We start from the raw sequence: 288,358 nt of genomic DNA, 5'->3' as shown, positions 1-288,358 counted from the left end.
CAGCGTGAATACAAACATAAAACACAATAACATCTAATACATCAACGGAACTGATATTTCCCTACTGTCAATTGACTTGAAGTGGTTAACATTCTGAAATAAATATAAAGAAGAAAAACACAAACGTATCATAATTGAAATCCATGAACCCAATATACCTAACGGACATGCCCCCTCAGTATGCTATGCAGTCAAAATGGATGTTGAAATTCGTACAGAGGAAAACTGCTTGTAATAGATCCGGTGAAATAACCCTTTTCTAATTCATTCAGCAAAAGGATATTTTCCTACTGTCAACTACCTTAAAATGGTTAACATTCTAGATTAAATGTAAAAAAGAAAAACATAACGTATCATAACTCAGATCCATGAACCCGATATACTTAACTGGCATGCCCCCTTAACATAATGTGCGGTAATGATGAATGTTAAAATACGTACAGAAAAAAGCTGCTTATAATTAGAGATTAGCGCACTCGGATTTTGTGAATCCGAGCCCACCGAACCTTTCCGATCCGGATCCGAGACAGATCCGGGTATTGGCGCCAAATGAAAACTTGAAACCGAGGCTCTGAGTCATAATCCTGCTGTCGGATCTTGCGATACTCGGATCCTATAAATTCCCCGCTAGTCGCCGCCATCTTCACTCAGGCATTGAACAGGGTAGAGGGAGGGTGTGTTAGGTGGTCCTCTGTCCTGGTAGATCTCGTGCTGTGCTGTTTAGTTCTGTGCTGTGCTGTGCTGTGTTCTGCAGTATCAGTCCAGTGGTGCTGTGTGCTGTGCTCTGTCAATTTTGAGTTCAGTGGTGCTGCTGGGTCCTGTGCTGTGTCCTGTTCAGTCCAGTGGTGCTGTGTCCTGTGCTCTGTGCTTCTAAGGGCATAGTTATTTCCCCATTATTCCCAAGTGTTTTAAAAAATAAAAAAAAAGTTATAAAAAAAAAATACAAAAAAATAATTACAAAAAAAATTAATTGCAACAAAATTTGCAAAACCAATCCAGCAGTATAAGCCCATTGGTACTGCAATATTACCAAGTTCACACATTCAACAGTAAAAGTCCAGTGGTGCTGTGTGCTGTGCTCTGTCAATTTTGAGTTCAGTGGTGATGCTGGGTCCTGTGCTGTGTCCTGTTAATGTTTTTATTGAAAAAGTATTGCAACAAATACATACAAACTGAAACAAGTTGTAGCACTTATGTAAAAATTCAAAACATAGGATACTACATTTAGGGGTAGAATGCCCCACACACGAGAGTCCCAATTTAAAATGTCCATAGCAAGAACAACATAAAATATTAAGTGCCCACAACCAAATATACAATCAAAATACAATCAACTATACAATCATAGCATAACTAGTACTATATACACTGCAAGCAAAGAGAAATTGATCCAATTAGACATATAGACATATGCAACCGCACATAAAAAAGATGTTAACTCAAAATCTACGGGGGTGCAGGACAGAAAAGCCATAGATGAAGAGACCCCAGACTTTGACCCCCTTACGGAGGTCTCAGACCCCGCCACAGTCTGACCCAGCTTGTATTGTCCATCCGGGACCTCTCCATATCCCTGAGTCTCCACACCCCGTGAAGAATGTCACCCGCCACCACATCACAAGGGAGGACTTTCCATCTAATTGAGACCTGACACCGTGCATTCCACGTGAAGTACCGGACTACTAAGCCGACTAGAAAAAGGGTGGTCAAATCAATATCCCAGCACCTACCCTTGAGCGCTCCATAAACCCACTCAGGGTAACTAAGCCCCGAAAGGCAGGGAATGCCCAAGGCACCAGAAACCCTCTTGTAAACTTCTACATTGAAGGGACATCTGAGCAAAAAATGGTCCATCGTCTCCACCTCACCTAGACACTCCTCCCGTGGGCAACCACGATCATCGGCATTTCTGTGCTTCAAATTTCCCCTCACGTAGAGTCTCCCATGAAAAGAGAGCCAGGCAATGTCCAAATATTTCGGGGGGACCCTCCGGGAATTAACCAGAGCCAGCCCCTCCGAACACACACTACCTGGGCAGTCCTTCAGTGACAGCTGTTCCGAGAAGTGGGAGCACAAAATTCTCCTCTCCAACTCCTTCCTAAAGAAGCCTTTGACTTCCCCCACCTCCAAGCCCCAACACCTTGTCACCTTCAAGCAAAGAGTCACGTAGGCCGGGAGATATCCATGCCGGACCCGGAAACTTTTTACCGCACCTCCCTCCATCCAGACGCTGAGGAAGGGATGCACCCAGACTCTAAACCCCTCTACCCATCGAGGAGGGGTCTCTAAAAAGAGACTCCCCAGATGTAACTTGAGGAAGGTGGTTAGAAAGAAGAGCACTGGGTTTACCATCCCCAGGCCTCCCTCCCTCCTCGATTTATAGGTCACAGTTCGCTTAATGAGGTTCAACCGGTTCCACCATAAGAGCTGGAAAAACACGGCATAGACCTTGGTCCATAAAGAATCTGGCAAGAGGCACACGTAACTAACGTACATAAAAACTGGAATCAGGAAGGTCTTGATCAAGTCTACCCTTTCCCTCAGAGATAGCTTCCACCTCTTCCAGCTCTCTACTTTCTGGGTAGCTACAACCAGTCTAGCCTCCCAATTTTGACTGGCATAATCACCAGGGCCGAATTTAATGCCTAACATCTTGATCTCCTGGCTGGCCCGGGGGAGGGTGTCCGGAAGGTCAAACTGCTGGCCTTCCTCCCCCATCCAGAAAACCTCACTCTTCTCCTGGTTTACCTCTGAGCCACTGGCCTCGGAGTACCCACGGATTAGAGTTGCCACCTCCAATGCCTCCGCGGGACTCGACAAGACAACAGTGACATCATCGGCGTAGGCCACGACCCTCAGCGGACGACCCGGGCCCAGTCGCACCCCCTCTGCAGTGCTGCCACCTAACCTCCGAATGAAGGGGTCGATGGCGAACACATATAGAAGAGGGCTCAGGGGGCAACCCTGCCTTACACCAGAGTCAACCGCGAAGGCCGGACCCACCCAACCATTCACAAGAGGGAAGCTCTCGGCCTGCCTGTAGATTGTCTGAAGCCAATTAACCACCCGCACTGGGAGCCCATACCACAGAAGGAGAGCCCACAGGTACTCATGATTTACCCGATCAAAAGCCTTCGACTGATCCAACGCTAGTAAGTATTTCCCCCACTTCTCAGAACGGCAGCGTTCAATGGCCTCCCGGACCCCAAGGACAGCACTAAACGTGCTGCGGCCCTTCACGGTGCAGTGCTGGGAGGGAGAAAGAATCTGGCCAGAAATCGTCATCAGCCTGTTAAAAATTACCTTTGCCAGAATCTTCCTGTCAGTATTGAGAAGGGCTATGGGGCGCCAGTTCTCAATTCGTGACGGGTCCTTCCCTTTAGATAATAAAATAAGAGCAGACAGCCTCATGGAGGGAGGAAGGATTCCTCTGCCCAGGCTCTCATTGAATACCTCCACAAGACGAGGGGTCAAAAGGTCTTTAAAGGTCTTATAAAACTCGGAGGTCAAGCCGTCCGGTCCTGGTGACTTCTTCATAGATAATTGATCTATGGCCACTTTGACCTCATCTGCTGTTATCTCATCACCCAAGGCATCAAACAAACTGTCAGGACTCACAAGTCCGGGTGTCTCCCTCAGAAACCGGTCCATCTTTTCTCTGATGAGTGGCTTCTCAGACAAAAGAGAGGAGTAGAAAGACCGTACAACACTGAGAATGCCCTCCTTATCTTTCCTGAGAACACCCCCGGCATCACACAGGCCCCTCACCTCCTTAGCATTGACCGACTTCCTACAACTCTGGTAAGGATCAGGTGAGTGGTATTTCCCATAATCCCTCTTCAGAGCCAAGGAAGCAAACCGGTCGTACTGTAACTCCTTCATCCGAGCCTTCACCCGGGAGATCTCCCCACCATCTCCCTGCCCAGAGATCAAGAACCCCAATTTCCTTCTCAAGGCCTGGTAGGAATTTTCATTCAGCAAGTTCTTTCTGGCTACGAGGTTGCGGAAAAAGCTCCTAGTCCTCTTCTTACACACCTCCCACCACTCAGACCTACTCCATCCCGCCTCCAAAAGTGACTCCTGTGCTTCAAAGAAGTCACTGAACGACTGTCTGATCACCTCCTCCTCAAGGAGCCTAGGGTTCAGGCGCCAAAGGCCCCTACCTTTCTGAGAAGTTTCTGAGGCGTTCAAGGATACACACAGGCAAATGTGATCGGAGAACTCCACAGGCCTCAGCACTGGTGCCAAAGTCGTTGAGCCCTCCTTAACAAAAATCCTGTCTATTCTAGATCTACAACTACCTCTAATAAAGGTGAAACCCGTGAGGTCTGGGAAATGGCGAACGTGCACATCCACCAGACCTGCCTGCCTAACCATGTTAACTAAAAAATTAGAATCGTAGCCCAAAGTAGTCTTTGCGCCCCCCCCGTCTTTGGGCCTGATGATGGTGTTGAAATCACCTGCAAAAACCAACTGCCGGGCTGTAAAAAGGTGCGGTTTTATCTCCCCGAAAAGGCATTTCCTGTCCCACTTGCTTTGAGGACCATAGATATTAATTAGTCTCAGGTTATGCCCCCTCAGGTTGACATCTAAAATCATACATCTACCTACCTGTAACTCTATAACTCGCTGGAGAGTTATCATGTCGGTAAAAAGGACCGCCAACCCACTGTACGGCTCAGCCGCAAGAGACCAGAATGAGGGGCCACGTCTCCACTCCCGCTTCGCCTTATGGAGGTCCGCGAGCTGCCCCACCCTAGTCTCCTGCAAAAATAAAATGTCAACCTCAAGCGTGTTGAAAAAATTGAAGGCCATATAGCGAGCACGTTCAGACAAGATGGATGCCACGTTAATAGTGGCAAACTTTATGGGCTGGGAAACTGCCATTCTGAGTTATAGCAAGTAGGACCCAGATCACTTTCTCTTTACTTTTTACTGGAGTCCTCATCAGAGGAGCCCCACCTTTTTACACTAACCCCAGCCGGCACCATATCGGTGTCAAGAAGGTTTACCTCCTCATCTTCGGAGGTCACCTTATCCGGCCCATGGGAAACAATACCAGAAGAAATGGCAGAGATAGGAGGACTACCAACTTCCACTTCACCGTCCGTGCCTGCCTTAGGCAGACCCACTAATTCCTTAACCTTTGGCGGATCAGGCGGACCAGGGGGTGGGGGACCAGGGTCTGGAATATCTGGGGGAACCAGGAGGGAAGGGGCCTGAATAGACGATACCAGGACAGGAGGTGAGGCTTTGGAGGAAACTGAAGGAACCAATGGAGGGAAAGAGTCCTCCGGGGGGTGAGAGATCTCTAAAGGGGTGGCGGATATTCCCGGGGAGGTAGAGGTTACTGTGGCCAACTCCTCCACAAGGAGAGACTTGCGCAAACTTAAAGGTGCCTTCAAGAAATTTTCCCCAATCAGAATCCTAGCTGTCATTTTACCTGCTGCCTTCTTTTTTTACTTCTCCTTTGGTTTCTTATACTTGAGTTCTACCCTTAATGGGGATGGGCTTTTGACCTTCCTCCTCCTCCTCGTGACTTTAGGCCTAAATTGCAAGCTAGCGTTCTCACCCCTCACTATTTCTCCTTCTGACTCCTCATCACTTGAGAAGGATAGGAAACGGTTAGATAGGATAAGCTTTTTCCCGCCAGACTTTACAGCCCGACTCCTTCTCCCCTTCTTCCCTTGCACTGTAAAGGGGATTTCTTCCTCCATAACTGTTGGTTTTGCAACTGGCACAGTGGACTGGGCCAACACCGGCTGGGAGGGGAAAGGGGGAGTGGGAGCAGATACCGAAGAAGGTCCTGGTAGAGGAGGGGTGGGAGATCCAGAAGAAGGTCCTGGGGCCTGGACAGGGCTCACCACAGATGGCACGCTTACCCCTATTTCCATTAACTCTGCAGCCTGAACCAGGTCTATATCAGATATTTCACACGCATTGTGGGAGGCGTGAGGGCAGCGACTAAAAGGATGGCCAACCTCACCACATAAATTACATTTAATCTTTACACATGACCTGGCCTCATGTCCCTGATCCCCGCAATGGCCACACTTTTGAACGGGACAATTCATGCTGAGGTGGCGGAAGTCACCACAGCGGTGGCACATCCTCGGCTGGCCCGGGTAAAAGCATTGAATGCGGTCGCGACCAATAAAGGCCGCAGATGGTACGTGCAGCACACCAGCCTCCGTGCATCGCAGATGGACCATGGCAGACCACCCGCCACCCCAGACATGACGGCTCGGATCGGGAACATTCTCCAAGGGGGACACTAAGTCCGCATATCTTTTTAACCAAAAACACAAGTCAGATTTAGGTAGAGATTCGTTCCTAACTAATATGGTCACACGCACCCTTTCTTGGCGCGTGACCGGGATTGCTCGGAAACTGGACCATGGCTCTGTATCTTTCTGCCTTCCCCACTTAGCCCAAAAATCTTGCAACCCATAGTAAGAACAAAAGCTGACATCAAAATCAGGGGAACTCACAGGATGTATGCATGCAAAAAGATCCTCAGCTTTATAATCAAAACTTGCAAAAAAACTATCCAAAAAGGCAGGTCTAGTAGGGGTCTCACCACTTACACATTTCAATTGAACGACATTCCTCCGCTTAGGGGGCTGCCCTCTGACAGACATTTGAGGGACAGTAGGTGCTGCAACACCAGGCACCACCCCCGATACTGCCTTTGCATAGGAAATGGGACCAGGTACCCCAACTGGTGCAGGAACGGGAGCTTCACACATAAGATTAGGGGTCACTACTGCAGAGGGTACATCAGTGGTCACCAAACAGGGAGCTGTTGCAACAGCAGATTTAACCCCCCGCAAACTCCCACTACTATTTACACCAGAAACTTGCTTTTTTACCCTAATCTCCTGTGGCAGCATATTTGGCATGTTTTTTGCAGCTGCCTCAATCACCTCAAGAGCTGCCTTTGCTCTAGGAGCCACACATAATGGACCATAAACAGTATCTACCACATAACCCTGCACATTATTCATATCACATCTATTCAGACATTGCTGGGCTGTACCTGTGTATTCACTGGCATGGAGGTAGCAGACACTGGCAGATTTCCCCCGATCACCGGCACCACAGCTCCGCCCCCTCCACTCGCAGAGTTAACCTCCGCTGCTGGTAAGGATAAGATGGCTTCATTGCTATTGGCACAGACAGGCGACGGGGGATCCGACACAGTTGCACTCACCGATGCCTTGCACGCGCTCCTGTCAGACACTGGAATAGGCTTCAATACAACATGAGAGCCAGCAGCACCGCTGCGACTTGAATGGACCACACACACAGGGTGAGGCCGATACATCACAGCTGCAGCCGCATCAGTAATAACAGGCACGGAGCCTGCACTCACAAGAATCAGGCCACAGACAGGGGATCCTGAGCCATCCACAGCAACTGCAGCAGGCACCATCTCCCTATCTACAATTGCCACGGCTTTTTGCAGCTCCGTCACTGGCAAGTCATCCTCCATTACTCTTATATTATTATATAAAATGTTCTCCATTGGACCTTGAACATCAGAAACAGGAGCATTAATAGGCAAGGGTTCAGATGTCAAGCACTCCTCTTTCTCAGACAATAATTCTTCTGATGGCGAGTGTAACTTTTCAATTAACCCTTGCAGTACTTGTTCTTTGTTAAGAAGGATTTCTTCCAATTCTTTAATTTCTGCTGTGAAGGTTACCCTGTCAGTGCTATAAGCATTGTTCCTTTTCCTTTTTTTGCAACAATTCGTTTTTTAACCCTTGCAATCCCAGATTCTAGGTCTAGTATTTGCTCCCTAACTGCAGACTCATCTTCCTCACTGGGAGCTGATTCAGAGAGGCACATATTCACACACCCCTTCTGTGCCGCATCAGTGTTGCCGGCAGGCACCGTCTCCATAGCCACTTCACATAATACAGGTTCAACATTAGCTTGCACATCCATACTACCAGCACTACCAGTTATATTTACAGTCACTGAACTTACTTCTGTGTTACTGGAGGCAGCCTTGCTTGGTACAGGGCCTAAATTAGGAACCTGTGCCTTTTCCACTGCAGTAGTATTTTCAGATGCAGTGTCTGGACTGGATCCCTCTTGAGCCTCCACATTAGCAGTAGCTGTACTTCTTTCCATATTTCCAGAGGCAGGCTTGCTTGGCACAGAGCCTGCATTAGGAACTTGTGCCTTTTTCACTGTAGTAGTATTTTTAGATGCAGGGTCTGTGCTAGATTCCTGAGTCTTCACCACCTTAGTGGTAGCTGGATTCACCACCAAGTTGTTAGTAGCAACAGGCTTACCTGGTACAGAGCCTGATATAGGCCCCTGGGCCTTTGCAGTAGAAGCAGCGGAATCCACAGTCTGGATAATCTTCTGGGTGTGTGCTCTCAACACACTGCCCTGGCTGGGCCTCTGCAGCTGGGCCTCGTTTCCATCCTGAGGTATAATCAAGGTTTTCCCTGGAGCTTGCACATTAAAAGTAGGGCAAGTGTTAGGCCCAAAAGCCTGGGAACTCGCCTTGTCTTTTTCAGCTTGATTATGCTCCTTAGGAGCATGGCCTAAGCTAGGCCTGAAAGCCTGGGGACTTTCCTGCACTCCTCCCCCAGGATCCTCCATCCTATCTGGGCTTGCTCCCAGAGTCCACACTGGTTCTCAGAGAGCAAAGACACACCTCCTTCTCTCTCTGTCCTGTTCAGTCCAGTGGTGCTGTGTCCTGTGCTCTGTGCTTCTAAGGGCATAGTTATTTCCCCATTATTCCCAAGTGTTTTAAAAAATAAAAAAAAGTTATAATAAAAAAATACAAAAAAATAATTACAAAAAAAATTAATTACAACAAAATTTGCAAAACCAATCCTGCAGTATAAGCCCATTGGTACTGCAATATTATATTACCAAGTTCACTGATTCAGCAGTATAAGTCCAGTGGTACTGCTATTACAAAGTTCACTGATTCAGCAGTATAAGTCCAGTGGTACTGATATTACAAAGTTCACTGATTCAGCAGTATAAGTCCAGTGGTACTGCTATTAGAAAGTTCACTGATTCAGCAGTATAAGTCCAGTGGTACTGCTATTACAGAGTTCACTGATTCAGCAGTGTCTAAGTCCAGTGGTACTGCTATTACAAAGTTCACTGATTCAGTAGTATAAGTCCAGTGGTACTGCTATTACAAAGTTCACTGATTCAGCAGTATAAGTCCAGTGGTACTGATATTACAAAGTTCACTGATTCAGCAGTATAAGTCCAGTGGTACTGCTATTACAAAGTTCACTGATTCAGCAGTATAAGTCCAGTGGTACTGCTATTACAAAGTTCACTGATTCAGCAGTGTCAAAGTCCAGTGGTACTGCTATTACAAAGTTCACTGATTCAGCAGTATAAGTCCAGTGGTACTGCTATTACAAAGTTCACTGATTCAGCAGTATAAGTCCAGTGGTACTGCTATTACAAAGTTCACTGATTCAGCAGTATAAGTCCAGTGGTACTGCTATTACAAAGTTCACTGATTCAGCAGTGTCTAAGTCCAGTGGTACTGCTATTACAAAGTTCACTGATTCAGCAGTGTATAAGTCCAGTGGTACTGCTATTACAAAGTTCACTGATTCAGCAGTATAAGTCCAGTGGTACTGCTATTACAAAGTTCACTGATTCAGCAGTGTATAAGTCCAGTGGTACTGCTATTACAAAGTTCACTGATTCAGCAGTATAAGTCCAGTGCTACTCTCCTGTGCCGCATATAATTTTTAAAGGCTTTGCCGAGTGTGTGTGGCTTAGGGGTACGCTCTCTTGTACTACATGTAATGGAAAACTCCTAATGCTGAAGCTGCTGCCACTAGTCATGACAACATAGACGATGAAATGCCATCAACGTCGTCTGGCAAGCCCGATGCCCAATCTCCTAGTACAGGGCATGTAAAATCCAAAAAGCCCAAGTTCTCAAAAAATAGCAAAAAGAGAAACTTAAAATCATCTGAGGAGAAACGTAAAGTTGGCAATATGCCATTTACGACACGTAGTGGCAAGGAATGGCTTAGGCCCTGGCCCGTGTTCACGACTAGTGGTCCAGCTTCACCCAAGGATCTAAGCCCTCCTCCCCCCCCCCCTACAAAAAATTTAAGAGAGTTATGCTGTCAGCAACAACAACAAAACAGCAAAGAACTTTGCCTTCTAAACAGATGACATCACAAATCCCCAAGGCGAGTCCAAGGGTGTTGTTGGTTGTGAACCCTGACCTTCCCATCACTGTACGGGAAGAGGTGACTCCATCCAGCATTTGCAGCACACCCTCTGCATATGCTGGAAGGATCACCCACAGTCCAGTTACAGATTTGGCTAATGAAGGTGTGAATGTTGTACACCGGGAGGAGGATATTGATGTAGCTGGCGCTGAGGAGGATGTTGATGATTATGATGCAGACAGATACCAAATTGCCTTTCTCAATTTCTATTTATATTCTAGATTATATAACGGCTGAATAGTTTTCTGTTTTACTCCTAGTGGAGAGGGGATCTGATGCAGACAGATACCAAACTGCCTTTGTCCATTTCTTTGTATATTTGAATTTCTAGTTCTACAGTCTATGCAGGCTGCTTTATTTATATTCAACTACAAGTGTAGGGCGGGGGGTGGGGGGCATAGATAGCCACCAAAGTAACGTGGTCCATTTAATTTCACTTTCTAGCTCCACAGTCTGTGCAGCCTGCTGTTTTTATCTTCAAAGTATTTATATTTACAAGCCTTGCAATCTAAATTAACTAGAGGTAGTGACGTGGTAGAACTCCAAAAGGCAGTTTGGAAGCCCCTGTACAAACTGGCTCTATTTTTTAACTGAGTTGTCCCCCCTCTAGTGTGTACTCGGAAAGAATTTTTAGTGCAGCGGGGAACCTGGTCAGTGAGCGGCGAAGGAAGTTGCTTCCTCACAACGTTGAAAAAATGATGTTTATAAAAATGAATAATCAATTCCTCAATGAAGTACAGCACTGCCCTCCAGACAGTACAGAGGGACCTGTGGTTGTGGAGTCCAGCGGGGACGAATTGATAATGTGTGAGGAGGAGGAAGTACACACTGTAGGGGGAGAGGAATCAGAGGTTGAGGATGAGGACGACATCTTTCCTCAATAGAGCCTGTTTAGTTTGTACAGGGAGAGATGAATTGTTTTATTGGTGTGGGGGCCCAAACAAACCAATCATTTCAGCCACAGTTGTTTGGTAGGCCCTGTCGCTGAAATGATTGGTTTGTTAAAGTGTGCATGTCCTATTTCAACAACATAAGGGTGGGTGGGAGGGCCCAAGGACAATTCCATCTTGCAACTATTTTTTGGGCATTATGTGACCATTCAACAGTCGTTTGCCATGTTCAAAAAGTAAAAGAAAATGCCAACAAATTCAATAAATTAAATCAAAAGTTAAATGCCCTGTCATTATTTAAAACAAGAGGTTTTGACATGCTAGAATTAGTGTAGTGTTAAGATGTTATAAACACTACACTTGGAACTTGGAGGAGGTATTGTGGCCCCGGTATCAAATTTGGTACCGGGGCCACCCCACTACGCAGTCCAGATACTTGTTTGGTGGAATTCTGACCAGTTGAGGGTGTATTTATTTTATTGTGGCCACGGTATCAAATTGGGTACCGGGGCCACCCCAATACACAGTCCAGATACTTGTTTGGTAGAATTCTGACCAGTTGAGGGTTTTATTATTATTATATTGTGGGGACCACTCTATACCACACTACCACTCTATACCACTCTATTTAATACTTTAATTCTATTTAATACTTTAATTCTATTACTAATTCCCATAAAGAGGAACTGCCGCTTCTATTTAATACTTTAATTCTATTAGTAGTTACCATAAAGAGGAACAAATTAAACAAATTTTACCAAAAGTATAATATGACTTACAAACACTACACTTGAAAGATGGTGCCTTTAAATGAAAAAGTCAGTCTTCATTGCACGACTATGTGCAACAGGGACAGTTTTTTGGTTTACAAAGTCAACCAATAACACTTCGACCCTGTCTGTCTTTAACATACTTGATGGGATCTCAATGATGAATGGTCTGTACCATGGTTGGAGGAGGTATTGTGGCCCCGGTTCCAAATTGGGTACCGTGGCCACTCCACTATGCAGTCCAGATAGAGGTGTATCAGATATTAAACAACGTTAACTGTTGCTGCAAAATTTTTAAATAATATTGTGGGGAACACTACACTACGCAGTCCATAAACTTTTTGGGTGTAATACAGACCCGTGTAGGTTTTTTTTAATAATATTGTGGCCCCGGTAAAAAATTTTGTACCGGGGCCACCCCACTACGCAGTCCAGAACCTTTTTTTGGGGAATTCAGACCCGTGGAGGGTTTTTTAATTATATTGTGGTGACCACTCCTCTACACAGTCCAGATACATTTATTGGTGCGAATTATACAAGTTCAGGGTTTTTAATTTATATTGTGGTGACCCACTCCTCTACGCAGTCCAGGTACATTATTCGGTGCGATTCATACCAGTTGATGGTTTTCTTATTATATATATTGTGGTGACCCACTCCTCTACGCAGTCCAGGTACATTATTGGTGCGAATCATACAAGTTCAGGGTTTTTAATTTATATTGTGGTGACCCACTCCTCTATGCAGTCCAGGTACATTATTCGGTGCGATTGATACCAGTTGATGGTTTTCTTATTACATATATTGTGGTGACCCACTCCTCTACGCAGTCCAGGTACATTATTGGTGCGAATCATACAAGTTCATGGTTTTTAATTTATATTGTGGTGACCCACTCCTCTACGCAGTTCAGGTACATTATTGGTGCGAATCATACAAGTTCAGGGTTTTTAATTTATATTGTGGTCACCCACTCCTCTACGCAGTCCAGGTACATTTTTTGGTGCGATTAAGACCAGTTGATGGTTTTCTTATTATATTGTGGGGACCACTCCACTACGCAGTCCAGAAAGATACCTCGTTGCAAGGTTTTGGACTAATAACTATATTGTGAGGTGTTCAGAATACACGGTAAATTAGTGGAAATGCTTGTTATTGAATGTTATTGAGGTTAATAATAGCGTAGGAGTGAAAATAAGCCCAAAAACTTGATTTTTGAACTTTTTATGCTTTTTTCAAAAAAAATCCGAATCCAAAACCTTTACGGCAGGTGTTTTGCGAAACAAATCCGAACCCAAAACATCGCGGAAATCCGAATCTAAAACACAAAACACGAGACACTAAAAGTCGCCGGTGCACATCTCTACTTATAATAGATCCTTAAAGATTTTAACATGTTTTATGTTTGTATTCACGCTGTTTCGGGTTAACAAACTTTAACCTGTGGAGTATAAAAGGATTAACAATGTTAACACCTGCACCACCTTGAAAAAGACTATCTAGAGTTGAAACGCGTTGGTGTATAGCAGGCACACCTGTGGAGTTTTACTCTATTATAAGCAGCTTTTTTCTGTACGTATTTTAACATTCATCATTACCGCACAGTATGTTAAGGGGGCATGCCAGTTAAGTATATCGGGTTCATTGATCTGAGTTATGATACGTTATGTTTTTCTTTTTTACATTTAATCTAGAATGTTAACCATTTTAAGGTAGTTGACAGTAGGAAAATATCCTTTTGCTGAATAAATTAGAAAAGGGTTATTTCACTGGATCTATTACAAGCAGCTTTCCTCTGTACGAATTTCAACATCCATTATTACTGCATAGCATACTGAGGGGGCATGTCCGTTAGGTATATTGGGTTCATGGATTTCAATTATGATACGTTTGTGTTTTTCTTCTTTATATTTATTTCAGAATGTTAACCACTTCAAGTCAATTGACAGTAGGGAAATATCAGTTCCATTGATGTATTAGATGTTATTATGTTTTATGTTTGTATTCACGCTGTTTCGGGTTAACGAACTTTAACCTGTGGAGTATAAAAGGATTAACAATGTTAACACCTGCACCACCTTGAAAAAGACTATCTAGAGTTGAAACGCGTTGGTGTATAGCAGGCACACCTGTGGAGTTTTACTCTAGGAACAACCCATCGGGACGGCAGCAATCCGGGTGTGTTGGCCTCTTGTTTGGATGCCTATTACCATTTTCGATCTGGCATGAGTTTACTCTTACAGTGTGTGGATTTAAAGCTGTTTTTATTAGTATGATGTTAAATATTAAATGTGAGATTACATCCTTTTACTCACGAGTTGTTCCATTCATTCATACGGAAATAAACTATGTTTGTCCTCTCTTTCTGTTTTACATATGATCATCACCCTGGATGTATATGAGAGTTCTCTATTCAACTGCTTCACAATAGAAGATCTTTTGAAAATATTTCTCATAGACCCCATATACAAAGGCGATAGGAGGGAGAGTCACATTGTGATGTGTGTATAAGAAACGGAGGAACTGTCTGATTCAACACTGCTTTGTGTAGGAATTTGACTTTGGAAAGGACTGTCGTTTTATGGATTAGATAAGTCCGATGTTCAGATTCTATATATTGGTATACATTTATATGTTTATGAAAGGGAAGCGCTAAATTGTTCCTCTACTTTTTGATATTATCTAGGGGCACATTTATCATTAATCGGCAAAAGTGAGAAATAGTTATCAATCCTTATCGCAAGGATAAGGATTGAACTATTTCTCACATTTATTAAAAAGGGAACACAGAAACAGCAGTTCCGAAAAACTGCTGTTTCTGTGATAGAAAAAAATCACACTTACCCCCCTCTTCGGACGCGCTGTCTCGGGATCTCCTCTTCGTTCCTCTTCTTCCTTCAATTGCGCATGTGCACTGCACATGCGCACAAAGACCCCACTCTGTCTCTGCAACTATCGTTGCAGAGAGAGCGCGCCGAGTGACAGGGAGGGATCATGTGATCCCTCCACACATGCGCTGTCCAGCTCTGCTCTTCGGAGCAGAGCTGACAGCAGTGGATTTCTTCAATTCGGATGATGTACTCAGCTGGTGTACATTATCAAGACAAGTTCCCGAATTTTTTTTTTTTCGGGACTTGTTAGATTGCGGCCAGAGCAGTCACCATTCTGTTGAATGGTGACTGCTCTCAAAAACGATCAGGAGTGCAAAGCAGCAGATATCCATGATATCTGCTGCGATGCACCTTTAATAAATTTGCGGAGGGCACATTGGGACTTTAATTCCACGGTAAGTGCACAATAGTGCACTACCGTGATTTGTTAAATATGCCCCCTAGTCTGCTATTTTGACATATCTTTGGGTATTATATGTTAGGAGGAACAATAGATGTATCTTTTATTTAGAGCGCCTGTTAATAACTGTTACTTTTTATCTCTATGTTATTGAAGAGAGTTCATGGCAAACTTTTGGGAAAATCAGAAACTTATGCAAAAAAAATATCAACAAGTAGTCCAGCATCAGCTAGCTTTCTTCTCTCAGCTAGATCCCAGCATCTGCAATCTACACCGACAACACCTCCCTCATCAATATCCTCACTAAAGATCGGAGTTAGTCCTGCATCCAAGTTGCTAAGGCTAGATGACTCCTCCCCTATCCAGGATTTCTCTAAAGAATTCTTGAGCGTTCGGCCCGTTGCTGCTGGTGGATCTTCATCCCAGAAGCAGACCAAGAAGAAGACTACTAGTAGTTTACAAAACAATCCTTTGCAAGAGGACGCAAGTATGACAGCGGTCACCCAGTCGCAAAGCAGATCAAAGACGCCATGGTGACAATGCTAGTATTAGATCTGCCCCCAATATTCACAATTGATGCAGCTGGTTTTAGACAGTTACTTGAGGTCTTGTGTACTGTTACCAAATTCCACCTCGACACTATTTTACTAGAAAAGCAATTCTTCACCTTTACCAAAAGGTTAGAAAAAAAATAATTATTGGGTTACAAAATGCCATTCTACCCACTGCACACTTAACCACAGATATGTGGACAAGCGGAACTGGGCAAACTAATGATTATATGACAGTGCAGCCCACTGGGTTGGTGAATCTCCTTCAGCAATAGGAACAGCATCAGCATTTGCCAAACAACGCCATATTTTTTAAAGGCAGGCTACTCTGTGTATCACCTGCTTCACTAAGAGGCATACCAGTGACAACCTGTTAGAAAACTAAAGGAAGTAATTGCAACATGGTGAATTCCATCACATTTACTGTTTTGCTCACACAATCAATTTGGTGGCACAAGGCTTTTTAAAAATGAGAGGAACGTGCAGGTCATAATGTCTCTGGCCCGAAATATTTCGGGACATTTTCGGCATTCAGCAACAGCATGTAGGAGATTGCAGCAGCTACAAGAACAATTTAATTTGCCCTGCCACAAATTGAAGAAAGAGGTGGTGACAAAGTGTAATACCAAATTTTATGTCCTTCTGAGGATGGAGGAACAGCGGAAAGTCATCCACGCTTACTCCACAAGCCATGACATTGGGAAAGGAGGGGGAATGTATTTTACTCCAGAGCAGTGGAGAATACTTTCCGTGTTGTGCAAGTTGCTGAAACCATTCAAAGTAGTGAAGTGAGTTCAGACACTGCTATCTTGAGCCAAGTGATTCTCTTAATTAGACTTTTGGTAAAGCAGCTTGAGAAATTGAAGAAGGAGATGAAACAAAGCAATTACGCTAAGTATGTTGGAATTGTAGATCAAGTACTTTAGTCGCTTCGCCATGATTCAAAAGTTATCAAGATCTTGAAATCGGATCACTACATTTTGGCAACTGTGCTTGATCCTCGGTTTAAGAGCTATGTCTTCTCTTTGTTTCCAACTGACCCAGAACTCAAGAGATGCAATGAGATCCTAGTAAGCAAGTTGACAGCTCAAGTGGTACATGACACAACAACGTCTCCTTCTTCAGTTTCTCAGGCAACTGCTGCTAAGAAAAAATATAGCTTTTTCAAGAAACCAGGGATGATGCAGATGAGTCAGCAGAATATTTTGACATCTTGTCTGGTCTAACAGAACTGCCCAATAATCGAGACACCTCTACCGTAACGTAACTCCACCTGATTCTACAATTAACATCCAAAGAATGGGGGAGGATTATTTTAATGACTGCGTAGAAATAGACACGTCAGACAGTCCATTTACATACTGGGAGGAAAAATAGGCAATTTGAAGACACATGTACAAACTCGCTTTGCAATACCTAAGGTGCCCATCCTCCAGTGTGTACTCAGAAAGAGTTTTCAGCACAGCCGGGAACCTTGTCAACGATCGGCATAGGAGGTTACTTCCTAAAAAGATTATGTTTATGAAAATGAACTACAAATTCCATAAGGAAGGTCTTTACCTACAATTTCATCAAAGTACAGAGACTTCTATAATGGTGGATTCCAGCGGTGATGAATTAATGTTGTGTGAAGATGATGAACACACAGATGAGGGTGATGATAAGGATGATGACAACAATCTCTTGCCACTGTAGAATTCATTGACATCACTGTTAGCTTACCTGCCTTAAGCCCAATGGTAGCTTGTTTTGTGGGGCTCCAAACAAACCAAATACTTGAGCCACAAAAGCAGCAGTCCTTGTCGCTGAAGTGCTTGGTTTGTTAAACTGTACATGTCCATTTTAACATATTTCCAAGGGCAATTCCATTTTGCACTGTTTGATATTTTGGCCTTGGTCTATCAGCTTGTGTAACAGTTGACAATTCAGGTGTCAACAGTATTATTATTATTATCGTTTATTTGTAAGGCGCCACAAGGTTTCCGCAGCGCCGTACATGGTACAAACAGTAGACTATACAGGGTAAGACAGTACAGAACAATAAACACAAAGTATCAGTACTTAAGAAACTCCAGGCAGGCAGATACAGTAGAGACGGAGCGGAAGAACAGGTATGGAGACAGGAGGGAAGAGGGGCCCTGCTCATACGAGCTTACATCCTAAGGGAGGGTAAACAGAATCAGGTACATAAGGGAGCCAGTGAAGCAACGGAGAGAGAGAAAGGGGGCAGGGGAGAACCAGAAGAGGTGAGAGGTTAAGTGGATGGTTGGTAGGCCTTAAGGAACAGGTGAGTTTTAAAGCCCGCTTGAAGGAGCACAGATTGGGTGAGAGACGAATGGAGCAAGGGAGGTCGTTCCAGTGAAGGGGGGCAGCACGGGAGAAGTCTTGGATTCTAGAGTGGGAAGATGTGATCAGAGTGGAGGAGAGGCGGCGATCATTGGCTGAGCGCAGGGAGCGGGCGGTAGTGTGAATGGAGAGGAGGTTAGAGATGTAAGGGGCAGTAGACTGAGAGAGAGCCTTGTAAGTGGTGGTGAGGAGTGTGAAAAGGATTCTGTAGGGGAAGGGGAGCCAGTGTAAGGAAAGACAGAGAGGGGAGGCAGAGGAGGGACGCAGGGAGCGGGCGGTAGTGTGAATGGAGAGGAGGTTAGAGATGTAAGGGGCAGTAGACTGAGAGAGAGCCTTGTAAGTGGTGGTGAGGAGTGTGAAAAGGATTCTGTAGGGGAAGGGGAGCCAGTGTAAGGAAAGACAGAGAGGGGAGGCAGAGGAGGAGCGGCGTGAGAGGAAGATGAGTCTCACAGCCGCATTGAGTATAGAGCGGAGGGGGGCAAGGCGGGAGCAGGGGAGGCCAGTAAGGAGGAGGTTGCAGTAGTCGAGACGGGAGATGATGAGAGCATGGATGATTGTTTTGGTGGCATCTTGAGAGAGGAAGGGACGGATGCGGGCAATGTTACGGAGTTGGAAGCGACAGGCTTGGGCAAGGGATTGAATGTGGGGGGCAAAAGAGAGAGAGGAGTCGAGAGTGACACCTAGGCAGCGGAGTTGGGTGACAGAGGAGATAGTGGAGTTGTTAACAACGATAGAGAGATCATGGTGGGAAGGGAGCCTGGGTGGGGGAAAGACAATGAGTTCGGTTTTGGAGATGTTAATTTTAAGAAAGCGAGAGGACATCCAGGATGAGATGGCTGAGAGGCAGTCAGTTACACGAGAGAGGAGGGAGGAGGAAAGATCAGGGGAAGAGATGTAGAGTTGAATATCATCAGCATATAGGTGATACTTAAGACCGAAAGAGGAGATGAGAGCCCCAAGGGAGGAAGTATAGAGCGAAAAGAGTAAAGGGCCAAGAACAGAGCCCTGAGGGACTCCAACAGGGAGAGGGGAGGGGGTGGAGGAAGAACCAGACGTGGATACGGAGAAGGAGCGATTAGCAAGGTATGAGGTGAACCAGGCATGGACAGAGCCAGAGAGGCCGAGTGAGAGAAGAGTTTGCAGTAGGAGGGGGTGGTCCACGGTGTCGAAGGCCGCGGAGAGGTCAAGGAGGATGAGTATGGAGTAGTGACCCTTGGATTTGGCTGAAAGGAGATCATCGGTAACTTTAGCCAGGGCTGTTTCAGTGGAGTGGAGGGGACGGTAGCCGTATTGGAGAGGGTCAAGGAGGGAGTTGTCAGAGAGGTGTATGGTGAGGCGGCTGCAGACAATCCGCTCAAGTAATTTGGAGGCATATGGGAGAAGAGAGATAGGGCGGTAGTTAGCAAGAGAGGTGGGGTAGAGATTGGGTTTCTTAAGGATAGGGGAGATAAGAGCGTGTTTGAATGAGAATGGGACAACGCCAGAGGAGAGTGATAGGTTGAAGAGGTGTGCGAGGTAGGAGCAGGCAGTAGGAGAGAGAGAGTGAAGGAGGTGGGAGGGGATGGGATCAAGAGGACAGGTAGAGGGTGGAGAGGAAAGAATAAGGGAGCAGACTTCTTCACCTGATGTGGGGATGAAGGAGGACCACAGCTGGTTGATGACGGGAGGTGAAGCGGTGGGAGTGGGGGGAGAGGGGTGGGAGGAGGAGATGTTGCGTCTGATGGCTTCAATTTTGGAGGAGAAAAAGGAGGCGAAGTCAGACGCCGAGAGGGAAGGCGGGACAGTGTGAGGGGGGGGGGGGGGGAGAGGAGGGAGTTGAATGTGGCAAAGAGGCGGCGGGGGTTGGAGGACTGAGAAGAGATGAGCGACTTGAAGAAGGATTGTTTAGCGAGGGACAGGGCAGAGCAGAAAGAGGAGAGGATGAATTTGAAGTGAAGGAAGTCAGCCAGGGAACGAGATTTCCTCCAGAGGCGTTCAGCTGTGTGAGAGCACTTTTGGAGGGAGCGGGTGAGTTTGGAGTGCCAGGGTTGGGGAGTAAGGTGACGACGGCGGATAGAAGAGGCCGGGGCGATGGTGTCCAGGGCAGTAGTGAGGGATTGGTTGTAGAGAGAGGATGCCTGATCAGGGCAGGCCAGAGAGGGAAGGGGTGATAGGAGAGTTTCAAGAGAGGCGGAGATGGAGATGGGGTCAATGGCTCAAGGTTGCGTCTGGTGAGGGTGGCTTTAGGCGAGGTGGGAGAGGGGGAGGAGGACAGAGAGAAGGAGAGGAGATGGTGGTCGGAGAGTGGGAAGGGAGAGTTGGAGAAGTCAGAGAGATCACAGAGGTGAGAGAAGACAAGGTCGAGGGAGTGACCAAGACAGTGGGTAGGGGGAGGAGGTCCACTGAGTGAGGCCAAGAAAGGAGGAAAGAGTGAGAAGTTTGATGGTGGCAGGGTCAGAACAGTTGTCACCAGGGATGTTAAAGTCACCCAGTATAATGGAGGTCAGGTCAGAGGAAAGATAGTGGGGGAGCCAGGCGGCGAAGTTGTCGAGAAAAAGAGAGGTAGGGCCAGGGGGACGGTAGATGACGGAGACATGGATGTGGATGGGGGAGAAGAGCCGAATGGAGTAGACTTCAAAGGAGGAGAAGGAGAGGGAAGGTAGAGTAGGTATGACCCGAAAAGTGCAGTTAGGGGATAGGAGGAGGCCCACTCCCCCACCTGGACGCTCGTCTGGTCTGGTGGAGTGGGTGAAAGAGAGGCCCCCATAGGAGAGAGCGGCAGGGGAGGCAGTATCAGAAGAAGTAAGCCAGGTTTCAGTTATGGCAAGAAGATTAAGAGAGTTAGAGATGAAGAGGTCGTGAATGGAGGACAGTTTGTCACGGACAGACCTGGAGTTCCAGAGGGCACACGAAAAAGGGAGGGATGAAGAAGAGGAGATATGGATGAGATTGTCAGGGTTGATGGAGCGAGGGGGGGGGGGGGGTGAGAGATAGGATAGAGAGATATGGGCCCTTGGCGGGGGCTGGGGGAGAGGATGGGTATAGGAAAGGAGTGAGGCGGCATGATGAGAGACAGGGGAATAAGAGAACAGCCAAAGGAAGCGGGGAGGTGAGGGGGAGAAGTACAGAGAGGAGGGCAGCAGAAGGGAGTCCGAAGTGAACAGATCAAATTAGAAGCGGAGACAAAGCAGTGAAACCAATGAAAGCAAGTTAGACAATGTAAAAGGAGAAGAGCAGTGGCAGAGCAATAACAATGTGAAGTGGAGGAGAACAGTATAATTAGGTCATCAATTCACATGGTGGAGAATATGATTTGGAAGACTTTTCAAATGTGGACAGTATTATTATAGAGATAGGAATATGTCTAGGGATAGGGACAGGGTTAGGGACAGGGTTAGAATTAGGGATAATACTGTCTACATTTGAATTGTCAACCTAATAAATACTGTTTACATTTCAGTTGTTCTCCTAATAAAGCTGTCTATTTCATTATATTCATATAAATAACGAAAAGGAGAGAAAATGTGTATACACTGGACATTGGACACTCAATGGGTTGTTTTTCTTTTCTTATAATAAAATATGCATTACGCTTTATTGATATGCATTAAAAATGGACAATTACTATGTCTTTTCTCCAAGTATTTCTAAACTAGCAACATATTAAAAATAATTTGGAAACACTATTAGATAATTATACAAAATTTCTGTTAAAATGGCAGCTTTGCGACCTCGCTGCTCACTTTAATACATGCATTCATTATTTGTTCTTCATTGATCATCGTTCCACCTTGAATTATAGTGTTTAAATTGTAACACATTAGTTATAAATGTTTTATGTATGCTTACAATAAAGTTGTTTATCAGCTGTGTGTGTTTTTGTTGTTATTATTGCCCTAATTAGATAACTAATAGATTTTACCATAAGAACTCATATACGATTTTATAATTCTTGCAGCCACACAATTGTTTTTCCCTTCAGAGCTTTAACAATATTATTCACTTGTTTATATAATTCTAAATATTTATATTATAAAGGAATAATAAATGGTGCTTTCAATCATAGATTGTCCATATGCTGCAATTTACCCATATTATATTGGGCATTAGGGTTGCTCATCACTTAATAAGTTATAGCTCATATACAAAGTTTCTTTTTAATTAAAAGTTGCTGCTGAGCTATATAGTCAGCTACTTGGCTGCCCTGTTCATAATTGATTACAGCATATTATATTGTGGTTTTGTAGTCTAGCCATATAAAGATGTCTTAATGGCAAATTAATTTCAAGTATTATTCTTGATGAGTAACTTCCTATTCAATTGTGTCTGATTTTATCTGATTATAGTTCATATGCTTCCAAATCTGGTAATGTAATTATCATAAACCATAACCTTAAATTGTTGCTGTGTCTAATAGATATTCCACTGAGCTCTATCCCAGGAATAAGAGAATGTAGCTGAACCGTGGCTGGCTAATCTGTTTTAGAAAAACCATAAACTTCTGTGAGTTGATGCCCAAATAAGCCCAGACCTAAAGGACACACACACACGCTGCCTAACACATTCATGTCTAATAGATATTCCACTGAACTCTATCTCAGGAATAAGAGACTGCAGCTGAACCATAAAATAGCCGCCTCAACAGAGGGTCAGATATATTAAGATTTTGTGTATATATATTTATCCAAACTAGTTAGTAAGCAAGCGTGGCATCTCGCTAGGTGAGAGAAGAACGATGGAACGAATTAGCAAGCTTTTTAAAGCCTTAAGGGGCATATTTAACAAATCACGGTAGTGCACTATTGTGCACTTACTGTGGAATTAAAGTCCCGATGTGCCCTCCGCAAATTTATTAAAGGTGCATCGCAGCAGATATCATGGATATCTGCTGCTTTGCACTCCTGATCGTTTTTGAGAGCAGTCACCATTCAACAGAATGGTGACTGCTCTGGCCGCAATCTAACAAGTCCCAATTTTTATTTTTTTTTCGGGAACTTGTCTTGATAATGTACGCCAGCTGGCGTACATCATCCGAATTGAAAACATCCACTGCTGTCAGCTCTGCTACGAAGAGCAGAGCTGGACAGCGCATGTGTGGAGGGATCACATGATCCCTCCCTGTCACTCAGCGCGCTCACTCTGCAACGATAGTTGCAGAGACAGAGTGGGGACTTTGTGCACTGCACATGCGCAATTGAAGGAAGAAGAGGAACGAAGAGGAGATCCCGAGACAGCGCATCCGAAGAGGGGGGTAAGTGTGATTTTTTCTATCACAGAAACAGCAGTTTTTCGGAACTGCTGTTTCTGTGTTCCCTTTTTAATAAATGTGAGAAATAGTTCAATCCTTATCCTTGCGATAAGGATTGATAACTATTTCTCACTTTTGACGATTAATAATAAATGTGCCCCTAAGTTCGCCCACTTCATTCAATATATACCCCTCCTTGAAGACGTTTACTAGAAACGGTCTCTTTATTGGTTCATACAACAAAGTGGCTGATAATTCCTGTACTGCTAAGTATAGTGTTGATTTAAAGGGCTGCGTTTTCAGCCTATTCAGTGACATGTCCCACCTTAAAGCCTTGTTCATTGGTTTAAGTTCCTATATTTACATTTTTTAGACAGCAAATATCGTTGCTGTCATATTATAATAATATAATCTAAGATCATACTACGTTACAACTGTTAACAGAGTTTAAGTTTTATAAAATAACCACAAGTTCTGCACTTATATATACCCGATCAAAGATATAGCAATTTTGGTAATTATTCAAAATGCAGTACATATCCTAATGAGAGAGACTTTCATAACAATGATGAATATATATACATATATAATTAATCTAACTGTTTTTTTTAAAATATATTATGAAATCCTGCAAAATAATTATTAAACATACATTGTGGTTGTAAGTGAATGTGTAATTATATATTATGAGTGCATAGTTTATTGAAGGTGAGTGATATAAAGTTGAAAGGAAACAGGTTGCGCTCTACTCTTTTTAAGAGCAAGAGCAGCTTCACTATAGGGGGATATCCCTTCCCTATTTAGAATAATGAAATTATATAGTGATAGCGCTCAATTGCCCTAATGGGATTGGGTATTTATAGAAAGTAATAGTACTAATATTCTATGCCACCAGGGTAATTGTACTAATGTTCTATGATAGAGCAAGGGATGGAAAACAAGGATAAAGAAATAACATACATTAATATTGCAACAAAATGCACATAAAGCATTAATGAGAAGATCTGATGTTTGCTCTGTTGTTATAGGGTGTAAACAGGGGATGAAAAACTAAGATATTAAAATACATCCATTTAATTGCACATAACACAAAGTGGTTATTAAAATTACAAAAAAATGTAAGCTCAGTAAAAGAGGTGACAATAAAGTCATTATCCAGATAAAATCAAAAGTCACATCATAAAATAAAAATTCAAATGTCCAATATCACAACATAAATAAATCCAATTGATGCTGGAATGATATTAGCCCGGGAACACCTCAATGAAATAAGAAAAGAAAATGCCTGTATGGTAGATCTGATTGTAACAGTCTTTGACCAATCTTGTTAACCTGATTGCCCGCAAAGGAGTAGGAGAGTCCAGTAGTGTCCCTTTGAATGTGTCCTGGTTGATACAAGCATGGGGCATGGGCATCCATGTGTAAACATTAGCGCTTGAAATGCTTGTATCGGTAATCCACAATCAGTGGTGAAGTGGTAGACGGCGAGTGGTAGACGGCGTGCGTTCCACAGTGGAACACACAGCACTTTCGGTATGACGACACAAAGAGGGTGTGACCCACCTCGTTTCATTCGCTTAGCGAATTTCCTCAGGGGAGCATCATCGTTGTTGTAGAAACCTGCTTTTATAGTTGTAATCGTTAATTGAACAGGATTGATAATTATGATAAATCTGGTCTTGATATTAAAAAACTTTGGTAGATATGGAGCATAAATAATAAATTGATTATCGACTGGAGATGAATGATAAAATGCATATAACAAAAAGAGGGGGGGGGGCATAAGGATGGAACTACATTATATCCATTGAGATGTAGTGCAATAAAACGATCAATGATGAAAATAAATCAAACTCAGATCAAACAGGCAGAATATAACTCTTGATTATCAATACATATATCTATGACAGGTATATTCTTGGGATATTATACACAGATAAATCACAATGCAGCTAGCCCCAATCTGGCCCTTACTCATAATTACACAATATGTAAGAATTAATATTCCGATAGCATCCAGATGAGAGAGGGGGTCATATGATCTGATTGATGATTTACCATATATATCAGAAATAAAGAGAGGGTTTGTGTAACATAATCAGAACATTGAAAGGAGACTAGTCAACAGGTCCAATCCTCACCAGTACACCCCAATCGGGATAATATTTCTCAAACATGTTTTTCTACTAAACCAGATATTCCCAAGTGGTCTCCCATCTTGGTACTAATCTGGCAACACTCTGATTGGCTTCCAAGTTCGGCATGACCAGAGTGTTATGGTAGTAGTAAACATGGAGATATCACCTAAGGGCCGTTGGTGTACGCCGGGCTGAACTTTAACCCAGGGAGCTTGATCTGAGCTTTCCACTGGATGGATTTGGACAAAAACGTCAAAAGACTTTTAACATTGGATCCCAGAAGACACACCAGGGTGTTAAGGTCCCAGTCAGACAGACCTCCCGTTGGTGTACGCTGGCCAAAACTTTGCTCCGGGAGCCAGTTCTGGGCCTTCTACTGGATGAATTTGGTTTGGTTGTCTGTCCAATTCTGCATTCGGACACCTCTGCACTGATTGGGATGAAACCAACACAGGTGGTCCTGTTGGATCCTGGGCAGGTTTTAAGGGGGTAAGGGTCCTGGACGGACCTCCCGTTGGTGTACGCTGGGCTGAACTTTAACCCAGGGAGCTTGTTCTGAGCTTTCCACTGGATGGATTTGGACGAAAACTTTACAGACTGGTAACATTGGATCCCAGAAGACCTACTAGGTGTTACGAGCCGCCGCGGCTCGCCTCCTAGTTCAAGGTGACGGCAGGGACGTCATTTCCACTTCCTGGTCGGCCAAGGCCAAGGCAACGGTCCGACGCTGATACTCTAGCGCTGCGTCCCGGCGGTACTAGTGGCCGAGCGCATGCGACAATTTAACACAGCCTGTGGGCTGATTAATGTAATTATCATGGGGGCTGTGTGAGACTCAGAGCTAGGCTCTGATTGGTGGCTTGTGGTATTTAGGGCAGTGAGGTCTGCAGCCTCACTGCCGGTTATAGCGTTCTGTCCTCAGTTCTGCTGCCTGCTTGTGCTATCCATTTTGGTTCCTGCTAACTTGGATTTGACTACCCGTGTTTTGACCCCTGCTTGTTATTGGACCTGTGACCCTTCTCTTCTGACCTTGACCTTTTGCCTGGAATTCGTATTTTGCTTCTGTGCCTGTGAGTTTGACCCTTCGCTTGCCCTTGGATATTGCATCTGTGCCTGTGACCTTTTGACCTAGGATTCTTCTTATACTACAGTCCACCAATCACTCCACTTCTGGGAACTCCTTTAAGTCAGTATACGTTACTCGACCCTCGGTCGGCCCGCAGCCCAGTCTGTCCCCACCACTAGGGGCTCCAGCGAACACCTGGCCTTCAGAGTAGTTCCCGAATTTCACTGTACTGACTTGGGAGTTCCTAACATTAGGGGGTTGAGGTCCCGGTCAGACCTCCCATTGGTGTACGTTGACTAGAACTTTGACCTTGGGAGTCTATTCTGGGCCTTTAACTGGATGGATTTGGATAACATTTAATATAAAAACAAAAATGACACTGAGCTGCCGTCTAATTGGTGTGTTGGAAGAGATTCTAAGCTGCTAATTATTTTTAAAATGTTGACAGTTACATCCAATTGTTAACTATATATATTTATATATATATACATACATACCATCATACATGCATATATATATATATATATATATATATATATGTACTGTGCAAAAGTTTTAGACAGGTGTGGAAATAATGTTGCAAGGTAAGAATGCTTTCAAAAATACAGCCGTTAATAGTTCATTTTTATCAATTAACAAAATACAAAGTGAATGAACAGAGGAGAAATCTAAATCAAATCAATATTTGGTGTGACCACCCATCAAAGCAGCATCAATGCATCAATTCTTCTAGGTACACTTGCACACAGTTTATGAAGGAATTCGGCAGGGAGGCTGTTCCAAAAATCTTGGAGAACTAACCACAGATCTTCTATGTATGTAGGCTTGCTCAAATCCTTCTGTCTCATCATGTAATCCCAGACCGACTCGATGATGTTGAGATCAGGGCTCTGTGGGAGCCATATAATTACTTCCAGCATTCCTTATTCTTCTTTAGGCTGAAGATGGTTCTTAATGACATTGGCTGTATGTTCAGGGTCCTTGTGCTGCTGCAGAATAAAGTTGGAGCCAATCAGACGCCTCCCTGATGATGTTGCATAATGTTATCCTCAAGCATATCATAAAGATAGGGGTATACATGTATTAAGAGTAAGCTTTGGTTAAAAACCAACCTTTTATGTAGAAAATAAATTGTATGTATCCCTTTCAGGATGATGATGTATACAAATTAGAGATGGTCACTGACCCCCGTGTTTTGGTTTTGTGTTCGGTTTTGGATCTGGATTACCATCGTGTTTTGGTTTTGGTTTTGCAAAACAGCCATTGCGTGTTTTGGTTTTGGTTTTGCAAAACAGCCATTGCGTGTTTTGGTTTTGGTTATGTTTGGTTTTGTTTTGCTAGAAAATCAATGTTTTTAGGCCTAAAAGAACCAAATTTAGGGCTCCACCTGTTTCTAGGATAAGTAATGTAATTGTAAAGCTAATAAATTATCAATAAAACAGTTAAATTCCTGGTAGGTAGGCCTTCATTAATTCTACACACAAACCAGATTGTCTCCCTCTCCATCTATACATATTGGCAATGCAGCCATTGTCTTTGGGTTTATATTACACCCTACACTTATAGTTAAATATATAAAGAAATGGACAAAAGCAGTTTGGTTTCTGTCTCTATAGGCCTCCTACAGTTGTAGAAAATACAAAAAAATTCAGCCGTTATAGACTGTACAATATTATTTGAAATGGACAAAGGCAGTTTGGGGTCAGTCTGTGTATGACACCCTACCCATGATGGCAAATTGCCAAAACAGCAACCTTTCAAGATGGTACGTGATATGGAAATGCCCCAAGTCCCTTTCCTCTTTGGGGGTAGATTGAACCCTAGACTTAAATAGAAAGTTTTAAAAAGATGTTATCGTCATCATCTGGATCTTCATCCTCACCCTCATCAGTGTGTATGTCATCATCACAGACTATATATTCATCGCCGCTTGAATCTGCCATTAGAGAACAGTCAGTGCTTGGATGTCTTTGATGGTGAAGGCCTTCCTCGTGGAACTTGTAGTTCATTTTTATAAACATAATTTTCTCCACATTTTTTGGAAGTAACCTTCTACGGCGATCACTGACTAAGTTCCCGGCTGTACTGAATACTCGTTCAGAGTACACACTGGAGGGTGGGCAGCTTAAGTATTGCAAAGCAAGTTTGTACATGGGTTTCCAAATTGCCTGCTTTTCCTCCTAGTAAGGAAAGGGACTGTCTGACATTTCCATATCAATTACCTCTTGAAAATAATCCTCCACCATCCTTTGCATGTTTATACTCGTATTGGATGGAGTTATGGGCAAGGTGACACATTTTTTAGAAAAATCCTTCAAACCAGCCCAGATGTTAAATTGTTCTGGTCTGCCCCCTGCATCTTCCCTGCTTCTTTTTGGGAAATTTTATTTTTTACGAGCAGCAGCAGCTTAAGAAAGTGAAGTAGGACACGTAGTCAAGCCGAGGCCCAGTTCAGCGGCCAACTTGCTGAGCAATAGCTCCTTGCAAAAGTTCACATCTCACCCATTTACAAGTAAAGACTCAAGGTAGGTCTTAAACCTTGGATCAAGCAAATGTCGAAGTCAGCAAATTGGATAAAGTCATTTCAATTAAAATCGAGCAAACTTGGTTGTCTTTGTCTGAAAAGATGCGTACGGTATGCTACGACGTACAAGGCACGCTACGGCGTGAAAGGGCGTACGCATCCACTACACGTGGCAGCAACAGTAATTGGTCTTTTACCAAACATTCGCACTAACACGCATACTAATAAAATAGTACACATTAATGGTAGTTGCAACACATAGTCAGTTATGTCGAAATATAGTAGTATTTATATGTTATATTAGAGTTACATGCATATTAGTGAAATACACGGAACAGGTTGAAGGAATCATATCATGAGTGGTATCATAATAAACCTTTTTACATATCCTACTGTTTGATTCCCTCGCAGGGTGCATACACAAGTTATGAATGATAGGGAATTATGAACTACTTAAGACTAAGGAATCTTGGCGGGAAGAGCCGAGCATACCCCCTGGAGAGGTGACCCCCTCTTTTGGATTCCTTAGGATGAACTAGCCAATCATTGACAACCCCTTGGACCTTCCTGAGACCTGGACCAATAGATGCAAGCTATACCATCTTCTTTGTGTTACTGTATTTTTGTGTGTATATAAGCAGCAGCTTCACATCTAGTGTTCAGACATCTTGTCCCCAGACTTCAGGATTGAATGCTGCACACTGGATCCAGAGCGCCTGCGATAAGTAACGGCTGTATTTATTATCACTTCGCTTGAGCATATTATTCTACTATTTGCGAATAAATCTTTGTGCGTTGGAAACACAAATCGAGGTTCGACAATCGTTATTGGTTAGCGACAATACGCACATAACAATTTGGGGGCTCCTGAGCTTTGGAGGTTTCGATGCCGATGATACGCAAGACCAATGGATTTCGGTTCCGCAACAAAGGGTGGAGACGCATCATATACGGGTAAGAACGCAATGTGTTCAAAACCTGAATTTTACTCTGTGTTGTGAAACCGAATGTCCGTTTTGCATTATCTAGGGCACGCTAACTAGAACCTAGGGACAAAAGAGAAAACTGTTTCTTTTTACTGTCATTGTGCATTTTAACTGTATTGCATTGCTTAGCGTATGTGTATTTCCTGTTGTGCGTACGCGCACTTCTGGTAGATTTGCCACGTGGTTAAACAATCGTCTTGATAGTTATTATATGTGCATAATATAATTACTTGTGAAAGCCTCTGAGATATTATTACTGTTGTTGGGAACTTTTGATTTTCTGCGCAGAAAAGGTGTATAGTGTGTGATTTTGTAACGTAGATACACTGTTTATTATTCATTGTGCTCAGTTGCTGTCTGACGAGGCGGATTGCCCAACTGAAGGACGGTATACAGGGCAGGTATACTGAATGCTAAAACAGGGTTTTCGCAAAGCGCTACCAATAGATCGCAAGGTTTGCTAATAATTAGTATTGGTAGGCAGTGCGATCTAACCGCACCGTTAGTGCGAATTGGTGAAGCAGCTAGGAGGAATTATATTGGAAAGGCTGGTTGATTATATCGACTTTGTTCTCCCAGTTATAATAAACTCAACAGATTTTGTGGTTTAGCCAGGGTATCGAGGAGCTGATAGCCCTTGGGTCCCACAGTGATATTGTCTGTGTTAGGGGTCCTTGTTTAATACAAGAGGAAGTGAGTGGACGCGGCTTGAGCAAATACATCCACGGCCAGTAAGAGATCTCTAGCGGTAGAGTGTTTGTAGCAAATTGTTGAAAGCGTTCTGCATAGATTGGTGTTGTTCAACATGGGTGCTAAGCATACGCTAGAGATGGTCAGTTTACTGCCTAAGGAAGGTCCTATTGGTTCAGCGAGGTTTCTCATGTGTAAGAAATATGGTGCATACGCAACTGTGTATTGTGACACGTGGGTCAAGATGACCAAAGATTGTGATAGGCCTTTCCCAACAATAGGAAGTTTTAATGCAGAGGTACTAAATACTGTAAAAGATAAAGTATGGTTGATTAACTCAACGAAAGTGAGAAATAAACATAATGATTGTTTAAAATTGTGGCAAATGGAAGGTAACACGTGGCAGAGCAGCGAATGCAAAGCGGAAGTGGGCGTGGCTAAAAGCGCGCGTACAACGGACCTGGCCGTTGAGAAGCGTGGCGAACTCAGCGCAGGCGCGCCCCCGCCACCTTATGTGGCGGGAGCGGTAAGTACAGCCGGTATTAAAACTGAAAAAAGAAAAATTGCTAAATTGTATCCTGTTTTAAGCCAGTTTAAAACAAGTGTATCAGAAGATGAAGATGAACCCACTGTGATTTCGTCCATTGCCCATGCTGTTAGTGTACTAGAGGCTCAGCGCAAGTATGAGAAAATGGCTGAGATAGGTGAGAGTAGCGTGATCACTAGGAGTGAAAGCGTTCTAAATCTTGAACCAGCAAATCCTGTAGTGTCCCCTGAAGTCAGTGAACCAGAGGGTGCGTAACCAGTCCGCACAATATCAGTTCCCAATGGGAAACTGGATAAGGATGGTGTAGTTCCTTTAAGAAATGTTACAATGCATTGTCCCTGGACTAGATCAGAATTAAGTTCCATTATGACTGAATTCCCAGATCCTAGAAAGGAGTTAGCTAAATGTCAGAAATTTGTTAAAGACTTATGAAATGCCCACGAACCAACCAATAAGGATTGGCGTGTAGTGTTGAGGGCGTGTCTTCCTCCCAATACTAACATACAAAAATTTATTGAAGATTGTTTGTTGGAGGAAGATGACACCTTGACTGATGAGATTAACCAAAAGAATATAGAACAAATTGTCAAACACTTAGCCATCTATTTTCCAGTAGTAGTAAATTGGAGTAAGATTTTCACCATTAAACAAAAGGATAGTGAAACAGCAGCAGATTACTTCATTAGAGCTATAGCAGCGATAACACGGTTTACTGGGATATCCAACATAGGGGAGGACCCACATCATAGGGAAGTAGCTGTAGGAGTATTAATGGATGGCCTTAGAGAAAATTTAAAATCCAGAGTACAAACCACATTACCTAATTGGAGAGGCATCACAGTAGATTCTCTTAGGGAGTCTGCTGTGGAGCATGACATAAACCTTTTTAGACAAAAGGAGGAGAAAGGTGATAGGTTAATGACGGTGAGTATACAGGCTCTAGAGGGGATGCATACACGACCACCAGCATACAACCCACATAATAAGAAACATAGAGTGATCAGATGTTTCAATTGTAATGAAGAAGGACACATGAGGAGGGATTGTAAAAAAGACAGATACAGCCCTAGAGGTGGGAAACAGATATCCTCCAAGGAAAAATTCACATAGAATCGAAGACTCACATCTACCCGCACATATTATAACCACAAATATTGCGCGGGAAAATGATAGTCAGCGCTAGGGGTCAGGTCATACCTGTAGTCTACAACTAGTGAGGTTAACTGAGAGTCAGAGTGAAGAACCAACAATGATAGTTGACATAGCTGGTAGGAAAGAAACTTTTCTTGTAGATACAGGGGCAGCCCGGTCTGTGATAACCTCTCCTTTCAATCTACAGGTGACCAGTAAAACAATTCCAGCCATCGGGGTAACGGGAAAAGTCTTGAATTATCCACTAACTAAACCAGCTGAGGTTACTATCGGGCCCCTGCATACCAAGCATTCGTTTTTCTTGGCTGCGGCGGCTCCTACTAACTTGCTAGGGAGAGACTTGTTATGTAAAATGGGATGTGTCATATACTGTACTTCTGATGGTGTATTCTTAGATATACCGGAGAAGGTCGCACATGAGGTGCAGGATATATTGGACACCCCTCAAAGGTTAATGTTACACTCTCCTGTTATAGAACAAAGTCCATCTCAAGTAAAGGGGATGTTGCTGGAAATACCAGGTTCACTATGGACCAGAGATGGACAGGACACTGGACTGATGGCAAACGTAGCCCCTGTCATGGTCAATCTAAAAAGTGGTAGGATAGCTCCGAAAATCCCACAGTATCCATTAAAACCGGAGGTGGAACTAGGGGTATATCCTGTTATTGAGAGGCTGTTACAACAAGGGATTTTAATTCGTACGGCCAGTACAGCAAATAGTCCCATTTTCCCTGTGAAGAAGAATGGGGGGAGGGGCTATAGATTAGTCCAGGACTTAAGGGAATTAATAAAGTTGTTGAGAGCCAATTCCCCGTAGTGCCGAATCCAGCTGTCATCCTAATGCAGATTCCACCGTCTGCCATTCATTTTACTGTCATTGATCTATGTTCTGCTTTCTTCTCAGTCCCTCTTCACGCTGACTGCCAATACCTTTTTGCATTCTCCTACAGGGGAGTGCAATACACATGGACCAGAGTACCCCAGGGGTTCATTGACAGCCCCAGTATTTTCTCCCAAGCCTTACATGACTGTTTGCAATCCTTTCAACCCCACAATGGGTCTGTTCTAATTCAATATGTGGACGATTTGTTGTTGTGCTCTGATTCTTTTATGTCATGTTTACATGATACTAAATTGTTGTTGCTTCATCTTTCACAAACAGGGCACAAGGTGGCAAAGGATAAATTACAGCCATGTCAGACTAAGGTCAAATACTTAGGACACTGCCTCACTAAGGGGCTAAGACACCTGACAACCGACAGAATTGAGGCCATACAACACATGACTCTGCAGCAGAGCCAGAAGCAGATTCGTACTTTCCTGGGGATGTGTGGATACTGTAGATCCTGGATCCCAGGTTTTTCTGGCATCACCATTGCAGGAGCTAGTCTCTTCCTCAAAACCAGAACGTGTGGTACACACAGAAGAGTCAGAGCAAGCGTTCTTTAATCTTAAAGACAGTCTGACTAGAGCACCTGCATTGGGAATACCTGATTATGAAAAACCTTTTGAGCTATTCTGTACAGAAGCTGATGGTTGTGCAGCAGGTGTCCTCGCACAGAAACATGGTGACGCTAGCAGACCGGTAGCATACTACAGTGCACAATTAGACAATGTGGCAAGATCACTCCCAACATGTCTCAGAAGTGTAGCAGCAACGGCTCTTCTGGTAAGTAAGAGCGAGGACGTAGTATTAGGACATAATTCAACTATCTATACACCCCATGCTGTATCAGCTCTGTTAAATTCAGCTCAAACCAGACATGTTTCTTCAGCTAGATTCACAAAGTGGGAACTAGCCCTGATGGCACCCTCAAACATCACCATCAAACGATGTAGCACCTTAAATCCAGCTACATACCTTCCATATGTGTCTTTAGAGACACAAAGGGTGGGAGGTGAGGAGACCCTGGTTGATGATGAGTTAGGCAAGAATACTGACACGCATGACTGTATGGAACACCTGAGTCACACCTTTACTGCAAGGCCCGACATACGTGACACCCCCTTAGAAAATGTAGATTTTACGTTTTATACAGACGGAAGTTGCCATAGACAGACAGAGAAGGGAGAGCTATGTACTGGTTACGCTGTTGTAGACGATCAGGATGTGGTAGAAGCTGAACCCCTTGGCCCACCTCACTCAGCCCAGGTGGCGGAACTAGTAGCACTAAGGAGAGCGTGTGAATTAGCAGAGGGTAAATCAGCCAATATATATACTGACTCTAGGTACGCCTTCGGGGTAGTGCACGATTTTGGGGCCCTTTGGCATCTTAGAAACTTTACAACAGCAGCAGGTACGCCAGTGGCACACTCACAACACATAAAAGGACTTCTGACAGCGATACAGTTACCCAGAACAGTAGCCGTCATAAAGTGCAAAGTCCATACCTTTGAAGAAGACCCAGTGTCATTGGGCAACAACAGGGCAGACGAAGCTGCTAAATGGGCAGCAGGGCAACCTATGACTGTATCGACCGAGACTATGATGTTTTTTCAGACATTAGACATGCAGAAATTAATTGAAATGCAAGATTTGTGTTCCCTGCAGGAAAAGGCGGTCTGGAAGGCAAAGGGATGTGGTCAAGAGTCCTCAGGACTCTGGAGGGATGGACAAGGTAAGCCTGTAGCTCCCCGAACATACTATCCAAGCCTGGCTGAAGCAGCACACGGCCTGACTCACCTGGGTAAAGAAGGTATATGCAAACTGATGAGAGCATACTGGTGTGCTCCCAGATTTTCCTCTCAGGCTGGTAAGAAAGCAATGCCATGTCTTACTTGTTTGAGGAAAAATGTCGGGAAAACTATTCCAACTGAGCCATCCCACATCCCTCCTACAGACGGACCTTTCCAGGTAATACAAATTGACTATATCCAATTACCACCGTGTAGGAATCTAAAGTATGTGTTAGTGTGTATTGATGTGTTTTCCGGTTGGGTAGAAGCATATCCGGCGCCACTAATACTGCTGTGTTCACTGCAAAGAAAATTGTACAAGACTTTGTGTGTAGGTTCGGTATCCCTAAAATCATTGAAAGTGATTGGGGTACCCATTTTACTGGTGATATCTTCCAAAACATGTGTAAACTCATGGGAATCGGTAGCAGACTTCACACCCCTTACCGACCACAAGCCAGTGGTAAGGTGGAGAGAGTAAACGGTACTATAAAGAACAAGCTGGGTAAGGTAATGGCTGAAACTGGGTTGGCATGGCCTGAGGCTTTGCCATTGGTCCTCCATAGCATTCGGACCACTCCTAGACCTCCTCTTAATCTGTCCCCCTTTGAGATACTGTTCGGACGACAACCTCATTTGATCGTGAGTCCACAAGACGACTTGAAGTGTAATAATGAAGTGACTGTACAATATCTTATAAGAATGAGTAGATAGCTAAAACAACAACAACAAAAACTAAAAATGCTGTCACCTGGTATGCCAGAAATGAACTGTCATGATGTTGAACCTGGAGACTATGTTATGATCCGCAATTTCTTACGTTCAGGTTGTTTAACAGACCGTTGGGAAGGCCCATACCAAGTGCTGCTGACCAGTACTACATCACTGAAGGTTACAGAGAGAGACACTTGGGTCCATTCCACCCACTGCAGGAGAGTCCATAATCCGGAGAAAGTGCAAGATAAAGCTAAGACCAACGACATAGGTCTGTCACTCGTGAGTCTGTTCCAGGAGACCTAAAGCCTGCAGTCGAGACACCTGAACCAGAGACGTTGCCCCAGAACTATCTTTCCAGCGATGGAGTGGCGGTTTTTCTTTTTCTTTTGTTCCAGGATTTTCCTTGTTTTTATTTTTTTTAGGACATTCTATTTTTGTGAAGGAGGATGGAGGACGGAGGAGAGTTCTGGGAGTGATACGGATGAAATGGAGGCAGAAGAAAAGTTATTAGGATACTCAGAGCAGCCCATTATCAAACTTGGTCCGGGGGTTATGAAAAGGTCTGCTAGCTCAGGAACTCGGAGGCAGTGTGAGGGGCTATTGTCTGATGAGTATTGTATCTGCAAGTTCTGCGACTCCCTAGTTGAAGAGAGATGCATCCAACGATGCCAGTCCCCCAGTACTCTGAATATAGGCGGGCATCCTTTGGAGGATTATCACTCCCTGGTGGGTAAGGTACTAAACCAAACCGAGTGTTGGGTGTGCTCTCACGTGCCGCAAGGGCAGCATAATATAGGACTAGTGCCATTCCCTCTAAACATATCGGAAGTACTCGAATTGAGGGGTGGGAGGCCCATAGACGGGAGGTACAATAACACTAGGTCCCCTAGTCTGACGCTTTGACAATACTCCATAGGCAGATCTTTGCTGTGCCTAAATATATCTCATGCAAAGCGCCTGGAGAATTGGGAGGCTGACCTATCAGATCAGACAATGGCTCGCCACACTCATTTTAGAGGGAGACTCACAAGGTCACTACTAGGCAGGAATTTTAATGGAAGTCACAAATTAGGCCGTATAACCAAACATAAGAAGGTATCTATTGGAAAAGTCTCTACAGATAAATGTAAAAATGTCATTAATGCCGACACGTGTCTAGAGCAAATGGAGACACTAGGCATGGGTAGTTTTATCAAAACTCTGTGTGATATAATTCATGGGCATACTGTTTCTTTATGTTCTCCCTGATGATGTGTATTTTATTTGTGGAAGGAAAGCTTATTCCTGGGTGACTCCGAGTTCCAAGGGCTTGTGTTTCTTAGCTAAACTGGTTCCTGAAATTATGACTATTACTCATGAAGAAATGGTTGGTATTCACAAGACTACATCACCACCATACATACACACACAGTATGAACACCGTGGCAAGAGAAATATGATTCCTGGTGAGGAACCCATAGCTACAAAATTGATTAGTGAAACTGCTGGTTTCCAAGTTATGGTTGCTCTAGATCTCACCAGGACCGCTCGGGGAACATTAAACTTTAAATATATCCAAGACCTAGCTAAATTAATAGATAATATCACCTAGATGTATGATGACACTTTCAGGTATACTGGAAGGGAGCTACAAGCGTACAAGAAGGAGTTGGTGCAACATAGACTGGTACTAAATTATCTCACCTCTATTACTGGTGGGTACTGTGTGACACTGGCCACCCAGTTCGGTGTCAAATGTTGCACGTACATTACTAATAATACAGATGACCCTAAAGAGGTTATAGACCGGAAGATGGATGAAATTTTGCAACTGAAATTGGAATTTCGAAAAAGCCATAATTCTTCGTTATATGAGGTCGGGGAAGAGGTGGCGGGTTGGTTCTCGTGGTTGAACCCTGTGAAATGGTTCTCCGGTCTGGGGGAGTGGGTACAGGAAATGGTTGCTAGTGTAGGTAAGCTTCTTCTCCTTATACTGGGTGTCATCTTAGCAATTGGTTTAGTTGTCAAATGTTTTCCTACTGTGTTGAAGTGTGGAAAATGGTCTCATAGGAGTAACACTGAGAAAGAGACTGAAAGGGTGGTACCAGATACCGAGATCATGGTCTGTGAAGAAGTATTGTATAATTCTGAACTTGAAACGGTGATTGGGTGATAGTTTATTACACTATCAAAGGGTGGAGCTGTCGAAGTCAGCAAATTGGATAAAGTCATTTCAATTAAAATTGAGCAAACTTGGTTGTATTTGTCTGAAAAGATGCGTACGGTACGCTGCGACGTACAAGGCACGCTACGGCGTGAAAGGGCGTACGCATCCACTACACGTGGCAGCAACAGTAATTGGTCTTTTACCAAACATTCGCACTAACACGCATACTAATAAAATAGTACACATTAATGGTAGTTGCAACACATAGTCAGTTATGTCGAAATATAGTAGTATTTATATGTTATATTAGAGTTACATGCATATTAGTGAAATACACGGAACAGGTTGAAGGAATCATATCATGAGTGGTATCATAATAAACCTTTTTACATATCCTACTGTTTGGTTCACCCTGCGAGGGAATCGCAGGGTGCATACACAAGTTATGAATGATAGGGAATTATGAACTACTTAAGACTAAGGAATCTTGGCGGGAAGAGCCGAGCATACCCCCTGGAGAGGTGACCCCCTCCTTTGGATTCCTTAGGATGAACTAGCCAATCATTGACAACCCCTTGGACCTTCCTGAGACCTGGACCAATAGATGCAAGCTATACCATCTTCTTTGTGTTACTGTATTTTTGTGTGTATATAAGCAGCAGCTTCACATCTAGTGTTCAGACATCTTGTCCCCAGACTTCAGGATTGAATGCTGCACACTGGATCCAGAGCGCCTGCGATAAGTAACGGCTGTATTTATTATCACTTCGCTTGAGCATATTATTCTACTATTTGCGAATAAATCTTTGTGCGTGGAAACACAAATCGAGGTTCGACAATCGTTATTGGTTAGCGACAATACGCACATAACACACAGTGGCCAAAACGTATGATCCGAGTTCAAGATCTTAATAACTCAAGGATCATTGTGAAGCGAATGAAGTACTTTATCGACAAGGCCAACATACTTTGCTGAATTGCTTGCTTTCAGCTCCTCCTTCAGTTTCTCAAGCTGCTTTTCCAATAGTCTAATAAAAGGAATGACTGTGCTCAAACTAGCAGAGTCTACACTCACCTCACACATCACAACTTAAAATGGTTTCAGCACCTTGCACAGCACTGAAAGGATTCCCCACTGTGCAAGAGTGAAATACAACTCCCCTCCTTTCCCAATGTCATGGCTTGTGCAATATGCTTGGATGGCTTTGCGCTGTTCCTCCATCCTCTGAAGCATGTACAGGGTGGAATTCCTCCTAGTTACCACCTCTTGCTTAAGTTGGTGGCAGGGCAAGTTAAACTGCTCTTGAAGCTGCTGTAATCTCCTACATGCTGTGGCTGAATGCCTGAAATGGCCTGAAATTTTACAGGCCACCGAAAGCATGTCCTGCACCTCACGGTTATTTCGTAGGAAGCTCTGCACCACCAAGTTGATGGTGTGAGCAAAACAGGGAATGTGCTGGAAATCACCCAGCTGTAATGCTCGCACTATATTGTTGGCGTTATCAGAAATGACATATCCTGGGGAGAGTCCAAGTGGTATAAGCCATGTATCAATCACATCTCTTAGTTTGCGTAACAAATTGTCAGCTGTATGCCTGTTAGTGAAGCCGGTGATACAAAGAGTGGCCTGCCTGTGACAAATGTTACATAGTGATGTACATGCTGCTGCTGTTCCTGCTGGTGAAGGTGAATGACCAACCCAGTGGGCTGTCACAGTCATATAGTCTTTGGTTTGGCCACTTCCACTTGTCCACATATCTGTGGTTAAGTGGACAGTGGGCAGAATGGCATTTTTCAGCGCAATCTCTACATTTTTACACACTTTTTGGTATAGTTGTGGAAATGCTTTACGGGAAAAATGGTGTCGCGATGGAATTCTGTAACGCGGACTCAAAACCTCAATTATCTGTGAAAAACCAGCTGTGTTTATTGTGGAGATTGGACGCAGATCTAACACTAATATTGCATCCATGGCGTCTGTGATTCGCTTGGCGACTGGGTGACTACTGTTATATTTGCTTCCCCTAGCAAATGATTGTTTCACAGTTAATTGCTGAAATGTAGGACTGCTCATTTTCTTGACCTGCCTCTGGGCTGACGATTCACCCCCAGCAGCAACAACAGCAGCAGCAGTAGTGGGACTAACGCTTTCTTCAGAGGAATCAATTAGATTAATAAGTGGGATACAGGGCTAACTCCGAGCGCTACTGAGGAGATTGATGAGGATGGTGTGGTGGGTGTATTTTGTAGCCGTCGGGATGTCGGTGACCGGAGGGTCTTAGGTGATGATGGAGTGCTGGTTTTTTTTTTTGGAAGAAGTTTCAGCTTTTCCCAACACTTTGCCATGAATTCTAGTTAAATCCCGTAACATAGACGAGGTTCCAAGATGGTTAAGGTCCCTCCCTTGATTGACTGTGGCTTGACATACACTACAAATGGCTAGACAATTGTTGTCTGGATTTGGGTAGAAATAATTCCACACATAAGAAGTGGATTTTTTTGTTTTATGGCCAGGCATGACAATGGCCTTTTTCTTGTCACGTGCAAGAACTGCTGCCACTGGTGCAGGACTTACACAAACAACCTCATCCTCATCAACATCCTCATTAGTGCCCTCGTTGCCTACACAAATCTCCCTCTCATCCTCCTCTAATTCCAAAGTGGTATCCTCAATTGGTGTATCACCGGCTACACTCAGGCTGTTCAGGCACACATCAGCAGAACTGCTGAAAGGGCCCTTCTTTATGGGCACACTAACAGAATGCTCACGATTAGACATACCACTGTTGGATGGACTCTCCACAGGGATTGGTGTCATTTCTGATTCAGAGCAAACATTATCCTCTAATGGCTTACTGTTATCTTGCAGCTCGGCTTTGACGCGTAACAGTAGTTGTGCACCACTTGTAGGCTCGGTAACATTTTTGGATCTGCCACTAATAGAGAAAGGCGAAGGCCTCTTTCTCTCTGTGCCACTGAGTGTGTAGAATGGCATGTTGGCAATTTTTTTTTATCGGCAGTTAACTTTTCCTCAGTTAGACTTTGTTTTCGCTTCAACACCGTAAATTTTTTTTTGGGGTGTGTTTTTTGGGATGATTTCAAAAGACGGTGTAGTTTGACATTGCCTTTCCCAGATGACATACTGGGAACATTACCATCAGAACTGGTGACAGAACCTGGTTGCTCATTTTGCTCATATGTGGACTGCTTTGAATCCATTCTGAGCCCAAAGCACTTGTAGTGCTACAAATTATTTTTGACACTGCTGCAATATAGTTCTTTTTTCACAGCCAGTTAAATTTCTGCAAAACAATGGGGGACACCCCAATAGCAAATGGAAGTGTTTAATATATAAATATATTTCTTATTAATGTGCTGCAATATAGTTCTTTTTTCACAGCCAGATAAATTTCTACAAAATAATGGGGCACACCCCAAAAGCTAATGGAAGTGCTAAATATATAAATATATTTCTTATTAATGTGCTGCAATATAGTTCTTTTTTCACAGCCAGATAAATTTCTGCAAAACAATGGGGGACACCCCAGTAGCAAATGGAAGTGCTAAATATATAAATATATTTCTTATTAATGTGCTGCAATATAGTTCTTTTTTCACAGCCAGAAATATTTATGCCAAATAATGGGGGACACCCAAAAAGCACTTTGAGTGCCAAATATTGAAAAAAAAAAAGACTCCTCTATCCTCCTCTCTTCTCTATCGATTGTTAGCACAATTGGAATCAGAATTGTATTGTTTGTCCTAGCTCTAATCAGCCTGTGACTACACCCTGCTCTCTCTCTCTGTCAAATGGCGATGGATTGCTGTGGAGGCGTGTATTTATAATTTTCAAGTCTCGCGAGAACCGAGCCCCGATATCCAACGACGTCACGATGACGTTCGGCCTCGATTTGGTATCCAAGCAGGCGGGAGAGTACCGAGCCTACTCGGCTTGGCTCGGTACTCGGATAGGCAAAGTTCGGGTGGGTTTGGTTCTCGGGGAACCGGACCCGCCCATCTCTAATACAAATGTAGTTTTGTACCTAAAATTGATTTAGCTATAGCGAAAGACCACGATTCCATTAGATAGTGGTGGGCGCATGAATGACACTATAGACAGTAAGATGCAGAGCTGTTTCAAAAAGTTACATATTTCCTCAGACATTTCACTCAAGTATGAAACTCCACTGGAAACCAATGTTTTTTCTTCCAGAAGCATGACTTCAGCAGTAGTAGCAAAAAGGGTTCTTTGGCTAACCTCCCTTTCAAAGGTACTTGTCTCTTTGGGGAGAAACTGGATGCTACGATACAGAGGTCTTATGTGAGTAGATCTAACCACCTACCTCAGGATAGAGGAAGACATTTTTTTCATATTTTTCTAGGCAACAGTTTAAGGAAGCTTGTACTTACAGACCGGGAAAACAGTATTCCAGGCAATTTGAAAATGGTTCTAGACAGTATTTTTAGCCCTTTAGAAAAAAAAGAAATAAAATAAGAAATAAGGGCGGCACAAGCTTCAAAGAGCTCAATGAGCTACAAGGCCATCAACAAAGCTGCACCAACATACAACTCCTCAGTTGTCACAAATAATCTCCCAACTCGACAACTCCATTCTGCACAGATCTGCAGCTCTCCTCCACGCTTATTACATACTCCCATTCCCGTTTACAGGACTTCTTTTGAGCTGCACCCACTCTATGGAATTCCTTCCCTCACACAATAACACTTTCTTCTGGTCTATAAACTTTCAAGCGTTTTCTGAAAACTCACCTCTTCAGACAAGCTTTTAATATTCCTCAACCACCTTCTTAGCCTCACTAGATTACCTATTACCACCCGTTACACAATTCACACAAGACAACAACCCACTGACAAACATTGCTGTCTGAATGGATCATATAGTATTCTAATCCCTTTTGTTTTTTTTGTTTTTTGGGGGGTTTACCTTTGCAATCTGGCTGGACCGAAATGCATTGTGTAAACTTAATCTCATGTATCCAACTCCCATTGTCCCATAGTTTGTAAGCTTGCGAGCAGGGCCTTCTCACCTCTTTGTCAGTTTTATCCAGTTTATTTATTACTGTGCTTGTCCCCAATTGTAAAGCGATATGGAATTTGCTGGTGCTATATAAATAAATGTTGTTGATGATGATGATGATGAGTGTCTTCTTTCAAGCCCAACCTCGGTTTATCCCTGTTGGGGGCAGAATTGCATACTTGCAGAGGTCTGGAAACTTACCACCGAGAATCAGTGGGTACAAGATGTTGTTGGGGGCTACAGTATAGAGTTTCTCATTTCGGCATGTCCCGAATCCGTCTTCCTTCCCGGAACAACAAGCTCTAGAAGACAACCTTCAAGATCTGTTGAAATCAAAAGTTATTGTCCCTGTCCCTGCAAATCAGGAAGGCACACAAATTATATTCAAAACTTTTCTTACTTCAAAAGTCTTCAGGAGGCTTCAGAACCATTCTCGACTTAGGCTCAATTGTTTCGTGCAAACAAGACACTTCCAAATAGAGTCAGTCAACTCCATTCTCAATGTGGTAGGGCAAAGAGATTTTTTAAGCTCGATAGATGTGCAGGATGTGTATCTTCACATCCCCATTGCAATACAGCACCATCGATTTCTGAGATTCTTCTCCAGGGTTGTAACTTCCAGTTCACCTGCCTTCCTTTTGGACATTCCTCGTCACCTAGAACCTTCACCGATGTTTTAGTGGTTCCTATGGCTGCTCTAAGAAAACGTGGCAGTCCCTCAACTGGTGGCAACATCCAAGGTTACTGGGTCAAGGTATAACCCTTACAGAGCCAGAGTGGAATGTGCTTAAAACAGATTCCAGTGCTACAGATTGGAGAGCCCATCTGCATACAAAAATAATTCAAGGCACCTGGCTAAAGGAGGAAAGCATCTCCAAAGGAATGATCTAGAAATGAGAGCAGTTGGCATGCAATTCAACACTTTCAATTCGGCCTACAGTACAAACATCTGAAGATATTTTCCAACAACAGAACAGTACTTGCTTTCATGAACAAGCAAAGAGGCAAAGGAGGCACCAGAAGCAGGTCAATGTTGTCCGAAGTAAGAGCTTGGGCATAAAAAATTGTGCACGTAAGGAAAATACTGGCTGCGTTTTCATGTAGCACTCAAATACTGTTTATGTTATGTTTTTAGAATTATTATTATTATTACTATTACTACTCTAAAATTTAAAGTTGGTCTAGGACATGCCCTACGCCAACTGTAAATCTGTCCCCACATTTTAAATTTACCCCCACCCCCCTCCAATGCAACATGGTTTTGGTAAGCTACACCTTTTAATTGCTTTTCTCCCCTTAATTACTCAGGCCCAAAATATTCTATTGTGTCAAATAAAACACACTAGCATTTTGTTTTAATGAAAAATTTAAAAAGTGCCACCTTTTTGAAGCACATTTATCTGCAATTACAGCTTACCTTTGGTTTTAATTACAACTGTCAGCCTATTTAAGTTTGTACTAGTTTTACACATCTGGACAATATCATTTCCATCCATTCTTCATTACACTATTGTGCAACCTTTCACAGGCATATATATATATATATATATATATATATATATATAATATATATTTTAAATTATTTTGAAGTAAGGGTATACTCCAATTATGTGTCCTCTGATTACACTAGGTTTGTTTAGGCATATCTTATACAATAATACAATAATTGATTACATATACTGTATATTCACACCTTAAGCTGTTTTTTTTAACTTGTAATTAAGAATAAGTGTTTGAGGTTTTTTTTGTTGTTGTTCTTATTTGATTTGTGGTAGTCTGTTGCAAAAAATTCCCAGACGACTATTTTCATACCATGATGTGAGAATAAAATGTGAAAAATTCCAAAGGGGGTGAATAATTTTTGTAGCCACTATATTGTTATATGGTGTTATAAGCTAAATATTGGGATGTTCAGATTACTTTGATGAGTCTGATAAGGCCACAGATTTTTCTGACTGTAGTAATATAATTGTATTATTAGTTGTGTGCTGAGCTTGTTGCAAATTCTGAACCATATATTGTTTTCTCTTTTTTCTTATATATTAAACAATGACCATGTTTACAAATGTTTTAACATGCTGTAATAAATCTATTACTAGTTTTTCAGTTTGGCTCTAGAATAAAGCACAAGCTACCCAAATAGGCACCATTATGTGCAGCTTTTACCTTGTATTTCATTAGCAATGTAATCCCCAAACCAAGAGAAAATACATTCATTTTCATCCCATGCTGTTTCTGGTTTATTCTATGTTAAATGCTGTAAAAAACGTGGAACACGTGAAGTTGAGGAACAGGAAATAGAAAGTTCCATAACTTGATGCTTTCATATTTTGTTTTTTATTTCAAGCAACAACAATACCTTCATCCTGTGATGGAGAAAACAAATTACCTTGAAGTTTAAATGACAGTGTGCTTCATGTCCCTACTGAGGTATTATGGGTGGTGGGGAGGAGAGGCTTCTAGGCTATTACGACTGAGCATGTGGAGGACATCCTCAGTATTCAGGTTTGATTTGGGATCATTGCTATAAACGCAGTGTTTATCACATTACTTGGTTCTGCCTATTATCACCATTCTTCTCTGTGGCCAAATGTAACTTTTTAGTATTGGAGGAATCACCAGAATACACATACACATAAAAATAAATGTTCCAAGACTGCATAAAACAAGTTCAACCATATTGTATTTCTGGATGCTAGAAAACTAGCTGTTTTTGGCATTGCACTATCCAAGTCTTGTTTGTTACAGTACCTTATCCCTAGGTCTTCTTTATGGACTTCTTGGCTTCAGGTTCTGCTGCCATTACTATTTTTGTGCTCATATTTACAAATGCTATATTGATAGCTCTGTAAAAATATAATGACATAGGGAGAAAGAAATGGTACAGAGCCATATGTATTTGACATTTTGATGCACAAAACTGAATTTTTTTGCCATGTTATTGAACACATCTAATATGCATGAGTGTATAGTCTGCAAATAAAAGTTTTTTTAACTTGTGTGCTTAAGAATATAAGCTGTATCAAAATTGATAGTAATCTAGAAATTAAAACCTAGATGCAAGCAACAATATGGAAATTATTGCTAATTACAATTACAAATATGTATCAAAATTATATACGTGTTACATTTAAAGCTCTAACCTCCCCCCCCTCCCCCACTGCCACCTTTCTCATTGTTTTTTAAGGAAATGACATCCATAACTAGTGGGTTAACCTTCTCTGCCCAGGATGTAGCCATTGTCTTAGTGGAATGTGCTTCAATAAACTTTGGTAGGTCCATCCCATATATATATATATATATTTATTGAACTTCATGAATTTATCCATCTATCTAGCAATAGATGCTTTGTTACTGACCAGACCTTTCCTCTTGACATCCTCAAACTAAATTTGATTCCTAAATTCTCTAATTGTAGCTAAATAAATTTGTATACCCCAGACAAAATCATACCAATGGAATGCTTGCTCCTTTGAACACAATGAGGGGAATACAATCTCCTGATTTATTCATAACTGTAAGTTCACCTTGAACAAAAAGTAGAATGTCCTAAGATATTTTAAAAAACGGTTCTTCTCACAAAGCTGGGCTGATATTCTCCACGCTAATCTAAGAATAGCATTTTCAGTGTAAGAAACTTTAAAGAGATTTTTTGTAAATGTTCCAAAGGAGGTTCTGTAAGACCAAATCTAAGTTATACGGTGAAAGAGGCTAATGGAAGATTAGAATCATCGTTGCCATTGTATCTCATTACATCTATTATTCATAGCTTCTTGTGAAGTAATTCCCTAGGGCCAAGCTTTGCACCTTCAATGTAATGACTGCTAACTCCTTATCTAGACCACCCTGAAGGAAGCCCAAGACTTTATAATACTCTTTATAGACTGTTTATAGACTCTTTATAGACTGTTATAGACTCTTTATAGACTGGTTCTTAGCCCTTAATAGGGGGAAATGGCTTTTGCTGAAAAGTACTAACTTTTGAGGACCCTCTGCTCAGTAGCCATGCCATCAGTTTCCATAATTCTGAATTAATTGAAGTAGAAGGTGTGAACATATCGAAAGGTACCATGGTTGCCCAACTGATAGCACTTGTGTAAACCATCTTCCTTAATACTTGAGGGATAATGGGTATGTGGAAAAGCACATGACCTAGACTAAACTGCCACTTTGTTGAGGGTGTTTTCCACCTCTGCCCTGTTGTATGTGAACATAGCAAAAATAATTATTTACCTTGGCATTTGTTGATATCGCTAGAAGACCATTCCCCTGGGTGCAATATATGACAACTGAGGAAATATGCCTTGAAGTTGCTGGTCCCAGCTATATGAACTACTGTAACTTTGCACACCTCTTGCATCACGGCCTTCTACCTCTTCGACGGGTGATATACATCACATTAGATTGCTTGTTGGAGTGTATTCTGCCACAAAACTCTGTAATCTCCTTGTGAAACTGTGAAAGGCTTTGAACAATGCCTCCATATTTCTGATAAAAGCATCTTTTCTTCTACTACTGACCTTTAATTGCAAGATGACCACAAATGGAACTCCGACCTCAGTTGTAGATCATGGTTGGATCGTCCTTTCCAAGGAAACTAACAAAGGATCTCCCTCTTTCCAGTGAGCTGTCTTCTGACCACCACTGTAGATTGTATCTTTCCTCCTTTGCTAGTAGCATCACTGATCCTGAATATTCACAGTTCTGTTTAAATTTGCTAGAAAACATGTAAAAATGTTTCATATGAGGTTCTGCTCAAGGTATTACACTTATGGCTACCACCATTAATGCCAACATTCTTAAGCAAATGTCTGCAGTAACCCAAAGACTTCAACCTCATCTACAAGATTTCTTGGTTTAACCTTTGTCAAGACCGTGTCAACATACACTCTTGGTAACTTGAGATGTGACCTTTTTCCTTTATTGATAATCCATCTATGTTCCTTAACTTGTAGAACTGAAGATGTGACTTGAACAGAGCTCTCTCCTAAATTTGTTGCTATTAAAACATCGTCCAGAGAAACTCTTTCCTGTCTTAATTTTGCTATAACTATCAACAAAACATTTCAGCACATTGTGAAGGTTCAAACTGCATCATAGCACAGAGTTGCTCCATAAACCTTAAATCTCCTCAACTTATTAGCTTTATTTCCAAACTCCAGTCTTGAGTTTGTATATATCAAACTGTAATTATATGTATCTATTTGTCATTGTGAACTTAGGCCTTGCAATTTCACTCCTCATGTCCGGAAGGAGCTGTGGTTATTGCTTCTTAGGTCACTACAGTGGCACTGGAGTTGTACAGTGGGGCACCTGCTGCCTAGCCTTCACCACAGGTCCAAATATTTCCATCCCTGCAGGCTGCAGTTTTTTTGGTCATTACTGAAGTAACAGGCAGCGGGTCTAAAACAACGGTCCATGGCTTGAGTAAGGGCCCGCAGCTCCAATATTGTTAAACTGCTAACCCTCATGTTTGCAAGTGAATGAGACCTTTCAACATTCTTCTCACTTATTGACTCTCTGGCAAGGTAGGTAGGTATGTAAGGTGCTGATCTTTTCTATATCATATCTAAAACGGTGGATTTGCTTTTACTTGTCCCTAATGGAGTACTTGTCATTCACAATAGTGGGCCAATTAGGGGTGCTACAACACAATATATGCTGGGAGAATATGCCTCTACAGACACTATATAAAGCTGGACAGGCAAAGATTGTTCCTTGTCAGTTTGTGATTCATGCTGTATCATTATACGCTATGGATTGCTTTTTAAAAATGTCCCATTCAGAGGAAGAGATGGAGGGGCAAAGCCAAACCTTCACCAAGCATAGGCAGCCCAACTTTGCTTACAGAGAGGTTTAGACTTTAGTGGAGCTTGTGGTGAGAGGCTGAACTATAAAAACTGCCAGCTATCCGCCCCAGTTAAACACCACATTTGGGAGGACAGTGTAGGTCTGTGACTTAGGTCAAGAAATAGTAAGTGAACGCACATGTTTTTCTATTATATTGTGCTCAGAATTCATTACTAAAATAGCCACCTTTTTTCAATATTGTAAAAACACAAAATTGTACATGGGAATAGCAAGCTCAAAACCTTTTCAAAATATCACAATTTAAATGTTTGCAATATTACATTGCAACCTGTTTTAAGTTGAAAAAATTGTTTATGACTTTGTAGCGGTCTCTTTAGGCCCCCCAAAAATGCCATTTATATCTATATGTATAAACAAATAAAACTTGCAAGAGCTAACAACACCCAAACGGAGTAATGAATATTACCAACCTAGTTGCAATATAATTGGCTTGTGCTATGTATTGACTTAAAATGGTTTTAACGTGGGAAGGTGTGACCAGAGTGTCAAAGCATATAACTTAGTCATGCATACAAAATCTCAAATGCTTATGATCTATTCTGAAGATAATTATTAACTAGTGAAATAACTAATAACTGTAAATTATTTCAACATAAAAATACACAGTGATCTCAGACAGTTGGAAAACTAACTGCCCCTTCTTTAAAATAAAGGGGTAGATATATTTTTCCACAAAATAACTAGCAATTTCTATACGACAAATTGTAAATGTGTATGTTTCATTGTGGCTGCTCCTCTATTATGGTGTGTGTGTAGTTGTGATGGCTATGAGGGGAATTTAATATTCTTTAATCTTACTTGCATAAGTAACATAGTAACATAGTTTATGAGGTTGAAAAAAGACACCAGTCCATCAAGTTCAACCTATTTTGGATCTTCTGCGATCCTGCACTTATATTTGAAATTGATCCAAAGTAAGCAACCGCCAATCTGGTCCAATTGTGAAAATACCCCCAAGACCCAATTTTGCAGTCCTATTTTTACCCTTTATCCACTACTATCCTTCATTTTAATTAACGATCGTATCCCTGGATACACTTTTCCGCTAAAAATTTGTCTAACCCTTTCTTAAACATATCTATTGAATCTGCCATCACAACCTTCCCTGGCAATGAATTCCATATTTTGACTGCCCTTACTGTAAAGAGCCCCTTCCTTTGCTGGTTGCAAAATTTCCTCTCCTCTAACCTTAGGGGGTGACCGCGTTTCCTGTGCTTGGTCCTTGGGGTAAAAAGATCCCATGAAAGTTCTCTGTATTGACCCCTAATGTATTTGTACATAGTAATCATATCTCCTCTTAGACGCCTCTTTTCTAAAGTAAACATGCCTAAACTGGCCAACCTTTCCTCATAACTTAATGACTCCATACCCTTTATCAATTTTGTTGCCCTTCTCTGAACCCTTTCTAGTTCTAAATTATCTTTTTTATAGAGTGGTGCCCAGAACTGTACTGCATATTCAAGATGAGGTCTTACCAACGATTTATACAGTGGCAAAATTACACTGTCTTCCCTTGCATCTATGCCCCTTTTTATGCATGCCATTACTTTGTTTGCCCTTGCAGCTGCTGCTTGACATTGAGCACTATTGCTAAGTCTACTGTCTACAAGCACTCCCAAATCCTTTTCCATTATAGATTCTCCTAAATTAATTCCTTTTAATTTATAGATTGCGTTCTTGTTTTTGATCCCTGAATGCATAACCTTACATTTATCTGTGTTGAACCTCATATTCCATTTGGTCGCCCAATCCTCCAGTTTATTTAAGTCCCTCTGTAGAGAAGCTACATCTTGCTCTGATTTTATTACCTTACAGAGTTTAGTGTCATCTGCAAAAATAGAAACTTTACTTTCTAAACCATCACCAAGGTCATTAATATATTAAAAAGGAGTGGCCCCAGCACGGAACCTTGAGGTACTCCACTTAAGACTTTTGACCAATTAGAAAATGTTCCATTTATCCCAACTCTCTGTTCCCTATTCTCTAACCAGTTTTTGATCCAAGTACAAATGTTGATTCCTTCACCCAGTTCACTTATTTTGTAAATCAACCTTTTGTGTGGCACTGTATCAAAGGCCTTTGCAAAATCTAAGTAGACCACATCTACTGTGCTGCCCTGGTTCCCACTAACTTCCTCGTAAAAACGAATTTGATTAGTTTGACATGACCAATCCCTCACAAATCCATGTTGATTCCCACTAATAATTTTATTGCGTACCAAGTAATCCTGAATACTATCCCTTAAAATACCTTCCAATAGTTTCCCCACTATTGATGTCAGGTTTACAGGTCTATAATTCCCTGGTTGTGATCTCGTCCCCTTTTTAAACAACGGTACCACATCTGCTATTCGCCAATCCCTTGGTACTGAGCCTGATGAGATTGAATCTCTGAAAATTAAGAATAGCGGTCTAGCTATTTCCGAATTTAACTCCATAAGGACCCTTGGGTGTATGCCATCTGGACCTGGAGCTTTATTTATCTTAATATTCTTCAGTCGCCTTTGGACTTCTTCCTCTGACAACCAAGTATTAATTAATGGCATGGTTTCATTTCCATTTTTTTGTATTACTCCTACCATTTGTTCCTCTCTAGTAAATACTGAAGAAAAGAAAGTGTTTAATACCTCTGCTTTTTCCTTAGTATAATTTATCAATTCACCCATCTCACTTCTTAGGGGTCCTATATTATCTTTTTTAATCCTTTTGCCATTTATATACTTAAAAAACTTTTTGGGGTTTGTCTTACTTTCTTTTGCAACGTGCCTTTCATTTTCTAATTTAGCCAATCTAATTTCCTTTTTGCATGTTTTATTACATTCCTTGTACCTACGGAAGGACTCCTCTGACCCTTCAGACTTAAACAATTTAAATGCACGCTTCTGTTAGGAACTCCCAAGTCAGTACAGTGAAACTCGGGAACTACTCTGAAGGCCAGGTGTTCGCTGGAGCCCCTAGTGGTGGGGACAGACTGGGCTGCGGGCCGACCGAGGGTCGAGTAACATATACTGACTTAAAGGAGTTCCCAGAAGTGGAGTGATTGGTGGAATGTAGTATAAGAAGAATCCTAGGTCAAAAGGTCACAGGCACAGATGCAATATCCAAGGGCAAGCGAAGGGTCAAACTCACAGGCAGAGAAGCAAAATACGAATTCCAGGCAAAAGGTCAAGGTCAGAAGAGAAGGGTCACAGGTCCAATAACAAGCAGGGGTCAAAACACGGGTAGTCAAATCCAAGGTAGCAGGAACCAAAACAGATAGCACAAGCAGGCAGCAGGACTGAGGACAGAACGCTATAACTGGCAATGAGGCAGCAGCCCTCATTGCCTTAAATGCAGCCAAGAGCCAATCACAAGCAGATCCACAGTTGTAGGCTAATTGCCAGATACCAACAGGCCAATCAGGGCTTAGCCCTGAACTCCACACTTGCAGGCTAAGTTCTGCTGATTCAGCCACAGGCTGAATCTAATGATTGGACCCTAATGCGCAAGAGCGCCTGGCTGCCGCGATGCTGCCCGGCCGTTGCCTTGGCAATGGTCGGGAGCTGGAAGGAAGTGACGTCCCGGTCGTCATGGCGATGGCCGGGACGCTGGAACAGACAGGATGCGAGCCGCATTAACCTCTCCTTCATTAACCTCTCAGCATGGAGACGCCTCTGTGGTATCCAACATCTCTCTTCTGGGCCGTAACCCTTCCAGTGGACTAGGAATTGAACTTGGCCTTGAACCATCCTAGAGTCGTGGATCCTTTCGATGATGTATTCCTGGTCTCCGTTCACAATCAAAGGCCGGGGCCTGTTAGAGGAAGGCTGACTGAATTTGCTGGGAGCCGCAGCTTTCTTTAGAAGAGAACAATGGAATGTTGAGGGTATTTGTAAGGAAGGTGGTAGTCTCAGCCTGAACGCCACTGGATTTATCTTTTTCTCGATTGGAAATTTGGAAATGGTCCAATGTATCGGGGCCCCAGCTTCCTGCAAGGTTGTCGCAACCTGATGTTGCGTGTGGACAACCAAACCCGATCCCCCACTTTCAACGAATATGGCGCACGATGGCGGTCAGCGAAGACCTTGGATTTTTGGGAGGCTAGACCTAATGCAGAGTGCACCTTTTTCCAGACACCCCTCAACCTGGCAGTAAAAGCAGGTGTTCCGGAATCCCCACAGGAAACAGCAGTAGAGAACGAGTTGGATTTCGGATGGAACCCGAAGTTGCAGAAGAACGGGGATGTGTGTATAGTGGAATGGCAAGAATTATTATACGCGAATTCCGCCCAGGGTAAGAGAGAGGACCAGTTATCGTGGAATTTAGACACATACATGCGTAAGAACTGTTCCAAGGCCTGATTGGTTCTTTCTGTCTGACCATTCGACTGAGGGTGATATGCCGAGGACAGACTGATAGTGATCCCAATGGATTTACAAAAAGATCTCCAAAAGTGTGCAATAAACTGGGATCCTTGGTCCGATACAATGTCTTCGGGAAGCCCATGGAGACGAAAGATATGTGTGAGAAACAAGGTGGCCAAGGTCCTGGCATCAGGTAATTTGGGTAAGGATATAAAATGTGCCATCTTACTGAATCGGTCCACCACTACCCAAATGGTGTTATGACCTGTAGATACTGGCAGGTCAACAATAAAATCCATCGAAAGATGAGTCCAAGGCCTACTTGGATTAGGTAAGGGTAACAGTAGACCAGAAGGACGATTTCTAGCAGATTTATTTCTGGCACATTCAGGGCAGGCACGGACATAAGTCTCCACATCATCCGATAAGGTAGGCCACCAAAGCCAGCGAGAAAGAATTTCGATAGTCCTACGAATTCCTAGATGACCAGCAGAGCGGTTATTGTGACCTTCTATGAGGACCGATTTCCTAAGGTGCACCGGAACAAATAATTTGTTGGCAGGTGTCTGCACCGGAGCGATTTTCTGGAAGTGACGGATAGTGGCTCCTAAATCCTGGGTGAGTCCGAGATGAATCGTTGTTGAAGGAACAATAGGCAACGGGTCAGGTGACTGAGGATGATGGGCCAAAAAACTTCGGGACAACGAATCGGCTTTAGAATTTTTGGAACCTGGACGAAATGTGATGATGAACCTTAATCTGGTGAAGAATAGGGCCCAGCGAGCCTGCCTGGGATTCAGAGTTTTTGTGGTCTGAATATATTGGAGGTTTTTATGGTCTGTGAAGATGGTATTGGTATGTGCAGCTCCCTCCAACCAATGTCGCCATTCCTCCAATGCCAACTTAATGGCCAATAATTCACGGTTTCCAATGTCATAATTACATTCCGCAGGCAGAAATTTTGCACATGGATGTAACTTTTTACTCTGTGAGTCTTTCTGAGAGAAAATGGCACCAGCACCGACATCTGAAGCGTCCACCTCCACAATAAACGGAACTCCTGGGTCAGGGTGTCTAAGGACTGGAGTGGAAATGAAGGCAGCTTTGAGAGCTGAGAAACTTGCCAGTGCTTCTGCGGACCACTCCGCTGGGTTAGCTCCTTTTCGAGTGAGGGCAGTGATAGGAGCCACTAACGAGGAGAATGAGCCAATAAACCTTCGGTAATAATTGGCAAAGCCAAGCAATCTTTGGATCGCCTTCAAGTTAGTAGGTAGGACCCAATCTTGAATTGCCTGCACCTTGGCGGGATCCATAGCGAATCTTGATGAGGAGATGATACAACCCAGGAATGCCACTGTGGACACCTCAAATTCGCATTTCACCCGTTTTGCGTACAGATGATGTTCTCGTAATCTCAATAAAACCTGGCGGACGTGCTGACGATGCTGAGATAAGGATTCGGAATAAACTAAGATGTCATCCAAATAAACAACAACTGTTTTTCCCAAGAACTCACGTAATACATCGTTAATCAGGTCCTGAAAGACTGCTGGAGCGTTACACAACCCGAATGGCATTACGAGATATTCGTAATGTCCACTCATCCCCTTTATTGATTCGGATAAGATTGTAGGCCCCTCGGAGGTCAATCTTAGAGAATACAATAGCTGTTTTTAATTGATCGAACAGAACAGAGATCAAGGGTAAAGGATACATGTTCTTAATCGTGATGCTATTTAGTCCACGGAAGTCGATGCAAGGCCTCAGGTTGCCATCTTTTTTAGAAACGAAAAAACAACCTGCGCCTACCGGAGACTTAGAAGGGCGGATGAACCCTTTCTCCAGGTTTTCTTTTACGTATAATTCCATGGCCTGTGTTTCAGGAAGGGATAGTGAATATAAACGCCCTTTGGGCAACTTAGAACCGGGTACCAATTCAATTGCGCAGTCGTATTCCCGGTGTGGTGATAGTGAATCAGCTTTCTTCTTGCAAAAGACATCACTGAAGTCCTGGTAGGGTACCGGCAACAATTCTGGACTAGGCTGTATAACTCCAAGAGGCAGGGTCAAGCAGGACGTAGAACACCCGGGACTCCAACGGACAATCTCCCCTGTTTTCCAATCAATAAAGGGGTTATGTCTGCGAAGCCAGGGATACCCCAATATCAAAGGAGCAGAGGGACAAGTGATAAGATAGAAGGAGAGCTCCTCCGTATGGAGGACTCCTACAGACAACCGAACCATTGGAGTCCTAGCGAGAATCCTTCCCCCAGGCAAGGGGTACAATCCAAACCACATTATTATTATTATTATTATTAATTTTTATTTATAAGACGCCACTAGGTGTCCGTAGTGCCGTACAGGGACAGACAAAGTTACAATGCAAGGTGAGACAGCACAGTACAGTAAACAATAAGCACAGTAACTCGGTGAGCTCGAAGCACAGCTAGAGGGGCGGGGGAGGGGAGAGGGGAAGGTCCTGCATACGGCTGAGCCCGAGAGGGAGGGCCCGGATGACAGGGAAACCCCCAGAGGGGAGAGGAAGGAGCGAGAGGGGAGAAGAGGGTCCTCGAGGAGGAGGGCTAGGTAGCTGGAGAGCCGAGTTAAGAGTGGTGAGGACAGGAGGAGAGATGACCCTGCTCAAAGGAGCGTACAATCTAAGGGGTGGGGTAGACAGACAGAGAGACACAGGGGAGAGAGGGAGAGATAAGGATAAGGGAAGGGGAAGAGGTAGAAGAAAAGGTAGGAAATTAAGTGTGAGACTGGAAGGCTTTAAGAAAAAGGTGGGTTTTTAGAGCCCGTTTGAAACTGGACAGATTAGGGGAAGTTCTAATAGAGGGAGGGAGCTTGTTCCAGTGGAGGGGGGCAGCGCGGGCGAAGTCTTGGATACGCGCATGGGAGGAGGTGATCAGGAGGGAAGAGAGGCAAAGGTCATTGGCAGATCGGAGAGGGCGGGATGGAGCATGAATAGAGAGGAGGGTGGAGATGTAGGGTGCAGTGGAGTTGGCGAGGGCCTTGTATGTAAGAGTGAGGAGCTTGAAGAGGATTCTGTAGGAGAAGGGGAGCCAATGAAGGAATAGGTAGAGGGGGGAGACAGATGAGGAGCGGCGAGAAAGGAAGATAAGCCTAGCGGCCGGGTTGAGGACAGATCGAAGGGGAGCGAGATGAGAGTGGGGGAGGCCAGTAAGGAGGAGGTTACAGTAGTCCAAGCAGGAGATGATCAGAGAGTGGATAAGGCATTTGGTGGCATCTTGGGAGAGGAAGGGCCGGATGCGAGCGATGTTACGCAGCTGGAAGCGGCAGGATTTAGCGAGAGAGAGGATGTGGGGGCCAAAGGAGAGAGAGGAATCGAGGATGACACCGAGGCAGCGAAGTTGGGGGACAGGGGAGATAGAGGTGTTGTCGACAGTGATAGAGAGATCAGAAGGGAGCGAGGTGTGAGAGGGAGGAAAGACTATGAGTTCAGTTTTGGCAAGGTTAAGTTTGAGGAATCGAGAGGACATCCAGGAGGAGATGGCAGAGAGGCAGGCGGACACCCTAGAGAGGAGGGAGGGAGAGAGATCAGGAGAGGAGAGGTATAGTTGAGTGTCGTCAGCGTAGAGGTGGTAGTTGAGGCCGTAGGAGCTGATGAGTTCACCCAGGGAAGAGGTGTAGAGAGAGAAGAGTAAGGGTCCCAGGACAGAGCCCTGGGGGACTCCGACTGCAAAGGTGGACGGGGGGAGAGAGATCCAGACGTGGTGACAGAGAAGGATCGGTCAGCAAGGTAAGAGGTGAACCAGGCCAAGACTGGGCCGGAGAGGCCAAAGGACTGGAGGGTGTGGAGGAGGAGGGGGTGGTCGACGGTGTCAAAGGCTGCAGAGAGATCAAGGAGAATGAGAAGGGAGAAGTGGCCCCTGGCTTTAGCAGAGAGGAGATCGTTGGTGACTTTTGCTAGGGTCGTTTCAGTGGAGTGCAGGGGGCGGAAGCCAGACTGGAGAGGATCAAGGAGGGAGTGTTTGGAAAGGTAGGAGGAGAGACGGCTGCAGACGAGCCTCTCGAGAACTTTGGAGGCAAAGGGGAGAAGTGATATGGGGCGATAGTTAGAGGGAGAAGTCGGGTCAAAATTAGGTTTCTTGAGGATGGGGGGTATGAGAGCATGTTTAAAGGAGGAGGGGAAGATGCCGGTGGAGAGGGAAAGATTAAAGAGGTGAGCGAGGTAAGAGCAGGTGGTGGGGGAAAGGGAGCGAAGAAGGTGGGAGGGGTTGGGATCCAGGGGACAGGTAGATGGGGGGAGGATGAAATGAGAGAGGGGACTTCCTCGCCCGTAGTGGGGAGGAAGGAGTGGAAGGGAAGGTGGCTAGGGGGGGTGTACGGAAAAGTGGGGGGGGGTAAGAGAGAGTGGAGGATGAGATATTAAGTCGGATGGCTTCAATTTTAGAGGAGAAAAAGGAGGCGAAGTCGGAGGCAGTCAGGGTGGAGGGGGTGGGAGGAGGGGGTGGGGCCAGAAGGGTGCTGAAGGTGGCGAAGAGGCGGCAGGGGTTAGAGGATTGGGAAGAGTTGAGGGATTTAAAGAAAGATTGTTTAGCGAGTGAGAGGGCAGAGCTGTAGGATGAGAGGATGAATTTAAAGTGGAGGAAGTCAGCCAGGGAGCGGGATTTTCTCCAGTGGCGTTCAGCGGTACGGGAGCATTTTTGGAGGAAGCGGGTAAATTTGGAGTGCCAGGTGTCACTCACCGGACTGTGAGTGCTACTTCTAAGGTAGCTAGGAACCGTGTCCGTCCATTATAATGAGGTACTGCGCATGTGCAGTCCCTTCTAACCTTTAGTTCTGTTCCTTTAACTTAATTGGCTGATCAGGCAACACTATCTATATTAAGCACCTATGGTCAATACCACGTTGCCTGATCTTGGAGTCTCATTCCTCATGAGTCTCTGAAGGTGTTCCAGTGCCTCCTCGTGTGTTCAGCTTATGCTGATTCCTGTTTGCCGTTTGTGGTTTCCAGACCACTTCTACTCCTCGTGTTCCTAGTGACTTCAGCAGCTGATTCCTATCTGCTGCCTCCATATATCTACAGTTACAGATTACTGCTAACTCTCCTGTGTTTCATCGTGACTCCAGCAGCTGATTCCTATCCGCTGCCTCCATATATCTACAGTTACAGATTACTGCAAACTCTCCTGTGTTTCATCGTGACTCCAGCAGCTGATTCCTATCTGCTGCCTCCGTATATCTACAGTTACAGATTACTGCAAACTCTCCTTTGTTTCATCGTGACTCCAGCAGCTGATTCCTATCCGCTGCCTCCGTGTGTCTAACAAGTTACAGATCTCTCCGACTCTCCTGTGTTACATCGCTACTGTTCCAGCTGATTCCTGTTAGCTACTTCAGCGTGTCTACAGAGTCCTGCTCGTCTCAGCGCTCCAGTCTGCATTCCACGTGCCGTCAGCTGACCCGCTGCCTACTGCTTCTACAGTGTGTCCATTCGTGTCAACTTGCCTGTTAAGCATCGAGTCTACGCTCCTCGGCTTCCAGCTCTGCTACATCGCTTCAGCTCTCCCGTGGTCTCCTGCTGTTCAATTCGATATACTACTGCTTCCTGAGTATTTTGTCGTCCTTGGTGGCCTAGCTACAGTGCGCTGCACCTACCTGCCGCTTCCATTCTGCAAGGACTTCTCATCTCGTCAGTTCCCTGCCGCTCAGGTATCCCTGCAGCTATCTCCAACAGCCTGCTCATCGGAACCACGGTATGCATACTTCTCATTGACTGTGCTGGTGTATTGCATATCCATCTGGACTGAGTTGTTCTCCTCCGGAGTTTCCATTCTCTGAGACTATTGCTACTATTGACTGTGTTTCCTTTTGCTGGACTATTCTAGTGACTTTGTTTATCTGTGCAGTGCTGTTCATTCATTATTATTATTGTGTGCAGTTCAACGTGGGATCAAGTTCAGTGTACCCGTGTAGACTCTGCATTGCATTTATCTCCTTGTGTCCTTCCTCACATATATATTCAGTGGTACAACTTGCTAGAGGCAGACCACTGATTCCTGTTCCCTGTGTCACCAGTTGCATATATCCTCTCACATAGCAGTGGTACAACTTGCTACACGCAGACCACTGACTTCCCTGTTACCTTCACCTGGATTCCATTCCTTCACTACAGACAGCGGTACAACTTGCTATACGCAGACCGCTGACTTCCACCTCCTTATTACTCCTGGACATTCTTCTCACTATAGCAGTGGTACAACTTGCCGTGCGCAGACCACTGACTACCCTCACGTGTCCTTGTCCATCCAGATCCTCGTGTTCAGTTACCTATTGTTTACCAGTGCTGCTAGTCATAGACTTTCTGAGCATTCTCTAACCATCTGCTGTTTCCAGTTCCATTATCACCCTGCCACCAGAGTATCATATACCAACTCTACTGCTCTGATAAGACCATCAGCGGGTGATACTGGGTAAAGACTCCTAGTGCCCATGACAGTAAGATCAGGCCATGACAGACCCAGATTCGGAACCCACAGCTAAATAGATGCTGCAGCATCTGGTCACCCGTGTGGAACAACAGGATGTTCGTCAACAACTATTACTACAATGTTACCAGACGTTAGTCTCCCAAAGAACGTCTGGGCAGAATATTACAGCTTCTGTTGATGCTCCTGTGCTTTCCTCCGTTTCCCCAGTGCCATCCCAAGTGTCTACGGCTTCCACGCTTCACCTGCCAACTCCGTCAAAGTATGATGGAGATCCCAAAACATGTAGAGGTTTCCTCAACCAATGCTCAGTACATTTTCAGCTCCAACCTCAAAACTTTTCTACTCATCGTTCCAGAGTGGCCTATCTCATCTCATTATTCTCCGGACAAGCTCTCGCATGGGCTTCCCCTCTGTGGGAAAGAAATGATCCGTTGTTACAGGATAGTGCCAAATTTATTTCCATGTTATGTAATGTATTCGATGAACCAAGTCGTGTTATTTCCGCTGCCTCCAGCATTCTTCGTTTACGACAGGGTTCTCGTACAGTAGGACAGTACGTCATTCAATTTAGGATCTTAGCCTCTGAGCTTCAGTGGAACACTGAAGCGTTAATTGCCGCCTTCTGGCAGGGGCTCTCGGACAAAATTAAAGATGCACTGACTACTCAAGAACTCCCTACGTCTTTAGAAGACTTGATTTCTCTTTGTCATCGTGTGGATCTCAGATTTCGTGAGAGGGACTCCGAGAGAACTACTTCAGCTAAAACATCTCTTCGTCCCACTTCTCAAATTCGTCCTGATTCACCTCCGGTAATACCGATGGAGATTGGACGTTCCAAACTAACCTCTGCAGAGAGGAATCGAAGAATTAAGAATAGACTTTGTATCTATTGTGCTAATGCCACACATATGCTCCAGTCATGCCCCAAAAAAATTGGGAAATGCCAGGCCCTAACTAGTTCTGGAGAGGTGAAGTTAGGGTCCCTGGAGTCCTCTCCATCTTCTACGAAATCAAAAATCTGTGCATTTGACGTTATCATTTCATTTGCTACTAAGTCTTTTGAGTCCCAAGCTCTGATTGATTCAGGAGGTACCAGTGATTACCCTGAAGACTCCTGTTACGGTGACTGCTATCGATGGATCACGTATTATCAACGGTCTCATCACCCAAAGTACGTCTTCAGTGACCCTTCAGATTGGTGTTCTACACCGAGAAGAAATTTCGTTTTTAATCCTTCCTGTTACTACAAGTCCGATTGTTTTAGGCCTTCCATGGCTTCAATGTCATTCTCCCCAGATTGACTGGCGCACTCCTCAAGTTACGTCTTGGGGATCTGAATGTCACCAACATTGTCTTTCTCGTGTTGTTCCTCGTAAAATACAGCAAACCTCCATTTCACCTTCCTCACCGAGACTTCCTCCTCAGTATGCTTCATTTGCCGACGTCTTTGATAAAGCTCAGTCTGAACGCCTTCCCCCTCATCGTTCATGGGATTGTCCGATTGACCTGTTACCTGGCAAGACTCCACCTAGGGGTCGTGTGTATCCACTTTCATTACCTGAGACTCAGGCTACTGCTGAATACATCCAAGAGAATCTCCAGCGAGGATTTATTCGACCTTCTACTTCTCCCGCTGGAGCTGGGTTCTTCTTCGTGAAGAAGAAAGATGGATCATTACGCCCCTGCATAGATTTTCGTGGACTTAATGCTATTACTATCAAAAATCGGTATCCCATTCCTCTGATTACTGAGTTGTTTGATCGGATCAAGGGAGCCTGGATTTTTACTAAGTTGGATCTTCGTGGTGCCTACAACTTGATTAGAATCAGGTCCGGTGACGAATGGAAAACAGCTTTTAACACCAGAGATGGGCATTATGAATACTTAGTAATGCCCTTCGGGTTATGTAATGCCCCTCCTGTTTTCCAGGGCTTCATTAACGAGATCTTTCGGGACTTGTTATATGTATGTGTCGTAGTATATCTGGACGACATACTCATCTTTTCCCAAGACCTGCCTTCACATCACCAACAAGTGGCCGAAGTTCTTTCCAGACTCCGGAAAAATTCATTATTCTGTAAATTAGAAAAATGTTCATTTGAGTTGCCCCAGATTCCATTTTTGGGTTATATTGTTTCCGGAGTTGGTCTACAAATGGATCCAGAAAAGGTGAATGCTGTGTTACTTTGGCCTCAGCCAACTACTCTTCGTGCCATTCAGCGTTTTTTAGGCTTTGCCAACTACTATAGACGCTTCATTCAAAACTTCTCTTCAATTGCATCTCCCATTGTGGCTCTAACTCGCAAAGGGGCCAATACTAAGCAATGGTCATCTGAGGCTCTCCAAGCCTTTCAATTTCTTAAAGAGTCCTTCTCCTCTGCTCCCATCCTACGACAGCCTGATGTGACGCTTCCCTTCTTCCTAGAAGTAGACGCCTCTAATGTTGGTTTAGGAGCCATTCTGTCCCAGAAATCGGAGCAACAAAAATTCCATCCTTGTGCCTTTTACTCTCGGGGTCTTCTGCCTGCGGAGAAGAATTACACCATCGGGGACAAGGAGTTGCTGGCTATTAAAGTAGCATTGGAGGAGTGGAGATATTTGTTAGAGGGAGCTCGTCATCCGGTGACAATTTTTACGGATCATAAAAATTTGTCATACCTACAGTCTGCTCACTGTTTAAATCCTCGTCAGGCAAGATGGTCTCTTTTCTTTTCCCGTTTTGATCTAATCATAACCTTCAAACCAGCTGCAAAGAATAAAAAAGCAGACGCTCTATCTCGAGCCTTTGTGGCGTCCTCAGACGTTGAAGAGAGTCCTAACCACTTTATATTAGACCCCAAATGTGTTTTTCTGGCTGCTTCTTCCACTAAAGTGCTACCATTTGGGAAGACCCTCGTGCCTCCTGCTCTTAGGAAAAAAATCCTTTCATGGTTTCACTCTTCTCGTTTCTCTGGACACGCTGGTGAACGCAAGACCTTTGAAATCCTCTCTCGAAGTTATTGGTGGCCTTCTATGAGGAGAGATGTCAAAGAGTTTATCGCGGCATGCGATTTATGCTCCCAGTTCAAGACCCCCCGCAGAACTCCAGCGGGGTTGCTTCAGCCACTACCCATTCCATCTAAGCCTTGGACCCATATTAGTATGGACTTTGTTACTGAGCTTCCTCCTAGTAAGAATTGCAACACCATTTGGGTAGTGGTGGATAGATTTTCGAAGATGGCGCATTTCGTTCCCTTGTCTGGTTTACCTTCTTCTTCTACCCTGGCTGAACATTTCATTAGAGAAATTTTCCGTATCCATGGATGTCCGTCCGAGATCGTGTCTAATAGAGGAGTACAATTCATTTCCAGATTCTGGCGGACCCTTTGCAAGACCTTGGGCATACGATTAGCACTCTCATCTTCCTACCATCCTCAATCGAACGGACAAACTGAAAGAGTCAACCAAGATCTTGAGACTTTCTTAAGGATGTTCTCGTCAGCCAATCAAGACAACTGGGTAGAATTACTTCCTTGGGCTGAATTCGCTCATAACAACATGTACCATGAGTCATCATCTAAAACTCCATTCTTTGTGGTTTACGGTCACCATCCGTCTTTCCCGGAATTTCCTGCCCTCCCGCCCACCCATGTTCCTGCTGTTGAGACTTTGTGTCAAACCTTCAAAAATATTTGGGCTCAGGTAAAAACCTGTTTAAAGAAGACATCTGCCAGATATAAGTCTTTTGCGGACAAAAAGAGACGGGCTATTCCACCATTGAAAGTCGGAGACCGGGTGTGGCTATCTACTAAGAATATTCGTTTGAAGGTTCCATCCATGAAATTTGCTCCCCGTTTTATTGGTCCCTATAGGATCATTCAAGTTATAAATCCAGTTTGCTTCAAACTTTTACTTCCCAAGAGTCTTCGTATTTCCAACGCCTTCCATGTTTCCTTGCTCAAACCTCTCATCATCAACCGTTTCTCGTTCCCTCCTTCAGCACCTCGGCCACTTCAAGTTCATCAGGAGGAAGACTTTGAGATTACTCAGGTTTTGGATGCTAAAATTTCGCGAGGAGTTCTTCGTTTCCTCGTGCATTGGAAAGCCTTTGGTCCTGAGGAGCGTTCATGGATCAAAGCTGAAGATCTCAACGCTCCAGCCCTCTTGAAAAAGTTCTATACCAAATTTCCGGACAAACCCGGTTCCAGGTGTTCTGTGCCCACCTTTAAAAGGGGGGATACTGTCACTCACCGGACTGTGAGTGCTACTTCTAAGGTAGCTAGGAACCGTGTCCGTCCATTATAATGAGGTACTGCACATGTGCAGTCCCTTCTAACCTTCAGTTCTGTTCCTTTAACTTAATTGGCTGATCAGGCAACACTCCCTATATTAAGCACCTGTGGTCAATACCACGTTGCCTGATCTTGGAGTCTCATTCCTCATGAGTCTCTGAAGGTGTTCCAGTGCCTCCTCGTGTGTTCAGCTTATGCTGATTCCTGTTTGCCGTTTGTGGTTTCCAGACCACTTCTACTCCTCGTGTTCCTAGTGACTTCAGCAGCTGATTCCTATCCACTGCCTCCGTATATCTACAGTTACAGATTACTGCTAACTCTCCTGTGTTTCATCGTGACTCCAGCAGCTGATTCCTATCCGCTGCCTCCATATATCTACAGTTACAGATTATTGCAAACTCTCCTGTGTTTCATCGTGACTCCAGCAGCTGATTCCTATCCGCTGCCTCCGTATATCTACAGTTACAGATTACTGCAAACTCTCCTGTGTTTCATCGTGACTCCAGCAGCTGATTCCTATCCGCTGCCTCCGTGTGTCTACAGTTACAGATCTCTCCAACTCTCCTGTGTTACATCGCTACTGTTCCAGCTGATTCCTGTTAGCTACTTCAGCGTGTCTACAGAGTCCTGCTCGTCTCAGCGCTCCAGTCTGCATTCCACCTGCCGTCAGCTGACCCGCTGCCTACTGCTTCTACAGTGTGTCCATTCGTGTCAACTTGCCTGTTAAGCATCGAGTCTACGCTCCTCGGCTTCCAGCTCTGCTACATCGCTTCAGCTCTCCCGTGGTCTCCTGCTGTTCAATTCGATATACTACTGCTTCCTGAGTATTTTGTCGTCCTTGCTGGCCTACCTACAGTGCGCTGCACCTACCTGCCGCTTCCATTCTGCAAGAACTTCTCATCTCGTCAGTTCCCTGCCGCTCAGGTATCCCTGCAGCTATCTCTAACAGCCTGCTCATCTGAACCACGGTATGCATACTTCTCATTGACTGTGCTGGTGTATTGCATATCCATCTGCACTGAGTTGTTCTCCTCCGGCGTTTCCATTCTCTGAGACTATTGCTATTATTGACTGTGTTTCCTTTTGCTGGACTATTCTAGTGACTTTGTTTATCTGTGCAGTGCTGTTCATTCATTATTATTATTGTGTGCAGTTCAACGTGGGATCAAGTTCAGTGTACCCGTGTAGACTCTGCATTGCATTTATCTCCTTGTGTCCTTCCTCACATATATATTCAGTGGTACAACTTGCTAGAGGCAGACCACTGATTCCTGTTCCCTGTGTCACCAGTTGCATATATCCTCTCACATAGCAGTGGTACAACTTGCTACACGCAGACCACTGACTTCCCTGTTACCTTCACCTGGATTCCATTCCTTCACTACAGACAGCGGTACAACTTGCTATACGCAGACCGCTGACTTCCACCTCCTTATTACTCCTGGACATTCTTCTCACTATAGCAGTGGTACAACTTGCCGTGCGCAGACCACTGACTACCCTCACGTGTCCTTGTCCATCCAGATCCTCGTGTTCAGTTACCTATTGTTTACCAGTGCTGCTAGTCATAGACTTTCTGAGTATTCTCTAACCATCTGCTGTTTCCAGTTCCATTATCACCCTGCCACCAGAGTATCATATACCAACTCTACTGCTCTGATAAGACCATCAGCGGGTGATACTGGGTAAAGACTCCTAGTGCCCATGACAGTAAGATCAGGCCATGACAGACCCAGATTCGGAACCCACAGCTAAATAGATGCTGCAGCATCTGGTCACCCGTGTGGAACAACAGGATGTTCGTCAACAACTATTACTACAATGTTACCAGACGTTAGTCTCCCAAAGAACGTCTGGGCAGAATATTACAGCTTCTGTTGATGCTCCTGTGCTTTCCTCCGTTTCCCCAGTGCCATCCCAGGTGTCTACGGCTTCCACGCTTCACCTGCCAACTCCGTCAAAGTATGATGGAGATCCCAAAACATGTAGAGGTTTCCTCAACCAATGCTCAGTACATTTTCAGCTCCAACCTCAAAACTTTTCTACTCATCGTTCCAGAGTGGCCTATCTCATCTCATTATTCTCCGGACAAGCTCTCGCATGGGCTTCCCCTCTGTGGGAAAGAAATGATCCGTTGTTACAGGATAGTGCCAAATTTATTTCCATGTTATGTAATGTATTCGATGAACCAAGTCGTGTTATTTCCGCTGCCTCCAGCATTCTTCGTTTAAGACAGGGTTCTCGTACAGTAGGACAGTACGTCATTCAATTTAGGATCTTAGCCTCTGAGCTTCAGTGGAACACTGAAGCGTTAATTGCCGCCTTCTGGCAGGGGCTCTCGGACAAAATTAAAGATGCACTGACTACTCAAGAACTCCCTACGTCTTTAGAAGACTTGATTTCTCTTTGTCATCGTGTGGATCTCAGATTTCGTGAGAGGGACTCCGAGAGAACTACTTCAGCTAAAACATCTCTTCGTCCCACTTCTCAAATTCGTCCTGATTCACCTCCGGTAATACCGATGGAGATTGGACGTTCCAAACTAACCTCTGCAGAGAGGAATCGAAGAATTAAGAATAGACTTTGTATCTATTGTGCTGATGCCACACATATGCTCCAGTCATGCCCCAAAAAAATCAGGAAATGCCAGGCCCTAACTAGTTCTGGAGAGGTGAAGTTAGGGTCCCTGGAGTCCTCTCCATCTTCTACGAAATCAAAAATCTGTGCATTTGACGTTATCATTTCATTTGCTACTAAGTCTTTTGAGTCCCAAGCTCTGATTGATTCAGGAGGTACCAGTGATTACCCTGAAGACTCCTGTTACGGTGACTGCTATCGATGGATCACGTATTATCAACGGTCTCATCACCCAAAGTACGTCTTCAGTGACCCTTCAGATTGGTGTTCTACACCGAGAAGAAATTTCGTTTTTAATCCTTCCTGTTACTACAAGTCCGATTGTTTTAGGCCTTCCATGGCTTCAATGTCATTCTCCCCAGATTGACTGGCGCACTCCTCAAGTTACGTCTTGGGGATCTGAATGTCACCAACATTGTCTTTCTCGTGTTGTTCCTCGTAAAATACAGCAAACCTCCATTTCACATTCCTCACCGGGACTTCCTCCTCAGTATGCTTCATTTGCCGACGTCTTTGATAAAGCTCAGTCTGAACGTCTTCCCCCTCATCGTTCATGGGATTGTCCGATTGACCTGTTACCTGGCAAGACTCCACCTAGGGGTCGTGTGTATCCACTTTCATTACCTGAGACTCAGGCTACTGCTGAATACATCCAAGAGAATCTCCAGCGAGGATTTATTCGACCTTCTACTTCTCCCGCTGGAGCTGGGTTCTTCTTCGTGAAGAAGAAAGATGGATCATTACGCCCCTGCATAGATTTTCGTGGACTTAATGCTATTACTATCAAAAATCGGTATCCCATTCCTCTGATTACTGAGTTGTTTGATTGGTTCAAGGGAGCCTGGATTTTTACTAAGTTGGATCTTCGTGGTGCCTACAACTTGATTAGAATCAGGTCCGGTGACGAATGGAAAACAGCTTTTAACACCAGAGATGGGCATTATGAATACTTAGTAATGCCCTTCGGGTTATGTAATGCCACTGCTGTTTTCCAGGGCTTCATTAACGAGATCTTTCGGGACTTGTTATATGTATGTGTCATAGTATATCTGGACGACATACTCATCTTTTCCCAAGACCTGCCTTCACATCACCAACAAGTGGCCGAAGTTCTTTCCAGACTCCGGAAAAATTCATTATTCTGTAAATTAGAAAAATGTTCATTTGAGTTGCCCCAGATTCCATTTTTGGGTTATATTGTTTCCGGAGTTGGTCTACAAATGGATCCAGAAAAGGTGAATGCTGTGTTACTTTGGCCTCAGCCAACTACTCTTCGTGCCATTCAGCGTTTTTTAGGCTTTGCCAACTACTATAGACGCTTCATTCAAAACTTCTCTTCAATTGCATCTCCCATTGTGGCTCTAACTCGCAAAGGGGCCAATACTAAGCAATGGTCATCTGAGGCTCTCCAAGCCTTTCAATTTCTTAAAGAGTCCTTCTCCTCTGCTCCCATCCTACGACAGCCTGATGTGACGCTTCCCTTCTTCCTAGAAGTAGACGCCTCTAATGTTGGTTTAGGAGCCATTCTGTCCCAGAAATCGGAGCAACAAAAATTCCATCCTTGTGCCTTTTACTCTCGGGGTCTTCTGCCTGCGGAGAAGAATTACACCATCGGGGACAAGGAGTTGCTGGCTATTAAAGTAGCATTGGAGGAGTGGAGATATTTGTTAGAGGGAGCTCGTCATCCGGTGACAATTTTTACGGATCATAAAAATTTGTCATACCTACAGTCTGCTCAATGTTTAAATCCTCGTCAGGCAAGATGGTCTCTTTTCTTTTCCCGTTTTGATCTAATCATAACCTTCAAACCAGCTGCAAAGAATAAAAAAGCAGACGCTCTATCTCGAGCCTTTGTGGCGTCCTCAGACGTTGAAGAGAGTCCTAACCACTTTATATTAGACCCCAAATGTGTTTTTCTGGCTGCTTCTTCCACTAAAGTGCTACCATTTGGGAAGACCCTCGTGCCTCCTGCTCTTAGGAAAAAAATCCTTTCATGGTTTCACTCTTCTCGTTTCTCTGGACACGCTGGTGAACGCAAGACCTTTGAAATCCTCTCTCGAAGTTATTGGTGGCCTTCTATGAGGAGAGATGTCAAAGAGTTTATCGCGGCATGCGATTTATGCTCCCAGTTCAAGACACCCCGCAGAACTCCAGCGGGGTTGCTTCAGCCACTACCCATTCCATCTAAGCCTTGGACCCATATTAGTATGGACTTTGTTACTGAGCTTCCTCCTAGTAAGAATTGCAACACCATTTGGGTAGTGGTGGATAGATTTTCGAAGATGGCGCATTTCGTTCCCTTGTCTGGTTTACCTTCTTCTTCTACCCTGGCTGAACATTTCATTAGAGAAATTTTCCGTATCCATGGATGTCCGTCCGAGATCGTGTCTGATAGAGGAGTACAATTCATTTCCAGATTCTGGCGGACCCTTTGCAAGACCTTGGGCATACGATTAGCACTCTCATCTTCCTACCATCCTCAATCGAACGGACAAACTGAAAGAGTCAACCAAGATCTTGAGACTTTCTTAAGGATGTTCTCGTCAGCCAATCAAGACAACTGGGTAGAATTACTTCCTTGGGCTGAATTCGCTCATAACAACATGTACCATGAGTCATCATCTAAAACTCCATTCTTTGTGGTTTACGGTCACCATCCGTCTTTCCCGGAATTTCCTGCCCTCCCGCCCACCCATGTTCCTGCTGTTGAGACTTTGTGTCAAACCTTCAAAAATATTTGGGCTCAGGTAAAAACCTGTTTAAAGAAGACATCTGCCAGATATAAGTCTTTTGCGGACAAAAAGAGACGGGCTATTCCACCATTGAAAGTCGGAGACCGGGTGTGGCTATCTACTAAGAATATTCGTTTGAAGGTTCCATCCATGAAATTTGCTCCCCGTTTTATTGGTCCCTATAGGATCATTCAAGTTATAAATCCAGTTTGCTTCAAACTTTTACTTCCCAAGAGTCTTCGTATTTCCAACGCCTTCCATGTTTCCTTGCTCAAACCTCTCATCATCAACCGTTTCTCGTTCCCTCCTTCAGCACCTCGGCCACTTCAAGTTCATCAGGAGGAAGACTTTGAGATTACTCAGGTTTTGGATGCTAAAATTTCGCGAGGAGTTCTTCGTTTCCTCGTGCATTGGAAAGCCTTTGGTCCTGAGGAGCGTTCATGGATCAAAGCTGAAGATCTCAACGCTCCAGCCCTCTTGAAAAAGTTCTATACCAAATTTCCGGACAAACCCGGTTCCAGGTGTTCTGTGCCCACCTTTAAAAGGGGGGATACTGTCACTCACCGGACTGTGAGTGCTACTTGTAAGGTAGCTAGGAACCGTGTCCGTCCATTATAATGAGGTACTGCACATGTGCAGTCCCTTCTAACCTTCAGTTCTGTTCCTTTAACTTAATTGGCTGATCAGGCAACACTCCCTATATTAAGCACCTGTGGTCAATACCACGTTGCCTGGTCTTGGAGTCTCATTCCTCATGAGTCTCTGAAGGTGTTCCAGTGCCTCCTCGTGTGTTCAGCTTATGCTGATTCCTGTTTGCCGTTTGTGGTTTCCAGACCACTTCTACTCCTCGTGTTCCTAGTGACTTCAGCAGCTGATTCCTATCCACTGCCTCCGTATATCTACAGTTACAGATTACTGCTAACTCTCCTGTGTTTCATCGTGACTCCAGCAGCTGATTCCTATCCGCTGCCTCCATATATCTACAGTTACAGATTATTGCAAACTCTCCTGTGTTTCATCGTGACTCCAGCAGCTGATATCTATCCGCTGCCTCCGTATATCTACAGTTACAGATTACTGCAAACTCTCCTGTGTTTCATCGTGACTCCAGCAGCTGATTCCTATCCGCTGCCTCCGTGTGTCTACAGTTACAGATCTCTCCAACTCTCCTGTGTTACATCGCTACTGTTCCAGCTGATTCCTGTTAGCTACTTCAGCGTGTCTACAGAGTCCTGCTCGTCTCAGCGCTCCAGTCTGCATTCCACCTGCCGTCAGCTGACCCGCTGCCTACTGCTTCTACAGTGTGTCCATTCGTGTCAACTTGCCTGTTAAGCATCGAGTCTACGCTCCTCGGCTTCCAGCTCTGCTACATCGCTTCAGCTCTCCCGTGGTCTCCTGCTGTTCAATTCGATATACTACTGCTTCCTGAGTATTTTGTCGTCCTTGCTGGCCTACCTACAGTGCGCTGCACCTACCTGCCGCTTCCATTCTGCCAGGACTTCTCATCTCGTCAGTTCCCTGCCGCTCAGGTATCCCTGCAGCTATCTCTAACAGCCTGCTCATCTGAACCACGGTATGCATACTTCTCATTGACTGTGCTGGTGTATTGCATATCCATCTGGACTGAGTTGTTCTCCTCCGGCGTTTCCATTCTCTGAGACTATTGCTATTATTGACTGTGTTTCCTTCTGCTGGACTATTCTAGTGACTTTGTTTATCTGTGCAGTGCTGTTCATTCATTATTATTATTGTGTGCAGTTCAACGTGGGATCAAGTTCAGTGTACCCGTGTAGACTCTGCATTGCATTTATCTCCTCGTGTCCTTCCTCACATATATATTCAGTGGTACAACTTGCTAGAGGCAGACCACTGATTCCTGTTCCCTGTGTCACCAGTTGCATATATCCTCTCACATAGCAGTGGTACAACTTGCTACATGCAGACCACTGACTTCCCTGTTACCTTCACCTGGATTCCATTCCTTCACTACAGACAGTGGTACAACTTGCTATACGCAGACCGCTGACTTCCACCTCCTTATTACTCCTGGACATTCTTCTCACTATAGCAGTGGTACAACTTGCCGTGCACAGACCACTGACTACCCTCACGTGTCCTTGTCCATCAATATCCTCGTGTTCAGTTACCTATTGTTTACCAGTGCTGCTAGTCATAGACTTTCTGAGCATTCTCTAACCATCTGCTGTTTCCAGTTCCATTATCACCCTGCCACCAGAGTGTCATATACCAACTCTACTGCTCTGATAAGACCATCAGCGGGTGATACTGGGTAAAGACTCCTAGTGCCCGTGACACCAGGGTTGGGGTTTGGAACAGCGAGGGTGGACGGAGTTGGCAGGGGCGATAGCATCCAGAGCAGAGGTGAGGGTAAGATTGTAGAGGGAGACCGCCTAATTGGGGCAGGCCAGGGAGGAAAGGGGAGAAAGGAGGGTATCAAGAGAGGAGGACAGAGAGGCCGGGTTGAGAGCGTCGAGGTTGCGAATGGACAGAGTAGGTTTGGGCAGGGGGAGGGGAGCAGGGGAAGAGAGAGAGAAGGAGAGGAGATGGTGATAGGATAGAGGAAAGGGAGATATGGAGAAGTCAGATAGACTACAGAGGTAGGAGAAGACAAGATCAAGGGGGTGGCCAAGGCAGTGGGTAGAGGAGGAGGTCCATTGGGTGAGACCAAGGGAGGAAGAAAGGGTGAGCAGTTTGCTGGAAGCAGGGTCGGTGGGATTGTCCATGGGGAAGTTAAAGTCGCCAAGGATGATGGAGGGGAGGTCGGAGGAGAGGTGGTGAGGAAGCCAGGCAGCAAAGTTGTCAAGGAAGAGGGAGGTGGGGCCAGGGGGCGGTAGATGTCAGTAACACGGAGATGGATGGGGTAGAAGAGGCGGATGGAGTGGGCTTCGAAGGAGGAGGAGAAGGAGAGGGAGGGTTCAGGGGGAATGACACGAAAAGTACATGTGGAGGAAAGGAGGAAGCCCACTCCCCCACCTGGGCAGGCACCAGGTCTGGCGGAGTGGGTGAAGGAGAGGCCACCATAGGAGAGGGCAGCGGGGGAGGCGGTGTCAGAATCGGAGAGACATGTTTCAGTAATGGCAAGAAGATTAAGGGAGTTGGATAAAAAGAGGTCGTGGACAGCAGTCAGTTTGTTTCGGACTGATCTAGCGTTCCAGAGGGCACAAGAGAAGGGGGGAGAGGAGAGGGGGGAGATTGGGATGAGGTTAGCAAGAAGGGCAGTTCGCGGGGGATGGCGGGGAGGAGCAGGAGAGGTAGGGCGGGGGGAGAGTATGGATATGGAACGAGAGCGGGGAGGCATAGTAGGGAGAGAGATAGCAAAATAGAAGGTGGACGGAGGAGGAGGGGAGATCAAGAGCGAAAGATATGAGGGTATGAGGTAGGTGATCACCATCACATGTGGTGATGCTTGATCCTAACCTGATATGTGGAATATCGAGTGTCTGAGCCAAATGTATATCCAGAAAATTACCAGCCGCACCACTGTCGAGAAAAGCTTTCAGGTCCATGGATCTCTCACGGAAAGTTAGACGTCCAGGGACTAATAAAGAATTGTCTGAAGAGGTAATCTGAAGACCCAAGCGCACCTCTTCACCTGCACTTAGGCTTTGGAGTTTCCCGACTTGCTGGGACATGAACAAACTAAGTGGCCTGGTTGACCACAATACATACACAAACCTAGTGAGCGTCTTCTGGAGCGTTCCTCCGGAGGCAAACGATAAGCGCCCAACTCCATGGGTTCAGAGGAATCGGGCAAAGTGTTATCAAGTTTAGCGAAAACGTCCATAGGAGCAGAGGACTCCCGTTCAGCCTTCCTCTCTCTGATCCGACGATCAATTTTTATAACGAGTTGCACCAAATTCTCCAACGTGTCGGATATCGGATACTGGACCAAAGAATCCTTTATCTGCTCAGTGAGTCCTAAGCGAAATTGACTTTGCAATGCTGGATCGTTCCAGGCGCTTTCAGTGGACCATCGTCGAAATTCCGCACAATACTCTTCCGCTGAGCGCCGTCCTTGCCTCAGCGTACGGAGATGAGACTCAGCTGAGGCTACCCTATCCGGGTCATCATACAATAGCCCCAGAGCTTGGAAAAAAGCATCCACTGACTGTAAGGCTGGACTTGTGGAAGGCAAGGAGAAGGCCCAAGACTGAGGGTCGCCCTGGAGTAATGAGATGATGATCCCTACCCTCTGTTGTTCGGAACCAGAGGAACGTGGTTTCAGACGAAAGTACAACTTGCAGCTCTCTTTGAAATTACGGAAGGCTGGCCTGCTTCCAGAGAATCGGTCAGGCAAATTCATCTTAGGCTCCGGTGTGTCACCAGCGGGAACTTGCTTGAGCTGCCGGTCTCTGGAAGCCCCTTCTTGGACTGCCAGGTGCTGGGATAAACTCTGCACCACTTGGGAAACCGCCTGTATCTGGTTGGCCAGAATCTGGGCTGGGGACAGATTCGACTCCTCTCCGTCCATGGTCGTATGATACCAATCTTCCTTGGCCGGTTATAATGTTAGGAACTCCCAAGTCAGTACAGTGAAACTCGGGAACTACTCTGAAGGCCAGGTGTTCGCTGGAGCCCCTAGTGGTGGGGACAGACTGGGCTGCGGGCTGACCGAGGGTCGAGTAACGTATACTGACTTAAAGGAGTTCCTAGAAGTGGAGTGATTGGTGGACTGTAGTATAAGAAGAATCCTAGGTTAAAAGGTCACAGGCACAGATGCAATATCCAAGGGCAAGCGAAGGGTCAAACTCACAGGCAGAGAAGCAAAATACGAATTCCAGGCAAAAGGTCAAGGTCAGAAGAGAAGGGTCACAAGTCCAATAACAAGCAGGGGTCAAAACACGGGTAGTCAAATCCAAGGTAGCAGGAACCAAAACAGATAGCACAAGCAGGCAGCAGGACTGAGGACAGAACGCTATAACCGGCAATGAGGCAGCAGCCCTCATTGCCTTAAATGCAGCCAAGAGCCAATCACAAGCAGAGCCACAGTTGTAGGCTAATTGCCAGATACCAACAGGCCAATCAGGGCTTAGCCCTGAACTCCACACTTGCAGGCTAAGTTCTGCTGATTCAGCCACAGGCTGAATCTAATGATTGGACCCTAATGCGCAAGAGCGCCTGGCTGCCGCGACGCTGCCTGGCCGTTGCCTTGGCAATGGTCGGGAGCTGGAAGGAAGTGACGTCCCAGTCATCATGGCGACGGCCGGGACGCTGGAACAGACAGGATGCGAGCCGCGGCGGCTATGAGTACCGCCGCGGCTCGTGACAGCTTCTTCCTTTGCATTTCTTCCCTTACCGTTTTATTTAGCCACATTGGTTTAGACTTAATTCTTTTACATTTATTTCCCATAAGAATGAACTTATACGTGTATGTTTCCAACAACATTTTAAAGACAGCCCACTTTTCTTCCGTATTTTTTCCTTCAAAGGCTTTGTCCCAGTCTATGCTCTTTATAGACTACTTTAGCATATTAAAATTTGCCTTTCTAAAGTTTAAAGTCCTAGTTGATCCCTTATACCGTTGCTTCTGGAAACTATTCTCAAATGAGACCATATTATGATCACTGTTTCCCAAGTGCTCCCTTATTTGAATATTTGATAATTTGTCTACATTGTTTGTTATTACTAGGTCCAGTATAGTCCGGTTCCTAGTTGGTTCCTCTAATAATTGGGACATGTAATGGTCTTTTAGCGTTGTCAGAAACCTATTTCCCCTAGCTGTACCGCAGGTCTCAGTACTCCAATCAATGTCCGGATAATTAAAATCCCCCATAATTAAAATTTGACCTAGTTGTGTAGCCTTTTCAATTTGCTGTAGAAGTTGGGCTTCCTCAATCGTACTAATATCTGGCGGTTTATAGCATATCCCTATCAGCAACTTCTCTGAACTTTTTCCTCCGCTGGATATTTCCACCCACAATGCCTCTATATTATCACCAATATTCTCGAATATAACTTCCTAAATACTTGGTTTTAATTCTGGCTTAATATAAAGACATACTCCTCCTCCCCTGTGTATTTCTTTGAATGTAACTGCATACATGCCAACACTCCTGGAATGTCCGGGAGACTCCCGAATTTTGGGTAGGTCTCCTGGAATCCCGGGAGAGCTGGCAATTCTCCCGCATCTGCCCACTTCACAAATTTAGAGCCGGCATGTACTGACGGAGGGTGCAGGGCCTTGCGATTTGCGTCATTTTGGCCCCGCCACCAGTGTAATGCTTGTTTGGGGTCTTTTTACCACTGTAAAAAGACCCAAAACAGGCATTACATCACAAAATGACGCAATTCGTGAAAGCCCCGGCCCCTCCACCCATACACCCCTCGTGCCCTCCAGGATCTCCCGGACCCGGCCAACATAAGGTTGGCAAGTATGTGTAACTGTGGTAAACAGTATTCTGGTAAGACTTTGAAGAAACTCAAGGAAAGAATTGCAGAACATTTAAGAAGCATTAGAAATGGTTTTTAAAAACACAGTATATTGTCACACTTTAAAGAAGAACATTACTGTGATGAACAGGCACTGAAATGTTTTTGTGGCATTAGCCACAACCTAATCAGTAATGAAAGGGCGTATGATACGTTATTTTATGTTCATACGTTTTTCTGTAAAATATTTCTTCAATGGTCATAAATAATATTAGGATTTTTTAGATGGGTATATTTTTTTAACGGTTATGTCCCAATACTGGCATACATTATCACAAATTTTGAAAAATCTAGGTCTATATAGAGAGAGGCATGAGGAGAGGGAAGAATATTAAAATATGGATGTTTGTCACAGGAGTACATTCATTTGAATTCGGGAGTCTGATATTGATACGAACAGATAAAATCAATTCAGATAGTTTATTGTATTAAAATCAAATATGTACTTAGCTGCCATTATTGAGAAAAACTTCATCTGATAAGCCCTGTTGTGTTAACAACTCAGCATAGGATAGCATAGACAGTCAGGATTTGGATACTTTCCCTTCAAAGTTCTAGGAAAGGCAAAAGCTTATAGATGATAGCTGCTTCGAATATTTATATAACATTCTCTCACTACCTGTGCAGTCATGAGCAACAGTTTTCGAGAATGACACTAGTATTGATTTTCACAAAATTTGCTGCTTCAGTGTTTTTAGACCTTTTTGTCAGATGTTGCTATTGTATACTGAAGTAAGATTACAAGCATTTCATAAGTGTCAAAGGCTTTTATTGACATTTACATTAAGTTTATGCAAAGAGTCAATATTTGCAGTGTCGACCCTTTATATTGAAGACCTGGCATGCTGTAAATCAACTTCTGGGCCACATACTTACTAGCTGCCCATTGTCGACTAATCAATGCTTGGAGTTTGTCAGAATTTGTGGGTTTTTGCTTGTCCATCCGCCTCTTGAGGATTGACCACAAGTTCTCAATGGGATTAAGGTTTGGGGAGTCTCCTGGCCATGGACCCAAAATTTTTATGTTTTGATGCCCGAGCCACTTAGTTATCACTTTTGCCTTATGGCAAGGTGCTCCATCATGCTGGAAAAGAAAAGACACCACACTGTTCTTGGATGGTTGGGAGAAGTTGCTCTTGGGGAAAGTTTTAGTACCATTCTTTGTTCTTGACTGTGCTTTTAGGCAAAATTGTGAGTGAGCCCACTCCCTTGGCTGAGAAGCAACTCCACACATGAATGGTCTCATGATGCTTTACTGTAGGCATAACACAGGACTGATGGTAGCGTTCACCTTTCCTTCTCCAGCCTAGCGTTTTTTCAGATGACCCAAGCAGTCTGAAAGGGAATTCATCAGAGAAAATGACTTTACCTCAGTCCTCAGCAGTCCAATCCCTGTACCTTTTACAGAATATAAGTCTGTCCCAATATTTTTCCTGGAGAGAAGTGGCTTGTTTGTTGGTCTTCTTGACACCCCACCATTCTCAAAACGTCTTCGCCTCACTGTGCGTGCAGATGCATTCACACCTGCCTGCTGCCATTGCTGAGCAAGCTTGCACTGGTGGTGCCCCGATCCCGTAGCGGAATCAACTTTAGGAGACGGTCCTAGCGCTTGCTGGACGTTCTTGGGTACCATGAAGCCTTCTTTAAAACGATTGAACCTCTATCCTTGAAGTTCTTGATGATCCGATAAATGGTTGATTGTGTCAGGTGCCGTCTCCGCGCTCTCCACAGAATACTCTGGCCATGAGCCGACCGGACAAACCTTCGGCCCGCGACTTACTAATTCACCTGGGTCAAAGAGGGGAACGATCAGAATCCAACCAGGCCCAATTATTACAATGCATTCAGGGAGTCATCTCCTGTCTGGACTCCTTGCAAGCATCACCATCTACCACTTCCTTGGCCGCCACTTCCTCTGCTGCATCTGATCCTACCATCCCCGCTAGGGGTACTACCGTCAGAGGCCTCCGTCTTCCTCCTCCCGAGAAATATGATGGCGATTCGTTGAAATGCCGTGGCTTCCTCAACCAGTGTTCGATTCAATTCGAGTTGGCTCCGGAGAATTTCTCGTCAGAAAGAGCAAAAGTGGCCTATTTAATTTCACTTCTCTCAGGGCAAGCATTGGCCTGGGCTTCCCCTCTCTGGGAACGAGAGGACCCCATACTACAAAATTCTGTGGTCTTCATTGAAAGATTCCGCAAGGTATTTGATGAACCCGGAAGAATCTCTTCAGCCGCCTCTGGTCTCCTAGGATTACGCCAAGGCTCTCTTACAGCAGGACAATATGCGGTACAATTTCGAACCCTTGCAGCCGAACTCCGATGGAACGACGAAGCTCTCATCGCTACCTTCTGGCAAGGCCTTAATGAGCGCATCAAGGATGATTTAGCTTCTCGTGATCTTCCTTCCAATCTGGATGACCTCATATCCCTGTGTGTTAAGGTGAACATCCGCCATAGGGAACGAGCTCTCGAACGGGACTGCACTCGCCGGCCGTTTCCTCATTTGGCACCTAACTTTATTCCTCCTACTCCGCTTGCAGAGGAGCCTATGTAGCTCGGCCGATCTCGTCTGTCCCCAGAGGAATTTGAGAGACGTATGAAAAACCGCCTCTGCTTGTATTGCGGTGAACCAGGACATCTTCTCTCCGTTTGTCCCAAGAGGCCGGGAAACGCCACCTCCTAGGTGATAGTAGGGAGGTCAACCTAGGACCCCAGTCCCTTTCTCCCTACCTTCGGAAGGAGTCTGAGTTCTTGATGCCAGTCACCTTGGTTTCCCCTAATGGCCCATTTACTACCTGGGCCTTTGTGGACTGGGGGTCCGCAGGGATCTTCATCTCTTCCAAACTAGTGACCGAACTCTGTCTGGATACTATACCCTTGTCTCAACATTTGATGCTCACTGCGGTGGATGGAAATAGAGTCTCCAATGGCTCAATCTCTCTTTCTACTTCTCCTCTCCGGATGGAGATAGGAGCACTTCACTCCGAGACTATAAGTTTCCTTGTGCTACCCCAATCCATTAACCCTATCATCTTGGGTCTACCCTGGCTGAAGCTCCATTCTCCACAATTCGACTGGCAGCGAGCTCAAGTTATCCGCTGGGGTTCATCCTGCAATAAAAGATGTCTGAGATCCGTTTTCCCATCTAAACCCAAGCTGGCCTGTCTCTGTACTTCTTCCTTGATGGGCCTTCCTAAAGTCTACTCTGAGTTCACTGATATGTTCTCTAAAACTGCTTCCGAGATCCTTCCTCCCTATCGGCCTTGGGATTAACCCATCGACCTCAATCCGGGAAAGAATATTTCTAGAGGCAGGGTATACCCACTGTCTGTCACGGGCACCAGGAGTCTTTGCCCAGGATATCACCAGATGATGATCTTACCAGAGTAGTGTGGGTTACATAGTGGTCCTCTGGTAGCAGGGTGACTAGCGGAACATATTACTCAGCAGATGGTGAGAGGATGCAAATAGAAAAGTCAATGACTAGCAGCAATCTGGTTAATGATTAGGTAGATATGAACACGAGGATCTTGATGGACGTGAAGAAGTGCAGGAAGGTAACAGGGAAGTCAGTGGTCTGCGTACAGCAAGTTGTACCACTGCTTATGGTGAAGAGACTTGTCCAGGTGCAGGTAGGTAGCGGGGAAGTCAGTGGTCTGCGTATAGCAAGTTGTACCACTGCTTATGGTGAGAGGACTTGTCCAGGTGCAGGTAGGTAGCGGGGAAGTCAGTGGTCTGCGTATAGCAAGTTGTACCACTGGTTATGGTGAGAAGACTTGTCCAGGTGCAGGTAGGTAGCGGGGAAGTCAGAGGTCTGCGTATAGCAAGTTGTACCACTGCTTAATAGGTGAGGAGGTGTACAAGTGTTAATGAGTGGAAATATAGAATGTAGACACTGAGAGCACAAGGAACTTGATCCCAAACAATATGCACAAGTCTATGTTGGTGTGGCAGGCGCTGCTTGACAGAGACGAATTCACTACTGGAATCCAGGCTAATAGTAGAAGGTCAATTAGCATATGTATCTCACGACTGAACAAAGAGGTAAACTTCCCAGCATATATGCAGAGTAATAACACAGTCTCAGGGAGATAGAGGATTCCGTGGGTAAGTGGAGAACAGTCCAAGCGGATATGCAGTAAACGAATACAGTCAATAGAAAGTAAGCATACCGCAGTTCAGTTGAGCAGGCTGTCCACGAGAGGATACAGGAACAGCTGAGCGGCTGCACGCAAGCACGAGTAAAGAAACCACAGGTGAGTGGTAGCGGTAATCAGGGTCCGGGTAAGCACACAGGCAGAGAACTTGACAAGGGTAGAACAACGATGAGCAATGCAGGAATCACTGGAGATAGCGAACACGAGTAGAACACTGGAGGTAATAGCGGACTGGAAGCTGCAGATGATTAGAGCAGGAATCAGCAGGGAACTGAAGACATAGTAGAACACAGGAGACTTGAAGCGGTCTGGAAACCGGCAATGAGTTGAGCAGGAATCAGCAGGAAGCTGAAGACACGGAGAAGTACACAGGAACACCTTCAGAGACTCACAGGGAATGAGACTCCAAGATCAGGCAACGAGGTAATGAACACAGGTTCTTTAAATAGGGAGCATTGCCTGATCAACCAATTAACTAAAAGCAAAGGTCAGAAAAATTCTTAGGAACTGCGCATGCGCAGACCATCAGGATGGCGGGCGGCCACGGTTCAGGATAGGTGCTGGCAGGAATACTGGAGAGCCACGCACCAGTGAAGAGGCACTCACGGTCCGGTGAGTGACACTGTCCTTGCCTGAGACACAGGCTATGTCGGAGTATGTGGCTGAGAACCTCATGAAGGGATTCATTAGGAAAGCATCTTCTCCAGCAGGTGCAGGCTTCTTTTTTGTAAAGAAGAAGGACGGCTCTCTCAGACCGTGCATTGATTACAGGAGACTAAATGCCATCACGATTAAAAATCGCTACCCCCTTCCTTTAATCTCTGAGCTCTTTGACCGTATTCGAGGGGCACGGATCTTTACTAAGTTGGACCTCAGGGGAGCCTATAACCTAATCAGAATTCGCAAAGGAGACGAGTGGAAAACCGCATTTAATACCAGAGACGGCCACTATGAATACCTGGTGATGCCGTTTGGGCTCAGTAGCGCCCCAGCTGTCTTTCAGGACTCTATGAACTAAATATTTAGGGATTTACTCTACCAATGAGTGGTTGTTTATTTGGATGATATCCTAATCTTTTCACAAGACCGGTCTACTCATCTCATGCATGTCAAAGAGGTATTTTCCCGTTTACGTGCTAATCTCCTGTTCTGCAAGCTCGAGAAATGTCTCTTCAATTGCTCTCAAGTACCCTTCCTAGGATATATTGTATCAGGCTCCGGTCTTCGGATGGATCCAAGCAAATTGGAGGCTATTCATAACTGGCCTCAACCTTCTGGGCTCAAGGCTACCCAGCGCTTTATTGGCTTCACAAATTATTATCGCCAATTCATTAAGGGGTTTTCTAAGTTAATTTCCCCTATAACTCTTCTCACTCTGAGAGGCGGCCAATCCAAGTCTTGGCGCCCAGATGCTCTACGAGCATTTCTAGCAATCAAGGAGGCCTTCTTGTCTGCACCCATCTTATCTCAACCCGATCAAAATAAGACTTTTTTCTTAGAGGTGGACGCATCCTCCGTTGGGATTGGAGCAGTACTATCCCAAAAGAATTCTGAAGGCTTTCCTGTTCCTTGTGGTTTTTTCTCCAAAAGATTTTCGGCCAGTGAAGCCAACTATGGGATTGGGGATAATGAACTTCTCGCCATCAAGACCCCCCTGGAGGAATTGCGTTATGTATTGGAGGGGGCACGTTTTCCCATCACAGTGTATACTGATCATAAAAATTTCCCCTACTTACAGTATGCACAATGTCTGAACCCTCGACAGGCACGTTGGTCGCTATTTTTTAACAGATTCCAGCTGACTAACTTTCCGGCCCGGTACCAAGAATTTGCGTGCTGACGCATTATCCCAATCTTTTGATTTCTCTGATGTCTCGTCATCCATGGTTGTCAAACCTATCCTCAACCCCTCTACAATTCTAGCCTTGACCAACTCCTCTTTCAAGACCCCTACTCCTGGTCGTTCCTTTGTGCACGAACATCTGCGCATTAAACTCTTGAGATGGGCCCACAACGCCAAATTCGCTGGTCATGCTGGAGTTAAGAAGACAGTTGCTCTCCTATCCCGCTTATACTGGTGGCCCTCGTTATCCTCAGACGTCCAGAAATACATCCGCTCTTGCGAGGTATGCGCTCAACACAAGACGCCTAGGAGATCCCCTGCTGGCCTTCTCCACCCACTGCCCATTCCAGATCTACCATGGCTCAGTATTAGCATGGACTTCATTACGGATCTTCCTGCCAGCCATGGCTTTAACACCATCTGGGTAGTGGTGGACCGCTTTTCTAAACTAGCCCACTTCGTTCCCCTCAAGGGACTTCCCTCCGCTTCCCAGTTGGCCCACCTGTTCATTCGAGAGATCTTCCGCCTTCATGGCTGCCCGAGGGACATCATTTCTGATAGAGGAGTCCAATTTGTCTCCCGATTCTGGAGGTCCTTTTGCAAACAGCTGGGTATTAGTCTAAAATTCTCTTCTGGGTACCACCCGCAAACGAATGGGCAAACGGAACGGACCAATCAAGACCTGGAAGCATTTCTAAGGTGTTACTGTTCGAACCAATAATCTTCCTGGAGTGAACTTTTACCTTGGGCAGAGTTTACTCATAATAACCACCAACACGAGTCTACAGGTAACTCTCCCTTTTTTACCATCTACGGGAGAAATCCTATTCTCCCCACCTTCTCCGATCTATCTGATTCCTCTGTACCTGCCGCACAAGACTTGGTCCACAATTTCTCCCAAATCTGGTCCCAAGTTCGTTCCAGGTTACTACTGTCTTCAAATCGGTACAAACACTTTTCTGATCATCACAGAAGAAACCTTCCAAGACTTTGAGTAGGAGATAAAGTGTGGTTAGCTACCCGTAACCTTAGACTCAAGGTTCCCACTATGAAACTGGCTCCACGCTATATAGGGCTTTTTCCCATCTCCTCTGTGATTAATCCAGTCACTTACAGACTTCATCTACCAGCTTCCCTTCGGATTCATAATACATTCCATATTTCTTTGCTGAAACCACTCATTCTCAACGAATTTTCCAGTAAATCCTCTCCACCTACTCCTGTCAAGACCATTCGTGGTGAAGAATTTCTGGTAGAACGCATTCTGGAATCTCGTATCTCTAGAGGAAAACGTCAATTTCTCATCCATTGGAAGGGCTACGGCCCAGAGGAGAGATCTTGGGTCTATGAAGAGGATATTCATGCTCCATGCCTGTTGGCAAGATTTCTGCGGGATTCCTGCACCACCCGTAAGAAAGAAGGGGAGAACACTGTCAGGTGTCATCTCCGCGCTCTCCACAGGCGCCGGAGACGGACACCTTCTCTCTACAATCCACATCCTGTTGCCTAGCAGCAGAACTCTATCCCTACTCACCTGTCTGCAGCCAGTATGTCTAAACCGCCTAAATCTCCCTAACCAAATCAGGAGGCACATTAGGGTACTTAAAGCAGCCTCTGGCACATGTCTAGTGCCAGAGTATTGGTTCTAACCAGCTCCAGCATTTAGTTTATATTCCTGTTCCTGACCTCCTGTGTATTTGACTCCTTGGCTTGTTTGACCTCTCTTCCGGATATCCCTTGTACTTCGCTGCCTGCACTGGTATTGACCTTTGGACCGTTCCTGACTACTCTTGCCTACTCTCCATGGTACCTCGCTTCCTTGGTTTCGACTCGGCCTGTCTGACTACCCTCTAATCGCTGCACTGGTGACTTCCTGGGAGAACCACGACCTGCACATCGCACGCAGCAAAGCCCAAACCTCCTTGCGGGGGTCCCTGGTGAACACCGATTGTGTGTTAGACTCTACACCTCTCAGGTTAGTAGCGCTAATACCAGTCAGTGATATTCCTTGTGTAAAAGTCTGACAGATTGAGGTGCAATCTTATTAGCAATATCCTTGCCTGTGAAGCCCTTTTTGTGCAAAGCAATGATGACTGCACGTGCTTCCTTGCAGATAACTATCATTAGCAGAGGAAGAACAATGATTTCAAGCACCACCCTCATTTTAAAGCTTCCTGTCTGTTATTTTAACTCAATTAGCATGACAGAGTGATCTCCAGCCTTGTCCTCATCAACACTCTCACCTGTGTTAACGAAAGAATCACTGACCTAATGTCAGCTGTTCCTTTTGTGACAGGGCTGAAATGCAGTGGAAATGTTGTTTTTGGGATAAAGTTCATTGTCATGGCAAAGAGGGACTTTGAAATTAATTACAATTCATCTGATGACATTCTGGAGTATATGCAAATTGCCATCATAAAAACTAAGCTGCAAACTTTGAAAAATAATATTTGTTTCATTCTCAAAACTTTTAGCCAATTCTTAAATGTAAACATGTCTCTACTGAGTGATAGCTCATGAAAGAGCACAGGCACAAGACACATCCTGTTAACCCTGTCCTCACAATGTTTAAACTCAGATCTTATATAGAAAAGTGCTGATTGTCTATATCAGTGTTCACTTCACTATATATTAGAAATCCTCCTCCTCATCATCATCAACATTTTCTTATATAGCACCTGCAAATTCTGTAGCGCTTTACAATTAGTTACAAAGACAGTAATAAAACAATACTGGCTAATACAGACAGCGAGGTAAGAATGCTCTGCTCGCATGCTTTCAATCTATGGATCAATGGTAGTTTGATACTTGAGGTTAAATGCTATATATTGCATATTGGTTGAGCCAGATTGCAAAGCTATAAAGTTCTTAGTGGGCTATATGATCCAGTCACATAGCAATATTGCTCAAAGGGTTGTTGTCTAGCGTTAAGAGTGCAAATGGTGGTAACAGGGTAAGCTAGAGTGGTTAAGAGGGTGGTTGAGGAGCTTTATAAGTTTGGCTCAAGAGGTGGGTTTTCAGATAGCTCTTGAAGACTAGACGAAAGTCTTATTGTGCAAGGAAAGGAATTCCACAAAGTGGATGCGGCCCGAAAAAAGTCCTGTAACCGTGAATGGGAGCAAGTATTTAGTGTAAATGAGAGATCGGAAGTGTCGAGTTGGGAGATATTTTGAGGAGATGTATGTTGATGCAATTTTGATTATGGCGTTTTATTTTATAAATAGTATTTTTTATTGGATTCTGTGAAAAACAGGCAACCAATGTAGAGATTGACAGAGTGGATCAGCAGTGAATGAACAATTTGCAAGGAAAATCAATCTAGCCACTGAGTGCAAAATAGATTGTAGGAGTGAGAGTTTGAATCGGGGAAGATCAGTAAGGGAATGGAAATAGTCAATGCGGGAGATGATGAGTGCATAAATAAAAATAATTGCATATTCGTGTGAGAGATATGTGCGTATTCTGGAAATGTTTTTTAGATCTATGTAACATGATTTAGATATAGTCGATGCGGGGAACAAAGGATAGTTCTGAGTCATGGATTACACCTAGGCAGCGAGCTTGCGGGTGGCATTTATTGTCATGTTGTCAACAGAAATAGAAATATCAGGTAACTTCTATTGGCAGGTGTAAATATTATTAACTTGGTTTTCAAAAGTTTAAGTTTGAGTTGGCGAGAGGTCATCCAAGATGAAATGTCAGAAATAGTCAGTAGTGAAGGACAACAGAGATGGAGAGAGATCAAGAGAGGATAGATAAATTTGTGTATCATCCACATAGAGATGATATTGCAATCCAAAGGATCTTATTAGAATATTCACAATAGGAGTAATCACTAGCTTCTTGAATAATGACAAAAATACCAGTACATATAGAGATATTACAGATTTTAGGGGTGAGATGAGCACAGGAGACCGGGATCTACCAATTTGTGAGGGAATAGGATCAATAGGACAGTAGGTATAGTAGGAAGATGGGATCAAATGAAGAGAGGGTGTTAGAGGGTGCTGGGAGAAAATTAGATGATTGTCGAGGAAGATGATACCATTTCAAGTTGGATTTTAAGAATCTTGTTCTTGAAGCAGGAAGCAAGATCTTGGGCATTGATAGTATTTGGACAGTTTGGGGTGGGAAGGTTAAGAAGAGATTTAAATGTGTTTAAAAGGAGTTTGTGGTTAGAAGCCTAAGCTTCTAACCATATAACCAAACCAAAATGCCCACCATATAACCTAACCATATACATACCAACCATGTAACCTAACCAAATAAGACAGCCTTACTGTAGCAGCAGGGGGGGGATCCAGGAGGAGAGGGAAAGTCAGAGAATGGCAGCGGGGATCCAGCAGGCGGGGACAGGCAGAGAGTGGCAGCGGGGATCCAGCAGGCGGGGACAGGCAGAAAGTGGCAGCCGGGATCCAGCAGGCGGGGACAGGCAGAGAGTGGCAGCGGGGATTCAGCAGGCGGGGGACAGGCAGAGAGTGGCAGCGGGGATCCAGGAGGAGGGGGACAGGCCGAGTGGCAGCGAGGATCCAGGAGAAAGGGGACAGGCAGAGTGGCAGCGAGGATCCAGCAGGCGGGGGACAGGCAGAGTGGCAGCGGGAATCCAGGAGGAGGGGGACAGAGGCACAATGGTAGTGGGGGGGAGGGGCGATTGCAGGGAGAGTGTGCTGTCCATCTGCTCTGATCCCGATCAGAGCAGCCGGCCATTACACGCTCCCTGCCTTTTTTGACAGCTACAGTAGTATTTTTTTTTAAAAAAAATTTCGGGGGCCAAAATTAAGGTGCGTCTTATACATGGGAGCGCCTTATACATCGGGAAATACGGTATATAGAGTTGAGATTTCTGTGTGAAAGGAGTGCTAAGGAAATGAGAAACTGAGCATAGAGAAAGCAAGATAAAGACAGTGGTCATCCTAATTAACCCACTCTGAGAGGGAGGAAATTAGAGAGACTAGTTTGGAACCAGAATTTGAATGTAGATTATCAGTGGGGATATTGAAATCACTCATGATGATGGTGTGGACTTTGGAAGATAAGAAGTGAGGGAGCCATCCAGAGAAATGTTCAAGAAATTGTTGGTGTGATCAAAGGGAGCAATAGATCACATCAACATGCATAGAGAATGTATTTTAAAATCCGAATAGCATGTACTTCAAATGATGTAAATGTGAGTGACTGGATATTTGGTACAACTGACACTTGGGAGCAGGGCCGGACTGGCCATCTGGCACTTCTGGCAAATGCCAGAAGGGCCAATGGCTGGATGGGCCAGCCCGACTCCTCCCGTCTTCTTGGTGGCTGGTTCCTCCCCAGGCATCAGACACCTCTGCTGCGCGCTCCTCAGCTCTCTCCCCTGTTATGCTGTGCAGTTACACTGGTGAGTTTCCTGTTTTTTTTTTGTTTTGTTTTTTACTGAATGGGAGGGGGGGGGTTGGTGCCCGCGATTTTCGCCGGGGGGGAGGGTCGCGGGGGGTGCCGTGATTTTCGGGGGGGTTCAGTGGGTGTCATCATTCTCGCACGGGGGGGGGGGGGGTCAAGAGTGTGAAAGAGCCATGGGGTGCTGGGAAAGGGGGTGAGAGAGCCAGGGGGTGCTGGGAGAGGGGGTGAGAGCCAGGGGGTGCTGGGAGAAGGGGTGAGAGCCAGGGGATGCTGGGAAAGGGGATGAGAGAGCCATGGGTTGCTGGGAGAGGGGGTGAGAGCCAGGGGGTGCTGGGAGAAGGGGTGAGAGAGCCAGGGGGTGCTGGGAAAGGGGGTGAGAGCCAGAGGGTGCTGGGAGAGGGGGTGAGAGCCAGGGGGTGCTGGGAAAGGGGGTGAGAGTGCCAAAGGGGGTGCTTGGAAAGGGGGTGAGAGCCAGCGGGTGCTGGGAAAGGGGGTGAGAGAGCCAAAGGGAGTGCTGGGAAAGGGGGTGAGAGCCAGGGGGTGCTGGGAGAGGGGGTGAGAGAGCCAAAGGGGGTGCTGGGAAAGTGGGTGAGAGAGCCAAAGGGGAAGAGGGCACTGGGAAAGGGGGTGAGAGAGCCAAAGGGGAAGGGGTGCTGGGTGAGGGGGTGAGAGAGCCAAAGGGGAAGGGGGTGCTGGGAGAGGGGGTGAGAGAGCCAAAGGGGTCGCTGGGAGAGGGGGTGAGAGAGCCAAAAGAAAAGGGGGCGCTGGGAGAGGGGGTAAGAGTGCCAAAGGGGAAGGGGGTGCTGGGAGAGGGGTGAGAGAGCCAAAGGGGAAGGGGGCGCTGGGAGAGGGGGTGAGAGAGCCAGGGTGGCAGGGGGTGCAGGAAGAGGAGTGAGAGAGCCGGGGGCTAGAGGGTGCAGGCAGACGTGTGAGAGAGCCGGGGGAGTCTGCAGCCGTCTCACCTCCTACCTTTCTGAACACTCCCTCCTTGATCCTCTCCAGTCTGGTTTCCGCCCCCTTCACTCCACTGAAACTGCCCTGGCTAAAGTCACCAATGACCTCCTCTCTGCTAAAGCCAGGGGCTACTTCTCCCTTCTCATTCTTCTTGATCTCTCTGCAGCCTTCGACACCGTTGACCACCCCCTCCTCCTCCACACCCTCTAGTCTCTCTGCCTCTCTGGCCCTGTCCTGTCCTAGTTCACCTCTTACCTCGCTAACCGATCCTTCTCTGTCACCACCACTGAGTCTCTCTCCCCCCCCGTCCACCTTCCAGTCGGGGTCCCCCAGGGCTCTGTTCTGGGCCCCTTACTCTTCTCTCTATACACCTCCTCCCTGGGTGAACTCATCAGCTCCTTCGGCTTCAACTACCACCTTTACGCTGACGACACTCAACTATACCTCTCCTCTCCTGATCTCTCTCCCTCCCTCCTCTCTAGGGTGTCCGCCTGCCTCTCTGCCATCTCCTCCTGGATGTCCTCTCGATTCCTCAAACTCAACCTCGCCAAAACCGAGCTGATAGTTTTTCCTCCCCCCCATACCTCATCCCCTGTCGACCTCTCCATCACTGTCGACAACTCCTCTATCTCCTCTGTCCCCCAACTTCGCTGCCTTGGTGTCACCCTCGACTCCTGTCTCTCCTTTGGCCCCCATATCCTCTCTCTTGCTAAATCCTGCCGCTTCCAGCTGCGTAACATCGCTCGCACCGGCTCTTCCTCTCCCAAGATGCCACTAAATGCCTTATTCACTCTCTGATCATCTCCCGCTTGGACAACTGCAACCTCCTCCTTACTGGCCTCCCCCTCTCTCACCTCGCTCCCCTTCGATCTGTACTTAATGCAGCCGCTAGGCTTATCTTCCTTTTTGGCTGCTCCTCTTCTGTCTCCCCCCTTTACTAATCCCTCCACTGGCTCCCCTTCCCCTACAGAACTCTGTTCAAGCTCCTCACTCTTACATACAAGGCCCTCGCCAATGCCACTGCACCCTACATCTCCACACTCCTATCTATTCATGCTCCATCCCGTCCTCTCCGATCTGCCAATGACCGTCGCCTATCTTCCCCCCTCATCACCTCCTCCCACGCGTGTATCCAAGACTTTGCCCGCGCTGCCCCCCTCCACTGGAACAAGCTCCCTCCCTCCATCAGGACTTCCCCTAACCTGTCCAGTTTCAAACGGGCTTTAAAAACCCACCTTTTTAAAGCCTTCCAGTCTCCCACTTAACTACCTACCTTATCCTCTGCCTCTCCCCCTTCTTTCCCCTTCCCTGCCTCCGTCCCTCTACTCTCCCTCTCTCCCCTGTGTTTCTCTGTCTGTCCACCCCTCCCCTTAGATTGTACGCTCCTCTGAGCAGGGCCATCTCTCCTCCTGTTTCCACCACTTCTAACTCTGCTCTCCAGCTACTTTGCCCTCCTCCTCGAGGGCCCTCCTCCCCCCTCTGGGGGTCTCCCTGTCTTCCGCGCCCTCCTTTTGGGCCCCATCATTTGCGGACACTTCCCCCGCCCTCACTAGCTGTGCATTGAGCTTACTGAGTTACTGTGCTTTATGTTTACTGTACTGTGCTGTCTCACCTTGTATTGTAATTAGTTTTTGTCCCTGTACGGCGCCACGGACACCTTGTGGCGCCCTATAAATAGAAATTAATAATAATAATAATAATAATAATAATAATAATAATAATAATAGGTGGTACAGGAAGATGTGTGAGAGCCAGCGGAGAAGGTGGTGCAGGGGGTTAAGTGAGAGGGACAAAGGAGAAGATGGTGCAGGGGCATAGGTAAAAGAAAGTGTAAAGGGAGAGACATCTTAAGAATTCGAATGTCAGGGATGCAGCTATCATAAAACACAAGCTAATGAAGAATGGAAATGCACAGAGGGGACAAGTGTTAAAAAAAATAAAAAATCAAGCCATCATACTCCATTCACTTATATTTTCTATACCCCCACTCCTAAATTTCTGCTTCGACCACTGCCCTCTGTTCCTGCTCCCGACTGCCTGTGTGAGCTGACATTTGCTGATCCCTCCTCGCCCAGCGCCCAGTAGGAGAACAGAAAACAGGATTCCATAATCAGGTAAGTTCATATATTTTCTCGTGTGCAATGTGTTTTTAACCATCCTTTCTTGAACTGGGGACACTACAGCGTATCCAATAATGTTTAACACTATGTATTGCTCATTATTGCGCTGTAATGTTTTTTGCATATTTAGCTGTGCAGAGATTTTTAATTAAGAGGAAAAAACATTGCTTGTCATAAATTTTATCTGTAATTGTGTCAATATATCTATTTTTGTTTGCATTGTAAATGATGTATTAAGCTGCTCTTGGGACTCACACTCAGTATCTAATATGCTGTACCAATTTTTATTTGTGAATGAGTTTTTTTCTGGGCTTTACTAATGATTTGTGGGCACTACTGTATGGTATATGTTTTGGGGGCACTACTATGCCATAATATGATTTGTGGGCACTTCTGCATGACAAAATATGAATTGAGGGTAATACTATGTGGCATAATATGACCTTGGGGCACTACGATGTGGCATAATATGAACTGGGCACACTATGGTGTGGAATCATATGAACTTCTGCCAAAGGCAAGTCTTTCATTGTTGAATATGATGGGAGCCCAAAGAAGTTGCTGTATCAGGGCCCAAAATTCCTCTTGTCAGCCCTGCCTGTGAGTCAAGGGGGTAGACGTCTCCAGGTAAATAATCTAAATGTTTCCTATCTAATCAAACTGATGGATCACATCCAATTATTTCTCACCCACCTCCTCTATCCCCCTTAATTTATATACTGTGTTATTTAAAATGAATAGAAAAGACGCATATCCAATTACTGTAGTAAAACAAAAATATTTTTCTCTGACATTTTGCTGTAGATGGAAATACCTTTAATGCGGCCATGTGGGTTCAACTGATCATTCAATAGTTATGTTTTTTTTAGATATATGTTAGTTTTATTTCATGTGGAATGATTCATGAAAATTCTGCCATTACTATTTAATTGAGGGAAAAGGGTACCTGTTACCTATATGTGTGTAAGTACTCTGTTCATTGTTGCTATTTTGTGGGAGATTTGAAAAAAGCAAAACATTGTTTCCTACAGTGGCATCTGTATAATTGGTGGTATTGCTGTAGTATGGGGTGGCGTGGTGGTGGCAATGTTGTAGTGTGTTTGGGGGTTAGTATTGCTAATAAGTATGATAGGGTATTGCTGTAATGTGGGGGGTGATGAGGGATGCTGTAATGTGGGGGTGATTGATGTAGTATGAGTGTGTGTGGGGGGTTATTTATTGCTGTAATTTGGGTACTAATAATGAATTGTCATGCTATTTATTGATGTAATTGGAGTGCTAACAATGTAATGTTGGGGGTCATTAGGAGAAATAAATACCCCCCCCAAACACACACACTCATACTACATCATGTTGTACTGCACCAGCAACGTGCACTGCGCCAGCATCAGTGTGCAACAATATAGTGCATAGAGCCCACAACACGTGGGCCTGTGTGCTTTAAATGCCAGGGCTGATTTTTAGTCCCAGTCCGGCCCTGCTTGGGAGTCAATTTCATATTGAGAGGTATTCCAGTATTCCTGTTCTACTAGCAAGCAGAAAACTGCCTCTGTGTTGTTACAAATTCACGTGTCAGACTTAGCTTGGTTTTTGAATGCTACATAGTTGAAAAAGAGGCGATAATTTGGTTTCTTGGACTGGGTCAGTGGAGAACATTTATCATAACTCTGATTAAAGTAAATTGCGATAGATTAGTTTAAAGGGATAACCAAAGGTTTCCTGAGTAAGAGTGTCAGTATCATACACCGGTCCCATAGACAGGTACCAGCGCTGTTACCTTCCTCTCGTAAGTGGTGATCGAGGCTGCTACTTCGTTATTAGGACATCACCTGTAGTCTCTCATGCGCATGTGCTACCTGTTACCTTTGCTATGATCTCTACCTGTTCCCATTGGTTCTAGCATTTTGGAGCGCTATTTAAACTCCCATGGTTTCCTGTCCTTTGCCTGTTCTTCAACTTATCCCCTCTCAGTAGCATTTGGCTTCCTGAGGTCTACTCACCTGTTGTCTGCTGTACGTCTAATTCAGCTATACTATTGCTGTTACCGCTTGTTTCACCTGGATTCATCGCTGCTCCTTTTACATCCTCATCTCTCTGTCTCCAGACAGCTAATACCTCCATTACCTCGTTATTAGGATTGCTGCTGAACTACTCAAGCATGGATCAGCTAAGTTTCTCTCCTCCGCTACTTCCGCACATTGAACTGTTTGATGAACTGCTTGTTACAGCTGTGCTCGAAATTGCCATCTGTGGATCAACGTTCAACGCTTCTGCTCATGCTACATTTGAACTGCCGCTATGCCAGTAACTCTTCTGCTAATCTGAATCACCATTCACGGATCAGCTAAGTTCTATTTGTTGCTATCTGTATTATTGAACTGCCGCTGTACCAATACTCATCTGCCGCTTTGAATCATCATTCCGGATCAGCTAAGTTCTATACTATTATTATCATTGTTTGAACTGTCGCTGTGTCAGTGATTCTACTGCTTGCTCTGAGTTATATCTATGGATCAGCCTAGTTTTAACTTTCCAATAACTTTGTCTGAACTGCCGCTGTATCAGTGATTCATTTATTGCTTTGAGTTACCAACTCCGGTCCAGCTGAGTACTATCTCCGTTACCATCTCTGTTGAACTGTTGCTCTACTATATTCCCTGCAGTTACCATGAGTTACCAAATGTGGAGTAGCGTGTTGTGATTCATTATTTCTATCTGTCCAGTTATCATGTTCCCGTGCTTGCAGTTGCCCTGAGTTACCGCTTTCATTCAGCTACATCAGTGTCTATTGCAATATTCCTGTTGCATCATCATAAGCTGTTATCATTGAGCCAAGTCTATTAGTTCCTGTATCCAGATTCCCTCCGATCATCTGTATACCGCTTTCATTCAGCTACATCAGTGTCTATTGCAATATTCCTGTCACATCATCATACAGCTGTTATCATTGAGCCAAGTCTATTAGTTCCTGTATCCAGATTCTCTCTGATCATCTGTATCAATGTATTGTGTCCTAACCTCCACTATTTTGGGAGACCGCGACCTGCGGGACAGTAGCGGCAAAGTCCATATCTCCTTGCGGGGGGTCACTGTCAAAGACCTCCTACCCGTTAGACTCCGCACTCCTGAGTGGGTTCCATCTTGGGAGGGACAAGGGATCCTCTAATATTACTCTGAGCCGTGACAGTCATCTCTTCACAAAAAACCTTGGTGGTGGCATGATAGGTAAGGTAAGGTAAGATTCCGCACCTTGCTCTGAGTTGCGCCAACAATAGCAGGTACGCAATATAGTTGTGACACTGGGCATGTGAAAACCCAGCTTTTATCACCTCCTCCTCCCATTCTTTGGGAGATTAATTAGCCCTCAGGATATTTAAGGCTCCTGTTTCACAAGTAAGGTGCCTGTTCTTTGAGTCAGATCTCTCTAGTAACCAGACATGGCTCCGTTTGCTCTCCTGCTCCAGACTTGCAATAGACTATCGCTCCTTGGCTTCAGCAGCTCTGCAGCTAACCACAGTGGTCTCCATACCTGCCACAGACTATCGCTCCTTGTCTCCAGCAGCTTTGCAGTCCATCGGGCCTTCCTTTCCCTCTATTGGATCATCACATTTTCCCAGCCTCTGGATTCTCTCTACTGGTCTCCCTTGGCATTCACTCAGAGGACCACGACCTACAGGGCAGAGGCTAATACCATCTGCCTTGTTAGACTCCACACCACTAGGCTGAGTAGCACATAGTAAGACAGGCTGCAAGGACCATAGTGACTGTGACAGTAATAACAGGCCAAAATATGGATCACCCGGAAGAACCATCCACAAAAGATTTACTGCAACACCTACTGGGCAGAGTTGAGAAGCAGGACGCCACCCAACGTCAACTTTTACAATACCTTCAAGCCTTGGTGTCTCGTTTGGATACTCTCCAGGCTGCTCTTCCTGATCTCTCTGCTCCGCTGGTAGCTGACTTTCATTCTTCTGTAGGGGCTTCAACCGCCTCTTCTACCCATCATCTACCTTCAATCTCTAAGTTTGATGGGGAGCCCAAAAATTGTCTGGGTTTTTTAAAGCAATGTTCAATACAGTTCGAACTTCAGCCACAAATTTTCTTTACTGACAGGGCGGAGGTGGCCTACGTAATCTCGCTGTTATCAGGTCAAGCCCTAGCCTGGGCCTCCCCTCTCTGGGAATGGAATTAACACCTATAAAGTGATTGGGCTGCCTTTATTACCACCTTCCGCTAAAGTTTTGATGAGTCTGGATGAGTCACCTCAGCATCCAGTATTTTAAGGCTTTGCCAGGGATCTCAGTCCGATGCCCAATATATCATCCAGTTCCGCACATTATCATCTGAGCTCTAGTGAAACAATGATGGACTAGTAGCGACATTTTGGCAGGGTCTCTCTGACTGAATAAAGGATGTCTTGACCTCCCAGAAGTTACCATCTACCCTGGATGTCTTAATGTCGCTTTGTAATAGGGTGGATTTCCGCTTCTGAGAGAGATCATCTGAGAAGGAGCAACCAGTCTACCTACTATCAAGCTGGCACCTCACTTTCAAGATCCCTCAGAGGGCCCACCTCACTCCGGAGGAATGAGAAAGGAGATTAAAGAATAATCTTTGCATCTACTGTCAGGGCCGGTGCTTGGGTTCTCGGCGCCCTAGGCAAAATTTCGAAATACCGCATCCCCCACCCCCACCCCAAGACACGCCAAATACCCACTTCCCAGACCCTCACACACTTCACTTTTGGTAAAAACAAAAAACAAAAAAATAAGATAAGCCTTACCTCCTACAGCGGTCTGGCTGCCGTGATGTTTCATAGAGAACGTTGTCCAGACTCCACTGCTGTCCAGGGGCAATCACAGGATTTCTAGAGGGAAAGTATCCAAGTATTAGATATGGGAACAAAAACTTGTGAGAATGACCCATCACACTGCTCTCCCTGCAGCACACTGCCCCCCCCCCCACTGCTTGACCATGTCCCCCCTGCAGCATACTGCCCCCCCCGCTGCTTGACCATGTCCTCTCTTCCCCCCCTGCAGCACAATGTCCTCTGCCCCCCCCCTGCAGCACCATGTCCTCTGTCCCCCTCCTGCAGCACAATGTCCTCTGCCCCCCCCCCTGCAGCACCAAGTCCTCTGTCCCCCCCTGCAGCACCATGTCCTCTGTCCCCCCCTGCAGCACCATGTCCTCTGCCCCCCCCTGCAGCACCATGTCCTCTGCCCCCCCTGCAGCACCATGTCCTCTGCCCCCCCCCTGCAGCACCATGTCCTCTGTCCCCCCCCTGCAGCACCATGTCCTCTGCCCCCCACCCCATGCAGCACCATGTCCTCTGTCCCACCACCCCCTGCAGCACTATGTCCTCCGTTCTCTCCCCCCTGCATCACCATGCCCAGGATCTGCACAGTAGACAGGCCCGGCCCTCCCATTAGGCAGCTGCCTAGGGTGCCGGGCTCTGGAGGGCGCCTCTGAAATCGTGCACATCTATAAAGCTGTCCGGCGGCCATGGAAGTTAAACTCACCGGCCGCCGCACAGCTTTATAGATGTGCACGATTTGATTCATGGCGGGGGTGGGGTGATCGCATCTTTCCTCAGTGACTGTCGGGAGTGACATCATCATCACGCCCCGACAGTCACTGAGGCGCCCGCCAGAGAGGAGCAGAGCATGGAGAAAACTCCATGGTAAGTAGAGACAGAGACAGACAGAGAGAGAGAGAGAAGAGAGAGATGGATGTGTTGCGGAAGAGCTAAAAGATGCTTTCCCCACTTCTCAGCCCGACACCGCTCAATGTCCTCCCGGACCCCCAGAACAGCACTGAAGGTACTTTCAACCTTTAACAGTGCAATGCTGTGAGGGGGAAAGCATGTGACCGGAAATCTGCATCAGTCTATTAAAAAGTACCTTTGCCAAAATCTTTCTGTTGGTATTGAGAAGGACTATGGAGCGCCAGTTCTGAATATGCGACTGATCCTTCCCTTTGGACAACAGAATAAGGTTTATTTATTGCCTCCCTCATGGAGGGAGGTAATAAACCTCTCCCCAGTCTCTCATTAAAGACCTCCATGAGGCGTGGAGTCAGAATGTCCACAAAGATCTTAAAGATTTTGGAGGTTAATCCATCCGGGCCTGGAGATTTCTTTTTAGACAACTCGTCTATGGCCATTCTGACTTCATTCACATTATCTCGCTGCCCAGAGGCTCAAGCGAACTGCTTAGATCCTCAAGACCAGGTGTTTCCCTCAGGAACTGGTCCATACTCTCTGTCTAGTGATTTCTCAGACAAGAGATAAGAGTAGAAAGACTGCACAACACTAAGGATGTCCTCCTTATTCATCTGAGAACAATTTCAGCATCGTACAGGCCCCTCACCTCTTTTATATCTACTGACTTCCTACAGTTTAAGTAAGGATCGGGTGAGTGGTACTTCCCGTAATCCCTCTCCAGAACCAAGGAAGCATACCAGTCATATTGTATCTCCCTCATCCGTGCCTTCATTTGGGAGATTTCCCCATCATCTCCCTTTTCAGAGATCAGGAATCCAAGTTTCCTTCTTAATGCTGAATAGGTATTTTCTCTTAGCAAGTTATTTCTAGCTACCAGGTCTCGAAAGAAACCCTGGGTCCTCTTTTAAAATATCTCCCACCACTCTGACCTACTCCACCCTGCCTCCAAAAGCGTCACTTGGGATTCAACAAAGTCTCTAAAGGACTGTCTTATCTCCTCTTCCTCTAGGAGCTTAGAGTTCAGGCGCCAAAGGCCCCTACCTTTCTGAGGAGTTTCTGAGGCATTCAAGGATACACTGAGGTAAATGTGGTCAGAGAACTCTACTGGCTTTAGCTCAGAAGATAAAGTTTTCGAGCTCTCCTTAACAAAAAACCTATCTATTCTCCTCCAGCTACCTCTATAATAAGTGAAACCCGTGAGGTCTGGAAAATGGCGAACATGCACATCCACCAGACCCGACTGTCTTACCATACTAACTAGAAAAATGGACTCATAGCCCAGAGAAACCCTTGAACCTTACCTGTCTTTGGTCTTAATAAGGGCAGCACGGTGGCGTAGTGGTTAGCACTTCTGCCTCACAGCGCTGGGGTCATGAGTTCAATTCCCGACCATGGCCTTATCTGTGTGGAGTTTGTATGTTCTCCCTGTGTGTGCGTGGGTTTCCTCCGGGTGCTCCGGTTTCCTCCCACACTCCAAAAACATACTAGTAGGTTAATTGGTTGCTATGAAAATTGACCCTAGTCTCTCTCTCGCCTGTCTGTCTCCCTCTCTGTCTGTCTGTATGAGTCTGTCTTTGAGTGTGTGTCTATATTAGGGAATTTAGACTGTAAGCTCCAATGGGGCAAGGACAGATGTGAATGAGTTCTCTGTACAGCGCTGCGGAATCAGTGGCGCTATATAAATAAATGGTGATGATGATGATGATGATGGTGTTAAAATCACCACCAAAGACTATCTGCCGGGCCAAAAAAAGATATGGCTTTATCTCCCTGAAAAGACACTTCCTTTCCCATTTAGTTTGAGGACCATAGATGTTGATCAATCTCAGGTCGTGTCCTCTCAGGTTGACATCCAAAATTATACATCTACCTACTTGGAGCTCTATAACTCGTTGGACAGTTATCATGTCGGTAAAAAGGACCGCCACCCCACCGTACGGCTCGGCCGCAAGAGACCAGTATGAAGACCCACGCCTCCACTCCCTCTTGGCTTTATGTAGGTCGGCTAACCGACCTATCTGGTCTACTGCAAAAATAAAAAATCAGCCTCAACCGTGCTGGAAAAATTAAAGGCCATGTAACGAGCACGTTCGGACACAATTGATGCCATGTTAATGGTGGCAAATCTTATGGGCTGGGAAGCCATCCTTCAGAGTTGTACAAGTAGGACCCTGATCACTTCTTCTTTACTTGTTTCACACAATCTTCATCAGAAGAACCCCACCTTTTAAAACTTACCCCCACTGGCAAGGTGTCCCCTTCCCAGAGAACTATCTCTTCCCCTACTGGACCTAACAAAAGAAGACTCGCCATTCACCATCTTATCTACACTATCAACATGACTCAAAATGTCATCCACCAAGGTTTCTTATTCCACCCTTTGTGGGTCAGGGGGTCTCCCTGGGACTGAGAAACCTAATTCGATCAGGACAGGGGGGGTGAGAAGATGAGAGTCTGACTATCCACTTTCAGGTCAGACCCCCAACCCTTCAGATCAGAGGGACCCGGAGGAAGAGGAACTGGAGCCAACTCCTCCACAGTAAAAGACTTAGAGATAGAAATGACTGGCTGCTTTAGAAACTCTTCCTTAGATGTCTTAATGATATTTTACCCTGTACACCAGACTTATCCTTAGGTTTTCTATATTCAGGGGCCCCAATCATCTTGCGTTTTCTATTCACTTTTAGTCTGAAACTCAGTTCACCTTTCCGTGACCTGACCACCTCCCCTTCCATTTCCTCATCACTCAAAAAAACCAGAAACCTATTTGATAAAATTAGACCATCACTGCCTTTTTACTTAGCCTGATTTCTTCTCCCCCTTCTACCTTGCACAACAAAAGGTTGCTCTTTAGTCACCTTAGAGTGAGCAGGAGCTGAAGTACTTGGCTGTTCTTGAACTAATGAATTGGCAGGATTGGCGGGAACAATCTTTAAGGCAGAACACTCCTCTACCAACATTACTTCCCCTGCCTCCATGTACTCTACTACTCTAACCAACTCTGCATAAGGGATATACCCACTGTTTTTATGTGATGCATGAGGGCATCTACTAAAAGGATGCCCCATTTCCCCACACAGATTACAGCGTGTTCTTACACAACCTCTAGCCTCATGCCCCACTTCACCACAGTGACCACACTTTTGGGAGGGGCAGTTGGCACTGAGGTGGGGAGAATCCCCACAATGGTGGCACATCCTTAGCTGACCTGGATAAAAGCATTGTTACTGTCACGCCCTATGAACGCAGCCGATGGTATATGCACCAGGCCAGCCTCCATGCACTGTAGATCAACCATGGCTGACCATCCACCACCCCAGACACCATAACTAGGATCAGGTACCTTGACTAAAGGAGACACCAAGGTTGCATATCTCTTTAATCAAAATATAAGGTCAGATGAGGGTAAAGATTAATTCCTCACCAAAATCGTAATTTTCACACGTTTTTGTTTTGTAATAGGAATAGCTCTAAAATTTGACCACGGATCTGTTCTCCTGCATCCTGCCCAATGGGTTCAAAAAGCCTGCAAACCGCCATAAGAATAAAAACTGACATCATACTCTGGTGACCCGACTTGGTGGATGCAGGCAAACAGATCCGCAGCCACAAACCCAAAAGCAGAAAGAAACATTTTTTAAAAATCTGCTCTATTTGGGGGATCATTCCCTACAAATTTTAATTTAACTACATTACATCTCTTGGGAAGCTGTCCCCCAGGAGGCATTACTGATGCACCTTGCTTTGCCCCCCCAGACACAACCCTGCATAAGACACTGTACCAGGCATAGGAATAGAGGTTGGATAGGGATTACTTACTGGACAGGTAATGGTTACAGTAGGACCATCATTCACAATAGCCTGATTAGAAGCAGAAAGTACATTTGTTAAATTAACCCTTTGGGCTCCCAAGCCACTCTCTTTAGAAGCTGAAGCCTGATTTGTATCAACATTCTGTTCTCTAGAACAACCTGCTTCAGGCATCATATTTGGCATTTCTTCTATTGCATTTTCAATTAACTTCAAAGCCCCTTTTGTTCTATCTAACATTTTCAATGGACCAAAAATGGTCTCAATTACTTTTTTCTGAACATCACTAGTTTCAACATTACAAACTGCAGACACAGAAATATTATCAGTAGATTTTACATTAGGCAACATATTCTGTACCACGGAAGCTTTGGACACGCCCCTTTACTCCTGGAAACAATACCACTGGTTTCAACATTATTAGTATCGGATACAGTAAGCTTATCAATAGATTTTTAATTTGACAAAATATTCTGTACCTTCTGAGTTTTGGCCACGCCCCCGTTACTCATGTAGACAACACCACTAGTTTCAACATTGCTGGCAACAGACACAGTATGCTTATCAATATGCTTAACATTAGATGATACACTCTGTACCTCCGGTGCCTCAGCCACACCCCCTTCGCTCCTGGAGGCAACCTCCGCTCTAAGCTGTAAATTTGGGGACTCACCATCTGCAGGCAAATGCTGGACCATCGGATCTGCCAGGCCTACACAAGGAGGACTCATAACGGCATTATCTGCCATAGCCGTGTCCAGGATACCGGGACTGGGACTTCCAATTTCCCCCAGAAGTGACATGGGGGTAGTGAACGCCGGCTCGGCCACAGTAACTGCGGTCACACCTAAGCTCTCCCCCACACCACCTGCAGTCCCCACCAGTTCCTTCACTGGCGGTTCTCTCTCCAAGACCCTGATATTATCATACAGTGACACAGAGTTTGTAACAGTCTCTGAGGCTGGCAAATTGACAGACAAGGGTACCGAGGAGTCCTCTCTTTCAGACATAGATTCCAAGGATGCCACAGTTTGCATACTTGAAAATAAAGCTTGTAGCCAATGTTCTTTCCTTTTGAGAGTTGTATCTATGTCTTCAATCCCTAGGGAGATAGCAGCTCGGTCTCTAATATAAACATTATTCCTCTGTCTCTTTTTCTGCAGGATTTGCCTTTTTAGCTATAATATATCAGATTCCAGTTTTTGAATTTGTTCGTTTACAGTTGACTCATCAACACCGCTGGGCTCTGATTCTGGAAGACAGACATCTGAAGCACTTAGTTTAATATTATCCACGACTGCCACAGCACCACACTCTGCATTGGAAAAGGATTCCCTGCCAGCACTGAATTGCTTTTTGTCAGGTAATGCTTGCACAGGTTTACTCCTTAGGCAAGCTTTAGAAACAGCTGAAGTAGCATTAACCACCGCCTGACTAGAAACAAGTGGAGCATTAAACCTTTTACCCTCCTGGGCACCAGAGTTAATCCCCTTCAATGTTAATACTTGACCACCATCAGAAACTTGTTTACACACTTGAGGTAACATACCAGTCATGCTTTTGGCAGTATTTTCTATCAATTGTAAGGCTTTCTTAGTTCCACTATGCATACTTATAGGTCCAAAAATTGTGACAATTACTGCACTCTGAACATCACTCACATTATCAGCATTAGAATGAACATCTTTTACATTGTCTGAGAAAACATTTGCTACAGTTGGCTTACTTGTCATGTCACCTTCGCTCACAGAGATAATGTCCATTACAGGCTGAGGAACAGAAGCACTAGCCGTGACATCACCTGACTGCTGAATAACAGTACTTACTGAACATATTAGGGCAGATTGTTTCTCTGCAGCTATTGCTACAGCCGCACTCAGGACAACAGGACTTCCGGTTTCCATCTGAAGCAGCACGGGAGTTGAGGACGCCAAGTCGGTCACAGTACTCACAACCAAACCTGTATCATCCACTGCCCCCTCTGACTCCATCACTGGTGATTCACCCTCCAAAAGTCTGATATTGTTATACAGCGGATTTGTTGCTGTACTGCCCATCTCTGGAACTGGCAAGTTCGCAGGTAAAGAGACTGAATCGTCCTCTTTTATTAATGAGGATTCCACAGAGGCCATGGCTTGTAATTTAAATTATAAATCCTGTAATGATTGTTCCTTTTCTTTAAGGATTTCTTCCATCCCTGTAATCTCCAAAGTAATAGCTGCTCTGTCACGACTAAATGCATTGTTGCGCTTCTTCTTTTTCACAAGTATTTGACTTTTAATCTTTATGATTGCAGATTCCAGCTGCTGGGCTTGAGATTTAGCTGTTGGTTCATCAATCTCGCTTGCATCTGAATCTGGCAAACACACATCTTCTGCCCTCTTCCTTGCACCTATTGCTTCAGTGCTGCATGCTGACAGGGCTACAGCTGCATTAACCTGCTGTGTGCTGGACTCTACAACAACGCCGGTGATCTGCTTTTGCACAGGTGAGTCACACTGCAAAGTCATCATCTCTTCACCAACAGCCCCTGGCTGCAGAATTGGCACTGCTGATTCTGTCACAATCAATGCGGGGACGGGAACCACATTCCTGGATTCTTTACAATCCAATTCTTCTATGGCAAATTCCATCTCCTCACAGGCCTTGTAAGTTAGACCTTGCAATCCCGGTGACTGGGGCTCTCTCCTATTAGTAGAAGTGGCTGGAACATACTCCATGGTATTGTTTGGATGGAGTTCATTTGCTGTAGGAATAGGTCCCTGTGGTAGGATACTGTCTTCTGCATCTATTTTGCTTGCCAAGATGTAATAAGACTTGCATAAATCAGGGCCTGAGCAAGGCCCAGAAGCCTGGGGACTCTCCTCCAAATCTCCCCCACAGGCTTGTTTGCTAGATCTTGGACCTGGACTAGGCCCTGAAGCCTGGGGAGTCTCCTCCACTCCTCCCCCAGGATCCTCCATGCTTCCCTGGGCGTTGTCCCAGGGATCACTGGTTCTCAGGAGCTCTGCAATATGCTACTGCACACAACAGGTGCTGAATCCAGAATGAGGCTGGAAATATTGTTCATTTAAAACTTGCAACCTAACATAACCAACTAACACACGATGAGGCACCCAAAATTAAAAGAACTTAAATATTATGGGAAATGTCCCATAAAGTCCAATAATAGTCCATAATAAATAACAGGATAAAAACACAACATAAAATCAGAAGGGTGCCCACACCAAATAAACCAAAACAAAACAATTATAATACATTATTTAAAGCCACATCAAAAACAACCCAAAGAAACACTTCAAACCACCCCCAACCACCAAAAAACACAACAAACCATCAAAATATTCTTAAGCAAAGAAGAAATAAACTGAACGTTTAGATGTATGTAGCCATATTTAAAAATATCGGTAATTATTCACTGAAAATCTAAGGGAGGTGAAGAGATAGGCAGCCACAGATGGGAAGACATATCGGACTTTGGCCCCCCTACGGAGGCCTCAGACCCCGCCAGAGCCTGACCCAGTTTGCATTGGTCATCCGGCGCTTCTCCATATCCCTTAGTCTCCACACCTCGTGGAGAATGTCACCCACCACCACTTCACAGGGGAGGACCTTTTGTCTGATGGAAACCTGACACCTAGCGTTCCAAGTGAAGTATCTAGTAACTAAACTAACTAAAAAAAGGGTGCCAAAATCAAAAACCCGCCACCTATCCTTGAATGCACCATAGACCCATTCAGGGTAACTGAGCCCCGAAAGGCAAGGGATGCCCAAAGACCTGGAAACTCTCCTGTAAATTTCTATGTTAAAGGGGCACCCAAGCAAGAAGTGGTCCATAGTCTCCTCCTTCCCCTGACACTACTCCCGTGGACAACCACGATCATCGGCACTTCTATACTTCAGATTCCCTCTCACATAGAGTCTCCCATGGAAAGAGAGCCAGGCAATGTCCCAAAACTTCAGAGGAACTCTCCCGGAATTAACCAGGGAAAGACCCTCCGAGCATACATCACCTGGGCAGTCTCTCAGTGACAGCTGAGCCCAGAAGTGAGAGTGTAGGACTCTCCTCTCCAACTCCCTTCTAGAGAAGTTCCTGACTTCCCCCGCCTCCAGGCCCCAACGCCTTGTCACTTTCAATCCCAGAGATGCATAGGTCAGGAGATACCCATGACGGACCCGGAAGGTCCTCACCCTGCCACCTTCCATCCAAAAATTAAGGAAGGGATACACCCAGACCCTAAAGCCACCTACCCATTGAGGAGGAGTCTCAAGAAAGAGACTACTGAGGTGCAACTTTAAAAAAGTTGTTAGAAAGAACAGCACTGGGTTAACCATACCCAGGCCACCATCCCTCCTCGATCTGTAGGTCACAGTTTGCTTGATCAGGTTCAGCCTATTCCCCTAAAGTAAAAGGAAGAAAATTGCATAAACCCTAGACCATAAAGACTGTGGCAAAAGGCACACGTAGCTAATGTACAGAAACTCCGGGATCAGGTAGGTCTTCACAAGGTCTACTCTTTCCCTAAGAGAAAGCTTCCACCTCCTCCAGCTCTCCACTTTCCGAGAAGCTTCCTCCAGTTTCATCTCCCAGTTTTGTTTGACATAATCACCAGGTCCGAATTGAATTCCTAATATTTTGATCTTACTACTGGCCCGTGGAAGGCTGTCCGGAAGGTCGAACTGACCACCTTCCTCCCCCATCCAGAAAACTTCACTCTTTTCCTGGTTTACTTTCAAGCCACTGGCCTCGGAGTACCTGCAGACCAGAGTTGCTACCTCCATTGCTTCCGCAGGACTTGACAAGACGACAGTGACATCGTCCGCGTAGGCCACCACCTTCAAAGGACACTCCGGACCCAACAGCACCCCTCCTATCGAGCCGCCTTCAATCCTTCGAATAAAAGGATCTATTGCAAACACATACAAGAGGGGGCTCAGGGGGCAACCCTGCCTTACTCTAGAGTTGACCACAAAGGATGGACCTACCCAACCATTCACAAGAGGCAAGCTCTCGGCCTGCTTGTAAATAGTACGAAGCCAATTCACCACCCGCACTGGAAGACCATACCTCAGAAGTAGAGCCCACAGGTACTCGTGATCCACCCTGTCAAAGGCCTTCGACTGATCCAGAGCTTAAAGATACTTTCCCCACTTCTCAGCCCGACACCCTCAATGGCCTCCCGGACCCCCAGGACAGCACTGAAGGTACTTTGACCGGAGATCTGCATCAGTCTATTAAAAAGTACCTTTGCCAAAATCTTTCTGTCGGTATTGAGAAGGGCTATGGGGCGCCAGTTCTCAATACGCGACTGATCCTTCCCTTTGGACAGCAAAATAAGTGCGGAAACCATCATGGAGGGAGGTAATAAACCTCTCTCCAGGCTCTCATTAAAAACCTCCACAAGGCGTGGAGCCAGAATGTCCACAAAGATCTTAAAGAACTCGGAGGTTAAGCCATCTGGGCCTGGAGACTTCTTTTTAGACAACTCGTCTATGGCCATTCTGACTTCATCCACTGTTATCTCGCTGCCCAAAGACTCAAGCGAACTGCTGAGATCCTCAAGACCAGGTGTCTCCCCCAGAAAATGGTCCATCTTCTCTCTGTCTAGTGATTTCTCAGATAAGAGATCAGAGTAGAAAGACTGCACAACACCAAGGATGCCCTCCCTGTTTCCTCTGAGGACACCCCCAGCATCGTACAGGCCCCTGACCTCTTTCATATCTACCGATTTCCTGCAGTTAAGGTAAGGGTCGGGCGAGTGGTACTTCCCGTAATCCCTCTCCAGAACCAAGGAAGCAAACCGGTCATATTGCACCTCTCTCATCTGAGCCTTCACTCTGGAGATTTCCCCACCATCTCCCTTTTCAGAGATCAGGAATCCAAGTTTCCTTCTTAATGCTGAATAGGTATTTTCTCTTAGCAAGTTGTTTCTAGCTACCAGGTCATGGAAGAAACCCCGGGTCCTCTTTTTAAATATCTCCCACCATTCTGACCTACTCCAACCTGCCTCCAAAAGCGTCTCTTGGGATTCAAAGAAGTCTCTAAAGGACTGTCTTATCTCCTCTTCCTCTAGGAGCTTAGAGTTAAGGCGCCAAAGGCCCCTACCTTTCTGAAGAGTCTCTGAGGCATTCAAGGATACACTAAGGTAAACGTAATCAGAGAACTCTACCAGCTTTAGCTCTGGAGCCAAAGTTTTCGAGCTCTCCTTAACAAAAAACCTATCTATCCTAGACCTCCAGCTACCTCTATAATAAGTGAAACCCGTGAGGTCTGGGAAATGGCAAACATGCACATCCACCAGACCCGCCTGCCTCGTCATACTAACTAGAAAAATGGAATCATAGCCCAGAGAAGCCCTTGAACCTTCCCTGTCTTTGGTCCTATAAATAGTGTTAAAGTCACCACCAAAGACTATCTGCCGGGCCGAAAAAAGATATGGCTTTATCTCCCTGAACAGACACTTCCTTTCCCATTTGGTTTGAGGACCATAGATGTTGATCAACCTCAGGTCGTGTCCTCTCAGGTTGACATCCAAAATCATACATCTACCTACTTGGAGCTCTATAACTCGTTGGACAGTTATCATGTCGGTAAAAAGGACCGCCACCCCACCGTACGGCTCGGCCGCAAGAGACCAGTATGAAGGCCCACGCCTCCACTCTCTCTTAGCTTTATGTAGGTCAGCAAGCTGACCTATTCTGGTCTCTTGCAAAAATAAAAAATCAGCCTCAACCGTGCTGAAAAAATCAAAGGCCATGTAACGAGCTTGTTCGGACAGAATGGATGCCACATTAATGATGGCAAACCTTATGGGCTGGGAAGCCATCCTTCTGAGTTATACAAGTAGGACCCAGACTACTTCTTCTTTGCCCGTTTGGTGGAGTCCTCTTCTGATGAACCCCATCTCTTTACACTTACGCCCGAAGGGACATTCTCACTGTCAGATAGGGAAATTTCTACATCTTTCTCTCCTGAAGACTCAAAAACATAAGATATTGCCCTTTTTACCCCTAAATTACCTAAGGGTATAGGGACTAAAGGATCAGAAGGACCTGGATCTATATGGACTGAAGGGGGGTTGGCTAACAGGGAAGAAGTTGGGGCCGGGAATTCAATTTTCTCAGGGGGAGAGGTAGTAACTGGGGCCACCAAAGAAGGTGGGAACACCTGAGAAGGGGGCAGGGGGGAAGAACACTGAGAGGCTAACTCTTCCACACTTAGTGGATTTACCTTAAAACTTGCAGATGGCTTCAAGAAATCTTTACCCACCAGAGAATCCCCTTTTTTATTTCTACTTTTGTCCTTTGGTTTTTTGTATATGATACTTGGTTCACATTGGGTTGTTAACTTGAGCTTGCTTTTTTTTTTCATTACCTTAGGTAATTACCAAACTCCCATCCACCTGCCTCATCACATCCCCTTCCGCTTCCTCATCGCTTGAAAGAACAAGGAATTTTTTTTCCACAATCAATTCCCCTTTTTCTAAGCTCCCTCCTCCCCCTTTCTTACCCTTCTTCGTTGGGTCTATAAATGGCTCCTCTACTGCTTTCTCCACCACAGTCACTGACCGTACTCTCCTCGGTGCAGGAACAGGTTTCATCGGAGCAGAATCAGGTGCCAGTTGAACAATAGAAGTTTTTGTCTCTGCCTCTACTAATTCTGCAACCCGAGCCAGTTCACCATCCGGAATTTCACTCTCATTGTGGAAAGCCTGGGGACAACGGCTAAAGGGGTGCCCTATTTCAACACAGAGATTACATCTAATGATCTTACATTGCCGCGTCTCATGCCCCAGGCCTCAATGCCCACACTTAGTTCATGCTGAGGTGACGGAAGTCACCACAGCGGTGGCACATCCTCGGCAGGCCAGGATAGAATACCTGTATACGATCACGGGCAATAAAGGCAGCCGATGGAACATGGACAGGGCCAGCCTCCGTGCATCAAAGCCTAACTGTGGTAGACCATCCTCCACCCCAAACATGCTGGCTCGGGTCTGGAACTTTCACCAAAGGAGTTATAAGCTCCACATACCTTTTTAGCCAAAAGTTAAGTCAGCTGCTGGCAGGGACTCATTACGTACCAAAACTGTAAGTTTAACCCTCTCCTGCCTTGTGATGGCATGTGCCCTGAAATTCACCCATGGAGACTTGTCCTTTAGCGTTTTCCATCTGGACCAAAAGGCCTGGAGGCCATGGTAAGTCATAAAACTGACGTCAAAGTCAGGAGACCCCGTGGGATGAATACAGGCAAAGAGGTCTGGAGCAGAGAAACCGAAAGCTGAAAATAATGCACTCAAAAATTCTGGCCTTCTAGGTTGAGGAACCTCCTTATTAATAAATTTTAATTGCACTACATTACGCCTTTTAACAGGCTGTCCAACACCAGAATCCTGCCGGAAGGGATCCGTGCTACTCCTAGACTGACCAGCTAATATGCCAGCATATGATGTCCTGCCTAATGTTTAGCCTGAGGCTATTGATGCCCCCAGTCTTACCCATAATGCAGCAGATGACACAGACTGACCAGACACTACACCAGCATATGATATAACACCAGGTTTTTTATCAGTGGCTGCTGATGTTCCCTTTTCTATCCCTGACACAGTAGATGACACAGACTGGATATCCACTCCATCAGTATATGATGCTGTACCGGGCACTGGGACTGTAATTGCTGCTGCTACCTCCCCTGATCCCAGTGTTGCAGGGGACATATCTTATCCTATCCTATCATCTCCTATCATATCCTATATCTTGCACATTCATTTTAGGCACAATAGAAATACTTTTGTTCGTTTCCTGCTTTTCTCCCACACTCGCAACTACTGGGGCTAATATACCAGGATTAATTTTAACCACTGTTTCCATGACAACCAGCGCTGCCCTAGAACCCTCAGTAACAGCAAGTGGCCCATAAATAGATTCCACAATTTGCATTTGGACAGGAGACAAAGTATCCCTATTCAACAATTTAACTTTTCCACGCTCACCAGACAGTTTCAGCAAAGGATCACATATGCTGTTGTCCCTAGCAACCGGAAGAACAGTTTCTCCAATATTGGAGAAACTCCACTCTGGCACGCGTGCCCTGATCGAACAATGTCTTCTGTTTTGCCTATGCTTCTGCTAGGTTAGCTCTCCTTCCCAAGACTCCAGGAACAGTTCAAGAGGTCCACGGGCTCTGCGGCCATATAGTAGTTCAAAGGGGGAGAAACTGGTAGACTCCCGCGGCACCTCTCGATAAGCAAACAGGAGATGCGTCAGGTAGAATTCCCAGTCCCCCCCTCTACAAAGTTACAAATGCCCGTAGCATGTGCTTCAGAATGCCATTGAACTGCTCGCACAGTCCATTAGTCTGGGGATGGTAGGGGGCACTTTGCCCAGAGACACTGGTATAGTTTACTCATGAATTGTGTCCCTTGATCGGTTAGGATCTCTCTGGGGAACCCTAATATGCTAAATACTCCGAGCAGCACATCTGCTAACTTTTCCGCAGTTATGGAGGACAGAGCTACAGCCTCTGGATACTGGATAGTTTAGTCCACCACATTGAGGATGTACCTCTTCCCAGATCTACTAGGCACAGGCAGGGGACTTACTATGTCCACAGACACTCGCTGAAAAGGTTACCCTGCTATTGGCAAGGACCTGAGGGGAGACCACTGGGACGCCCAAGACGCTGACACACATCACACGACTTACAGTAGGCCCGGACATCATCCAACATTTCAGGCCAGAAAAGTTCTGTGTCAGGCGCTTCAGTGTTCAGTCTATTCCCTGGTGTCTCGCCAAAGGGATTTCGTAGGCAACTGACATCAGTTGTGCATTGTATAAGATTTTTCTATCCTTCTCTGTAAATAATAAATGAGATGAGCAGGTTTCCAAAATATAATATTTCTATTTTTGATTAAAAAGATATTATCCATAGATACAGCCATACTGGACGGAGCAGACATACGCCCAGGGTCTCAAATGCCAATTGACAATCTATATTTGATTAAGTCATTCTTTTATAGAAAATGTTTCTCATCATTACTTTAAAACACACCTTCCCAGCTTACATCACTGCTGGCACTCTAAGGCTCTAAGACGCTATCTTTGCCATAAACATTAATTAATTTATTTTAATTAAACCAAACCTTCTGACCCAGGTCAAAGCAGTCATTTAATCATTAAAGTGACATGTTCTTGGAGGTGTCTTTTGGAAGGGTCTTCTTGACCTTACTTGGAGCAACAATGTCCTTGGCCTTGTCCAGCCATTGTGAAATAATGGGAATTTACTAAAAACCTGTTTCTTGTAATTCTTTGTATTGTGCAGTACTTTTCTTCTTAAAAGCACAGACACATAAAATTCAAGTTCATTGGTTCATTCTATTGAATTAATTGGTAATATAGGGTTTTTGTTAATTATTACTTCAACAGTCCCACCCTTTTATATACCCATAAAAAGGAACTTTTTCATGTGACTATAATTAATTGAATAGGAGTATATATTTCTGTCAGCACTGATGTTCTCAGATTGGTTTGGCTTTCGCAAATATTTGTATACAACACAAACCATACTTTAAACAAGAATACAGAAACAATATTGCCACAATTATTATCACAATAAATTTCATGTATATACATTAGGTTAGATAGCCACTTTCCAAGTAGAAAGAACCATATGCTTGGATTTAACCATGTCCATGATGAATCATTTTAAAAGTCTTTATAATAATTTTGTCATCTAAATCCTTCTTCATATTATGGGCGTTGTTTATATAATGTGTAATTACAGTTTCTGGATTGGAAGTGTCGTTGATTAGGTAATAAACAATGGACTCCAAGTTCAGTCTCAAGGTTTAAACTTTATCCTCCTCTTTGAGCCGTTAAATAGTTTAAAACTACTCAATGTTGTAAAAGTTCAATTTTAATACCTGTAATTAAAGTCCACCTTAACGAAAGGTATCATGATAAATTCCAGTCACATTATCAATTAAATCCTGCCAAACGTTCAATTTCATATTGATTAGTCATAAATCCATAATTTCCATAAGTAAACATATTATCAATATTTATACCAACTTTATGTTTTACTGACTTATTAATGAGTAGAACATATTTTTATTAATAATATACTTTTCAACTCATTGTACAACACTGTATAAAACTGAGGAACCACTCTTCCTAAACAGCATACTTTAGAATTAATTGATAACCATTTAAATGCATATTTTCCATATATATATATATATATATATATATATATTGTGGCAAGAGCCCGCTACTGCAGAAGCACACGCGTACAACTTCTTCCTTTTTATGGTTCTTTATTGTCAGGATGGTAATAATGTTTTGACACCGTATACTTGCAAAGCAATTATGGAGAACCTCAACGCTTTATACTTTAACTATACATAGTCCAGCTCTCTGTCCAGATCAGCCAGCTAGCCCAGCATTGATCTCCCTGAACAATGAAACAAGCAGGGTTTTATACCCGACACTCCTCCCACACGCCTAGCTTGATGGACAGGTGACACACCCACCTTCTCTTTAAAAGGAAACACCCATCCCTGGCTCTGTTTAGACTATCAGACCCACCCTGTCTGTTTGCTGAGAGGAAGCAGCTTTTAAATCATGTAAGTAAACCAATTTTAAACTACACATATGTTTTTACATGGTTTAATCTCCACCTAGGTACATAACTGTGCCAATGTTTTACTCTACTTCCCTGCTTTCTCTGCATATTGCCAGCTAAATGCCTCCTTTTGTTACAATATATATATATATATATATATATATATATATATATATGTATATAATAAATGTCTCCTGGTAAAAGATATGGTACATGATATTTTAACACCATGGTTGAGATTAGCATACCCAGGTGACATTTTGTATCTGGTATCGTGTACTCTTCGTCTGAGTCTGGTTCTGGTAGGTTATGATTAAAAAGTCGATTATTATAATACAAAGTGTATTGTGTACATATTTTACTCTTAAGAGATTTGCTGGTATATATTTCAAACTTAGTTGCATCTGTTTGAAGTTCTATCTTTAGTTTAGCTTTCTTATTTTATGTAATTTCTAAATCTCTGTCTACATCAATGTACAAGGTTCTTTACATGCTGGCACATAGGTTTTGGGCACTGTAGCCACTGTATCCCACTTATTCATGCTAACTCTTACAACTTGAAGTACTTGTTGTTCTACCGCAGTATATATGTATAGATATATGTATATACCTGATGCTGTCCTTTATCTGATGTGTTATTGTTTTAAGCTCACTTATTGTTTTATTAAAACAAAAAGGAATTTGTTCTGTTATGTGTGGTGCTAAAACTATAACCGGAGGTTTAGTCAAGTTATATATACTTTCAACAAATCGACCATAATCACTACGATCTCAATTTTGATCTTGACATATTATATCAGGACTATTGTGTGTCATTCTTCATAAGATACTGGAAATGGTAACTTTGGCATATTTTTACTCAATTAAGGAGTTTTAGTACACACCCAACAATTTGTAACTCCTAACATTTAACTTAACATAACATGCAATTGGTCAACTGGATATTCTCTCTAGCAATATTCATTATTATCAAACCACCATATTAAACACCTTTCTTTTGGTGGAGTACCACAATACTCACAAATACATTTTGGAATTGGTGGTAATCCTTTACAATTTCTGAATTCTCTGGTTTTCCTGTTTAGAAAAGAAGCAGAAATGGTCTTATTAAAATCATCCTCATCTAATATATCAGATGGGCTATCACTTTCCCACCTTCTACTCAATTCCTTTCCAAAAATATATAAATAACGTGTTGAGGCTGCAAATATCATTGTTCCTATAAGACAGGCAACAAGGTTGAAGGTTCTTTGCGTCATAAGTCGATAACCATGAAGCTGATTATACATCATCACTTCCATCTTGATTGAAGAGTTCTTTTAAATATAATTCAGTCTCTTTGTCTGTGTTCAGTTCTGAGTCCTTTGGTTTCTTTAAGCTTGGGTCTTTGACCTGTTTGCAATGGGAACTGTGGATCCAAGTGTCTTTCTCTGCAACCTTTACAGCAGTATCAGCTGTTAATAGAACTTGCCTTTAGTAGGACCATCCCATCTATCTGTAAGGGAACCAGAGCGTAAGAAATTTCTTACCATAACATAGTCTCTAGGTTGTATTCTGTGTGCAGGCCCAAGAGCTGCTTCTGGTTGAATGTCTTTGTTCAAGTGTTCTTCTGGGCCTTCTGAAGCTTCTGCAACTGTTTAGACAACTGTATGACATATTGAACAGGTAGATCATGATGCAGCTTCAAGTCAGTCTGTGGATTAATAATGTATCTTGGTTCAAGTCCAAATAACAGTTCATATGGATAGAGATGGAGAAGAGGTTTAGAAGTGATTATAATACTATGATAAACTAAAGAAGTGCCACTCCTGTTTATTTAGTAAGCTTAGTTATTCTTTAATTACTCCATTTATTATTTCAACTGAAATATAAATTATTTCTCTGAAGCTTGAGAATGATATAGTATAAAAAGTTTTGAATCTATTCCCATCACATTACACATTCTTTGAAACACTTCCTGTTTCAGCCCGGCCATTGCCTAGACAACGGTCAGACCGCTCTATCTATGCAGCGCCACGTCCCGGCATTAGGGGCAGCCGGGCGCTTGCGCAAATCATGGGGGATCATTTATAATTTTACTCACCTCCTGGGGCTCATTAGGGGGTTGGTTTCATTAGCCTCCCTGACGGTTATAGTTCAGTTTTTCTGTGCCTAGCCTGCTTCTGAGCTATTGTAGGTGTGAACCTTGGATTTGACTACCTGTGCATGACATATTGCCTGTCCCTGGATACTGAGCCTTTGTCTGTGACCCTGGCCTATTGCCTGTCTCCTGATTCTGAACCATTGCCTGTGACCTTGACATATTGCATGTACTCAGACTTTGAACCAATGCCTGTGATCCTGATCCATTGCCTGTCCCTGGATTCTGAACCGTTGCCTGTGACCCTGACCGTGTTGATACCTAACTTCTCCTCCCGTGCTCCGTCTAGTCTGCAGATCGCTGGCCTGCCTCTGTTCTGTGTGTCATCTTCTGTACCTGTGCGCAGCTGTGTGAATATAAACTTATACTACTTTGAGTTTAAGACCTGGGGACATCCGAGTACCTGTGAGCATAACCAGTCTCTACGGGAAAGGCGGCTGCTAAAGGTGAAGGCCTCTTCTACCTGTTCTATAAGTTTATGCCGCATTGGTTGTCGTAACAATTAGGCAACTGTCTGACCTTAGTAGGTACTATCTTTCCTACATTGTTCTTAAGACAAATTATACATATTTCACATTTAAACTTAGCAACTGTAGTAATTTCTAGGCATACTAACAAGATATAACAATTTTAATCCTGTTATCTGCTCCCATGTCTACTAACCCATAAGCACTTTCTGCAAAAGCTGGTAACAACATTTTTAATGCTACTGGTTTATTTTCTATATCTACCCAAATTTCATCCTTTGTTTTATAACATTGCTTCAATTTCCATGTATTAATTTCATTCATTGTACCTTTTCCTGATATTGTCGTAAGTACTCAAATGTGATATCTTGAAAAATCAACAATTGGGTATATGGCGGCCTTTCTAAAGCTGCTTCTCGAGCTGCTGAGTTTGCTAGTTTGTTTCCTAGTGAGCCCTTATCTGTCTGTTTTGTATGTGCCTGGCACTTAATGACTGCAACCTCTTTTGGCAACTGTATAGCCTCTATCAGTTGTTTGACTTTGTGCATGTGATATAGGTGTTCCTGTTGATGTTAGGTAAACCTTACGTTTTCAAATAGTTCCAAAATCATGAACTACAGCAGGTAGTTACTTAGCGTAACGTGAATCTGTGTAAATGTTTACTCGTTTTCCTTTACCTAGCTGACATGCTCTGATGAGTGCTGTAAGTTCGGCTACCTGAACTGAGTCTAAGCCTAATGACTTATCTTCAATTATCTCATTATGTATAGTGATTGCACATCCTGTCACTAGTGAACCATCCTGTGTTTATCTATTAAACATTTTCATCAGTAAAGAAACTTTAATCTAGATCCTTCAATGTAGTCTCAGAAATGTCTGGTCATACAGAAAAACTTACACATTTACTTAATACAATTATGCTCATTGTCTTCCTTGTCATGTGAGGTTTCTGAGGGCAACAATGTAGCAGGATTAAGATTCTGACATTTGTATATTGTAATGTTAGTAGGAGTAATGCAATTTTATTTAAGTTTAATTTCCCTTTGTTTAAACCTTGCTACAGGCACATATCTGGTCTGTGTACTATTCAGGAGTTGTGCAACAGCACGAGGGACAAACAAATGTAACCCACGCTGCAACTCAATATCCTGTGTCTTTTCCACAAGAATAGCTGCTATGGCTATAAACCTTAAACATGAAGTTAATGCTTTTGCTACCTATCTAATTGTACGCTAGTTATATTTTAAATATCCTAAACAGTGTTATCACCAGTACAATAGAAAACATTTCTTATAATTGCGGATGCCTAATGCCGGGGTAAAAGCTATAATCTTTTAATCTCTTCAAATGCCTCAATGGATTCAGAATTATGTTCAACTGTATCTGGCATATAGCTGTGGCTGAAAATCCTGGTAATCACTGGCTACAGAGTTGTGACATATCAAGAAATAAATTTACTGATTTATTTATTTTTCTTTTTCATTTTCTGTGTTCAGGCTCAGAACACAGAAAATTTCCATATACTGAGCTCTTCCTCTTGGCATCCACCTCATTGCATAGGACGAGGGAGATGGGAGGAGAGACATCTTTGTAACATGGGAGACTTCAAACAAACGAAAATCTGATGCAGTTACAAATCTCACTATGTAACACTACACAGTTGCTATTTTCAAAGCAAAACAACTACTATCTTTCAATGCAATTATTTTCTAATAAAGCTAACATAACACAGGTTTTGTTGATATATTTTAAATAATAATTAACCTAATTCAACAAGCAAAGAATTCTCAAAGTTTAAACACACACACAATGTGTTCTATGATCAGAGATTCAGTCCACAGTGGAGAACGCTATCGTGCCAAATATATTGGGCAATCCCTCTGAAAATATTTTAACATTCATTTCATTAGCAAAATCACATTTCAAAACTTTGTCATTAACATATAATGGAATTTTCTTAACCTGTTTCCTTGCTCCTATCCCATCTTTCTTTATTTCACCTTCCAATGATTTTATCTGCAACGACATCAACCTCTATTTTGTCTTACTCTTTTTGTAAAATATGTTTTTCTCATGTCTTTCTGCTGATTCAACCAACATAGAAATTTCTAGTCACTTTCAATCTTGGTGTGAGATAGTGACCCTGTCTGGTATTTACTCGCATAATCCACCCATAAAGAATCCTCTAATCATAGACTTAATCTGAACATCTTCCAAATTCATATAACCAGCATATTTTCTAACAATCTTTTATGATGTTCAACAACTGTTTCTAACACAAATACAACTAAGACTTAAAACAATCAATCTCGAGCTTTCTACTGAATATGAAACCTTTTTTTTTTTTTCCTCTATCTCCCTGCCATTCTGAAGTTAAAAGGTAAAGGCACCATTTCTTTAACGTTTAACATTCGGAGACATTATTAAAACCAGCTGTTTCACTGAAATCACACACACACACACACACAAAAACTCTGGAATGCGCGTTCACAAGATAAATTTAAGAGAAGTTAACACTTAAGCTGGGTACACACTACAGAATTTTCCACCAACTTTTTATGCCGATCGATTTTACATGCGATCGATGGTCCGATCGCTCGGTCCATGGACTGTATACACACAAGCCTTGTTTAAGACGATAAAGGGAAGAGCGGAACAGCCTATACTGCAGAAGCATTTCATTTATAACATTATCTTTGCAAGTCACTTCTCTTAACTTTGCAAACAAGTATGCACAGTGTTAAAACACTAAAATGTCTTTTGCCAGTTATGGGTGGCCAGTCCATACTGAAGAAAAGCACATTTTATCAACATTTAAAAATAACAATAGTTTCTTAAGTTTCTGCAGAAACACATTACATTAATAACTTATTTAGCAAAAAGGGTCCTTTACCTGTCAGCATCCACCTCTAATTCTCTTCACTTACTGCCTCGATACCTCAATACACTTCGGAGCACAGATATATTTAACACATCTGATACTTACCAGTGCAGAGGAGTGTAGAATATCAATGTCTCCCCTTTGTCGAAGCAGTCATGAAGAGAGTAAGGTGTGGTACGTGATACCCGTAGGACGAACGCCCCCAGCATGTATATGATTTTTCTATTCTTCTCTTTAAATAATAAATGAGATGAGCAGGTTTCCAAAATATAATATTTCTATTTTTTATTTAAAAGATATTATGCATAGATACAGCCATACTGGACGAAGCAGACATAAGCCCAGGGTCTCAAATGCCAATTGACAATCAATATTTGATTAAGTCATTCTTTTATAGAAAATGTTTCTCATCATTACTTTAAAACACACCTTCCCAGCTTACATCACTGCTGTCACTCTAAGTCTTTATCATTGCCATAAACATTAATTATAATTTGCCATACCAAACCTTCCGACCCAGGTCAAAGCTGTCATTTCATCAATAAAGTGACATGGTCTTGGAGGGGTCTTTTGGAAGGGTCTTCTTGACCTTATTTGGAGCAACAATGTCCTTGGCCTTGTCCGGCCATTGTGAAATAATGGGAATTTACTAAAAACCTGTTTCTTGTTATTCTCTGTATTGTGCAGTACTTTTCCTCTTAAAAGCACAGACACATACAATTCAAGTTCATTGGTTCATTCTACTGAACTAATTGGTAATATAGGGTTTTTTGCTAATTATTACTTCGACAGCGTTAAAGCCCCTTGGTACCACAAGATGAACTTGTTCCCGAACTGGTCTATCCCCATCTACCTTCCTAGCAATACGGTACAACAACCCTTTACATCAGGTCACCCTCCCCACCTCTATCGCTGGAAGGCTGCTGCCAGTCTGGCACCTCATCCCTACCAGTGAGGGATCAGAGACCTGAGCTGCCCTGAACTCTTCCCTGTGGCCCTCACTATCGTCTAAGTCAGGATACGCTGCAGGGGGGTCTATGTTGGGGTTACGAGAGTCAGCCAAAGTGGGGTCAGTCAAAAGGGGTCACTGTGGTCTTCCTTACTCACCGCTGGAGCTGGCAAACTGCTCCAGAGCATCACCGGACACCCCCACAACATCAAGTTGGCAAGAGACAACATCCTCTGTGTTGTTAGGAGATGTAGTCTTTCCAGAGGCAAGGGGCTGGCTGTTCCTGAAGAAATTTCCTCTGGGCTGGCTGAAGTTGTGGTTGCTGGTGGTGGTTATTGTCTAGCAGCTGTGGTCTTTACCTCTGGGCTGGCTTGTGCAGGTGTAGATCCTGAAGACTGTAGTTTGGCGGCTTGGTTTCGTGTAATAGGGATGAGAAATACGGTCACAATTCCACCCCAGCAACATCTCGCAACTCTCGGCCATCTTCCCATTCCAGATATACCCTTGCTACAGGCACTTCCTTCTCCAGTCCATCTGCCACAGTAAGTTTGGCAGTGCGACCCTGTAATATTGCAGCAGAATCAATAAGATGGGGGCTCACTACAGTTATACATGCCCTTGAGTCTCTCAGTCCATCTCCCTGCAGGGGTCCCACTTGGACCGGCTTCAGGTTCCTCCACATTCTTGGGGGGGCTTTTGGACACACAAATAACTCTTTCCTCCAAGTCACCTTCAGACATGCCACACTTTGTTGAGCTGGCAGGGGTGGAAACAGTCTCTAATGGCTCACCTTCGCCAGTTAAGCAAGTCAGCCGGGCCCCAGGACTCGGATAAGCGGCAGGAGTCTGGGGTGCTGGGGCTGTGGGACAGTCCATCTGCAGGTGACCGGTTTTCCCGTAGTTGTAGCACTTCCTCACCAGCCTGGGTTCCGATGGTCTCTGATTACTCCCAGGACAGGGCAGGGCAGGGCAGGGTGGTGGCTGGTAGCGAAGGGTTAGGTACTTGCTTTTGGGGTTGAGTAGAAGAGGGGTGACCCCCTGATTGTACAGTGTTGGTTGCTAACCTGGTGCTTCTGCCAGTGTAGCCTCACTGCCACGTACTGATCCGCCAGCTGGGAGGCTGCTTCCAGGGTGCCTGGCTTCCTGTCCAGCACTCATTCTTTCAACTCCTGTCCCCCCCGGCGGTAAAATTGTTCTCGGCACATCAAGGCTATTACCTTCTCCACGGTCTGGGCACCTGCTCCGCGCACCCACTTCCTGGCAGACTCCCTCAGCAGGTTGGCAAACTCCTCATGGGTGGCATGGAGGTCCTTGGTAAGGTCCCGGAACTTCAGATGATAGGTCTCTGGGTTAATAGTGTATCGTTTAAGGAGTGCCCTTTTCACTATATCATAGTCTGCACAGTCTTCAGACGGCACTCCACGGTAGGCCTCCACTGCGCATAATTAGGCGTAGTGTGGACACAAGATGCTTAACCACTCCTTTCTGGGTACAGCGTGCAGGTCCTTTCAAATACCTGCAGGGGCTCATCAATATTACCAACACAGTCCTCAAATTTTAGGCAAGGTAGAAATGACAGTTCTGATCCCCTAGGGAACGCCTCCCCCCTGGGCTGCATAGCTAACGTCCTTTCCTCTTGGTGCCATGCCTCGATGACCTGTGCCCACTCAGCTTCCATTGTCTTGTCTCCTAAAGCTGCCAGCTGGATCTTTAACCTGCCTGCTCTGCGTTCATAAAACGACAGAGGGGCTGGTTTTGCGGGTACAGCCTGTTGAGTATAGGTCTCTGCTGTCTGGGCGTCTTGTTCACCTAGTTCCCGGTTGTCTACTGGGTTGCTGCCTTGGCCACTGCTGTCATCAGTTTCCTCTGCCTGGGTACCATGCTGTCGGTGCCATTATTTCAGCAACTCTCTCATCTCTGCCCTATTCGGTGATTGGCTGAGGTCAATGCCCTTGGCAATGCACAGTGTCTCAATATCCACCGTGGATATGTTGGTGTAATAAGACATCCTGTGCGTTCTCCTTTCTGCAGTTATCCTTCTCCTGAATAACTCGGCTCTCCTGACTGATGCATGAAAAGCTGCCTGGGTTTATCCCACCACTAGCCACCAGAAATCTGTGACAGGATGGACCGCCTATGTCACCCTGTCTGTTGTTGCTGGAAACCTGCTAGGTTTACTTTGCCACCGTTCCCTTTCTTTATCCCAAATGCGCCCTCTAACCACTGTAGGAGGGGCTTAAGCTGCTGCCACCATTGGACGCCACGGTACCCAGAAACGCGTTCCTTCGGGGTATCTGTTGCTGTTGGTGCACCTGGGCTGGTACCCCTGACCTCTTCCTATGGATCAGGGTTGCTGTGGATGGATCCCCCCTGGCCTATCATACTGGCCAGAGCGGCAGGTTAGCGGGCAAAGCAGTGATACCGGAAAGCTGGGTCCAAACCTCAGAAACAGCCGGAAATGGATTAAAGTTGGGTCTAATCTGTAGGTCACAGGAATTTCAGCATGGAAGTTGTCAAGTAGGTCTTGAAAGCAAGTGATGTTTATTTAGCTCCAGTAGTCCTAACAAGGACAGTTCACATTGGTTTAAGGTACCAGTGATCAGGTCAGATGGAACAATAATGATACATTTCAGTACAAACCAGTGCTGTTTTTTATAGTTTTGGACACAGCCTTACTGGGTAAGCCAGCCCCGTGGACTCTGAGTTATTTTTAGTATCCGGATGCAATATGTTTACCCCAACATGGATTTAAATGCAATTTATACTTAACAAAGTTTACACTTATCCGTGATACCCTACATCATGTGTTGTTTACATTGTTAGGTTTCCTGATTGTCTAACAAGACCTGCACACAGGTAACGATTCCCTGTGTATTCAAGTGTTGGTCACTCACATTGAATAGACTTACTTAGCATTTCCTGCTATCAGCAAAACAGACTCCCTCCCCACATATGCCTAATTGGAGATTTCCTTTAGCAAAGTTACAAAACCCCAAACAAGACATTTTCATACAAAACACATACCAATGTAACTCGATAAGTGCATTTGCAATTATATACATTGGGGCCTGCACCACTAATTGAAATACATTTCTACAATAAATTATTTCTACATGATCCAGCCACAAATAAGTTATTTATAAGTGATCCAGCCACAACAGACCCTCCTGGTTTGGGTGATGGTTGTCACGCCTGAGGATCTGTCTCTTCCCAGACTGGGTTGTGTCTCTGGAGCTGGACTGGTGACTACGTTGTCAAAGCTGGGTGGCCTGATAATGTTCCTCTGCATGTAGTGAATGGACTGGTCCACTAGAAAAATGCAAATAATTGCACGTATCCACTTCTTTCATATAGTTTTCGGTTATAATCATATTCTGATGGATACTTAAGGTTATATCTAGATAATGAATTCTAGATTGATGATAATTACTAGTAAACTTAAGACCGAACTTATTAGAACTGTGATGAGAGACAAAATTAGAAATGGACTGCTGGTCGCCATCCCAGATAAAAAGCATGTCATCTATATACCGCCCATAAAGGACCAGGTTTGCCCCAAACGCTGAATCCCACACATGGGACTCCTCAAAGAGCCCCATATAGAGATTCGCGTAGCTGGGGGCGAACCTGGTCCCCATGGCCGTCCCAAGGGTTTGGAGGTAGTAAGTAGAATCAAACAGAAAATAATTATGATGTAAAATAAATTCAATGGCAGACCATAGGAAATCCTTTATACCCGTATCTAGATGATCTTGTTTGTCCAGAAAAACCCTTATAGTATTCAAATCTAAAGTATGCGGAATGTTTGAATATAAAGACACTACATCACATGTGAGGAAATAATAAGTTGGCTTCCAAACTATACAATTGATCATTCTCAAAAAACTCGTAGTGTCTTTAATATGGGACTTTAGAGTTAGAACAATCGGCTGAAGGTAATAGTCTACAAAGGAGAAGAGATAACTTGTTAAAGACCCGATGCCCAAGATTATGGGTCTCCCGGGCGGGTCAATCAGGGTCTTGTGAATCTTTGGCAAATGGTAGTAAGTGGGGACTACCGGATACAGATTATAAATATAGCCCATAGTATCTTTCGAAATTGTACCATCCTCAAGGGCATCTTCTAGTAGATGTTTTAAGGCTAGTTGATATACTACAGTAGGGTCACTTTTAAGCTTTGTGTAAAAATTAGGATCTTCTAATTGTCTTAAAGCTTCTCTGCGGTAATCTGCTCTATCTTGTATGACTAGACCCCCCCCTTATCAGCTGTTTTATAATGATCCCCTGATCCGCAATTAAATCCCTGAGAGCTTTTCTCTCTAAGGAAGACAAGTTATCTTTGTTACTTTCTTTAGTCGATTTTTCACAAAGAATTCTAAAGTCTTCCATGGTTTTCTTATAGAAGCTATCTATTAGAGGTCCTTTAAACTGAAGGGGGTAAACGTTTGATTGTCTCTTAAATTTCTCCACCCTAGATGAAGTGTTAATATCAAATATATTTACTGGTGACATATGTTCAGTGTTACCACTCTCTTCTTCCAGAGACTCTAAAAAGGAAAGGGCTAAGTCATTTTCCTTATCTAATATTATAGGAAGAGCCTCATTGGGCATTCTTTTAATTGCCTTACTTGCAAAATAACGTTTCCTACTCAGGGACCGTACAAATCTATTGAGGTCAACAAAGAGATTAAATAAGTTTGGTTTACTCGTCGGTGCGAACTTCAGACCTTTTTGAAGTAATTTCAATTCCGATTGGGTTAAAACTTTAGATGAAAGATTAAAGATTCCTTTACCAGTTAGTTTATTCTTATGTTTTTGGCCTGATTTGAGGGTCCCTCCCCTGGATCCTCTAGTTCGCTTCCTCTTGATCTTTTGGATAGATTTTGTCCTTGACTTCCTTGATGGTAATTATTTGGGGAGGGGCCTCTTCCTAAAAAAGAGGCAGTAAGTGTCCTGGAAGGGGATGTTCTATTATACGTTTGTGTCTCTAATTCCTCATATTAGTCTAAAATCCTATATCTAGATCCTCTAGATTGGTATTCATTTTCCTCAAACTCAACTTGTGGACAGTCCTTAGTTCTGTCATCTTTATTCAAATGAGAGCGGCTAGGGTATCTAGGGCTAGCCCTACCTCTACTCGAATTTTCATAACTGAACCCCTTCTTTGATAATTGAACTGGAGAGATTTCCGATCTATATGTATGCTTTCTGAATCTATGTCCCTGAGGTCGTTCTCTACTGGTCGCTGAGTATAGTCTCCTCCTTCTGGGGGACGAAGATCTATTTCGGAACTTAGAGGACCACTTCTTTCCACTTTCTAAATCTTTTCTTCTCCCAATGGAAGGGTTCCTCGACTTTTTATTATAGGTCCTCACTCTATCTTTATCATAATCTTCCTTATCTCTTTTTAATTTCATGTCTTTTCGTGTTATTAGGAAATTTTCAAAGTCAATAATTCTCTTGTTAATGTTATTATCTTGTTCTTGATAGCCTTCACAGGACTCGAACATTTGAAGAGCTTCTTGTATTTTTTCTATCTCTAATTGAGTAGACTCAACCTTAGTGTTCCTATGTTTAACCAACAGCCTCATAAGGCTGAAAGAGCAATTATCAAGGACACTATTCCATTCCCCAATAAAACTGCCATCATCTTGAAAAGAACAGGATTTAAACACTTGTAGTCCTCTCGGTATAATACCGGTGTCTATATATTTTTGCAGGTTAACAGAGTCCCACCAATGTCTAGTTTCGGAAAAACAGAGTGATTCCAATTTAGAGACTAAATAATTCATCTATATAACTCTGTCTGATATTGTTTCTTTTGGTTTTTAAATCTGTTTGGGAGGAGAGTATACATCTCCTTGTTAGTCTATCTGTTAAGCACTTCAAAGGTGCCATAATAGATGAGGAAAATGGATCGGCAACAAACAGTATAAATTTACAGATATAAAACGTATGGTAAACTAGACAAAAACAGCCCTCAATAAGTAGAATCCAAAAATAACAAAACAGAAACAAGGGTGCTGATATGAGACCTAAACATGCAGAAAAGCTGCCCCCACAATACTAGGTTACAAGCCTAGATAGCAGACAAAGAGGTAAAAAAATTAGATAGGGGGAGATATTGTTATAAACATCAATACCACGGAGGATACACAACGGGAGACCAGATGTAACTATATAGACTATATTCCTGTCGTACAGATTGCTCTTGAAAGATCAAAATATAGTATTGTTCACTTTTTCTCACACTAAGCAAAAGCTAGTGTCCAGACATGCAAATCCAAATACAAGGCATATGGTGAACTAGCGAGCCATACAAACAGTAAAATTTGTATATATATTCCTCAGCTAAATACAGGTTAAAACGTAGATTACAGCTGTTCGTGCATATGTGTCCAACCTGTAAATTAGCGACGGCAGAGTGGCAAATATTTCTTAAGCAGACTTTATTCAGATGTCATAATAATCATGCCCATTTAACAGTGTTAATATAGGCTCACTATAATGCCTATTGCCAGCAACACAGTCCCGCTTGTAGCTGAGTAATATTTAGGTCCGATGGAATGAACCGTAATCTGTATCTGTGCCCAGCATGCTGCATATAATGACAGAAATTTCCTCTTAATAACCACAGCCTGTGTGGGGCTCACCAAACCAATATAGGAAAGATCGTCTGTTCTTGCTTTCAGCTCAAACGAGACTTCTTACAAAGGCTTTCGTAACGCAGTCTGTAGAAAAAACTCTGTGTGCACTATTCAACAAACCCCGGGGTTATCTCTCCAATGGTAGAAAATATAATCAGAATGAATTAGCTTGGCGCGTTTCTCGGCTAGTGCCGTTTCATCAGAAGCTGAATAGATCTGAAGTGGTGTCCACGACATTTAAATTCACCCCCGGATCTCCAATTAGTAGCTTAATTGTGCTTATTCTTGAGTAATCAGCTTTGTTAAGCTCAGCTACTTCTTGACTCCAGAGCTGACACACCTCTCAGAACCTCATTATATTTAAACAGAATCTTATAACAAGGTCTCTGTCTATAGATTATCTTCCAAAGAATCACTCTTGGCATCTTAAACTTATACTGCACATAAAAATACTCATAAAAGTTTGCATATTAAAGCAGCAAGTTGCCATTAACATTTCATAGATATATAACACTTCAGATTCAAATTCATGCCGACCCATGTTCCTCATAGAGATAGAACTTCAACAACCAAGTAAAAAGCATTAACACTAAAAAAACTAATTATTCAGAATATTAATCACCAAACGAAAAAACATTTGAGCATTAATCACCTAATTTCCCGTGCTGATATCCCGGGAGGTCCCCCATCCAGGTACTGGCCTCATTCATCCTTGCTTAGCTTCTAGAGTGTATTAACCCTCTGTCCTAGTGCCACAGAGCACTGGGACTATCAAGCAATGTTTAACAAAATTATGTCTATAGGATGGTACAAAAGTAGACCTGCATCGACAAATTATAAATTATTTAACTTTATACAGTCATTGAGGCCATTTTGAGACAAGGTTTTTAGTTTAAAAATCCAAAAGGCCTCACGTCTACACAGTAAGTTGAACCTTGTCTCCAAATGGCCTCAATGACTGTATGCTGCTCTCTCCTATGGGGGCCTTTCCTTCACCCAAACAATCGGGCCTGGGGACAATCCTGGGGGTGGTGTGGGCATTCTCATTTCCCCTATGTGCACCTTCTATGTCATCCCTCCTGAGCCTGCCTTTACATTCTCCTCCTTTGAGGTCCACTCCATCCGTCTCTTCACTCCTTCTAATCTCAGTGTCGTCGTCAATTAAAGCCCCCCACCCCCACAGCCCCCCGACCCAATCCCTGGATAACTCTGTGGACTTGCTCCCCCACTACTTCTCATCTTACTTCCCTTCCATCATCCTGGGCAATTTAAATATCCCTATTGATAACCCATCTAACCCAGCTTCCATTAAACTTCTTGTTCTTTCCTCTTCTTTTGGCTTATCACAATGAACCTCCTCCCCCACCCACTGTTGTGGCCACTCTCTGGACCACCGTTGCTCCCTCTCTGATGTCACCATATCTCCATTACCCCTTCCTGACCATCTTCTCCTTTCCTTCTCCCTCACATCTCCCCTCTTCTAAACACACTCTCACTGAATCTGAACACTCTTGACCCTGTGATATTTTCCTCCTCCCTTGAATCTCTTCTCTCCTCCTTAGCCAAACTCACATTGTCACGGCTGAGGATCTGTCTGTACACAGACTGGGTTGTGTCTCTGGAGTTAGGCTGGTGACTATGTACACAAAGCTAGGTGGCCTGATTATGTTCCTTTGTATGGAAATGAAAGGACTGGCACAGGTAATGATAGACTAGCAGAGGAGACCAGGCAGGAAATGGATTGCTGAACCAGTCTGGAACCGGAATGCTGGAGCCGGAATGGAACCAGAAATCTGGAAACGGAATGCTGGAACCGGAATGGAACCGGAATGCTGGAGCCGGACTGTAGCCAGAATGCAGACTGCTCTGTCTGAGCTGGACCAATAGAAAAGACTGCAGACTGCTGGGAACCAGGTTGGGATTTGAAAATAGAACATTGCACTGGCAACAGGTAAGGGCTCCAGGAAGTCCTTTTATACTAGTTGTTGTTTCCTGTTTGGAGATTACGGTCAGCTGGGCAAAAGCAGCACTCTGAGTTGCTAGGATGGATCAGGTGCCTAGGTCCAAGATGGCAGCTCCCAGGAACTGGTTTCGGAGTGAAACCTGGAGTGGAGACTACTATCCCTTGATTGGCTGAGAGGACTCATGTGACTGAATCCAAAGATGGTAGCGCCATAAATTGATTCTGAATGGATCTCTGGAGTGGAGACAGACTGGACAGCATCTTGCAAATAAATCTGAAACCATAAGAGCCTGAGGACCGCAGGGAAAGTTTAGAAAGACAGCAACAGGAAGTTGTAAGTGACAGGACCTGAGAGCCTGGTGTGTGACACATCTGTCCCAAACTGGTGATCTCCCTCTACAACCACACCGTCTCTTCCACCCTTGACTCTGCCTGCCCCGCCACTGCTGTTTCCCTCCATGTATGAAGATGTGGAAAGCTCAGGAGTATATTGCCAATTTCCAAACTTCAATTATTGTGGGTTCAATGCCATTTTCAGGATTCAATTAAATAGCATGTAAACTCCATTTACATGATACTGCTCTTGTAAATATAGTTGGCACTTCAGTATAAACTGTTGCAATATTGTTACAACTGTTAATACAATTGTGGCATTTATGTATCAATGCTGTATAGTAGTTCCAACCCCCGGCACTCTTAATTCACATGCTTTCTCAAAACTTTGTTCATGCACTGTGAAACGCCACTTGAGGAAGTCTCGTTCCCTGGCAGATTTTCTCTACTTCAAGTTCATCCTCTCCTCCTACAGCTCTGGCCTCTACCTAGTCAAACAGTCCTACTTTAAATCTCTCATTATTTTCCAGTCTTCCAACCCCTGCCGCCTCTTCGCAGCTTTCAATTCCCTACTTTCTCCCCCCCCTCCTCTTCCACCCTCCATTTCGACCTCTGATTTTACTACGTTCTTCTCCAAAATCGATGCCATCAGAACCGAAATCTCTTCTTCCAACATTCCTCATACCCGCCCTACCTCACCCCCCCAATGCCTTCCAACGATCTCCCTATGTGCTCCTTCCGCCCTACCTCCAGTGAGGAAGTCTGTTCCTTACTTCTGTCCAGGTTTTTGTGTGCTTTTATAAAGATTCTCCCCAATGGTTATGGGAATCTACTCATACATTCCATCCTTTGCTCTCTCCATGTGTCATATATTCCCTCTGCAGTACCTCTGTCTTACCAGAGGTGCTACTTTTGTGGACTTGTCCACTGCCTTATATACCTGTCCCAAACATTGCTAGTCATTAATTGTTGCTTTCTGTATCCAGTGTACAAAGAGATACTAATTATTGGAGCCACACCCTATATATTTATAGAGCTAGTAGTTCAGTCTATAAGAGTGAAGGTAAAGATAAAGGACTTAAACTTAAACATATAACTCTGCCCTCAGTCTTACATTTGAAATAATAAACACACACATAAAAAACAAGGTTGTCTCTAAGATGAAGCACTTAGCGAAATGTACGTTAGGTTTTTAGAGAAGGTGTCTAATTATCAAGCTCAGGAGAACTTAGTTTAGGATCCATTCTACTTAAATATTAGATCAGATTCTGCTCTCATTTCAGCCAGATAACTAACGATACTCTCAAAACTTATGGATGGTCTATTATTTTACAATTTACATTATCATCATAAGAAGTGATTCAACTTATTAAAGTTGGTTCAGACATCTCAGGCGCTGCTCAAAAAATACAATCAATAAAAAATATCGACCTGTTGAAAGTCTAAGATCGGATCTACCACTTTATATAAATTTTACCTGCTGTCAATTCTATTCGGCTTTGATATAACCATGGTTCTAAGTAATGCCATTTATAAGAATCTTTAGATAGTAATCACTTTCAAATCCCCATTGAGCCATATTTTTAGTGAGTGGATTATCTGGGTTAAAAATAGGTCATGTGAATTTTGCATATGTTTATCCAATAGATCCTTTTTGATCGGTGGTAATCATTTCACTGATTACCACAAACCCAACCAGCACGATCCCTACAAAGAAAATCCAATTGCCGTAAAAACGACTGGAATATAAACAGACTTACCTATAAACCGAATCTGCACATTTACGATCCACGCAAGCTGACAGCTAGTTAACAGTGCAACCTAGATAAATGTCAATTTAATCCGGCAATGTCGGGACCCCGCAGGTTAACTGTTTCATTAAACACTGAATCTGCAGGGTCCAGACATTGCCGCTTTAAATTAACATTTATCTAGGTCGCACTGTTAACTGACGTGAAAGTCAAATGCCGGAAAGCTGTAATCTTGACGAGATAATAAGAAAAAATTTTAAACGGTAAGATGATCTTTTACAAGTGAAGCTGCTTCATGGGCAGCGGTGTGAATACAGAGGGTTAACTACCCGAATAGTACCCAGGCAGAATAAAGTCCTTTTATTAACCGTATTATCGGGAATCTTATAGTCTTATACAAACGCCATGAATCATGTCTGCCTAACGTGCCAGCAATATTGGAGTATACTTCTATCACAATACACAAAAGACTCCTAAAGATTAGTGACATGCTTCTGCTAACACAATGGCATATGCTTGAAAGAATTGATTAAACACAGCTGTGAGTACTTCGGACCGCTTTCATTTAGAACACTACCTGTTTAGAACTTTTTGTCAGATTTTTGAAGGTGTGCACAAACCATCCTTAAATATTGCAAGATACTTCAAATGACATGCTCTCAAAAAAAAAATAAAAATATATATATATATATATATATATATATATATATATCAAATTTCCAATTCATTAAGAATTAAACAGGATTGTATTTCATTTGACAGGCATTATATTATATGATAGAAGACCGATGGTAGAAATTTATGAACCTATATGAATAATAGGTACTAGCAGTGAATAAAGATAGCTGATTGTGCGTTCCACAAGTCTCTTTACTACAGCAGTATAACTGCTATACAGCATTGATACATAAATGCCGCAATTGTATTAACAGTTGTAACAATATTGCAACAGTTTATACTGAAGTGCCAATTATATTTACAAGAGCAGTATCATGTAAATGGAGTTTACATGCTATTTAATTAAATCTTGAAAATGGCATTGAATCCACAATAATTGAAATTTGGAAATTGGCAATATACTCCTGAGCTTTCCACAACTTCATACATGGTTTTAACATTTTGCTTTTAAGGATTTTAACTACTAACAATAATTTTTTCTATGTGTGTGTTTATTATTTCAAATCTAAGACTGAGGGCAGAATTATAGGTTTAAGGTCAAGTTCTTTACCTTTTCTCTTTGTACATTGAACATACTACTGGGAGAGAACCCCCTTTTTGGATTATTAATAGTACTAATCTATTACATAACAATTAGAAAATGGAGTGAAAATAGATATAATTATAACAAAACTGACATTATCTAAATATAGACATGGAAATTTCTCTAGTGCAGAGGGTCAGCAAATACTTATTTCTGTATCCAGTGCCTTGGACAGTCTGCTTTCCAGTATCGGTTCCTGTGTATACTTGTCTCTACTTCTGACCACTAATTCTACTCAGTTTGCCTGCATTTTTCAACATCCAGTTCTTAGTTATTACTTTGACTGTGTTTTATCATCTGTATTCTGAGTGTCCATTTGTTCCTTCTTACATTTACCTGTTATCCAGCCACACTCAGATTTTGACTGTTTAAATCTTGCATTATCTGGACTGTGTTTTTGTGCTATAATAAAACAATCTATTCTTCACCATACTCCTGACCCCATAGCTTTCATTACAAGCATTCAGTTACCCTAACACCATGACTGTGCCTGCATTGCTTTCTCTTTCTGTTTATCTGTTTTAAATACTACCAGCCCCAGATCTCTACTTTTATTTCTGTGATGTAACAAGGAGTATAAAGCTCCTGACACTCTCATTAACTTATACGGTTTTGTAGCCATCCATATTCCACTTCAGCAGTAATATCCAGACTGTACCTGTAAGTTTATGAGCCATGCTGTTAAGTGGGCCCTCCTAGCTATGTCAAAGAAACAAGAGCAAAGCACGACATGGTCAGCAGTAAGTAAACAAATGGAATGGGGAGGAAAGAAGCAGGGTGGCATCAGGGGCTGGCTGGCTGGCAAGTTTTAGCCCAGGGGGCAATATTCGGCAGTGACACAGCCTAAGGTAACCCACTATGGGACTGGCCCAGTGACAGATGCCCCCCTGCCTCCCAGCTCAGCCAGTACCTGGGTGCATAAAGACAGTTACTGTTGTCTCTGCCATGATTTTAGTGACAAAGATGGTCAATAAAAGCAAATCTATCAAAAGTATTTCTAACTTGCAATTTGTGATGCAACTGGATTGAGGACTTTTTAATCATCACCTGTTTTCTTAGTTTATTGTACTTTTTAATCCTTGGCCTAGTCTAGGTATATACACCAGATATTCAGTGTATTATGTTATGTTATTCCATGTTATAAAGTACATTTTGCCCTTGCTATTACCTTTGCTATTAATTTTGTATATATTATCAATATAAAAACATTTGTTGCCATATTCTGTAAAAATATCAGGACCGCAGAAACTATTTTGCTTGTGTTAGCTAAGGTAATTACCGTTTGTCTCACATGTCCATTGTTATGAGATGTGGCTTAGATCTGGCTTGTTAATAATGTGATCAGAAAGATGTCAGAGTGACTGCTAAAATAGCAGCCCAAGGTAATCTAGGTCAACAAGTAATTTCAGAGATAATTATGTTAGAACTTCCAGACTATGTGCAATGTGTCACAGTACTATACTGGTTGAAATAGCATGCAACATGTATTAATATGCATGAATATTAATGTTATTGTACCAAAATGTATCACAGGCTCAGATCGTTTAATGTTGGAGAAACAATGTGTCAAATGTTTTAAAGTTTCACGCTGGCATGAACTATCATTCCTTGATGTAATATTGTAAACCTTTGTTAAGTGTATCTAGTCAAATAGCTAATTAGGTCAAGCCATTCCATTGTATAATCAACGTAACAGAGGCAGTATGTTTAACAGTTAAATAATTTAATTGTCCACTGATAGACCCCTGCTGAAAGGGGGAGTGTTGAGACATTTGACTCACTCCCTGTGTAAACAGCCAGGGATATAAGGAGAGCAGAAGGCCATTAGTTTCATTCTATCTTGGAGGATCCTTGTGTGCGTCATACCAGCACAAAGGATTTCCTGGCCTGGGCCAGGCATTGTAGTACCGCTGGAGGAAACCCTACCAGGACATGATCTGTCTGAGCCAGTATCCCAGGGTTGGTGAAATAGAAACTGTCTAGCAAAATGATAGCGGTTATACTGTGAGAGAATAAGACTCTGAAGGATTCTGAGGAGTTCTGATCACTTTGGAGTGCTGATTGCAAGAGGCTGCTGGAGGGTGCATGCTACCATTTACCCAGTACCTTGTGACTATCTTATGGTGTCGTGTTTTCCAAATAAAGCCTTATTTTGGATGTATTCTGGTCTGCCCGAGTAAGTTGAATTCCACAGAGGGTAACCACCGTCCCAGCTAAGGGTGTTTTTCTCACACAACTCAAAGAAGAATGGTTTTAAAAAAGAAAGTCTACCATGGGCACAAATCCTATGCAGCTGTTCAAAGGGATTGTGAGGCTCCACCACAATAGCAGTTACAGATGACAGGTGGCAGTGTAACGTCAACACTGACAACTATACATTCTTTTTAACTTACTGCAATAGTCACTTTGCTAAAGGTCAAACCAGTTAGGGCTAAAAGATCTAAGCTTTATGCAACCTTTATAAGGCCCTAAATTCTATAGATCTTTGCACAAGCAACGTTTCAATTTCAATTCTCTGCTGGTGCTTCAAAAAATCTTGTTTTGTTTACATGTTTATCGACTTCAACTTCAGCCCTCACAACTCTACATTCTCCAACCCATCGACTTTAGCATTGTTCCTCATCACCCATCCTCTAAGGACTTAGCGGTTTGGCCACTACTTGTGTGTCTCTAGTAGCTACCCTAGCTAAGTGGTTCTCTCCTGGGAGCAACCAGCATGATGATAGAGATATTGCTGCCTCTCTCCTATCAATAAAGACTAAATAAAACATACTATGAAAGAACAACACTGGATTGTATCCCAAAAGGAATTATACATGTATGTATCTCAGCAATAATAATATTAAAATAATAAAACTATGATAAAATCCAAAAATATGGATGAAGTCTAATGGCAGGGTTTAATAATACAAATAAGTGGCTTGAAACTTAAAAATGTAATGTTCCTTTATTAGAGCAAATTATGTGCCTGAATTTCATTGCTATATAATATACGAGGTGAAAGCATAAAAACTTTAACCAGGAACATCCCCTGGAACAACCTCATGCAAACTTCTTATGGGACTTCGCACGTAATTGATTATGTACAATAGATACATTATATATAAGAAGCTGAAAAGCCATTTTTTTGTACATGTAAAAATAAATAAACTTGTGTTTCACAAAAAGTAACTAACAAGGTAAGTCTTAGTCTTGCTCACACTATGAATGACCCAGAAATTTTCTTTTTATATAGTAAAATGGTTTAATTACACCAATATTTGGTGGGTGTGGTGGGAATTTTATCACACATAACATTTTATGATTTATCCCTTTGTGATAGTATCTGTGTTATTGTATATACCTTCGGAAAATAGCGTTCCACATCATATGCAGATGCATAAGTTAACTGAAAAGTGTGGAATATAAACTGGCTGGTAGGGCTTAATAAAACAAGATATTGCAACTTGTAGCAATATTACAAACTGCTCTAAATAAACCAAAGCATAAAAAGTAGTAAATGTAAAATAAAAATAATAATTAATAAAGCCCATTAGTACCAGAACATCTGGATATCTGCTGCTTTGCATTCCTCTTTGTTTTTGGGAGCAGTCACCATTCAACAGAATGGTGACTGCTCCTGGCCGCAATCTAACAAGCCCCGAAAAAACATTTTTTTCGGGAACTTGTCATGTTAATGTACGCCAGCTGAAGCTGGCGTACATCATCCGAATTGAAAGAAACTAATGCTGTCAGCTCTGCTCCGGAGAGCAGAGCTGGACAGCGCATGTGTGGAGGGATCACATGATCCCTCCCTGTCACTCAGCGCTCTCTCTCTGCAACTATCGTTGCAGAGACAGAGAGGGGATCTGTGTGCGCATGTCCAGTTCTTGGAACTGGACATGCGCAATTGAAGAGTGAAGAGAAGACCCGAAGACAGCGCTTCCGAAGAGGGGGGTGAGTATGATTTTTTTTATCTCTGAAACAGCAGTTTTTCGGAACTGCTGTTTCTGTGCAGGGCTGTACATAAATGTGAGAAGTAGTTCAATCCTTATCATTGCAATAAGGATTGAAAACGACTTTTCACTTTATGTGAATATTGATAAATGTGCCCCTAAATTCGATGTGATTAGCTACACAAGCTGACGCTGGAAACATTTCTCGTTTGAAATACCGTTATTCCGTGATAGTGGAAATCATTAATGCAGGAAGAATTGAATTGAATATAACATCTGGAGAAAATATAGGCTATTATCCTATCTGCAAAATAGTGGTTTCTAAGATAATATAGGATGTGTGTGAGAATTCTTAACTAAGATCCTCATTCTGTAGGAATTTTGTGTACCATCAATTTTTATATTATTGTGCCAATAAATTTATATATTATATCAAGCGCCCACCTTTTTTCTTATATTTCTACATGTAACCAGGTTTGATACCTATTTGTGGTGCAGCTGATATACATATATATACACATTTATTTCTGTTGCAAGTCATTACTAGCGCCCTTATTGTTTTATTGTAATTGTTTTAAAAGCTATTTAAGGGAATATTAAATATTTTTTTAATACTTAACTTTCAAGCCAATCATTTGTATTATTAAACACTGCCATTAGATTTCACCCATATATTTGGATTTTAATATATTTTTACTATGTTGTCATTATTATTGCTAACACATATACACTTATGTGATTCTTTTAGGAATACAATCCTGTGCTATTCTTCACTGTGTGGTTTTATTAGTCTCCAAAGAAAGAATAAAACTGCTACCACATAGAGTAAATGAAATTAAAAATAATTCAAAAGTTTTAAATCTACCTACATATTTTGGTTTGGTAGAAAATGACAACAAACTTTTTCATTAATATACCCATATATTACTTAATATAACTGCAATCTTTGTTTGACTCTTATATGGGAAATTAAAAAACCTACAATACCTCTACCGTTTCCCAGCACCTTTGTAGCATTAACCTTTAAAGAGAGGAGATCACCTCAGGCTTAAGCTGATACTTTCTGCATTTTCAATGGGGGAGTAAAGGTTGTTCAAAAGTCAACAATAAGGGGTATATGTATGAAGGATCGGTTTCTGCAAGTCACCGTAAATCGGCAACTTTGCAGGGGAAAATAAAAGCGGTGATGCCTTTTGAAGGCAAGTTTGCCTTTAAAAGCCATCGTCGCTGTAAATTTCCCATGCAAAGTCGTAGTTTTCCGGTGACTTGCAGAAATCGATGATTTATACATTTAGGGGCACATTTATCAATATTCACATAAAGTGAAAAGTAGTTTCACAGACCCCCTCTCTGTCTCTGCAACGATAGTTGCAGAGAGAGAGCGCTGAGTGACAGGGAGGGATCATGTGATCCCTCCACACATGCGCTGTCCAGCTCTGCTCTCCGGAGCACAGCTGACAGCATTAGATTTCTTCAATTCGGATGATGTACGCCAGCTTCAGCTGGCGTACATTAACATGACAAGTTCCCGAAAAAAATGTTTTTACGGGACTTGTTAGATTGCGGCCAGGAGCAGTCACCATTCTGTTGAATGGTGACTGCTCCCAAAAACGAAGAGGAATGCAAAGCAGCAGATATCCATGATATCTGCTGCGATGCCCCCTTAATAAATTTGCGGAGGACACTGTGGGACCTTAATGACTCGTTAAAAGCACTATCGTGCTTTATTAAATATGCCCCTAACCCCCTAATGAGGAAGCCTGTTGTCTAGTAGTGTTGCTTTATAAAGCTAAACATTTTCTCCTAAAACCTCTATGATTATTCCATCAAAATGTTTTACAGTACTGCTTTTTCCCATAGTTTCTGTTACATCAAAATTATAGGATGAACATAAATGTTTTGGTTCATGTAGGACTCAAAAGGAAGTACAGGGCAGATTTTAATGCGTGAGTAAAAATCATGTCATATGGAAGTCACAATTTTTGATACTACTTAGTTGTATACTCCAAAAAACATACTAGTAGGTTAATTGCCTACTACCAAAATTGACCCTAGTCTCTACCTATCTGTCTGTCTCCCTTTCTGTCTGTGTGTGTGTGAGTGTGTGTGTCTATATTAGGGAATTTAGACTGTGAGCTCCAATGGGGCAGGGACAGATGTGAATGAGTTCTCTGTACAGCGCTGCGGAATCAGTGGCGCTATATAAATAAATGATGATGATGATATTTATCAACTGCCGGTTCTGAAAGACCGCAGATTCTCGTCATATTTTAAAACGGCAAACTGCCGCTTGCATCAAGGATACTTCAGGAGCATAGGAAAATAATTAGACAAAGAACAAAATAAAAACAAGTTGGTTAAAAATCAAAATTTCAAATAATCAAAAATAATAATACAGTAATATTATTTTAAAAATAAGTTACTTACACTGGTACTAGGAAATATTTTGGCTCAAAGGTTCTCTACTTACCATAGTGAACAAATGTATGGAAACATCATATAAAAACAGATTAACATGATCAAAAGAGGAGCACTAGCAAACATGAATGTTATGCTGCTGACAATAATTTACTAATTAGTTGGGCAAGGAGACATTTGCTAGCTTTTATTTAATTACTGACAACTTAAATTTATTCTAAAAAATGGATGGTACATTTATTGAGGGCTGGAAACGCTGATTTTACTTAATGCCTTTATTATATGCTGTGAAAAACTGCAGTGAAATGTTATTATGCAATTAGAAACATAAGGATAAGATAAAATAATATGATTTATTTTTCAAATTCCATTAGCCAAGCTAGTTTTTAGACTTATCTCCTGTTGTGATATATTCCTTGAAGTATGTCTTTTGAATGAACATTTTAAATGCCTTCTGAATTTTGTTCCCAAAAATGCATACAGAAAAGGATTCATGCAGCAATGAACATAAACGGTTGTTTGACAAATGTGAAATATATACTGTGGAACACTACTGCAATCTGCAAATAATTCAATATGCTTTTTAAACAATAGGAACATAAGGATGTTGTAAGGGGTCCAACAAAGGAAAAAAAGCAAAGCAATGAAAAATATAACTTTCAGAGCTCTAGATTTTTTTCTCAAATTTGATTTAGCTAGTTTTAAAACAATTTGTATATAGCAGAAAATTATAATGGACAGAGGGACAATATAAAACACAATAAAATGTTTATAATGGCCTATAGAAAGCCACAAATATGTTTGGTCTCCTATCACGGCTGAAAATTTACAAAGTGTAACCCCAAGGTCATTGTTGATTACTGTATAACTTATTACATCTGGGATACTCAATATAATGCTGATTCCCCAGGCAATGCAACTTATACAAACAGCGTATCGTAATCTTAATCTTGATGAAGTGGACCAAGAGTGAACTATTGTAAAGTACTGATCGAGTGTTGTCAGTGTAATAAATATTACAAAACTTTGGAAACCAATGTGAAAAGCAGCAGTGTGCATTTTGCACAGTATCGTTCCAAAAATCCAGTTGTAAGACTGGTCAATTGCTGTAAATGGCAATGTAACTGAAAAAATGGAATCAGAAACAACCAGATTAAGAATGTAAATATTAGTGACTGACTGTAGCTTTTCTTTTTTAACTAGAATAATTAGAATTATACTGTTCCCAATTGCACTGATGCAGAACAGTATATAGAAAATTGTGGATATATAAGAAGTCACAAATGTATTAATATCTTCTTGTTCACATATCATCACTGGTGTTATGGTCCTAGGAGTATAACTGTAGTCACTGTAATCCATTACATCTGTTGAATTTTGAATGTCGTTCTCCATTTTGACTAAAATAAAATATAGTCTAATTAAAACATAATTAAATACAAAAAAATGCACAGGTTACTATAGTAATTAGGCAAAATATATCTGTATTGTGAAAGAGAATATAATTTCATCTGAGTTTCAAAATGCATCATAATAAATCACAGTTAATTAGTACACATGTTGGTGATATACATAAAAAACAAACACTATAAAGCAAGAATAATGAAAATCACAGAAGGGAAAAAGGGAAAGTCTGTCTCAATGTTCAATGTAAACTGTGTACTGTACTGTTTTTCCCACATAAGAAGAGTTCTGGCAGGTAACTTTACAGAATATTCTTAGTGAAAAGGTAAAAGGGGGCATTTATTAAAACTTGTGCAAAGGAATCAAGTGGTATAGCCTACAGTAAGTGAAAATTTTCAAAACCGAAAAAGAAAAATGTCAGTATTGACTACTTAGTATGGACAGCAGTACCTTTTCTCTTTGCACTAATTTTCAGAAATGTGTCTCTTCTTCCGACATTGGGCCTGATTCATTAAGGCACACATTCTGAGCTCAACCCACGTTTAATATTAAAGGCACGTATTTCGGCTTTTCGAGCGCCCGAAATCCTCAAGGCACGTATCTCAAGATGCGCTGCTAGATAAATTTCGGTAGTAAAGATATTTGCATAAAGTAAAAGCTGGTGTGACGTACCACGGCGTCTGACTGCGGAAGTCTGTGGTCCGCTACTGACTACACCTGCGTACGCTAGGCATTAGTATTGCCTGCTTGTTATAAATAGGATGCTTGACCTTAATTTGCAGGGGAGCTCTAAGGAGCTGATTTAGCATAATTGTCTACCAGGGTTTTGGTTTTCGTTAAATCACGCAATGTATTACAGATGACAGACCCTTGATGTATGTGACCAATAAACATGGTCAATGGGTGTGTAGGGGTTTATTTATTGGCATTAAAAATTATGTTTACATTTGTGTCTGTGTTTTATTTTCATATTTCTTTGGGACACTACAAGATGGCAGCCGGCACCCGACTCCTCCTACTTTTTAACTCTGCCCTCTGTCCCTGCAGCATCAGAGGTCATGATGCTGCTGGGAGCAGAGGAGCAGAGAGAAAGACACTGTTCCACTGGCACTCTACTTACTGGCACCCCTCCCACATGGACAGCAGTAAACGTTTGGGGCCGGACTGGACTAGGGGCAGTAGGTGATAATAATATCAAGTGCTCCCAACATTTTCTATTTGTCACCACATTTTACCTACACATTACATAATTCTAAAATGTATCAGAATTTCGGTTTTAGAACATAGAGGACAAAAGAGGGACAGGGATTAAAAACAGAGTTTTGTACCCAAAACCATTAGTGTGGTGAATGCTATTTCCATTTCAGTCATTTGAAAACGGTGCCTCAGTTTTGCTGGTCTTTAGTTTCTTCTGACCTATGTGCAAGAAAACCTCTCATTGCAAATATGACCAGTTCCCGTTTTTTGGGGTTAGCGGGCAACGCTGGGTGTGACTAGAAATAGGTGAGCAGCGCTGGTTGGTTATCTGAGTGAGAGTTAAAAAGGTGATTGTGGCAGCTGTGGCTTTAACTTTGTCATCTTCATCATCATCATTGTACAGAACATCTTGATGGATTTATTTTCAGTTATTTATTATTAGTTTAATGAAGCTAATTATTGTAGTATTGGACTTAATCAGAAAACCTGAAAAAATTGTACCCCTGCACTTTCTTTTACGCATGTTTCTCTTCCCTCACCTGTATGGGAGCACCCCCATATTTTGTATCTGAGAACTGCCACCCAGAGCATTTCCAGGATTGTGGGCCCAATTTGACATGTTGAAATGTGCAAAAACATCACTTTAAAGTCCATCCTAATAGAACGTAAGGACCATGAACTTCATTAAGTTATTCAATTAACTTCTTGTGTTAGTAACATGTGTAAGTAACGTACATTTTAAGAATTTTATTCCAAACAAAGCTAAAAATGAAATTTTCTGCAAAATGTGCAACAAGAAGGATCATCATGAGACCCACTGAATGACCGGTCTGATGCCTAATGTCAGCTACCTCCAAAGACATGCAAAACTAAACCCGTCTGTGGGGGGGTGGGGGGGAAGTATGGAGCAACCCTATAAACAGTAAAACACTCCCCTGCCCTGTGCCCTAAATACTCCTTCTTTACCCTTTTACATTTCTGCAAAAATGAAGCACGCTAGAACACCCATGTCGCCCACCTTCTACCTTCAGTAGATGCAACATTTTCATCCCCGCAGATACCAACGTCTTTAGTAATCTTACTAATTAGATCATTATCAGGCATGTTGGTCTCAGTATACCTCATCTTCCTCAGTATACCTGTCACTGTGGCATCTTGTGAATGCAGCTTCAGTAAATTAAAACTAGTGAAGAACTACTTGAGGTCTTCAATTGGACAACAACGCCTTTCAAACTTGGCATTTCTTTCCATTGAACATAAACTGACAAGTTCCATTAACTTTGACACTATCATAGAAGAGTTTGCAAGTGTGAAGGTTAGGAAGGCACCTCTATAAACATATAACATTTATTTATTGTATTGTATTGTTTATTTAAGATGTTTATTTTAGTTACAGAGTTCTAAAGAGAAATATAGTTTATTTGTTACAATTTGTTTCATAGTTTTATTTCAATAACCAATTATTTTTTTTTACACAGCTAGCATGCGATAGCTGCATTGAAAGTACTGTGATTCTATGAATGCTCATTACATAAATATCCCTACAAAGCCAGAATGTGAAGAATGGGGAGGGAGGGGGTTTCAGTGCTGTCTAGCACTGGTAAAGTGCTAGCCATGCCCCCACAGGAGGTTGCACATGCCCACTCAGAAAATTACACTCCCACTTAGATGGGGGGCGCCGGTGCCCTGTCTCGCCCAGGGCACCAAAATGTCTAGTTATGGCACTGCTTTCAATACTTGCATAGGTACCCCTAGAGGGGGAGGGGGGTGGAAGGACACATCTCCCTAGGGAATGCAGCACAGTGCTGATTTCTTTGGGGTTGGGTTGTCATTATGGCAGGGGAACTCCATATAGTGGGATTCCCTGCCAGAGTGCCACCAGCCCAGACAGGCAAAGCCTTGTGCTGGTAATAGTGAAATCAGGTTGAACCCCTGCAGTTTGGCCCCCCCATCTTTTGCTAGTTCCTGTCTAAAGTGGCAGCACTAGAGTAGGTTAAGCTGTTTTGGGGGCCTACCTTTTCTTTTTAATTTTTTTCTACTTTGTCTGTAAAAATGTAATGATTTATGCCAATATTGTGACTGTATCCTATATGATGATAATGGCAGAATCATCATCACCATTTATTTATATAGCGCCACTGATTCTGCAGCGCTGTACAGAGAACTCATTCACATCTGTCCCTGCCCCAATGGAGCTTACAGTCTAAATTCCCTAATATAGACACACACTCACACACAGACTCACAGACTCACAGACACTAGGGTCAATTTGATAGCAGCCAATTAACCTACTAGTATGTTTTTGGAGTGTGGGAGGAAACTGGAGTACCTGGAGGAAACCCATGCAAACACAGGGAGAACATACAAACTCCACACAGATAAGGCCATGGTCAGGAATTGAACTCATGACCCCAGTGCTGTGAGGCAGACGTGCTACCACTTTGCCACCGTGCTGCCCCAGAATGGCTTTGAGCCCATAATAGTGTGTATGAAAAGCAAATGATTACCTCTTTCATTACAGTAATAGGGGATAATGTCATAAAGTAGAAAGCGACAAATGTATATTAGATACTAGTTTATGTTCAAAATGTCCCTTCATTATGGTACATGAATACACATTTTCTTTTATTTAAAAAAAAATACTCACACCAATGTATCTAACTAATATTTTAATACATATAGAAAAACATAAAAAAAAGAAAGAAAATCAATGACAAAATTTTTTTCAATCATGTCCACATTGTTTTTAATATATATATATATATATATATATATATATATATATATATATATGTATAAATATATATATATATATATATATATATATATATATATATATATATTATTTTTTTTAACAAACACAGCTTTCTTGTAGCATTTCTGACACCACTTGTTGCAAGAGTACCTTGCAGATATCAGCAACACGGACAACTTCTCGTTGCAAATCGAAATGGTGTTTTATTGTTACATCACAATAACATATCAAACATCAGGACGACACTAGGCAACCTACGTCTGGCTATACGACATTTCCTAACTACCAGTCGGCCACTAACTGGCATCGGTTGCAATGCACCATTGCACAGTAAAGCACTTTATAGTCGAGACTCCTCCCACAGCCTTGGCTTGATGGACAGGAGATACAAAACACATCAATGGTGTACATACATTAGGCGCCAATCTTTAAACACATCAGGATTGAGGCACTTCTCTTCAATATAACGAAAATCAGCAGTCCTATTCTTTTTTGCTAGAACTCAAACAAAAAAACACAACATAGTGTGGTATGTCTTATTTTAAACAATATCTAAAGTAATAGATTACAAGGATTACATATTAACACCATGTGGCTAATAATATGAAAAACACCAACAAAGGCAAGATCTGTGATTCTTCTGTAAAACCTTGACCCAAAGGACATGTGCTTACAGTGTTTTCAATTAAATTGAGCCTTCAAGTAAACATCAAGTTCTGTCTCATCCTTCCTTCACTGGGATATCGTCTTATTCTTCATGGGAGATGCAAAAAATAGCAGACAGGGAAGATCTAGTGTATTACTGATATATATAATTGATTATTATATATATATTTTTTCTTCCTTAAATAACTATTGTCTCTATATCAAAGTACATAGCTTTTGTCTGAAAGGAACTGTGAGGCTCAGTACATTTACATATCAAAAGAATTGGCCTCCAATCAGATACATCAGCCCATCCCACAGAAGTTTTGTAATTACCTTCTGAAGACAAAACTGTCATTTTGGATCAGACTGATTACGCAGACACACACAGCAAGGATTCTCTCCCTGTATGGACTGAAAAATAATAAAGTATATATGAGCCCTTTAATAGGGCTCTGCTGACATTGTAAATATGAGTAAAATGTACACTGTGTATTGTTAGTGATCTATATACTATAGGAACTACAATAGGCTGTGTTGTAAGCTTTGTTATAGAGTCACAGACCATGTGGTGAAGCTGTTAAGAAGGGTTTTGTTTAAGGTAATACTGTAAGCATAGAAAGTGAAGTTGCACGGGATAGTCATAGAATTAGATGTTGTCATTGTAGTAAATGTTTAGTTTGCTTAAGAACTGATGCCGTTTAAGGGTTTGAAATTAGTAATGAGTTTGATTGTATCAATACAATAGACTTCATACTTGAATAGTATTGTATTTGATGTAGCAATAGTGTGGCTTCTCTGTGAATATCTATTTTAATACTGACTGTATTTGATAACTTGTCTGTCTGGTGTGTGCTCTCACCCCCTCCCCCCTATGTGTGTAATTGCTACTAGTTAAACAGATGTGTGATAAGAGGAAAAGACTTTTGCTGGGAAGTTTTGTAGAGATCTCCTCCCCCCCTGTTAGACAAGAAATGTTAGTGGACATATTGTGATAACTGCTGAATAGAGAGCTATTTGTGGTGGACTAGCTAATACTGCTTGTAATGAGTTATGGGTCTGTCCTGATATTGAGGCCTTGTGAGACAACATGAGTTTCTAACAAAGTATGGCAAGTCAGCCATTTTGGATGGTGACTACATTGTAAGATACATACACACAGTCACATGCACGCACACACACACACATGCATAATTAACAAGAAATTAATAAGTTATTGTGCCTACACACAGAATGCCATCTATTATATGTACCGTGTGTAAGATTATGTTATCGAAATTATATTATTACATTATTGTACAAGTAAAGATTCTATTTCATACATATATATCTGCATTGTGGTTATGAATTTATAATGTCTTGATATAGGAGATATTATATATATATAAATATGTGGGATACAGTAAATCAGGTTTAAAGGTCTGAAGTAGGCGTGTCATATGTGGTAAAGCGTAAATGCATATGGTAAGATAACGAGTGTATCCAGAAATAAAAGAAGAAGATAGCATGCACAATTATGGCGCAAATACAGACCCTTTAACAATTACTTTTTACTTTATGTACAGATAATTAAAAACAATAGATTTCTCCTAAAATTAAACATAAAATCAATCCACAATCAAATATAACAGGGACTCGTACCAGATGAAAGCAAAAAACTGGCATAGATGTTAAAGTCTGAATATGTTCCACATCAAGTCAGGTCCCTGCTGCCGCCAACACGTTTGAACTCTTCCCGAGTCTTTATCAAGGTTACTGCATTCCTGCAGGTAACATTCTGCAGACTTTATATCCTGTTGCCAAAGAAAGTGAGGCTTGGGCGTCTCATATTCTCCATGGTATGGCTATCTCCAAATAAAACACATAAGAAAAAGAAGAAAATCAATGGACATATAATCAATTATTGTATCCAAATATATATCACATTGGTATCCACATCAGTATCAACATGGCAATGTGCATAAAATAATATATGATTTTCCTTTCCTTCCTGTACTAGACAGGGAAAATTCTCTCATTTAAATACAGAAATATAAAAGATAAATTCCTCCTTCTTATAGCTAAGACAAGGATGATCTCTTTCATTATGAAGATCTCTCAATCTCCTAATTGTGCAAATTGTATACAAATGTCCATAACATATCATACTCCCAATTATAGTATCCCTCTGACATTCATAAAAACCATTTTAGCTCTAGGGGCCAAGGTCTTTAATCTAAAAATCCATTAAATTTCCGCTTTTGATAATGAGGTGACTATGTCCTTGTTTCTTTCATTATTCTCAATTTTTTGTATACCCCAAAAATCTGTAATTTTTCCGAGGTTGCAGGAATAATGAATTTTGAAATGATTGGACATGGAGTGTGTCTCCAAACCCTTTTTATTATTGTACACATGCTCCCTCAGGCCTTATGTTTAGTTGGCGAGTAGTCCTGCCCATATAAAAGTGGCCACATTCACACTTTATTACATATACTACATTTTGTGAATGACAAGTAATGAACTGATCAATTTTGCATCTATAACCATTTATAATTACTTCTGTGAATTTACCACTTTTGGATTTACATGTTCTACATGCCATGCACTCATCGGTGGAATCCTTTCTTCCTATTAGATTTCCTTATTTCTTCAGGCATACAACTCCTAACCAGCTGATCCTTCAAACTGGGTGCTTTTTAATATATGAAAATGGGATTATCGGGAATACTATTCCCTATGACATTATCCTTTTTTTAAAATGTCCCAATATTTGGTAAGTATTTTCTCCACATCTTTAAAATCCCTACTGTATTGGGATACGAAAGCCCAATCAAAGCTCTTTTGTGTTTCTTCATTCTTTTAATCTTTTAAAGTGAAAAGTTCCTATCTATCAATTTTTAATGTCCTTTCTTCCATTTTGTCTAACATCTCCTTTCTGTAACCCTTCCCTGCAAACTGCATTTTCATGTTTCTAAGCTAATTAACAAAGACTTGTTCCTCCGTACAGTTTCTCCTTAATCTTTTCATCTGGCCGAGTGGTATGTTATCAAGCCAGACTATATGATGGTTGCTGTCATATTTAATGTATCCCACTTTATCTGTGGGCTTTCTGTATGTCTTCGTCTGTATCCCCTTATCATTAATATAGACCGTGATGTCCAGAAAGTTAGCAATAACTTTATTGTAATCAAAGGTAAGTTCAATATGGTGCATGTTCGAGTTCAGGTAAGTACAGAAATTTTGGAGAGTTATCTCTGATCCTCTCCAGACAAAGAATATATTGTCTATATAACGATACCAGGCTACCAGGTCCCAAAGTCATGACCACTCCATACCCACGACTCCTCCCATTGAGCCATAAAGATGTTGGCGTAACTCGGGGCGAACCTGGTACCCATTGCTGTGCCAACTCATTGTTGCTAGAAAAATTCCTAAAATTTAAAATAGCTGTTATTAAGAATGAATGAAATTCCCTCTCTTATGAATCGTTTTGTGGCTTCTGTAAATGTTGTATTTTCGAGGCTGGCAGAAACCGCCTCTAACCCCAATTCATGCTGGATAATCGTATATAGGGATTTTACGTCCGCTGTTACCAAATAAAAATCTGATTGCCACTCAATGTTGTTTAATTTTTCCAAAAAACATCTGGTATCTTTGAGATGTGATTTGGACTGTTGTACCAAGGGCTGTAAAAAATGATCAATCACTTCTGAAAGGTTAATAGTAAACGACTCTAAGCCCGAGATAATGGGCCTCCCTGGTGGGGCTGTTGAATTTTTATGTATCTTCAGTAGCGTATATAATACCCTAGATTCCTGGGATTCCCGTGTCCAATCATTTAATCATTCCTAATGTATTTTTAGATTAAAGACCTTAGCCCCTAGAGGCTTAAATTTAGATTTTGAGCTAAAATGGTTTTTATGAATGTCAGAGGGATACAATCATTGGGAGTATGATATGTTACTGACATTTGTATACAATTTTCACAATTAGGAGATTGAGAGATCTTCATAATGAAAGAGATCATCCTTGTCTTAGCTATAAGAAAGAGGAATTATCTTTTATATTTCTGTATTTAAATGAGAGAGGTTTCCCTGTCTAGTACAAGAAAGAAAGGAAAATCATGTATTATTTTATGCACATTGCGATGTTTATACTGATGTTGATACCAATGGGATATATATTTGGATACAATAATTGATTATATGTCCATTGATTTTCTTCTTTTTCTTATGTCTTTTATTTTGTTGCATGGGATGTGTTCATAAATTGATCAATGGAGCAAATGGAAGTTAAAGGCTTGCCAAAGACATTCAAAAGGACAGAAGAACACACAGCGCAATCATATGTACTGTTTTGTATTATGTTTGTAAGATGTAGGATGTATGAAAATTCACATTTGTATAACTTAATTGGTCCTCTATGTTATACACGCACACCGGAAGTGGTATATTGCGTCACTTCCGGTTCGGCGATACGGCAATGGAGATAGCCATACCATGGAGAATATGAGACGTCCGAGCCTCACTTTCATTTGGCAACAGGATATAAAGTCTGCAGAATGTTACCTGCAGGATCACACTAGCCTTGATAAAGACTCGGGAAGAGTTGAAACGCGTTGCCTGCAGCGGGGACCTGACTTGATGTGGAACATATTCAGACTTTAACATCTTTGCCAGTTTTCTGCTTTCATCTGGTATGAGTCCCTGTTATATTTGATTGTGTATTGATTTTATGTTTCATTTTATGAGAAATCTATTGATTTTAATTATCTATACATAAAGTAAAAAGTAATACACTAGATCTTCCCTGTCTGCTAACTTTTGCATATCCCATGGAGAATAAGACGATATCCCAGTGTGTCACTCACCGGACTGTGAGTGCTACTTCTCGTGTGTTTAGGAACGGTGGCCGTCCACCATCCTGAGGGTCTGCGCATGTGCAGCCCTTTCAAACCTTCAGTACCTGTTGCTTTTAGTTAATTGGCTGATCAAGCAACACTCCCTATTTAAAGCACCTGTGGTCAATACCTCGTTGCCTGATCTTGGCGTCTCATTCCCCATGAGCCTCTGAAGGTGTTCCTGTGTTTCCTCGTGTATTCAGCTCCTGCTGATTCCTGTTGTTCATGTGTGGTTTCCAAACCACTTCAACTCTCCCGTGTTCATCGAGACTGCACCAGCTGATTCCTATCCGCTGCCTCCGTGCTTCTACAGTATCCTGCTCACTTCAACTCTTCCCTGTTCATCGTGACTGCACCAGCTGATTCCTATCCGCTGCCTCCGTGCTTCTACAGTATCCTGTTCACTTCAACTCTCCCGTGTTCATCGTGACTGCACCAGCTGATTCCTATCCGCTACCTCCGTGCTTCTACAGTTTCCTGCTCACTTCAACTCTCCCGTGTTCATCGTGACTGCACCAGCTGATTCCTATCCGCTGCCTCCGTGCTTCTACAGTATCCTGCTCACTTCAACTCTCCCGTGTTCATCGTGACTGCACCAGCTGATTCCTATCCGCTGTCTCCGTGTTTCTACAGTGTTCCTGCTCATGTCAACTTGCCTGTCTGCATCGGGTCAGCGCTCCGCTGCTTTCATCTCAGCTACTGGTTATCAGACCGCCTCAACTCTCCCGTGTTCTCCAGGTGTCCAGTTCCATATACTACTGCTTCCTGAGTATTGCCTAATCCTTGCTGGTCTACCTACCGTGCGCTGCACCTACTTGGTTACCGCTTCTCTTCCAGTGGTCTCTCTTCCTGCCGGCCTCCAGCCGTTCAGGTATCCCTGCACGTCTCTCTGACAGCCTGCTCTCCTGAACCGCGGTATGCATACTTCTCATTGACTGTGCTTGTGTATTGCATATCTAGCTGGACTGAGTTTGTTCTCCTCCGGAGTTTCCTATCCACTGAGACTATTGCTATCATTTGACTGTGTTTCCTATTTGCCTGGATAGTTCTTGTGACTTTGTATATTTGTGCAGTGCTGCTCAGTTATCATTATATTGTGCATATCATCGTGGGATCAAGTTCTGTGTGTCCGTGTATACTCTGCATTGCATTCATCTCCTCGTGCTCCTCCTCACATATATATTTCAGTGGTACTACTTGCTAGATGCAGACCACTGTCTCCTGTTTCCTGTGACACCAGTTTCAAGTATCCTCTCACATAGCAGTGGTACAACTTGCTAACGCAGACCACTGACTCCCCTGATACCTTCACCTGGATTCCATTCCTTCACCTAGACAGCGGTACAACTTGCTATACGCAGACCGCTGACTCTCACCACCTCCTCGTTACTCCTGGACTTTCCTCCTCACTATAGCAGTGGTACAACTTGCTATATGCAGACCACTGACTACTCTCACGTTTCCTTGTCCATCCAGTTCCTCGTGTACAGTTATCTACCTATTACCAGTGCTGCTAGTCATCGACTTTCCTCAAACAATCTCTTACCATCTGCTGTCTCCTGTTCCGTGGTCACCCCGCTACCAGAGTACCATATTACCAACTATACTGCTCTGGTAAGTACATCATCTGGTGATACCTGGGTAAAGACTCCTAGTGCCCGTGACAGAAAGATCAGGCCATGACAGACCCAGATTCGAAACCTACAGCTAAAGAGATGCTGCAGCATCTGGTTACCCGTATGGAGCAACAGGATGCTCGCCAACAGCTGTTGCTGCAATGTTACCAGGCGTTAGCCTCCCAAGGAACACCTGGGCAAAATATCACAGCTACTGTTGATGCTCCTGTGCTTTCCTCCGTTTCCTCCGTTTCCCCAGTGCCATCCCAGGTGTCTACGGCTTCCACGCTTCACCTGCCTACTCCGTCAAAGTATGATGGAGACCCCAAAACATGTAGGGGTTTTCTCAATCAATGCTCAGTTCATTTTGAGCTCCAACCTCAAAATTTCTCTACTCATCGTTCCAGAGTGGCCTATCTCATTTCCTTGTTTTCCGGACAAGCTCTCGCATGGGCTTCCCCTCTGTGGGAAAGAAATGATCCATTATTACAGGATAGTGCCAAATTTATTTCCACGTTCCGAAGTGTATTTGATGAACCAGGTCGTGTCATCTCCGCTGCATCCAGCATCCTCCATCTACGTCAGGGTTCTCGTACAGTAGGCCAGTACGTCATTCAATTTAGGATATTAGCCTCTGAACTTCAGTGGAACACTGAAGCGTTAATTGCCGCCTTCTGGCAGGGGCTTTCTGATAAAATTAAAGATGCACTGACTATTCAAGAACTACCTACTTCTTTAGAAGATTTGATTTCTCTTTGTCATCGTGTAGACATGAGATTTCGTGAAAGAGAGTCTGAAAAAACAACTTCAGTTAAAGCACCTCTTCGCTCAAGTTCTCAACTTCGCCCAGCTTCATCTCCTGTGATACCCATGGAGATAGGACGCTCCAAACTAACGTCTGAGGAGAGGGACCGAAGAGTAAAGAATAGGCTTTGTATCTATTGTGCTGATTCCACACATATGCTCAATTCATGCCCTAAAAAATCGGGAAATGCCAGGCCCTAACCAGTTCTGGAGAGGTGAAGTTAGGGTCCCTGGAGTCCTCTCCATGTTCCACGAAATTAAAAGTCTGTGCTTTTGATGTTACAGTTTCCTTTGCTACCAAATCCTTTAAGTCCCAAGCACTTATTGATTCTGGAGCTGCGGGAAATTTATTTCTAAATCCCTCGTGAATCAATGGTCCCTACCAGTGATTACCTTGAAGAGACATATTACTGTGACTGCTATTGATGGATCACGCATTATCAATGGTCTCATCACCCAGAGTACGTCTCCAGTAACCCTTCAGATTGGTGTACTACTTTCATTTTTAATTCTTCCTGTTACTACAAGTCCGATTGTTTTAGGCCTTCCATGGCTTCAATGTCACTCTCCCCAGATTGACTGGCGCACTCCTCAAGTTACGTCTTGGGGAGCTGAATGTCACCATCGTTGTCTCTCTCAAGTCGTTCCTCTTAAAATACAGCGATCCTCCATTTCACCTTCCTCACCGGGACTTCCTCCTCAGTATGCTTCGTTTGCCGATGTATTTGATAAAACTCAGTCTGAACGTCTTCCTCCTCATCGTTCGTGGGATTGTCCGATTGATCTTCTACCTGGCAAGACTCCTCCTAGGGGTCGTGTTTATCCACTTTCGTTACCTGAAACTCAAGCTACATCTGAACACATCCAAGAGAATCTCCAGCGAGGATTTATTCGACCTTCTACTTCTCCCGCTGGAGCCGGGTTCTTCTTTGTAAAAAAGAAGGATGGATCATTACGCCCCTGCATAGATTTTCGTGGACTTAATGCCATTACTATCAAAAATCGGTATCCCATTCCACTTATTACTGAGCTATTTGATCGGATTAAGGGAGCTCGGATCTTTACCAAGTTGGATCTTCGTGGTGCCTACAATTTAATTAGAATCAGGTCCGGTGACGAATGGAAGACAGCTTTCAACACCAGAGATGGGCATTATAAATACTTAGTAATGCCCTTCGGGTTATGTAATGCCCCCGCTGTTTTCCAGGGCTTCATTAATGAGATCTTCCGGGACTTGTTATATGTTTGTGTCGTCGTCTATCTGGACGACATATTGATCTTTTCACAGGACCTGCCTTCTCATCACCAACATGTGGCAGAAGTTCTTTCCAGACTCGGGAGAAATTCATTATTCTGCAAATTAGAAAAATGTTCATTAGAGTTGCCCCAGATTCCATTTTTGGGATATATTGTCTCCGGAGTTGGTCTGCAGATGGATCCAGAAAAGGTGAATGCTGTGTTACATTGGCCTCAGCCAACTACTCTTTGTGCAATTCAGCGTTTTTTAGGTTTTGCCAAATACTATAGACGCTTCATTCAAAATTTCTCATCGATTGCATCTCCTATTGTGGCCCTAACTCGTAAAGGGGCCAATACTAAGCAATGGTCATCTGAGGCTCTTCAAGCCTTTCAGTTTCTTAAAGAGTCCTTCTCCTCTGCTCCCATTCTTCGACAGCCTGATGTGACGCTTCCCTTCTTCCTAGAGGTTGATGCCTCTAATGTTGGTTTAGGAGCCATTCTCTCCCAAAGATCGGAGCAACAAAAATTCCATCCTTGTGCCTTTTACTCTCGGGGTCTTCTGCCTGCGGAGAAGAATTACACCATCGGGGACAAGGAGTTGCTGGCTATTAAAGTAGCATTAAAGGAGTGGAGATACTTGTTGGAGGGAAGTCGTCATCCTGTGACAATTTTTACTGATCATAAGAATTTGTCATATCTACAGTCTGCTCAATGTTTGAATCCTTGTCAAGCAAGATGGTCTCTTTTCTTTTCTCGTTTTGAGTTAATCATAACCTTCAAACCAGCTGCTAAGAATAAAAAAGCAGACGCTCTATCTCGAGCCTTTGTAACGTCCTCAGACGTTGAAGAGGGTCCCAACCACTCTATATTAGACCCCAAATGTGTTTCTCTGGCTGCTTCTTCCACTAAGGTGCTACCATTTGGGAAAACCCTCGTGCCTCCTGCTCTTAGGAAGAAAATCCTTTCGTGGTTTCACTCTTCTCATTTTTCTGGACACTCTGGTGAACGCAAGACCTTTGAAATCCTCTCTCGAAGTTACTGGTGGCCTTCTATGAGGAGAGATGTCAAAGATTTTGTAGCCGCATGTGAATTGTGTTCCCAGTTCAAGACTCCCCGCAGAACTCCAGCGGGTTTGCTTCAACCACTACCCATTCCGTCCAAGCCATGGACCCATATTAGTATGGACTTTGTTACTGATCTTCCTCCTAAAAAAAACTGCAATACTATTTGGGTAGTGGTGGACAGATTTTCGAAGATGGCGCATTTCGTTCCCTTGACTGGTTTGCCTTCTTCTTCTACTCTGGCTGAGTATTTCATCAAAGAAATCTTTCGTATTCATGGATGTCCGTCCGAGATTGTTTCAGACAGAGGAGTACAATTCGTTTCCAGATTCTGGCGGGCCCTTTGTAAGACCTTGGGCATACGATTATCACTCTCATCTTCCTACCATCCTCAATCAAACGGACAAACTGAAAGGGTCAATCAAGATCTTGAGACGTTTATAAGGATGTTCTCGTCAGCCAACCAAGACAACTGGGTAGAATTGCTTCCATGGGCTGAATTCGCTCATAACAACATGTACCATGAGTCATCTTCTAAAACTCCATTCTTTGTGGTTTACGGTCACCATCCGTCTTTTCCGGAATTTCCTGCCCTCCCTCCCACCCAAGTTCCTGCTGTAGAGACTGTTTGTCAAACTTTCAAAAATAGGTCAAAATCTGTTTAAAGAAGACATCTGCCAAATATAAGTCTTTTGCAGATAAAAAGAGACGGGCTATTCCACCACTGAAAATTGGAGATCGTGTTTGGTTATCTACCAAAAATATTAGTTTGAAGGTCCCGTCTATGAAATTCGCTCCTCGTTTTATTGGTCCGTATAGGATCATTCAAGTGATAAATCCAGTTTGTTTCAAACTTCTACTTCCTAAGAATCTCCGTATTTCCAACGCCTTCCATGTGTCCTTGCTCAAACCTCTCATCATCAACCGTTTCTCGGTCCCTCCTTCAGCACCTCGGCCAGTTCAAATTCATCAAGAGGAGGACTTTGAGATTACTCACATATTGGATGCAAAAATTTTGCGAGGAGTTCTTCGTTTCCTCGTTCATTGGAAGGGCTTTGGTCCTGAGGAGCGCTCATGGATCAAAGCTGAAGATCTCAACGCTCCAGCTCTTCTTAAGAAGTTTTATTCCAAGTATCCGGACAAACCCGGTTCCAGGTGTTCTGTGCCCACCTTTAAAAGGGGGGTACTGTCACTCACCGGACTGTGAGTGCTACTTCTCGTGTGTTTAGGAACCGTGGCCGTCCACTATCCTGAGGGTCTGCGCATGTGCAGCCCTTTCAAACCTTCAGTACCTGTTGCTTTTAGTTAATTGGCTGATCAGGCAACACTCCCTATTTAAAGCACCTGTGGTCAATACCTCGTTGCCTGATCTTGGAGTCTCATTCCCCATGAGCCTCTGAAGGTGTTCCTGTGTTTCCTCGTGTATTCAGCTCCTGCTGATTCCTGTTGTTCATGTGTGGTTTCCAAACCACTTCAACTCTCCCGTGTTCATCGAGACTGCACCAGCTGATTCCTATCCGCTGCCTCCGTGCTTCTACAGTATTCTGCTCACTTCAACTCTTCCGTGTTCATCGTGACTGCACCAGCTGATTCCTATCCGCTGCCTCCGTGCTTCTACAGTATCCTGTTCACTTCAACTCTCCCGTGTTCATCGTGACTGCACCAGCTGATTCCTATCCGCTACCTCCGTGCTTCTACAGTTTCCTGCTCACTTCAACTCTCCCGTGTTCATCGTGACTGCACCAGCTCATTCCTATCCGCTGCCTCCGTGCTTCTACAGTATCCTGCTCACTTCAACTCTCCCGTGTTCATCGTGACTGCACCAGCTGATTCCTATCCGCTGCCTCCGTGCTTCTACAGTATCCTGTTCACTTCAACTCTCCCGTGTTCATCGTGACTGCACCAGCTGATTCCTATCCGCTACCTCCGTGCTTCTACAGTTTCCTGCTCACTTCAACTCTCCCGTGTTCATCGTGACTGCACCAGCTGATTCCTATCCGCTGCCTCCGTGCTTCTACAGTATCCTGCTCACTTCAACTCTCCCGTGTTCATCGTGACTGCACCAGCTGATTCCTATCCGCTGCCTCCGTGTTTCTACAGAGTCCTGCTCACCGCAACTCTCCAGTGTTCATCGTGTCTGCAGCCAGCTGATTCCTATCCGCTGTCTCCGTGCTTCTACAGTGTTCCTGCTCAAGTCAACTTGCCTGTCTGCATCGGGTCAGCGCTCCGCTGCTTTCATCTCAGCTACTGGTTATCAGACCGCCTCAACTCTCCCGTGTTCTCCAGGTGTCCAGTTCCATATACTACTGCTTCCTGAGTATTGCCTAATCCTTGCTGGTCTACCTACCGTGCGCTGCACCTACTTGGTTACCGCTTCTCTTCCAGTGGTCTCTCCTCCTGCCGGCCTCCAGCCGTTCAGGTATCCCTGCACGTCTCTCTGACAGCCTGCTCTTCTGAACCGCGGTATGCATACTTCTCATTGACTGTGCTTGTGTATTGCATATCTAGCTGGACTGAGTTTGTTCTCCTCCGGAGTTTCCTATCCACTGAGACTATTGCTATCATTTGACTGTGTTTCATATTTGCCTGAATAGTTCTTGTGACTTTGTATATTTGTGCAGTGCTGCTCAGTTATCATTATATTGTGCATATCATCGTGGGATCAAGTTCTGTGTGTCCGTGTATACTCTGCATTGCATTCATCTCCTCGTGCTCCTCCTCACATATATATTTCAGTGGTACAACTTGCTAGATGCAGACCACTGTCTCCTGTTTCCTGTGACACCAGTTTCAAGTATCCTCTCACATAGCAGTGGTACAACTTGCTAACACAGACCACTGACTCCCCTGATACCTTCACCTGGATTCCATTCCTTCACCTAGACAGCGGTACAACTTGCTATACGCAGACCGCTGACTCTCACCACCTCCTCGTTACTCCTGGACTTTCCTCCTCACTATAGCAGTGGTACAACTTGCTATACGCAGACCACTGACTACCCTCAAGTTTCCTTGTCCATCCAGTTCCTCGTGTACAGTTATCTACCTATTACCAGTGCTGCTAGTCATAGACTTTCCTCGAGCAATCTCTTACCATCTGCTGTCTCCTGTTCCGTGGTCACCCCGCTACCAGAGTACCATATTACCAACTATACTGCTCTGGTAAGTCCATCATCTGGTGATACCTGGGTAAAGACTCCTTGTGCCCGTGACACAGTGAAAGAAGGAGGAGACAGAACTTGATGTTTACTTGAAGGCTCAATTTAATTGAAAACACTGTAAGCACATGTCCTTTGGGGTCCAGGTTTTACAGAAGAATCACAGATTTTGCCTTTGTTGGTGTTTTTCATATTATTAGCCACATGGTGTTAATATGTAATCCTTGTAATCTATTACTTTAGATATTGCTTAAAATAAGACATACCACACTATGTTGTGTTTTTTTGTTTGAGTTCTAGCAAAAAAGAAGAGAACTGCTGATTTTCACTATATTGAAGAGAAGTGCCTCAATCCTGATGTGTTTAAAGATTGGCGCCTAATGTATGTACACCATTGATATGTATTGTATTTTTGGTATAATTAGAAGAGAGGGAAAGGGAACCCTCTTCAAGTGTAAACATATTGGGAAGCAGATCTTAGGAGCGCTGATAAGACTCAATCTCTATTGAGATATTTGATGGACAGGAGATACTCCCACTTTGCCTTTAAAAGGAAAAGGAATTCTCCTCAGGTGCTCTGTAACTCCTATTCAGACACCCTCTGTCATTCTGCTGTAGCTGTGGAAGATACTTTAAAAGCATGTAAGTAAAATTACATTTCACATTTATTTTATGACATGTCTCAGACCTGTACATAACTGAACATTAACATAGTGCTACACCTGTATATAGCTTTTTACCTGCAGACTTCCATAGTCAATTCCACCCTGAGAGGCCCGTGGCAAGCCACTCGAATTACCACACTATATATATATATATATATATATATATATATATATATATATAAAGTAGGGATGGGGGATTGGCAACTGGCTGGGTGATGGGGGCTGGAAATCGGTTCAGGGGGGTTTGCAATATGGCTGTCTTCTTGAGCTGCCATTGCCGCTTTAAAACAGGCAACTTCACTCTGCTCATTAGAACTGACAAAGTTTGTATTTCTTGATTGTCGCCGTTATAGTCATCGCTATTTTCACGTCGCTCTAAGGTGTGTTGGCATTCTTGCAGCCGAGAAAACCTACCACACCCACTTCCTCTTACCTTAAAGAATACTATTTTCAGCAACATCCGCAATATCATTTCCTGTCTCACTGACCTTGTTTCCCAATATGTCACTTCCAACCTTCCTGGCCAAATGTCACATGTTTCCTCTCTTTCCCCATCAGCACAATACCTCACTCCTGTCCATCGTCCTACCTTGCCCACACAAGACCCTCTGCCACATCATCAAGCACCATTTCCCCTGGTTATATTCTCCACTTTTGCAATGCTGCCCCACTACCCTCTCCAACCCAAATGCATTCTATTGGCCTAAACCCATTCTTTAAACAACATTATTTATCACTACCAGCTCTTATTTTCAAACCACATCTACCTAGTCCAAGCCTCCTCTGCCTACCCACCAACCCCCTCTGCCTACCTTCAGCCACATCTTTATCCCCAGCGCCCTCTGCCTACCCCTAGGTAAATTTTTCTCCTAAGCCCTCTCTGCCATCCCCCCAACCCTTTCTGTCTCCCCAAGCATCCTCTGCCTCCCCCAAGCATCCTCTGCCTCCCCTAGCAACTTCTGTCTACCTCCAGCCCCCTCTGCCGACCCCCAGAAATGTTTTCTCCCATACCCCCTCTGGGTGCCCCCAGCCCCCCTCCGCCTATCCCCAACTACGTCTTTCTCCCAAGCTCCCTCTGCCTACCCTCCAGTCACTTCTGTCTCCTGCCCAGCCCCCTCTGCCTACCCCCAGTGAAATCTTTCTTCCAAGCCCTCTATGCCTCCTCCCAATCCTCTCTGCCTCCACCAAGCATCCTCTGCCTTCCCCCAAGCATCCTCTGCCTCTCCCCAGCCACATCTGCCTACCCCAGACACGTTTTTCTCCCAAGCCCCCTCTGCCTAACCCACAGCCACTTCTGTCTATCCTCCAGCCACTTCAGCACCCCCCCCCCAGCCACTTTGGTGCTTACATTGTCTGTCACACCATCACTCTCTGCTTCCCCAATGACCTCTGCTTGTTCTGCATTGTTGCCTTCCATATCATGGGTAACGAGAAACCAGGTCCAAATACCTACAACCACATGTCCAAAGGCCAAGCAACACCGAAAATAAATATTGTTTTTTGTGAAGTTGTTTTTGGATCATGTGTGGTATTGATGTTTGATTAATGCACTTGTTTGAGAATGCACAAAACAAGTCTCTGTTTTTTATCTAATAGTCTTTAAAAGTGACATTTATACAAAATTGTAACAATTGCTTACACTATAAGTAGGTGGATAGTATATATTGCTCATAGCAGGATGCATCCACCATTTCAGGAGGACTGGAGTTGGCGTCTTCCACCTCCTCCCCACCAACCTCAGCCTCTTCCACCCATGGAATCCTCTCCTAAATGCAATGTTATAGAACACCACACACAGAGCAATAATGTTGCACACTGTTTTTGTGGCATTCATATCAGCGCCACCAGACTGGTCAAAGCATCTAAACATTGCCTTTTATAGAACAATAAAATGATAATAATTTTTGAATCCTGCAGGCGCAAGAAAAAAGAACAATGTAAACCTTCCTTCTAAATGTAGTATCACCTCCTACATACAAATTTACAAATCACAAAAAAAGGAAAAGGATAATAGGGGCCTACTCAAATGAAAGCACAAAGAATATACAGTCATTGCCAAAGTTTTGAGAACTACAAAAATATTATTTTTTACAAAGTCTGCTGCCTCAGTTTTTATGATGGCAATTTGCACATACTCCAGAATGTCATAAAGAGTGATCAGATGAATTGCAATTCATATTAAAGTCTCTCTTTGCCATGACAATGAGCTTTATCCCAGAAACAAAATTTCCACTGCATTTCAGCCCTGCCACAAAAGGACCACCTGACATCAGGTCTGTCATGCTGATTGAGTTAGAATAACAGACTGGAAGCTTTAAAAGGAGGGTGGTGCTTGAAATCATTGTTCTTCCTCTGTTAACCATGATTATCTGCAAGGAAACACGTGCAGTCATCATTGCTTTGCACAAAAGGGCTTCACAGGCAAGGATATTGCTGCTAGTAAGATTGCACCTAAATCAACCATTTATCGGATCATCAAGATCTTCAAGGAGATAGGTTCAATAGTTGTGAAGAAGGCTTCAGGACACCTTCAGCACGCGCCAGGACCATCTCCTAAAGTTGATTCAGCTTCGGTAGCGGGGCACCACCAGTGCAAATCTTACTCAGGAATGGCAGCAGGCAGGTGTGAGTGCATCTGCACGCACAGTGAGGCAAAGACTTTTAGAGAATGGTCTTGTTTTAAGAAGGCCAGCAAAGAAGCCACTTCTCTCCAGGAAAAACATCAGGGACAGACTGATATTCTACAAAAGGTACAGGGATTGGACTGCTGAGGACTGGGGTAAAGTCATTTTTCTCTAGTGAATCCCCTTTCAGTTTGTTTGGGGCATCTGAAAAAATGCTTGTCTGGAGAAGGAAAGGTGCGCGCTACCATCAGTCCTGTGTCATGTCAACAATAAAGAATCCTGAGACCATTCATGTGTGGGTTGCTTCTCAGCCAAGGGAGTGGGCTCACTCACAATTTTGCCTAAGAACACAGCCATGAATAAAGAAGGGTACTAAAACATCCTCCAAGAGCAGCTTCTCCCAACCATCCAAGAACAGTTTGGTGGTGAACAATGCCTTTTTCAGCATAACTGAGCACCTTGCCATTAGGCAAAAGTGATAACTAAGTGGCTCGGGGATCAAAACATCAAAATTTTGGGTCCATGGCCAGAAAACTCCCCAGACCTTAATCCCACTGAGAATTTGTGGTCAATCCTCAAGAGGCGGGTGGACAAACAAAATCCCACATATTCTGACAAATTCAAAGCATTGATTAGACAAGAATGACCGTCCATCAGTCAGTATGTGGCCCAGAAGTTGATTGACAGCATGCCAGGGCAAATTGCAGAGGTCTTCAAAAGAAATATTGAATTCTTCCATCAACTTAATGTAAGTGTAAATAAAAGCCTTTGACACTTATGAAATGCTTGCAATTTTACTTCAGTATACCATAGCAACATCTGCTAAAAAGGTCTAAAAACATTGAAGCAGCAAACATTGTGAAAACCAATACTTATGTCATTCTCAAAACTTTTGGCCATGACTGTATGTATAATAGAAGAGCATTTTCAATCTCGATTTCAATTAGACAATTATCTTTCTCAGTCTCAATTCCAAAAATGGGCATAGGTGGATCTTGTAGATAGTTTGGTAGTATAAATTTCCCAATGTTACTCACGGTACTGTAGATATACTTTTCCAATCCAAATCGATAAGAAGGTCCTTCAAAGAATGAATACCGACCAATAAGTATTTTTAAATATATAGAAATGTGTAAATAATAACAATTCCATGACAGTTTCATACATAGACATATAGAGATCCGTACAAGATGTATAAAGGTATAAAGCATCCACAACACAAACAGCACTCGTCCGGAAAAAGGGCTGCTAGATCTGGAGGTCATAGAATTCTCTGTAATTCTAATAAACAGTTTATATCTTCCCCATCAACGTACTGACGTGTTTCAACACATAAACGAGTCTTTCTCAAGGTAGCAGAGAAACAGGAAGGAGAAAATATTTAAAGATGCCTCCAGTCAATCAAAATCTAAGTGGCAATAAACCAATACAAATACAAAGAAAAATCTTGCAAATGTACAATAAAGACATCAATAATTTATGATAGCAGACATTATCCTCAGACTTATCATTAAATTAAAAACAATAAAACAACATCCAAAAGTATGCTGACGATATTATTCCTCTTGAATTAGCCACCTTCCTGATCATGTGACTTCAATAGCCAATCGTGGGGTTTCCTGATCAGACTTACTAAATGCCTTCCCGATCATATGATTTCAACAGCACCTTGTGAGACTTTTGGCTATGTACATAATAAATAAATAGAATTCCTTTTGAGAATAAAAATATAAGTAAAAATGAGTAAATGTTTTCTTCTTTCTCTGTAATGAGACACCGAAAGTATATCTTACCATAAAATGACCTCTTTGATTGGCTGCCTCTCTGGTCACATGACCAAAAGTACCAATCTTACAGTTCGAGGTGATATGGTAAACTAGCAACTTCCAAATTTATGCCTAAATAAATTAACCATATAAATACAAACTCCCTTTGAAATGTTAAATAGCAAATCAATAAAGTTCCACTAATTAAATTCGCTGTCTTTCAGATCACCTGACCTCTAAGACCAAAAGTGTAGCATATTCAATTCCTTTCTCAAGGAGAGGAAATATATTTTTTTAAACCTTCACATGAAAATTTGCATAAAAGTACAGAAAACAAAAACAAATAACATAATTCACATAAAAGTGCATGGGTCTACGTATTACTAAGACTTCTTCTTTTATCAAAATGTCCAATGATTTTAGAAAGGAGTGGGCCATTATTTTGGGGCCTGTGTTCCTTTTCCTTGAACTGATCCTTAAAGAAAGGAGAAAAAAATTATCCAGTCTTGATACTAAAATTGAGGATTTATAAAATACTGTGTACCCTTTTTCTGATTTAGAGGACTACAAATCTATGGAAAGGGAAATAATATAATAAAGATACAAAGGGACACACGTGAAATTATAAACAGAAAACAGACTAAATATGCTAGAGATCAGAAAAGTCTGAGAGAAGAGGATTCTCAAGAGAATAATGTAGGTGAGACATTGACTTTAACGAAGAATAAGGTGAATCCGATCAATAGAGATAGACATAGATCGAGAAGATCGAGGAAACCCACCTATAACCATAATACACCATTAGCTCCCAGACAAAATAGAACCAGTGATTGGGTAGAAGTGAAGAGGTGGACACAAAAGAGATTCTCTATTCCTCATGATGGAAAAAACTACCCCAATAGAAGAAGGGATTCATATAGACCGCACTTTTCATGGCGAGAAGCCAACACTAGTGAAAGGTGGCGAAAAGACACTAATAATTTTCTAAATCAGAACCACTTTGAAGTTTTAGAATGTTGGAAGGAGAATGATTCAAATGAGGGATTTTTCCAAAAAGGAAAGAAACCATTTTGATTGAAACATATGTGAATACTCCTGTACCTAGGAAAAGAGGGCGAAGGAGCAATGTACACCCCCAGGTCACAAATCTGGAGAGACGCGTCACATATAGCCTGGACATTTATCGAATGTAAATGCTACAGATTCCAAAAAATGAGGCATTCCCACTCCTATGACGTGAGGAAAGCCGGCTATGGTGCAAACTGCTGTGTCACTCTCCGGACCGTGAGTGCCTCTGCGCTGGTGAGTGGTTCTCTAGTCTTCCTGCCGGCGCCTGTCCTGAGCCGCGGCCGCCCGCCATCTTGATGGACTGCGCATGCGCAGCATCCAAGAACTTATGACCTTTTGCTTTTAACCTAATTGGTGGATCAGGCACCTCTCCCTATTTAAGGCACCTGTGCTCATTACATCGTTGCCTGATCTTGAGTCTCATTCCCTATGAGTCTCTGAAGGTGTCTCCTGTGTTCTGCTAGTGTCTTCAGTTTCCTGCTGATTACCTGCTCTACTCATCGGTGGTTTCCATACCCGCTATTACACCTGTGTCCTGCTCGTGTCTCCAGCTTCCTGCTGATTACCTGCTCTACTCATCGGTGGATCCCTTACCCGCTACCTACTGCTGTATCCTGCTCGTTTCCTCAGTTGTCTGCTGGATCACCTGCTCCGCTCATCAGCGGTTCTCATACCCGCTACTGACTACTGCATCCTGCTCGTGTTCTCAGCTGCCTGTTGGATTATCTACTCTGCTCACCTGCAGCTCCCATACCCGCTACATCCGTTCAACGCTCCTGCTGTGTCTTCATATTCTCGTGGACAAGCTTCTCTACTCATCAGCGGTATGCTCACTCATTATTGACTATCCACTGTTACTTTGCATATCCGCTTAGGACAAGCTCCTCTTCTCAACAGCGGTATCCATACCCGCTATAGACTATTAGCGATAACGCTGCCTACCCGTTTGGAGAAGTTTCTCTGTGCTCTCATTGTCCTCATTCAGTTATTGACTCTTTCCCTGTATTCACTTATCAGCACCAGTACAAGTCCTCACTTACTAGCAGTGGTACAACTTGCTGTACACAGACCACTGACTACCCGCTACCTACCTGCACCTGGACAAGTCTTCTCACCTCAGCAGTGGTACAATTTGCTATACGCAGACCACTGACTTCCCCGCTACCTACCTGCACCTGGACAAGTCTTCTCATCACAGCAGTGGTACAACTTGCTATACGCAGACCACTGACTTCCCCGCTACCTACCTGCTCCTGGACAAGTCTTCTCATCACAGCAGTGGTACAACTTGCTATATGCAGACCACTGACTACCCGTTACCTTCCTTCACCTGTGCACGTCCACTCTGGTCTCCGTGGTTAAACCTGCCTTTCCACTATAGCTGCAAGTCGCTGACTCATCTACCTATATAGCTGCAAGTCGCTGATTCATCTATCTATATAGCTGCAAGTCGCTGACTCATCTACCTATATCGCTGCAAGTCACTGACTATTCATCTGCTTTATTGGCATCCTCACTCCATCTGCTGTTTTATATACGTTCCACTATTCACCCTACTGCCAGAGGACCGCTGTGCAAACTCCGCCCCTCTGGTAAGCAAAGTCATCTGGTGAAATCCTGGGCAGAACTCCTAGTGCCCGTGACATGCTGATTTATGGGCACAAGGGTCTCCTCAACGATTGGCAGATAGGTGAAATGGCTGAGCCATGACATCCATTTTCACTGTCCGGAATCACAATGTCGGTATTTTATCTGTGTTGCGTAAATTTACATACATTAGCCTGTTGCAATTTTCATGTTGACAGGATAAAGGTTGGTTGTTCTTCCATCAGAATTTCTGAAGATATATGAACTTCTGCATGCGCTGAAATATAAATCGCACGAATGTGCAGGTAAACACATAATTGTGTATTCCCTATGGTATCCGCCCCTTTCACACCATCTTCCAACCCTAAATTCATATGCGATAGTAAGTGTCCTTTGCAGAAATCAGGACTGCATTTACGTCTGTATCTGACGGTTCTGTGCATGCAGAGTGATTTTGCATACGATACGCTCAAAACCGACAGCTATGTGCCTTGATGAATCAGGCCCATTGTGTCTCTTTTTCTAGGAGTCCTCATTCTGAAACCCAGCTGTAGCAGGGCAGAGTTTGATTTTCCAAATCTGGAGGCTATCTATATACATGTCACGGCATAGCGTGGGCAGACAAGTGCCTTGACAGGGAGATGTGGGGGGAGGTGCTGGCAGGGGTGTTTGGATAACTTTTTTTATGTTGGTAATACTGATGCAGTAGAAATTATACAACTGCGTCCTCTGTATATTAAACATGCTGGGCATGCCAGAGAGTCCTCCTCATTCCTGTGCACAACTCCATATAGTGGCAGAATGCAGCCCTTCTGTTACCATATAGGGTGCAGCCTTTTCCTGTACACAGTACACAAGCGCGCCCCAGACCTCTGCTCTTCCTGACCTCTTCCTCCTCCTCTGAGTGCTCAGCTTACCTCTGCTCCTCCTCCTGCTTCCCTCATTGTCATAGCTGTCTTTATCCCCACCAGTGTGTATGTCTCTATCAACCCCCCTGTTCTATTTATACCCTCCTGTTCTGTCTTTGTGCCTGTATGTTTTTATCTTCTCTGTGTTTTTCTTTCACCCTCATTGTGTATCGGTCTCCTGTAAGCCCTCTTATCACATCTATAAATAGTGGTGGTGGTGGTGGTGGGGGGCGGGGGGGGGGGGTGCTAAGGATGAGAAACATGAGCAAGAAGGGGAAAGGGATGCTGTGCAAATTATTCCATGGGTTCCAGACTTTGTGAATTGTTTTGTTCTGGATGCTAATAATGTATTCGTACATACATACTTGATATGAACCAAACACAGTTAAACACTTCTTATTGAGAGGGTGGTCTCTCTGTCTTCCAGCTATGTGCTATTTGGAACTTGGCCGCACAGCACATGTAGTTGATAAGTTTATTGGTATATTTATCAATGTGTGATATAGAAGTGCATAGTAGGAAGTTGGAGAGTTAGCCATGTTAGCAATTAGTGTAGATATGTCATCCCAGAAAGGTGCTATGTGAGGGCAAGACCATCAGATATGTAGGTAGCTGCCTCTTTATCCACACTTCCTCCGGCACAAATTTGATGTTTGGGAACAAGCTAAAGTGGAGTCATTCTGGTACTAGATAACATCCAGTATATATCTTGTAAGAGGTCTCTCTTACTGCTATGCTGAGAGAGAATTTTGCTATCCTTGTACGGATCTCATCCCACACCTCAATTTCTATATAGCTCCAATATCAGCCTCCCAAGCAGCTTCGTGGGTGTCTAGTGAATGTTTTTGGTCTAAGATGTGGTGCAAGCCATAGAATGTACTCCAAGGAGTTTTCACCTACTAGTTAATTTTATATGTCTGCCCATCACTTTGTATGTTGTGAGGTGTACCACGCAACATACTAGTTTATGAATATAGAGTTATAATATCTTTAGGATATGGGGAGCCCCTGTCTCCCTGTGATGTTGCTTTTTGTAGGTTGTTAATAATCTGACCAGGCACTCTAACCGGGATGGTCTGGAAGAGATACAAAATTCAAGGAAGGATATTCATCTTCATCAAGTTATTTCTACTGATCCAGGGTATGAAATGCTTAGTCCAGCGTAGCAGATCCTGATTTATTATGCTGAGCAGAATTGGTTAGTTTGCTTTATATAGTTGATCATATGATCTCTAATGTTGACTCATAGAAACTTTATGGAGTCATGTTTCCATTGGAAGTTGAAGTTTAGCTTTAAGAGTTTTTTTTAAGAGTTAGGCGAGTGGAATGTCTGGGCTTCCAATTTCTGATTGTTTATTTTGTAGTTGGACAGGGATCCAAAGTCAGACAATTCTTATAATAGAATTGGTAATGACGTAAGGGGTTTGGTTAGGGTAAGAAGGACACAATTAAAACAATTGTGTTGTTAAGTTGCATAGGAATAACGCGGGTTGTGTTGTAGTGCAAATCATTATATAATCTATTGCTGACTCAAAAGCAAACCGAAAAGCATAAACAGTGAAGTAATACAGAAATTTGTAAATGCCACAATAAGGTACAGGAGTTAAATAGTCTTTTGTTGCATCGCTGAAATAAACAATATATTTTAAAGTTATACTAGCTCATATATACAGTCTTTAGGCAAGGCAAGATAATACACAATGTCTTTTGAAGCAATGTTGAAGCAGTTTATATAGTCTTCTGGGCTAGTCAAGATAATGCACAATGTCTCTTGAAGCAATGATGGTGCAAATTAATACAGAGTAAACTATTTACTGCAAAACTCCTCTTTATGTAGTACTGAAATAATTGGAAAGACAAGTTAATGCACAATATTTCTTGAACTAAGACTGGTACAAATTAGCACAGAGTCCAGTAATCACTGCAAAGCCCCTCTAGAGAGCAAAGGATAGTTACTGCAGTCTGTGCTGGGGATTGTGAGTTAAACTATATGTGAAAAGCTTGTAGATGCAGGCCAGGAGACAAACAGAAACAGACTTGAATGATGCCACCAGATATCAGAAGTCCAATCTGAACACAGCCAGAACCCAGCAGATTTATATAATGCAATCCATACATCTGAACTCCAAAAATGCAGAACCAGGAATCAATGCAAGATCAGGAACAAACTTGGACAAGATAAACTGGACAAGATACAGAAGTAAAGAAGTATGAGTTTCCAAAGCTATCAAACTCTATCACTGGCAAGGCATAAAGACACCAGGGATCTTTAAATAGTGCAACTCACCAATCAGCTATTCAGGGCAGGCACACTTGCATTACAGCTCAGACTTGATTGAAAGCAAGGATGCAGAGAACATGTCTTCAGAGGGAGACACACCTAGACAGTAGCTCAGACTTGATAGACGGCAAAATGCAGGAAACAGCTAGCTGAACCCTTTATAATGCTCTAGTTTATTACTACTCCTGAAATGTCAAGGTTCTGTATAAAATTATCTTTGGATCCATAATGTGTTAATATTTGTTTCATGAATGGCCAAGATTGGATTTTACAGTATCTATTTTCATTAGTTTGCTAGAAGTTAAATAATCATGGATTCTGTTCAACATCTAATCCTCAGTTGTATTAAAATTTTCTCTGTTCTATAATAATTTATAATAATTCTTAAAGACTTAATTTATTTACTAGGGAGACTCTTTCTCATCCTTTATGGATTAGATTGTGCTGGCTAAGCAAACAAAGTGATTTTTCAGTTTTTCAGAGAGTATATTATTTCTTCTCTATCAGTCAGGAGTTTTTGGTAATTTTTCTTTGATGGTTTCTGCTTTTCATAAAGTCTCATTTACCCTCTATACAGTTCTGATGTTAAGTATCGAAAAGAGGTTTAGTGAGGCCATAACTTTGTAATCGTCTGACCAGGGATTGCTTTGGGTCTTTGAATCTAGCATTAGCTGTGAGATGACTTTGCAGCCCATTAACATATCTATCCTAGAATAGGTTTTATGAGAGCAGAAATAAAATGTATAGGCTCATAAGGTAGGGTTAAGTGCTCGCCAGTGATTAAGTCAGCTTCCGTATTATGAATAATTACACTAAAGTGCAAACAATTATGTGTTAAAAGATTAGTATTGTTTTGTGCATAACTTCTATTTGTTTTAACCTTAGCTGAGATGCACATTAAGTAAAATTAAACTGTTTAATAAAACAATGATAGAAGTCTCATCCATGTGATGATGATAATGCAGATCTCAAAAGAAGTAACAGTGCTTTATATGGACTTGTTTACTCGTTGTCTACAAATCTTTGAGTAATATGTAAACTGTACAGTTAAAAGTATATTTTTATCCTAACTACCTCTTATGAAGTATGGACAATGACACTCCCCTGGATACCCCATAATAATGACTTACTGGAAGTGGAGGCCTAGTGAATTAATACACTAGCCAACACAACAATGTGTAATGTGGTTGTTATATTATGCATTATCAGCATTACTAGTATCTTAATGTATTCATGATGTAGCAATGTGTCATAACCTGATTGTGTAGTTACTTATATTATATTTTTATATAAAAAAAGATGTATGTTCTGGGAATGTTGTGGGAATGAGAACAGTCTTTTTAGAAGATTTTGCAAGCTGAGCTCAGCCGCACTGAGTGCTTTTTTTTTAGTAACTTGGGTAAATTGCTCCCTGGCTCGAGGGGAGGAGCAGGGGAAATTGGAAGGAAAAAGGGGAGTATGTAATGTAGTGACTAAAAAGTTATGGGGCATGATGGGGTTGGATGATAGGGTATTTGGATGGGTCAGGCACATTTTTAGCTGGGTCAGGCACAGTTTCCCGTGAGTTTAAGTGGGAAGTGGTGTAGAGTGTTTAGGACCTTGTGGTCCAAGGTGTGACAACATAGATTAATCACTCTCTAGAGTTAGGCGTAGACGTAAGGTAGGGCGTTAAAGTCTGAGGACTTAAACTTGGATGTGTGAATGTGTGAGTGTATTTTAGTAAGCTTATAGTGTAGGTGAAATGAGTCTTGGGTGTAGAGAAAAATGTTCTCTGGTTCCTGGGTCAGCCACCTAAAAGATTTTATTTAATTAGCGAGCTTGCTACTTGCAGAGCGGAAGGGTGAAAGAAACCGTCGATAAGGAGATGTGGGAAGGAAGTTACTGCAAAGGGACGAAGAGTGGGTTGTGGGTAGGTGGGTCATATTTTGCAACATACATTGTGTGGGACATCCCCATGGTATACAGTAGCAACATTCAGGGTATATAGTGCTATGCATGTTATAGGTAGTGGTGAATGGACAAGCAGTTGCTGTGCTGTCATTGTTAGTGAGTGATGATATTACACATTATGATATGGCCGTGTAACCAACTGGAGGAAACAGAGAAGGGTCTGTAACAATTAACAAGGATTTTCATTTGTAAGGTTATAGGGTGTTCAATACCTGAACTTCGGGGTGGTATTAAATATGGGTCAAAATTAACTGCAAAAAATTGATGATATTATATAGTCCAAAAGTTCTATTGTAAGGGATTTTGTTCACTCTTGCTGGGAGTAATTAAAGTAACTCCCAGATGACTATGCAGGGAACAACATGATACCGAACAAATGTGCAACTATTCCACTTAACATTAACTGTAAGTATTGAAACACCAAGATATAAACACAGAAAGGTATAACCTCATGAAGACGCTATAATTTCCTTTAAAATACAAACTAATCTGACATAGCTTACTAGATACGAATAAATGAGCAGGCAGCTAAGACTATCCTAAAAGAGGTAGAAGTATAATAGTTAGCTGTTAACAATGTTATTAGGAAGGGGTGAACTGTTGGGCAGCACAGTGGCCTAGTGGTTAGCACATCTGCCTCACAGCACTGGGGTCATGAGTTCAATTCCCAACCATGGCCTTATCTGTGTGGAGTTTGTATGTTCTCCCTGTGTTTGCATGGGTTTCCTCCAGGTGCTCCGGTTTCCTCCCACACTCCAAAAAACATACTGGTAGGTTAATTGGCTGCTTTCAAAAATTGACCCTAGTCTCTGTCTGTCTCCCTGTCTGTCTATCTCCCTCTTTGTCTGTCTGTGTCTGTATGAATGTGTGTCTATATTAGGGAATTTAGACTGTGAGCCCCAATGGGGCAGGGACTGATGTGAATGAGTTCTCTGTACAGCGCTGCGGAATTAGTGGCGCTATATAAATAGATGATGATGAACTGTTCCTCACTGATCTCAGTCAAATAAACCAACAGAAATCATCTAAGCCTATGTAGGAACTTTAAATAATTTTCAACTGTCTATAATACTCAGTCTGTTGGCTGTGGAAACTGGATCAAGTCAGTCAGTTTGCGTCCGGTGCAGAATTTTTCACCATGTGCCAGTGTGTGTGTGTTAGGGTTCCCAGTATGAAGACCACGGAGAGTAGGGTAAATGAAACAGAGTGTCTTTATTTTGAACACAGGTCTAAACTAGATGCAGTCAATGGTAAAGCAGCTAACACAAGTCCATAGAAACAGCAGGTACAGGATACCAGGACTATCAGGTTTAGCTTAGGAAGCTGGAGACGCTGAATAATAGGCACAACTGGTGAACTGCAGGTACAGGATAATGGAATCTCCAGGTTTAGCTGAGCAGCTGGAGTTACTGGATACCAGGAACAGTTAGAGAACTGCAGGTACAGGATACCGGGATCTTCAGGTTTAGCTGAGAAGCAGGAGTTATGGGAGACCAGGCACAATAGGATAGTTACAGGTACAGGAAATGTGATTTGCCAGGTTTAGCTAAGCAGCTGGAGTTACTGGATACCACGGAAGAATCAGACACGATGAAGGTCAGGCAAGACCGTGTCAGAAGCTGAAAGATCCACAACAGTACCAGGGAATAAACAGTAGCGAATTCAAACAAAGCCGAAGTCAGGGCCACTAAAAAAAGTGCAATAGGAGTCCTAAACCAGGAGGCAAATCAAAACCAGATCACAGGAGTTTCTCAGAGAGATCAGGAACAATAAACAATTGAACTGGCACTAGTCTGTTGGAAAAGTCAGTTTTTAAAAGACCAGACACAGGTGATAAGGATCTAGATAAAATGATGAGGGCTTAATCCCTTGCAGGCAGGATCTGAAACAGTCAAGGCAGCATCCAATGAGGAGGTGATGTACTGCTAACAGAGGCAAATTGCAACATTATGCAATGGAAGAACATATATGTGCTGCAGAGAAAAAGAAGGGGACAAAAAGGGGTGGAGGGAAATATGTGCACAACTCTCTGTAAAGGTACAGCATCAACGAGACCAGGAACCTTATACAGGATATATAGTGGAGTGTCATGTAGCTAGAAGTTGAAGTGATGCAGCTACTAAATATGTGGAGCATAGAGTATTGTTGGATTGGAGAGCACAACCTGATAATCTGAGTAGAAGCAGAACCTTGAGATTTGGGATTTGACTTGTGTAGATGCATTAGCATATCTTTTCCCTTTTCTGGGGTCTCTGATGAGGACTGTTATTCCCCCTTGGTTCACAATGAGCTTGAAATGATATCCCCATCTGCATTAACTCACACTTGGCAGGCCTTATAATAGAATTCTAAGCTAGGTCACTGGTGATAGGTCCCTGAAAAATGGAAGCTTAACATTATCATGCAGGACATGTGGCTTGCCCCATGTGGCCTCCATAATATTTTTTTCCTTTAAAGCTAAGAAAGCAGATTATGATGTTACGGTGAGGCTCGCTGTCTCTGAGTTTCGGTCTCTGTTTATCTCTCTCAATAGGTACTTGATGAATACTCAGATCAATGACCAGTGAGGCAAAAATGATCTGTAGGTAAGACTCAAGGTTGCCCTGAATAAAACTCTCTGGTAAGTTTCTTATTCTGATGTTATTCTGGTGTTCTTAGTTCTCAAGATTCTCTTCTTTGTTTCTCAAATCTTCCAGTTCTCTGTTAATGTGGTCTAGATCTTTATCAGTTTCCTGTTGAAATCTCTGGGAACTTTCCTGTCTTGTTTCAAACTTGACTATTTGATCAGTCTAAGAGGAGATATCCAATATTATTGATGTGATCTCTTTTTGTAACTTGGTTTCAAATGATTGCTTGAGGTTGCAGATGAAGTTCTAAAATTGAGTTTGGATTTGAAATTTGAAAACTAAAAAGTCGCTCTTGGTAGCTGAAAATAGAAAATGTCAAAAGGAGGTAAATTGTGCTAAAAATCAACTGCCGCTACACTTCCTATTGGAATCACACAATATTCAGAATAAAAAGGATAAATAAATAAATATAAGAATCTAGAGCGCTGCTGACTGTAATCGCATATTGCAAAATGACATAACTAACTTCCATAGATTGGTTACATCATTTTGTTAATTTGAAGTTAATTATATCATTTTGCAATATGTAATTACAGTCAGCAGCGCTCTAGATTACTATATTTATTTATTTACGCTCTTGGTAGCTGGTGCAAGGCATGATGGATGCAATTCATCTCTCGAGGTGTGTGAGAGTGAGGATGGGTCTTGTTGCGGGACTTGCCTCTCCAGCCTGGTGAAGTGGTGCATGACTTCAGCTTAAGAAATTTGCTTGCTTTTGGATGAGATAAGGCAGCTCAATGGATGTAAGGTTGAGTTGGAAAGCTCATACATTTGCTTATAAGGACGCGGGACAATAGGAAATTTTTCATTAAGCACTCATGTTTTTGTTTTTATTCTCCAAACAATTTGTACCTTATTTGACCTAGTGGTGGTGGTGAGAAGGTTGTTTTATGGGGTTCAGAAACAGTCTAATAGGAGCTCATAGCACACATGGGATAAAGTGAAATGCACTATGAGAATTAAACAGTAGGTGGAATTTGGTAAGGTTATCGACGACAATATCTAATGGAAAAGGTATGGAAAAGGTGCTGAATGTGCTTGTCAGTGAGATCGTATATATAGACTTAGGTGAAATCTCCTCAAGGTAGCAGTTTACAAGAATATCCGAAAACAGGCAGAGGTCAAGGGGCACAGGAGTTCAAGCAGGATCCAGAAAACCGGCTGAGGTCACAACAGGAAATCAGGTCACAGATATCTAATATCTTCTTGAGGAAAAGCAGGTCAGCACACGTGCATCACACAGTACGCTATAACCGGCAGGAAGGCTAAGCCCTCCCTGCCTTAAATACTTTGATGGGCCAATCAGAAAGGAGGAGGCACAGGGCTGACAATCAGCCTCAGGTGGCTGCTAATTAATTACTAGTTTAGGACTGGCATAGGTAATAACATAACCCAGGAACATATATAAATATATAAATGAACCAATTTAATTCATAAGAGAGCTCCCCCTGGAGTTGTAGAATGCCATTACACACTCCTAATTCTGCCACAAAGAAATCCCCAAACAAAAGGCAACACGTATAAAATATATAACAGTATTATAGTAACTTATGCATGCGCCCAGCGTTAGAACACGGCGCTATTGACAGAAGAAATGACTTCCTGTTTGTCATGGTGATGGCCAGGACTTAGCTGCAGAGTGGGCAGCGAGTCGCTGCGACACGGGGCATCGCCACGACTCGTGACAGTACCCCCCCTTGAGGAGGGGTCAAGGAACCCCGACTCTCAGGTTTCCTAGGGAAGCGTTTAAAGAACTCCCTGATAAGTCTGTTAGCATGTAGACATCTCCGTGGATCCCAGGACCGTTCTTCCGGACCATAGCCCTTCCAATGCACTAGAAAGTGGGTCTGTCCTTGGACTTTTTTGGAATCCAGAATCACAAGAAACTCTTTCTGATCATCAATGTTGAGAGGACGAGGTTAGAGCACTCTGAGGTTGCCAGCGAAACCAGCTGTTTTCAAAAGGGAACAATGGAAGGTGTTGGGAATCCTTAAAGAATGAGGGACAACAGGATTAACCTTTTTAATAATGGTAAAAGGTCCAATAAACCTTGGCCCAAATTTCTTACAGGGCTGCCTGAGCTTGATGTACCGGGGGGAGAGCCAAACTTCATCCCCAACTTTAAAGGAGCAGGGATTACGATATCAATCCAACAAGGACTTAGATCTAAATGAAGCCTGGAGAAAAACGGAGTGGACCTTTTTCCAGATGGCTCTAAGCCATGAGGCAGTTGAATGGATTCCCGGCAGACCAGAATGATTGATGGAGAATAAAGAGTTAGCTCTGGGATGAAAACTGGAATTGCAAAAGAGCGGAGAGAGGCGAGTTGAAGAGTTACAAGAATTGTTGTATGCAAATGCGGCCCGCGGAAGTAAAGATAACCAATTATAATGAAATTTGGATATATACAAGCGAAGGAATTGTTCCGGTGACTAGTTTACCCTTTCCGTCTGTCCATTGAATTGTGGATGGTAAGTAGATGACAAGCTAACCTTAGTCTCTAACAATTACAGAAAGATCTCCAAAACTGGGCAATGAATTGAGAACCCCGGTCAGAGACTATGTCTTCAGGTAGGCCGTGGAGACGAAAAACATGTTGGACGAACAATGAAGCCAGTGTTTGGGCATTAGGTAGCTTATGCAAGGGCACGAAGTGGGCCATCATACAGAAAAGATCTACGACCACCAAGATAGTACTGTGGCCCGATGACCAAGGTAAATCAACAATGAAGTCCATTGAGAGATGTGTCTAAGTTCTAACTGGAGTGGACAAGGGTAATAACTGACCCATAGGACGACTTCTGGAGGACTTGCCTTTGGCACATTCTTCACAGGAAAGAACATATTCCTTAACATCGGAGGACAGAGTGGACCATCAGACCAAGCGTGAGAGTAACTTATACAAGGTCTATAGGAGATAATGAATCTGAAACAAGTGAAAAATAATGCCCAGCGTGCCTGTTTGGCATTCAGTCGTTTAGCAGACTCAATAAATAACAAATTTTTGTGATCTGTAATGACAGAAATAGTATGCACTGCCCCTTCCAACCAGCGTTGCCACTCTTCGAATGCCCATTTTATGGCCAGGAGTTTGCGGTTACCCATGTCATAATTAACTTCGACAGAAGAGAATTTCAGTGAGAAATAGACACATGGATGCATCTTGCGATCCGAAGATACTTCTGAGATAGAACAGCGCCTGCACCCACATCGGAGGCATCCACTTCAACTACGAAAGGCAGGATGTTTCAGGACGGGAGCGGAGGCAAATAATGACTTCAGGGCCTCAAAAGAAGTTATCGCATCAGGGGATAAATATATCTAAGTGCGAATTTGCAACTCCAGCGATTTTCTCGGGAGAGTTGAAACTCGCCGATGTATAAAGCTGAGTTTTCATACAAAATCTCCAGAGTTCTGCTTCTGTCAAAATCGCTACTTGCAAAATCGCCAGAGATCAAACTCACCACTGTTTGTCACTGCAGCTATACAAGTCTACAATGTATGAAGCTGCGAGTTAGCAAACTAAGGAGAGTTTGCTTCTAAACACGCCAGATACAACACGCTGCTTGATAGCAGCGTGTTGTATCAACACATCACTGTTACACTGCCCTGGCAGTGTTAAAAAGTTAAAGAATAGATAAAAGTAAAAAAAAAAAAAAGAGTGAGGTCCCCCCACTATTTATGCTTAACCCTAGTGCTGCCTGACTAGTGCTGGTCCCGTGAAAATCGGGGAAAAATTTTGCGTGGGGTCCCCCCGATTTTCACTTTACCAGCACTAGGCAAACCAGACAGGGTTGGCGGCACTATAGCGGGGGGACGCGCAGCAGGGGTCCCCCTGACATAATGACTAACCAACCCTAGACTGTTCAGCGCTGGGCTGGATTCCCTAGGGAGTGGGGTCCGCCAAAAAAAAACGAGCGGGCCCCCCCCTAGAAAGAACCAGCCCAGTGCTGATAGCACTAGGGCTCTTCCTACTACCCCTGGGCTGTGGGTAGTAGGGTAATACGGCGAGAAAGTGTTAAAAAAACAAACTGACACCAATTTTTTTTGTAGAACTACAAGTCCCAGCCAGCCAGGTTGCCCTAAAAACTGTGGCCATGCTGTTGCTTGTATAACTACAAGCACCAGCATACCCACAGCAGCCAGGGCATGTTGGCACTTGGAGAACCACAAGTGCCAACATGCCCTGACATCCCTGGCTTGCTGGGACCTGTAGTTCCACAAAGAAAAAAGTTAAATAAATAACAACACCCTCTTAAAAACCACATAAATTTATTAAAAATAAAAAACCCACAATAAATACACTAACCACCCTCTTTTTAACCACATCTATTTATTAAAAATAAAAACACCCCAAATACTCACCAAAGATGTCTTCTTTCTTCATCCAAACGTCCAGGCTTGCCCCAGTCCCTTAATATTTATACTTCCAATCTTGCCGGCTTGCCCCAGTCCAAGTCATTTTGTACCTCCAAAAACGATTGAAGAAAAGCAGGAACACTTCGCCCAGAAGGGGCCCATATTTGTAAGATCCCGACTGTGTATTTGCTTGCAGAAAAATAAATAAAATCTTTCCCCACTGCAAACACCTCATACCTAGTAGGAGGTCCGAATCGCAATGCCCTTACGTTGGTTGCGTAAGCTAAAACTACAGTATAATGTGATTTTCCCACGCTAGTGGGGGAATCACCTAATACTGCAAATAGAGCTTACCCAAGTAGCGTAGCACATGCGCAATGAGCTACGCTACTTGCGTAAGCTCTATTTACAGTATAAGGTATTTTTTTTTTTAACTTTTATCTATTCTTTAACTTTTTACCAGGGTAAGTGTAACAGTGATGTGTTGACAACTCACTGTTACAACACAGGAGAGTTTGCTAAACTCGTGAGTGTTTACATCGCTCAAAATCGCCAGAGATGACCAGCAATTTTGAACATGAGTCTCAAAATCGTAGCTTGATACATTTTTTTTTAAAACTCGCGGGTAAACCGCGATTTGCCGCGATTTAAACACACTGGCAAACTCGCACTTTGATACATTTACCCCCAGCAGTCCAGTTTGCCGTATCCACTCCTTTGCGGTTTAGAGTAGTAATAGGAGCTACTAAGTCTGAGAAGGTATGTATAAATCTCCGGTAGTAGATCCCGAAGCCCAGAAATCTTTGTATGGCCTCTCGATTGGTTGTGCGCACCCAATCTAAATTTGCTTGGATCTTTGTTGGGATCCATTGAGAATCAATCTGATCAGATGATGTACCCTAAAAACGAGACCCTCTGGACCTCAAATTCGCACTTCACCAGTTTAGCGAAAAGTTGATTCTCTCGGAGCTTCAAAAGGACTTGTTTAAAATGAAGGCAATGCAGATCTAATGATGATGAATTGTCACAACTATATTGCGTAGCTGCTATTGTTGGCGCAACTCGGAAGAAGGTGCGGAATCTAATGTGCCCCTGGTATTCACCAGGGACCCCCGCAAGGAGGTATGGACTCCGCTGCAGGGACACGCAGGTCGCGGTCCTTCCACGAGTCAACAGCGAGATACAAGAAGAGGGTGTCAGACAGGCCGGGTCGGTAACGTTCTGGTAATAGGAAGTACACAGGATTATCCGGAGGGATAGTGAGGCAAGCCGGGTCGGTAACGTTCAAGTAGCGCAGTACAAGGGAAGATCCAAAAGGGGTGGTCAAACGGTCAGAAAGGTCACAGGCAAACGAGGAAAGTCAGGAACAATGCTGGAACTGGTAACACAGAAAACGCTGGAGGCAGGAAGACCTGATACTCTGGCACTGGAGGAAGGGCTGAGGCTGCCTTATAAAGCCTGGGCAGCCAATGGATAAAGAGGGGATGATGATGCGGTCATCAGCCGCCGCCACCGCCGGGTGTTCATTGTAGCGTCCCGTTGCTTAGGCAACGGGACACGCATGCGCAGACGGCCCCGCCGGGCGGCCGGGACTTCCACGTCTGGTTGCCTGGCAACCAGACGCGCTGGGCAGAGACACAGGCGGCCGTCCCGAGGAGACAGCAGTACGGCGCCTGACATGAATAGATCAGGATGTCATCCAGATATACCACGGCAAAATAGCCTAAGAACTCTCGAAGGACATCATTGATCAGGTCCTGGAAGACCGCGGGAGCGTTGTATAAACGAAAGGGCATGACTAAGTACTCATAATGGCCTGAGTGAGTATTAAATGTGGTCTTCCATTCATCACCAACTTAATACGTATGAGGTTATAAGCTCCACGTGAGTCAATCTTGGTAAATACAGAGGCACCCTTGAGTTGGTCAGAAAGAACTGATATGAGTGAGCTTGTGATTTCACTGCTGTCTGATTTCAAGTGCTATGTGTTTAAAGTGTGGAGTTAGATCCAGTAAGGATTGCTGTGCTGTGTTGAGAGAGTGATATAGTTTCGGGAATTATTCTGTGTGTTTATTGAAGGGGATTCGTTTTTCTGTGTGTTATTAAGTGTCCCTTTTTACTTTTTCTTTTTTTCTCTTTTTCTTTTTTTTTTTTCTTCTTTCTGTTAGAGCTAGTGGGTGTGGTTTAATTGCATAAGTAAATACAGCTGGTTAGTACAAGCTCTATTTAACAGGAGGTAGTAAGCGATTTCATTGAGCTTGTGATTTCACTGCTGTCTGATTTCAAGTGCTGTGTGTTTAAAGTGTGGAGTTAGATCCAGTAAGGGGTTTAATCTGGTAAGTGGCTAGCAAAGGTTAGTACTCTCAAGTTCACTGTAGGCTATAAGAAGTTAAGTTAGCCATAATAAGAGGAGTAGTAGCAGGCTTGATGATCTCACTCAATGCATATCTTGTCATATGTATGCACACTTGGAGCAAGTGCTCCAAGGTTTATACCTCTGTGAGAAATGTGAGCAACTGGTCTTTTTGGAAGCCCAGGTAACTGATCTAAAGCAGACCATTGCAACATTGAGAGACATTGCCAACCTGGAGCAGAGTTTACAGCTCACCGTAGATGCGTTAGCTGAGCAGGGTGGAGCAAAGACAGAGGCGGATACACAGGTAGGTAGCTGGGTAACAGTTACTAGGGGTAGCAGAGGGAGGAAGAGGCAGGCCAGTTCTGAGCTAAGCAATCCCAGCAGATTTGCCAGATTGGATGAAGATACTGTGGAAGGCAGTTCAGAATTGGTGGAGTTGGATGAGACTGCTTCCTCTAGCAACCAGGGGAATGGTCTCTCCAGCATAGAGGGGACCAAATTTACTCAGGGACCCAGGCAGATTGTGGTAGTAGGGGATTCAATTATTAGGAAGATAGATAGGGCAATCTGTTACCGGGACCGTGCATGCCGAACAGTGTGTTGTCTTCCGGGTGCTCTGGCTCGGCATATTGCGGATCGGGTGGACAGATTGTTGGGAGGGGCTGGGAATGACCCAGCGGTTTTGGTGCATGTTGGCACCAGTGACCGAGTTAGAGGAAGAAGGGGTGTCCTAAAGAATCATTTCAGGGACATAGGTCGCAAACTTAAGGCAAGGACATCCAAGGTAGGATTTTCAGAAATACTACCTGTGCCACGCGCTAGTCCAGGGAGGCAGCGGGAGATTAGGGAGGTTAATGTGTGGCTAAAAGATTGATGTAGGAAGGAGGGTTTTAGATTCTTAGAGCACTGGGCAGATTTCTCGGTCAGTTGCCATCTTTATTGTCAAGATGGATTGCACCTGAATGAGGAGGGGGCTGCAGTGCTAGGGGAGAGGATGGTTAGAAGGTTGGAGGAGATTTTAAACTAGGCTCTGGGGGGGAGGGGCAAGCAAGTATTTATGGGATAGACATTGAGAGTAGTAAGGAGGAATTTAACAAGAGTCAAGGGGCTGGAGAGGGGGGAAAGGGAAGCATAGCCGATAAGGAGAGGCTCTTTTTAAAGCAAAAATAAATACCTAAGGGAGGCAATAGACTTAAGTGTATGCTTGCAAACAGGTAAAATGGGGGAGTTAGAGCTAGTAGCAATGAATGAGCAGTATGATATTATAGGTATTACGGAGACCTGGTGGGATGATACACATGAGCAGTCAACTTGGAAGGCTATTCTCTCTTCAGGAGGGATAGGGTAAATAAAAGGGGAGGAGGAGTATGTCTTTATATTAAGCCAGAATTAAAACCAAGTATTCAGGAAGTTATATATGTGAATATTGGTGATAATATAGAGGCATTGTGGGTGGAAATATCCAGCGTAGGAAGAAGTTCAGAGAAGTTGCTGATAGGGATATGCTATAAACTGCCAGATATTAGTACGATTGAGGAAGCCCAACTTCTACAGCAAATTGAAAAGGCTACACAACTAGGTCAAATTTTAATTATAGGGGATTTTAATTATCCGGACATTGATTGGAGTACTGAGACCTGCGGTACAGCTAGGGGAAATAGGTTTCTGAGCACGCTAAAATACCATTACATGTCCCAATTAGTAGAGGAACCAACTAGAAACCGGACTATACTGGACCTAGTAATAACAAACAATGTAGACGTAATATCAAATATTCAAGTAAGGGAGCACTTGGGAAACAGTGATCATAATATGGTCTCTTTTGAAATTAGTTTCCAGAAGCAACAACGGTATAAGGGATCAACTAGGACTTTAAACTTTAGAAAGGCAAATTTTAATATGCTAAAGGAGTCTATAAAGAGCATAGACTGGGACAAAGCCTTTGAAGGAAAAAATACGGAAGAAAAGTGGGCTGTCTTTAAAATGTTGTTGGAAACATACACGTATAAGTTCATTCCTATGGGAAATAAATTTAAAAGAATTAAGTCTAAACCAATGTGGCTAAATAAAAAGGTAAGGGAAGAAATGCAAAGGAAGAAGCGTGCATTTAAATTGTTTAAGTCTGAAGGGTCAGAGGAGTCCTTCCATAGGTACAAGGAATGTAATAAAACATGCAAAAAGGAAATTAGATTGGCTAAATTAGAAAATGAAAGGCACGTTGCAAAAAAAAGTAAGACAAACCCCAAAAAGTTTTGTAAGTATATAAATGGCAAAAGGATTAAAAAAGATAATATAGGACCCCTTAGAAGTGAGATGGGTGAAATGATAAATGATACTAAGGAAAAAGCAGAGGTATTAAACAATTTCTTTTCTTCAGTATTTACTAGAGAGGAACAAATGGTAGAAGTAATACATAAAAATGGAAATGAAACCATGCCATTAATTAATACTTGGTTGTCAGAGGAAGAAGTCCAAAGGCGACTGAAGAATTATTAAGATAAATGAAGCTCCAGGTCCAGATGGCATACACCCAAGGGTCCTTATGGAGTTAAATTCGGAAATAGCTAGACCGCTATTCTTAATTTTCAGAGATTCAATCTCATCAGGCTCAGTACCAAGGGATTGGCAAAACGGCAGATGTGGTGCCATTGTTTAAAAAGGGGACGAGATCACAACCAGGGAATTATAGACCTGTAAGCCTGACATCAGTAGTGGGGAAACTACTGGAAGGTATAGGGATAGTATTCAGGATTACTTGGTACGCCATAAAATTATTAGTGGGACTCAACATGGATTTGTGAGGGATAGATTATGTCAAACTAATCTAATTAGTTTCTACGAGGAAGTTAGTGCAAACTTAGACCAGGGTAGCACAGTAGATGTGGTCTACTTAGATTTTGCATAGGCTTTGATACAGTGCCACACAAGAGGTTGGTTTACAAAATTAGGGAACTGGGTCTAGGAATCAACATTTGTACTTGGATCGTAAACTGGTTAGAGAATAGGGAACAGAGAGTTGTGATAAATGGAACATTTTCTAATTGGTCAAAAGTCTTAAGTGGAGTACCTCAAGGTTCCGTGCTGGGGCCACTCCTTTTTAATATATTCATTAATGACCTTATTGATGGTTTAGAGAGTAAAGTTTCTATTTTTGCAGGTGACACTAAACTCTGTAAGGTAATAAAATCAGAGCAAGATGTAGCTTCTCTACAGAGGGACTTAAATAAACTGGAGGATTGGGCAGCCAAATGGAATATGAGGTTCAACACAGATAAATGTAAGGTTATGCATTCAGGGATCAAAAACAAGAACGCAATCTATAAATTAAATTGAATTAATTTAGGAGAATCTATAATGGAAAAGGATTTGGGAGTGCTCGTAGACAGTAGACTTAGCAATAGTGCTCAATGTCAAGCAGCAGCTGCAAGGGCAAACAAAGGAATGGCATGCATAAAAAGGGGCATAGATGCAAGGGAAGACTGTGTAATTTTGCTACTATATAAATCGTTGGTAAGACCTCATCTTGAATATGCAGTACAGTTCTGGGCACCACTCTATAAAAAAGATAATTTGGAACTAGAAAGGGTTCAGAGAAGGGCGACAAAATTGATAAAGGGTATGGAGTCATTAAGTTATGAGGAAAGGTTAGCCAGTTTAGGCATGTTTACTTTAGAAAAGAGGCGTCTAAGGGGAGATAGGATTACTATGTACAAATACATTAGGGGTCAATACAGAGAACTTTAATGGGAACTTTTTACCCCAAGGACTATACAAAGGACACGCGGTCACCCTCTAAGGTTAGAGGAGAGGAAATTTCACAACCAGCAAAGGAAGGGGTTCTTTACAGTAAGGGCAGTCAAGATATGGAATTCATTGCCAGGGAAGGTTGTGTTGGCAGATTCAATAGATATGTTTAAGAAAGGGTTAGACAAATTTTTAGCGGAAAGGTGTATCCAGGGATACGACCGTTAATTAAAATGTAGGATAGTAGTGGAAATAGGGTAAAAATAGGACTGCAATATTGAGTTTGGGGGGATTTTCACAATTGAAACAGATTGGCGGTTGCTTACTCTGGATCAATTTCAAATATAAGGGCAGGATCGCAGGAGATCCAAAATAGGTTGAACTTGATGGACTGGTGTCTTTTTTCAACCTCATCAACTATGTTACTATGAGTGGAAGTGGGTAAGTGTTTTTTATGATAATTTTATTTAAGCCACGGAAATCTATGCAGGGTCAAAGAGTCCCGTCCTTCTTGGAAACAAAGATGAATCCGGCTCCTACTGAGGACTTAGAGGGCCTAATGAAGCCTTTTTGGAGATTCTCCTTAATATATTCCTCCATGGCTTGAGTCTCTGGTACCAAGAGAGAGTGTAATCTTCCCTTGGGCAATTTGAAACCAGGAGCTAAGTCTATTGCGCAATCATAATCATGATGAGGAGGTAACGTATTGGTGGCTTTCATAGAAAATAGTCCTGGAAGTCTTGATATGGCAGAGGTAGTTGAAGACTGAATCTACGGATCGAAAGAGACAAGCAAGATGAATGGCAAGAGGAGCCCCAACGAACAATCTTACCCTTATTCCAATCAATTTCGGGATTATGGAGCTGTAGTCAGGGATGTCCCAAGATTTACTGGAACAGAGGGACAGCTGATAAGATAGAAAGACAAAGTCTTGTAAAGCACTACAGAATTTGCTGGCGCTATATAAATAAATGTTGATGATGAAAGTCTCAGTATGCAGAGCCCCCACAGATAGCTGCAAAAGGGGTGTCTGAAAGCACATCTTTCCACCAGGCAATGGACCACCATCCAGGCCACAGACTGTGATGGATGGGTCAATTTTCACGGAAGGAATTCCTAAGGACCGGGTGAATTCAATATCAAGGAAGTTTCCAGCAGCACCACAGTCCAAGAAGGCCGAGACAGAGGTAGACCGTGCATGCAAAGAGATCTCAGCAGGAACCAGAAGTGCATTTTTGGAAGATATTATTTGCAGGCCTAGATGAACCTCTTCCTCATTATCTAGACCTGTTCTTTTCCCGGCTTGTTAGGACAGGCACGAAGTAGGTGGCCCTTGTTGCCACAATACATGCAAAGGCGTCTAGAACGCTAGTCCATGGGGAGACGGTAGGCGCCCAACTGCATGGCTCAGGAATGTCCAATGATGCAGAGTAAGAGATCGGCAGAGAGCCAGAAGAGGCAGATGTACCCCTTTCAGCTTTTCTTTCCTTGATCCTACGATCAATCTTGATTACCAACTGCATTATGTTCTCCAGGGTAGTTGGTAAAGGGTATTGCACCAAAGAGTCCTTGATCTGTTCAGAGAGACCTAGGCGAAATTGACCCTGGAGCGCTGGATCATTCCACTCACATTCCACTCACTATCAGTGGACCATCGCCTAAACTCCGCACGATATTCTTCAGTGGTGCGTCGGCCTTGCTTCAAGGCCCTGAGATGAGTTTCAGCCAAGGCCACCCTGTCCGGATCACCATAGAGCAGGCCCAGGGCATTAAAAAATCCATCAACTGACTGCAAAGAGGGGCTCGTTGGAGCAAGACTGAATTCCCAAAACTGAGGGTCACCTTGGAGAAGGGAGATTATGATGCTAACTCTTTGCTGCTCTGAACCTGAAGATTGTAGTCTTAGACTAAAATAAAGCTTACAACTTTTTTTAAAGTTGCGAAATAAGGCTCCAGGGAAACGATCAGGTAGGTTCAATTTGGGCTCCATTGCCGGGGCTGAAGCAGCTTGCGATGTCCTAGAAACTTCCTCTCTGCAGACCAGAGATGCGAAAGTCCTTGGACCATCTGCCAACAAGGTTTGGATCTACCCTGCCAGAACATAGGCTGGAGAAGGATTCGTCCCACTTTCATCCATGGATGATTCCTTCCAACAATTTCACCGACCGGTTTTAAGCAGGTCAGCACACGTGCAGCACACAGGACGCTATAACCGGCAGGAAGGCTAAGCCCTCCCTGCCTTAAATACTTTGATGGGCCAATCAGAAAGGAGGAGGCACAGGGCTGACAATCAGCCTCAGGTGGCTGCTAATTAATTACTAGTTTAGAACTGGCATAGATAAAAACATAACCCAGGAACATGTATAAATATATAAATGAACCAATTTAATTCATAAGAGAGCTCCCACTGGAGTTGTAGAATGTCTCTACACACTCCTAATTCTGCCACAAAGAAAGCCCCCCAAAAAAGGCCACACGTATAAAATATATAAATAATAACAGTATTATAGTAACTTATGCATGTGCCCGGATGTTAGATCACGCCGGAACGAGGCGCTATTGACAGAAGAAATGACATCCTGGTTGTTATGGTGATGGCCAGAACGTAGCTGCAGAGTGGACAGAGAGTCGCGGGCACCGCTGCAACTCGTGACACCACCAAGTGCAGAACAAAGTGCATGCCCACTGATCTCCTGATCTGGGATTTGTCTTGGGACAAAACCTCTGTGCAAATCTTTGTGGGATTGCAAGTTGGGATTGTAATAAGCATGGCAAAAAAAATGTCACTTCAAACTATTGCCTACTATTACTTTAGGACTATTACCTAAATTACATATTTAAAATGTTTCTTTTAAAATACTACTTGAGCCTCATTTTCACCTTAAATATGCCAAGAGTAATGGGATATTGGAGCTGTTTTTATTTCCTGTGTCATATTTGTGTATTTTTTTTTATTATATTGAATTTGTGTTCATAAAAATGCTGTCTCCTGCATCAAATGCACCATGAAGGTACAAATGGGGTCCGATCAAAACTAAATGCTGATGTCTCCACTACTTAAAGCCATGCACAAATTAAGGGGTCTATATTTGAAAGTTGAAATGCCCAAAATCCAGCAAAATTGGGCTTGTAGGGCTTAACTTTGCTCTGGGTCGGTGGTAGCTGTTGCTGTATATCAACAGCGATAGCCTTCACCTGGGGGCCTCCGGATATTTGGGCAATAAATGACATAATATGGCATAATCCATGTCAAATAAATGTAAAAATCCTTATCATATCATTTCAATATTAAATGAAGACAAGATGAAAAGCTGAGATATTTGTAATTCATTTATTAACCTATTAATTAACATATTGATAGATTGTAAACTTGCGTGCAGGGCCTTTTTACCTCTACGTATGTATGTATTATCCAATATTGTTTTATTACTGTTTGTTCCCGATTGTAAAGCGCTACGGAATCTGCTGCCATAATACAAATGCACCCCTTGCATTGTAACATGGTTTTGTCCAGGAGACTGAAATAAGATACCTCTTCATTTAAGATCCTTAATGAATCAGGCCCTGGGTAAGGGAAACACTGTCTTAATGACTGGTGTGAAGATAGGATAGCTGCCTGATGCTATTGACAAATTGCTCCAGAATGCAGAGTCCATGCAATCCACACCTAGGAAAAACATCAAATGCATTCTGAGAACAACTCAAGGGTCAGATCTACATTCCACATACAGGGAATACATGCCACATACACCATACACAGGGTGCAGATAAATACTCTATGCACATGGGACAGATGACTTTGATGTCAGCCGTGGCACAGAAAAGCAACATGAAACCTTTAAAAACTTTCTCAGAAAGCAGAATGTGACTGACAAAAAAATCTTGTACCTCTAATGATTTCTTCACATATACTGCTATCTACATCTCATATCAAAATTCTCCAGACACTCCTAAACAAATATACTTCTTGTTGAAGTCAAATTGGATGATGTCATTTTAAATGAATAAATACTGGTTGTAATAGTTTCCTGTGCAATTGCGATTAGTATGCAATGGTGTACAAAGGTTAACTACTCAATCGTATAGATTAACAAAGTAAATGCACATACATTCACACCTATATTTGTAAATAATTCATTTTTAATAAACTTTCCAATTTAAATTCTTTTATTATTAATATAAAAGACCTAAAGAAATATTACACAATGGCTACATTAAATATACTTAGGGTTCAGGTAATAAGAAATGTATTGTGTGTTTGGTCTTATATTAATCCACATTTTACCAGCAGGAATCTGGTAATATCGGATAAGCGATCGCACATTGCGTTTCGCTAGTTATGATTAGTATGAGATTAATACTAAAAATACTCTGTACTGAATATGTTAACAGATTAGTTTAAACTGGATTTTTGGCGGTTCGTTGAGGAAAGACACGTACACAGCTGATGGAGTGAGTTGCCCCCAACTTTGGAGAAGCATCGTTTGAGCTGACCTATGACCTGCATTGTACTGAACTATCTTGAACCCTGAACCAGTGAAGAATGAACTTAGTGTTACCTTTGTGACATCATCCTTGTTTTTTTTCATCTCAAACTGTATAAAACAGACCACTGGATAGAGTATCGGGCTCTCTCTTCAGAATTGATGATTGTTACTGGATCCAGTGCGCAACTTTTATACATATAGGATGACGTAAGTATAACAGACATGTCCATCTCTGTCAGTGTACTGGAAGAACTGCAGGAAAAGCAGAACTTCTGGTCTGTGCATGCTCAGTAGTGCGATGCGAACGGCTGAAGGCTGCCCCACTTCCTGTCCTTACTAGACCATCGGGAAACCTTTTTTCATCTGGCTGGACCAATATGCAATATGCAGCAGTTAACCTCATCTATCAAAATCTCATTGTCCCATAGATTGTAAGCTTGGGGCAGGGCCTTCTTACTTGTGTGTCTGTATTACCCAATATTGTTTTATTACTGTGTTTGTTCCCAATTGTAAAGCGCTATGGAATGTGTTGCTGCTATATAAATGATGATGTAATGGTGTGGGGAATTTTATGTTGCCACACATTAGGCAATTAGACATTGTTTAAATTCCACAGCCTGAGTGTTGTTACTTATCATGTGCTTCCCGTTGCGTAGACAAGGCTACTGTCTACCCAACTTCCAATGGCTACTTCCAGCAGGATAAGTTGCCATGTCACAAAGCACATGAGTTCAGTGTACTGCAATGGCCTCCACGTCACCAGATCTCATTTCAATAGAGCACTTTGGAATGTGTTGAAATGGTAGATTTGCAGCATGTTACTCGTAAGATACTGGTAACATGATGTTAAGTCAATTGACTTCTAACAAAAATGAACCTGTATATATGTGTAGTAGGGAATTTAGACTGTAAGCTACAATGGGGCAGGGACTGATGTGACCAATTCCATAGTATTATAGCTAGGATTTTCCCAAGCATGAAGCTAAAATCATAAGCAAAAATCCAAATCTGAGCTCCTTTATTCACGAAAGCATGTGTATAGCATTTCTTTCAAGAGTCTGAACCTCAAAAATACAAGTTTTATATACCTTTCTTGTTACTGGACAAATTTTAGTAACTGACCCAATTTTATCACCCCCTCCTTATACAGAGTTTGACCTTGCAGGGATCCACAATACATCTGGTTTAATCTGGTTTTCTCGTAGATGGCAATGTCAGGCTCAAGCAAAATAAGAATGTATTTTATCCTCTTTTTTTTAGAAATCAACTTGAGCAGACTATTCCATCTGTATACTATTAACTCTTATTAACTTTTTAAGGATAAGTATATGTACACATTTATTATTTGAATTCATCCATGTTCTATAAAATTCATAACAAAAGAATAGCAGCTAGCGCGTAAGATGGCTACTTCACCCTTTGCAACAATGTAAAGTGATTTCAGTCCTATTGGGGAGAAATGTGCTATATAAATAAAGAATTATTCTTATTTTTCAGTATTGACTAGACATTGTTAGACGCCATTAATACAACTTATGTAACCTTACTTTACAGGTTAATATTTATTAAAGAAGAGCATTTAAAATTTAAAAAATACCTTAAAATTCAGTATACATGAAAAGAATGAGTACTTATAGGTCCACCGATAAAGATAGCGAGTGGGGCTGCCGTGAGTGGGGGTGGGGGGTGGGGGGGGGGCGATGATCAAATCATTGGTGGTCAGTGGCAGCAACAGGCAGCCAATCATGAGGCCTCAGACAGGAAGTGCTCACTTAACTTCCTGTCTAAACAGGGAGGAGCGATGCAGCAGAAGTGCACCTAAAGGTAAGTGAGAAGTGTCTGTGTGTCTGTGTATTAACAAGGGGGTTTGTGGCAGTGTAATGTGTGTGATGGCATAGGGGGCTTTCCGCAATGTAGTGTGTGTGTGATGGCACGGTGCTTGTGGCAATGTAGTGTGCTTGTGTGAAGGCACGGGGCTTGTGGCAATGCAGTGTATGTGTGATGGCACAAGGGGCTTGTGGCAATGTAGTGTGTGTGTGATGGTACAAGGGGCTTGTGGCAATGTAGTGTGTGTGTGATGGCACAAGGGGCTTGTGGCAATGTAGTGTGTGTGATGGCACAAGGAGCTTGTGGAAATGTAGCGTGTGTGATGGCAGAGGGAGAGGGGGGGAGGCGATCAAATCATTGGTGGTCAGTGGCAGCAACAGGCAGCCAATCGTGATGCTTACTGTTGCTGATTGGTCTCAGACAGGAAATGCTCACTTGACTTCCTGTCTGAGCAGTGAGGAGCGATGCAGCAGAAGTGCACCTAAAGGTAAGAGAGGTGTGTGTGTGTCTGTGTGTTTAAAAAGATGGTTTCTGGCACTGTAATGTGTGTGATGGCATAGGGGGCTTGTGGCAATGTAGTGTGTGTGTGATGGCACGGTGCTTGTGGCAATGTAGTGTGTGTGTGATTGCACAAGGGGCTCGTGGCAATGTATTATGTGTGTGATGGCACAAGGAGCTTGTGGCAATGTAGTGTGTGTGTGATGACAAAAGGGGATTGTGGCAATGTAGTGTGTGTGTGATGGCTCGGGGCTTGTGGCAATGTAGTGTGGGATGGCACAAGGGGCTTGTGGAAATGTAATGTGTGTGATGGCACAAGGGGCGGGGGGGCGACGATCAAATCATTGGTGGTCAGTGGCAGCAACAGGCAGCCAATCATGAGGCTGCCTGTTGCTGATTGGTCTCAGACAGGAAGTGCTCACTTTACTTCCTGTCTGAGCAGTGAGGAGCGATGCAGCAGAAGTGCACCTAAAGGTAAGTGAGAGGTGTGTGTCTGTGTGTTTACAAGAGGGCTTGTGGCAGTGCAATGTGTGTGATGGCACAGGGGGCATGTGGCAATGTAGTGTGTATGTGATGGCACGGTGCTTGTGGCAATGTAGTGTGTGTGTGATGGCACGGGGCTTGTGGCAATGTAGTGTGTGTGTGATGGCAAAGGAGGCTTGTGGAAATGTAGTGTGTGTGTGATGGCACGGGGCTTGTGGCAATGTAGTGTGTGTGTGATGGCACAAGGGGCTTGTGGCAATGTAGTGTGTGTGTGATGGCACAAGGGGCTTGTAGCAATGTAGTGTGTGTGTGATGGCACAAGGGGCTTGTGGCAATGTATTATGTGTGTGATGGCACAAGGAGCTTGTGGCAATGTAGTGTGTGTGTGTATGATGACACAAGGGGCTTGTGGAAATGTAGTGTGTGTGTGATGGCACAAGGGGCTTGTGGAAATGTAGTGTGTGTGATGGCACAAGAGGCGGGGAGGGGCGATTATCAAATCACTGGTGGTCAGTGGCAGCAACAGACAGCCAATCATGAGGCTGCCTGTTGCTGATTGGCCTCAGACAGGAAGTGCTCACTTGACTTCCTATCTGAGCAGTGAGGAGCGATGCAGCAGAAGTGCACCTAAAGGTAAGTGAGAGGTGTGTGTCTGTGTGTTTACAAGAGGGCTTGTGGCAGTGCAATGTGTGTGATGGCACAGGAGGCTTGTAGCAATGTAGTGTGTGTGTGATGGCACGGAGCTTTTGGTAATGTAGTGTGTGTGTGATGGCTCAAGGGGCTTGTGGCAATGTAGTGTGTGTGTGATGGCACAAGGGGTTTGTGGCAATGTAGTGTGTGTGTGTGTGATGGCACAAGGTGCTTGTGGTAATGTAATGTGTGTGTGATGGCACGGGGCTTGTGGCAATGTAGTGTGTGTGTGATGGCACAGGAGGCTTGTGGAAATATAGTGTGTGTGTGATGGCACGGGGCTTGTGGCAATGTAGTGTGTGTGTGATGGCACAAGGGGCTTGTGGCAATGTAGTTTGTGTGTGATGGCACAGGGAGGGTGGAGCAATGATCAAATCATTGGTGGTCAGTGGCAGCAATAGGTAGCCAAGCATGAGGCTGCCTGTTGCTGATTGGCCTCAGACAGGAAGTGCTCACTTGACTTCCTATCTGAGCAGTGAGGAGCGATGCAGCAGAAGTGCACCTAAAGGTAAGTGAGAGGTGTGTGTCTGTGTGTTTACAAGAGGGCTTGTGGCAGTGCAATGTGTGTGATGGCACAGGAGGCTTGTAGCAATGTAGTGTGTGTGTGATGGCACGGAGCTTTTGGTAATGTAGTGTGTGTGTGATGGCTCAAGGGGCTTGTGGCAATGTAGTGTGTGTGTGATGGCACAAGGGGTTTGGGGCAATGTAGTGTGTGTGTGATGGCACAAGGTGCTTGTGGTAATGTAATGTGTGTGTGATGGCACGAGGATTGTGGCAATGTAGTGTGTGTGTTATGGCACAGGAGGCTTGTGGAAATGTAGTGTGTGTGTGATGGCACGGGGCTTGTGGCAATGTAGTGTGTGTGTGATGGCACAAGGGGCTTGTGGCAATGTAGTTTGTGTGTGATGGCACAGGGAGGGTGAAGTAATGATCAAATCATTGGTGGTCAGTGGCAGCAATAGGCAGCCAAGCGTGAGACTGCCTGTTGCTGATTAGCCTCAGACAGGAAGTGCTCACTTAACTTCCTGTCTGAGCAGTGAGGAGCGATGCAGCAGAAGTGCACCTAAAAGTAAGTGAGAGGTGTGTGTGTGTCTGTGTGTTTACAAGAGTGCTTGTGGCAGTGCAATGTGTGTGATGACACAGGGGGCTTATGGCAATGTAGTGTGTGTGTGATGGCACGGGGCTTGTGGCAATGTAGTGTGTGTGTAATGGCACAAGGGGGTTGTGGCAATGTAGTGTGTGTGATGGCACAAGGGGCTTGTGGCAATGTAGTGTGTGTGTGATGGCACAAGGGGCTTGTGGCAATGTAGTGTGTGTGTGATTGCACAAGGGGCTCGTGGCAATGTATTATGTGTGTGATGGCACAAGGAGCTTGTGGCAATGTAGTGTGTGTGTGATGATAAAAGGGGATTTTGGCAATGTAGTGTGTGTGTGTGATGGCTCGGGGCTTTGTGGCAATGTAGTGTGGGATGGCACAAGGGGCTTGTGGAAATGTAATGTGTGTGATGGCACAAGGGGCGGGGGGGGGCGACGATCAAATCATTGGTGGTCAGTGGCATTAACAGGCAGCCAATCATGAGGCTGCCTGTTGCTGATTGGTCTCAGACAGGAAGTGCTCACTTTACTTCCTGTCTGAGCAGTGAGGAGCGATGCAGCAGAAGTGCACCTAAAGGTAAGTGAGAGGTGTGTGTCTGTGTGTTTACAGGAGGGCTTGTGGCAGTGCAATGTGTGTGATGGCACAGGGGGCTTGTGGCAATGTAGTGTGTGTGTGATGGCACGGTGCTTGTGGCAATGTAGTGTGTGTGTGATGGCACAGGGCTTGTGGCAATGTAGTGTGTGTGTGATGGCAAAGGAGGCTTGTGGAAATGTAGTGTGTGTGTGATGGCAGGGGGCTCTTGGCAATGTAGTGTGTGTGTGATGGCACAAGGGGCTTGTGGCAATGTAGTGTGTGTGTAATGGCACAAGGGGATTATAACAATGTAGTGTGTGTGTGATGGCACAAGGGGCTTGTGGCAATGTATTATGTGTGTGATGGCACAAGGAGCTTGTGGCAATGTAGTGTGTGTGTTTGTATGATGACACAAGGGGCTTGTGGAAATGTAGTGTGTGTGTGATGGCACAAGGGGCTTGTGGAAATGTAGTGTGTGTGATGGCACAAGAGGCGGGGGGGCGACAATCAAATCACTGGTGGTCAGTGGCAGCAACAGACAGCCAATCATGTGGCTGCCTGTTGCTGATTGGCCTCAGAAAGGAAGTGCTCACTTGACTTCATATCTGAGCAGTGAGGAGCGATGCAGCAGAAGTGCACCTAAAGGTAAGTGAGAGGTGTGTGTCTGTGTGTTTACAAGAGGGCTTGTGGCAGTGCAATGTGTGTGATGGCACAGGAGGCTTGTAGCAATGTAGTGTGTGTGTGATGGAACGGAGCTTTTGGTATTGTAATGTGTGTGTGTGATGGCTCAAGGGGCTTGTGGTAATGTAGTGTGTGTGATGGCACAAGGGGTTTGTGGCAATGTAGTGTGTGTGTGATGGCACAAGGTGCTTGTGGCAATGTAGTGTGTGTGTGATGGCACAGGAGGCTTGTGGAAATGTAGTGTGTGTGTGATTGCACGGGGCTTGTGGCAATGTAGTGTGTGTGTGATGGCACAAGGGGCTTGTGGCAATGTAGTTTGTGTGTGATGGCACAGGGAGGGTGGAGCAATGATCAAATCATTGGTGGTCAGTGGCAGCAATAGGCAGCCAATCGTGAGGCTGCCTGTTGCTGATTAGCCTCAGACAGGAAGTGCTCACATAACTTCCTGTCTGAGCAGTGAGGAGCGATGCAGCAGACGTGCACCTAAAAGTAAGTGAGAGATGTGTGTCTGTGTGTTTACAATAGGGCTTGTGGCAGTGCAATGTGTGTGATGGCACAGGGGGCTTGTGGCAATGTAGTGTGTGTGTGATGGCACAGGAGGCTTGTGGAAATGTAGTGTGTGTGTGATGGCACGGGGCTTGTGGCAATGTAGTGTGTGTGATGGCACAAGGGGCTTGTGGCAATGTAGTTTGTGTGTGATGGCACAGGGAGGGTGGAGCAATGATCAAATCATTGGTGGTTAGTGGCAGCAATAGGCAGCCAATCGTGAGGCTGCCTGTTGCTGATTGGTCTCAGACAGGAAATGCTCACTTGACTTCCTGTCTGAGCAGTGAGGAGCGATGCAGCAGAAGTGCACCTAAAGGTAAGTGAGAGGTGTGTGTGTGTCTGTGTGTTTACAAGATGGTTTGTAGCACTGTAATGTGTGTGATGGCATAGGGGGCTTGTGGCAATGTAGTGTGTGTGTGATGGCACGGTGCTTGTGGAAATGTAGTGTGTGTGTGATGGCACGGGGCTTGTGGCAATGTAGTGTGTGGGGGATGACACAGGAGGCTTGTGGCAATGTAGTGTGTGTGTGATGGCACGGGGCTTGTGGCAATGTAGTGTGTGTGTGATGGCAAAAGGGGCTTGTTGCAATTTAGTGTGTGTGTGATGGCACAAGGGGCTTGTGGCAATGAAGTGTGTGTGTGATTGCACAAGGGGCTCGTGGCAATGTATTATGTGTGTGATGGCACAAGGAGCTTGTGGCAATGTAGTGTGTGTGTGATGACAAAAGGGGATTGTGGCAATGTAGTGTGTGTGTGATGGCTCTGGGCTTGGGGCAATGTAGTGTGGGATGGCACAAGGGGCTTGTGGAAATGTAATGTGTGTGATGGCACAAGGGGCGGGCGGGCGACGATCGAATCATTGGTGGTCAGTGGCAGCAACAGGCAGCCAATCATGAGGCTGCCTGTTGCTGATTGGTCTCAGACAGGAAGTGCTCCCTTTACTTCCTGTCTGAGCAGTGAGGAGCGATGCAGCAGAAGTGCACCTAAACATAAGTGAGAGGTGTGTGTCTGTGTGTTTAGAAGAGGGCTTGTGGCAGTGCAATGTGTGTGATGGCACAGGGGGCTTGTGGCAATGTAGTGTGTGTGTGATGGCACAGGAGGCTTGTGGAAATGTAGTGTGTGTGTGATGGCACGGGGCTTGTGGCAATGTAGTGTGTGAGTGATGGCACAAGGGGCTTGTGGCAATGTAGTTTGTGTGTGATGGCACAGGGAGGGTGGAGCAATGATCAAATCATTGGTGGTCAGTGGCAGCAATAGGCAGCCAATCGTGAGGCTGCCTGTTGCTGATTAGCCTCAGACAGGAAGTGCTCACTTAACTTCCTGTCTGAGCAGTGAGGAGCGATGCAGCAGAAGTGCACCTAAAGGTAAGTGAGAGGTGTGTGTCTGTGTGTTTACAAGAGGGCTTGTGGCAGTGCAATGTGTGTGATGGCACAGGAGGCTTGTAGCAATGTAGTGTGTGTGTGATGGAACGGAGCTTTTGGTATTGTAATGTGTGTGTGTGATGGCTCAAGGGGCTTGTGGCAATGTAGTGTGTGTGATGGCACAAGGGGTTTGTGGCAATGTAGTGTGTGTGTGATGGCACAAGGTGCTTGTGGCAATGTAGTGTGTGTGTGATGGCACAGGAGGCTTGTGGAAATGTAGTGTGTGTGTGATTGCACGGGGCTTGTGTCAATGTAGTGTGTGTGTGATGGCACAAGGGGCTTGTGGCAATGTAGTTTGTGTGTGATGGCACAGGGAGGGTGGAGCAATGATCAAATCATTGGTGGTCAGTGGCAGCAATAGGCAGCCAATCGTGAGGCTGCCTGTTGCTGATTAGCCTCAGACAGGAAGTGCTCACATAACTTCCTGTCTGAGCAGTGAGGAGCGATGCAGCAGACGTGCACCTAAAAGTAAGTGAGAGATGTGTGTCTGTGTGTTTACAATAGGGCTTGTGGCAGTGCAATGTGTGTGATGGCACAGGGGGCTTGTGGCAATGTAGTGTGTGTGTGATGGCACAGGAGGCTTGTGGAAATGTAGTGTGTGTGTGATGGCACAGGAGGCTTGTGGAAATGTAGAGTGTGTGTTATGGCACGGGGCTTGTGGCAATGTAGTGTGTGTGTAATGGCACAAGGGGGTTGTGGCAATGTAGTGTGTGTGATGGCACAAGGGGCTTGTGGCAATGTAGTGTGTGTGTGATGGCACAAGGGGCTTGTGGCAATGTAGTGTGTGTGATGGCACAAGGAGCTTGTGGCAATGTAGCGTGTGTGATGGCAGAGGGAGCGGGGGGGGGAGACGATCAAATCATTGGTGGTCAGTGGCAGCAACAGGCAGCCAATCGTGAAGCTGACTTTTGCTGATTGGTCTCAGACAGGAAATGCTCACTTGACTTCCTGTCTGAGCAGTGAGGAGCGATGCAGCAGAAGTGCACCTAAAGGTAAGTGAGAGGTGTGTGTGTGTCTGTGTGTTTACAAGATGGTTTGTAGCACTGTAATGTGTGTGATGGCATAGGGGGCTTGTGGCAATGTAGTGTGTGTGTGATGGCACGGTGCTTGTGGCAATGTACTGTGTGTGTGATGGCACGGGGCTTGTGGCAATGTAGTGTGTGTGTGATGACACAGGAGGCTTGTGGCAATGTTTTGTGTGTGTGATGGCACGGGGCTTGTGGCAATGTAGTGTGTGTGTGATGGCACAAGGGGCTTGATGCAATTTAGTGTGTGTGTGATGGCACAAGGGGCTTGTGGCAATGTAGTGTGTGTGTGATTGCACAAGGGGCTCGTGGCAATGTATTATGTGTGTGATGGCACAAGGAGCTTGTGGCAATGTAGTGTGTGTGTGATGACAAAAGGGGATTGTGGCAATGTAGTGTGTGTGTGATGGCTCGGGGCTTGGGGCAATGTAGTGTGGGATGGCACAAGGGGCTTGTGGAAATGTAATGTGTGTGATGGCACAAGGGGCGGGCGGCGACGATCAAATCATTGGTGGTCAGTGGCAGCAACAGGCAGCCAATCATGAGGCTGCCTGTTGCTGATTGGTCTCAGACAGGAAGTGCTCCCTTTACTTCCTGTCTGAGCAGTGAGGAGCGATGCAGCAGAAGTGCACCTAAACATAAGTGAGAGGTGTGTGTCTGTGTGTTTAGAAGAGGGCTTGTGGCAGTGCAATGTGTGTGATGGCACAGGGGGCTTGTGGCAATGTAGTGTGTGTGTGATGGCACAGGAGGCTTGTGGAAATGTAGTGTGTGTGTGATGGCACAGGAGGCTTGTGGCAATGTAGTGTGTGTGATGGCACAAGGGGCTTGTGGCAATGTAGTTTGTGTGTGATGGCACAAGGGGGTTGTGGCAATGTAGTGTGTGTGATGGCACAAGGGGCTTGTGGCAATGTAGTGTGTGTGTGATGGCACAAGGGGCTTGTGGCAATGTAGTGTGTGTGATGGCACAAGGAGCTTGTGGCAATGTAGCGTGTGTGATGGCAGAGGGAGCGGGGGGGGGAGACGATCAAATCATTGGTGGTCAGTGGCAGCAACAGGCAGCCAATCGTGAAGCTGACTGTTGCTGATTGGTCTCAGACAGGAAATGCTCACTTGACTTCCTGTCTGAGCAGTGAGGAGCGATGCAGCAGAAGTGCACCTAAAGGTAAGTGAGAGGTGTGTGTGTGTCTGTGTGTTTACAAGATGGTTTGTAGCACTGTAATGTGTGTGATGGCATAGGGGGCTTGTGGCAATGTAGTGTGTGTGTGATGGCACGGTGCTTGTGGAAATGTACTGTGTGTGTGATGGCACGGGGCTTGTGGCAATGTAGTGTGTGTGTGATGACACAGGAGGCTTGTGGCAATGTTTTGTGTGTGTGATGGCACGGGGCTTGTGGCAATGTAGTGTGTGTGTGATGGCACAAGGGGCTTGATGCAATTTAGTGTGTGTGTGATGGCACAAGGGGCTTGTGGCAATGTAGTGTGTGTGTGATTGCACAAGGGGCTCGTGGCAATGTATTATGTGTGTGATGGCACAAGGAGCTTGTGGCAATGTAGTGTGTGTGTGATGACAAAAGGGGATTGTGGCAATGTAGTGTGTGTGTGATGGCTCGGGGCTTGGGGCAATGTAGTGTGGGATGGCACAAGGGGCTTGTGGAAATGTAATGTGTGTGATGGCACAAGGGGCGGGCGGCGACGATCAAATCATTGGTGGTCAGTGGCAGCAACAGGCAGCCAATCATGAGGCTGCCTGTTGCTGATTGGTCTCAGACAGGAAGTGCTCCCTTTACTTCCTGTCTGAGCAGTGAGGAGCGATGCAGCAGAAGTGCACCTAAACATAAGTGAGAGGTGTGTGTCTGTGTGTTTAGAAGAGGGCTTGTGGCAGTGCAATGTGTGTGATGGCACAGGGGGCTTGTGGCAATGTAGTGTGTGTGTGATGGCACAGGAGGCTTGTGGAAATGTAGTGTGTGTGTGATGGCACGGGGCTTGTGGCAATGTAGTGTGTGTGATGGCACAAGGGGCTTGTGGCAATGTAGTTTGTGTGTGATGGCACAGGGAGGGTGGAGCAATGATCAAATCATTGGTGGTTAGTGGCAGCAATAGGCAGCCAATCGTGAGGCTGCCTGTTGCTGATTGGTCTCAGACAGGAAATGCTCACTTGACTTCCTGTCTGAGCAGTGAGGAGCGATGCAGCAGAAGTGCTCCTAAAGGTAAGTGAGAGGTGTGTGTGTGTCTGTGTGTTTACAAGATGGTTTGTAGCACTGTAATGTGTGTGATGGCATTGGGGGCTTGTGGCAATGTAGTGTGTGTGTGATGGCACGGTGCTTGTGGAAATGTAGTGTGTGTGTGATGGCACGGGGCTTGTGGCAATGTAGTGTGTGTGTGATGACACAGGAGGCTTGTGGCAATGTAGTGTGTGTGTGATGGCACGGGGCTTGTGGCAATGTAGTGTGTGTGTGATGGCAAAAGGGGCTTGTTGCAATTTAGTGTGTGTGTGATGGCACAAGGGGCTTGTGGCAATGAAGTGTGTGTGTGATTGCACAAGGGGCTCGTGGCAATGTATTATGTGTGTGATGGCACAAGGAGCTTGTGGCAATGTAGTGTGTGTGTGATGACAAAAGGGGATTGTGGCAATGTAGTGTGTGTGTGATGGCTCGGGGCTTGGGGCAATGTAGTGTGGGATGGCACAAGGGGCTTGTGGAAATGTAATGTGTGTGATGGCACAAGGGGCGGGCGGGCGATGATCAAATCATTGGTGGTCAGTGGCAGCAACAGGCAGCCAATCATGAGGCTGCCTGTTGCTGATTGGTCTCAGACAGGAAGTGCTCCCTTTACTTCCTGTCTGAGCAGTGAGGAGCGATGCAGCAGAAGTGCACCTAAACATAAGTGAGAGGTGTGTGTCTGTGTGTTTAGAAGAGGGCTTGTGGCAGTGCAATGTGTGTGATGGCACAGGGGGCTTGTGGCAATGTAGTGTGTGTGTGATGGCACAGGAGGCTTGTGGAAATGTAGTGTGTGTGTGATGGCACGGGGCTTGTGGCAATGTAGTGTGTGAGTGATGGCACAAGGGGCTTGTGGCAATGTAGTTTGTGTGTGATGGCACAGGGAGGGTGGAGCAATGATCAAATCATTTGTGGTCAGTGGCAGCAATAGGCAGCCAATCGTGAGGCTGCCTGTTGCTGATTAGCCTCAGACAGGAAGTGCTCACTTAACTTCCTGTCTGAGCAGTGAGGAGCGATGCAGCAGACGTGCACCTAAAAGTAAGTGAGAGATGTGTGTCTGTGTGTTTACAAGAGGGCTTGTGGCAGTGCAATGTGTGTGATGGCACAGGGGGCTTGTGGCAATGTAGTGTGTGTGTGATGGCACAGGAGGCTTGTGGAAATGTAGTGTGTGTGTGATGGCACAGGAGGCTTGTGGAAATGTAGTGTGTGTGTGTGATGGCACGGGGCTTGTGGCAATGTAGTGTGTGTGTAATGGCACAAGGGGGTTGTGGCAATGTAGTGTGTGTGATGGCACAAGGGGCTTGTGGCAATGTAGTGTGTGTGTGATTGCACAAGGGGCTCGTGGCAATGTATTATGTGTGTAATGGCACAAGGAGCTTGTGGCAATGTAGTGTGTGTGTGATGACAAAAGGGGATTGTGGCAATGTAGTGTGTGTGTGATGGCTCGGGGCTTGGGGCAATGTAGTGTGGGATGGCACAAGGGGCTTGTGGAAATGTAATGTGAGTGATGGCACAAGGGGCGGGCGGGCGACGATCAAATCATTGGTGGTCAGTGGCAGCAACAGGCAGCCAATCATGAGGCTGCCTGTTGCTGATTGGTCTCAGACAGGAAGTGCTCCCTTTACTTCCTGTCTGAGCAGTGAGGAGCGATGCAGCAGAAGTGCACCTAAACATAGGTGAGAGGTGTGTGTCTGTGTGTTTAGAAGAGGGCTTGTGGCAGTGCAATGTGTGTGATGGCACAGGGGGCTTGTGGCAATGTAGTGTGTGTGTGATGGCACAGGAAGCTTGTGGAAATGTAGTGTGTGTGTGATGGCACGGGGCTTGTGGCAATGTAGTGTGTGTCTGATGGCACAAGGGGCTTGTGGCAATGTAGTTTGTGTGTGATGGCACAGGGAGGGTGGAGCAATGATCAAATCATTGGTGGTCAGTGGCAGCAATAGGCAGCCAATCGTGAGGCTGCCTGTTGCTGATTAGCCTCAGACAGGAAGTGCTCACTTAACTTCCTGTCTGAGCAGTGAGGAGCGATGCAGCAGACGTGCACCTAAAAGTAAGTGAGAGATGTGTGTCTGTGTGTTTACAAGAGGGCTTGTGGCAGTGCAATGTGTGTGATGGCACAGGGGGCTTGTGGCAATGTAGTGTGTGTGTGATGGCACAGGAGGCTTGTGGAAATGTAGTGTGTGTGTAATGGCACAGGAGGCTTGTGGAAATGTAGTGTGTGTGTTATGGCACGGGGCTTGTGCCAATGTAGTGTGTGTGTAATGGCACAAGGGGGTTGTGGCAATGTAGTGTGTGTGATGGCACAAGGGGCTTGTGGCAATGTAGTGTGTGTGTGATGGCACAAGGGGCTTGTGGCAATGTAGTGTGTGTGATGGCACAAGGAGCTTGTGGCAATGTAGCGTGTGTGATGGCAGAGGGAGCGGGGGGGAGACGATCAAATCATTGGTGGTCAGTGGCAGCAACAGGCAGCCAATCGTGAAGCTGACTGTTGCTGATTGGTCTCAGACAGGAAGTGCTCCCTTTACTTCCTGTCTGAGCAGTGAGGAGCGATGCAGCAGAAGTGCACCTAAACATAAGTGAGAGGTGTGTGTCTGTGTGTTTAGAAGAGGGCTTGTGGCAGTGCAATGTGTGTGATGGCACAGGGGGCTTGTGGCAATGTAGTGTGTGTGTGATGGTACGGTGCTTGTGGCAATGTAGTGTGTGTGTGATGGCACGGGGCTTGTGGCAATGTAGTGTGTGTGTGATAGCACAGGAGGCTTGTGGAAACGTAGTGTGTGTGTGATGGCACGGGGCTTGTGGCAATGTAGTGTGTGTGTGATGGCACAAGGGGCTTGTGGCAATGTAGTGTGTGTGTGATGGCACAAGGGGCTTGTGGCAATGTATTAAGTGTGTGATGGCACAAGGAGCTTGTGGCAATGTAGTGTGTGTGTGATGGCACAAGGGGCTTGTGGCAATGTAGTGTGTGTGTGATGGCACAAGGGGCTTGTGGCAATGTATTAAGTGTGTGATGGCACAAGGAGCTTGTGGCAATGTAGTGTGTGTGTGTGTATGATGAAACAAGGGGCTTGTGGAAATGTAGTGTGTGTGTGTGATGGCTCGGGGCTTGTGGCAATGTAGTGTGTGATGGCACAAGGGGCTTGTGGAAATGTAGTGTGTGTGATGGCACAAGAGGCGGGGGGGGCGACGATCAAATCACTGGTGGTCAGTGGCAGCAACATACAGCAAATCATGAGGCTGCCTGTTGCTGATTGGCCTCAGACAGGAAGTGCTCACTTGACTTCCTATCTGAGCAGTGAGGAGCGATGCAGCAGAAGTGCACCTAAAGGTAAGTAAGAGGTGTGTGTCTGTGTGTTTACAAGAGGGCTTGTGGCAGTGCAATGTGTGTGATGGCACAGGAGGCTTGTAGCAATGTAGTGTGTGTGTGATGGCACGGAGCTTTTGGCAATGTAGTGTGTTTGTGATGGCACAAGGGGCTTGTGGCAATGTAGTGTGTGTGTGATGGCACAAGGGGTTTGTTGCAATGTAGTGTGTGTGATGGCACGGGGCTTGTGGCAATGTAGTGTGTGTGTAATGGCACGGGGCTTGTGCAAATGTAGTGTGTGTGTGATGGCACAAGGGGCTTGTGGCAATGTAGTGTGTGTGTGATGGCACAAGGGGCTTGTAGCAATGTAGTGTGTGTGTGATGGCACAAAGGGATTGTGGCAATGTATTATGTGTGTGATGGCATAAGGAGCTTGTGGAAATGTAGTGTGTGTGTGATGGCTCGGGGTTGTGGCCATGTAGTGTGTGATGGCACAATGGGCTTGTGGAAATGTAGTGTGTGTGATGGCACAAGAGGCGGGGGGGGCGACAATCAAATCACTGGTGGTCAGTGGCAGCAACAGACAGGCAATCATGAGGCTGCCTGTTGCTTATTGGCCTCATACAGGAAGTGCTCACTTGAATTCCTATCTGAGCAGTGAGGAGCGATGCAGCAGAAGTGCACCTAAAGGTAAGTGAGAGGTGTGTGTCTGTGTGTTTACAAGAGGGCTTCTGGCAGTGCAATGTGTGTGATGGCACAGGGGGCTTGTGGCAATGTAGTGTGTGTGATGGCACGGAGCTTGTGGCAATGTAGTGTGTGTGTGATGGCACAAGGTGCTTGTGGCAATGTAGTGTGTGTGATGGCACGGGGCTTGTGGCAATGTAGTGTGTGTGTGATGGCACAGGAGGCATGTGGAAATGTAGTGTGTGTGTGATGGCACGGGGCTTGTGGCAATGTAGTGTGTGTGTGATGGCACACGGGGCTTGTGGCAGTGTAGTGTGTGTGTGATGGCATGGGGCTTGTGGCATTGCAATGTATGTGATGGCACAGGGGGCTTGTGGCAATGTAGTGTGTGTGTGATGGCACAGGAGGCTTGTGGAAATGTAGTGTGTGTGTGATGGCACAGGAGGCTTGTGGAAATCTAGTTTGTGTGTGATGGCACGGGGCTTGTGGCAATGTAGTGTGTGTGTAATGGCACAAGGGGCTTGTGGCAATGTAGTGTGTGTAATGGCACAAGGTGCTTGTGGCAATGTATTATGTGTGTGATTGCACAAGGAGCTTGTGGCAATGTAGTGTGTGTGTGTGTGTGTGTGATGACACAAGGGGCTTGTGGCAATGTAGTGTGTGTGTGATGGCTCGGGGCTTGTGACAATGTAGTGTGATGGCACAAGGGGCTTGTGGAAATGTAATGTGTGTGATGGCACAAGGGGCGGGGGGGCGACGATCAAATCATTGGTGGTAAGTGGCAGCAACAGGCAGCCAAGTGTGAGGCTGCCTGTTGCTGATTGGTCTCAGATAGGAATTGCTCACTTTACTTCCTGTCTGAGCAGTTAGGAGCGATGCAGCAGAAGTGCACCTAAAGGTAAGTGAGAGGTGTGTGTCTGTGTGTTTACAAGAGGGCTTGTTGCAGTGCAATGTGTGTGATGGCACAGGAGGCTTGTAGCAATGTAGTGTGTGTGTGATGGCACGGAGCTTTTGGCAATGTAGTGTGAGTGTGATGTCACAAGGGGCTTGTGGCAATGTAGTGTGTGTGATGGCACAGGAGGCTTGTGGAAATGTAGTGTGTGTGTGATGGGCTGGAGCTTGTGGCAATGTAGTGTGTGTGTGATGGCACAAGGGGTTTGTGGCAATGTAGTGTGTGTGTGATGGCACAAGGTGCTTGTGGCAATGTAGTGTGTGTGATGGCATGGGGCTTGTAGCAATGTAGTGTGTGTGTGATGGCACAAGGGGCTTGTGGCAATGTATTATGTGTGTGATGGCACAAGGAGCTTGTGGCAATGTAGTGTGTGTGTGTGTGTGATGACACAAGGGGCTTGTGGCAATGTAGTGTGTGTGTGTGATGGCTCGGGGCTTGTGGCAATGTAGTGTGATGGCACAAGGGGCTTGTGGAAATGTAATGTGTGTGATGGCACAAGGGGCGGGGGGGCGACGATCAAATCATTGGTGGTGAGTGGCAGCAACAGGCAGCCAATTGTGAGGCTGCCTGTTGCTGATTGGTCTCAGACAGGAAGTGCTCACTTTACTTCCTGTCTGAGCAGTTAGGAGCGATGCAGCAGAAGTGCACCTAAAGGTAAGTGAGAGGTGTGTGTCTGTGTGTTTACAAGAGGGCTTGTGGCAGTGTAATGTGTGTGATGGCACAGGGGCTTGTGGCAATGTGGTGTGTGTGTGATGGCGCGATGCTTGTGGCAATGTAGTGTGTGTGTGATGGCACAGGAGGCTTGTGGAAATGTAGTGTGTGTGTGATGGCACGGGGCTTGTGGTAATGTAGTGTGTGTGTGATGGCACAAGGGGCTTGTGGCAATGTAGTGTGTCTGTGATGGCACAAGGGGCTTGTAGCAATGTAGTGTGTGTGTGATGGCACAAGGGGCTTGTGGCAATGTATTATGTGTGTGATGGCACAAGGAGCTTGTGGCAATGTAGTGTGTGTGTGTATGATGACACAAGGGGCTTGTGGAAATGTAGTGTGCGTGTGATTGCTCGGGGCTTGTGGCAATGTAGTGTGTGATGGCACAAGGGGCTTGTGGAAATGTAGTGTGTATGATGGCACAAGAGGCGGGGGGGCGACGATCAAATCACTGGTGGTCAGTGGCAGCAACAGACAGCCAATCATGAGGCTGCCTGTTGCTGATTGGCCTCAGACAGGAAGTGCTCACTTGAAGTCCTATATGAGCAGTGAGGAGCCATGCAGCAGAAGTGCACCTAAAGGTAAGTGAGAGGTGTGTGTCTGTGTGTTTACAAGAGGGCTTGTTGCAGTGCAATGTGTGTGATGGCACAGGAGGCTTGTAGCAATGTAGTGCGTGTGTGATGGCACGGAGCTTTTGGCAATGTAGTGTGAGTGTGATGTCACAAGGGGCTTGTGGCAATGTAGTGTGTGTGATGGCACAAGGGGTTTGTGGCAATGTAGTGTGTGTGTGATGGCACAGGAGGCTTGTGGAAATGTAGTGTGTGTGTGATGGGCTGGAGCTTGTGGCAATGTAGTGTGTGTGTGATGGCACAAGGGGTTTGTGGCAATGTAGTGTGTGTGTGATGGCACAAGGTGCTTGTGGCAATGTAGTGTGTGTGATGGCATGGGGCTTGTAGCAATGTAGTGTGTGTGTGATGGCACAAGGGGCTTGTGGCAATGTATTATGTGTGTGATGGCACAAGGAGCTTGTGGCAATGTAGTGTGTGTGTGTATGATGACACAAGGGGCTTGTGGAAATGTAGAGTGTGTGTGATTGCTCGGGGCTTGTGGCATTGTAGTGTGTGATGGCACAAGGGGCTTGTGGAAATGTAGTGTGTGTGATGGCACAAGAGGCGGTGGGGGCGACGATCAAATCACTGGTGGTCAGTGGCAGCAACAGACAGCCAATCATGAGGCTGCCTGTTGCTGATTGGCCTCAGACAGGAAGTGCTCACTTGAATTCCTATCTGAGCAGTGAGGAGCGATGCAGCAGAAGTGCACCTAAAGGTAAGTGAGAGGTGTGTGTCTGTGTGTTTAGAAGAGGGCTTGTTGCAGTGCAATGTGTGTGATGGCACAGGAGGCTTGTAGCAATGTAGTGTGTGTGTGATGGCACGGAGCTTTTGGCAATGTAGTGTGTGTGTGATGTCACAAGGGGCTTGTGGCAATGTAGTGTGTGTGTGATGGCACAAGGGGTTTGTGGCAATGTAGTGTGTGTGTGATGGCACAGGAGGCTTGTGGAAATGTAGTGTGTGTGTGATGGCATGGGGCTTGTGGCAATGTAGTGTGTGTGTAATGGCACAAGGTGCTTGTGGCAATGTAGTGTGTGTGATGGCACGGGGCTTGTGGCAATGTAGTGTGTGTGTGATGGCACAGGAGGCTTGTGGAAATGTACTGTGTGTGTGATGGCATGGGGCTTGTGGCAATGTAGTGTGTGTGTGATGGCACAAGGGGCTTGTGGCAATGTAGTGTGTGTGTGATGGCACAGGGAGGGTGGAGCGATGATCAAATCATTTGTGGTCAGTGGCAGCAATAGGCAGCCAATCGTGAGGCTGCCTGTTGCTGATTAGCCTCAGACAGGAAGTGCTCACTTAACTTCCTGTCTGAGCAGTAAGGAGCGATGCAGCAGAAGTGCACCTAAAAGTAAGTGAGAGGTGTGTGTCTGTGTGTTTACAAGAGGGCTTGTGGCAGTGCAATGTGTGTGTGATGGCACAGGGGGCTTGTGGCAATGTAGTGTGTGTGTGATGGCACAGGAGGCTTGTGGAAATGTAGTGTGTGTGTGATGGCACAGGAGGCTTGTGGAAATGTAGTGTGTGTGTGATGGCACGGGGCTTGTGGCAATGTAGTGTGTGTGTAATGGCGCAAGGGGCTTGTGGCAATGTAGTGTGTGTAATGGCACAAGTGGCTTGTGGCAATGTATTATGTGTGTGATGCACAAGGAGCTCGTGGCAATGTAGTGTGTGTGTGTGTGTGTGATGACACAAGGGGCTTGTGGCAATGTAGTGTGTGTGTGATGGCTCGGGGCTTGTGGCAATGTAGTGTGGTGGCTCAAGGGGCTTGTGGAAATGTAATGTGTGTGATGGCACAAGGGGCGGGGGGGCGACGATCAAATCATTGGTGGTAAGTGGCAGCAACAGGCAGCCAATTGTGAGGCTGCCTGTTGCTGATTGGTCTCAGACAGGAAGTGCTCACTTTACTTCCTGTCTGAGCAGTGAGGAGCAATGCAGCAGAAGTGCACCTAAAGGAAAGTGAGAGGTGTGTGTCTGTGTGTTTACAAGAGGGCTTGTGGCAGTGTAATGTGTGTGATGGCACAGGGGCTTGTGGCAATGTAGTGTGTGTGTGATGGCACAGTGCTTGTGGCAATGTAGTGTGTTTGTGATGGCATGGTGCTTGTGGCAATGTAGTGTGTCTGTGATGGCACAGGAGGCTTGTGGAAATGTAGTGTGTGTGATGGCACAGGGCTTGTGGCAATGTAGTGTGTGTGTGATGGCACAAGGGGCTTGTGGAAATGTAGTTGTCACGGGCACTAGGAGTCTTTGCCCAGGCAATCACCAGATGGTGGCTTACCAGAGTAATATAGGTGGTAATAGGTACTCTGGTAGCCGGGTGACAACGGAACGAGAGGAACAGCAGATAGTGAGAGAATGCTCAGGAAAAGTCTATGACTAGCAGCACTGGTAATGAGTATATAACTGTACACGAGGAACCAGATGGACAAGGAAACGTGAGGATAGTCAGTGGTCTGCGTATAGCAAGTTGTACCACTGCTATAGTGAGGAGGAATGTCCAGAGGTAGCGAGGAGGCAGTGAGAGTCAGCGGTCTGCGTATAGCAAGTTGTACCGCTGTCTAGGTGAAGGAATGGAATCCAGGTGGAGGTAAATAACAGGGAAGTCAGTGGTCTGCGGATAGCAAGTTGTACCACTGCTATGTGAGAGGATACTGGAAACTGGTGTCACAGGGAACAGGAATCAGTGGTCTGCATATAGCAAGTTGTACCACTGAAATATATATGTGAGGAGAGCACGAGGAGATGAATGCTATGCAGAGTATACATGGGCACACAGGACTTGATCCCACAATGATATCACAATACAATGATAACGGAGCAGCACTGCTAAAGTATACAAAGTCACAATAACAATCCAGGCAAATAGGAAACAAAGTCAATGGTAGCGATAGTCTCAGTGGATAAAGGACTCCGGAGGAGAACACAACTCAGTCCAGCTAGATATGCAATCACAAGCAAAGTCAATGAGAAGTATGCATACCGCGGTTCAGGAGAGCAGGCTGTCAGAGAGATGTGCAGGGATACCTGAACGACTGAAGGTCGGCAGGAGGAGAGACCACTGGAAGGTGGAAGCGGTAATCAAGTTGGGGCAACGCACGGCAAGTAAACCAGCATGAACGAGGCAATACTCTGGAAGCAGTAGTAAAAGGAACTGGAACATGAAGAACACGGGAGAGTTGAGGCGGTCTGAACTCCAGTAGCAGAGATGGTAGCAGCGGAGCGCTGACCCGATGAACACAGGAGAGTTGAGATGAGCTGGAACTCTGTAGAAGCAATGGAGGCAGCGGATAGGAATCAGCTGGCTGCAAACACGATGAACACCGGGGAGTTGAGGTGAGCAGGAACTCTGTAGAAACAACGAAGGCAGCGGATAGGAATCAGCTGGTGCAGACACGATGAACACAGGAGAGTTGAAGTTAGTAGGAACTCTGTAGAAACAACGAAGGCAGCGGATAGGAATCAGCTGCTGTAAACACGATGAACACAGGAGAGTTGAAGTGAGTAGGAACTCTGTAGAAACAACGGAGGCAGCGGATAGGAATCAGCTGGTGCAGACACGATGAACACAGGAGAGTTGAAGTGAGTAGGAACTCTGTAGAAACCACGGAGGCAGCGGATAGGAATCAGCTGCTGTAGACACGATGAACACAGGAGAGTTGAAGTGGTCTGGAAACCACAAGCGAATAACAGGAATCAGCAGGAGCTGAATACACGAGGAAACACAGGAACACCATCAGAGGCTCATAGGAATGAGACTCCAAGATCAGGCCACGAGGTATTGACCTCAGGTGCTTTAAATAGGGAGTGTTGACTGATCAGCCAATTAATGAAAAGCAACATGTACTGAAGGCTTGAAAGGGCTGCACATGCGCAGACCCTCAGGATGGCGGACGGCCACGGTTCCTAAACACACGAGAAGTAGCACTCACAGTCTGGTGAGTGACAGTACCCCCCCTTTTAAAGGTGGGCACAGAACACCTGGAACCGGGTTTGTCCGGAAACTTGGAATAAAACTTCTTAAGAAGAGCTGGAGCGTTGAGATCTTCTGCTTTGATCCATGAATGCTCCTCAGGACCAAAGCCCTTCCAATGAACGAGGAAACGAAGAACTCCTCGTGAAATTTTTGCATCCAATATATGAGTAATCTCAAAGTCCTCCTCTTGATGAATCTGAACTGGCCGAGGTGCTGAAGGAGGGACCGAAAAACGGTTGATGATAAGAGGTTTGAGCAAAGACACATGGAAGGCATTGGAAATACGAAGGTTCTTAGGAAGTAGAAGTTTGAAACAAACCAGATTTATCACTTGAATGATCCTATATGGACCAATAAAACGAGGAGCGAACTTCATATATGGGACCTTCAAACGGATATTTTTGGTTGATAACCAAACACGATCTCCGATTTTCAGTGGTGGAATAGCCCGTCTCTTTTTATCTGCAAAAGACTTATATCTGGCAGAAGTCTTCTTTAAACAGGTTTTGACCTGCGACCAAATATTTTTGAAGGTTTGATAAATAGTCTCTACAGCAGGAACTTGGGTGGGAGGGAGGGCAGGAAATTCCGGAAAAGACGGATGGTGACCGTAAACCACAAGAAATTGACTTTTTGAAGATGACTCCTGAGATCCATCTTCAACGTCCGAGGACGTCACAAACGCCCGATGAGGAGGAAGGCGTTCTGACTGACCCTTATCGCACAGATCCGTAGATGAAGGATCCTGTGGAGGGAGACCTGATGGACCCGGTGAAATAGACGACTGCTGTATTTCGAATGGAACAACTTGAAAGAGACAACGATGATGACATTCAGTTCCCCAAGACGTAACTTGAGGAGTGTGCCAGTCAATCTGGGAAGAGTGACGTTGAAGCCATGGAAGGCCTAATACAATCGGACTTGTAGTAACAGGAAGAATTAAAAATGAAATTTCTTCTTGGTGTAATACACCGATATGAGGGGTTACTGGAGACGTACTCTGGGTGATGAGACCATTGATAATGCGTGATCCATCGATAGCAGTCACAGTAATAGGTGTCTTCAAAGTAATCACTGGTAGGGACCATTGATTCACGAGGGATTTAGAAATAAAGTTTCCCGCAGCTCCAGAGTCAATAAGTGCTTGGGACTTAAAGGATTTGGTAGCAAAGGAAACTGTAACATCAAAAGCACAAACTTTTAATTTCGTAGAACATGGAGAGGACTCCAGGAACCCTAACCTTTTCTCCCCAGTATTGGTTAGAACCCGGCATTTCCTGGGACATGAATTGAGCATATGCGTGGAATCAGCACAATAGATACAAAGTCTATTTTTTACTCTTCGGTCCCTCTCCTCTGAAGTTAATTTGGAGCGACCTATCTCCATGGGTATCACCGGAGATGAAGCTGGGCGAAATTGAGGTACCGAGCGAAGAGGCGCTTTGACGGAAGTTACTTTTTCGGAATCATTCTCACGAAACCTCATGTCTACACGAAGGCAAAGGGAAATCAAATCATCCAAAGAGGAGGGTACTTCTTGTGAGGTCAGTGCGTTTTTAATTTTTTCGGAAAGCCCCTGCCAGAAGGCGGCGATCAGTGCCTCAGCGTTCCACTGAAGTTCAGAGGCTAGTATCCGAAATTGAATGACGTACTGAGCTACAGTGCGAGATCCTTGGCGTAGACGGAGAATGCTGGATGCAGCGGAAATAACACGACCTGGTTCATCAAATACACTTCGGAACGTGTAAATAAATTTGGCACTATCCTGTAATAAAGGATCATTTCTCTCCCACAGAGGGGAAGCCCATGCGAGAGCTTGTCCGGAAAACAAGGAAATGAGATAGGCCACTCTGGAACGATGAGTAGAAAAATTGTGAGGTTGAAGCTCAAAATGGATGGAGCATTGGGTAAGAAAGCCCCTACAGGTTTTGGGGTCTCCATCATATTTTGAAGGAGTAGGCAGGTGTAGCGTGGAAGCAGTAGACATCTGGGATGGCACAGGGGAAGAAGATGACAACACAGGAGGATCAACGGTGGCAGCTACATTTGGCACAGAAGTTACTTTGGCGACTAAAGTCTGATAACATTGCAGCAACTGTTGTTGACGAACATCTTGTTGTTCCATACGGGTAACCAGATACCGCAGCATCTCTATAGCTGTTGGTTCCGATCCTGGGTTTGTCATGGCCTGATCTTACTGTCACGGGCACTAGGAGTCTTTGCCCAGGCAATCACCAGATGGTGGCTTACCAGAGTAATATAGGTGGTAATAGGTACTCTGGTAGCCGGGTGACAACGGAACGAGAGGAACAGCAGATGGTGAGAGAATGCTCAGGAAAAGTCTATGACTAGCAGCACTGGTAATGAGTATATAACTGTACACGAGGAACCAGATGGACAAGGAAACATGAGGATAGTCAGTGGTCTGCATATAGCAAGTTGTACCACTGCTATAGTGAGGAGGAATGTCCAGAGGTAGCGAGGAGGCAGTGAGAGTCAGCGGTCTGCGTATAGCAAGTTGTACTGCTGTCTAGGTGAAGGAATGGAATCCAGGTGAAGGTAAATAACAGGGAAGTCAGTGGTCTGCGGATAGCAAGTTGTACCACTGCTATGTGAGAGGATACTGGAAACTGGTGTCACAGGGAACAGGAATCAGTGGTCTGCATATAGCAAGTTGTACCACTGAAATATATATGTGAGGAGAGCACGAGAAGATGAATGCTATGCAGAGTATACACGGGCACAAAGGACTTGATCCCACGATGATATCACAATACAATGATAACGGAGCAGCACTGCTAAAGTATACAAAGTCACAATAACAATCCAGGCAAATAGGAAACAAAGTCAATGGTAGCGATAGTCTCAGTGGATAAAGGACTCCGGAGGAGAACACAACTCAGTCCAGCTAGATATGCAATCACAAGCAAAGTCAATGAGAAGTATGCATACCGCGGTTCAGGAGAGCAGGCTGTCAGAGAGATGTGCAGGGATACCTGAACGACTGAAGGCCGGCAGGAGGAGAGACCACTGGAAGGTGGAAGTGGTAATCAAGTTGGTGCAGCGCACGGCAAGTAAACCAGCATGAACGAGGCAATACTCTGGAAGCAGTAGTAAAAGGAAATGGAACATGAGGAACACGGGAGAGTTGAGGCGGTCTGAACTCCAGTAGCAGAGATGGTAGCAGCGGAGCGCTGACCCGATGAACACAGGAGAGTTGAGATGAGCTGGAACTCTGGAGAAGCAATGGAGGCAGCGGATAGGAATCAGCTGGCTGCAAACACGATGAACACCGGGGAGTTGAGGTGAGCAGGAACTCTGTAGAAACAACGAAGGCAGCGGATAGAAATCAGCTGGTGCAGACACGATGAACACAGGAGAGTTGAAGTGAGTAGGAACTCTGTAGAAACAACAGAGGCAGCGGATAGGAATCAGCTGCTGTAGACACGATGAACACAGGAGAGTTGAAGTGAGTAGGAACTCTGTAGAAACAACGGAGGCAGCGGATAGGAATTAGCTGGTGAAGACACGATGAACACAGGAGAGTTGAAGTGAGTAGGGACTCTGTAGAAACAACGGAGGCAGCGGATAGGAATCAGCTGGTGCAGACACGATGAATGCAGGAGAGTTGAGGTGAGTAGGAACTCTGTAGAAACCACGGAGGCAGCGGATAGGAATCTGCTGCTGTAGACACGATGAACACAGGAGAGTTGAAGTGGTCTGGAAACCACAAGCGAATAACAGGAATCAGCAGGAGCTGAATACACGAGGAAACACAGGAACACCTTCAGAGGCTCATAGGAATGAGACTCCAAGATCAGGCCACGAGGTATTGACCTCAGGTGCTTTAAATAGGGAGTGTTGCCTGATCAGCCAATTAATGAAAAGCAACAGGTACTGAAGGCTTGAAAGGGCTGCACATGCGCAGACCCTCAGGATGGCGGACGGCCACGGTTCCTAAACACACGAGAAGTAGCACTCACAGTCTGGTGAGTGACAGTAGTGTGTGTGTGATGGCACAGGGAGGGTGGAGCGATGATCAAATCATTGGTGGTCAGTGGCAGCAATAGGCAGCCAATCGTGAGGCTGCCTGTTGCTGATTAGCCTCAGACAGGAAGTGCTCACTTAACTTCCTGTCTGAGTAGTGAGGAGCGATGCAGCAGAAGTGCACCTAAAGGTAAGTGAGAGGTGTGTGTCTGTGTGTTTACAAGAGGGCTTGTGGCAGTGCAATGTGTGTGATGGCACAGGAGGCTTGTAGCAATGTAGTGTGTGTGTGATGGCACGGAGCTTTTGGCAATGTAGTGTGTGTGTGATGGCACAAGGGGCTTGTGGCAATGTAGTGTGTGTGCGATGGCACAAGGGATTTGTGGCAATGTAGTGTGTGTGTGTGATGGCACAAGGTGCTTGTGGCAATGTAGTGTGTGTGTGATGGCACAGTGCTTGTGGCAATGTAGTGTGTGTGATGGCACGGGGCTTGTGGCAATGTAGTGTGTGTGTGATGGCACAGCAGGCTTGTGGCAATTTAGTGTGTGTGTAATGGCTCAAGGGGCTTGTGGCAATGTAGTGTGCGATGGCACAAGGGGCTTGTGGAAATGTAATGTGTGTGATGGCACAAGGGGCGGGGGGGCGACGATCAAATCATTGGTGGTAAGTGGCAGCAATAGGCAGCCAATTGTGAGGCTGTCTGTTGCTGATTGGTCTCAGACAGGAAGTGCTCACTTTACTTCCTGTCTGAGCAGTGAGGAGCGATGCAGCAGAAGTGCACCTAAAGGTAAGTGAGAGGTGTGTGTCTGTGTGTTTACAAGAGGGCTTGTGGCAGTGTAATGTGTGTGATGGCACAGGGGCTTGTGGCAATGTAGTGTGTGTGTGATGGCACAGTGCTTGTGGCAATGTAGTGTGTGTGTGATGGCATGGTGCTTGTGGCAATGTAGTGTGTGTGTGATGGCACAGGAGGCTTGTGGAAATGTAGTGTGTGTGTGATGGCACGGGGCTTGTGGAAATGTAGTGTGTGTGTGATGGCACAAGGGGCTTGTGGAAATGTAGTGTGTGTGTGATGGCACAGGGAGGGTGGAGCGATGATCAAATCATTGGTGGTCAGTGGCAGCAATAGGCAGCCAATCGTGAGGCTGCCTGTTGCTGATTGGTCTCAGACAGGAAGTGCTCACTTTACTTCCTGCCTGAGCAGTGAGGAGCGATGCAGCAGAAGTGCACCTAAAGGTAAGGGAGAGGTGTGTGTCTGTGTGTTTACAAGAGGGCATGTGGCAGTGCAATGTGTGTGATGGCACAGGGGGCTTGTGGAAATGTAGTGTGTGTGTGTGTGATGGCACGGTGCTTGTGGCAATGTAGTGTGTGTGTGATGGCACGGGGCTTGTGGCAATGTAGTGTGTGAGTGATGGCACAAGGGGCTTGTGGCAATGTAGTGTGTGTGTGATGGCACAAGTGGCTTGTGGCAATGTAATGTTTGAGGTAGGTGGTGTCTAATTAATGGGTTTTATTTTGTTTGTGGGGTTATGGTGGGGCAATTTAATTTAATAGTGGGGTTGGTGCAGACTTATTAATGTAGGGTGGGATGATTCATTTAATGTTGGGGTTGTTTGGGCGCCATTAATTAAATGTGTGGCAGAGTTTTTGAAAAAGGATTGCTATTTCTTAAAAGTGAATGCAAGCTTAGGAAATACGTTTATTTAATAAATGTGTTTATGATTAATGTTGGGGTTGTTTGGGGGAAATATGTGTTTTTATTAAAGGTGAATAAAATTATTTTACAGTCGACTGGTTACAAGAAAGGGGCACTAATAATAAAACATGAGTTGTTCTGATTTAATGTCGGACTGCATAGAGGCAGGAAGGCCTACTGTGTTCACTCATTGCTGGTATTTCAATACCTCATGTACCTATTCTATTTCCAAACAGGGACCCACCATTCCAGGATCCAGACAAGCACAACTGAGCTTAGGACACGAGCAGCAGCAACAAGTATTGAAAGCAGGAAGAACAGGTAGGAGAGAGTGTCCTGATTCTGGTGGGGCAGTCCTGAGTTTGGGGACTGACCCACTCAGTCAGGACTTTGTCTTGACTACAGTGACAGTTGGGAGGTATGCCCCACTTCACACTGCTCTGCTCATGAATCTGCATGCACCTAACAGTAGTGCACGCAGCATTGCTCATGTATTTAATGGGGAATGGGAAGAGTTGGAGAGCTACCTAGCACTGTCTAAAATTGTAGCCACGCCCCCATGCATGCTGGTCACGCCTACGGGTGGTGTGCCGTGGAAACCCCCCTCCTCAAATCCTACGTTTGCCCCTGCATATTATATTTAAATAAAATTTAAGGAGTGGAGAGAGAGCAGTAGCTTTTTCTGGTAAGTGAAGGGCAGTAAAGTCTTTATCTTTTTGCAACAGGACTTAACAATAATGCATCCTAACAAGCAGAGGCAGATTGGCCAAAGAACCTTCTGGGACTTTTTCCGATAGGCTGGTGGCCTCAGAAGGCCACCTAAAGTCTTTTTTGGGGGAATTTTAAAAATAAAATAAAATAAAAAACAAAATTAAGTGTAGTCAGACTTTGGTCATTCCATGGCCTACAGGATATGCTGACATGTTGTTAGGGAAGGGGGTGGGGTATGCTGCCATGATGTGTGAGGGAGGGTGAGTGGTATGCTGCCATGATGTGTGCGGGAATGGGGGGTGGTATGCTGCCATGATGTGTGAGGAATGAGGGGTGGTAATATAATGTGTGAGGAGTAGTGAGGGGGGTGTCTTAATAGATGGGTGGGAGGTGTGAGGAGATGGGGGTATGTTGCCATGATATATGAGGGAATGGGGGTGGGGTGGTATGCTGTCATGATGTGTGAGGGGAGGGAAGGGGGGTGGTATGCTGCCATGATGTGTGAGGCAAAGAAAAGGGGTGGTGTTATACTGCCATGATGTATGAGAGAAGGGGGGCTATGGTGTCATGATGTTTGAAGGAAGGGGAGGTATACAGCCATGATGTGTGATGGAAGGGGGGAAATGTTGCCATGATGTGTTAGGGAAGAGTGGTATGCTGCAGTGATATGTGATGGAAGGGGGAGGGTATGCTGCCATGATGTGTGAGGGAAGGGGGGTTTTATGCTGCCATGATGTGTGATGGAAGAGGAAGTATACAGCCATGATGTGTGATGGAAGGGGGGAATGCTGTCATGATGTGTGAGGGAAGGGGGGGAAAGAGGTCGTATGCTGCAATGATGTGTGAGGGAATGGGGGGTGGTATGTTGCCATGATGTGTGAGGGATGGGGGTTATGGTGTCATGATGTTTGAAGGAAGGGGAGGTATACAGCCATGATGTGTGATGGAACGGGGAAATGTTGCCATGATGTGTGAAAGAAGGGAAGGGGGGTGGTATGCTGCCATGATGTGTGAAAGAAGGGAAGGGGGGTGGTATGCTGCCATGATGTGTGAGGCAAAGGAAAGGGGTGGTGTTATGCTGCCATGATGTATGAGAGAAGGGGGGTATGGTGTCATGATGTTTGAAGGAAGGGGAGGTATACAGCCATGATGTGTGATGGAAGGGGGGGTTGGAGGTCGTATGCTGCCATGATGTGTGATGGAAGGGGGGTGGTATGCTGTTATTATGTGTGAGGAAAGGGGAGGTATACTGCCATGATGTGTGATGGAAGGGGGGAATGCTGCCATGATGTGTAAGGGAAGGGTGGTATGCTGCCATGATATGTGATGGAAGGGGAGGGTATGCTGCCATGATGTGTGAGGGAAGGGGAGTGGTATGCTGCCATGATGTGTGAGGGAAGGGGGTATGCTGCCATGATATGTGATGGAAGGGGGAGGGTATGCTGCCATGATGTGTGAGGGAAGAGGAGGTTGGAGGTGGTATGCTGCCATGATGTGTGTGGGAAGGGAGGTATGCTGCCATTATGTGTGATGGAAGGGGGAGGGTATGCTGCCATGATGAGTGAGGGAAGGGGAGGTATGCTGCCATGATGTGTGAGAGAAGGGGGGTATGCTGCCATGATATGTGGGGGAAGGGGGGGTTGGAGGTGGTATGCTGCAATGATGGGTGAGGGAAGGGGTGTATGCTGCCATGATGTGTGATGGAAGGTGGAGGGAATGTTGCCATGATGTATGAGTGAAGGGGAGGTGGTATGCTGCCATGATGTGTGAGGGAAGGTAGGGTGGTATGCTGCCACGATGTGTGAGGGAGAGTGGGTGGTATCTGCCATGGTGTGTGAGGGATGGGGGGTGGTAATAAAATGTGTGATATGAGGGTAGTGAGGGGGTTGTCCTAATAGGACGGGAGGTGGGAGGTAGGCTATTTATTAATTTAATGGTGAAGTTTAGGTGAGGGTTATGCTGTCATGATGTGTCAGAGAAGGGGGGATATGCTGCCATGATGTGCGAGGGAAGGAGGTGGGAGTGGGGGTGGTATGCTGCCTTGATGTGTTAGGAAAGGAGGGGTATGCTGCAATGATGTGTGATGGAAGGGGGGTATGCTGCCATGATGTGTGAGGGAAGGGATGGGGTATGCTGCCATGTTGTGTGAGGGAATTGGGGGGCATGCTGCCATGATGTGTGATGGAAGGGGAAGGGTATGCTGCCATGATGTGTGAGGGAAGGGGGTGAGGGTGGTATTCTGCCTTGATATGTTAGGAAAGGAGGGGTATGCTGCTTTGATGTGTTAGGGAAGAGAAGAGGTATGCTGCCGTGATGTGTGGGGGAAGGGGGGGTGGTATGTTGCCATGATGTGTGATGGAAGGGGGGTGGTATGCTGCCATGATGTGTGAAGGAGGGAGGTGGTATGCTGCCATGATGTGTGAGGAAACAGGGGCGTGGTACATGATGTGTGAGAAAAATGGTGTGTGCTATGCTGCCATGATGTGTGAGAGAAGTGGTGGGTGGGGGTGGTATTCTGCCATGATGTGTGAGGGAATTGAGTGTATGCTGCCATGATGTGTGATGGAAGGGGGGTATTCTGCCATGATGTGCTAGTGAAGGGGGTTTGGGTTGGTATGCTGCCATGATGTGTGTGGGAAGGGGGCAGTATTTTGTTATGATGTGTGAGAAAAGGGGGGTATGCTGCCATGATGCTTGAGGAAAGGGGGGATGGTATGCTGCCGTGATGTGTGAGGGAAAGGGGGGTGATATGCTGCCGTTATGTGTGAGAGAAGAGAGGATGGTGTGCTGCCATGATAAGTGAGGGATGGGGGGTGGTATGCTACCATAAAGTGTGAGGGAAGAGGGGGTGGTATGCTGCCATGATGTGTGAGGTAGAGGGGTGGTATGCTGCCATGATGTGTGAAGGAAGAGGGGGGAGGTATGCTGCCATAATGTGTGAGGGAAGGGGGGGTATTTATATAATTTGTGATATGAGGATAGGGAGGGGCGATTTCTTTGTGGGTGGGATAAAGGCTATTAATTTAAGGGTGGAGTTTAGGTGAGGGTTAATTTATTTAATGGGTCTTAATTTATTTGTTGGGTGATAGTGCGGAAATTTAATTTATTGATGGGGCTTTTTAATTTAAAAGTGGAGCCTATTAAATTAAGATGGGGTGATGTGACAATTAATTTAATGCTGAGGTGGTTTGTGGGCTATTAATTGAATGTGGGGCTAAGTTTGGGAAGGTGGTCTATTTATTAAATGTGAATATGAATTATTTAATGCTGGGAGGGTTGTGGGAAATATTTATATTTATTAAACATAAACACTATTAATTTATTGCAAGGGTGGGGTCTCTACTGTAATTTGGGTGGGAGGTAGACATAATTTAAAGGAGGATTGTGGTTAGAGATAAGTATTTAATGGTGGGTGCTGTTAATTTATTTGTTAGTTGAAGGTGGGGCCTATTAATTTAAGGTGAAGTGACGGGACCTTTAACTTAATTCTGGTTTGATTTGGGGCTATTAATTGACTGTGGGGCTGAGTTTGGAGAGGATGGCTATTTATTAAATGTGAGTATGAATTATTTACTGCTGGGAAGGCTGTGGGAAATAGTTACGTAAATGCTATTATTTTATTGCTGGGGCTGTTTGAGGGAGGGAAATAGATTTATTTATTAAACAGGAATTCTATTAATATAATGTTGGGGCTGGTTGGAGGGAAATAGATCTATTTATCAAATGTGAATGCTATTATTTTAATGTTGGGGCTGGAGGGAGGCCTAATTATTAAATGTGGGTGTTATTGATTTAACGTCGGGTTTGGTTGGAGTTTTCTAAATTTCATGTACCCATTTTTTTCCAAAAAAGGACTCCAACATTCCACGATCATGTCAGACGCCGTCCCTGCGCTCTTCCATCTGCACAGAGACGGGTGCCTTCTCAGCCACAGGAAGCTTTGTCTGGTTGCCTAGCTACCAGATGCACCAAACCCAGCCACCTAGCGGCTTCATCTGCACATGTGTGTCCCAACGGGACGCTATTCTGACGCCCAGTGGTAGCCGCTGGCATCACCACCACCGGTGATTTCTCCTCTCCTCTACACTATTTAAGGAAGACACCATTAGGATGCAAGAGTATTAGGTCTATCCAGCTCAAGGCGTTTATGTTGTTACACTGCCCTAGGTTTGACTCCACAGTTCCTGGCTGGTATTTGACTCCTGCCTGCCTGCCTACTATTTTGGATTCTCCTCGTGTACTGCACTGACCACACAGCTTGACCTCGACTTCCCAAACTATCTGATTACTTCTACCTATCTCACTAATTGCTCTCCTGAAGAACTGTAACCTGCGCATCTCTCGCAACTAAACCCAAACTCCCTGGTAAAGGCCAGAGGCGTGTTAGACTCTACGACTCCAGATAGGGCTGTGCCAAAATCAGTAGGTAGCTCCAGACTCTTGAAAGATCCAGATACTTCCTATACCCGGAGACCACGCCCTGGACATCTTATGGTAAGTAATTTTCAGAAACTACTGGTGCACAAACTGGTACAGACACTGGGCACACATAAAATGGGTGCACACATACAGGGACAGACATTGTGAGCATGCACACATACAGGGACAGACACTCTGGGCACACATATACAGACTTTTTATGAGACTGAAGCATGTAATGAGGGGGTTTAATGAAAATAAATGAAATTAATTTATTACATGGGGTTTAAATATTAAACTGGATGAGGGAGTTAATGATTATAAATGGGTTATTGATGAAATGGGTTTTATGATGAGGCTGGAGAAAACGATTTTGAAGAAGGGTTAATTCATGTTGAGGGGGGGTGGTATTGTGAGGCAGTTACAAAAATGCTCTTTGTATTATATGACGGTCATAGCAATGCTCTTTGTGTTTTATGGCGATCACTAGGATGCTCTTCGTGTTGTATGGTGGTGACTAGGATGCTCTTTGTGTTGTATGACCGTCGCTAGGATGCTCTTTGTGTTGTATGACGGTAATAGGGATGTTCTTTATAGTGTGTGTGTGATTTTGTGTGTGTGTGTGTGTGTGTGTGTCTATGTGTGTATGTGTTATCATTCCATAACAGTATACACCTTTTGATACATTTTGTATGACACAACCCTCCTTGCTGCTCCACTCAAATAACCGATTTGTGTACTCCACCCACTGGTGCGCTCACTCTGTCTGTTTGTGTTTTCTCCATTTATCAATGCACTGCTTTGCCTACTTGAAATCATAAAGGTGTAGAATACACCTACTTTGAATTTGATGTTTTTACTCTTTCCACTGTTGACTGGTGTGATATTCCTAACAGTTGCTTTAGAAATTTTAATTAATATTCTGATCTCTGCACTTTTCTATTTTTGGTAATGGCCAGTTGCTCCTTACTCAGACTTTATCTCTGATTTTGATGTTGATCACTATCAATAACATGGATAATAAGATGGTGAGGATCGTTATGGGGTATGGTAAAAAATGTAGACGGAAAATAGCTCCTATACACTTGTGTGTGTGGTCCTCTTCCAATCACAGAATGGTTTATACGGGTGGCGCCGCTAGAGTACATGGTGTTTTTATCATATGAGCTGCACGAATGAGGAGTGAACCATACTTTTGTTTAAGGGCAAATTATATGAAAGCTTATTCAGAGCTCAAATATCTGGCAGGTTCCTATATATGTAATACATGTAAAATATGTAATTTTGTTCAGTGCAATGATTTAATGAACCTCATTTTGTGAGGAAGTGGCAAATATAATTTACCAGTATACGATTCAATAGTCTATATTCATGTGTTGGTAATGTCCTATATATCCAGTTTACATTGGGACTCGAGAATTCCTTTCCTCTCTTCCACTCAGATGTGTAGTGTGTAACTAATTACCTTAGTCAGTTGTTTTCTTAAGCGTTTTCATAAGCGTTGTTTCCCCTCTGTGATGTTCCTGCTGGCATGCAGTTGTTTGTTTTTGTGTTGATGCTTGATCGTGGTCTTGCTGTCTTCCTACAAATGATGGCAGAGGAGAGAGTTTGGTGACATAACTTGTGACATATCTGAACGCAATTACAAGGTTGGCAGGCCTGTGTGCTGATTGTTGACTCAGTTGTAAACTTTCTTACAAAGCGATGGACGTTAAATAAACCACATCACTACATTGCTCCACACTTGAAAACACCTATTTGTTATAACATATTGGTAACAGAGGGCCTGATTCATTAAGGATCTCAAATGAAGAGGATACTCATTTCAGTCTCCTCGACAAAACCATGTTACAATGGAAGGGGTGCAAATAAGTGTTCTGTTTTACACATAAGTTAAATACTGCCTGTTTTTTCATGTAACACACAAATATTTGATAGCTTATTTGTACACTGAAATTTAAAGTTGATATTTGTGTGTTACATGAAAAAACAGTCAGTAGTTAACTTATGTGTAAAACAGAACACTTATTTGCACCCCTTCCATTGTAACATGGTTTTGTCCAGGAGACTGAAATGAGAATCCTCTTCATTTAAGAACCTTAATGAATCAGGCCCAGAGTTATCTAATCATCACATCTCCATTACTTTAAACAAGAATGTGTAACACGAACTAGGAACCTGACAGCTATCTCAGCGCTGATATACTTTCTAACAATCTCTACCAACCACAGGCTACAGTAGAACTAAAAGTGATTCGGCTGCTCGGCCCAAGGAGTTCATCTTATTTGGTCACCCGTGTTTGAAAGGTAATCCTGCTAAAACTGGCACTAATTTTTCATACCTGCAGCCTTCTGTTACGCTGACGGTCTGTTCACAAACTCACAGAACTAGTTGGCGGAGGTCTTCACCTATAGCAGCCGCCTTTTCCATAGAGCTTTATACGCTCACCAGTACTCAGATGCCCCCAGGACTTAACTCCAGATGTAGTGTAAGTTTGTAATACAAAGCTGTAGCGGTAGGCCATGAGGCAGCGTAGATGGCAGCGGATGGTCAGACAAAAGCAACGGTCAAAGGTCACTAGCAAGCAGAATAATCAGGTAACCCGCCAAAGGTCAGGGTCACAGGCAATACAGCGGGGTCCAAGGTACAGGCAAATGAATCAGGGTCACAAGCAAGCAGGCAAGGTCCAATGTACAGGCAGGGGACATACACAGAAGAGGCTGCTCATTAATTTACTAACTTAGAACTGGCATAGATAATAACATAAACCAGGAACATGTATAAATATATAAATGAACCAATTTAAATCATAGGAGAGCTCCCCCTGGTGTTGGAGGATGTCCCTACACCCTCCTACTCTATGCCTCAAGGAAAAATAACAGTGCATTGTAACAAATGCACACGCCCGGCTGCTAGATCATGCCAGGATGTGGCGTACCGCCGCGGCTTGTGACACCTTCCCTTATCTTTCATTTACTCCGCTGTCATTCACCTCTCATTCTCTATAATCTCACTAATCACCCATTCATTCAGTTACCATTCAACTCTCATTCACACAGTTCTCATCTCTCATACATAAATAGCCTACTTGCTCCTCAATCATATGTCATACTTAATACAGATCATCTCACACTGGCCCAATAAACGTCATCAGTAGACCCCTCATTTTTTTCTTCCTCATCCTTCTAATAATACCATCCATGATCCTGATGTGCTTGAGTAATCTTTTTAGGTTCAGCTCGGCTTTTGGGTCCTCTGTGCACCTACATTTTGCTAAGGTGCATGGGTTTGCTGACCAAGAAGGCAATATTTACAGAGCAGCAGCAGTTTGCACATGCATAAGGGTGTTGTTGGGCAGACTAAAGGCCTTTTTAGCAAAGTATGTGCACCATTGTACTTCATTTTGTGGATCAGTGCAGACAAGATTTCTTCTTATGGTTAAAAATTTGGGAAGGGTGCATGTTCCATTGTTATATAAATATTTGTCTGCAAAAGAGCTGCTCTGCTAACAGGTTCTACTAAAACAATAGGATGAAACCCTTTCATCATCATCATCATTTATTTATATAGCACCAGCAAATTCCGTAGTGCTTTACAAGTGGGAACAAACATTAATTAAACAATACTGGGTAATACATACAGACAGAGAGGTAAGAGGGCCCTGCTCGCAAGCTTACAATCTATGGAACAACGGGAGTTTGAAACACAATGGCACATGCTACATCATATTACACATTGGTCCAGCTAGAATGCAAAGATAAAAGGTATTGAGTGGGCTGTGTGATCAGTCACACAGCAATGTTAGTCAGAGGGTTTTTATCTTGTGTTAGCTGTGTAGAGGGTGGTAATAGAGTAACCTAGGGATATTAAGATGATGGTTGAGGAATATCATAAGCTTGTCTGAAGAGGTGGGTTTTCAGAGAACAGTTGAAGGTTTGAAGACTAGAGCAAAGTCTTATTGTGCGAGGGAGGGCATTCCACAAATTGGGTATAGCCCAAAAAATGTTCTGTAACCGGGAATGGGAGGATGTGATGAAAGTGGAAGAGAGATACAGGCAGATCTTGTTAAGAATGGAGGTGTCGAGTTGGGAGATTTTTTGAGACACGTGATTAGATGTATGTCAGTGCAATTTTGTTGATGGCCTTGTAGGTTAGTAGAAGAAGAATTTTATATTGCATTTGTTGAAAAACAGGCAACCAATGTAGAGACTCACAGAGTGGCTCAGCAGAGGAAGAACGGTTTGCAAGGAAAATCAATCTAGCCGCAGTATGAAAAATAGATTGTAGTCTGATTTTGTTGGAGAAGTGCATTTCTAACATACTCCCTTACTTTTCCTACTTTGCTTCCAGAAGATACAGGGACAAGGCAAGAAAAAAAGAGGGGAGTAGAGCTTGATTACATAATTTGCATGATCAAGTGGACATGGCAATCACATCATCAAGCCTCACTTACCTCATTAAACATTGAGTGACAGGAGATGCCTCTCGCTGTTTAAGTGGGAGGGCTTGATGATATGTTTCGTGTCATATCCGTGCCCACCATGCAGTGGGTAAGACATTTCTTGGAGTATTGCAGTAGGTAAGCCCTCGCATTATGTCTATGAATATCATCAATTAAAAATGTTTGTCAGTTTCATAAATAGACCTGCCAGTGTTACATGAGAGCTGATATTCATAGTGAGAAAAGTGCAGGATAATAATAATAATAATAATAATAATAATAATAATAATAATATGGAAATTCAGGGCACAGTGTTTGAGACATTGTTCTGGGGAGAATACCCCAGTGCTAAATATATGCAATATTGATTTCCTACAGTCTTAACTTCTATGTTGACTATTAAGCTGGATTTTCTAATTATACTACTGTGTATATTTTTATGTTTGTTTAAAAAAAAAGTGATATACGATAAGAATGTTAAATAAAAATACATTTTTTTAACTATAAATTGGTTGGTGTTTTAAACAAAAGTCAGAGAATAGCATCTGTCTTTTTTTCCATGTTTATTATCTGTCCTGTTTTTGGTTTAGTACCAACTATTCCATAAAGAGGGCAGCTGTTCTCTGCTACTTTTATAACTTGTTAATAATAATTCCCAATATTTAGTGATTTATTCATCATCCTGCAACTTAAGAGGAAGGTTAATTGTTTGAGTAATTTCATTACACATAAATTCACCCTTTTAAGCGCCTAGGTAATTCCTTCAGGTACAGGTCTGAAGTTATTTTTTCTTTTCTGTTTTTGGTTATATATATATATATATATATATATATATATATATATATATATATAGCAGTATGACTCCTATTTAAGTCACATATAGTCAGTACAAATCAATATTTTTACCTGCAGTTGGCTATGTTCATTGCATGGTGAAGTCATCTGCAGTATAGACACTTGCTATCACTGATATAATTCCTCTCTTGTATATGCATCCTCAGTACACATTTCTAGCTCTAGTTGGACACACAAAAATTGAACATGCTTCGTTACATGTTCATGCAGCACAGTGTGTTTAGCACACACATTTATCTACACTAGGAATTCTCACTATATTGTGAAGCCAGCAATAAAAAAATGTTTTCCTTAAATGCTGTGTCTGATTTAGGTCTGTTCACTTTTGGGGACAGAAGAGGACGGATCGCCCCTGCAGTTGGCGGTACATTATGGCCTGGCAGTTACATCATTATATAAAATGTAACTGCCAAAGTCGCTCCAAAAGAACTGTTCCAATCATATTTAAATTACTGACATAACCAATGATTGTAATAGGTGTCAGCGAATTTTTGAGAAGGATGTTAGTTCACACGTTTGTAAACTTTACCAGGAATGTTGGTTTATTTGTAACAGGATAAAGTGAAGTATATCTTGCAGTGTACAGGATACAGGCATATATCTTGCAGTTGGTAAACAGGCTGTGGAACACAGGCACAGGTATATCAATATATCAGTATGAAGTCTCGGTGAACACTTATTCCTACACAGCTGATGGGAGTCTCTGTAGGTGATGTATTACCGCTGCCGGCTATTACATACAGGTCTGGGACGTCAATTCTGACGTCCACATCTTGCCAACGTACTTTTTGCTATTCACTTTGTCAAGGGATTACCTGATCAGCTATCGAAGGATTCCTTTTATACATCTTAGGACCAATCATCCATACATGTCTTTGATTAACATGAAACGCCACCAATGACTATTGTGAACATGTATTTGTTAACTCATCTGGCTATAGGGCCTATTTATCAAAGATTTCCCCCCTTTAAAATGCCCGAAGCTAACAGTTTTCGGGGATTAAACACGAAATTGCTATTTATGATTGTAGCATCGCAGCAGATATCTATGATATCTGCTTTCTATGATATCTGCTGATTTGCATCTCTTATCGTTTTACTGAGCACTCCCCATAACAGTGTATGGGGAGTGCTCAGTTACGCTATTTAACAAAAAATGTAATGAACTTTTCAATCACGTTATTGTACGCCAGCTCAAGCTGGCATACATTATCATAAATGAAAAGTTTTAGTGCTGTCAGCTCTGCTCCGAAGAGCAGAGCTGAACAGCGCATGTGTGGAGGGACCACATGATCCCTCCTGTCACTCACCGCTCTCTCTCTGCAACTATAATTGCCGAGAGAGAGCAGAGATGTTTATGCATATGCCTGAGGTTTTCACTCAGCGCATGCACACTAGAGTGAAAAGAGGAGCCCTGTTGACCGCATACTGCTTCGGGAACGAAAAGGCAGTGGTAAGTATGTTTCCACTTCGGAGCAGTTTTTCGGAGCTGCTGTTCCTGTGTTAATTTTTTAATAAATATGAGAAATAGTTCAATCCTTATCAATGCAATAAGGATTGAAAACTGTTTTTCATATTTTGCGAGTGTTTATAAATGTGCCCCTATGTATCAGATTAAAATGATATAAGATGACATATTGGACACAATCTATATCAATCTAAATCATGCATATAAAAATGTGTTGATATCTTGGTAAGTAATTTGAGACACAAATAATTTTGTATTCATTTTTTATATATGTGTATAATTCAAAATCATAATTACTGTATTTATCCACTCTTAAAAGCAAATGTATGTATTTATTATTCTCATAATTCATATGACAAATATAATAAAATGAATAATATGATGATAAGACATTATATAATCCCTTAATGGAGATTATAAATGCAAATATGAAATAATTAAAAATAAATAAAGCAAATAAATAAAACTATATATGACAAACTGATATAAATAATGTGGCAAAGATTGAGAAAACCAATGTGAAAAAAGTGGAAAAAAGAGTGAAATGAGTGGAAAAAAGAGAAATAAATAAGCCATCCACTGAACACTTGGATGATAGATAATGGTGAAAAATGCAGAAAATAAAGTGAGGTGATGCATGTAACTGCAAGGGTGAAATAAGATAAGAATCTAAATATATTGTGAACAAAGAATTATTATATATTAAATAAAAAATATCTACAGATGTGATCTAAGTGTTAAGTGCGAAGGGAAAAGTGTGTGTATATGCAAAAGTATGAAAAATGGAAAGTGTGCGGTGCAGAGCAAGATTATATAGCTGTGTGATTAATCTCTATTTAGTACATTTTCTATCATAATGGAGTATTTGTGCTTAACTAATGTAAGGTACATGTTCACATCTATACAACTAATACATATCAAAGTGACCAGTTGACCCATAATCCAAGAAAAAAAATATTACTAAAACCAAAGTTCCATATGATTAACTACATATAAAACCGTTTTCTGAAATCACTTCAGAATATGTATAAATAAAGAAATTATACAGATGCACTCTAAGGTTCATCAATTATTTAAACTGATAACTTTATTATTATTTATATTAAGAACACCTTATGAGTGAATTTATTAAAAAACAGTGTTAGAGAGTGTAAGAAAATGAAAGAAGTGATATTAAAATAGTAATGTAATATATCACTGGTTGACAGTATTTGGATTCGTTATTAGAATTATTCCATTATATTAAAGTCTCACGAATTATACTGGGCTCTGTACTGCAATGCTTAAATCATGATAAGCAAGTGAACAATGAGGGTTATACACAAAGACACTTTATACAAGTTATTTAATGTTAGACAATTCCAATGCAGATCAAGTGCCCTCTGTCTATTACAAGGATAGATCAAATTGCCTTCATTGTTCATATGTTAGGCAGATGCCTATAAGTGAAGCTATCGTTATTTATGGACATTCTGTTTACACACTAGACATCTAGGGCTTCATTTAGAGTCGGACGAAATGTGCATCTAAAACTTACATGAAAGAGTAGGAGTGGGAGTGTGCCGCAGCTTGGGCAGCATGGTGGCTAAGTGGTTAGCACTTCTGCCTCACACCACTGAGGTCATGAGTTCAATTCCCGACCATGGCCTTATCTGTAGGGAGTTTGTATGTTCTCCCCGTGTTTGTGTGGGTTTCCTCCGGGAGCTCCGGTTTCCTCCCACACCCCAAAAACATACTAGTAGGTTAATTGAGAGCTATCAAATTGACCCTAGTCTCTCTCTCTGTCTGTCTGTGTGTATGTATGTTAGGGAATTTAGACTGTATGCTCCAATGGGACCACGACTGATGTGAATGAGTTCTCTGTACAGCTCTGCGGAATCAGTGGCACTATATAAATAAATGGTGATGATGATGATGATAGAGTATTACGAGTGGTATGCAACCCCAGTTGCGTCCCACTCGTAATACCTTACCAAGCTGCGACCAGTTTCTGTAGCTAGCTAACCACTTGCGCCACCTAATTCCTGCCGCACTTTTTCAGTCTTGTTTTGACCTGTGTTCCGCCTGGTCCTTGATCTGACTAGCTTAGTTTTTGCGGGTAGACGCCCATAGTATCTGAATTATTCTTGGTCATGCCTACATAACTCCGTATTACTCCCTTTCCCTTGTACTGAGATGCAAGCTGTCGCAGTGTACACTTGCGTCTGAAAAGCAGACGGAACTGCAGGGAACTGTTGCTTACTGCGCATGCCCTGTCAGAGGAAATGTGCAGGATGCGCCTGAAATGGACTTTGCGTCCGACTCTAAATGAGGCCCCTAATGTTCAGACTGGAGCACTATGTCACTTCCTAATTAGCCTGCTGTATTTAGTTGAAAAACATTGACTAGGGTTGTGGGGCAAAACACATAATGGGTAATTGAATTGAAAAAGATATTATTATGTAAATATTGCTATCAACTGCCCTTTGTACCATGAATTGTGGCTGTAACCACATAGGCAATATATTAACATTGACTCATTTATGCCTTTAAACATTATAGAGAAACAAAGTATCAAGACTACTAAAACAGGTCCCTAGAATGATGAACAGCCATCTTTAGATGACCACATATAGGACCTCACTTAGAGTCGGACGCAAAGTCCGTTTAAGAAGTGTAGGTGTGGGAGTGTGCCGCAGCTTGGTAAGGTATTACGAGTGGCAAGCAACCCCAGTTGCGTCCCATTCTTAATACCCTATCGAGCTGCGAGCAGTTCCTGCATCTAGGTAACCGCTTGCGCCACCTAATTGCGTCTGCGCCTCACTGCGACTAGGATTTATTTACATAGTCACGCCTTCACAATTCCACTTTCCTCCTATTCTCTCATAGTTATTTCAAAGCTGTCGCAAGTGTTAATTGTGTCCAAGATGCAGACGGATTTGGTGCTTTCTGCACATGCATGATAGTGTTTTTTTGTTGGATGCGCCTAAAATGGACTTTGCTTCCGACTCTAAATGAGGTCCATAATCTGTACCACGTATGTGAGTTCTATATTATTAGTTGTGCGGAAGTAAATCTATAGATCTCTTCGTTAGAGACTGTGTCATTCTTAGACAGTCAATGTACTATGTTTAGTAAGTGCCCTCTATTTGCAGAGCCATTTACTGCGGATATATCTGACTGCCTTCATTGTTAATTTATTATCATTAGGCAAATGCCTCATGTTAAAGCAACTGTTATTATCACACATGTCATTTGCATAGTGAATATCGGAATATGCTGAGACACTATGGGTTAGATTTAATAAGCTGCGGGTTTGAAAAACTGGGGATGTTGCCTATAGCAACCAATCAGATTCTAGCTTTCATTTATTTAGTACCTTCTACAAAATGACAGCTAGAATCTGATTGGTTGCTATAGGCAACATCCCCACTTTTTCAAACCCGCAGCTTAGTAAATCTAGCCCTATGTCTGTTCCACAAGAAGTGCTGGCCGAGACTTTACAGCCGAACACGTTGTGAATGATTCAATTAAGATAAGTGTTACTTTGTGAATGATACTGTCGCCAGCGTATAGTGCAATAGATTGCAGCTATGATGACATGGATAATGTATTAAAAGTATCTTACTCTTGCCCTCATATACAATATAGTGCTTGAAAACAGACAGGATATTTCCCTTATAATATGGCCGTTCTTATAGAATAATTTTTCGTGGGCAGATTATTAAACTTGTTCTATCTCTGCACAGTATATCAGTTGTTGAAGCAACTTTTTAACCAGGGACTAAACTCAATCTAGCAATCACATTTATCGGCGTGCTAATCAACTTTAAATGACCACATATAATCTGTGCCACAAATGGGAATTATATATTGTTAGTTACAGGCAAATTCATTTGTAGATCTTATAGTTAAGGACTGTGCCATTCTTAGTCAATATACTGTGTTTAATAAGTGTCCTTTATTCGCAGAGCCATTAACTTTGGATGTATCAAACTGTCTTCATTGTTCATATATTTTTAGACAAATACAACTGTTATTATCACACATTTCGTTTGCATAAGAAACATCAGATCTTCCATATGCTGAGATGATATGCCTCTTCGCAATTAATCTGCTGAGTTTAAACAAGAAACGCCGGCTGAGATTTTACAGCCGAACATGCTGTGAATGTTTCAATTAGAGATGGTCACTGACCCCCGTGTTTTGGTTTTGGTTTTGGTTTTGGATCTGGATTACCTTCGTCTTTTGGTTTTGCCAAAACTGTCCTTGCGTATTTTGGTTTTGTTTGGTTTTGTTTTGCAATTTTGTTTAAAAATCACATTTTTTAGTGCTAAAATAACCTAATTTAGTGCCCCACCTGTTTCTTGGATAAGTGAGGTAATTCTAAAGCTAATAAATTAGGAAAAAAACAGTTTAATCCCTGGTAGGCCGTCCTTAATTCTACACACAAACCTGATTGTCTTCCTCTCCATCTTAGCCTATTGGAAATGTAGCCATCGTCTTTGGGTGTAAATTACACCCTCCACTTGTAGTTAAATAGGAAAACAGCCAGCCTGCATAGACTGTACAAAAAAAAATATAAATAGACAAAGGGAGTTTGGTGACTGTCTGTATATCACCCCCTCCACATAGAGTTAAATAAAAAAAAAAACAGCCAGTATAGACTGTACGTTAAATAGAAATGGACAAAGGCAGTTTGGTGTCTGTCTGTATAGGCCCCCCTCCACTTGTAGTTAAATAGAAAAGAAGATGGTCTGCATAGACTGTACACTAAAAATAGAAATGGACAAAGGCAGATTGGTTTCTGTCTGTATCAGACCCCCCCTCCACTTGTAGATAAATAGAAAAGAAGACGGCCTGCATAGACTGTACAATAAATATAGAAATGGACAAAGGCAGTTTGGTTTCTGTCTGTATCAGACCACACCCCCCCCCCCTCCACTTGTAGTTAAATAGAAAAGAAGACGGCCTGCATAGACTGCACAATAAAAATAGAAATGGACAAAGGCTGTTTGGTTTCTGTCTGTATCGGACCCCCCCTCCACTTGTAGTAAAATAGAAAAAAAATCCAGCTAGTATAGACTGTACAATAAATGGACAAAGGCAGTTTGGTGTCTGTCTGTGTAGGCTCCCCTCCACTTGTAGTTAAATAGAAAAAATTAGCCAGCATAGACTGTACGTTTAATCGAAATGAACAAAGGAAGTTTGGTGGCTGTCTGTATATCACCCCCTCCACATATAGTTCAATAGAAAAAATCATCCAGCATAGACTGTACGTTAAATCGAAATGGACAAAGGAAGTTTGGTAACTGTCTGTATATCACCCTCTCCACATATACTTCAATAGAAAAAAAATCAGCCAGCATAGACTGTACGTTTTATCGAAATGGACAAAGGAAGTTTGGTGACTGTCTGTATATCACCCCCACCACATATACTTCAATAGAAAAAAAATAAGCCAGCATAGACTGTACGTTAAATCGAAATGGACAAATGCAGTTTGGTGATTGTCTGTATATGACACCCTACACTTATAGTGAAATTGACAAAACATCAGCCTTCAAAGACTGTACGTTAAAATGAACTGCCCCAAGTCCCTTTTCTGTTTGGGGGTAGATTACACCCTACACTTATATAGAAAGTTTTAAAAAGATGCTGTCGTCATCATCTTCAGCATTATCCTCACCCTCAACAGTGTGTACATAATCATCACAGACTATTAATTCATCGCCGCTGGAATCCGCCATTAGAGAACTGTCAGTGTTTCGATGTCTTTGATGGTAAAGGCCTTCCTCGTGGAAGATGTAGTTCATTTTTATGAACATCATCTTTTCCACATATTTTGAAAGTAACCTCCTACGTCAATCACTGACTAGGTTCCCGGCTGTGCTGAATACTCTTTCAGAGTACACACTGGAGGGTGGGCAGCTTAGGTATTGCATGGGTTTCCAAATGGCCTGCTTTTCTTCCCAGTAAGGAAAGGGACTGTCTGACATTTCCATATCAACTACCTCTTGAAAATAATCCTCCACCATCCTTTGCATGTTAATACTCGGATTGGATGGAGTTATGGGCAAGGTCACATATTTTTTTGAAAAATCTTTCACACCAGCCCAGATGTTAAACTGTTGTGGTCTTCCCACTGCGTCATCCCTGCTTTGCTTTGGAAAATGTAATTTTTTATGAGCAGCAGCTGCCTGACAAACTGAAGGAGGAGACGTCGTGAAGCCAAGGCCCAGTTCAGCGGACAACTTGCTGACCAATAGCTCCTTGCAAAGGTTCACATCTCGCTCATTTTAAAGCAAATAATCAATGTAGGTCTTAAACCTTGGATCAAGCACAGTTGCCAAAATGTAGTAATCCGAGTTCAAGATTTTAATTACTCTTGGATCATTGCGAAGCGAATTAACTACTTGATCTACAAGGTACAACATACTTTGCGGAATTGCTTTCTTTCATCTCCTCCTTCAGTTTGTCATGCTGCTTTTCCAATAGTCGAATTAAGGGAATGACTTGGCTCAAGCTAGCAGAGTCTGAACTCACTTCACACGTCACAACTTCAAATGGTTTCAGCACCTTGCACAGCACTGAAAGGATTCCCCACTGTGCAAGAGTGAAATACATTCCCCCTCCTTTCCCTATGTCATGGCTTGTGCAATACGCTTTGATGGCTTTGCGCTGTTCCTCCATTCTCTGAAGCATGTACAGGATGGAATTCCACCTTGTTAACACCTCTAGCTTAAGCTGGTGGCAGGGCAAGTTAATTTGTTCTTGGAGCTGCTGCAATCTCCTACATGCCGTGGCAGAATGCCTGAAATGTCCCAAAATTTTACAGGCCACAGAAAGCATCTCCTGCACCTCACGGTTATTTCTTAGGAAGCTCTGCACCACCAAGTTTATTGTGTGAGCAAAACAGGGAATGTGATGGAAATATTTTTATTGATTGATCTTGCAGCACACTTTTACACAACTCTACAAGGGTGGCACCTTCTTCTCTTAAAATATTAGGTCCAAACTCAAAGTCCAAAAAGGGGGCTATTTTCCCACAGGAAAATCCATCAACCTAAATATATAAATATACAAAAAGATAAAAACACATAAAACAAGAGGATGCCACCACTAAACCGTAAACAAAACTTCCAATTGATTTCATCATACTAACACAAACACCACCACAAAGAAATGAGCTGTGGGTGCATGTAAGCCATACTTGAAAATATACTTAGCTTCCAAAATCTAGGGGAGTGAAAGGACAGCGAGAAAAGCCATTTAGAAAAGATGACACCAGACTTTGACCTCCTTAAGGAGGTCTCAGGCCCCACCACAACCTGAGCCAGTTGGCATTGGTCATCCGACGTCTCTCCATACCCCTCAGCTTCCACACCTCGTGGAGAATGTTACCCACCACCACTTCACAGGGAAGGATTTTATGCCTGATGGACACCTGACACCATGCATTCCACGTGAAATATCTGACCACTAGACTGACTAAGAAAAGGGTACAAAAATCAAAAGCCCTCCACCTGGACTTGAATGCCCCGTAAGCCCATTCAGAGTAACTAAGCCCCGAAAGGCAGGGGATCCCCAGGGACCCGGAAACTTTTTCATAAACCTCTATGTTAAAGGGACAGTGAAGCAAGAAATGGTCCATAGTCTCCTCTGCCCCTAGACATTCCTCCCGTGGGCAGCCACGATCATCAGCATTTCTGTACTTGAGGTTCCCTCTCACATAGAGTCTCCCATGAAAGGAGAGCCAGGCAATGTCCCATAGCTTCAACAGGATTCTCCCTGAATTAATCAGGGAAAGCCCCACCGAACTCACATCACCCGGGCAGTCCTTCAGTGATAGATGAACCCAGAATTGGGAGTGCAGGACTCTCTTCTCCAGCTCCCTTCTAGAAGAGCTCCTGACTTCTCCTGCCTCCAGGCCCCAATGCCGTGTCACCTTCAATCCCAAGGAAATGTAGGCAGGGAGATACCCAAGCCGGACCCTGAAACTTTTCACCGGGCCTCCCCCATACCATGCACTGAGAAAGGGATCCACCCACACCCTGAAATCACCCACCCACCGAGGGGGGGTCTCAACTAGGAACTAGGAGACTGCTCATGTGCAACTTCAAAAAAGTTGTGCGCAAGAAAAGCACTGGGTTAACCATACCCAGGCCACCATCCCTCCTCTGGCGGTAGGTCACAGGCCGCTTGACCAGGTTCCGCTTATTCCCCCAGAGCAACTGGAAGAAAACTGCATAAACCCTAGACCATAAAGATTCCGGCAGAAGGCACACATAGCTGATATACAAGAATACCGGGATCAGGAAGGTGATAGTGAAAATAGTGAGATGATTTGCGGGTTACCACTGAGGAGTGGAGATGAGAGATGATCTGCAGGTTACCACTGATTAGTGGAAATGAATACACAGAAACACAGAGAGCGCAGGATCACTGGAGCACAGAGAACACAAGAACACAGTTAAACAGGAACCACAAGAGCACAGAAGTCGCAGGAGCACAGGGAGCTGCTTCCAGCACAGAACACTGAGAGAACTGACTGAAAGAACCAGCGCAGAGAATAGTGAGGGGAAGCCAAATATAGGACTGTCATTCTGAACAGAAAATGACAGAGGAACAAGGGGCCTGATTCATTAAGGATCTTAAATGAAGAGGATCCTTATTTCAGTCTCTTGGACAAAACCATGTTACAATGGAAGGGGTGCAAATGTGTGTTCTGTTTTGCACATAAGTTAAATACTAACTGTTTTTTCATGTAACACACACATATCAACTTTAAATTTCAGTGTACAAATAAGCTATCAAGTTTTTGTGTGTTACATGAAAAAACAGTTAGTGTTTAACCCTTGTGCAAAACAGAACACACATTTGCACCCCTTCCATTGTAACATGGTTTTGTCCAGGAGACTGAAATAAGGATCCTCTTCATTTAAGATCCTTAATGAATCAGGCCCAAGGTTTTTAAAAGGACTGGCGATTCTACGCATGCACAGAATCGCCAATGGAAATGACACCTGGTGGGGACGGAGCGGCGGTCAGGGAACAGGTAAGTGCGCCAGCTCCCGGGCAGATGCCGCGGGAGACCAGAGCGTGACATAACTGTTTATAAATACTAATGTTTATTAACACAGGATACTTCTAACATACAAAAGAGGAACAATCAGTCAACTTAAAAGTATAGTTCAGACTCTAAGGAAAAAAATCTTTTTATACTAGCTCATTTTATGTGCAATGTCAATCAACCTTAAAGCAGGAGCTCCCTACACTCATACTGTGAGTGAGGATAAAGTGTGACATTGTAGAGCTGCTGACTTCAGGAAGGAACTAGGGACAGATAAGGGCAGCAGGTGAGACAGTATAAAATGGATATACATCAGTAAGATTGGGGCTCCAAAATATCCAAAGGGCTGCACTGTTTTCTTTTGGCATTCAGAAACAGACAATGTAATATTATGTTCCTGATCAAGACAAGCTTAACTTTGTAAAAGGGGAATTTCTTTAGTTGGCCGAATAATTTTCTTTGTTGAATTCTGTGACAAAGAGACTATCTTTAAAGGCTGCTGCTATTTTTTTCCCTTATAGAGAAGAGCATCCCACTCTACTCAAAACTAATATTTTCAGTACTGCCTATTTGATTTCAGCCTCTGAAGAGCAAAGAACTGCCCTGGAGCTCTGCAGGATTGAGTTCCACCAATGAGACCAGGGATTGAGTAATGGTCCACATCCCTCTACAGTGTCCTTATAACTAATTACCCCAACTTGGTATCTTTCATCATCACAATTTCTCTTTGGCACCTTTAAAAAAATATCTTTAGTCACTTCCCAGTATTCCAGCGTATCTCTGCCAACAACACAAACATCTACATTTCCCTGAAAAGTCTGCAAAAGTCCAGGAGCAATGTGTAACACTGTCCACCTCCCTGCAGTGTCCTTACATTAAACTCATTTATGCCTTAAATCTCTCATGTCCTTATTTCGCTCGTTGCTAGCCCTTTGTTTAGACTGTGACAATGTGCTGGAGAGCAGACATTACATGAACACAGTTATCACAGAGCAGTGTTCGTATGTATATACTTCGATAATAAACATCTATACAATATCCACTTGCATTCAATATATTATAGTGTATGGCATCTGAGTTACATAATTTAAATGATGTAATTACATATCTACAGAAGGAGACCTTACGTAAATACATAACATAAATATGTCAATAAAATAATCTTCTATATTTTGGGTGAAATAGCACTGACAAATATTTAGAATTGATTAGTGCATTCTAGAAAGTATAAACAAATCACTACCAAAAACAAAACAAAGACAAAACAATAAGGAACAAGTACACATAAATACGATACATAACTTTTATTCTATGCACAGAAAACATTTAACAGAGCATGGAAACGTGATGTAGATTTGAAAAGCAAGATGGCAATGATAATATGTAAAATAAAATGCTATGATTGCAACAGGGCCTACCCACAGCCTAATCCCTGATATCTGAATTATTTTAGGATTGATTTTCGGTATCATCTCCACCAACGAGCTCACTTTCTGTTTTTATAACATAATTTAATTATTTTGCCTGCTGCACTAAGATTTAATGTATGTCTAATATACATTAAAATATAAAAGGTTATCTTCTATTATATATATTGACTTTTAAATGTAACTTATTGATCATGAATTAACCAGTGCACATTACTGGAGTCTGTTCTGTTCAAGTAACGTAGTTAGCCTCGGTTAAAAAAAACTGTTCTCCGTGGAAAGGACATAACGAATTAAAATGTCTAGACCCATTCCTCATGCAACAAGTCAATTAATAACATGATGCGACTCTTGTGAATTGAGCAGAGATCAGATATATTTTACGTTTTACATCTTACAGAATACTATACTTGCTATCCAAACATGGATCAGAGATCAATAAATGAACTTTCTGTATGTATGAGCTACTGTAGACCAGTACAATGTTACAGCTTCTAATTTTGGTTTGTGATTATCCATATTTGGAACACAACACCTGACGTCGATGCCTGGCGCAGGTACAATGTCTCAATTGTTGTGAGAGGTCGAGAGGTAAGGCGAGATTTGTATTGAAGTGTAGGTTGCGAATTTGTAGATATTGGTAAAATATTCGTGTAGGCAGACCAAGTGTAGCTTGAATGTCTGCAAATTGGGGGAATGATACATCGCGAGTTATGTCATTAAGGGTACGTATCCCTTGGGAGTGCCATGGAAGGAACGAGGGATGGTGTAAGCCAGGAGGGAAATCCGGGTTATTGAAGAGGGGGATTATTGGAGATGGTTGTGGGGAAAGACCGTAAAGTCTGATACACGAGTCCCATATTACTAGAGAGATGGAGATTGTGGGGTGAGCCAGAGTTTTTTTAGGTCGACGAGCCCTTGGAATCCACAGAAGGGAGGCAGGAGTAAGCATCCCCAGACTCTCAGCCTCCAGAGTTACCCAGACCCTAGCAGATGTAGAATCATTCCATAAGACACATTGAGCAAGTTGGGCTGCAAGGTAATATTTCTTAAAATTAGATATACCTAGACCGCCACCCCGTGAGGACCTCTGCAGAACCCCGAGTCGTACACGTGGACGTCTGCCTGCCCAAATAAACTTAGATGACTCAAATTGAAGGAACTTAAATACGTAAGAGAGATTTCAAATAGGAAGGGTTTGAAAAAGATATAATAGTCTAGGGAGGATATTCATTTTAACAGAGTTAATACGGCCAATCCAGGAAATAAATTGCTGAGACCAGGTACAAAGGTCTTTCTTAATTTGGGAGAGGGTATGGGGAAAATTAGCTTGAAAAAGGTGGGAAAGATTTTTGGTCAGGAAGACGCCCAAGTATTTTATTTTCTAACTATGCCAGGTGAAGGGGAATGTTTGATCTAGAATTGTCTTATCTGTTTTAGAGATATAAAAGTCTAATGTTTCAGTTTTGGCAGGATTAATTTTATAACCCGAGAAGTACCCATAAGTTTCTAGTTCAGAAAGGAGAGGGGGAAGAGAAATGACGGAGTTGGACATAAAGCTATTTTACTTTCCGCAGACCCGATCTTGATGCCAGAGATGGATCGGTTACAGCGAATTTTGGCCGCTAGTGGTTCAATTATAAGTGCAAAAATCAAAGGGGAGAGGGGGCATCCTTGATGAGTGCCATTGGAAATTGCAAATGGTTCGGAGGTAAGGCCGTTAACTGACACAGTAGCAGAAGGGTTTTGGTAGAGAGCTGAGATACCGGTCAGAAACTTACCAGAAAAGCCCATCGATCCGAGTACACCCCGCATAAATGTCCAAGAGATGCGGTCAAACTTTTCCGCATCCAAGGACTTCATGAGGGAGGGCAATCTGCCATTATGGATAGAGTGGATCAAATCGATGGTCCTCCTAGTTTTGTCAGGGGCCTGCCTCCCTGGAATGTGTCAGAATTACTCTGTGGAATCGATGATACCTGCCAGCAGTTGGCGCTACTGAGTACTGAGGCGCGGAGTCTAACACGCCCCTGGTTTTCACCCCGCAAGGAGGTATGGACTTTGTTGCAAGGGACGCGCAGGTCGCGGCCCTCAGTATCAGTCAGCTGGCGAGGTAACAATTAAGGCAGCGGTGACAGCCCACCAGGATGCAGAATGGAAGAGTAGTCAACAAGCCGGGTCACAACCAGAGGAACGGATATAGCCAAATCAGAAGCAGGAGAATGGTCAGGAAGCCGGGTCAATACCAAATATCTGTCTAAGCCAGAATCAGGAACCAAAGGAGAAGTCAGGAACAAGCCGGGTCAGAATCCAAGTAACAGCAACACAGGAACAAATGCTGGAGCAAGGCTGAAGACCAAATACTCTGGCACTAGACATGTGTCAGAGGCTGCTTTATATACCCTAAGGTGCCTCCTGATAGCGTTAGGGAGATTTTGGCGGTAACACATGCTGGCTGCAGACAGGTGAGCAGAGATAGCGTCCTGCTGCTAGGCAACAGGACGTGGTTGCTTGGAAGGTGCAGGCGTCCGTCTCCTGCCCCAAGTTTCAGTGCGGAGACGGCGCCTGACAGTACTCTCCCCTTTTTTCTTTTTCAGGGCTTGCAAGGTCGCCTCTCTCTCCTTCTTGAATTTGGCCAATAAGCGAGGGGCATGTATCTCTTGTACATCGATCCAAGATCTCTCCTCGTGCCATAACCCTTCCAGTCAACAAGATATTGCTGGCGACCCCTGGAGGTCCAGAAATCCAGAATCTGACTGATCTCATATTCCTCCCCATGATCAGTCTTTACTGGGACTGGGGGGTCGGGTTCTTTTGACAAATCTGTTGAGAACGAGGGGTTTTAGTAGAGCAATATGAAACACATTGTGAATCTTGAGTGATGGAGGAAGAAGGAGTTTGAATGTCACGGGATTTATAACTTGAGTGATTTGAAAAGGTCTGATATAACGGGGTGTGAGCTTCATGGTGGGAACTCGAAGTCTTAAATTCCTTGTGGATAACCACACTTTGTCCCCAACTCGAAGTCTGGGAACTGGTCTACAGTGACGATCTGCGCTAGCTTTGTAGCGTCGGGAGGATTCCAATAATTTGGACTTCGCCTGAGACCATATTTGAGAAAAGTCCTGAATGAGATTCTGCACGGTCGGAAGCGCTGAACCAGGTTGGGAAAGTTCAGGAAGGAGAGGGTGAAACCCATAGGTAAGGAAAAATGGAGACGAACCAGTAGATACATGCACCTGGTTATTATGAGCAAATTCTGCCCAACACAAGAAACGACTCCATTCAGCCTGATTACCCGAAGAGTAGGTCCTGAGAAATTGTTCAAGTCTTGGTTGACCCTCTCCGTTTGGCCATTGGTTTGAGGGTGGTACCCTGAGGAAAACTTTAGATTGACCCCCAACTCTTTGCAGAATGATCTCCAGAACTTGGACACAAACTGTACTCCTCTATCCGAGATAATATCCTGGGGACAGCCATGAAGACGGAAAATCTCCTTGATGAAGAGGTTAGCAAGGATAGAAGCCGAAGGAAGTCCCTTGAGAGGTATGAAATGTGCCAACTTGGAAAATCTATCCACTACCACCCAGATAGTATTGAATCCATGGCTAGCTGGTAAATCTGTGACGAAATCCATAGAAATACTAGTCCATGGTCTCTCTGGAAAGGAAGTGGTACCAAGGGTCCTGCAGGAGACTGCCTAGGTATCTTGTGTCTGCCACAGATTCCACAAGCGGCAACATAGGCCTTAACGTCCGCCCGGATAGAGGGCCACCAATAATGCCTAGAAATCAATGAGAAGGTCTTCTTGACACCCGCATGCCCGGCAAACAGAGAATCATGGGCCCACTTGAGAGCCTTGGGCCGAAGCCTAGAAGTGAGAAACGAGCGACCCAGAGGAGGAAACTTGGTTGAGGTTCTAGTGAGGGCCACAATGGTAGTAGTGTCCAAGATGGTTCTGGGGGTGGGGCCCCTTGAAGATCTCTATCATCAAATGATCGGGAGAGAGCATCTGCCCTGATATTCTTAACCACAGGTCGAAAGGTCAAAATGAGATTAAAACGGGCAAAAAACAAGGACCAGCGGGCCTGACGTGGGTTCAGACACTGAGCTGTTTGCAAGTACGTTAAGTTCTTGTGGTCCGTGTAGACAGTAACAGGATGCTCAGCCCCCTCAAGCAAATGTCTCCACTCCTCTAGGGCTGTTTTGATGGCCAATAATCCTTAATCCCCGATACCATAGTTTAATTCACTGGGGGAAAATCTTCTGGAGCAGAAACCACAGGGATGAAACTTCCCATCAGAATCTTTCTGTGAAAGAATGGCTCCTATGCCAATGGAGGATGCATCAACTTCAACAAAGAACGGCCGAGACAAGTCAGGTTGTAGCAAAATAGGGGCTGAGGAGAATGCCCTCTTTAATGACTGAAAGGCACTGAGGGCTTCGGCAGACCATGATTTTGCTGCTCCCTTGCGGGTGAGAGCAGTAATAGGAGAAATGAGAGTCGAGAAGTCCTGGATAAAGTGCCGATAATAATTGGCGCAGCCAATAAAACGTTGGATAGCCTTGAGATCCAATGGTTGTGGCCAATTGAGAATGGCAGCCACTTTCCCAGGATCCATGAAAAGACCAGCACCGGACACAATATATCCCAGGAAGTGGACCTGAGATGCTTCAAAGACACACTTCTCCAGCTTGCAGTAAAGGTGGTTGGAACGTAGTCGAGAGAGAACCTCCTTGACGTGACCTCAATGGGATTCTAAGTCCCTGGAGAATATAAGTATGCTGTCGAGATAGACAACGACTGAGAGATAGAGTAGGTCTCGGAAGATGTCATTAATGAACTCCTGGAAGACTGCTGGGGCATTGCAAAGGCCAAAAGGCATCACCAGGTATTCATAGTGGCCATCCCGAGTGTTAAAAGCAGTCTTCCATTCATCGCCCTCACGAATCCTAATCAAATTATAGGCGCCCCTGAGGTCTAGTTTGGTGAAAATCGTGGCACCTTTGATCCGATCGAATAACTCAGAAACCAGGGGTATGGGGTACCTGTTCTTCACGGTAATGGCATTGAGCAGTCTGTAGTTGATGCATGGTCTTAGAGAACCATCCTTCTTCTTTACAAAAAAAAATCCTGCACCGGCAGGTGAAGAAGATTTTCTAATAAATCCTCGTTCAAGGTTTTCAGATACATACTCGGTCATGGCTCGAGTCTCAGGGAGGGAAAGAGAGTACGTTCTACCACAAGGAATCTTCTCTCCAGGAATAAGTTCAATGGAACAATCACAAGGACGGTGGGGTGGAAGCATCTCAGCGGCAGTTTTACTGAAGACATCCACGAAGGCTGCGTATTCAGATGGCAACCCAAGACTGGGTGTGAGAGCGTGACACCTAATAGGCAGGGTCTTGAGGCATCTATCAGTGCAGAGCGGACCCCAGGAAGTAACTTGAGCATATTGCCAATCAAATTGGGGTGAATGGTCCCTTAACCAGGGTAGTCCTAATATTACTGGATTAACAGTCTGTGGAAGTACTAGAAATGAGATCCATTCAAGATGGAGGAGACCAACTTGCAGACGGATCGGCCGGGTGGCCTGAGAGATAGATCCATTGACCACTCTGTTACCATCCACCGCTGTCAGAAGGGTTGCAATAATGATTCCAGGGGTAGGTGAAGGTTAGCTGCTAAGGATGCAGAAATAAAGTTTTCAGCTGCCCCAGAATCCACGAAGACCTGAAGGGAGACCGGACCCTGGGAAGCATGGATGATGATGGGCATCAAAAAGTCAGTTTTGTCTGGAGAATTGGGGGAAGATGTACTTAGCCCTAGACTGGCCTTCCTGGCACCGACAAGGATCTGGCGTTTCCCGGTCTCTTGGGACACTGTGATAGAATGTGAGAGGGGTCAGCGCAGTAGAGGCATAGATGGTTTTTAACCCTTCATTACCGTTCTTCCACAGTTAGGCGAGAACACCCAATCTGCATGGGCTCCTCAGGTAGAATTGGTGGGTTCTGAAAAGTGAAAGTCAAGTGTGGACTAGCCCGGCGAGATTGTTCACGTTCCTGATTACGCTCCAGAAACCGGATATCGACCTTGATGCATAAGGAGATCAGATCATCTAGGGTAGCTGGTAAATCCCTGGAGACCAACTCGTCCTTGATCCGATCTGTCAGCCCCTGCCAGAAGGTAGCTACAAGGGCCTCATTATTCCAGTTTAGTTCTGAGGCGAGAGTCCTGAACTGAACCGCGTACTGACCCACGGGAAGGCTTCCCTGACGTAGCTTTAAAATGCTGGAGGCTGCAGAAGCAACTCGACCAGGCTCATCGAATACTTTTCTGAAGGTTTCTAAGAAGGAAGATGAATTTTGTAACAGGGGATCATCATGCTCCCAGAGAGGAGAGGCCCAGGCAAGCGCTTGATCTGTGAGTAGCGAAATAATATATGCCACCTTGGCTCGTTCTGAAGAAAAATTTCCTGGTGATAGTTCAAACTGGATAGCACATTGGTTGAGAAACCCTTTGCACTTTCTCGGATCACTACCGAATTTGTCGGGAGGTGGGATGCGAATCCCTCCAGTAGGATTAGGTGCAGCTGAAGCAGGAGAGCCGACAGCGGGGGGTACGGGAGCAACAGATACTCCGGGCGGAGTCAGGGTTCTCTGGAGGGTATCCATGCTTGTAGCCAATCCCTGAAGGCACTGCAGGAGCCGAGTCTGGTTAACCTCTTGTTGATCAACTCGGCGAGTCAGGTGCTGCAGGAGGTCACCGGCGCCTTCGGCATTTGACATGGCCAGAGTATACTGTCAGAATTACTCTGTGGAATCGATGAATCCTGCCAGCAGTTGGCGCTACTGAGTAGTGAGGCGCGGAGTCTAACACGCCCCTGGTTTTCACCAGGAATCCCCGCAAGGAGGTATGGACTTTGCTGCAAGGGACGCGCAGGTCGCGGCCCTCAGTATCAATCAGCTGGCGAGGTAACAATTGAGGCAGCGGTGACAGCCCACCAGGATGCAGGATGGAAGAGTAGTCAACAAGCCGCGTCACAACCAGAGGAACGGATATAGCCAAATCAGAAGCAGGAGAATGGTCAGGAAGCCGGGTCAATACCAAATATCAGTCTAAGCCAGAATCAGGAATCGAAGGAGAAGTCAGGAACAAGCCGGGTCAGAATCCAAGTAACAGCAACACAGGAACAAATGCTGGAGCAAGGCTGAAGACCAAATACTCTGGCACTAGACATGTGTCAGAGGCTGCTTTATATACCCTAAGGTGCCTCCTGATAGGGTTAGGGAGATTTTGGCGGTAACACATGCTGGCTGCAGACAGGTGAGCAGAGATAGCGTCCTGCTGCTTGGCAACAGGACGTGGTTGCTTGAAAGGTGCAGGCGTCCGTCTCCTGCCCCAAGTGTCAGTGCGGAGACGGCGCCTGACAGAATGAAGCCCGTTTGGTCTGGATGGACAAGATCTGGAAGAAGAGGGCTAAGTCTAATGGCCAAGATTTTAGCGTAAAGCTTGAGGTCTACGTTGAGAAGGAAAATGGGTCTATAACCTTCGTAATAAAGAAGGTCCTTCCCTGGTTTTTGGATGACAGCAATGTTGGCCAGAGTAGTAGCAGAGTCAAAGGATGCCCCCTCCAGGATCTGATTATAGAAGGTCATTAAATAAGGGACAAGGTCCACAGAAAACTTTTTATAATATTGAGCTGTGAATCCATCCGGGCCGCGAGCAGAGGAGGATTTGAGAGATTTTATCGCTATTTTGACTTCATCTGCAGTGATGTCCGCATTTAAGCTAGTGAGTTGGGACTGAGAGAGGTGTGGAAGAGGAGTATTAGTTAGGTATGACTCAAGAGTGTCCGATGGGAGGTCCCCCTGGAGCGGAGGGTCAGGAAGGTTATATAAGGAAGTATAGAAATTTCTAAATTCCTTAACAATATTTAGTGGATTGTATGTTATAGAATTAGCGGATTTCTTATGGAGTTTATCAATAGCTCCATCCGTACGCCTCTGACGAAGTTTCTGAGCTAACAATGAGCCCGCCTTGTCTGCCTTGTCATAAAAGCATTGCTGAAGTTTCTGTAGAATAGAGGCCGCTCTACGGGACAATAGGGTATTAAGTTGGCCCTTTAAGAAGTTAATTTGTGTTAATAAGGAAGGATCAGGGAGCTGATTATGTTGTGTCAAAAGAGCAGAAATACGTTGCTCTAATGAGGAAACCTCAAGGGCGGCCTTTCGCTTTACCTGTGCACTAATGAATCGCCCACGAATGGTGGCTTTATGAGCTTCCCAGATAACATCGGTAGCCAACTCTGGGAGGCGTAGGAAATAATCTGAGATAGCCGTTTTAATATTCATAAAGGTGGAGGTGTTTAAGAGTAAGGAGTCATCCAGACGCAATCTAAAGAAACGTGGATAATGGTGAAGGATGAATACTCCCGCAAGATCAGACCATGAGAATGGGACGATGCCCGCTTGAGTAGTTAAGGGTATCAGAGACTGGGAAACATGGATCATGTCAATGCGGGAGTATATCTGATGGGGAGCAGAGTAATGAGTATAATCTCTCGCGGTGGAGTTTTTGAGGCGCCAGGTGTCATGCAGGGAGTATAGTAACAGCAAGGCAGACAAGGCGGAGATGCCTTTGGAAGAAGGCGCGGAGGTTCCGCAAGGGGAGGGGAGGACCTATCAAGGTGCAGGTCTAAGACAACATTAAAGTCGCCGACTAACACAATGTGACCCTGGGCCAAACGTTTAATGTGTCGGAATAATGTTGGGAAAAACTGAGCCTGACCTTGATTAGGAGTATAAATAGAGGCCAGAGTAATCAGGGAGGAGTGAAGTGTGCCCATAACTAAAAGGAACCAACCTTCTGGGTCGGAATATGTGGAGGAAAGCTGAAAAGGGACCTTATTATGAATAAGTATTGCTACCCCCCCGCTTTTTACAGTTTGCTGAGGCAAAAAAGGTCTGAAAGAATTGCTTACCCTGGAGTTGCGTATGAATACCTGTAAGGTGAGTCTCCTGGAGGAAGACTATGTCCGCTTTTTCCCTTCTGCAGGCTCCCAGGACTATTGTATGTTTGCGAGGGGAGTTGTGGCCATTAACATTGATGGAAAGGAGTTTCAGAGTCATGGAGGCAGAGATGAGATGTTTGCTGTTAAATGAGTCATCTGGGTGCTGTAAATGAAAAAAGAATAGGTCCAGGAAGCTTTAAGTGGGGAAGAAGGGGAAGGAGAAAGAAGAAGAGGGGAGAAGGGAGAAAAGGAAGCCACTAAGAATGAAGAGAGAGGGAGAGAAAGAGAAGGGAGAAAAAAGAGGAAAAAAGAGTAGCCCAATTGGGCGGAAACCCTTTAACGGTGGGATCCAGGAGGGATCCAGACTTAATATCAGTAAACATTGTAATGCTAAACAACAATCGTATAAGGAGTGTGAGGGGTGGTATGGAAACATCTGTACGGACTTGCTACCCGAGTCGATAGCTCCGCCAAATATACTGGATGCAGCTATTAATGAGGAATTCACAACTGTAAGTCATCCAGATGCACAGAAAGTTGTGCAGCAGGGGTGGGGGTGGGGGGAATGGGGATACTGGAAGGGCGGGGGAATGTAGGTGGAAGAAGGGAGGGGGGTAGGGGTAATATGAGCAGAGACATGTTAAACATTAATGCAGTAATAAGAAACAAGAACTTTTGTTTAAGATATATGGGGAGTATCATGAAACATAATAACAGTCAACCTTAATTTATAGCTGAAAAAGAGAGATACCAAACTAATGGCTTTTGGATGCTTGAAATAAGAACATCTAGTTGACTAAGACTAAAGACAAAAGGATATATCAAATCCGGTGTCCATTTTGAGGTGCAAAAAGAGTAAAAAAGACAACTGAAGTAGACAGATTGCAGCGAAAAACAAAACACCAAAGACAAGTTCTGCTAGGTAGGACCGTCTGTTGTAGTCACCCCCAGACGAGTGAGCTAAGAGAAAAAGGTATGTAAGAACGTTTGAAAATTTCAGGCTGGAGGTTCGTCTCCAACTCGACGTCGGGAGATTTTAGACCACTCTGGGGTTGGAGGTGGTGATCAATCTAGCCTTGATGTGGAGTTGGGTAGTGATCTGTATTCAGGAAGGATGTCCAGTTTGGTTAGTATTTCCTGGCCTTGGTCTAGGGTTTTGACGTGGTGAGTGGTGTTCGCCGCAAAGATTTGAAGCTGAAAGGGAAATCCCCAGCAGTAGCGAATATTGTGCTGGCGTAGAATCTTGGTGACAGGTTGCAGAGCTCTTCTTTTTTTGGATAGTGGAGGGGGCAAGATCTTGGAAAAGTTGTAGATCCATGTCTCTATAGGGAATCGAGGTGGAGTTCCTTGTAGAAGTTAGAATGCGTTCTTTGGTGTGATAGTAGTGGAAGCGCACAATAATATCACGTGGGGGTTGGTCTGCAGCTGGTCTGGCTGTGAGGGCACGGTGTGCACGATCCATCATGCAGTCAGAATCTGTGAGACCAGGGAGTAGATGAAGAAAGAGGCCTTTGAGAAACGGCTGAATTTCAGATGGTGAAATATCTTCAATCACGTTACGGACTCGAATATTAATACGCCGGGATCGGTTTTCAGTGTCCTCTTGTTTTTCTTTTAGAGACTGAACCTCCTCATGCAGACGGAACTCTTTGTCAAATGTTGCTTGGGAGCGACAAAGGTCATCTGCTTTTGTTTCTAGAGTGTCAGTCCGTGTTCCCAGAGAGGTAAGTTCCAGTTTGAACTTGCTGACTGCCTTTGATAGTTCCTGTTTGAAGGCCTCTTTAACCTCCTCCAGTAAATTCGTCATAACTGCTTGAATCTGAGGGTCTAGTTCAGATGATGCAGACAGTTGTGAGGTTTCTGAAGTGTCAGTGGAAGCTTGTGAAGCTTTATTTTTGGTCCCAAAAAAATTGGACTGCCTGAGGGTTTTTTGTTCTTCTGTGACAATATTGATTGTGTTGAGAATATGGCTAGAAGTATAATCAGAAGGTGGGATAATGAGGTTGAGGGAGAGGGAGGGTGCTGCACAATAGAGTTTAGAAAATCATACAGAGCACATCAGGCCCAGGCGGGGCGTCAAAAAAAATTACTGCATATTGTACGATATGTATACAGGAAGGTGGTGAAGGTAGTGCGACATAGATGAAGGATTACCGGCTTTGCCATAGTAGAGAATAGTCTCCAATTCGTTATATTGAGTGATCACCACAGAACAATGTAGTATTGGAGATGAACACCAGGTGGAGCTGTGTCCCCAAAAAAGAAGTGAGGAGAACTTTGCTTGGAGAGACAGTAGTTGTTTTCAGTATACCCACTAGATGGCTGTAGCGAGCTCTGCAGAGAAGACGATACTGCGTGCAACAGTGATTAACCCCTTAGTGGCTGGAGCTACTGCACTAATATAGCCCAAGGGATGAGAGACTTTTTAACCCCTGGTTTGTAATGCTGAGTGGAACACTGAGGACTTGCGATGTGCAGCCCAAAGAAGGAATAAGGAGGTAGGGGCCAGATGCTTTTTGGACATACCAGCAATGCATCAACCAGACTCTCCAGGTAGAGTCAAGTGACACTGCAGGGATAGCCATACTGACCTGACCTGACACAGTACCCGCTAAGGTAGACCATCTCAAGATGACTGTGCGCCCGGCTGGTAAATTGACAGTGGCGGGGAAACTGATGTCTGAGGCCAGGGTCTGTGGGTGAGCGGGGTCTTCGTGCGTGCACCACGCAGGGTGTAACTCTGTGCTCCTGGGGACAGGAGGCACTACAGTTGCGATTCCTGTCAGGGATGGTTAATTGCAGACCATCATCAATAGCCAGTTAGCGGACAGGTTTTCAGCAAAGGTGGGGTGTGTAGTTCGCCACAACACTATGGCAGAGGAGAGGGCCTTGAGGTCGGAAATGGCGACCCCGGGCAGTCACCGAGGCCAGGCAGGGGTCCCCAAACAGGCAGTAGAGTACAGCAGAGTAGTATTTCATAGAAATACGCCGGCAGGTAGCCAAATTTAGTCGGATGACTATAGATTTAGGGATTTTGGCAAGGGAGCCGGAGATACTTGCGACTGTTCAGTATGGCCACTAAGCCACGCCCCCAAGGGGGGGGGTGATATTTTATATGCCTACCAAATATATTCTTAATTAGGTGTATTAAAGTTGTAGTCTTCACAAACTGCACCTGGATACTGTCCACGGCTCCAAACTATATATAAGAAACATGTGAAAGACAACAATAGTGTGATATTGTTTCAGGATAATTCCCAGCATCAAAAACACCCCATGGATGTGAAGACAATACCAGATTGAAGACAAATATCTCTTATCTGTAGTAATGCCCGGATCTCAGACCTCTTGAAGTCCCTTTTTACCTCATAAAATTAGATAAAATATTGTATGGTGTAGTATATTTATACATCCAATTTAATAGTAAAACACATAAAATGCACTCACATTTATAACCATAAAATGGGCTTATCTGGGTCTCTTTAGGAACTCTGTATGCTGTAGTATTCCAATGTAATCCATTCTGACGATTCACCAATGAAAAAATCAGACGTGACTTCCAACCGAGATCTCCCCTCTACCCCGGAGATCCCGGATAGGAGTGAATAAGAGGCGTGGCTAAGAACTCTAAGATTTGAAATCCTACTGGTGTCCTGCTTCGTTCTGATTTTTTTAATCACTTCTGATTTTTCATTGGTGAATCGTCAGAATAGATTACATTGGAATACTACGGCTTGGTGGAGCGCTTTAACTGCACATTAAAGCACATGATCCGGAAAACCGTGGTGCAAGAAAAAAAAAAAAGATTGGGACACTCCTATTCCTTATTCGATGTTTGGCATCCGTGAGGTACCTCAAACTTCGACAGGGTTTATTCCATTTGAGTTATTGTTTGGGAGACAGCCCAGGGGTATCTTGGATATGTTAATGGAAGGGTGGACACAGCAAGGCCCCAGGAAGCCAAATCTGGTACATTTTGTGTTCCAAATGTATGAGAGGCTAGGAAAGATAGGGCCCATCATACAACAACATGTAAAAGATGCTCAGGAATGGCAAAAGAAAAGTTATGACAAAAGTTCTTTTGTTGATCATTCAAGCCCGAGGATAAGGTCCTAGTCCTGGTTCTAATCAAGGAGAGCAAAGTTTTCGCCCACTGGCAATGTCCATATGAAGGCGTAGAGGCTGATGGTCCTGTTAATTACAGGGTCTGCCAGTTGCGTAGTAGAAGGGACAAACATTTATACCATGTCAATCTCCTTAAACCTTGGTATGATGAGGACACCTCTACTCAGGTAATGAGTACTGTGGGGAAACGAGTTTGATAACACCTTAACCAGCCTGTCACTCGTTTCTCACAATATGTGAATCATAGCATGTACTTTTTATAGCCCTTGCTTTTGTTCCCCAGCTCAACAGAGTACAACTGCAGTGTCTAATTACATGTATATAAGTGGACATTGTAGCTCATTGTAAATATGTATATTGTTTATTGTATTTTGTTGATATTGCATGGAAGCTGTTAGTCATTGTCCATAAAGTAATGCCAGGTGGGTTATGGGTAGGGATCAGGTTGCAAGATACTGGTGAGGGGAAGGCTAATTAGTATCCATTGTTCTCACACGACTACTCCAGACATTTGGTCAACAATCTAGCAGGGGAGTTTCTCTGAAAGTACAGCATGTCTCCACTCCCCTCTCAAACCCCCTAGTCCAGGACTCTCCAATGTTTAACCATGAGAGTCCCTGGGGTTTGCCCAGGGAGGGGAAAACATAGTGAAAATTAGGCCCTAGAGAGGCCACTCCAGGGGGGAAGGTGGTTCATTCTGGGAATTGATGGCAGGAAGCTGCAGGTGGCTGGTGGCTGTACCAGTGAAATGCATCGGCAGATCCATGGGTCATCAAGTCTGGACAGCCAGATGACTCTAACTCCTTAAGCTAGTGGGGTAAGAGACAGATGATGGACTGAACCTGCCTGGCTTTTATTTACTGTGTATACATAATATTCTAGTGATTGTTTTTGTTACAATAAATGTATTGTCGTACTTTTCAAACTGCATTTGCCTGAGTGACTAATAAGAACTTTAGATGGTACTGGGTAGGCTTTCTCGGCCTAGGAAGGCACCCGTGGGTGGTCAGCCAGAGTGATGTAGGTAGAATTGGGACAGAAAACCCGATATCTTCCCAGGTCAATGGTTACTCGATGCCATGTGTTGACGATCTGGTTGAAAATCTAGCGGGCAGTAACTACCTAACAGCTCTTGACTTAACAAAAGGATAATAGGCAAGTTCCCCTTACTTCCTCAGCTAAGACAAATACCACATTTTTCACCCCTGATTGTCTCTCCCAATATAAATTCCTACTCTTTAACCTAGCCTGATTCTACAGAAGCTGTCTTTTACGATCTGCGTGCAGCTTGCTGCTTTGTATTGGTAGCTCCTGCCTCCAGGACTATTGGACTTTATTATTGTGTTCATTGTATATATTAGGGCAGTACCTCTAATTCACCAGAGTTTTGCTTTATCCTTCTCACTACTATGCGTTAACCTGTTGGACTAATCATCTCTTACATCTGGTGGTTCCCTACTTATACCTGCCGTCCTCTAATTCCTGTGCTGGTCATTATTGTTTTGTTGCCCTTCCTATGGGTTTGCTCTCCTGCTGCACCTGTACCCTTGACCCTCACATTTTTCTGCTAATACCACTTCTCCGGATCTCTCTCCACTTACCTTGCTACCTATGTCTGCGGTATACCTTGTAATCAGAATTCAGCCTTATCAGAAATCCTTCTGCAGTTTCAACTATATTTGGTTTGTACTATTTATTTGTATTTTCTAAGCAATGAACACCTTATGCTTTATCACATCCCGGACTCCATAGCTTGGATTTACTTTGAAGTGTGACAGTATGACCAGCCAAAAAGACAGCTTTGGAGCCATGTGAAAGATCTTGCTTCAGATTTTCCCCTGGGACTCTTTCTGCAATTGTTTTTGATTTGTCTCCTCTTGCAACATGTTGCCTCACAAATTACTGAACTACCTATGCTACAGACACTACAGGCAGACATAATTTTACTATGCTCTCAATTGGCTCAATTTTCTGCCTTACTTATGGACCCACTCCGGAGATTGTCAGATTTTCCCTGTTCTGATGCTGTTGATGTGTCTCATCCAATGTTCTCTGCTGCTGAATCAGTGCAAACATCATCTCTTAATAGTGCTACTACAAATTTACTGTTTACCAAGAACAATGGTGTCACAAACTCCAGGTTCACAGGTGGTCCATGCCCCCATCTGACCAAAGAGGATTGGCGGCGCAGAAGAAATAATAAATTATGTCTCCACTGTGCCAGTAATATACACTTTTTACAAGACTGTCCTCTCTGCAGACCGCAACAGCTTACAGACTGGTCTTCTGTTTATTCCCCTCCTCATTCTGGATTTGTTTGCGCTTCACTATCCATTCCCACATTACAGTCTGTTCTGCTACCTGGGATGAGGTCTAGCCCACTAGTTCCAGCCGCCTGTCCTGTGGTGCCAGTTCCAACCACCTGTCCTGTGGCACCTGTTCCAGCCGCCCATTCTGTGGCGCCAGTTCCAGCCACCTTCCTTCCCAGTCCGAAGGTGCCAGCTCTTGTCGCCTGTCCTGAGGTGCCAGCTCCTGTCGCCTGTCCTGAGGTGACAGCTCCTGTCTCCTATCATGAAATGCCAGCTCCTGTTGCCTGTCCTAAGGTGCCATCCTCTGCCTCTAGCTCTGTGGTGCCAGCCTATGCCTCCAGCTCTGGGGTGCCATCCTCTGCCTCCAGTTCGGAGGTGCCATCCTCTGCCTCCAGTTCGGAGGTGCCATCATCTGCTTTCAGTTCCGAGTTGCCATCCAGTTCCGAAGTGTCAGCCTCTGCTTTCAGTCCTGAGTCTCCTGCCACTGCGTCCAACTCTGAATCTCCTGCCACTGTCTCCAGTCCTGAGTTTACTGCCATTGTGTCCAGTCTTGAGTCTCTTGCCATTGTCTCCAGTCCTGAGTCTCTAGCCACTGTCTTCGGTCTTGAGCCTCCAGCCTCTGCCTCTGCTCCCAAGTCGCGAGCGTGTGTCTCCAGTTCCGAGTTGCCAGCCTCTGTCTCCAGTTCCGAGTCGCCAGCCTCTGTCTCCAGTTCCAATTCGCCAGCCTCTGTCTCCAGTTCCAGGTCGCCAGCCTCTGTCTCCAGTTCCGAGTTGCCAGCCTCTGTCTCCTTAGCTTGTCTCCTCATATTGTGACACTGACCACGGTTCATTTTGACCTTGCACCTCTTTTCTTCCTGGTATTGTTATGGATGATCTGGCTTATAACCGTGGCTTGCCTGACTGTCCTCCTGTGTGATTCCTCTGTGATACCCTGAGCCTGTAGTGCTAAACCTGGTAACCTGAATCTGCACTTCATGTTTGTGACTGATATCCAGTGTTTCTTGCTTCATCTGCTAATCCCAGTATCCTGCCTCATTTTCTAAACCTGGTCCTCATGCTACCCTGTGCTGCAATTCCCCTTTTGTGCCTAGGATTCTGCATTTATTCATTATACCTGCTATATTGAACCTGCTGCACCTTTTACTCTCTGTGTGATCCATGTTCAATAATAAATACACTGTTTTTACTACCACAACTCTCCATAGTGTTCATAATGGGAATCCTGACATTAGTACACACACTACCACATTCTCCCTGGCAGCTCGTGGACAGGGGGGAAGTATACTCCCCCTGCCACTAGCAGCCATGTTAAATGGTGTTAAACTCTCTGGGTTGATTCACATGCAGGCTGCATGAATCAACCCAGATTGGTTAAAGAGACAGGAGGACAGTTTACCTCCTACTAAGACTAGTCTCCAGATGTGTATAAAAACAGCACTGTTTCGTATTAAAAGTTGTTCTTCTTGTTTCATCTGATCTGATCACTGGTACCTTCAACCACTGTAAGAGCAAATAAGCATCACTTGATTCAAAAACCTGCTTGGAAACTTCTCTATGCTGAAATTCCTGTGACCTACAGACTAGACCCAACTCTAATCCGTTCCCGGCTGCTCTGAGGTTTGGATCCAGCTTTCCGGTACCACCATTCTGCCCGATACCCAGCAGCTCTGGCCAGTGTGAAAAGCCAGGAGGGATCCACCCACAGCAGCCCTGATTCATAGTAAGAGGTCAGTGGTACCAGCCCAGGTACACCAGCAACAGGGGTACACTAGCAGCGACAGTTAACCAGAAGGAACCCGGTTCTAGATGTCAGTAAAGGAGTCCAGAAGTGGCAGCATTTGTAAGCCCCTCCTACTGCAGTTAGAGGGCGCATTTGGGATACCGAAAGGGAGCGGTGGTAAAGTAAGCCCAGACGGTTCCCAGTAACAACATACAGGGTGGCATAGGTGGTCCATCCTGTCACATTTACCAAATTGTAAAAAAAGCTATAAACTTTCTCAAAATTTTCACCCCTCAAAGGCACTCCACGGTCACTATAGCTTTCTAACAAAACAAACCACTTTCTTAAAGTACCCTGTACACTGAGTTACACTCTCCCAAAACAATGGAAACACTGTCACTTTTTGCAAAACGGAAACAAGACAAAAAGGTTAGAATTTCAACTTTAGATTATTCTTAATTTGTCTTATTCTTTGTCTTTTTTATTCTTTTTTTTGAAATGTGGCATATGGAACCCATAGACAATTCTTCATTGGCATGACAAATTGCAGCTTAATAGCTATAGTACTTTTTAAAAAGTTGTCCCTCAAACACCATGCCCTCCCTCTCTCAAAATTAACATGGCGGAATGTAGATTATTAGACTCAATCTTAATATAAGGGCACGACTGTGCATGAGCAGACACACTGCTGTCTCAGCAGTAGATGAAGGATTACGTCCTTTGTGGTGGGAGTGGGAGATGGAGGGACCCCATGTACACAACGCAGAGGCAGCCCACGGCTATTCAGTATACCCAAGGTGTGCAGACCAGCCTATTGCAGTGTGCAGCACAGTCCATACATGTGCCCCCTAACCCCTCCTCTACCCCTTCCCCTCTTCCTCCATTGGCTGGGATAGCAGAGACTCACTTGACTGCAAGAACTGCTGTGTATGAGCCCTGCCACTGTTCTTGACACAAGTGGACCAGGGCTATTTAGCAGGTAAACTACAGACTGGATGGGCTCCTTGCCTTTAATAAAGTACATTGAACCATTGTTCCTGATTGTCTTATGTGCTCAACAAAATGTGGGTTCTCATATTGATGTGCAGGGTTTAAGAAAAACAATGCTTAATATTAAAATAGCAGCTCATCCAGGAGGTGCAGCTTGTGTCTATTTTTCTAAAGCAACATAGGCTTCCCAAGAACAATGGTATGTCACAAATCCACCAGGCGGTTTAGCCTGCAGTTTAGCTGTTTTCAGTCCGTCACACATCGTCAGACATTTAACATCCCTGCCTCAAATTGGTCTCTAGTAAATGTGCCAGTTTGGAGTACTAAACTGCCAGCAATGTGTGGTGGTTTAAAACCGCCACCTAACATGCTTTTTAGTAAATCTACTCCCTGGTGTTTTACAGGTCAGAAGCAATGTAATAGTTTCACCTCTTCCCGGTTGATATCCAACCAGGAATATGTTGATGGTTTATGACCCTTTACATTGTGCTATGTTGAAAGATGATGATGTTTCTGATAAAGGGCCAGATACACATTTGTATGGACTCAGGGAAAAAAAACTCTGTTGCAGTGCTTTGAGAAGGAGGACGTGCTTAAAAACTTGCTACAAACTGCTATTGCCCAGCAGGCAGCCGTCAAGCAACAGTTGTTGCAAGATTCCGCAGGTATGAAGGAAGCCACTAGGGTGCAGCAGTTAACCCCATACTTGCCAACTCTCCCGGAATGTCCGGGAGACTCCCGCATTTTGTGAGAGTCTCCCGGACTCCCGGGCGAGTGTGGCAATCTCCCGAATTCTGCCCACTTCACTAGGAAGTGCCCCACTTCCTAGTGAAGTGGGCAGAATTAGATCCCAAACGCCGCGATTCCCGGTGAATCGCGGCGTTTGGCCCCGCCCCCGCTGTCAAATGACGCAATTTGCGTCATGACGTCACAGGGGGCGGGGCCGAAATGACGCGATTTCGGCCACCCCGCCCCTTCACGCCCCCCTCCACTGGCTGGCTCCCGGAAGGGAGCTGAAGAAAGTAGGTAAGTATGGTTAACCCTTGAGGAGAGCTGGAGGCAACAACAATTAGCCCTTGAGGAGTCCTTAAGGCAAAAACAGTTAGTTATTGAGGAGTTCCAGAGGCAACAGCAGCAAGAACTTGAAGTCCTTTGTAAAACGGTGAGCTCTTTTCAAGAGGGAGCACTCAATGTCTCGTTCACTGAGGAAGAAAGGTCTCAGCAGCAAGTCATAGAAATGCTCAGATGTGTGCAACAAGAAAAAGAAATTGCTGAAACAAGATTTGAAGCTGCACAAGCGGAATATTTAAGATGCCAGCAGCGTATAGAGCACATGGGGAGGCAAATAAATGAGCTACAAGATAATTTGAAAAGATAAGATAAAGGAAAAGAAAAATCTGCGGAAAGAACTTGATGCCAAAATTGCAGATATACTAGAGAAAATTAAGACTATAACCCAGGTAGAAAATGTTGGAAAGTGATACAAGTCTCAGTATAAAGAATTTAAAAGTTCAATATGATAAACTGAGTACTGAGACCTTCTCAGTTCAGACAGCGCAGTCAGAAGAGCGAGCTTCTCAGAAAGAAATACAAGTGTTAAAAGTTGTTCGTGCCCAGGCTGAAACAAAGATAGCAGCAATGGAAAGCCAACAAAGATCTATAGATGAAAAAGAAAATAAAATGAAATCTCAACAGGAACAAGTCTCAAAAATTCTGGCAGAAAAAGTTCAAAAAGACCTTCAGTATGTTATAAAGATTTTCAAGACAGTGTAAAGCAGGTTAACGAGGTTCTGTCTGAAAACATCCGCAAAATACAAACTATTAAGGATAACTGGGAGAGGTTTTATCATGACTTTGAGACACCTTCCACTCGGAGTTCAGGAAAATAAAAGGAACTAAGTTATTTGGAATTATTTCAGATTTTACCGGAGCTTCAGGACACGAGAACTCAGGAAGATAGTAATGTTCATCAAAAGGTGTTGCAGACCAACCAGCCTCTGCAGCAGTTGACGGGGCCAAAAATTCAGCTACATCAGGAAGCTGAGTTCCTGTCCTCATCTATTGCTCCGCTGAAAGTGGTGCAGAGCAAGGATGTTGCAGCAAAAGTGACCTCCAGTAGACTCTCATAAGACTATTTCAGGAGAAAAGGGTGCTGGGCAGTGGAATGGACTGAAATATACAAAAACTGTAGGCTCCGAACTGAAAGATTGGCCAATTATTCTAAGAACGTTCTTGCCTTGTAAGAACTATGGTAGGAATGTGATTACCTGTTTTAGATGTGGTGGCTTAGGCCACATTGCTGTTAATTGTTCACGTGCTTTTGAGTTTGTTCAATGTGATAATGCTTGTAGTTCCACAAAACAAAATGGCGTCCGTTTATTTTTTTCATTCTTTATCGCCGTATTACCTTACTACCCACAGCCCAGGGGTAGTAGGAAGAGCCCTAGTGCTATCAGCACTGGGCTGGTTCTTTCTAGGGGGGGGCCCCGCTCGTTTTTTTCGGCGGACCCCACTCCCTAGGGAATCCAGCCCAGCGCTGAACAGTCTAGGGTTGGTTAGTCATTATGGCAGGGGGGTCCCTGCCATGTGTCCCACTGCTATAGTGCCACCAACCCTGGCTGGTTTGCCTAGTGTTGGTAAAGTGAAAATCGGGGGGACCCCACGCAAAATATTTCCTTGATTTTCACGGGACCAGCACTAGTCAGGCAGCACTAGGGTTAAGCAGGAATAGAGGGGGGACCCCACACTTTTTTTTTTTCAACTTTTATCTATTCTTTACCATTTTAACACTGCCAGGGCAGTGTAACAGTGATGTGTTTCTACAACACGCTGCTATCAAGCAGCGTGTTATATCTGGCGTGTTTTGAAGCAAACTCTCCTGAGTTTGCTAACTCGCAGCTTCATACATTTGAGAGCTGTATAGCTGCAGTGGCAAACAGTCGGGAGTTTGATCTCTGGCGATTTTGCAAATAGCGATTTTGACAGAAGCAGAACTCTGGCGATTTTGCATACATCGGCGAATTTCATCTCTCCCGAGAAAATCGCTGGAGTTGCAAACTCGCACTTTGATACATTTACCCCCTAGTGTGTTTACCCTTTTGCATATCTTTGTGTCATCCTCAAAGAAGCATACTTTCTCTTCAATGCCGTGTCATCAATAAAGATAAAAAGCATTGGTCCAAGTACAGATTTCTGGGGTACTCCACTGGTAAACTTCTCCTGTGAATGCACTCTATTTACTACAACTGTCTGTTTTCTATCCTGCAACCAACATCTTATCCATTAAACCATCTTAGAGTCCAATCCCAAGCTTTCTTTAACAGTCTGCGACGTGGAACAGTGTCAATGCTTTACTAAAGTCTAGATAAGCTACACCTATGCTCCCCCCACTTGCTCTATTACTTGAGTCATGCAGTTAAAAAAGTCAGTAAGATTTGTTTGACATGATGTCCTGCCAGTAAATCCATGCTGTTTGGGATCCTGTAAGTTACTGGATTTGAGATATTCTGCAACTCTTACTTTTTAGGAGTGTTTCCATTAATTTCCCTTTTACTGATGTAAGGTTCACTGGTCGGTAGTTGCTTGCCCCTTCCTTGCTTCCACTTTTGTGCAGTGGGACTACATTTGCTCTTTTCCAGTCCTGTGGAATTACTCCTGTAGCTAGTGACTGGTTGAATAGTTCCATGCATGCTCTAGACCCCTAAACATGCTCAGTAGAGCCAGAGCCGGATTTAGACCTCATAGGGCCCTAGGCAGGATACTGTTTTTGGGCCCCCTCCCTGAAACAATCCATAGCACTATATTTTTGCAGCCTACCATATACCCCTATAGTTACGTAGAAGTGAAAGCATGTGCCGCCACATGCCTACCATATACCCCTATAGTTAAGTAGATATGAAAGCATGTGCCGCCGGGGTGGGCGTACCTAACATGTGAAAAGAGCAAGTCCACCCTGCTGCAGAAAAAGGCACCCCTAAATAATAACCAAGCAGTCCCGTTTTTTTAAGTAGTTGGGTCAAAACAACTTAATAAATATTGAAGTCAGGGCAGAAATACTTACTTAAGTTGTTTGCAAAAATAATACGCATAAATCCAAGTATGTGCTCTTGTCACTTTTGTCCCTCTATCATCACACTGTGCCCCTTCATTGTCACTTTTGCCCCTTCACAATATCACATGTGCCCTTTCACCATCACATCTGTGCCCATCACCATCACCACCTCTGTGCCAATCACCATCACCACCTCTGTGCCAATCACCATCTCCACCTCTGTGTCAATCACCATCACCACCTATGTGCCCATCACCACCTCTGTGCCCTTCACCATCACCACTTCTGTGCCAATCACCATCACTACCTCTGTGCCCTTCACCATCACCACCTCTGTGACAATCACCATCACCACCTCTGTGCCAATCACCATCACCAATTCTGTGCCAATCACCATCACCACCTCTGTGCCCTTCACCATCACCACTTCTGTGCCAATCACCATCACCACTTCTGTGCCAATCACCATCACCACTTCTGTGCCAATCACCATCACCACTTCTGTGCCAATCACCATCTCTGTGCCCTTCACCATCACCACCTCTGTGCCCTTCACCATCACCACCTCTGTGCCCATCACCACCTCTGTGCCCATCACCACCTCTGTGCCAATCACCATCACCAATTCTGTGCCCCTTCACCGTCACCACCTCTGTGCCCTTCACCATCACCACCTCTGTGCCAATCACTATCACCAATTCTGTGCCCCTTCACATCACCACCTCTGTGCCCTTCACCAACACCACTTCTGTGCCAATCACCATCACCACTTCTGTGCCAATCACCATCTCTGTGCCCTTCACCATCACCACCTCTGTGCCCATCACCACCTCTGTGCCCATCACCATCACCACTTCTGTCCCCTTCACCATCACCACCTCTGTCCCTCTGTTGTTTTACTTACCTTTCTATTGCCTTTCTTCTCCGGCGCGCTGCTCCTCCTCGATCAGTCCAGATTTTAAAAAAAAAGAGTGACGTGATCGCTCGTCGGGTCCCGGCAGCCTCTCCTCCTCTCTCTATCACTGAGAGACACTGAGAGGAGAAGAGGCTGCCGGGACCCGATTCACGGCACCCGACTCCCCCTCCCCTGATTCGCGGCACCCGACCCGCCCCCTCCCCCGACTCGCGGCACCCCCCCCCCCGCAATACTTACCTTGCGGTCACATCAGTGGTGATCCGGCTCCCTCCCTGGTCCCCTCTTCCATGCTGTGCTCGCAGTGAATGCTGGGCTTGATGTCACGCCCAGCATTCACTGCAACCACAGCTCGGAAGAGGGCAGAAGAGACTCAGCGGCACGGAAAAAAGAAGAGGATCGGACTTAAGGTAGGTTAAGGGGGCCGCTATATATATATATATATATATATATATATATATATATATATATATATATATATATGTAAAAAAAAGTGATTATATATATAATCACGTTTTTTTTACATACATATATATTTTTTTTACACACACACACACTATTTATATATATATATATATATATATTTTTTTTTTTTTATTTATTTTTATTTTTTTTAGGGGCCCGGTACACTGCATTGCCCGGGGGCCCATAAAGTTGTTAAGGTGGCCCTGCCTGTCCCCCTTAGCTGTGCCCCCCGAGAGCCGCTAGGCCCTAGGCAGGTGCCTAGGTTGCCTAGCGGTAAATCCGGCCCTGAGTAGAGCAAACGAAAGCCTCAAGGGCAATAAGTAGCAGTTATTCTTCTGGATAGAGCTGCCACAGCAATATAATAATGGTAAATCACAGCAATAAGTATTTATTGCATAATAAGCGACACAGTTTAACTTCTCTTCACATAGAATATTTTGACACCTGAAGTATACCAGGGGGCACCTAAAACCTTACAAATAACTATAAAACCTTTTCATAAACTATATATTTTTTTTACAGCATTTTAAGAACATACAAATATAAGGTGATCCAATAGATCAGAGCCATATACACAACTCGCAATAGTCATAACAAAAGCAAATATATTCCGAGACCAGCAAAAACAAAATGAATGCTAGTAACATAGGCTACATTATTATAGCCAATATCAGGCAGTGGCCCGATATTACAACGTTTGTGACCCTAAAGTGACAGTGATGCTTTATCTTGATTCTATTGAAACTGATAGGATCATTCTTTGTCAGGAATAAAAACACCTTTGAAAGATAATTGCTTTTGGCTTGTGTGTACAGTCATCCTTCAACTACACTAACAGGTCTTAATGAAGCTGAGAAACCCAACTTCTCGGCCTAAGGACAAATGCACAAATATTTTCCGATTTGGCCACCTACATGTGATTCACAATGATCCTGAAGTTTGACTCTCAGATTAATGTGTGGGGTGGAAAGGGTTAATAGGATTGTGACTTATGCAAGTGTGGAGGTGTTGTCCGCTGTCGTGCCCTGAAAGAGGGTGAAGACCATAGAGAAGATGGATGCCCGAAAGAAAGAAGAGGGAAGAAGACTTCACTTACCCAGCCCAGGTTCCAGTGGCGGTAAGTTTCTGTCTTTTCTTTTAGGTCCCGGCAGGAGCCGGCAAGTGAGCCAACCAGGGCTCACTTTCCTCTCTTGGTCAATTGGCAGCTGTTTGAATTGTTGGCGCCGCGGCGAGCCATTCAGGCCTCACGGAGATGCCTGGTGACGTTGGTGCGCCAGTGGCTATATAAGCCGCTGGGTGCGACCATCTTTAGGTCAGTACGCCAGCGGAGCAGACGAAAGAGGATGTCGTGGGAGGTCCAGCGGCGAAGAAGCACGAGATGCAGGCGGAAGAGGCAGGGAGCCTTTGTGAAGGATAGGGGCTACCCTGCCACGAGAGGAGGATGGCGAATCAAGAAAGAAAGGTGCCACAAGAAGCGCTGGCCAGATAGAAGGCAGAAGACGCGAGGATCACGTAAACAAAGAGATCACCGCACCTTGTAAGGGCTGAGAGCACCCCCGCCAAGAAGAAGTAGGGGACCCCAGCACAAAAAAGGAGAAATGGCGCCACCAACTGGAGGGTCTGGAAGACCCGAAGACAAGCAGAGTAGCCTGCTCGGAGCAGGTGAGTATAAAATATTCTGGTTAGGTCGGGCACAAGGCCTGTGGGTACAATTCGGGCACTAGGCCCGTGGCATTAGTAGTGGGCACAAGACCCTGGTGCAGTTAGGCTATAGGCAGGGTTTACTTGGGTACGAGGCCCATTTGGTAGTTCATGGGCACAAGGCCCATTAGGTAGTAACTAGTAGCAGGGCTTAAGGCCCTTGAGTGTAGGCAGGGCGCAAGACCCTATAGTTTTCTGGGGCCCTAGGCCCCTATGGTTTGCTGGGCACAAGGCCCATTGAGTTGAAGCAGGGCACCAGGCCCATAGATGTAGAGAGTCACAGGCCTCTGAGTTAAGTGAGACGCGAGGCCCCTGATATGGTAGCAGGGCAGCATCCCGATTGCTAGAAGGATGCTAGGTCCTTGTTAGAAGGGCATTAGGCCCTTGTGGTTAGAGGGACATTAGGTTCCCTGTGTTGGTTAGGGCAGTAGGCCTTTACAGTTTATAGTAGGGCAATAAGTCCTTGTGAATATAAGGGTGTTAGGCTCTAGGAAGTGAAGAGGACACTAGGTCCTGGTAGTCTTATTAGTGCACTCTGCACTTGATGTAGAGGGACACTTGGTTCCTTTTGTAGTGTAGTGCAAGGCTGAGACTGGCATATAAGGCCCCTCTCATCTCTCTGAAAGGGCACCTAAAGTCCTGAGCCCCAAGACAAGGCAGACTTAACAGCCGGGGTTTGGGCAGCAGGCAGAGGCCTACAGAGCGGCTGTGTTCCACTGGACATGGTTGGCCCAGAGCAGGTAAGTAGGAGTGATAGCATACATACAATGGTTCCTGTTATACACATTTCTTTGTCTGAGCGCAACTTGCATTAAGATGTGTGTTTAAAACGTGCATGGAACTTGTGCATAGCGACTGTATTCATATACAAGCATATCTCAAGGTTTCCATTTGTATCTGTGTGGTAGTAAACTCTGCCTAAACAGTACTTACTGTTAGACACACAGAACAGACTGCAGTATATGCACAAGTGTATGTACACTAAAAGGTCACATCAGAACGTATAAAACTTTATTTGATTGTGAAATAAAATAACAACTATTATCAGTGTAATACGAATTTATTTATACGAATAGTAAATTGTAAATATATATTTTATATTTTTTTTACATTAATTACATAAATAAAGATGCTTTAAATGCACACTGTACATACAATGCGTTTTTATGTTCTATCAGTGATACCTAGTGGCACACACACATGCAACATTTAAGTCAAAGACTATGCCATGTGAGTTATCACTATCAGTTGGCATTTACACCTGTTCTGTAGTGGGTCAAATGATACAGTGGAAAATAAGTGCACTTACGACAAACTCAGGACTTGAATCTACCACATCTGCGTTGGAACACCATTACTATACATTGCCTAAGTTAGTTCGCTCCTTCTCTCCCCCATTTCCGCCTCTCAAGTCTTCAGCAGTTGTAAGTGTCATTTGCGTTCAGACATGAATTGTATGCGAACGGCGTAAATTCAGTTTCTGAACATGCGCAGAAATCTACGCAAACTGACTTACATCTGAAAATGAATCAGGCCCAGTAGGTCCAGTAAAGACCTGATTTGAACAAGTTTCCGGTGAGAGACGGGAGATTTGCTTCAGAGTTTATTTGGCAGCAGACACAGAAATAGTTTTAGCTTCAACTGGAACACCGAAGAAAGCTTTATCCAGCACATTATCCTGATTTGAGTGCTTTCTAGTAATGGGGCTACTCAGTCACAACATTTCTCAACAATCAAATTGTATTCTAAGTACCTATTCATTTATATTTATCTATAATAAACATTTGAATTATCCATTTTTATATTTATTGTTGTCTGTCAATCATTGTAATCTCACAACAAAACATAAATTAATGTCCATGTGACTGGATCACTGATAAATAACTTCTATAAATTTATTTAAAGAAAATAGCGCAGGGCACTTATTTATATACTTGCACATGCACTTATTTTTGATCTTGTGTATATTTTGAGATAGGAAATCGTTATTTCTGAGACCAGGGTAGAAATTCGTTTTTTCTATTTTAACCTTTCTAAAGCAAATGCCTTATTTCTGATGTATATATCTCATACAATGAGCCTTTGTTTACAAAGTCTTTTGTGTATTGGGATGTGTTTTGTATGGAAGTATCATTGTTGGGGTTTCCAAGGTTGCTAGTGGAAACCTCTAATTAGGCCCATGAGGAGTGAGTCTGATAGCAGGAAAAACCTCCTCTGGCCAAAGGCCCAGTGCGGGGTTGTTACTGTGTGGCCTTTTGTCAGAGTGTGCAAACCTTTCTGAACATTGTGAACAGCATGTGATGCATGACATCACAGCGTCTCTAGAATTTCATAGATAAGTGTAAATATTGTTGGATTTGCAATGCATGTACATCCATGTTTGTGTAAACACATTACATAATTATTCTAAAAATAGCCTGTGTCTAAACTGTATAAAAGCCACTGCCTTGTATTGAAAACTTGTTCTTCTGATTTCATCTGACTTGAGTGAGCACTGGTACCTTTAACCAGTAAATAGAAATCTTGCTTCAAAGACCTGCTTGGAAATATCTTCAATATTGCTGTATTCCTGTGACCTATAGATTAGACCCAAAATTTAATCCATTCCTGGCTGTCCTGAGGTTTGAACCCAGCTTTTCCAATACCACCGCTCTGCCTGCTACCATGAAGCCCTGGTCAGTGTAATAGACCAGGGTGGATCCATCCACAGCTTCCCTGATCCAAGAGGTCAGAAGTACCAGCCCAGGTACACCAGCAACGAGACATGCTAGCAGCGTCAGTTACTGAGAAGAAACCATGTTCTGGATACTGGTATATGAGTCCAGTGTTGGCAGCATTTGTATGCCCCTCCTACTGCGGCAAGAGGGCGCATTTGGGATAACAAAATGGAATGGTGGCAAAGTAAGCCCAGCCGGTTCCCAGCAACAACAGACAGGGTGGCATTGGCGGTCCATCCTGTCACAGTCCATCTTATAACAATGTGTGACTACCCTAAACCAATAAAATAAAGGGACACCACCAAATTATACAATGCAAAGAAATGTCCAGCTATAAAATTATGAGACTCGTGGTTCACAGACTGACAAGTATGTCAATATACGGCATGCAGCCAAGTTTATCAGGACAGTAAAGAAATATTTGTCTTTACCTGGCAAGCAGCTGACATAGTGGACCCCAAGACATGCCAACTAAACATGAAACATGAAACCAATCTCTCTATAAAGTGCTCACTGTGTATGTCACCATAAACCTCACATCACACCTTTAAAAATTACTAAAAATTTGCATGCAAATAAACACACGAAGACTTGGATAAGTTATTAAAAAATTGCGAGAACTTTTATTATGAGTTTTAATTTTAACTAAACCTATGGTGGCGGAGAAAGGGCACTGCGAAACAGCTCTCAAGCTGGTAACACTATAACACAAGTGGACTGGCGTAAACCGCCGTACGTCCACAACCACAGAGGAACAAATCCCGTCATCACTAGCGCTGAGTTGGCATCAGAGTGACTGCCCCTTTAAACTCACGCTGCCCTCCCTCACCGAGCCGGACAGGGACCCTCCTCACCGAAGGACCAAAAAGGAGTTACTGGTGCCACCTAGGGGACAGTGACCTACGACCAACTACCTGTGCGCCCACAAATCAGCCGCTGAACGCAGTGCCTTCCTACCACAACATTAACCCGGAAAATGCAAAAAACCGAGGAGTGGGTGGGTGGGATCTCGTGCTGTAGGAATGAGGCAGACAGTAAGTGCAGCCTACTATATCAAACAAGGTCCCTCCCCCAGAAACTCACATTGGTTGGGCCCAACCCCAATATTAACCCCTTCAGGTTAGTGTTCAGCTTATTACAAACCCTGTCACCCTTTAAGTGCGTTCGTCCCATGAAGCATCACTTGTCATTTCCAGTGTTTTAGATACAAGGTGCCACAAAGTAGAATAGCTTTGTGCCAATATATTATCTCATGTACCTCACTCCAACCCCTTCCAAGGTCCAGAGTACCCACCCATGGCTGTACACAGTCTTTCAAGAGCAGCATTAGAGCTTCATTGCACATTTGTCTATCCCCTGGTCCTTGCTTTGCAGAGTGCTTGGGAAATGTGGAGACATAAGGGGAGTGACAGCAGCATTCTCTGCCAATAGTCCGGATGGTATTAAATAAATAATTGAAAAAACCCTAAGTGTTGTTAAGATCACTTAAAAGAGCAACATAAAAACATACATCAATTGTGAAGCAAACAAGAAAATATATAAATATACTTTTATTTGTACAACGTATTTTGAAGTATTCCGGGAATATCATAAAGAAAGGAATAAACAAAATATTATTTTGCTAAAATTTAATACAGCATTTGTCAGTGAAAAAAGTGTCCAATTTTTCAATAGTGATATCTTTCATGCTTCTATACTGTGCTTATTAGAACTGATCAGCTCAACTTCTCATCCCATAGTGGAAAAGAACTTACTTGAAGTTTTCTTTTATTTCTGCCTTTAAACCACAAACTTTATATAGTTACTTTGAAACTATTTTTTGAAACGTGTTGCCCCCTAATGGTTAAAAACGTACTAGAGGTTGCCTTGCAAATCAGCCTTGAATGGTTTTAAGAATTTACATCTGGGCTGCAGTTACTGCAGTTAATAGTGAAGCGCCATAGAAACTTTAAGTATTAATTCCAAAATAACAGACAAGCAATGCTAGGGGCTCATTTAGAGGTGCACACGTAAGCTCCTTTGACATATATATGAAAATATGCATGCAGGAAAATTTGTTCTTGCGTTCGTATGTAGAGTCAGACAAATCTTATGATTCTAAGAACTCAAAAATATAGTTCTTCTATTAGGTGTAGCAGTGTGTGTATGCTCACCTGATGAAAATGTATGAAGCATTAGGTATACGCACATGCACATTCGTATAAAGATTTTGGCATATGTTAGGCTTGCAACTTCATATGAAAGTCCCTTAGTGTCTAAGCAGCTACTACTGCATACTTGCTCTTTTTTAACATGTGGGGACAGGGTTGGGTGCCTGCTGGTGTGTTGCCATGGACACCAAATAAGTGCTGGGAGATCACCCTGGCCACATTACCCCACAGGTCCAAATGCAAAAAATAAAAAAGCATGAAGTCTATTAAAACAATAGATATATTATCCAGATGTTTTGAATCTCTCTTGTCCTGTATAATAGCAACCTACACCAGCAATGACATGGCCTTGGAGCTGATATTATTTTACAAGTTTGAGGTTTGTATAACTATTCCTTAGGTCTACAACATGCATTGGTCATCAAGGGCAAGCACGGGATTTCTAGAAAGGGTTTACACCCCATGCCACTAGAGTTGGCTTGATCAGCATGCAAGGGATGTGGCTATCATTTTAGACAGTGCTAAACTGCTCTCCAACCCTTTCCCATCCCTGTTAAATTTATGGTCAATGTTGTGTGCACTGTGCACCCAGCTTTCCCTTTATGAGTAGAGCAGCGCAAAGTGGGACATACTGTTCCAATAAAAGCTTGACTTACTGGGTTAGTAACCCAATATCAGGACTGCTCAACCTGAATCAGGACAGTTGGCAGACTGTCCTGCTCTCCTCTCCCTGTTCTTGGAGCATTTTCTAACTTTTGCTTCTTGTGCCTTAAACTCAATGGGCCTAAGTCATTAAGGAAAGTAAGGCAAAAAAAAAGGAGTAAATGCTCTCCTGGACAAACCATGCTTCAATGCAAGGTGTGAACATTAATTTATAGACCTCATTCTCCCTAACCAGTCCTGACATTAAATCAAAAGCACCCACACTTAATAATTAGGCCACCTTCTCTGCAACCCCACCAAAAGATTAATAGCATTCACTTAAAATAAATAGACTTATATCTCCCCAAACCAATACCAACTTTAAATAAACAGTATTCACATTTAATAAATAGACGTATTACTTCCTAACCTGTCTGGACTTTAAATTAATAGTATTTACATTAAAAAAATAAACTTTTTGCCTCCCTAAAAATCCAGACATTAAATAATTAGTTTTCACATTTAATTAATAACCCTCCTTTTCCAAAAATTCAGTCCCACATTCAATTAGTAGCCCCCAAACCACCCTAGCATTAAATGAAGTCCCTTCACCCCCTCCCTCCTTCAGATAATAGGCCCCTCCATAATCACACTAATAAATGAAATAGTCACTACAATCAAATAAACAGCCCCCACCCTCACCCCACCAATAAATTAATAGCCGCCACCCTCACCCCATCATTAACTTTATAGCTCACGTAAACACCTACAGTACATTAAAAGCCACCCACCGCCCCCCTTATTTACATTAAAAGTCCCTACGCTCCATCAACTTTTAATGTTTACTGGGGAAAAGATTTAGAACCCCAAAAATATGGCACAAACATCCCTTAGACCTGCATATGAAGTTCAGAGGGATTCCTGCAATATAGAATCTTGCTATTTATATATAATTTAAAAAGAGAGGAACTTGCCTGTCAAAACTGAAAGATGTTTTGCCATCCTCACACATATAACCACACAATGGTGCACTTAATGAGATTTGTTTATTGCTTCTAGTTTTTTTGCAAGGCTTTGTATTTTCATAGAGCAAAACAGATCAGCACAAGCAATGTTCTTCTTCACAGCTCTACTCTCAACTTTTTATATTAAAGTCCTCTTCTCTCTCAACCACACACTTATCTTCTTTCATCATGCATTACATCTTGTCTCCTGCTGCCTGCACAGCTGTGACATGCTGGAAGAGAGATAAGGAGAGCAGATCATATTGATCAGCGACTGCTGCTTCAAGGTTCCAGGGGAAGGACCAGCCACAAGGAAGCATACTGTGCTCAGCCACCCCATGCCAATACATATAAATATTCTTTCTATCTTGGTCCACCATAATCCAAAGGAAATTTTGTAATCCATGAGGAGAAATTAAAAAAAACCCTGAACCAAATAGACTGCTCTCTAGTACCACGCAATGAAAATAAGTTAAGGTCTGGTGATTTCAGCTGGATAGCTCAATTCATCACATACCTTTTTTTCAGGCCCTCCATAGAGGATCAGGTATTATGCTGAGCTGGGCTTTTAGAAAATGTAAATGTAGGAATATTTTTTCTGTTACTTTTTTTTCTCAGTTCTGACTAGAGATGGGCGGGCTCGGTTTCCTTGAAACCGAACCCACCCGAACTTCGGGGTTCCGAGAACCAAGACGAGTCGGCTCGGTACTCTCCTGCCTATTCGGAATCCAAAATGAGGCAAAACGTCATCGTGACTTGTCGGATCTCGGATCTCGTGAGTTTTGGAATCAATAAATACCCGCCTCCACGACGATCTAGCGCCATTTGAGAAAGGGACAGAGAAGGGTTAGGTCACAGTAGAGAAGGCAAAGTGATAGAGTAGAAATAGGAGGGTGGGTATTTTTCTGAATTTGCACTACAAAGTGTTCAGGGTCTCATATACCCCTTCTAAAAAAGCTGAATTGTCTGAGAGCTGAAATCCTAATATAACACTGTATTTTTTGTTTGGGATCTCATATACACCCTTATAAAAAAAAGCTGAATTTTCTGAGTGTTTGGGGTCTCATATACCCCCTTATAAAAAACCTGTATTTTCTGAGTGCTGAAATCCTAATATAGTACTGTATTTTTCTGAATTTGCACTACAAAGGGGCATATTCAATTGTTAGCAAGACGGGTGAAAATCCCGCGCTCGAAAAAAACAAAAAAAAACCCGCGCTAGTTTTTTCCTGTTTGAGCACTCGTTTTAAAAAAAAACAAACCGCTCAATTAAAATGTTAATATCGCATCCACCCCCTCGCGCTCTATTATTGGTCCTAGCGAGTTTGAAATGAGGAGTGGTTAAGGCAGTCATTTTAGTATAAAAAATGAATGCAAATTAATTCAATCAAGAATGGCCCCAGCACTGCACAAGAGAATGGGCCCCCACACTGCAATCAAGAATGGCCCCAGCACTGCACAAGAGAATGGGCCCCCACACTGCAATCAAGAATGGCCCCAGCACTGCACAAGAGAATGGGCCCCCACACTGCAATCAAGAACGGCCCCAGCACTGCAAGCAACAATGCCCCCCCCCTCCCCCCCCGGACAGCAGATTAAAAGATTTTACAAGGAGGTAAATTTTTTGCCATTTACAAACATTTCTTGAACACTGGCCAAGCATGGACATTTGTAAGGTACAAATATTTGTGGCACAGTGGGCAAGCCGGACATTTCTTCGAAGGTACAATCATTTTTTGGACTTTGTGTAAATGAGTGTGTGTAGGTAAAGCATCATAAAACTGAGAATTTCGTCCATGGTGAGTATTTTGTTTTGGGTTTTTTTCAATAAGAATCTATGGTGTACATGAGGGTGTTTACTGTATTTCTTGGGGTTTTATTATTTTTAATAAAGATTTGTGGTTGGAATGAGGGTGTTGTGCTTTTATTTAACATTTTACTTTGTGGAACTACAGATCACAGCCAGCCGTGGGTGTAAGAGCATGTTGGCACGCTGGTGCTTGTAGTTAGACAAGTAGCAGCATGTCCACACTATTTAGGCCAACATGGCTGGCTGGGACATGTAGTTCCACAAATCAAAATTTATTTTTTTGGGGTTTTTTTTCATACAAAATCCCCATTTATTACCCTACTACCCACAGCCCAGGGGTAGTAGGAAGAGCCCTAGTGCTATCGGCACTGGGCTGGGTTTCCCGAGGGGGGTGGCCCACTTACATTTTTCAGCGGACCACACTCCCTAGGGAATCCAGGCCAGCACTGAACAGTCTGTGGGTGTTTAGTCATTATGGCCGTGGGACCCAAACTGCGCCCCCCCCCTCCGGGTGGTTCAATTAAAATAGGGGGAACCCTACGCCAAATTTTTCAAAGATTTTAACTCACACATCAATAGCCTGCCAGCACTAGGGCTAAGACTAAATAGAGTGGGGAGCAAACGATTTTGATTTTAAAAAATAAATAAATAACATGCTACTTTTCACCGAGAGCTGACTGAGGTCAGGCACAACCACCCCTCCCCCCCCCTTAGAAAAAATGATATAAAAAAGTTTAAACACATGCAGCACTAATGGTTTTTTTCTAAAGGGGGAACTTTCAAAAAATTTATAATTATTATTACACTTTTTTAAGTACTTCTCAGTTTTTAGGTTATTTTTATGAACTTTTACACCTATTTTTTCAGTTTAATGTATATTTTTCTTAACTTAATAAAAAAAAAATTTCTTTGAGCAGACCAAGGAGGTGCGAGATGAAACAGCAGATTTGCCTGTTTCACACTCAGCGTTAAAAAACAATTGAATAGCTTTTTCCGCTGAGGGTTCGCATCCAGCCTATACTTTAACATTGACAAACGGTTTGAGCGTGATAGCACCGTTTCGGTAAAAAAAAAAAAAAGATTAGAATTGCGGGAAAAGTTTCCACGCTCGAAAATAAGGAAAAATAACCAAAAAATTACTTAACGTGCTCGAACTTCGAAACTCGCTAACAATTAAATATGCCCCAAAGTATTTGGGGTCTCATTTACACCCTTATAAAAAAGCTGAATTTTCTGAGTGCTGAAATCCTAAAATAGCACTGGATTTTTCTGAATTTGCACTACAAAGTGTTTGGGGTCTCATATACCCTCTTCTAAAAAAACCTGTATTTTCTGAGTGCTGAAATCCTAATATAGCAGTAATTGCATTGTATTTCCAAAGAGAAACATGGATGACGCAGGTGGCAGACCACAACAGTTTGACATCTGGGGGTAAATGTATGAACCTCCGATTTCTTCAAGTCGGCGACTTTGCAGGTAAAATTTAAAGCGGCGATGGCTTGTAAAGGCAAACTTGCCTTTACAAGCCATCGCCGCTTTAAATTTTACCTGCAAAGTCGCCGATTTCCGGTGACTTGAAGAAATCAGAGGTTCATACATTTACCCCCTGGTCTGGTTTGAAAGATTTTACCAAAAATTGTGACCTCGGCCATAACTCCATCCGATCCTACTATTAACATGCAAAGGATGGTGGAGGATTATTTTCAAGAGTTCATTGAAATCGAAATGTCAGACAGTCCCTTTCCATACTGGGAGGAAAAACAAGCAATTTGGAAACGCATGTACAAAGTCGCTTTGCAATAGCTAAGCTGCCCACCCTCCAGTGTGTACTCGGAAAGAGTTGTCAGCACAGCCGGGAACTTTGTCAATGATCGACGTAGAAGGCTACTTCCTAAAAATGTGGAAAAGATGATGTTCATCAAAATGAACTACATCTTCCACGAGGAAGACCTTTACCGGCAAATACATCTAAGTACTGACAATTCTCTAATGGTGGATTCCAGAGGAGATGAATTAATAGTCTGTGATGATGATGTACACACTAATGAGGGTGAGGATGATGCTGAAGATGATGATGACAACATCTTGACAGTGTATAATTCATTTCACAGCACTGTTGGTCTAACATGCCTTTACGGCATTGACAGCTGGTTTAGTGGGGCCTAGCAGGGATTAAACTGTATTTTTATTAATTTGCACCAATAAGTGTAGGGTCTAATATATACACCCATATAGAAGAGCTGCTTTGGTCATTTTTATTAATCTACAAGTCTTTGCAGGCTTTTTTTTATTAATTTGCACTAATAAATGTAGGGTCTAATATATACACCCGTATAGAAGAGCTGCTTTGGCCAGTTTTATTAATCTACAAGTCTTTGCAGCCTTTTTTAATTAATTTGCACTAATAAGTGTAGGGTCTAATATATACACCCATATAGAAGAGCTGCTTTGGTCATTTTTATTAATCTACAAGTCTTTGCAGGCTTATTTTATTAATTTGCACTAATAAGTGTAGGGTCTAATATATACACCCATATAGAAGAGCTGCTTTGGTCATTTCTATTAATTTACAAGTCTTTGCGATCTTTTTTTCTGTATTGGCACTACTAAGTGTAGGGTTATACATAGTTTGCTGGGAATTTCTATGGCTCTTTTTAGTGCATTGTCTGGCACCCTGAATTGGTGTGTGTCTGATAAAAGCACGTATCCCGGGGGGGTCAGCGCTCATTGCCATGTATTAGCTGTAGAATTACCTCCCTTATCCAAGAAATAGGTGTAGCGATCGATCGTTGCCATGTATTAGCTGTAGAATTACCTCACTTATCCAAGAAGCAGGTGGAGCGCTCGTTGCCATGTATTAGCTGTAGAATTACCTCACTTATCCAAGAAACAGGTGGAGTGATCAAATGAACCATAACTGGTTTCATGATCCAAGGACAATTCCATCTTGCACCACTTTTCTTTTCTGCCACTGCTGTGTGCCAATGTGTCCTAGATGTGCTAGGGACTGCCATGTGTTTGAGTCATTGCTCTGTCGCTTACCATCCAGCCAGCTCGCTGCAGTATTTGGCTGAAAGTGTATGAAAAGCATATTGTGACCTGTGAGATGGTAAAAATTGAATGGAAATCACTGGAATTTTGTGTTAGTGAGGTTAATATTAATGTAGGTACAAAATAATACATAAATTATGTGATTTTAGTTTAGCCCAAAAAATTTAATTTTGAAAAAAAAAGGCAATACAAAACCAAAACCAAAACACGCAAGGGCGGTTTTGGCAAAACCAAAACCAAAACCCGAAGGTAATCCAGATCCAAAACCAAAACCAAATCATGGGGGTCAGTGAGCATCTCTAGTTCTGACAGACAAGATAGCTGAAAATGCATATTGTTTGAGCTATCTCACCTGTCAGAACCATGTATTTTTTTGACGAATGCATGTGATGTCTTATATACCAGCATGGTCTCCAAACCGCAAATGCAGTTTGAGATCTTATAGCTTTTATTTATGTGCTCTAATGTGTGATTTGGCCTTTAGTAAATCACATGGTTTACAAACTGCACATGAATTGACAAAACCACACTTTAGTATATCTACCCCTAAAGCTGGTGACTGTAAACCACCTTTTAAAGATTGCATAAAAGGGTTGATTTTATATAAGGCAACTAGCATAGGTTATGTACAGTAAGGGTGTGCCAACAGATGTGCAGCCTATTCTAGTCCTCAGTTTTTCATAAGTGTGCTTGGTTATAGCCATATCACTTGCACCAGCTACAGGGTAGGTGTAATTTCTGACTGATAGTGATGACTGACATGGCATAAACTTTTTTTAAAAAAACTACATATATGCGTGCCACATGTGTATGCAAGTAAGAAAAACTAAAACTAAAAATGCATTGTATCATTTATTGTTCATTTATTTTATTGTACAGATGCCTGTGTGTATACTACAGTCTGTTGTGTCTGTCTATAAACGGCAAGTAACATTAAGCCAGTGCAGACCTACACCCAGATTAAAATTGAAAAGTATCTTGAGACATGTTTGAATTTGAATATGACATTTGAAAGCAAATGTTAAGTGTCCATACATGAATCAGGCAACAGTTAAAATCAGAAAGACAGTATATTACTTGTACAAAGTAGGACCAAGAGCTCTGCAATTAATTAGTAGTGCATAGAGGAATTAGAGATGATACCATTAAAGTATATAGGAGGATAAATAGATTATTTAAATATAATTTAAATATAATTTAGATTACTAAATATCTGACATTTCCTTAGACATTAAAGAAGTGCCTCTATTCTGGAATTCTTCATATAAGCATACAGTAATCCAATCAGGTGCCATATTCATCACACTTCTGTTCCATCTGGGCAAATTACTAAAATGGAGAGTGTCTACTGCAGTCAAAGCTCCTTCATTTTTCTGAGAATGGCAGATCATTTATCAGTAAGGCTCCCATCTTATTGTCATGTCTTCTTTAAAAAAGTTTCAATATTTGCAAAAAAATAAATATATGTTTCATTGTTTTATTATTTAAATTCAGCCAGTAATAAAAATGGCACCTACCTATCAAAATGATGTGACTCCTACTGCTTCCTCTTCTCTCTTTTTTCAACTAACTAGCTCATGTCTTCTAGTTGAATGGGGAACTTCACATATATACAGTATTGTTCTTATGTGCAAAAATATGCTCTATGCATACTTTTACTTCTGTAATAAAATTACATTTCCTCTTTCTATAGATTTGCAAAACATTTTTTTAAATATTTAAATATTGTCAAATGTTTAAATGGTTTCCCTAAAAACTAGCATATAGTATAGTTATGTTAATTTTATTTCAATGATTTATTGGATAAAAAGGTAAACGCATGCACATGTTATTGTCTATTTTTTGCTCACAGGATAGATATATGAAGTAGGCACGCCTAACTTGCAATTGATAAGGGGACAGACAAAAAATTACAATTATAGTTCTATAAAGGGTGAGTGGGCCATTATAGTATAACCCCTTATCCCAGGTAAAAATTTACAAAGTAATTTGCTATTGCAGTCACGTAGGCTGGATTATTTAGCTGATGATTTTTTGTAAAAACAGCATTCTCGTCAATTAAATGAGCTAAGGTAGACTGCAATTGTAAATGGCTTGGTAAATTTGGGAGCAGAGCATTTTGTACAAGGTGGAAGAGGTCATGTTGAATGGTCTAGTTTGTTTTTTTTGTAAATGACTATAATGGCCCACTGTCCCTTAGAGGACTAAAATTGGAAACAAATTTGTCTGTCCCCTTGTCAACTGCAAATGATATATTGGAGGTGTGGACTGTTCCTGTCCCTGTTTTGTGCAGAAAAAAAACAATAACATGTGCATACTTAATTGCAAGCATTCATAGTTGTATTCATCTGGCACTTGCAAATTTGTAACACATTTTCATGGTACAAATCTCCTGAAATGCATGAAGAATTAAAAAAACATATAAACAGGCCAAAATACAAACTGCAATGTGGCATATTAAATAGCTGCTGTCAATCAGACTTTATGATTATAAACCTGGGTGCTAGGACGAGCCCCAGCAACCCGGGTCGAGGCTGCAGTATGAATGACTCCGCGTCTAATTCCCGGTTTGGCTGACCCGGGAATTAGATCCGGGACTTTTGGTGGGGTAATTCCTGGGTCTGACCCGGGTCACCCGCACTATGAATGGTGAGAATCGGGTTTTTCAACCCGGGTCTCACCAGACATAATGTTAAAGTTTGAAAAAACACAAAAAAATCATCACAAGAGGAGCCAATCAGAGCTCCTCTTGTGCTGTTGCCATGGAGACCCGGGTAGACCCGTGTTCAGTATGAACAGGGTCTACCCGGGAATTTAACAGGTAAGAGCCTCTGCCACCTCGGCAATATCACAGTTTCATATACTCGGGATATTGCCGGGGCAGCACTATGAGAGTGGTATAAGTGTTGAATCCAAGACTCAAAGGGAGTCCTGTTTGTAAAGTTTGGTAGTTATAATTTCCAGATTTTTTTCCCCATTATTTTAAGGCCTAAAGTTGCCTTTTACAATGTTACTTTTCATAAAACTGTTAACTATTTCTTATGATCCACAAAAAAGGTGTTAATATTTATCCGTTTTCTGAGAGAAGATTTGAAGCCATTTTATTTTGACTAGAGATGATATAAGATAAGAATATATAACTGTATTATGAATTGAAGAGTCATATTCTTGTTTGAAAATCATAATTGTTAAGTAAAATAGTCACATGACGAGCTCACAGGTGGTCTTATCAGTATAAGCCATTTGACATCACCTAGCCTCTAAACCAGAGGTGTCCAAGTTCAGGCACCAAGACCTACCAACAGTTCATGTTTTCAGGATTTCTGTCTGTAGAAATAGATGGGAAAATTACTGACCCAACCAAATAGATTAACACACCTGTGCATGATTAAAGAAATTCTGAAAACATGAACTGTTGGTAGCCCTTGAGGACTGAACTTGGACACCTCTGTTCTAAAGGGTATTTACTGTATACTTGGAAATCAGCTCTTTGACTCCTGATAACCATTTATCATGTTCTAATAGGAGCTCATGCTGATTATTGTCTATGCTGTTTGCTGTGATATGACATCTGCCTTACTGCCACAATAAAGTTTATGAGAGTTCAGATTGGTGCTTGGAAGTCTTCTTTTTGTCTGAATCACACAAATTCTCAAAGTGGGAGGAGACCGGAACACCCGGAGGATGCCCAAGCAAACACGGGGAGAACATACAAACTCCTCACTGATAGGGCATTGATTGGAAATAAAATCATGATCCCAGAACTGTAAGAAAGCATTACTAACCACTATGCCATCATGCTCTCCCACATTGGTAGATTCATTGTGTCTCACACTGCAGCAGTCTTGGTTCATCCATAGGCAGATTATAGTCATTTAAGGTTTGACCTTAAAGCTCATATTTTAAACATCTTGCTGTTAAGTATGTTTTACATGTATTTTGGTGCTTGGCTTGCAGGCTAGAGTGCAGGTAGATTGGAGCTGAAGGAAGCTAATGAGTTGTAATGTGTAACTGCTGGCTGGGATAATTATGATCTTCCCACAATGTTTTAGATTGAATTATAATATGTTTATAAGGAAAATGTGTTATTCAGAAAACAAAAAATTGTCCGATTTTGTATGGTTATGATTAAATATAATGTGTTATTCAGAAAACAAAAAATTGTCCAATTTTGTATGGTTATGATTCAATTAGATTGTTCTCTATAAAGAGCCAATAAAATTAAACTTGTTATGATTACTCACATGTTTTTAAAGCTAAATGATAGGAATTATATATATTTCCGAGATATAAAGGATGTGTTATTGGCCATAATGAACTAGTTTATCATTCAAAATCAGTTATACCAATGTCTTTATAAATAAAAACAAAAAAATAAAAAAACACTATCCTATGGGTCATTGAATCATATCAATAAAAGGTACGAATAAACATTCTAAGAAATTGTAAGAAATTATAAAAACCAATGTAACTCAAAATCAATAATGAGCCCATTGGGGACAAGTTTTTGTAATTTATGTATCCAATACATTTCTTTTTTGCTAAACTAATAGCAATGTTTCTACGTTTACAATCTACATTTATCTTAGTAATACCCATGAATTCAACAATCCCTTTGGCTGAACAGTTGTGTTTTTCTGCAAAATGTTGAGATAAAGGGTGAGAGGAACGCTCTTTTTTGATGTTATTTTCGATTTCATTTCTCCAGAACATCAATTCCTCCGCTGTACTGTGAGGTTAAGCATAAAGTCATTCAGTCCCTAGAAAATGCCATTGTACCAACAGTCCACTTAACTATGAATATGTGGACAAGCGGTCTCGGTCAAAACAAGAACTATATGACTGTGACAACCCACTGGGTAGGTATATCACCAGCAGCAGCACAGGTAGCTTCACTACCATCCTCCTCATCCTTTATGCATAGTAAACCTAGCACTCACTGGACAGGACATTCACAGGCAAGCTACTCTGTGTACCGCTAATTTCACAAAGAAACATACTGGTATCAATCTTTTTGAAAAACTCAGGATTGTCAGGGGTGGGCTGGCCCGGGGGGCAGGGGGGCATATGGCACCTGGGCCGCACTGAAGAATAGTATTTTGGGCCGTCTGGTGGTCCAGTGGTAATGCGATGGAGACAGTCTTTGCAGTCTGTGCAGGGGCTGTCACATCGCGTAGTACTCACAGCAGCCACATTATTCATTCATAGAATATTTTACTACAGCTTGTAGCACAATATTCTGTGAATGGATGATGCCCCCGCAGTGAGAACTACGCGATGTGACAGCCCCTGCACAGACAGCAAAGGCTGTCTCCATCGCATCTCGGTAACAGCTTCCGATCACTGTATCATGTGACCGCAGTGGTCACATGGTACACAGTGTAGGCGGGGCTGATGGAGTTCTGTGCAGGAGCTGCAGCATTTCTGTATATTTCTGGAGTCACTCATGTAGAAAAAGGTAAGAGGAAGGGGTACTGTGATGGGGGAGCTAGCGTGTGTGAAGGGAGGGAGAGAGGTGGGCGATTGAAGCTGCAGGTTATAGGGGGACATGTGTGGCTAAAGGTGCTGGGGCAGTGGGGGGCATGTGTGACTAAAGGTGCTGGGGGAAGAGGGGGGGCATGGGTGACTAAAGGTGCTGGGGGAAGAAGGGGGCATGTGTTACTAAATGTGCTGGGGCAGAGGGGGGCATGTGTGACTAAAGCTGCTGGGGCAGAGGGGAGGCATGTGTGACTAAAGGTGCTGGGGGCAGGGGGGGGGGCATGTGTGACTAAAGGTGCTGGGGCAGAGTGGGGGCATGTGTGCCTAAAGGTGCTGGGGGCAGAGGGAGGCATGTGTGACTAAAAGTGCTGGGGGCAGAGGGGGGCATGTGTGACTAAAGGTGCTGGGGGCAGAGAGGGGGCATGTGTGACTAAAGGTGCTGGGGGAAGAGGGGGGCATGTGTGACTAAAGGTGCTGGGGGAAGAGGGGGGGCATGTGTGACTAAAGGTGCTTGGGGAAGGGGGGCATGTGTGACTAAAGGTGCTGGGTCAGAGGTGGGGCATGTGTGACTAAAGGTGCTGGGGGCAGAGGGGGGCATGTGTGACTAAAGGTGCTGGGGGAAGAGGGGGGCCATGTGTGTCTAAAGGTGCTGGGGAAGAGGGGGGCATGTGTGACTAAAGGTGCTGGGGACAGAGGAGAACATGTGTGGCTAAAGGTGCTGGGGCAGAGGTGGGGTGTGACTAAAGCATGTGGGCATAAAGGGGGGACCCAATTATAAAACATGGGCTATATATTGATTTAATGCCGGGGATTGTTATTTTCTAAGTTTTGTAAATTTTATCTAACCATTTTAGTTTTTTTTACCAAATAGGGCCTCCAATATTCCAAGGATCCAAACAACCAGCAACGGAACTAAAGTAGTCAGCTGCCACAAGTGGTGACAGTGACAAGACAGGTAGGAGAGAGCAGGACAGTCTGCCAACTATCCTGAATCTGGTGGGACAGTCCCGAATTTGGGTGACTGTTTTGCTTAGGACAGTTGGGAGGTATGTCCCGCTTCACCGTGTACTGCTCGTGAAGGCAGAACTGTGTGCACCTAACAGTATTGCACACAGAATTGTCTGTGTATTTGTCTAAAATGATAACCATGTTACATCATAGGGGGTTACCCTGTCTAAAGTGCCAAGGCCCCCCAGAGCCTTAATCCAGCTCTGGGCCTGGGCATAAAAATATATATATGGATTAAGCAACACTAAAATAGCCTCTTTTTATATAGATAAATATATATTGTACCAAAAATATATATTGTACCCTTTAAAAATTGGCTGCTACTTGTGGGCCAGTGCTGTGTGCTTGCCGCCCGGGCTAGTCTGTCAGCCCTCCCCTGAGGTTTGTGATAGCAAAATGGCTCACGCCGCTAAGACAAGGGAGCAAACATTGTGTGTGCATTACGACTTGGCAAATTTCAACCTGTACCATGCTTTGCACACACAATAAACTTGGTGGTGCAGAATTTCTTTAAAAAAATGAGAGGTCTGCTTTCTTTTTCCTTTCTTCTTTCGGCGGCCTGCCACACCGCCTCCTAATCTATCTTGCCCACTTTTCTCTGACTAGCCTTTCTTTTCTGTCTATTCTTTCTTTTATTCTAATAGTTAAAATTTGGTCAATATCAAGACTCTTTTTATTATGATATACAATGACTGTATTAGTCCCCGAATATGCATAATTTGATTGTAACAGATTTTGTCTTGGATTGATGCTCAGTGTTGACCTTCTCAAAAATAAAAACTTTAAAAAAAAAAAGAGAGCTCAGTGCAGGAGATACTGTTTGTGGCCATAAAATTTCTGCCCATTTTAGACATTCCGTGACTGTAGAGTATTGCAGCGGCTGCAAAACAAATGCCATCTGCCATGTCAACAACTGAAGCAAGAGGTAGTAACAAGGTGGAATTCCACACTTTATATGCTTCAGCGACTAGAGGAACAGCAGCAAGGAGATGAAAGTTAACGATTTGGCAAAGTATGTTGGCCTTGTGGATCAAGTTCTTTATTCACTTCACCAGGACCCTAGGGGTTTGGAGTATCTTGAAATTGGAACACTACATTTTGGCAAGCCTGCTTGATCCTAGGTTTAAGTCATATGCCATGTCTTTCTTTCAGAATGACCCAAATCTTCACAGATGTAAACAGCTTCTTGTGAGCAATCTGTCAGCTCAAGTCTCACTTGACAAATTCCCTGCTGCAGCTTCTCCAAATGCTATTAAAAGAAAATAGCTATCCTTTTTTGATAGTCACACTGACTTTACATTACACAAATGTGTAAATGTAAAAGTTCATGACATCTGGTCAGGCTTAAAAGAATTGCCTAAATGTACTACTGACAACTCTAGAGTGTCTCAATCAGATACACGTGGTCTTATTAGAATGGTGGAGGATTAACTTAGCATCTCTGACAGTCCCTTTAAATTCTGGGGGAGGGGAGAAATTTGGAGCCCCTTGTACAAACTAGCTATGCTATACTTAAGCTGCCCACCCTCCAGTGTGTTCTCGCAAAGATTATTTAACGCAGCCGGGAAGGCAGTGAGTGATTGTTGAAGAAGACTACTTACCAACAGAATGTGTAGATTCCAGTGAGGGTGAAGTAATGTTATGCGATAATGATGATCATGACATAATTGATGAGAATGATGATGAAGATGATGACATGGTCATCAACATAGAGGAAGATGACCATTGTTAGCCAAATGACCATTAGTAATATGTTAAAAAAAAATAATTAAGCTGCTATTTATTCTGTCCAGTTCATCGATCAATAACCAGACTGTTTTCTTTTGTGTGGGCTCAAACAAATCAAGCACTTTAGCCACAAAAGTGGCAGCACTTGTCGCTGAAGTGCTTGGTTTGTTATTATGTTGCTATGTACATGTCCTTTTTAACATGTTCCCAAGGACAATTCCATCTTGCACTATTTTATATTTTGGCCTTGGTCTATCAGCTTGTGTAACAGTAGACAATTCAAGTGTCAACAGTATTATTAGGTCGCCAATTCATATGGTGGACAGTATGATTAGGTATACTATTCAAATGTGGACAGTATTATTATAGTGATAGGGATATGGTTAGAGACAGGTCTATGGACAGGAATAGGCACAGGGATAGGGACAGAGGCAAAGATAGGGATAGGGACAAGTCTAGGGATAGGGACAGGGATAGGGACAGAGATAATAATGTTTACATTTGAATTGTCAACCTAATAAATACTGTCTACTGTTGATGTAATTCTTTTGTTTGACTTTACAACTCTGTCTATTCTGCTGCCCACCAATCATATTATGTCAATCCTGTAGCTGTCGAACACTTGTATGCCATCTTGGGGCAGCTCAGTGGCTTAGTGGTTAGCACTTCTTCCTCACAGCACTGGGCTCATGAGTTCTATTTCCGACCATGGCCTTCTCTGTGTGGAGTTTGTATGTTCTCTCTGTGTTTACTTGGGTTCCTCCAGGCAATTCGGTCCTCCCACAATCTAAAAACATACTAGTAGGTTAATTGGCTGCTATCAAATTGACCCTAGTCTGTCTGTTTGTGTGTGTGTTAGGGATTTTAGACTGTAAGCTCCTATCGGGCAGGGACTGATGTGAGTGAGTTCTCTGCACAGCACTGTGGAATTAGTGGTGCTATATATATAAATAAATAAATGATGATGATCTTGCACCATTTAGCATTGTGCCCTTATTGTCTCATCGTTTTTAAAATAATGTCTATTGATGCAGACTCTATGCGTCTAATGAGCTCTGATACTGCCACAGCTGTTCCCTCTTTAATGTATTTGCTGCTGACCCTCTTCAATGTATTTCCTGCAGTGCTGACCTTCTCCAATGTATTGTTGCTCACCCTCTCCAATGTGGCACACATGCTGCATAACGGGTATCTACATGATGTATCTTCTATATTCAAGTAAAATGTAATTGATGTAGATATCTTCAATGAGGGTGATGAATACCATTGAGGAAGGTGACCACTGTTATCCAAATGCCCAAAATTAATTTGTTAACTTCCCTATCTAATATCCAGTTGAATAACCAACAACCAAAATGTTTTATTTTGTGGGTGCCCAAACAAATTAAGCACTTAGGCCATAAATGGGGCAGTGACTGTCGCTAGAGTGCTTTGTTTGGTAACCTTTGTGCATGTAATTTTCAACATACTGAGCCCAAGGACAATGCCATCTTGCATGATTTTGGCTCCTCCACTTTTCCCCAAGAATCGTCAGAAGCCTTTCTTAAATTCTTGCACCAAATTTCTCTTTTTAGGGGGCTTTTTGTAACTCATTGCAATGCCTGTTTTCAGCATGTTACTAGTACTGCTAAATGCCAACTGTCAACTGACTGCTGGTTTGGTGACCAATATGCCAAATTCTGTCTATTAATCTCTCAGAATGTGGACAATAAAATTTAATTGTTTTGTCTTGTTAAGACACAAGTTTGGCAACTAGAGTTGATCGGGCTCGGTTTTCTGAAAACCGAGCCCACCCCAACATCGCCAATCCCTGTACTGAGCCAAGCCGGCTTGGTACTATTGCGTGTCCTCAAACTGAAAATGAGGCAAAACATCATTGCGGCGTCATTGGATCTCGTAAGTTTTGGATTCTATAAGTACCACCCTCCGTGGAGATCCAGCACCATTTCACTGAGAGACACAGAAGGGGTAGCAGGACTCTTGGCAGTTTCCAGTGCAGTTGGGCAGCGTGATTAATGAAAGAGAAAGAGGAGGGCTGGCAGTGTTCTTAAAAGTCTCCAGTGACATTCTACTGTGCCATAGCTCACCCAGAAACAGAAGAGGTGACAGTGTTCAGTGCTGATGCAGAAATAATAGGACTGGCAGTGTACTTAAAAGTCTCCAGTGACATTCTACTGTGCCATAGCTCACACAGAAACAGGAGAGGTGCCAGTGTTCTTGCCATTACTCATTGTCAGTGCTGAAACAGAAATAATAGGGATGACAGTGTTCTTAAAAGTCTCCAGTCACATTGTACTGTGTCATCAAAATGGATTCACATCAGTACACAGAAGACCAGGAGCACCAAGCAGCTGCTGGCACAAGTCATGTTGATAGTAATCCCTCATCTGCTAAAGCCTATGTTAAAGTGCATAGTGTTTTTAAGTCGGGGAAACAAAAATGTAAAAAAACACCCTTTACCTTGGTAAATAAAAAAAACACCTGTAATCCAGGCAAAATTAACTACAGAAAAAACTTAAATTGCCAACAAGCCATTCTACACACACAGTGGAAAAGAAAGAATCAGGCCTCCGCCTTTCTCTATCAGTGCTAGCTCTGCAACTGTCAGTGACTCATCTTTTGTAGGGTCAGTCATGACGATGCAAGAACTTGTCATTCTGAGTCAAAAAGCCGAGCTGGAAGAAAACAGTAAGGCATTAGAAGAGACTGTATGTTCAGATTCAGAAATAACACAAATCCCTGAGGAGAGTCTATCCACGAGAGTTATGTGTAAGCCTGACCTTTTTGACACTGTTCTCATAAAGAAGACTCCTTTCAGCATTTCTGCATATGTGTGGATGTGCAGCCCAAGTGTAGCCAGTGATACACAAATTGAGGATGCCACTTTGGAATTGCAACAGGGTGAGGAGGATATTTGTGTAGCTGACGACTGCGCTAATGAGAATGTTGATGACGATGATGTTGTGTGTTTAAGTCCTGCACCAGTGGAAGCAGTTCTTGCATGTGATAAGACGAAAGGCATTGTCATGCCTGGGCATAAGACCAAAAAATAGACCTGTAATGTGTGGAATTATTATTGCCCAAATCATGACAAACAGTTGTCTAGCCATTTGTAGCGTTTGTAAAGCCACAGTCAATAGAGGTAGGCACTTTAACCATCTAGGATCCTTATCCATGTTACACCATTTGAAGCGAATACATGGCAAGCTGTTGGGAAAATCTGAAACTTATGCTAAAAAAATAACAAGCAGTCCAGCATCAGCTAGCTCCCTTCTCTCACCTAGATCTCGGCACCTGCAATCTACACCCACAACAACGTCCTCATCAATATCCTCAGTAACGATCTGAGTTAGTCCTGCATCCAAGTTCCTAAGACTCGATGACTCCTTCAATATCCAGGATTCCTCATAGGAATTCTTGAGCATTGCTCCCAGTGCTGCTGCTGGGGGTGGATCTTCATCCCAGAAGCAGACCAAGAAGAAGACTACTAGTAGTTTACAACAATTGACTGTTAAACAATCCTTTGCAAGAGGAAGCAAGTATGAAAGCTGTCACACAGTCGCAAAGCAGATCACAGACGCCATGGTGACCATGTTAGTATTAGATCTGTGTCCAATATCCACTATTAATAAAGCTGGTTTCAGACAGTTAATTGAGGTCTAGTGTCCCTATTACCAAATTCCATCACAACATCATTTTACTAGAAAATCTATTCCTCACCTGTACAAGAAGGTTCCTAAAAGTGGAATTATTGGGCTACAAAATGCCATTCTACCCACTGTATACTTAACCACAGATATGTGGAGAAGTGGAACTGGGCAAACTAAAGATTATGGGCCTGATTCATTAGGGATCTTAAATGAAGAGGATCTTTATTTCAGTCTCCTGGACAAAACCATGTTACAATACAAGGGGTGCAAATGACTGTTCTGTTTTGGACATGAGTTAAATTCTGACTGTTTTTTCATGTAGCACACAAATACTTGATAGCTTATTTGTACACTGAAATTTTGATATGTTTGTGTTACATGAAAAAACAGTATTTAACTTATGTGCAAAACAGAACACTCATTTGCAACCCTTGTATTGTAACATGGTTTTGTCCAGGAGACTGAAATAAGGATCCTCTTCATTTAAGATCCTTAATGAATCAGGCCCTATATGACTGTGACAGCCCATTGGGTTGGTGATTCGCCTTCACCAGCAGGAACAGCAGCAGCAACTACTACACCCAACTACATCACATATTTAAGAGGCAGGCTACTTTGTGTATCACCGGCTTCACTAAGAGACATACAGCTGACAATCTGTTACAGAAACTAATTGATGTCATTGCAACATGGCTTATCCTGCTTGGACTCTTCTTAGGATATGTCGTTTCTGATAACGCCACCAATATTGTGAGAGCATTACAGCTGGGTGAATTCCATCACATTCCCTGTTTTGCTCACACAATCAACTTTGTGGTGCAGAGCTTTTTGAAAAAAGACAGGGACGTGCAGGAGTTGCTGTCTGTGGCCCATAAAAGATCAGGACATTTCCGGCATTCTGCAACAGCATGTAGGTGATTGTAGCAGCTACAAGAACAATTTAATTTGCCCTGCCACCAACGGAAGCAAGAGGTCGTAACAAGGTGTATATGCTTCTGAGGATGGAGGAACAGCGAAAAAAGCCATCCACGCTTACTCCACAAGCCATGATATTGGGAAAGGAGGGGAAATGTATTTTACTCAAGCACAGTGCAGAATAATTTCCGTGTTGTGCAAGGTGCTGAAATCATTCGAAATAGTCATCCGTGAAGTGAGTTCAGACATTGCTAGCTTGAGCCAAGTGATTCCCTTAATTAGACTTATGGAAAAGCAGCTTGAGAAACTATAGGAGAATATGAAAAAAGCAATTACGCTAAGTATGTCGGACTTGTAGATCAAGTACTTTAGTCGCTTCACCATGATCCAAGAGTTATCAAAATCTTGAAATTGGGTCACAACATTTTGGCGATTGTGCTTGATCCTAGGTTTCAGAGTTATGTTTTCTCTTTGTTTCCAACTCACCCAGATGTCAAGAGATGCAAGGAGCTCCTGGTGAGAAAGAAGACAACTCAAGTGTTACATGAAACGACAGAGTCTCCTCCTTCAGTTTCTCAGTCAACTGCTGCTAGGAAAAAACTTAACAGCAATGTTAGCTTAGGTGCCTTAAGCCCATTGTTAGCTTGTTTTATGGGGGCCCAAACAAACCAAGCACACAAAAGTGTCACTCCTTGTCACTGAAGTGCTTGGTTTGTTAAAGTGTGCATGTCCTTTTTAAGATCCAACATAAGGGTGGGTGGGACCCAAGGACAATTCCATCTTGCACCACTTTCCTTTCAGCTGGCGCTGTGTGCCAATGTTACCTAGATGTGCTATATTCTGTTGTGTGCTTTGCACAACTTAACTTTCGCTAAGACACCCATTGATGATGCAGATGACTCACAACATTTGATATCCGGTCTGGTCTACTGTAAAAGAATTGACCAGAATCGACTCCACCTTAAAATACATTGCCAGAATACTTCCTTTTCTTACTCAACCTGCTTCCAAAACTCTTATCCATTCTCTCATCATTTCCCGTCTTGACTATTACAACCACCTGCTACATGGCATTCCTGACACCCATATATCCACACTTCAATCCATCCTAAATGCTGCTGCGAGACTGATCTTCCTCTCTCACCGCTCCACATCTGCTGCACCACTTTGCAAATCTCATTTCAAAATACTCTCCCTCCCACCCTCTTAGATTTACTTCTGACCTGCACCTTATCTCGTCTCTGCTATCCCCCTCTCACTCTCACCTACAAGATTTCTTCCGTGCTGCTCCCCACTTATGGAATTCTCTACCACGCTCAATCAGACTTTCCCACAGCCTTCAAATATTTAGATGCTCTTTGAAAACCCATCTCTTTTTTAGAGGTGACCTTATCCTCGATAACACTATTCACACTAATGCACCCTCACAGCTATCCCAATCTCCACCGTGAGACACATTTACTCCTCTTGTTTCAGCTGTGCCCTCTTCCACTTAGAATGTAAGCTCTCAAATAAGCAAGAAGTGTTTGCAATCTGCACTTTATGTCAAAGGTAGCTAGCTATAGTTCAATTTTTGGGGGGATTGGGGCAATTCAAAGCTCAGTGATGACCTTGTTTTTTGCTGTGAATGTCAATAGCTCTTTTTAGTGCATCGCCTGGAACAAGATCCAATATATTCATGTCAGAGTGATCACAGGCAATTTTTGGACACCTGGCGGATTTACCCTTTTGAAGTTTGTTTTCAATCATCCTTTCAATTGCTTCTCTCTCGTACGTGTTACCACATACTTTGTTTTTCACAGGGTTCACCATCTCCAACTGAGTTATAGGAGTGCTCTGGTCACTGCGATCTCCTCGTCTTCATCTTCCAAAGCATAGTCTTGTTTTCTCATGTCTCTTAGCTTTTCTTTAAACTGGACAATATTATCGTCCTGCCTCAGGGCCTCCTCTGTATTATTCTTCTTAAGCGCAGTGTATCTCTCATGTACATGCACTCTTAAATCGGGATCTCATACGGTGGGTCACTTTTTAACTTCAGTACACTCTCTTCAACGGTATCTATATATTGGTTTAAATCTCTGTTCAATGCAGCGTATTCCAAGATTACGGATTCCATGCTGCCCACATGTTTCCTGTCACAGTCTGTCTGAAGCAGATCTAATGCCACTCCAGTTGTTATATCCATTCCTGTGTCTACATAAGTTTGACAGTTCTTCAGGAGTGAGAGGGAGGTATCCACAGAGGAGAAGGATATTAAAGATGCAGCACAAGCAGACATGGTTTAATAATGTAGAGTTCATTGACAGCACTTTAGGGCTTAAAGCAGCTGAGCTATTGGTAGCTTGTTTTGAGGGGTCCCAAACAAACCAAGCACTTCAGCCACAAAAGTGTCGCTGGAGTGCTTGCTTTTTAAACTGTATATGTCTTTTTATATGTTTATATCTTGTGAGAGGGCCCAAGGATAATTCCATCTTGCACCACTTTTCATTTCTGCCACTGCTGTGTGGCAATGTTTCCTAGATGTGCTATGAACTGCTGTGTGTTTGTGTCATTGCTCTGTGGCTTAGCATCCAGCCAGCTCGCTGAAGTCTTTGTCCGAAAGTGTATGAAAATAATGTTGTAACCTGTGAGGTGGTCAAAATTGACTGGAAATGACTGGATATTGGTGTTATTGAGGTTAATAATAATAATGTAGGAACAAAAAAAGAGCAAAATTATGTGATTTTAGCATATTTTAGTTATTTTTCTAAAAAATACAGATCCAAAACCAAACCTAAAATCAAAACATGCAAGAGCAGTTTTGCCAAAACCAAAACCAAAACCAAAACCAAAACGCAAACTTAATCCAGATCCAAAAACAAAACAAAAACAACGGAGGTCAGTGAACACCTCTATTGGCAACCAAATCTGCATCAATACATACATGTGTAAGAAGGCCAACTATTGCCCAATCTGAACTGTCTGGTTTTCATATTATGTAGCCTAGCAATTTTATTATTTTAAAGCTATACAAATATCTAAAAATACTTTTTATATACATTCCACATGGATATACGTGACATATATTATACGTGATATATTTATATACTTGTAAACATATGTAAGTGACGAGTCCCCCTGTTTCATTCACAAGGGCAGCATTACTCAAACCATAAAAAGAACTTATAAAAAACAAGGTTTTTGAAAGCTCTACACTTGGCTCCAGGTAAATACTCTATCTAATAATGGGGGTTATTCAATTGACCACGGGTTTTTTTTTTCCCACGGAGTTAAAAAAAACAAAAAACAGTGCAGGTTTTAACCCACTAGAGTGACCGTTTTTAGTTAACGCCGCGTTAAAATTCGTGCAATTCAATTTGAAATCTTGGAAACCCGCCCCCGCACGCTAACCATTGGTCAAAGCGAGTTTTTCCATGGGAGTGAAGGGGCGGGTTTAATATAAAAAATAACGCTGCCATTTGCAAACTGTCATTTGCTGATAGCTTTTGGCTGGATTGGTGACTGCATAGCATCTGGCTTGTGAGTTTTCCTCATTGTAATAGAAATTGGCAAAGATTAGCATTACACAACACACGACTTACTACTATTTAAGTAAATATATACATTTTTATTTAAATTTAAATTTTAATAGAATACACTTCATACACATTTGTACATACATATATATACCCACTTTTACTAACACATAACACCCCACATACACACACACATACCAACCTATAATTTGTATACCTCATAATTTGTATACCTGTACATTGGTGGTTTTTTTCGCTGTAGTCACACAACCACAAACATACCCACCAAATCTGTATTTCTTTTTCTATATTTCTGAACTGTGCGAAATTAATTTTTAGCATACTATCCAATAAATACATAGATTTTTATTTACATTTAAATGTAAATAGAATACACTTCATACACATTAGTACATAAATACATACATAACCACTTTTACTAACACATAACAACCCACAAACATACATACATACATACATACATACATCCCTATAATTTGAATACCTATATTGGTGTATTTTTGTGCTGTATTAACACACCCACATACCTCCATCTGTATTTTTGTTTTTTATTGTATGTTTCTGAATTGTGCAAATTAATTTTTTAGCATTAGCATTGGTTCTTCAATTTCAGATTGGCCAAGTATTTTTTAAAACCTAGTGCAAAATAATTGTACCATTGTAGTATAGGATAGGTTTTTATATTTCAGATAGGGTAAGGTAATATATTTCTTAACCTAGTGCAAATTACTTTTACCATTGTTAAAGGATAGGA

At 43.6% G+C, this 288,358-nt stretch overlaps 1 protein-coding gene across 3 annotated transcripts; it reads right to left on the bottom strand.

The window, feature by feature from the left end:
- Positions 1-136,380: 136,380 nt before the first annotated feature.
- Positions 136,381-272,900, bottom strand: LOC142158630 (chemokine XC receptor 1-like). 3 transcript variants are annotated; one of them, XM_075212762.1, is made up of 3 exons: positions 272,807-272,900; positions 218,850-218,966; positions 136,381-137,520 (listed from the first exon to the last, which is right to left on the bottom strand). In XM_075212762.1, the coding sequence occupies exon 3, from the start codon at positions 137,513-137,515 to the stop codon at positions 136,481-136,483; it is 1,035 nt and encodes a 344-aa protein (XP_075068863.1). In that variant the 5' UTR covers positions 137,516-137,520; positions 218,850-218,966; positions 272,807-272,900; the 3' UTR covers positions 136,381-136,480. The 3 variants fall into 3 exon arrangements, with proteins under 3 accessions (XP_075068863.1, XP_075068866.1, XP_075068864.1); XM_075212765.1 differs by lacking the exon at positions 272,807-272,900 and adding an exon at positions 271,054-271,317; XM_075212763.1 differs by lacking the exon at positions 272,807-272,900 and adding an exon at positions 271,112-271,317.
- Positions 272,901-288,358: the final 15,458 nt, after the last annotated feature.

Source organism: Mixophyes fleayi, chromosome 5, assembly GCF_038048845.1.
Source record: "Mixophyes fleayi isolate aMixFle1 chromosome 5, aMixFle1.hap1, whole genome shotgun sequence".
Lineage (NCBI taxonomy): Eukaryota > Metazoa > Chordata > Amphibia > Anura > Limnodynastidae > Mixophyes > Mixophyes fleayi.
This window is presented reverse-complemented; position numbering and strand designations above follow the sequence as displayed.

What these genes read in the sequence shown, in the direction of transcription:
- LOC142158630 (XM_075212762.1), bottom strand. Translation starts at nt 137,515, where the DNA reads ATGGAGAACGACATTCAAAATTCAACAGATGTAATGGATTACAGTGAC.